General features: G+C 40.8%; 10 protein-coding genes, 2 long non-coding RNA genes and 1 pseudogene across 14 annotated transcripts; 4 read left to right on the top strand and 9 right to left on the bottom strand.

Annotated features, from left to right (window-relative positions):
- The first annotated feature begins 485 nt into the window (after positions 1-485).
- Positions 486-40,409, top strand: nfatc1 (nuclear factor of activated T cells 1). The gene is given in 11 exon segments (XM_018699476.2): positions 486-1,055; positions 2,493-3,540; positions 3,905-4,028; positions 4,030-4,065; positions 9,214-9,416; positions 11,783-11,955; positions 14,415-14,555; positions 22,848-22,903; positions 26,123-26,255; positions 29,089-29,715; positions 38,632-40,409. Coding segments are annotated over 11 exon segments (2,616 nt in total). The 5' UTR covers positions 486-1,036; the 3' UTR covers positions 38,688-40,409.
- Positions 40,410-43,587: 3,178 nt separating this feature from the next.
- Positions 43,588-49,003, bottom strand: si:ch73-196l6.5 (riboflavin transporter 2). 2 transcript variants are annotated; one of them, XM_018699464.2, is made up of 5 exons: positions 48,913-48,993; positions 47,423-47,520; positions 46,004-47,033; positions 44,759-44,882; positions 43,588-44,616 (listed from the first exon to the last, which is right to left on the bottom strand). In XM_018699464.2, exons 3-5 carry the CDS (start codon positions 47,014-47,016, stop codon positions 44,407-44,409), a joined length of 1,347 nt encoding a protein of 448 aa, XP_018554980.1. In that variant the 5' UTR covers positions 47,017-47,033; positions 47,423-47,520; positions 48,913-48,993; the 3' UTR covers positions 43,588-44,406. The 2 variants fall into 2 exon arrangements, with proteins under 2 accessions (XP_018554980.1, XP_018554972.1); XM_018699456.2 differs by lacking the exon at positions 47,423-47,520 and having other exon boundaries at positions 48,913-49,003.
- A 972-nt stretch (positions 49,004-49,975) lies between these two features.
- On the bottom strand, positions 49,976-54,077 carry slc52a2 (solute carrier family 52 member 2). The gene is made up of 4 exons (XM_018699444.2): positions 53,793-54,077; positions 52,001-52,856; positions 51,784-51,907; positions 49,976-51,380 (listed from the first exon to the last, which is right to left on the bottom strand). The coding sequence occupies exons 1-4, from the start codon at positions 53,920-53,922 to the stop codon at positions 51,171-51,173; spliced, it is 1,320 nt and encodes a 439-aa protein (XP_018554960.1). The 5' UTR covers positions 53,923-54,077; the 3' UTR covers positions 49,976-51,170.
- Positions 54,078-54,887: 810 nt separating this feature from the next.
- On the bottom strand, positions 54,888-58,646 carry LOC108899138 (uncharacterized; annotated as a pseudogene).
- Positions 58,647-60,890: 2,244 nt separating this feature from the next.
- On the top strand, positions 60,891-65,913 carry fbxl6 (F-box and leucine-rich repeat protein 6; the record flags this gene model as incomplete). The annotated part of the gene is made up of 9 exons (XM_018698839.2): positions 60,891-61,447; positions 61,908-62,066; positions 62,147-62,210; positions 62,382-62,513; positions 62,791-62,898; positions 62,993-63,106; positions 63,686-63,917; positions 64,251-64,494; positions 64,696-65,913. Coding segments are annotated over 9 exons (1,740 nt in total), but the record flags the coding sequence as incomplete, so codon positions are not given.
- Positions 65,914-66,214: 301 nt separating this feature from the next.
- eppk1 (epiplakin 1) lies at positions 66,215-81,717 on the bottom strand. Its single transcript, XM_051068353.1, is given in 11 exon segments — positions 66,215-66,894; positions 66,991-67,425; positions 67,427-68,043; positions 68,147-69,119; positions 69,122-69,330; positions 72,551-73,022; positions 73,024-73,218; positions 73,220-77,215; positions 77,217-77,893; positions 78,292-78,421; positions 81,569-81,717. Coding segments are annotated over 9 exon segments (8,118 nt in total). The 5' UTR covers positions 77,880-77,893; positions 78,292-78,421; positions 81,569-81,717; the 3' UTR covers positions 66,215-66,336.
- Positions 81,718-89,951: 8,234 nt separating this feature from the next.
- On the top strand, positions 89,952-102,186 carry LOC127140276 (uncharacterized). 2 transcript variants are annotated; one of them, XR_007810762.1, is made up of 6 exons: positions 89,952-90,486; positions 90,678-90,746; positions 97,296-97,369; positions 97,469-97,530; positions 98,345-98,412; positions 101,366-102,186. It is a non-coding gene; the product is annotated as an uncharacterized LOC127140276 (long non-coding RNA). The 2 variants fall into 2 exon arrangements; XR_007810761.1 differs by lacking the exons at positions 89,952-90,486; positions 90,678-90,746 and adding an exon at positions 93,385-93,570.
- On the bottom strand, positions 98,288-106,423 carry LOC108899148 (uncharacterized). The gene is made up of 6 exons (XR_001963521.2): positions 106,220-106,423; positions 105,446-105,505; positions 104,644-104,694; positions 103,069-103,531; positions 101,408-101,872; positions 98,288-98,371 (listed from the first exon to the last, which is right to left on the bottom strand). It is a non-coding gene; the product is annotated as an uncharacterized LOC108899148 (long non-coding RNA).
- A 993-nt stretch (positions 106,424-107,416) lies between these two features.
- On the bottom strand, positions 107,417-109,041 carry LOC108898783 (doublesex- and mab-3-related transcription factor B1). The gene is made up of 3 exons (XM_051069222.1): positions 108,528-109,041; positions 107,508-107,752; positions 107,417-107,428 (listed from the first exon to the last, which is right to left on the bottom strand). Exons 1-3 carry the CDS (start codon positions 109,039-109,041, stop codon positions 107,417-107,419), a joined length of 771 nt encoding a protein of 256 aa, XP_050925179.1.
- Positions 109,042-110,668: 1,627 nt separating this feature from the next.
- On the bottom strand, positions 110,669-206,508 carry pleca (plectin a). The gene is given in 37 exon segments (XM_051068348.1): positions 110,669-111,584; positions 111,720-115,293; positions 115,295-116,493; positions 116,496-118,788; positions 119,465-122,812; positions 125,093-125,191; positions 125,615-125,719; positions 125,807-125,890; positions 126,197-126,553; positions 126,821-126,959; positions 127,047-127,225; positions 127,379-127,536; positions 128,410-128,593; positions 129,160-129,286; positions 129,379-129,533; positions 129,756-129,908; positions 130,089-130,214; positions 130,357-130,452; positions 130,561-130,665; positions 130,762-130,923; positions 131,023-131,100; positions 131,305-131,641; positions 131,854-132,008; positions 132,090-132,183; positions 132,782-132,909; positions 133,482-133,577; positions 133,680-133,799; positions 134,274-134,369; positions 134,371-134,381; positions 134,684-134,799; positions 137,327-137,493; positions 140,255-140,347; positions 140,541-140,618; positions 142,663-142,752; positions 145,999-146,060; positions 202,851-203,064; positions 206,365-206,508. Coding segments are annotated over 35 exon segments (13,710 nt in total). The 5' UTR covers positions 203,062-203,064; positions 206,365-206,508; the 3' UTR covers positions 110,669-111,584; positions 111,720-112,584.
- A 7,198-nt stretch (positions 206,509-213,706) lies between these two features.
- eif3eb (eukaryotic translation initiation factor 3, subunit E, b) lies at positions 213,707-221,760 on the bottom strand. The gene is made up of 13 exons (XM_018699411.2): positions 221,618-221,760; positions 221,026-221,143; positions 220,017-220,134; positions 219,865-219,907; positions 219,166-219,270; positions 218,926-219,051; positions 218,423-218,547; positions 217,897-218,023; positions 217,699-217,800; positions 215,510-215,619; positions 215,094-215,196; positions 214,717-214,851; positions 213,707-214,070 (listed from the first exon to the last, which is right to left on the bottom strand). Exons 1-13 carry the CDS (start codon positions 221,705-221,707, stop codon positions 214,032-214,034), a joined length of 1,341 nt encoding a protein of 446 aa, XP_018554927.1. The 5' UTR covers positions 221,708-221,760; the 3' UTR covers positions 213,707-214,031.
- A 12,998-nt stretch (positions 221,761-234,758) lies between these two features.
- On the bottom strand, positions 234,759-240,878 carry LOC108899103 (transmembrane protein 74). Its single transcript, XM_018699381.2, has 2 exons — positions 239,330-240,878; positions 234,759-238,901 (listed from the first exon to the last, which is right to left on the bottom strand). The coding sequence occupies exon 2, from the start codon at positions 238,851-238,853 to the stop codon at positions 238,059-238,061; it is 795 nt and encodes a 264-aa protein (XP_018554897.1). The 5' UTR covers positions 238,854-238,901; positions 239,330-240,878; the 3' UTR covers positions 234,759-238,058.
- Positions 240,879-250,274: 9,396 nt separating this feature from the next.
- On the top strand, positions 250,275-255,687 carry trhrb (thyrotropin-releasing hormone receptor b). The gene is given in 3 exon segments (XM_018699371.2): positions 250,275-251,362; positions 252,606-252,863; positions 252,865-255,687. Coding segments are annotated over 3 exon segments (1,209 nt in total). The 5' UTR covers positions 250,275-250,579; the 3' UTR covers positions 253,033-255,687.
- The last annotated feature ends 5,634 nt before the right edge of the window (positions 255,688-261,321 follow it).

A 261,321-nucleotide genomic window follows, 5' to 3' on the forward strand; every position in this document is an offset into this window, starting at 1 on the left:
GCACATAAATCTTGATTTAGGAGATTTCATGTGCAGTGTCTTACAGCAGCACGTTGATGACTCCTTTGTAAATGACGCCAAGGGGAGCAGAAACTGTAGATAAAGAAGGTGGAAACTGCTGATTAACGCTGTTCATGCCGGGGCATAGTTTGAGTTACAAGATTTCTCTTTAGCGTCTGTCACCCAACAGATCATAGTGTTTAATGCTGTGCTGTGTCATTCAGACTCCTGTTATTCCACTGTTTATTTCATAAGGATGTTCTCTCTGGCTCAAATTCTGCTGGATTAGCTTTAGCAGGCGCTGTATAGGATGTTTTTTTCCAATCACTGGTGGTTTGTATTTGGCTCTCCCGGTGCGAGGGCTTATTTTACTCATCTCGGAGGCTTCACTGCCAGTTCCACTAATTGGCCTCCTTCGCCTTTGGAAACCCCAGTGAGTGTGTGTGTGTGTGAGAGAGAGAGAGAGAGAGAGAGAAGAGAGAGAGAGAGGGAGAGAGAGGATCTCCATTGGACCCATCTGGTGGTCGGACGTGCAGATGCGTCAGAGTTTGGAGGGGCGGTGCGCCGCCGCCGAGGTGATCCCCGAGTTTAAAAGCGCAGAAGTCCTCTGTGCGCCGGAGCAGTGCGTCACAGCGACCCAGCAGATCCAGGATCCCCCGACAGAGAGTCAGATATCTCAACACAGCGACGAAAATAGCTTTTCTAACAGAACTCATCTGCATCAGTCATGAGCTTATTCCACATGTTTTAATATTTCTGACTCATCTCGTTCAGACGTTTTTCATTTTGGATGCGACTTTTTTTCTCCTCCCAAAGTCGAAACAGCTGTTTTTCAACTAAGTTTTTTTGTTTGTTTGTTTGTTTACTTTATTATTTCTCACTCTGGTTGTTTTGTTTGCGGTGATACAGCGAGAGAGGATCCTGAGCAACAGCTGGGGAATATATAAACTCCGCTATATGGATAAAGAATCGCTCCCATCTGCAACTGCACTCAGAGTTTGATCTCAGACGTTGCTTCTCTGGCCAAAAGACGAAGATGAAATCTGCTGAAGAGGGTGAGTTTGACTTTTATTTACTACAGTAGACTCCCTCTGTCTGTGTCTTTTTAAAACCACAGTGCAGTGAGGCTGTTAACGTGGCATTTATTCAGCTTCTCATCAGTGTCTGACTCTTTCACGCCCGGATGCGATACATTGAAGTGTTGTGTTAAACTGAGCTGGGGTCTTAGTCGCACTTTCCCCCGCCTGTATCCAGCCTCAGTGTGTTGCAGTTGGAGTCAGTGTTAAAGCAGTGGTGTAGATACAGTGTGCGCCCCTCCCTGCTGATCTGGGCAAGGTGGGCGTGGCTCTGCTGCTGTGAGCCTCTCCTGACTAAAAAGTGTTCCCAAAATAGTGAGAATTCAACCTGTGCTAATGACTGACAACGGCATTGTGGGTAACGCTGTGAGTGATTCAGGGGGACCAGTATTGAGCAGAGTCATTTGATGGTGCAGCCCCCCTCAGGCTACCTGTTATGGGGATGTCAGCTAATTCACAGCCGTCTAATAATAGAAAACAAACATTTCATTGTTACTGTGTCACACACCACAAGCAGCATTAAATGTAAGCATAATTTTCTTTTATTGCAAGGAGTCATATGGTGCAGCACTGATGTCATAGTCTTTATAGGCAGGGCCCCTAATTCTCTTTAATTTACAGCAGACAGGAGCTGTGGTGACTGCAGGCTGTCTGACTGCATCTGTCTGTCGTCTCAGAGCGTATCAATGCGCTCCTCTGTGGTCACGTTCACCAAGCCCTCATGCACCATTTAACCACAACTCCCGTTCCCATGTTCCCTCTCCTCTGCCCCTGGTTGTGACCTCAGCGTTCGCCACAGAGGGGCAGAGCTTTAATACGAGCCAGCAGGAGCGCTGGCATGAGACCATGAGCTCCCCACTCCCTCACCCCTGGGCTGAGTACAGCATGCACCTTTGCAGCATGCAAATAAACGAATCACGTCCCTCCTGTGTTTATTTTCGAAGGCTGTTGGAACATGACACTGGCCAACAAAAGCAAAAGTTGGTGTGTGTCATAATGTTACAGTTTATGGGCTGCAGCATGTGCATTAAGTGGCATGAACCTGGCACCGTGAAGTGGAAAAAAACCACCTGGTCTTGCCTTTGGTTATTTTTAGACTGGAGTTATTTTTGGCTCCTTTACTCGTGTCTCCCGCTTAATTTGCTTTGTACAGTTTGAGCCATTCAGAGATGCTTTGTGTCGCTCGCTTCAGTGTGTTTGGGGGAACCCCGTTAGATGAGGCGTTAAGTTTTAACTTGCAGACCTTCTGCACTGGGAAGTAGTTAGGGCCAAATCCAGTAGGCGAGCTGTTCTTTTGCCATTATAGGCAACAGCTCTCATAAGACTCAACTTGGCAACTGCCTCCCTCTCAGTGAAGGAGCCAGTGAATGTGTGTTTGATTATCATGGTAACAAAGTCAATCTGTTTGCCTTCCAGATGCATATGGCTACACGCCAAATGTCAGTCTCTCCCTCCCACTGGGCAACCCTTGTCTTCCCTCCCAGTACCACAGCCTCCAGTCCAGCCCCACCATATCTGTCTCTGTCACCGAGCCCCACAGTTATGACACTCAGGATGACATGAGGGTGGCCGGCTACTATTCATCCTCGAGCATCCGCCCAAACGGGGCCCCGACCCTGGAGAGCCCTCGTATCGAGATCACAGCTTACGGTCAGTTTCCTGAGGATGAGGTGGAGGAGAGCAGCCTTCCTGTTGCCAAGCGAGTCAACTCCATAGTGACGCTGACCCTCCCGAGCGCAGAAGGTTATCGCGACCCGAGCTGCCTGAGCCCGGCCAGCAGCATCTCATCTCGGAGCTGCCACTCTGAGGCTTCCTCCTATGAGTCAGGCTTCTCCTACAACTACGACAACTCTCCCCAGAACTCCCCCTGGCAGTCTCCGTCTGTGTCCCCCAAAGGCTCCACCCTCGCCCTGCCGGGTGATGGCTGCGCCTCTGGTGGCTCCCCTCGCCACTCCCCCTCCACCTCTCCCCGCACAAGTGTGACAGACGACACCTGGATGGGTCAGCGTGGCTCCAGGCCCAACTCCCCCTGTGGTGCAAAGAGGAAGTACAGCTTCAACGGCAGCGGGGCGCCACACAAGCACTACCCCTACTCGCCCAACCACTCCCCCAGACCGTCCCCACAAACCTCCCCTCGCCTCAGTGTCACCGAGGAGACCTGGCTTCCCAACACCAACCAGTACACCAATTCAGCCATCCTGGCAGCCATAAATGCCTTGACCACAGACGGAGTGGCTGACCTCGGGGAGGGAATCCCCATGAAGGCCCGGAAAACCAGCCTGGAGCACAGCCCCACAGTCAGCCTGAAGGTGGAGCCGGGGGGTGAGGAGCTGAGTCCAGGGCAGCTCTGTGAGGACGAGCACCCCTCCAACCGCCTGTCGTTAAAGAAGGAAGGCTACTGTGGTGGGTTTCTGGATGTGCCGCAGCACCCGTATTCCTGGTCCAAGCCAAAGCAATATGTAAGGTGAGCGAGGAGCAACAGTTTGACTTATAGATGAAGATTTTAGTCTCGAATAATATGTTCAAACTGAGGAAAATATCTTAAGATTACTAGAGAATAAAACTAAAAATGAGTCAGTTTGAACTGAGGAATCACATGAGGAGTTCTCCATACATTCATTTAATCTGCATGGACACTCTATATACTATATATTTACTAACAAGAAATAAGTTGAAGCATCTTTGTAATTTCATAACAGCTTTATCTCAAAGTCTGGCATATCACAGTGTTCACATTCTGCACATTCTACTTCGATAAGTGCATCTAAAATAAGTCCTCCTGCCTCCTTGTTAAGTTGACATGTCGGACATGTTTTCACCCCCGACAGCCCGACCCTGCCAGCTCTCGACTGGCAGCTGCCGTCCAGCTCGGGGCCGTACAGCCTGCAGATCGAGGTGCAGCCCAAGTCCCACCACCGAGCCCACTACGAGACAGAGGGCAGCAGGGGAGCAGGTAAAGGCCCTGGCGGGAGGACACCCAGTCATACAGGTAAGAAAAAACAGGCTAGTGATGACTTAAATCTTTTATCGACAACCTTATCACAGGCTGGAGATTTCTACAAACTGTGCACACAAAGAAAGACTGATTTTCCTGTCTTAGATTGTGTCATATGAAGACAGTGTTCATCATTTATCATCTCGTGACTCCTGTCAGGGGCCCAAACCCCATGTTGGGAACCACCAAACTAGACTGCTCAGTTTCCTGTGATGCTTAAACCAACACACGGTGCAGCCATTAGGCCCCTTTCTTCTCCTACTTACCTCATCACTCCTCGCTTCAACACTTTCCCACTCCTGTTTTCTACCTCATGTGTTAAAATAGATTTTGGGCGACATGTGTTTCGTGACCTGGCTGTTATGTTGTTCAAAGATGTCACATTTATGAATGGAATACCATAGGTATGCTATTAGACAGACCAGTCCACTCAGTCACTTCCTGTCCAGACTAGGGTGAGTCAGACTTTTCCATTGCGTTCTCAAGTGCAGCACAGACAGTTACAAAGTGATGTAGCATGGCCAGTAAAAGCTTAGTCATGAGCTTTAACCACAGTAGCTCCGGTGGTCGAGTCTAAAGAAGAAAAAAAAATGTGGACAACTGCAGATATGTTTTGCTTATAAACCCATCTGGTCCCCCAACCATTACTCCTCACCGCTGACCTCAGTCTCTGAATAAATAAAGGGTCTGAAGTAGGGAGTTGGGCAAAATGAGTGGTAAGCAGGGCTGTCAGTTGAATTAATACCTTCTGACATTTTATCAAGACATTACAATAAGTCTACAAGTTAACCAGACATTCGTCACATATGGGTCAGAGTTTTTTGTGTTTTGCCTTTCAGGTGCGATAAAATTTTAGCATGAGTAGTTTGTCTTGTTGCCACAGAGGAGCAGTTAGCTAATATAGCTCCAGGGAATGCTAACAATGCTATGCAGCCATTTTAAAGACAAACAGCTGCCTCCCAAGTCCACGCTACATACTTATTCTGAGCAGGTTTTGAATTAATAGTAAACTGGCAAAACTAAGTTTACCTGCTACTGCCAGACTGATACTGGATTTTAGAGGCCAATATGTAAACAAGAGAATCAGGTAACAACAAATCGAACGATAACATTACTGAGTCGATGATGTATTGTCCAATATTTGTTTTGTATCATAAACACATAAAGTAATATAAAACTTTTAGCGAACTAAAATGTTATAGTTGAAAAGTTAAATTGCTAGTGCCCTCTAGTGGACAAACTACGCAATGGTAATGCTGTTTGTATATTACTGCACATACATAATTAGCATTTCTATATGGCAATTTCTTGTTCCTTATCAGCTGAGGTTCATTGAGATATCTGTGATAAGCTTAAGTCAACTGATAATTTTGGCTCCGTATACAGGCTACAACACATGTTTTTTAATGTGCCATGGATGAAGAAGAGCTGTTTACAGCTGGAAAGAGATCAAATATAACTCATGTTGATGAGTCAGCCTGGGGAACAACAAAAAAGTACTAATTAAATCTACGGATAAACATTTTAATTGGCTGGCTATTTGGCATATTCACCACAAAATAATAAATTGATTTTATGTATTCTAACCACTAAAACAGTATACTATGACATAGCTGTGGTTTCTCTCCCCAGGATGAACCTTGTGTCTCTAACCAGCTATCATTTAAAGTGCTGAAAGGTTTAATTACAATAGTGTTGTGATATATTTGGATGGAAGTCTTTTGTTGATCACAAAGCAGCAGAATAAGGAAACAGAATGCTATATTTGTATGGAGCAGTGGAATAAAAAAAAAGTGGAAACCAAAACATTTTGTACCATCCAGTGTGTCGCAACTGGAACCACACATCTGTGCAAGATGCGTGTATTTGTCCATGAGAAGGTGCTAATGATTTAATGACAGGGGTCTGGGTTCACCCCAGCTGAAATAGAGAGTGTGTGTTCTCTTTAAACCTAAACTCAAACCTCCCCCTACTTTTCCGCCAGCTACCACCCCAACCACACAGACTTCCCTTTGTTTAGGAAAGTTCCCGTGTGCATGGCTGACATCATCGCGCGCTGCGTCCTGCGGAGGCGGCAGCGCCTAAACCACACACGTTTCTGGCAGGCTCTGATGGAGATGTTGGAGGGAGCCTCAGACAAGGCAGCCCCATCTCTTTGACTTCCTGATTACATGGTACACGCAGCGCTGCAGCCTCTGCTGTGGACGCTGGCTGACGAAGCCTCTGCGGCTCGTTCCGTCGCTCCTGTGACTCAAACCCTGCCCAGACTTTACAGAGTTTATTCTGGAAGGTCCTGTTCTGTGTGGTACACTTTTTCTCCACGTCTAGCATCCAGCACAGCTAAGCTGGCTGTTTTCTGTTCTTTTTCAATGCCATCGCTGCTGCCTGCCTCAACCACACCCGCCCTTACGCCAGCAGCAGACTGAAGTATGCCCCTCTGAAGTGCTGTGTGCAGTCCTCACCACAGTTAATGCTCAGGGTTTCATGCTGTACTTTGGTGGAGAGGAAATACCCCTATTCAAGTCTGTGAGGTCTTTTTTCTCTGTTTGAAGTCAGCTTTCATGACCTAGATTTAAACGTTGTTATTTTGGAGTCATGCGCCTTTTCTCGGCCTTGATCCTTATGATCAAATTTAGATTTCTAAACAAAGTCTAATTAACAAATATCATGTGAAACAAAAGGCGTGACAGGATGAACTACCCCCTTTCTCTCGACAAAACTGAAACATAGTCCATATATGTTTGTGTTAGCATGTGTGATCATCCTTTTAGAGCAATGATAGGAATGGAGAGGTAGCCCTGGTCCATTCCTCACCCCTCTCTCCTCCTCTTTGGTGCCTTGAGCAGCCAGGAGTCTCGGCATTCCTCCTGTGGGTGATAATATGAACTAGGGAGGGGTGGCTGCATTGCCAATGTTAAACTGCCAGCGAGGAGGAGCGCAGGGTTTACATGAAGCAGTATCACAGTGATATTTAATTGCAACAACAAATCATAAGTGTTGTCTGCTGCAGCTGCTTTACAAAACATATCATTGAGATCACAGAGCAAAAAAAACGAAAAAGAAAGGTTTCTTGATTGCAAGATTGCCGCTTAGATAATCTTATGTCTTGAAATGATGGATGACGATGTTGACATGAATTGCAAATGTTTCTACAAATGCATTTGTTTTGTCAAATCTTGGAAGCAAAGCAACCAAAAACAGCTGAAAGCAGTCAGATGACATTATTGAACTTGATTATTTCTATTTGTCTAGACTGTGCTGTTGATGAAAATATAAAACAGATAATCAGTAATCTGTTAGTAATTACACTTTGAAAGTAACCACCTAACCTTGCGAGCGGGCTACCTCACTTCATCACACTCCTTTCTGCTGCCTAAATAAACAGCATTGCTAGGCAGCAACCCATTTCCTTACACAAATATACAGGGCTTTTGCAGGCTCTTAACCCTGACAGGGATCCTCCTCCAAATCACATGTTGTGCCTCCTGGGTCTGAGCCTTTCGCTCTCGTTGTGGGCACTCCTCGCCTCGAGCGCTCTTCTTATGTAAGTGAAGACTGTGGTCTTCATTTCAACATTTCAGCTGATCGTTTCAGCCGACACTCTTCTCCAGAGAGACTTAAGATTAGATCAGGTTCAGATTCTGTCTTCACAGCACATTGACGGGATCCGGGGCCAATGATGTGCACATATTGTTCATCTTAAGACATTCTTCTACATATTTTCGAGTTTTCTAAGGTATGCTATAACTCAAACTGAAATACAGCTCCTCATGAATGTAATGCGGTTAAATTATTATCGAATATATTTGAATATTAACTCCCCACTGAGAGAGCAGACATAATACTTGACCCTGACTGGCCAACAATTCTAGTTCCCCTAATTCAGACCTGATAATTGGAGGCATTTCATATGCCGCAAAATTGCTCAATTTTATTGAAAAGGATGGAAAGATTTGAGATTCTTGAGTCAAACAGGACCATTTCCATTTTGTGGTGTATTGACTGATCCAATGGGAAGAATTTGGGGAAAATGCAGTAATTTGAAATTTATAGCTGATATAGCCATTAACATTTTTTCTAAATTGATATATCATTATTGTGTCAGTCTTTATTGGAATGTAGTGCAGATGAAAATGTTGCTTAATCTCTTCAAACCTTTCTGGCTGACAGTGACAGGATCAAATATCATCTGTGATGTAAAAAGGTAGATTTGGGTTCAGGTTACCTGGTCATGTGAGGACATTTTTACTGTAAGAAGAGCAGGAAAAGCTTCACAAGTACAATGCAAGAAAAAATCCATATAATCTTCACATTCAATACATTATATTTTGTAGTATATTCCTATATTACAGCCCCTTTTATCGTTGCCTTACTGTAGTTTTTTTTTCAATTGTTTTGACTTCAAAGTGCTGCGTATTCTGCTCTAATTCCCCCCTCGTCACACTGTATGGATAACATACATAACTCTCAGACAGTGTGTCAGTAGTAGCCGCTGTTCTCATATTTCAGCCTGCGGGTTTGGGCTTCATGCCTGCACTCCGCAGTCTGGGTGGCTGAGGTCATCCTGGCAGGAGGCCTCCTGTCAAGCAACACCTATGGAGGTCTGGGAATACTTTAGAAGCTCTGGGTCGAGCCCGCCAGCTACAGCGAGCAGCACTTCTGTACTGTCTCCAGCTCCGTCGTGCCAGGATCATTTTACTGATAATAATCAGAACGAGGTCACTAGTGAGAGTTTTTCTTGACCCTGATTGGCCCGGGCTTGGTGGGACTGACGTGACCTTGACTTTTCTGAAACACTAGCTTAGTCTTGTCACAAGGCGAGCGTGGGGCTCACAAATCACAAAGCTGCTCGCTGTAGGTGGTTTTACTGCTCTCTGGCTACAGCTGCCCCTGAGATTCAGCTACTGTAGGATCAACATCTTGGCAGGCCTTAGAAGAACTGATGGAGGAAGTGCATACAAGTCATTGGTAGTAAATTAAAGAAGATGGAGAGGGTGATTACAAGATCCTAAATGGGTACTTTGTTTGAAAACCATCACGCTGAGAGCCTGGCCTCTGAAAGACCTACGTTTGTTTTTGACATGGATGCTTTTTGAAGGCTTAATCACAACTGTGTCTTTTCTCTTCTCTCGCCCCTCTCAGCTCCACGGCTACATGGAGAGCGAGCCTCTGACCCTGCAGCTGTTCATTGGCACGGCTGACGACAGGCTGCTGAGGCCCCACGCCTTCTACCAGGTCCACCGCATCACAGGGAAGACGGTGTCCACCCCGAGCCACGAGGCTTTGCACAACAACACCAAGGTGCTGGAGATCCCTCTGCTGCCAGAGAACAACATGCGGGCCATGTGAGTATCAGAGACTGTACCCACTCAGTGAGGTCTGATATGATGATACTCATTGGTTAAAACTGGTCTAAAGTCTTTTGTCTAAGTCGTTAGGTGTGAGTCCAAGTCCAGTTTCAAGAAATTTAAGACTTATCTTGGGCGTCATGTTTTTATTCATTAAAAATTTGATGTGGACTTAGTCTTAAAAAAGCTTAAGACTTGGACTTACTATGAAGACTTGTAGGTCCACATCAAGGTATAAGTCAGTCGAAACTTGAAGACTTGAGACTTGACATTTGAGTACAAGTACAAGTGAAATCAAAAATCTAAAGACAAAAAGTCTTTAGGCCAAGTCTCAAGTCCTTGAAGGCAAGTCTAGAGTCAGGGCTCGAGTCAGTCAAGATTTCTCCAAGTCAAGTAATTTGAGAGAAGCCCATGTCAAGCATCAAGTCATTTGAGTCTAAGTGAAATCTCAGGTTACCTGAGACAAATTCAAGTCATGAGTTAGTCAGGATAAGTTCTCAAAGGCAGATAAAAATCAAGCCACGGCCTAATAAATAAATATGTTTGCTCTTTACCAGGTAAAACCTGAGACTTGAATATTTAAGTCCAAGTCTAGTCTCAAGTCCTCTTTTGTGTTGCTTAGGCCTCAATCAGTCGTGTGAAAAACACCACTAACACAAAATTTATGGCTTGAACTTGGGCTTGTCCTCTGACTTAAGACTTGGCCTGAAAGACTCAAGAAATTGACTTGAAAAGTTTTATAAATAACTGTGGCTCTTGGTATGACAGTGTGAACATCTGACGTGCTATAGTTACAGCCATTAAACACCAGCTGCTCAAAGATACTTATCACGGTTGTTATTTGAAAGGCTCTAAACTCAAATTTAAGAAGTTCAACTTCGACTGAGGCGTCCTCTGGTCGTCTCTGAGGGGAGATTTCACACCCCATGGGCTAATTAAACCCTCTCAAAGCTTGTCACTAAAAAAGCTTCTAATCTGGAGACATGAGGTTTGCTTGTCTGATGTATGTGTGCATGCCTCCTGTAGTGTTTGGGTTTTTGAAAACGTTGCCCTCTGTACACAGACGGGTGGCTTTCCCATTTTACAAGCCTCAGAGATCAGATTACTGGGGAAGCTCAAAGCTGCAAACAGGGACCTGGGGTTTCTGTCTGAGCTGCAGGCAGTAGCAGCCTGCTTGCATCAGCACTTTCTCTGCGTTTTAATGGATGTAACACATAAGCTCCCCTTATACAACTGCTTCACCTCGGGATATGGTTTCTCTTTTCTCACGGAGGACACGCCTCGGAGTGCTTAAAGTTTAGGCGAGGGATTTGTGGGAGATTTATTCGTTTTGACGTGCACTCCAGTGTGACATATAGATGTTTTATTATGTGGAATAGAATACAGGCATTATTATATTTCTAAAATAGTTACTCATAATCATTTAGGGGGACATGTCCTAGATTAAACCATTAATCAACATTCAGAGTCTCCACATTTGACTTGGTATGACTCCAATTAAGTGTTAATAAATTCAATGATAGCAATGGGCCGCCTTTAAAAAAGAAAAAAAAACTACTGCCCCTCTCTCTTGGTATTGTCCTCTCTTTCTAAAACGTTTTCTCAGGCATAGAATGGACGCCTCAGTATGTGGTTTTGCACTCAGCCCGTCTGCGTAGGCGGAGAGCTGAACAGCTGGGGTCCTTAGCATCAACACCTGATTACTTCGCCAGTGAAGCAGACCCTGGTGTCTGGCGGGAAGAATGTTAGGGAGTGTTCAAAAGTGTGTAAAAGTTGACATTAACTAGGCTTTGAGGAATGCGGCATCAAGTAGCACGGCAATGGAAAAGCCAGAAACTGAGGCTCGAGGTATTTAAGTATGAAAAAGTGAGATGAATACAGTGCAGACAGAGAGGGGTGGGGAAGAGGAGGAGGAGGGGGATGGGGCTTTTATTAAGTGTCTGATGAAGACTTTGACGCTGTAAAAAATTATTACCCTGGTTGTAAGATTTGTGGAGGGAGAATAGTATTTTAGGAACCATTTCTTATGGATCATAGCAAAGATATTCATGATGTAATAAACCTTCCCAGCCGTTTATTTCTATAGAGGTTGAATTGTACCCAAGAGTAGATGCACTGAGGTGTAAATGTTCTGTTGGGGGTACTGGTGTTAATCTTCTCTTGACATGACTGCAGCCTCCTTCAGGACTGTGTTGATGGATTCCAGAGTGAAAATCACTTTTGATTTGGCTGCACTCTTGTATAAATCACCATCTGATTAACTGTGAAAGTATATATGTCATAAATGCACATGGTAATTTGCCTTGTGGACAGACAGGCTTTGGCAGACTCCAACTTTTTCGTCTTGTGTCTGCACTTGACAGAATCGACTGCGCTGGGATCTTGAAGCTGCGTAATTCAGACATCGAGCTGAGAAAGGGGGAGACCGACATCGGGCGTAAGAACACACGTGTGCGGATGGTCTTCCGAATTCACATCAACCAGGCCACAGGGAGAACAGTGTCCTTGCAAGTTGCATCCAACCCCATTGAGTGCTGTGAGTACATCTCTGTGTACTGTGTACTATTTATTTTTTCCCTCTCCTTACATCAACCCTAAACTCCTCAGTCCCAGAGTGCCTCCTAAATAGGGCTTAGATTGTTATATTTGTCAACTTGCTGACTCTCAACATGGTGGTGGGGACCTCTTGAAGGGGTCAGAACATTTTGGGGTTGGAAGATGATCACTGAAATACAAAAAAAGAAAGAACATTTTCTGCTACACACAACCAAATTAATTTTCCTCACATCCTGTTTTTTCAGCCATGGCTCTAGGCTTGGCGATGTTTATTTGTCTGTTGGTTGGTCAGTCCACCACTTTAGTCCAGACAGAAATATATCAGCATTTATTTGATGGATCTCCATGAAACTTTCCACAAAGATTCATGTTCCCTTGAGGACGAATCCTAACAACGCTTGTGATCTCCTGGCCTTTCCTATAGCACCATCATTAGTCCAATTCTGTGGTTTATGACCTTCTTAAATAATGAGCCTCAGCTGTAGTTTGGTGCTAATTAGCAAATGTTAGCATGCTAAAACTAAACTCAGATGGCAAACTAGCATGTTAGCATTGTCACTGTGAGTGTCTTAGCACGCTATCGCTAGCATTTAACTCAAAGCACCACTGTGCCTAAATACAGCTTCACAGTAGCTAGCATGGATGTAAACTCTGCTGACAGTCTTTTTTGCTTAGAAAAGTTCCTACCTGAGTGAAATGAATGAGAAGTATCTAAGTGACAGCCATGATAAGAGCTGGCTGAATTTCCCAATTGCTAAGGAAAGGTGCACGACACACTCAATACCATCTACTGTTGGATAATAATTTAGCCTAGTGTAGGCGCAGTTGCACTCCAGTTGTGTTTTCCTACATCATCCTTCACATTTTGTCTTGATCTTGTGACATTTTCCATCGAGATCAAGGAAAAGTGACTGGAAGACATAGTTCTTGTTTTGTTTTGTTTTGTTTGTTTTTTGAATATTCGACAGCAGCCTTAGTCTTGTTCTGGTAAAAAATCATGACAGCTTTACTATTTCAGGCCTCTAATTATCATTTCAAATCAAACAATCTGAGGTTAGAGGGAGAAAAAAATGATGCTTTGCTGAAACCACTCATAACTCAAAGGCATATGACACATGTGACAAGGGGCTGCAGGGAGAAGTTGCTCCAGTTAGAAAGATCACAAGACAAAACTGTTGGGAACCACTGAATTAATCAATTAGACCACTGGAAGAAACTTTGATAATTAATTAATCCTGAAAGTCATTTATCACGCAAACACTGGTTCCAGCTTCTCAAATGTGTGGTTTGTTGCTTTTCTCAGTTTTTATGATTAAAAATTAAATACTGTCTGGTTAAAATATTATATTGGACAGAGGGGAACTGTGATTAATATATTTTTTTCATAAATTTTAGACTCAACATTTTATTAATCACAAAATAAACACTAAATGTATCGATAGCGAAAACAATTATTTGATGCAGCTCTATAACTAGAGCTGGTAGGGAACTGGTGGTTGTGATTGTGAACTACAGTACATTTTAATTTGACTGTATTTGTCTGTGTAAAGGCTATTTAGGCCTCGCTCGATAAACTCCATTGACTCTCTGCACTGCACTGGAGTTGACCTTTCACTGGACCGGGATAAACTCAAGCAGATCAACCACTTTATGTGGTTCTGGCACCGAAAGCTGCCATAGAGATTAAGTCTTATGAGGTAAATGAAAGACAGTAGTTAAACCATGATCTCAGCCCCTTGAAATAGACCATTGTTAGTTTCTGAACGACTGCCACCGAGCAATTGTTTTTGACCAAAATTCACTTTGTGTGTGAGTGTGGCAGAACGACAGACAGAGGCAGAGAAACACGGAGATATGGGAGACATTGATGGTTTCCAAAAGATCGAGAATTAGAGTTTTATCAAAATCAGAGCGCAGCAGCAGTCGAATTACAAAAAGATGATCCTCATGTGAGATAGGTTTTGTTGAAACTCTATTTATGTGTCCCGGGCAATCACGATGAAATTACAGATATCTTTCACAAGGGAGACCAGGCCAAGGCACCAGCGTTACAGTTAGACCGAAAAGGTTTGCAAATATATTACGGAAAGTAATAGGTCTTTTCAGAAAATCTGAAAGCAAGCGAGGAATGAGGAGAGCAGGCCAAGAGGTAAGAGAGACAGGGAGCGGAAAGATACTCTTAAACCAAATATTTGAGACAAAACATTTACCATAATTTGATGAAAACACAAATAAACAGAACTTGAAGCCTCTGCCTACTCACAGGCAAAGAGGGAGTTCAGCTCTGACATGAGGAGGCAGAGGTTTACAGCTGTGCCGACAGTTCTGTGGAAGCTGTATAGGTAGTGAATCAGCCTCGGTCTGGATGCTCAGGTCTGCATGGGGAGTGGGTGTGTATTAGCTGAGCGATGAGTCCGGTTTCTCTCCTCCCTCCCACAGCCCAGAGATCGGCCCAGGAGCTGCCGCTGGTGGATAAGCAGAGCTTGGAGACGTGTCCCGCCCCCGGAGGGGAGAGGATGCTCCTCGACGGACACAACTTCCAGCACGACTCCAAGGTGGTGTTCGTGGAAAAGGCTCAAGGTAAAAGAGGAGGAGATTTGGAGTAGTAGCTGTGGTGTCTCAGTACAGCTGTGTGTGTATATACGTGTGTGTGTGTGTCCCTCTCTCTCCGTTGTTGGAGAAACCCCAAGACTGCTCCCTCCCTCCTCTCCCCCCGCCGTCAAAATATCCTCCATCCTGCCAGAGTGCCACATGTGGTGCACATTAATGTGCTGTATTTTTAACCCAGCAGATTTACATTTGCAGAAGTTTCCATTGCCTGTTCAGCAGAGGAATGGATCACAAATGCAGCATGTGTTGTGTGTGTGTGTGTGTGTGTGTGTGTGTGCGTGCATGCATGTGTGTGGGTGGCTGTGCGTGTGGTGTGGATGCACACTCATTTGTGTGTATGTGTGTGTGTGTCATGCCTCAGTATTTGTTTCTCTTTTTCTTACTTTAAGTCGTTTTGGTTTGGAGGGAGAGGGGACTGCTCCCAGATGTTGATACGAGGAGGTTTACAAACAGCAATTTCCTTGATTAGCTTTAGCAAAGCAACGTGAGGAACAGTTTGGGCCAAGGCTGAGCAATGTAAACACGTGTGATCCTATCAGCCCAGTGACTCATTCAGAAAAGGAGGGAAGCCTTTTCATTGTTCCACCTGTGAAAGGAAGAATTCAAGGCTGCCTGGGCACACAGGCCCTCCAGCACTGAGATTGTTTATCAAAACAAGAAGTGATTGTATGGGCGCAGGGCTTGTTCCCCTCTTCCCGACCTCTTTGATTAATCCTGATCTCTTCCGGACAAAAGGGCAGATCAGAGACGAGTCACATTTCTCAGAGGCAGAAATAATGCCACAGTCTGAATTAAAAATAAACACGTTATGGAATAAAAATCTACCTCTTCTGTTCCCACGTCCTCTGTTCTTTTAATATTGTTCAGTCTTGTAGAGTCAGCAGTCTCACCAGCTTAATTATATAAGTTTGAACTTGCTAAACATGATTATTTAGAATAGTTTCAGTTAAGTAAAAGTGCTATATCTGAATATGATCTGAAGCTGGCTACTTTTTGGTAGTTTTACTGAGCAAATATATATATGTAACATAACTTTAGGTGGTGAGTGATGCAGTGTATTATTAATTAATTAATTTTTTTGTCTGCGTGGGAGTTCACTCAGCTGTACTGAATATCTATATATAGGAATAATTACAAGTTGAATTATTAAAAATATAGAATGAATGTCCTGCCATTAGTAATGCCAGTGGATACTATACTAAAGTGGAAACATATTCATACATTCTTCATTTATCAAAATCCAACCACATCTCATGAAGACCATGAGATGTTGTTGAGAGCTCCAGAAAAAGCTAGTAAGTGTGTCCAAGTTTTTTCCTCTTATACCACTCGTCTTAACCACAGTAGATTTAAGTTCTTATCCCGGCCCCCTGTGCTTTAATCCAACCAATGAGATTATTTCTGCCTCCAAGAAATATTTGATTGACTAAAACTCCAATCTGAACGACGAGGAGTTGTTCCGTTTGTTTTGTGGCAACAAAGGAAAATGGAAAACACACAACTTCGTAAAACCTCTTGGGTCTGCTTCTGTCTGAGCTCTGAATCTGACTGTCTTTAGGGCCACGAGCAGCTCTGGACTGGTGTTGATGGGTGTGCTCCCTTGTTTTTGATGAGGGTTTCCCCGCGTCTGGCACCAGCATCAGATTCCTGGGCAATCCTACCATGGAAACACCCTTAAGCCAGGCTTCCACAACACTGCCCCCCCTCTTTTTGCTTCCCTCCATCCTTCCACCTCTCTATCCAAGCTGCTTCTGTGCCACCAGCTCTCAGTTCATTAACTCTGAGAGCTGTGGGCTCCCTACGGATCTTACTGAGTCTTCTTTACAGCTGCTCTCAGTATAAATAGATAGGTAAATAGATACAGTAGACATCTAGAGACGTCATTAATCTCGGGGGTGAAATGGCGTCATTGATATAATAAGCCACAGTATAATAAACTAACAAGTACACAAGATGCAAAACAACTAATTTGCATTATTTAAAAAAAACATACAACTCATCTTTGCTTCCATATCCTCATATAGAACTGATAGGATTTGGAAATTTAATATGCTTTTATTGTTATTTTACTTGTGCCAAAGCAGAGCTCTGAGAAACAGTTTAACGATCAAACCCATAAATCCACAGTGGTGGATTCTGCTGCCATAAAGAGCTTAAGCATTTAATTTTAGCGATGGACAATTTTCCCGCAAATTTTCCAATTAAGCGCTCTCACAAAATAACGTCCACAAAGCTGCGGTAACAGAACATGTGGGCATTGACAGATGCAAATAGTCCCAAGAGTTTGTGTGTTTGCATGTATCCTGTACTCACAAGCATATCCATGTGTGTGTGTGTGTGTGTCAGAGTTTCCCTTGCAATTATAGACAGGATGGGTCACCCTGCCTTAAGATGCTGCCAACAAACTAAAAGTTTCATTTGTTATGGTTTCTGTTTTAGTGTCCGATGCTCTAAATGATGTTTCCACTCTGCTGACAAATGAGAATCTGGGGGAAACACTGGTGTGAGTGTTTGAGAGAGAAAAAACAGAGGAAGAGGCGGGGCTGCATGGTTTTTGTGTGCCTGTACGATTTCACATTCATGTTTTTGAAAGTGTTGTTGTTGCTACCCGTGACTCATGCTGAAGGAAATCCCTGTTTCCCCCATAGAGACGACACACACACACATACACATACACTGTCACCTGCTTCTCAGTCAGAGCACAACATCTGAAAACAGTAACTGCATGTCAGCGTTGCTTTATCACGCCCCTGCCCGCCCCCCTTTCTTGCCTCAATGCCACCTCGGTAGAAATGCCGAGATAGCATCAGTGCAGTTGTCACTCCTGGTTACAGCCAATCAGTCATAAGAGATTACTGTATGGCCTCGGAGCCGCAGACATCAGCCCGTAATCTAAACCTGACTCAGTCTCACCTCGCTTTCATTTGCCCCTGCCTGCCCAGAAGATGCTGTCTCTGATAAGTCACAATCACTCCATTTGGGAAATTAGGGCCTGCTGTCCTTTACTCACCTCCATTTTTTTGTGGTTTACTGCTCAGGGTTCCTTTGGAAGAGTTCTCAGATAAAATTTATTGCCTATAAGTAGAGGCTTAACTCCTTGAATACAGGGTGGAAAAAAAAGTTTGATCTTTATGACATTTTTAAAACTTAATAGACTTAAAAAAATCACATGCAGTTCATGGAGAGGTCAACAATTTGTAACGTAAAGTTTTAAGACCCTGAGATATACAGTAGCTGAAACTGAAGGCTTGTTATTGAGCTTGGAAACAGTATGATTGTGTAGGGTTCTTATGTTAAGTGTCGTGCATGCTTTCATTTGTTTGGTTTCCTTTCGTGCCCTCTTGTCTGCCTCTGCCTGCTCTCTTGCACTCTTTCATTTAGTTTCTTTTCTACTTTCTTTCCCCTCAGTGTTTTTATTAAAGTGTGGTTTTCCCCACCATGATTGATAATAGCTTAATTTGAGTGAGAGATCCTGAAGGAAATCCATGCAGGGGAGAAACCCCTGAATGAAAAGAGCACTTTCACATCTGGTCTGTTGCACTGGACAGCTGCCTGGTCTGCTGCAGTCTGTATCATTGTCGATAACTCGGTCCTGCTTTTTCCTGATCCATCGAACCCTCTGTCGCTTCAGCCATGGTTATATCTGTATTTTTGTCGACCCGTCTTCTTCACTTGTCCATCTCTCTGTGCCCGGATGAGCTGGAACTCCAAACAGGTAGAGAGACCAAGGTTTTCATGTCTGACTGAAACACCCCGGCAATTCTGTCTAATTGTTCTTGGCCCAGGCAGCTGCACAAGTAAAAGGACCTGAAAATTGAATAGTGAGAGGATTATCATGCTGCGAGGCTGCCAGATGGTGTCTGGAATTACCTGTAGAAAATTACAGATAACCATCCTGCTTTAAGCCAATGAGAGCAAGATGACTGTGAAGTAACAGTGGAGGGAATTAGGTTGTTTTTAACATGTACCCTGTGGTAGCTCGGTTAGCTTTGCTAGCTTGGAGCAGTGGTTTTGTTCAGTGGGAGGGGTGCTTTTCTTTGGTGGTGCACATGGTCAGCGGGCTTCGGTTTCATTGCGTTCATAGAACAATGACTTCCACTTGAAGCCGTTCAGTGGTTTGGCTGCCTCTGACACTTCTGAGAACAATGGCTGTTTTCATAAACAAATCAATTACAGCCACATAAACAGCGGGGATTATGTTTTCATAAATTACAGTGTATGATTCATAAAAATCGCAGGCCTGTTTGAGAGAGTCCAGAGACTGATTTCTTGATGAAAGCGCTGCCCTGCGTCCAGATGACGCTGCGCAGTGACAGGCACCACCGTGGCTGTAAGGTACAGTTAGTGGATGTTGGTATCTGCTGCTCCACTGCTGCCATTTATCAGCTCAGAGTTCCCCCTTCAGCCGCCGCCCCTTCCTCACCACAGCAGCTTGCATGCAACTTCCCAAATCCACGTGTTTTCAGGGGCGGTAGGAAGGAAGAAGTTTCAGTCATCAGTCAGAGGACAAGGGAACTCTTTCAGCAATGCCACATGGGCCTGGGTAGAGCATGTGTTTATATTTACTGTACGTTATGAGGGCTTGGGCACACGCCACCCCGCTGTTTCACTCTGGGCACCAAAGTTTTACTCCACCCAGCCCCAATTAAGGAGCACAAGGAGCTGTTTGATTCCCTTTATAAACCCAACACGACAAATAACTGTATTGTATATTGTTTGATCCCCCTCGGCTGCCATGACTCTGTACAGCACACCACCGGCTGTGTCATTGACTGTTCTGTGTTATGTCTGTTCTGAGAAAGTAATGATTTGTATAGACCATTGCTAACGAAATGTGAATTGTAAGACTTCTGCAGGGCTGGGACGCTGCCAAGGTGAATGGAGCTTGGGCGTTGTAAGAGCTGGAGAGGGGTATTGGGTTTGTATGGTCGGGGTGGGTTTTTTTTTGGGGAGGGTTTTTGAGGCTGGGTTGTTTAACTTAGATAGCACAGTGGACCAGTATATTGTGCTAGCTGAAATTTGGTAGGAGGGGAACTGGAGAGTCACTGCTACTGCAGTTTTTCATTGGGTTGGTGCAGGCGTTGTGCAGATGTTGCCCTATAACTCTGGAACATTCTGTGGTTATCAATTACATTCTGTGGTTATCAATTATCCGGTACACTCTTTTCAAACAAAGGCATCCCACGCATTCAGCTTTTCAAAGCTTTCGAGAAGTTTCCTGGCAATAGGTAACAAATTGGCCTGTTTAATTTCATCTATCTCTGTATTGATGTGAAAAATGATGTGAGTGTGAGACAGAGCGAAAAGCAGACAAGGGGAAACAGAAGGGGGGCTGGGGGGTCTGAAAAACATGTTTACCTCCTGTGGATTGACGTCGAGTGCGAAGGCTTCCCTTCTGGAGAGGTTCCCAAAGTGGAGAGAGGCAGCGAGAGGCGGAGTGGGAGAGGAGGAAAAAAAGACAGAGATATACCAGAAGATTGCATTTTATAGTGTTTTTAAGTGTTTTTAAAGTCTGTGCAGCTCTGGAGGAAGACGTAATCTCATTATTTGAGTTAAAGTTCAGTGAATTAAGTGAAAGCTTTCTTTCTGAGGATGTTTTCTCAGCGTAATTTCGCCCTATAACTGGATGTTTTCGTCTGAATTCGTATAATAAAAAAAAATAAATAAACTGGGATAATCATTTTCTGTTTGACTGGTGTAAACATGTCTCTACAGAACAGAAATAAGAATAACCAGTGGACATGGTGCCCCTTACAAACAGACTTCCTTCCAGCAGAGAGCCTTTCTGCTGAGCATCCTGTACAACTTCCTCTATGACAAGCTGTTTTCCTTTTAATTTCTATTGTTTACATGGGGGTTTCCTCGCAACATGGTTTGCAAATGTTATGTTTGATTCATGGTACCACACACTGGTGTGTGTACATGTATCCCAGATGTCAGCAACTTGCTGTGAACCAGGCTCCATGATTGATCCTGTGGTGCTCACAGAATGCTTTTGTTTCTAGCCGTGCTTTCATGTGTTATTTTTAAGGTTTTCTTTTTTGGGTAAATATTTCTTAATGTCATGGTTAAAGCTGCAGCGTTTTGGTTATGAGATACTCTGTTTGTTGGTTTTAGAACATACCAGCGTCAAGAAATAAGACACAGACTGCGGCAGATGTGACAGCAGTACAACATAACAACAGAGAGATGGGACAAACACTAAATAACTGAATAAGATGAAGGGAAATCATTCACGACACAGACCACAGTTGCTATAGATATCAACAATATTACAGTAGTGATTGTTTCACAGGTAGTGATAAATCATCATTGATGTACCTGAGCATTGACACATTTCATCCTCTTGTCTCTCACCTAAACCTTCGTGTCCTCTTTTAACTGATACATAATTAATGAAGGCATATAAATAGGAAATTATTATCCACCATCCTCCCTTCAAATTACTTAATTAACTGCATACTGTGCAAGCAGTAACATGAGGTTCTGTTTCCACCAGAAACAATCCTTACTTCTCAGTAACCGATGTGTTTGTTTAGATCCTTTCTGCAGCTCTCTGCAGCCATTTCCACCACTTCCATTCATCGTTATATAATGACAGTCATAAAACTATGCATTACCCGGGCACAAGTTGGACACTTTCTGCTTTGAAAAACAGATGCAGCCATACCACAAGTTATTATAAATAACAAGCTGTGTATGAATAATAGTCTGAGGCACAGTCTGAGACCTCAGTCACCAGGTGCTGCTTCAAATGCTCAGTCTAGCATCAGGGCTCATAAACGTCTGGAGAAAACTTTGCCAAGAAATCAGAATATTAAGACCACAGCTATGTCCCAGTTCCATGAATTAATTCTGAGCAGGTGCACTGGAAAAGTGACCAAATAGAGGATAATCATAAAAGTCTGTGTACATATTCAAAAAAATGTCTGAAAACATGTCATGGTCAGCCTCTCCTTCATTACTTGTCTCTTTATTGCATGACAATCCACAGTATCTGCACAACACAGAGACGTGTCTCTCTGTTTGAGGTGATACACATGATTTCACGTCTTCCTGGAGAGCAGCAGCTAAAACTCTAGTCTACAAGTGCCAGACAGGGAGGAGAAGTAGAGGAAAGGGAAAGTGAGATCAGGACAGAGCAGGCAGAGGTAAACAGGTTTCCAGTGTCTCCTCAGACGTAACACAAGCTGTCAGTGCCTATAGCTGCACCTCCTCCATCTCTGCCACCTCACAACTCCTCTCTCTGCACAAACAAGTAGTACCCCATCCATCTGCACGGGACTGTCTGCTCAATTCAAACCCTCCACTTATCAAACTGCAGACAGCCCGTTGAGCAACACAGCACATATCTCAGTTAATCTTCTTCAAGACAATTTGGCCATGGTTGACCTTTCTTCTTCAAACTGCAAGTTTCCTTTCCACGTAAAGTCACTCTCACAGTCATTTAATGTCTTTTTAGGACCTTGTTAATGAGTCAGGGGTCTAAAAGAAATTGCAATGGTTTCCTTCTGTGTCTAATAAATTGGTAAAAATATAGTTTTACTCACACCTCGCTGGGCAGGATGACAAATCAAACTCGCTTTTTTAGCAAGTCTGTGTTTTCCAGCAGCTCATATGATGCCTAGTTTTACTGCCTGATGGGAAAAGCTCTTTATTGTGGCGAGTTTAAGGAGAAAAAAACGCATTACCAGAATAGGAGAAAAATACCAATACCATTTAACAATCATTATATGGGGATAACAGAAAGATTCCTATGAGAACACAAGAAATAAGGGGTTAGAGAGCCGAGGCGAGTTGTCAGTTTCCAGTCGTTGTGTATTAACGAGCCCACCAGCTGCTCGAGCATGTTGGGATTCCACACAGCGATGAAGTCAAGGCTTCTCTCATCCACCAGAGTCGCTCATCTCTCTGGTATGACTCTGGGTTTTTCAGGATTGCATCAGATTCTTCTCTCTCGCTCTTTCTCTGTCTTCGTCTGCGTCTCTCTCTGTGGGTTTGTCGTCTCGTTCCCTCTCTCTCTCTCTCTCTGTCTCAGGTTTGTCAGACTGAGGATATGAGCTCATGAGCTGTGGGTCAGACAGTATGACGTTTGTGATACCCTCAGCTCTCTGTAGCAGTTTTATATATCACTGATGTAACAGATAATAATAACAACACTCATTCCATTTCTTCATTTCTGTTGGGAGCCAAGTAGGTGGATTATTTTCTGATTTGTCATTACAAAACCCCTTTTTCTCTTTCTTTTTTTTTATTCTTTAGATGGTCACCACCTCTGGGAGACTGAGGCCAAGGTTGAGAGAGACGCCTCCAAGGCTGTAAGTGATACATACGACACTATTATCATGACGAATCTGGTCTAATTTCAGGATGAAAGCGAGGGTAGTGCAGCTGTTCTCAATCTTCTAAAGTGAACTAAGTGGCAAAACATTTTCAGTCCTCACATTAAAGCAAACTGATGTTCAAATACAGCGAGAGTAAATGGAGCTGCTTCGCCTCATTGCAGTGCAGAATCATTGGAGTTGTGTCCCGTGGAGGGAACAGTACAGAAACTACCAACAGGGACAGGGATTCTACAAAGAGGTTTCTGTCAATGAATTTTCTAAACTAAACACAAAACAAACCCCATATTCTTTTACTGTAATTAGGTGGTGGGAGATATCTCAGAGATGAATATCTCAAAACATGCACAATATATCCAAAAGGAACCACCTGCATGTCTAGACACCACTGAAAATAAAAGAGAACATATGTTTTGGTGTAATTTGGACAAAGCAGTGCTTTAATAACCTTCTAATTTTTATTTTAATCATCATTCTTCTCTGAATAGCATAAAATATGAAGTTAATCTAAATTCATACTGTGTTTTTAAATCTCTTTTAATGTTTGTTAGTAAGAGGAAGAAAAAAACTGCACCCCAAGCCATTAAAAAAATACTTTAAAGGAGTACTTTTGGGAAATACTCTTATTCTTTTGCTGAGAATTAGATGAAAAGACTGACACCACTCTCATACTGTCCATAAAACATAACTACATGCAGCCTCTGCTTAGCTTAGCTTAGCTTAGCTTAACTTAACATAAAGTCTGGAAACAGTCTGTCCGAACATCATAAAATCCACTTAAAGCTCACTACTCAACATATTATATCCCATTTGTTTAATCTGCATAAAAATCAAACAGTTTTAGAGGAGGTTTGCTGGATGTTGTTACCTCTGGACAGAGCCAGACTAGACGGTTCCAGTCTCTGTGTGAAGCTAAGCTAAGCTAACCGGCTGTTGGCTGTGGCTTCACATTTACAGACATGACAGTGGCTTCTCATCTACCTCTCAGCATGAAAGCGAATAAGCACATTTCCTAAAAAGGTATTCATTTCAACCAAGCATACCTACCACAAAATGAATATGAACATTGGATACGCTCACATTGGTCTACAAAATAAGGAAGACGCTCACAGAAGAGTAACTGGAATATAACTGTTGTTTTTTTTAACTCAGTCTGGGGTGGAAGTCCTCAGGGGGAAAAACAGCAGTGTTGTGTTTGAAACGTGTGGAAAAGGTTTTCAAAAGTTCAACCTTCAACCTGTGGGAGTTTGAGCTTGGCAGCGTGTCCTGTCTTGGCCTCGGACAGCTGAGAGAGAGAGAGAGGGACAGAAAGAGGGAGATGTAGTGGTGGGAGTCTGGGAGATAGACGAGGGGATTATGGGGTGTCTATATGTGAAGCGCTGCACCTGCTCACAGTGTCTTCCCATTGCAAAACACACTTTCTCTCTCTCTCTCCTGCTCACACACTCATACAGTGACTGCTGGGACACATCTGTCTGCTTGAATAGACAATGGGTCCCCCTCCCCCTCCAAGCTCTCTCCCTCCCCACGCAGCCCAGTCTGCTGGATTGGTCCCATTTTAAACACTGACGCTGCCTTGGCCAGCTTTAACCTCTGCTGCTGCACCACGATGCAGACCAAACCACAAACTCGGAATACCTCACCGCCTCCGTCACCTGCACAGACCTGACCCTTCCCCCAAGAGAAAGGTCAATTTGGGACAAGAAGGGATGATTTAGTTTTCATTTTAGGAATTATTTACAATTAGATACATCAGGGTATTCATATAAACTCAGACAAATAGCCTTGAGGCAGTCGCTTGAGGAGTTCAAAAATGCTCCTTCATGCTCAGCTTGTCATGTAAAAACATCTTTGGTGATTTTCATTTTACTCAAGCTGAAGCTCCACTGTGAGCTGAGATGGTTTTACAACACAACACATGTGCACATAAACCTTTCAAATGCAAATGAGTGATTTCACTTGTGCATGATTTTGGATTCAAAATTAAGCTTGTTTTTCATCAATATACATAAATTGACACGTTGGACCGCTGCCACACACGTCAAAATGCTGCAAATATTTCCTGTTCAGCCTGGACACAATTAAAGTTTATACCAGCGCAAATGGTGAACAGTTTCCAGAGTTTTTATCAGCTAATTCTCTGAAGGATAGACAGATCGCGGTGGATGAGAGAAGTCGAAAAGCCTCATCTGGCTTCACTTGACTTTACGACTGTGGTGATTTAATAAAACGTGTGTCAGCTTTCACCTGTACATGTCAGGGCCAGCCGTCCTCCAAAGCGCACTGTTGTAGACAGATGGCTTCCTCCCTGGCTACTGAGCGGCGCCTCCGACACACTCAGACGTATCCACGCGCATGTGCGCAGAAACACACACATGTCGGGCTGATGTGTTCACAAGGCTGAACCCGGGAACGTGGTCGCTCCTGGCCTTCGTTCTCTCCTCAGACAGCAGGAAGCTCTGCTTAGGAAATAAACTATCTGGACACTCATGAGTTCAGTTTATTCACATCAGCTGAGTTATTCACTGTTCAAACAACCGGGCTTCTCTATAAGCTTACTTCATGGTCTCTTTGTGGCTCTCACGTTTGGGATTACAACCAGATTTTCTGATTTTATCCACCGCCTCCTACACACACAACTTCAGGCTTCAAGAAAAGTAGACTAAGTACAATCCAGATCTCAAAACCGCTTTGCTGAGCTGCACTGTCTCTTCCAACCATCCCTGCCAAACAATGACAGAAACAACACAAGATACTCAATAATACTTACTATAGTTCATAGCATGAAGAATTTATGCTTCATGAATTTAAGAATTCGTTGCAACACATTGTCACCTGAAGTGAAACTTAGAAAGAGGAAATGAAAACAGTTACAGCAAAAGAAGTAAAAAATTTAATACTTTTTCCATCTTCCATCAAATCTTAAAGGTTAAAGGTGCCATATGTAACATTAGCATTAGCAGCTGTTTACTTTCTAGCTTAGACGAAACATTGCAAGAACACCAGAGCTGTCTACAGGACTGGAAAGCAACACCAATGTTTTGCTTCTAGTTCTTCTACTGAAGTTAGCATGCTAACCACGTAGCACTAGCTTTATTCACTACAATAACCCAGGCATTGTCTCTTTGTCTGTACGAGCTATAAAAAATTACTTTTGCTCCTTTCAGTCAAGTTGTTAAATTTGTTGCTTTTCAGAATTCGCTCCTCGTTGAAATCCCTCCATATCGGAACCAAAGACTCTCCACTCCTGTCCATGTGAACTTCTACGTCTGCAACGGCAAGAGGAAAAGAAGCCAGTATCAGCGTTTCACCTACGTCCCTGCCAGTGGTAAAGCTCTCCTCCTCATGCTACTGTGTACTTTTCCTGACTAATAATGAGTGAGCAAGTGTCAGAAAAAGGCTCAAAGTGCTTTAAATAAGTAATTAAGACATGATATACAAGAGAGGGCCTGTGAGTGGAAGGAAGCAAGTTTGAGCAACTAGTAGAGAATTTGTTCTTGAGCAAGGCACTTGAAACCCAGCTGCTCCAGTGGAGCTGCTCTGTGTCTCAACAGATCAGACTGAGGTTGCACCACTCTGACTCTCAGAGAAGTCTGTGTAAATAATGATTAATAAAGAAAGTTGGTTTAACACTTGGATGGGAAACAGAGCTGTTGAGGTGGGGACATTTCTCCTTAAGAGTGGATGTTATGAGGATCAGGAACTGTCTTGTCTTTGGGTGGCTTTGGCAGTCGCATGCTTTTGAAGAATGACGCTAACTTTCTCATGAAATATTCTTGCTGTGATTTTACAACAGGAAAAAAATATAAAGAGAGACAGTATCCAACATTATTTATCCAGAATCTGAATAAGATTAGAAATACTCCTTAGATATGATAAATCAAGGGAAGGAATGCTATTTAATGATCAAGAAGCAAGCGTCTTCATGAGAGTTTTATGCAGGGCTGACATTTGGTGAAGCCCTAAAAACTCTGTTTAATAGACATACAGTAGTCAAGCCAATTCGCGGCTCATCCTCGCTTATTCTGCCTTTCTTTGACTTTCCTGTCATCACCACTCTCCGGCTGCTCTTTGCCTTTCATATCCCAGACTAATTAGAAACACTTTAGCCAAGATTTTTACATCTGAAGACGAGAACAAACTGTTTGTATTCCCCCTTGTCTGGTGGTTTTGCTAGGGAGGAACAAAGCAACGCTATTATTCCTCCGTTGTTAAAAAAAAAAAAAATCTATAAAATCTGTTATTTTCCATACCTGAAGCTACATGAACGCTGCAGTGACTGGACACAGAAGGGTGGGGAAAGGGGCATGGGAAAAGCATGTTATTTGAATAGAGAACCTATTGCCAAGCTAAATATAAACACTGACCCACGAACTGAAATGTAAAAACCACTGCTAATTGCGCTCTGGGCTTGGAGCGAAAATCCAGTGGGTGGTTCAAAGCTGTGATTCAAGTGAACTGGCCCAGCCCTGTATGTGGGCGACGGAGTGCCCCACTGTGAAAGTGGAGCATTGTGCCCGGGATGCAGAGAGTGTGAGGGAGGGGACAGATTCAGGAGGACAGCTAGTCTGGTCAGTGTCTCCTAAAGGGTGAGCACCATCAGGGCAACAAGCCAGCTGTGTGAAGAATATGATCTGCCAGTCCAAAGAGAGGAGAAAGTCAAGAAACATTTAACACCAGTGGGCAGATTGAGTGAAAACATAGGTGGAAAAAATGATCAGAAGCTCAATTTTCAATAATAATATGTAAATTAATTTCGCTTTTTTCAAAAATCACATCACATTACCTTTTTTTTTTGCAGCACCAGGTGTGACAGCAGCTCGTACAAAAACAACAGATTTATTTTGGGACATACAGTACACACACACACACACACGGCTGATTTTCACACTCCGGAAACCCAGGGGCAGGCTCTCTTTTGTGGCAAGACAAACATTTGCACTTCTTCTGCTCCTTTCTGTGCCTGTGCATCTGCCTATCCTCTGCAGGCAGACAGACACACTTCCTCCAAACAGGCCAGAAATAGGGGTGCACGTGCTATTTTAGTCCTGCGGTTGGTGTAACCATCTCATCGCAGTTCCTCTTTTACAGTTGTTGACAGTGGAGGCTTCAGTAAGGCATGACGCGCCCTAGTTTCACTCTTTTTTAGTCTAATTAGTCCCTTTTTTAGACTGGTGCACCCTGCAAGATTAAAAATATCTTTCATGAGACATCCCCTAAGCAAGCAGGAAAAACAAACAGATTTACATGAGCAACTAAAAAACTAACAGTCTACATCAGTAAAATATAAGAATAAAAATTGCAGGGGGAATAATAAAATATGAGTAATTTACTACTTCAGCTTTGGTTTCAAACACATGCTCCATATTATGATCTAAAACAGCTTCACCACAGCCATGAAAAGAAGAAATAGATCCAGTTTAGTGATGCAGTGATGAAGCTCGGGGTCAGAGCCGCGCTGTCGTTTGCTTGTAACTGGACTGAAACGCTTGTTATATAAGACTGATGTCGTGTCACGAGCTGCAGCAGACTGACGGCCCACATTTGAAAATTTAGTGTCCAACATGTTTTGTGCTGGAATCTGGACGAGTGGCCAAGATCACAGCGACTGAGAACAAGTCCTGCCTCATTTGAACTCAGCATTGGTCCTCGCCTGTGCAATAACCACAATCCACGAACACCCCGAAGCCACCATTTTGTCTTTTTTCAGCTGGATCTTGGGTTAAAAAGCAGCTTTCATGTCCAGTTCAACTTTTTTCTCTCTCTGTCTCAATGAGCGGGCAGTAATTTATTTTAAATTACTAAGCCCTGCTGAGTATGGAGCTGCTGTTGCAGCGACATATTTCATATCGCACATTTAGTGGATATTAGCACCAGAGCAGGATCCAAGGAAAATAGGCCTTTTATTATAGAAGCTGCTGGATGTTTCTCGTGTTGATGAGTCATCCCTTTTTTCCTTATTTTTTTTCTAGTTTTGTGAATATTTTCAGCAGGGTGGGAGAGCTCAAGCCCAGACACAGAGACTCATTGATGAGAGTGTTTGTTTGGCAGCGGGTATCCTAGCCACAAACCCACTCACTCACTCACACTTGCAGGAAGGTCGGAATATGTGTTTACTCATTTAGCTTTTCCTCCTTCTGTTTTCCCTCCTCCTCTCTCAGTTCCAACAATAAAGACGGAGCCACACGACGACTACGACGCCCCACTGATGTGCACTCAGCATGGTTCCACTCTGGCCTTGCACCCGAAGCCATTCTTCCCCCCACAGGTTATGACCCCAATGATGACCTCTGACCTCAGGCCATGCGTCGTTGGCGGGGCTTACCCCGTCAGCCAGCAGAGACTGGCAGCCAAGCCCTCCTCGCTGCCCTCCTCGTCCTCTCCGAGCACCAGCCCCAAACTGCACGACCTGTCGCCCTCGCCTTTCTCCAAGTGCCTCCCTGCCGGCCCGGCGGTGCCGCACCAGGGCCCCCAGTCCCCGATCCCTCACGTCTCCATCATCCAGGAGACTCCCGGGCGCTACCAGCTGCCCAGCCTCTACCCGCCCAGCAGCTCCTCCTCCTCCCCGACCTCGCAGCCCTCCACCCCGACCGACGCTCCCTTCTCTCCAACCCACTGCATGACACCAGCCCAGCCGGTCAGCGGCAGCACCAGCCCAGTTGCCCAGCAGCACCCCAAAATGCCAGAGAGAGGGCGACCCTCCCTGCAGGAGGACGGCAGCCCCCCGACGCTGGCTGTCAGCATCAAACAAGAGCCACAGGAGCTGGACCAGATGTACCTTGATGATGGTGAGTGAAAAAGATTTTACAAACTTATTCTTATTTTTCTAATCCAGTGCAGTGGAAAAAATTATGTGAGCAACCCCCGTCCAACCCCCTAATTAACTAAACAAAAAGGTTTTTATTGCCCTCCAGCATAAAATGACCATATTATAACTGCAGGTGCTGATAGCATTTTTGATCAATATCGTATGACTCGCCGATCACTTTGCCAGGAGCTGAAACATTTGGCCTTCAAAACTCAGATTGCAGTTTTTGTTCTGGCACAAATCCCCTCACCCATTATCATTTAAAGGAACTGTTCGACATTTTGAGAAAGTTACATGAGAAAATTGATACGACTCCTGTGCCCTTAGTGGTTAATGTGCTTACTTGACTTTGTTATGAAAATGTGACTTTACTGCTTGTGTCAGTTACACAGTTTTAGGCCTTTCTACTTTACTGGAATAGAAGCTGTCAAAAGTCCTGCACTTTTAATATCACTTTACAAATTCTCTAACTTTTGTGGCACTCCTTCCCTTTGCTGTCAACTTTCTTCGTCGTCTAAGCTCTGAGGTAATTAGATCAAAGAATCCCTGTGGTCTACTGTTTGATATATTTGGCTTTAAACCCTGAATGAGACATGGCTGGCCAAAGCTCCCTGATACAATAAATGCAGTGTTTTTTTGTGACGCCCTTTATTTATCTCAGAGAGGGCAGGATTTTAGGAGCACAAACTTTATGATCTCACTGCTCTGGCCCTCTGCGCTCACCACTGAGGTTCGGGGGCCGTGTGCTCTCTCGCTGCGGTGATTTGAAATAAATTGGATAAATGATCTTCCTCTGGGCAAGAAAAAACATCGCCTGGCTGTGTGTAAGTCCCAGGGAGGAAAAGTGAGTGCAGTAGATGAAGAAACACTAACCAGCAGCTATCAGCGCACAGAGCAGCAGGGCTTTGATCCGACACCAGAGCCCCCGCTGAATCGTCTGGCCGAGCTTCCTGACGATGGCGAATGGGCCGCAGACTGCAGGACTCAGACTGTTCCCATGCCACTTCCTCTGAACAGTCTGAGTAAATACATTAACACTTGTTAGCCCTGTCTGTAGGGAAAGCTGGCTAGAGCTAGAGCATGAGATTTGATTTGTAATTATGTTGTAACTAGTGCCACCACTGCTCATGTCTTGATGATTTCTAGGTTCAAATGAGGTGTAGTTCAGTTAAAAAAGGTATTAGAGTACACCACCATAACCATGATGGATATTTCTGAGGTGCTGTGCCACCAATTACACTTGTTTTCATTGGCAAATTGAAGGAAATTTTACTAAACATTCCAAACTTAATGCAGCCTCTCACTTCATTAAAACCTTTGGCAGAGTTTAATAGGACTTCTTCTGCTTTATGGCCTCGCTCAGGTGTGGTGTTACTGTAGTTTCTTGTCAAGAATGCTTGTTAAAACTCAGACAATGACACCTGAGACTTTTAAGGAGCTAAGACACTGTGGAGTGTCACTGAAGAATATTAATTGAAAAAAGGACTGTGTGTGTTATTCAGTATATAATGATCTGTACTTTATTTTCAGAGGCCAAGCATTAATAACAGCCATTTACTTATTTAATGCAGCACAGTTTGATTTAATTTCAGAACATTTAATTTAAACACATGAATGTTTAACCGCTCCTGTCAAGTAACCACAATAAACTTTAAATGAAAGTGACACAGTCAGGTGTTTTTGATCTCCCACCCAAACTTTGTTGTTGCCCAGTTGTCTGTAACCGGAGCTGATATCTTCTCTCTGTTTGTGCAGCCCTCTCATATTCATCAGGATCCCCCTCTGTTAAACATTTTTTTCACACCATCCCCTGAGAGGTTACAAACATGTCTGCTCATGGAAAGTCTGAATCATATTCTCTGGCCTCGAGCCGCAGCTATAGGCTGCAGGGTGCACGGTCTGAACTCCTCCGCCGCCGAGGCCGAGAGAGATGGAGTCCGGCCACGCTGCCATAAAACTTGCTGACTGGAGAGGTTTGCATGCTTCCCCTTTGGCTCACAGAGAGTCTGGGAGAGGTGGCCAAAGCCATACATTATGCTGCACAGTAGTGTGCAGAAGACTTTTGTCAGCGGTGAGGTAACATGAGCGAAACACGTGCATTTTGAAGCCAGATCTGAGCCAAATAGCATTACGACATGCTTTTTTACGGCGTGTTGTGGCCTTGTTAGATGTCAGAGCTTTACAATTGATGACCTGAGACTTTAGACGATCATTGGCAAAGTTTTTGAGAGTAAATTGTGAGTAGGACATGACTGAATCTTCCTGACCTTAAACTATAAAACTCACTCAATTATTCGCAGCTACAGCTTGAAAAAAAGAAGCTATATTCATCATTAGTTTGTATGATCACAATATATTTTCACATTGACTTTACACATGATGTTTCATTTAAGGTTTGGGTGAATTATCAGCTTATTATTAATTTATGCTTAAAGTACCTTTGGAGGAAATTTATCACATATTCATCAATATCCACATCTGTTAGGTATTACAGTTACAGATATTGATTCATTGCTAAATACAGTGAGTGGCCAGAAAAGAAAAGAAAAACACCAACATGATGTAATGCTACAGCCCTGCAATAAAAAGCAACCTTCCTTTAAAAGTTCAGTTTTAGTAGAGACGACTTTACCTTTGTGTTTTCATTCTGTCCTTTGTGTTTTGAGACAACACTCTGTGGTGGTCTTTCAGTTAGATATAAGAGGTGTTTGTAATATTTTGTCCACCTCATTTAAATATAGGGAGGAGCATGAATATTAGGCACATGTTACAGTATATTACAATCCAGTGTAGCACCTACAAAGCTAAGAGTCTACAACAATACTAGCAACTGTAACTTTTACCATTTTCACTGTCGCAGTTTAGCATATTAGCGTAATGTTTACTAATTAGCGCTACACACAAAGTACAGCTGAGGCTGATGGGAAAGTCATTAGTTTTGCAGGTATTTGGTCATAAACCAAAGTATTCATGATGTTGTGAGATGAAAAGTCAGTAAGATTCGTCCTCTGGGGACCATGAAATTTCATAGCAATCCCTCCAGTAGTTGTTGAGATATTTCAGTCTGGACCAAAGTGGTGGACTAACAGCAAAAATGGTCAGTTTTACAAAGGTCATATTTAATATGGGATTGTTGTTTTGGGTTGCATAACAACAGAGGTTTCCATTTTTCTGGTTGCTCAGTGAATGAAAGAACATTGTCATTGTGGTAATATTTTGCTGAAGTCTTCTCCCTTTCTGTTATTCTTTTTTCAAGGTCTACAAAGTTTCATTCTCTCCAAAGCGCCATTGTCCACTCATGTTCTTTATAAATAATACCTGGGTTAAAAAAAAATTGGCAGAGACTGTGGTGAACTACAGAACTGCTCTGTGGGACTGACTTGCAGTAACCCAGTAGGAGCCTCATAAAGTGGGCCAAGAACATCTCGTGGCTTGTGGCCTGGACTTGACGTGGCAGTAAACGGGGAGGGGGGGATTTGTGGTGTTTTCTGCCCCACCACCCCCCCAGCCTTTTTTCTCTTATTGTCTCAGCTCTGGACTCTCAGCTGGTTTATTCACAGCATCAGAGAGGCTGTTGAATATGTCGTCGCCTGATCATTTCCTCTGTAGAATTGTGTTATTACAGGCTGGATTGTGTTGACGCGTTTCAGCCCTTAATGAGGCAAACAGCGCTGTCCTGCTAATTGTTTGGGAGTTCCTCATTCGTTGGGGGTTTCCTGGTTGGAGCGCTGGGCTGTATCAGTCAGCCCCAGCTGCTGTGGACCTCCATGGGACAGGAAACCAGTTCCTGGATTACGTCGTATCAAACAGCACCTTCCTTCTCTTAAATAACTAAAGTTTGACACACAGAAAAACATATTTCCGCTCTAACAGTGCAGCGCCTCATGTTACATTAATAACAAAGCTCTTAGACTCTGCAGGATTTAAGTGTTTAAGATAATACTCTTCCTTTATAAACACACAATATACAGTGCATATTCAGAGAATATTGTCCTCCATTTAGCCTGTATTGTCTCATAAACATGGAGACAGGACTACAAGGTCCATTTAGTAGCTGTTCTGGAGCTTTCAATCATAGCAGATGGTCTTCATCAGCAGATGGAGTTTGTCCAGTTGTCACTGAACAGTAGATGTTCAATCTTCCATTTAGTTTCTAAGCACTAATGGACTCCTCATCTGTGTTGGCTGAAAAGCTGAGGTTCAAAGTTCATTCTTGACTTTGAAAACAGTAATTGAGAAAAAAACTTCAAGGTCCATTTAGTAGCTGCTCTGGAGGTTTTTGATCATACAGAATCACAACCATATCAAGAATGAACTTTGAACCTCAGCTTTGAAGCCAACACAGACGAGAAGTCTTTAAAGAAAACGTAAAAGTAAAAATCTGAATATCTGCAAACTTCATCTGTTGATGAAGACCATCTGATATGACTGAAAGCTCCAGAAAAGCCACTACATGGACCTTGTAGTGAGACTGTTTTCTCAAACATTCCCCCCTTCAAGGCTAAATGTAAAGTAAGAAGATTATAATTTTTGATTATAACTTAAATCAAAAGCACAAGTACATAACATTTTTCTAAATTAAAAAAGAAATCCAGCCCCTCACTGTGTTTGCTGATGTTGACTTTGATGTTCGAACCGTCTCTGTCATTCAAATGTCTCTATTGAGCAAATCAATGTGGCCAAAGAGCCACATGACACAGATGTCACACTGGTGCTGGGTCTATTTTTAGGACTTTGTTGTAAACACACTTAGAGATCAATAGATTGACTTCTGTTTTTCAATTAGATGCTCCACATCAAATGTGACAGCACAGTGAAAAGTGGGCCATGGCAACGGACACATAAACAGTAAATGTTGTGGCCTCAGTGGGATGAAAGATAAAGTTTTACTGCCTGGTTTCCCTTTGTTTTACATCAGAATAGATTTCTGAATCTGACTGAATTCTGTCTTTTACCGTTTCATTATTACATGTAAAGCTGTTCCGACACATATGGCGCACGAAGTGGCGCAAGGAAAAATATCTGAATGCCATAGTTCATCCGTGGTTTTGATAGTTGCCAGACAGGTGATGACATGATGTGGAGGTCTGATGATGTCTTGATGTCCGTAATTTACGGCCGACGTCCTGGCTCGAAGTGCGCGCTGAGAGGTTGGTGTAATAACGTCCCCTTGAGGATTGAACTTAAAAGAATATATCCTTCCACCTCCAGATGTGTAGAAGGTCAAAGCCAGATCAAATAGAGGAGCGGAGGTCAGTCAGTTCAGTCTGGGCCGGGAAGAACACACATGGCAGCAGGACAGCAGACTGTAGGAGGGCGGAGATGAGGTCTGACTGTTTATTTCTTCAGGTTCAACTATGTCCTCTGGTAATATTGGTCATATTCTCACATTCACATGGCTGGGGGCAGCTGTCCTTGATGCAGTGCTGTAGAAAGCATCTTGCCTTATATACACAGAAAAATGGATCATCTAATCAGCTAAGCTACTGATCCTGATTAAACTGAATCTGAAATCTGAGGAGTGTAAGTTTCATTCATGATCTCCAATGCAAGATTGCAGAAAGTCTTGACAAGAGATGGGTTTACCCATTCATCCACTAAAGGTCAAAGCGAGTGGCTCTGGCATTTTTCATCCCATTACTTATAAAACATAAAGCAAGTAGTAGACCACAAGTTTTTAGATTCATTATTCTTCCCTCCAGGCAGCTGCTGTTCCAGTACACAAGCAATAGCAATTTGCTGAAACAAGAAACTTGTTTGAAAATGTTTATTCATCATAATATCATCTTTATTCTTTCACTGAAATCCTATTGTTGTTGTGTGATAAAGACGCTGTGAGCAGAGACCGTTTTGAAAAGGCTCCATGGTGGTGCACTAAAGATCAGTCCCACATCCAAGATATTATTTTGTTTGGCAAATTATTTTTGGATTATTTTCTAGATTACTTTCTCAAGTAATTGTTTTGTCAACTAAATGTCAGAAAATAGGGGAAAATAGCCAATCACAATTTCAATCAGAACCCACAGAGGTGTTTTCAGATGTCTTATTTTGTTCAGCCAACAGTCCAAAACCCAAAGACAGTCACTTTACAATTATATTATAAAGATAAAAGCAGATTTTAATACATAAATGAAGGGACAGGAACAAATGGTTGCTTTAAAGCAAGATAAAAAAGACTCAGAAGTCATTAAAAACCAGCGTTCTGCACATAAAAACCACTTAACTGCTTGGATGCATAGCCTGACAGAATTAATTACTCCTTTGTGGCGTCAGAGGGCGCTGTTGCTCAACAAAAGTTACACTGTGTTGCTTTACATGTATGAAATCAACACATAAATTTATATTATGTAATATGAAGTGTACATAATACTGAGTCAGAGGGTTAAAAGAATGTAAAAACACTGGTATGGTCCTTTAATTTTCAAGTTTTGAATCTTGATCATGAGTCTCAGGCTTATTTTGGCCGTCTGCTAAATTAAACACAAGTGATTTAAAGCACCTGAATACAAACGTCACTGCTGCTTTGACGAGTTTTCTCCACGCTGCCAAGTTCCTCACAAAGACATGTTGCTGTGATTTGCACCCTGTCTTCGTAGTCACATAATAGGTTCAATGTGTCCATGTGTTTCTGTGACACACTGATGTGAGATCGCTGCTGTAATGTAGTTATCAAACCTCTCAAGAGATCCCTCCCTGTTCCTTTATTAAGAGCAGACAATCAACAAGCCAAACACATTAAGGTCATGTCTAGACAGTATGAGAGCTCTGCATCACTGTGTGCTCTGTGCCCGCAAAAAGCTTCAGTCAAATTTGTTGTCCAGAAACCAGCGTTTGCAGACACACTTTTTATTTGTGTTATTTTGGTTTCTTTTGAGTTATTTTTCTGCTATCTCTAGGTGATGATGACACATTTTTATGTTTTTGTTTTTTTGTTTTTTTTTACCATGGTAGCCTCCCACGCGCTCCTAAACAGCTCCACAGAGGCATGTACACCCCCTCATCTTTTTCATGATAGGAAGTAGGTGATATTTCTGTTAGGAAGCAGCTGTGCCAGTGCTGGGTCACTGAGGGAAAGGCTCCTCTGCTGCCTGCGATGAAAATCAATGTTGTTTTTTTTAATCCTTCCATTGTGTGGAGGGGAATCTCAGGTTTCCAGGCTGCTTTTCCAACGTCCAGTCAGTCAAAGGGAATTCCTCCCTCGGCCTGCTGGCTAGGATTCTCGGGGCCGGCTCCAGGGGTGTTCCCCTTCCCTTCTCACATTTCTCATCCTTGTGAGAGCCACGAGAGGGGGCCTGAACCTGAACCCAGACGCTGATTAGAAAAGTGAGAAGCAGATTAAAGAGGGAGGAACCATGGAGACTATCTCGTCAAAGTAATAAATGAGGTCGCAGATAAGAATGGTAAACGCTAATGAAAAATGAACCGTCTCAATCTCCTTTAGTGAGGAAAAAAAATGACTGATTTGTTCTTTCATCTGTTATCAGTTTATAGATGTCTATATGTTTTTCTGGGTTAGCTTGAGTCAGCCTGCGTAGCTGTTCTTGGAACATCCCACCTTTGTCAGCCAAAGCACACAGCTGATTAAAACAGATAAACAAGTGCACCTGGATCCTTTAGAGACAGCAGGAGGTTGCATCATCTCTCCTGATAAAAAAGGTCTGGGGATTTCAGATATAATTTGATTCTATTAGGTCAGCTCAGAGGAAATAACAGGTCCAATATAGCTCAGAGGATTTTATTCACACCAGTGGGAAAAAAGCTGCATTAATAAATGTTTGATTATTAATTAAAAAGTAACAGTGTGTAATGTGGAAGATGTCACTCGTAGCGACAAACCCACATTGAATTATCTCCCAGCTCAGCAGTTTCCCTCAGCTCGGTGATGTGTTTTAGTATCTTCCAGCTCATTGTTTTAGCCTCCAGAGCAGCTTCAGTGTTCTTTTTCATTGACTCTCAAAGTCTCTGGACACTACTGGAGGAATAGAAAACCATTCCTGCGAAAGATATTCCATAATTTGGTGTTTTGCTGATGGTGGTGGCGAGTGCTGTCGACACGTCAGTCAACTGGGTTGAGATCTGGTGACTGCGAAGGCCACAGCATATGATTCACATCAATTTCATACCATTCAGTGACCCCTCCTGCTCTATGGATGGGAACGTCGTCATTCTGTCTCTTCGCTCATTTTTCAGCGAATTTGTCAACCATTTGTATTTCAGACATAAATAAGAGCAAATATTTGTTTAATGACTCCAAATGAATGCTAATGTTGCTCCATGACAGCTGGATGTGTAAATTTACAACTGTTTTTAAGTCATAATATCTCAATGTTGTGTTTTGAGCTTGTTGCACTTGCCAAAAACAAATAGTTTTTGCAGATTTAAGCTGTTCTTAAAGCATCTGAAAACTTCTTTTAGATGTAAACATTAAATAATCCAGACAAAATAAGCAACAATCAAAGTTTAAGTTGAAAAAAAAAAACAAACTTTTTTGGCTTTTATTTGGTAAGAACAGTCGAAAAGTGATGAAAACACTGATGAGCTTCAACTTGACTGTGTGTGTTTGATATGTTTTTATTGACAGTGTCCCGGCAACACAAGTTAACAACTCGATCATCACTATCATCAGATTTTGATTTAAATATTTCCAAATTCTGATTGTTGCATGGAAATATGTGACAATGCCTTTTTCCTGCCCTGCTTCAAACCACAGAGATGAGCAGAGTGGAAAACATAAATACAGAATGCGTTCTAACATCTTTTAAAAATGTGTGTTCATGTCGGATGCTATCAGTTTTGGTAAGGAGCTAATTTTCACGGCCTGTGTTTTACTTTAAATGCCAACACTCAGTGTGTTGACTGATATACTGACCTTCCCTTTCTCTCTTTTCCTTGACAGTCAATGAGATCATCAGGAACGACCTGTCGAGCATCTCCGTCCACAGCCATGCATAGTTTCCCATCACCTGCAAAACTGACAAAGGAAACACAAAAGAAAAGGGAAACACCAAACAAAGCTGACTGTGCTTTGCATGACTTGGACTACAGCGTGCAAGAAGCATGCAAAAGCAAATGCAAGGAGAACAAATGTAAATGTATTGTCCAGATGACCAGGGTCCAATGTGTGCCTTGTTTTTCATATATAATGCCTTTACGCAGAAATTATCCATGGAATAAATCACATGACTGACTTTTTTTCAAGACGTGTAAATTGACTATGTAGCAACTGAACCTGCCCTCCCCAACCCCAACAACCAAGTATGCTTTTAGAGGACCAAGAATTGTTTTTATATGTCTTTTTTTGCTGCAGTTTGTAAATGATTCAGTGCCTATGTGTTATGTAATTTGTATATACAGTTTCTGTACTGCTTCAGTTTGCATATCTGGCTTTACAGAGAGACAATTTAACAGAGAAGTGCCTTTGACTGGAAATGGAAAGATGTGGCTTGAGTTTGTCTTCACAAGTTCAACCTCAAAATTTCAAATTAAAGTTTTTTTTTTTGTTTGTTTTTTAAAGTGAGATAATGTAACTTTTGCTGAGCTGTGGCGACTGTGGCTACAAGTGACAATTATGGGGTAATGGTAAATGCTAAGGGGATACTGTAGCACTAGCACAAATGGAGAATTGTCATACAGTGAGCAAACTGACCGAGCAATGTCCGTTACACAGTAATATCTGTCTAAACATTAGCTAACATTAGCCACCATAAGCTACTGGTCATACCAGACCAGAATCCATTTTGTAACAGGAAGAATGTGTTTTTTTCTTATTTCAAAAGTTGCATGGTCTTGTTTTAAATCATATTTGGTTATATTTTGGTCATTTGATAGATTTGACAGATTAAGTTACAATTAATAAAACTGAATACATTTTCTGTATTCACAGTCAACAACAAGCACTTAACCACTAAACCTGTGGGATTAATTGTTATTATTCTATTAAGGCAACACATTATTGTCACTTGAAGTCAGACAACAATGACAAACCTATTCATTTGATATGTTACCTAAACCTCAAACCAAGTTCTTATGCCTTTATGCACTCTTACAGCACAAACAACTATGTGTAGTCTCATGATATTGAGTCATTTTGTGTCACTTTTTGAGATAAACACAATATGGACTGCATACTGACTTGAACTTTGGAGTAAACTGTTGGTTACAGTAAAACTAGTTGGACTTTTATCAAAGATAAAATCATCTCAGTTTTGACAAAGCTTGACTTTTTATTACTCCCTGGAAGCTATGCAACATGCAGGTAGCTGTCAAAGAATGTAAACAATCAGCGTGAGAAGGTCTCAAATCCAAAGAATACTTAATAATGGTGAACAGCAATACAAATACTATATTAATTCTTTAATGTTTGTTTTTGTATTTTCATATTTATTCTCTTAGCATGTGCTCTGCTTATCCATGTTTATCATACAGCTTCTTTTACATGGTTACCTACATACTGTGGTTTATGTACTAATTTGTTTGCGCTCTTATAAAACTGAAATGGCTGACACACTTGTTCCCAGTTTTATATGTATTTATGAGTCTTAATCCATGTTACTGAAGGGCATGAAAGAAGCCTTACTGAAATGTTTACCAAGGAGGTTATTGTTAGTCTGTAATGCTTAATTCTGCTTTGTGATCTATTTTGTGTATTTGTCAATAAATAAGCCTTCATCTCTTTATGGTGTCTGTCTCACTGTAGACATGACATGCAGATTAGGATTAGATTAATATGGATGACATACTGTCCATATTAATCAAATCTAATCTGAAGCGGCATTTGAAAAAACGCACTATGATATGTTCCTGTTTCCTGCGCCTTCTCCTGAAATATAAAACATCCTGCTTTCACCAGAGCTGTACTGCAAATTTATAGTAAGCAGAGACATAGACATACAGATTTTATGTTAAAGGACCATATCAGCATGGACTATACTGCATGTTACATATTATACACAAAGCAAGGTTCAAGTAAAGTCCAGTCTGGTAAGTGATTTTTCATACATAGATATGAATAGAAAATGTTGTCAGCAACTATGTATGATGATGATGATTTGCAGGGAGCTAAAACTTTCAGAAAACACTGCTATGGTCCTTTAAAATGAATTTATTTTGTATAAGCCTGAGACATTGTACTGTAGGTTTGTGCTTTTGCAGCTTTTCATGTAAGTTACTGAAAATATTCTACTCAAAAAAAGTTCAGTCTTTGTGGTTTTGTGTTTATTTTGTGCAGTTAAAATCATGTAAAATTGGATGAGAAACATGTCTGTAATGTGCAGGAAAAGGCTAAAAACCCAGAGGATTCTAGGCAACAAACCACAAACAAGATCTGAACACAGAAATGAAATAATCAGCATTTTATTTCTGTGGATAGATAGAAATAACTTTTCCAAACACAAACAACCAGAGAAAATAGAAGGAAAAAAAATATCAGACTTGTTAGAGTAGAAGCATCGAGCTTCAGGTTTGATTCTGCTGTAGCAGTAAAACTAAAGCAGAAATCAATCCCACATCCATTAACCCCACAACATTCAGCATCGTTTACATTAACGTACTCTTTCCTGCATCCACAGAGTTCACCCTTTCATTAAGGATCTATATCAGAGTTTGTTTACTGCAAGGAAAAAAACTTTCATACTACAACCTAAGCACTTCATCTGCATGACTGATAATCCCAGAAAGAATCTCAAATCCATAAACTGTTCTTTTACAAACGTTTTCTAAATGTAATGTCACTGTTCAACCCCTTCCAGTGCTGCGGGTGGATGTTAAGATGTTGTGGTGAACACTGACACCCTGTGGTCTGTATAACTCCAGCTGGATTTTAAACACACATCAATCTTCTTCTTCTTCAATCTTAGCACTGACAGATGCTGGTTTCTGTTGTTTTTATACTCGATTGTGTCACAGCCCGCACCGACACCGAAACTCGTCTTTTATGAAAATCAGGACGGGTTGGATTCTCTGTTTTGTTGGTTTTGCTTAGTTGCCTCGCACCTGTTCTACGTCCATTAGGAAAATCAGGTGTCATTTTTTCCTCAGTCTGTGAATTATTTTGCTGACGACTCTGACGTCCAAGCAGCAGCTGCACACACCAGGTAAGCTTCAATTTAAAAGGTTTATTTAATTTTAAAGATTAGATTTATCAGTGAGTATTTTATATGTTGTTGTCTATAAATTTATGTTATCAAATATCTTTGCCTGTAAATTAGCTCTAAAAATCCTACTTTTTCAAAACAAATGAAACTGCTAGTACTGTGTTTTTCCTCATTTTAGTGCAGCAATTTGCTTTATTCTGTCTTGTCTCAACATATGTTAAATATATATCTCTTAAAGAGCTTAAAGAACTAGAAAAAGGTTGAATTGACATTGCCTTGGTATAATTTTTATTACTACAATAGAACAAGTCAGAAGATCAAACCCTGTAGGAATCAGAGAATGTGTTTATTTATAATCTGCAGCTCCCTCCTCATCAGCAGCTTCTCTCTGCTAGTCTGTTTCTGCCAGGATGCAGGATTCATTTAAAAATTCCACCAACTCCAGTAGGAATGTATCCTGTGTGTGTGGACCGAGTGAAAAGGTGCTTCTTACACTGACTGATGTCAGTACTTTTCTCATGGGACAACCAGTGATCGTCAAACTGCTGTGGATCACCTTCACATCCGCCAAGACTCCCGATATCCTGAATGTTAATTCAGCTGTCTTCCACAACTTCCAGTACTTGATATCCGTCGTGCATGTAATTGTCCTCTTTGCTCTGCCACCTGTCCATAAAGATCTGCTCACGTTTATGTTTGTGTACGCACAACTTGGAGGGCCAGCAAATTTAGCTTTCATCTGCATGCAGAGATATGTTGCTGTGGTTCACCCTACACTTTACCCTCTGCTGAACAAATACAGAATCAGGGAGGCTTGTGCTGTGACAGTGTGGCTCCTCTCTCTGCCCCTTGCTTTTGCAAGTGTTTTTGCTGGAGACACCTTCCCCTTTGGTACAGAGGGCATTATAAAGAGTTTCCCATTTTATGTGACGGTGTTTATGGTTGGAATGACGGTGCGGGGCACCATCAGAATCATGAAGACGCTGAAGAAGTCCAGCCCAGGGAATGACAAGCTGCACCCTGCCAAGAAGCGAGCCTTCAAAACCATCCGCGCTACGTCAATCATCACCCTGTGTTTTTACGTCCCAGTGACTGTGTTTGAAAGGTTCCTGTTTCTGGGTGAATGTGTAAATGGCTGTTTAATTACACCTGTGTGTATACTCCTGCTGTCTGCCGCAAGTGTTGTGCATCCACTGTTTTACCTCTCCACCCAAGGCAAGCTTCCCTGTTTAAAGTGAGGAAAGAAAACCACATGATTATCTCAACAAACTCCATTCTGAGCAGATTAACCTGAATGTAGACCTTCAGAATTAGAGAGCACGTCTTCATTTTTCTGTAATTATGAAAATCAGCAACCAGGAGAGAGATTTTAGTAATAATAATAATTATTTAACGAAGAAATAATCTCATTGGCTGTGTAATATATAGAACTATGGCATGTTAATGACTGAATTATTCATTAGTTTTGCAGGTTACTGCTTCAAGGGCAGCTCTGCCTCTAGCATCATATGAAAATATTATGTAAATAAGACAACTTTATTTCTCATATATTTCTTATTTAACAGTAGATTTGTGTTGATGCAGTTGGTCAGTCAACCGTTTGTTCTCTTGGTGTACACACACTTGCCATGTAACCCACTTAAAATATGTTGTAGATCTGCATTTACATATTTATTCATAGACAAAAGTGGCCTGTGTTTTATGTGATTCTCTGACGTCTGAATGTCCAGTTTCTGTCCAGTCTGGTCATCAGTTTACAAAGAGAAGAGACACATTATGTTCCTTTAGTAACACTGTGGTTATATTTTTATGCTTTAATATAACATAATACAATAAACAATATGATTAAAACACATCTTAATAAAAAAATAATAATGCGGTTACAGAATTATTATTTTACAGATCATTCATTTCCACACAACTAATGTAAATATTTTTTTTCTACAGACTGTAGTGGTCAGAGGTGTAACAGATATTGTTACTCTCAGTACACCGAAGACCAATTACATTCAAACAGAGAGTTACATAACACTTAAAGCAACATGAAGAGGTTGAACCAATTGATAAATAAGGAAGGCAAGCACTCACAAAGTCAGAGAGTAAAGTAAAATAAACTTGAAACAGCAACTATGCCTCTATATTTTAGTGTAACTACATTCACAAATGTTCCTCTTTCATTTTACAAAAATTGATCAATAATTTATTTTGTGAGTGCTCACCTGCCTAACCATCAACTCACTGGACTCTTGCTTCTGGCAGAAAGGTTTTCAAGAGATCTAGACCAGAAATCTGATCCTCTTTAGGTCCAAACTACATCTGTCAACACATTTATTACAAAGCATAAATTCGTCAGTCAGGTAGACTACATTATAACTAGCTTGCTCTATTTATATCTTCGTGGTTTTCTTTGTTGTAACAAATGAAAGCTTTTAAATGACACATTCAGATTCAGATGTCGCTGAGTGACTAAATCATGGGACAGAGAAAGCAATAAATAGGCCTCATATTGATTCTCACATTCTTTTCCTGAGAGAAAGAAGCTTTTACTGCTTCCAGTCTCTTCTTAAGGACGTTGTTATTTAAGGACATTTGGTGTTGCATGGGTCCCCTGATGAGAAGAAGCTGTACAGGCTGACCAGTGGGAACATGGTCACGGCTCCCAGCAGAGAGCCTAACTGCACCACAGCTCCACACCACACGAGGGCGCTGTGGCCCTCGTCGCGCAGGATCACACCTATGATCACCTTCACATAGGACAGAGTGAGAACGAAGATGATCCAGGCTAACACCTGTGCAGCAGAGAGAGGTGAGTCTGACACCTGTTTTACATTTTATACAGTGGATACTGTAACATTCAGTAACATTCAATCATTTTTAAACTTGTGAATGAAAAGATAATGTTTGGTGTCTGAGGCCTGATAATGTACTCACAATGATGACACCACCTGAGGTATCATTAACCAGCAGTGGGCATGGACTCAGCACTGCCATGCCCATTATATAAGCTCCAACTCCGCTGCCGATCACTGTGAGAGCTCCCATCAACACCAGGGATCTGAGAAATGACAGAGGAACATTCAGAGTTTGTTGTTGTAGTCAGGATTTGTTTGCATGTAGAGAACAGGCCAAAATTCACCACACATAACCAGAGTTTAACAGTAGGTTGTGGCACGATATTAACAGTACAAACCGGTGTAAATATGGAAGGTTGGAGCTGCAAAATACACTGCAGTGTTAACTGACTGAAAAATCTGATTAGTTACGCGTCCAGTGCACCAGTGCTGAAATAACTTGATTAATTGCTTACTCAGTTGATAGAAAATTAATAAACAACAATTGATGACTGAAAAAAAAAAGCCAAAACAAAACAACAACAAAACCCCAAAACAAATGCTGAGCTTTCACTATATTCAGTCCGTTTGGATGATTTTCTTCTCTTGTCTGTTTTCTATCATAAGATGTTAACTTGAGTTCTGGGAGACTGTGATGGACATTTTCTAACATTTTACAGACTTTAAGTGACAGATTAGTGTCAACTTGTGCCTGAAAATGTTGAAAAGCTCATAGTCTTAAAAAAATTGTCTAGTCTTACCTCCGAAATGAAAAATCAGTTTGTGTGACAATGGCCGACTGAGCTGAGTTCAGACAGCTTGTAAACACAGTCTCCATTGAAGACACTCTGACATTGTCTTATGTAGTCTTATGTAAGAAAAGATTTGTCCTATGTTATTATTTTTAACCAAAGAATTTGACTGAATGAAGTGAAAAAGATCTTGACTTTACCACGTGTCTACAACAATTCACAATATTTCAAAACCTTTGTAGAAATCAAAGGCATTATCTTGACACTAGATACATTTTTAATGTGGCGTCATATTATTTGAAGGGAAAAAAACACTGTATAAAAATAAAAATATTGAAACTGTAACACAGTTTGTTGACATTTTACATGGATTTAAAAGAGAAGTTAATTAATTTTTATCTAAACTTTCTAGCGCTTCCTAAGATTTCCTCCTTTCTTCCTCACTAAATAATGTTTTTGTGACTTTAGGTGAATCAAAGGTCTGGTACTGAGGGTGTTGTAATATAAGTGTGTTCATCCTCTTTAAAAACAAAAATGTATCTGACCATCAACCTTGTATTTGTGTTGAGCAGATTACAACAGCAGACTCTGACCTTATTGGGAGGAACATGGCGATGAAGCAGGCCAGAGGGTTGGACACGGCAGCCATGGTGGCCGATAAGTGGTAGGCGTTGTTCCCGTACGGCAGGCATGAGTAGGACTGCACAGAGGGAAGGACCACGTTGGTCAGAGCGTTCGTCCAGGCCAGAATCACAAAGATGTAAAACACCTGCATCCAGCTGTAAGTCCCGGTGCCAAAACTGCTTCTGCACTTCTGGTTTGCCGGTCTGTACGGATCCATCATGGACTTCTGCTCGGCCCACTTCCTGTTTTTCTGAGATTTCTCCTTCACCCCGTTGGTGTATCGATTGTTGGGGTGCTCCCTGGCCACAGCGGGGTGGTAGTTCAACAGCAGGAACGCCACCAGACACACCAGCATCATGGCGCTCAGGAAAAAGAAAAACACCTCAACGGAGAAGTTTGCCGGCTGATACTGGGCTTGGAGTTCAAAGGTCACAGAGCTGTTGGAGGAGCTCAGGGTGTGGTTCACAGACTGTGTGCTGTTTATGCAGCGGACCACCCCAACACCCTGGATCAAAGCCACTAAAGCGGGCAGCAGGCCACTCACACCCTCCCCAATGTAGTAGGTGGTCAGATACTGAGGCTTGAGGCGCATCATGAAGGGCAGGAAGGTGACGGAGGAAGTGCAGTCAACAGCAGCGAGGAAGAAAGTTAAGACGAGGAGGGCTACGCTGCGAGGAGCGCCTGCCACTACAACCGTCTTCGTCCAGAAGAAACCCAGCAGGAAACTCGCCACAGTCCCCAGGCCGATGATCACGTATATGACAGCCGTCTCATTCAGGGCGCCGGGCCGGAAGCGATGCATCAGGGTGACGAAGAGAGGCCCGACGTTGGCCATCTGGATGAGGACTGAGAGGTACGAGGGCAGGTACCAACCCTCTGGGATCTGGGGGACGATCAGAGGCAGCTCCACCCACAGGCCGTTGATGGACACCCAGGAGCCCATCCCAAAAAGACACGCCAACAGGTGGGTGAGTAGTGACATATTTGAGATGGTTTTCTCTAGAAGTAGACAGAGAGTAGATTTAAGCTGACTTCTGAATTTTTATCCAGCCTCACTCTCTGGAAATCATAGGACTTTTAATTTATTGATTTTGCTATAATACCTTAAAACCTCTGCCTTTGTGCTAGGTGTTAGCAAACATGCTAACATGTCAAATTAGATATAATATGGTAAACAACATTCTTGCCAAACATCAGCATATGAACCTTGTAAATGTGAGGATGTTAGCATGCTAAAGTTAGCATGTAGCTCAAAGCAACCAAAGCAGCGCCTACAGCCTATGGATACATCCATGCTACAGCCTTGCAGCGCTGCTAGCATGGATGTTGACTCTTTCTTGTTGCACATGAAACAGACTTTCTAAACTTTGTTGTTCATCTGTACAAACATGTTGTCTCAGTGAATGCGGTTGAGGTTTGAAGCTGCTGGCTGATGCTGATCCTAACACAATGGAGCTCTGTGTATTTAGTTGGTGGTCCTTAAATGCTAAAAAAAACCAAAAAAAACAATTAGCAATTTGACTTCAAAAATATCTCATTTGGTGAAAAAGACATTTTCTGGAAGGAACAACTCAGACTGACTTGACTCAGTCCATATTACAGGGAAAATGTGGACATACTGAACATGCTGAAATTTGACTACAGATAAGGATACAATTCAACATTTTTACGTGAATCATTTCTTAGAAAATTACAGATCTGTAATGAGTAACCTTACAGTTATATTTAGATTGAGGATCACACATTAAAGGCTCATGAATCCATATCTTAAAACCTCTTTAAAGATTAATTAATCTGGATGAAAAACAACATTCTTGATGAATGCAAAAGTAATTTGTATTAATCATGCTGTGGGGGCAAAAAGCCAGTCCACACAAAGTTAGCCAAGTTTAACAGTTAAGACTTTTTTAGCTTGAGGTTTATGAGGGTTAAGATCGGATAAAAGTTGGAGTGAGGTGTGTCAGGGTTACAGTTAAAGCAATGTAATGTAATATATGTATGTTTGTTTGGCTCTTCCTTTATTTGCTGCGTCATTGCAGCAGTCAAAGCTATTTACGATATTTACAGTCGGTAAAACAATAGTACAATGTCAAAAAACAGGTTTTACTACGCAAAAATGTGAATATTAAACTCAGCAGATTAATGTGTCACCATGAGAAAGCATCCTCAGCCATCATCTGCTAAAGGTATAGTGCGTGACTTCTTCCTGCATTTGGTTAATGTTTATTGTCTTGTGCTAAGACATTGTGTCTTTGTTTGGTAGCTGTGCAATGAACAGTGTTTTATTTTTGCAGATTCAGTCACGTTGAAACATGACATGATGAAAACCTCACATGCAAAGTGCCAGATGTCAGTTATTTAATTTGATCACATGCAGCGTGTGGGTTAAACCTGCTTAAAACATCAAGCATACAGCAAAGGAAACATGACCACCCACTGTACTGGTAACTATTACATAACCTATGAAAACAGTACATTGTTTATTGAAAAGAAACTTGCAGCTTGCAGTGGAGGCTTTGATCATTGACAGAATAAGAGAAATTATTCTCAGAATAATGTGGTAATATGTTAGAAAAGAGATGTTAATAAAGAAATAAGACTTAACTGTTAGATCTGGAAGCATGATCATAATTTTAAAGAATCTTCTTTAAAGAGGTTGCTCTCTGAATGTTGGTATTTAGATCATGAACATCAGAATATTATAGAATAAGTAAATAATCCTATTTAAAACAACATATTTTGAAGAACAGCTCTTTACACAGTAAGTTTAGAAAATAACTTCAGTCAACATTTTTTCTCTTTTTGTACACAAATTTCAAACCATTAAAATATTAAAATCAAAAGGACTGTAGTATGCAGATACCCTGCAGATACTCACATGCTGTTTGGTGAAGAGTTTGGAGTTTTCTGCATAGAGAAAGAAGCCAAAGTCCTGTGCAGTAAACTGTGTGTGCACCAAGGGATTAAACCCTCCTTGGGGCAAGTGGGTGTGAGATCATGTAGCCAACCATGACACGTTTTCTTTAACTGATCATTGTCTTAACCTGAAGTACAGTACTTTCACTGTCAGGACTTCAGTGAGCATCACATGCTGTGATTTTCAGCCCAATTTTGTTTCCCTCCTGAATGAGTGAGATGCATTTAATTATTCAGATTTCATTAATTCTGCTTAGAGGGATCATGGGAACAGAGGTGAACATGAGTCAAGTGTTTACACTGTTCAATTGCATAACTACACAAACAAATGAAAGGGTATTAGAAATCCCCCTGCAATTTTGTAGTAAATAATAGGATTGACATAACCTTAAGTAATCTTTTGAAAAACATCCAAATTACCAAAAGCTAATATATGATTCTTGCAGTAATTAGACAAGGAAACATTTTTCAAATATTTAAAGGGATAGTTTCAATATTTTAGGGAGTATACTTGTTTGCTTTATTATCAAGAGTTGGTGAGAAGAATTACACCACTCTCAAAAGGCTAGCAGGCAGTTAGCTTAGCTTAGCGTAAAAACTGCACCATATCTTTGTTACTTTGGGTTAAACAAAATATAAATTCCAGTATTCCACAGCAGATAACAGTTTTCATCAAAGCTCATTTTAATCTGATGTAATGACTTTGTACTTGTGGTACAAAGTCTTGGTCACTGAATTCCACTTGTATTAACTACATATATGGTAATACTGTGAGTGATGCTAAACCAACAACATTTTTTCCTTATTACAACCTACAGCATCAAAACATGTCAGCAATAGACTCATCATTCATCACAGTATAGTAACATCTAAAGTTAAACTTATAATTACTCCATGTACATTTTTATTTAATGAAGCTATCTGTCTATTAATGTCTGCGTTGAACCTTAAAATGAAATGAAAGTTTATCCCGTATGTTTTATAAATAATGCAAGCCTGTTTGAAGAAAAAAAAAAGCTTCAGGGCATTTTCAACAAATCTTTATTGTTCACCAACATCAGCCATTTCATGTCATGATGTACGCATGACAATCAGTAAAAAAAATCAACAAAAAAGCAAGAGAACCTTATCAATCACTTAACTGTTCAAATGTTAATCAGTCCATATAAAGTCAGCACAAAATTTGGAGTTTATTGAAGTTAAAAAATGCGATGTACTGTAGCAGCATGGTTAATAGAATTAACTTACAAGGTATTAGTGCATGTCAAAGATATAATCATTATTTCAGAGACTGAGATGATAAAATCCCTTGTTTGTGACTCATTACTTTACATCTCATCAAAGCCAGATACTGTTCCCTTAAGATAGCACAACTTTACTTTGAATAAAATTCTTAAAACAACCCAAATTACATAAAATGTTTGAATAAAACATTCTGAGAAACAAAGTTAAATCTAAAGGAAACTGGCTTTTATGAAAACCGTGTTTTGTAAAGTTTAACATTTCTCAGGCACATTTAACTTTGGCGTGAAATCAAAAAACGTCACTCCATCTGTGAACTGTATGTTTAAAGTCACTGCATTACAATTTTCATAATACTGACGACTGCACAACTGAACTGTGTATCTGACTCTGATGAAACAGCTCAGACATGATAACAGACATGGAAACGAAGGAAAGAGGTAGTCAGACATGTGAATATAGTCAGTGAAATAAAAAAAAAAAATAGAAGCACCTGCCTCTCTACAGATGGCGCTATAGTTTGCAACTTACAGTGTGAATCCTTCATTAATTAGCTTCAGGAGCAGCAAACATAGATGAATAAGTTAATGATTATGTCCCTGAGCAAATAACTTTTCACATGATCTGTTGTAGTGGCTGAAGTAAACAACTTCAACTACAGTGATTCATTATAAAATACCACACAAAGCACTTGTGGTATTACTGCATCATACGCATTTTACATCCCCTTGGTGAATGTGCAGAAACACAATGCTCCCATTATAAGGGAATGTTTTTGCTTTCACTGGCTTAAAGGCTTCTGAGTCAGGAGAGGATGCCTCATAGGTAGAATGATCCTCAGGAGAAATGAGGCCAAGAAAGATCTAGTGCTTCACTCAGGAACCCTACAGCAGGGTTAAAACAGTCAGTTCCCATGAGGAATGAATGGGAGCTGTGTTTTTAAAAACAAGACAGAAAACATTACATATCTCACTCCTGCTAACTGCAGTTATCCACACACTCCTGAGCTCTAGCAAACACATGATAGACGTTGACCAGGGGGAACATGGTGAGGGCTCCGATAAGGGAGCCCGCCTGGATAGAGATGCCACACCACAGCAGGGCAGCATGACCCGCTTCATGTAGCAAAGTCCCAATCACCACCTTCAGATATGAGAAGAGACCGGTGAAAATGATCCAGGAGATGACCTGCAGGGGGCACAAACAAGAAGCTGAAGTCAGTGGTAAACAGGGAGAAAAAATAGATGGAACAGAGACTTCACTGTGTTAAAGAGCTGATCTAGTTTATCATCTTTGGCATCATTATTTTTCCTATTGCTATGTAGGTATCAAAAATGTCATGTACCAAATGCTGTCACTGAATGTTTACTCAGACTTGTAACCTTTTTAATTTATTCTTTCAGCACATAATTGATTAAACATTTTGCAATTACTTTCATTTAGACAATATTTCACCTTTGATAAGTCCTTTGGTTGAATAAAAAAAAATAATCAAAAAGGTAATTTGGGTAAAAATCATGGGGCAAAATCTGCACTAGAATCAAATAATTTGAAAAGATACCGAGGCCTAGAAATTAGTATTACCACTCACCACTAAAGCCACACCAGCAGGGTTTCCCAGCAGTGGTGGGCAGGGGCTGAGTGCTGCTAACGCCATGAGATATGCAGCAAACACTCCCCCTGCTAAAGACAAGAACCCGAGACCTGCGGAGGACCTGGAAGGCAAAGTAGAGCTGATCATAAGTACAAAGGGTCACAACTTCCAAAGGTAATGGAAAAACATGTAAATGTTTCTTATATTTTCCCACCTCATAACAACAAACATGGCCAGGAAGCAGGCCAGGGGGTTTGCTATGTTGCCAAGGACCACGGAGAGGTGAAAGGTCATGGTGCCGTAGGGCAGGCAGGAGAAACTCTGCACAGATGGTAGGACCCCGTTGGTGAGGGCATTGGAGACTGCGAGCAGAACCAGCAGGTAGATGTTGTGTGGTGTCCAGAACCTCTGAGCAGGCGGCTGTTCCTCCACCTGCACCTGCTCCTCAGACACCGGCGTCCCTCCGTTCTGTAGCGGGTCTGTCTCCTCTCCGTTCTTTGCCGCCCCTGCATTATCAGCTTCCTGTGGCGGTGTGTCTTGCTGTGACTCTGTCTTTCTTCGAGTCAAAGCCAGAAAGCTTAGAGCTGAGACTGACAGCATGACAAACAGGAACCAGAAGAAGTTCTGGGCAGGAAAACTCTCTTTAAAATACTCTGGCTGCACTGTGCCATTCACCGTTTTACACTCCAGCTTGCCAACACCTTGCCCTAAGGCCACAATACAAGGGAACAAAGCACTAAAGCCCTGACCAATGAAGAAAGTACGAATATACTGAGGGGGGTAGCTAAACATAAAAGGCAGGAAGGTGACATTGGACGTACAGCAAACAAAAGACAACACAAAGGTGAAGAGCAGGAATGGTAACGATCTTTCCTCTCCTGCTATTGTGACAGTGTGCGACCAGAAGACGGCCAGGAAAGCAGACGCCACCACTGCCAGCACCTGGATGCAGTGGATGACCAGGCGTTCGTTTAAACGTCCCGGAGCACAGTGGTGTGTGATGGTCACTGCTATTGGACCCAAGTTCCCAAATGCTATCAGCACAGAGAGGTAAGCAGGCAGGTTCCACCCTGAAACAAGAAAACACAAAGATATTGGAAAACTACCCCACAATACTCACTATATTTTTTTTACATTTTATTATGAAAAATGTTTGTTCTATTTATGTATTCTGTTCTGTTGATCATAAAGTGCATTGTTTTTCTCATTTTATTATGTGCATTTGGCAACATTGACTTCAAAATATTTACAAATGTTGAGACAGAAAACTCATTTTCCCTGAATCTGTAATACTCAGAGGCTTTACTGGTGTAAGCTAGGAAGTGGGGCCACCTAGAGTCATAACCTCTCCAGGTGCATCATTTGCCAATTACTTCTTGTGTGTTATTTATTTACCATTACTGGGACTGTGCGTATTTGTTGATTGCATTTGCAAGTATTTTACAAATCAGTTACACTTTCATACAGACGTTTTTAGGAAGTATTTTTTATTTGAAACTTTATTGAAATTGCCAGTTTTGCACATTAAACTGCCAACAGCTGACAGAATAGTTGCCCCACTTCATCCAATAGTAAAAGTCTACTTACACATCAATACATCAATAATAATAACTCAATATATATACACACACAATTGGCAATTAATTAGGTACACAAGCACATATTTAAGTACACGAGCAGTGTTTCACCACTGGTTTTTATCTGCATATTACTCATTTAAATCACTAATACTATCATAAATGTATTTACAGTGTATTCCACCCATTTAATATTTCGCAACTTTGAATGGAGAAAACAAAACACCACTCCCCCTGTAGTCTTCAGTTAAATGTGTAGCTAGCTAGGTTCAAGCTAACATCGCTAGGTTTGAGTCCAACTGAAGCGATAAAAGTCTTAACCATAATAATAATACAAAAGGAACCAAACTGTTATAATAAAGACCTGAATGTAACTGACAAAAGACCAGACAGCGTAAACATATGTTATCTGGAAGTTGTACCACTGACCTTCGGGCAGCACGCTGACAACCACCGGGAGCTCGACCCACAGGCTGTTGACGGAAATCCAGGAGCCCATGGCAAACAGAGCCATCAGCCCGTGGGTGACCGCGGCGCTGCTCCACCAGCTGCCGGACATGGTACCGCTCGCTCCGGCCAAGATTGAAAAAGTAAATTGCGGACGGACACGTTTGTCTTTGTTTGATCGAGACGCCCACAATGTGTTCCTCCACACGCTGCTGTGTGTTAACCTGGAGAATGCTGGACACTTACGCAAAGTTCCCGCCCCTTCGGTTGCCTTCGCGTACTCCTCGTATCTTAAATTTAAAAATATGATTCGAGCAATAAAAACAGGGCAGTTGTTGTCATGCTGGTTGTACAATAACAAACTCGTTCCTACGTTGAACACTTTCTCTTACCTACCCGGTTCAGTGTGTGACAGTGGCTCTATCACCTGTTACTATGTTAATGCCCGCTCTAGTACAAAAGTCAGTTTTCCGATATACCTGAATGCACCGTCACCACAAAAAATCCACGTAGTGCATCAATAGGTGCGTTTGTTTTCCTGCCGACGACAACTGATGCGGGCGGCATCTTAGAGTTATAACTCATGCAGAAACAAGTTATTTAAAAAGATTAGACCCTGGAATCTTTATTTGATGATTCTTTGCAGGGTATGATTTAAATGATGAGAAGTTGTGTGGAAATACAACTTATTTAATTTCCTGTGACATCAAAGTAAATACTGCAGTGGGCTTTCATGATAAAGCTTGCCCCCCTCATCTCCTCTAAGTCCATTAATGGGTCTAGGGTTTTCTTGAGCCCCTCCTAGTCAATGCTTTTACAAGCTTGAACTCATCGACATTGCTGATGCCTGTGACGCAACAACAAATGCTCTTTAAGTGTAAGAAGCACAAGGTTATTATGTGGCTGACAAAACCAAAGGCAGGGCCAATACAGTTGTGAAATTGAACTTCACAGCCGTGAACTTGAACTAAAGCTGGGTTGATTTTGTAACAGTGACCTTTGGTCTCAATGACTAGACACTAGCTGAACTTTTTTTGCTTTATAGTACAAGGTAAGACAAAGTAAATAAAAACAAAATATGAACAAAGAAAATGTTTATTTTGACAGTGGTTTGTGTAATATCTTTTAAGTCATCAGTAGTTACTGACTGAGCTCTGCATGATCACAATAAGTATGGTCTTGTATAAAAAAGGTTTTCTTTTTGGCAACAAAAAAAGTTATAGAAATAGCTACAATACAGCGCCATGCAAATTAAGAGTATCATATCAAAAATATCAGTTAAAAATCTAACAATCCTCTCCAATCAATGGCATCAAAATTATTGTTCACACAGACAGCTTCATCTGACAAATACAGAGGGATACATTATAATGTATTTGTGATGAAAGATTGAGGTCATTGTGTGTATTTCTGCTTAGTTTGTAAACAGAATCACGAGGAAGTCACATGATAACAAAAGTTCCTTCTAATGGTATAAAGTCATTCGTTACTCTCTGTTTGTCATTATCACTCTGCCTCAGTTGCAGCTGGAACTGGTTCCTGGAGCACAGGCTTTGTTTTTGTCTTTTTAGGTGCCCAAACAAGAGAATACCCAGGTTTAACACGAGGAAGTGCGAGCTTTAGCTTCAACACCATCTGTGTGCTGTTGCGGAACATGCAATCCAAGTGTGGGTCTGTGTTGTTGAGAATCATTTTCTGGTACAGTATCTCACAGCGGATTGCTTCTCGTTTCTCTGCTCTGGGTTTCCCATCAAAACGCAGCAGCATTTTGTCGACGTCCTGCTGTGACTTGCAAGGCCCTCCATTTCTGGTCACTGTAGCTATTATGTAGTCCCTGTCCATGTTCTTCTCGAGCTCTTCTTGATGCACTGTTACTGCCCTTTCTCTTCTCTTTTTCATCTGTGGACTGCAGACATCTTTTTGTGTGTTCTTTTTAGCCTGCCCACTAGAACATTCATCAGAGCTGTCGTCAAATGAACCGTACCGGTCTTCATCTTCCTGAGAGCTATCTGATGAAACGTTCTTGTGTGCGGTTTGTTTAGAGGACTTTTCGGGTCTTTTCCTCTTGTCGGGGTCCGTGTGGCCGGAGGGATATTCTGCCATCAGGACGGAGAACGTGCAGCTTACCAGTTGAGCGCTCAAATCTGGTGAAGGGACTTTAGAAAACATCCCCCCAGGCAGGAAATCCTTCAGGTGTTCCTCTGTGACAGCTGCAATCACTTTTACTGCCCTCTTCAAGCAAGCTCTGATTAGATCCCTGTTCGTGTGCCACTGACCACAGTAATGAAACACTCCATCAAAGGTTTTCTCTTGTAATGGGAACTGCAGAAAAACATTTGTGGCGCCTTCAGGTTCCAGCAGGGTTGCAGGATTTTTGGACCAATCAAGGAACTTTTGGTAGAGACAGAGTGTGTACTGGCCGAAGAGCGAGTACTCCCCTCCACTTTTCAGAAGCTGCCAGTAAGGACCGAGGATTTTGCAGTAAATGAGGGCCAGAACACACACGAGGCTCTGAATCACAGGATCATTAGCATCGGCGGCAACACTCTCAAGAATAATGTTTGGACATTCGTCATTGTTCAGCGACAGCAAATCAGAGAAGAAGAGAGCGATCTCTTTGTGATGGTGAATAAGACCCGCTGCAGCTTCAAAGTAGTTGTTGATTTGGTTTGACTGACTAACTGGAAGTCTGGAGGGATTATTCTTTTCCTCGCAGAAGGCTACCCAGTATTTTCTGTAGTTTTGCTTGCCAGGGGTGTGAGGGCTTAAGACATCACAAGCCATGTGAATGTAGCGTGAAGTGGCACTTTCTGACAGATTCACAAAGTTCTTGAATTTTGCAAGCTTGTCACGGCCCAATTTCTCCCCTGTTGATAACATGATCTCTTTTTCAAAGCTCATAATGTGTTTCTCAACTGCATCATGCAAATCAACAAGGAAATTGGCATTGTGGTTTAAAAACACCACAGGGGAGGCCAGTAAAACGTCTTCACAGAGAGAGTCGAGTTTTTTCTCAAACTCTGCCATGGCTGGATGCTCCTTGCATGTCAGAGTATACTGATTTTTGAGGAGATCCATGGAGACTTGCTTGCACGCTGTGGTTTTCCCACCATACACACTTGACAGCTTTTGGACAGACAGCATTGCAATGTCAAGCAGGGTCAAAGCCTCTTCTTTGTTGTCTGAGGTTTCCTCTTCACTGGAGGATGCATCCAAATCCTCATCACTTTCTTCCCGTAAAGACACGTGTTCTTTCAGTATAATTTTTTTTACAACTCCTCTGTTCTCAGATCCCTCACCTTGCATGATTTCATAACTCTCATATTCCTCCTTGATTGTAACTTTTTCATAATTGAGGTTGTCATCTCTTCTCATTCGTTTCTTCACAGCAAATCTAGGTTTTTTTTTTCCGCACCAGTTCAAATGGACTCTGAAGCAGATTTTCCATCGCTGCATTCCTCCTGTGACTTCTTGTTTCAGAATTACGGCAACACTGTTTTAACTTTTTTATCTTGCTCCTAATGACTTTGTACGCCTTTTGAATATCCCCTTTCTTACAAAACTCAGGGTTGAAGTTTCTAAGCCAAGTAACTATGACAACTGGGGCAATTTTCTCCCTGGCGACAAAGTTGCTCAACTCGAGAATCAATCCATTGGTGACTTCAATTGATTGTGCTCGCTCTGAGAAATCCCTCATTTCCAAAAGATGTTGTCGTTCAACCCCGATGCTGTCACATATCGGACCAACAAAGTTAAAGTTGACATCTGATTCCAGGAAGGTCAGCCTCGCTTCACTTCCCAGACTCAGTGTTGTTGCGACACCTCTCTCAATCAAACGACGAAAATCGGCCGACTGATGTCTGGGGAAAATTCTCTTGAGCCAGTCTACAATGGCAATCCACGGAAAATTATTATCCTCTCTCATGAGTCCTACTTGAATCAAAAGTCTGTTCCTGCATGGTGCCTGTTCAAGCTCTAAGCCTTCCCCTGACTGAGGACCAATGAAATCTGCAACAAGCTTCCAATAGTACTCATCTCCTAAAAAATAGAAAAGACAGTGAATGATTAGAAAAGGAATATATGAGGTAGAGGTATAGAGGTAAGGTTGTAAATTTTGAATGAAGTGGAGTTGCTGAAAAAAATTCTGTAATTGTACTGGATTAAATTTGAAGAATTTTGTTTTTCAGATAAATGACAAGGCAACTGCTAGAAATGCAAAGCAATCTGTAAGTATTAACGTACAATAAAAAACTTAATTAATCGCTATTCAGCTTTATATTATCTATATATAATATAAATAGAGAGAATTAGCTCATACAGTGATCTTATAACAGTTAAAACATGGCCATCTTACTTTAAATGTTTTCAACTTACTCAGATTAGCTTCAGTCACAACTGCTTTTCCACAAAGGGAGAAATCTCGGCCCTCCTCCATTCGTGTTCTGTTTTCAAAGAAGAGACACATTGGAAAACTTTCAGTCCTCATTATCGAGAAGCTCACCTCTTAAAGAGGAAAGAGGATGTGTGCATCTTGATAAAATACTTGCTTGTTATTGCCAGTTGTCAGCCATATGTTATCATACCTATAATCTAGTTGAAACTGAATAATTGTGATGCGTTTTTAAATTCCCACCATCACCTTTTATTGACTGCAAATGTTTAGTATTTCTCAATTATTGTGCCATAAATGTTGTGCGCATTAAACTCTCATTTAATCCTGTAAAAGCAGAAAAATAAATATGGATTTGTCAAATCTGGACTGTGTTCATCACAGTGGGAAAGACAATAATGCTGCTAAGTAAAACTGCATCAAGGCACTAACAACAAGTAAGAAACAGTCAGTGTTCCATGTAGTGTGAGCTCCTGAATGAGCAAGGAGACAGAACAGAAATAAGTGTCATACTTTCAGTGTTGTCCTGGAGAATGCAGCCCTGCAGAAAGATGCCTTCCCTTTGCATTAGCATGCACACAGGCACGATACTGAATCCCTGTGGGAAAAGTAACTCCTTTCCTTCCCTAAAAAAGAAAATAAGTTGCAAACATTTTTCAAAGTTTTTACTGTGAAGTTAGAGGTCATGCAGTTAAGCAACTTCAGTGTTGCTGATCTGTGTCTAACGATCTAGGTGGTGCTATTGAACTGTAATATGTTGTTCTGAGAAGTGTTCTAACATTTAGACCAATAGTTCTAAACTTGTTTTTCTTATATATCCCCGTAGCCATATCAGATGGGCTTGAGTACCACTTGATCATCACCATCATTTTGTTCAAAATGTGTTCATTTTAAATTCAATATTATTTACCACTACTAATTATATACAAGCAGATAGTACTACTGGCACATAATACTGGAAAATGGGCGAACATTTGCGTTATTTTGCACCACCTTGTGGGACTTAGTCGCTCATGCTATGAAGGGAATCACACCCCACCACCCCTGGATATGCTGTAATTGCTGCACATTTCTTTCCCATTAAATTCACATAAATTAAACAAATAAACAATACAAATTCAACAACCCCAGACAGTCTCTGTGGTTTACTGGCTCTGACTATAATAATAATAACTTTACATTTGCAAATGGGTACTAATGCTGCACTACCTAGCTGCATGCTAATGTTAGCCTTGTGAGCAACTTGCTAATGTTAGCACCAACTTTACCTGCAGGAAATTCAGCATAATACACAAAAATAATCCGCGAATAATGGCCAGAGCTGAAAAGCTGTGTAGCACTTGGTAGAGCTACCAAACACTTTCAAGTGTACAATCAGTAAATATAGAGTTTGAAAGCAAAAATTCCTACCCAACACCATGGATGTATTCCCCTGCACAGACTACACCATCTCTACTCCTCTCTACAACAACACACGGTGGAACAGTCGAAACAGTGGGCTGGTCAGTGATTGGGCAGTTTTACGGAAGGCGGGCTGTTGTTGAGGTCTCCACCAATCACAGAGGAGATGTGGAATGCATTGTGTGACCACTGGGGTTGCAGTTAGCTATCAACCGCTAGCAGCAGGTAATGTAAAAACAGCAACTCGGAGCACGAAATGTTCGTTTTTATATCAGACAGCAGTTCTTAATTCGTGTAATAGAACTTTTCGTCAACGTAGTGACCGCTGCTGTGCCGTTTTTCTGTCACGTCATGTTGCATGGCAACTTGTTAAGTAGCTATTTGCAACAACACAGGTTAGCTTGGTTAACGTTTACCGAACAGCCATTGATTCGTTTAGCTAACAACGCTGCCATCGATAAAATAATGAATTAGTTAACATTTAACGTCACTGAAAAAGTTGTGTTATGTATGTATATTATTTGATAGTCGGCGACAAGTCGAATGGATGGATGGATGTGAACGTCTGCCCCTGTCGTTTACAAACAAGGGATGAAGTGCAGGTAGTTCCGAGGTACAAATCACATCTGGAAAACGATAAGATTATTTTCTAAACTTTTAACAACATGCCACACGTTGATAGACAACAAACGGCCATTTCTAGTTAACATAAAACATGGACTTCCGCAGTTTCCTTAGCCAAATTCCAGTCAGATCCTCACTGAAAGTGAAACCATAAAAGGAAAAGTATATTAGTAACTAAGAGCAGAGAAGTATTAACAAACATTTTTCAGTGTTATTAAATGTGCACTTAGCTGCTTAACAGCTCCTCATCACGTAACTGCAGGTACACGACCTGGTGCAGGATTTGGTTGGATTGCAGTTGATTGTACATCTTTGCGTGACATTGTGTGTAACCCCTGTATTCTTGACTTTGCTGAGAGGTCTGTGTTTTTGTCTTTATTATACACAGAGAAAATCTGTATTTGAGAGCATGGTGAAACGCCCTCATGAGCTTTTAAGTTTTAATAAAGATTGCAATATCATGGTTTACTCACCTGTATTTATTTTCTCCACATCCACTCTGTTGCATTCCTCCCCATTCATTATGTACAAGCATGACGTTTTATTTACACTGGAGAGATGAGGTAAGATTACCTACACTGATAAAGCCTGACCTTATCCTGATTCTATTTTCAGATGCTGATATTTGACTGCTCCTCAGATGTTTGTAATGAAGCTCATTGTAAAGACTAGGTAGCAGTGCACGATGGATTCCTCTGAAGCAGGAGCTTCAACCCACAGTGAAAAGAAAAGAAGACGCTGCACCAAGCACTTCAAATACATTAGGGCAAAGAGAAGAGGGACCAAAGCCGAAGAAGGTATCTTTAAAGAGGAACTCTGGTGAGCCAACAAATGCCAAAACAAAGAAGCCAAAAAAAGCCAGAGCCTTCAGGTCTGCCCAGCCTGGCTACACTGTCCATCAAGGGGAGGATATGCTTCTTGTCATATCAAGTACCACTTCTCAGTATGATGGTTCAGCCTGGAAGCCCCCAAAGAAGGGAACCAAGAAAAAAAAGCTTGCAAAAGGAAAGTTAAAAGCCAACCAGGTTAAGAAAAAAAAGGCAGTCCGTGCCAAACCGAAACCAGCAAGTAATCTAGTTACCAAGACAGAGGAGGATGCTGCTCCGTTTGTGCCACAGACGGCAGTGGACCATAGATGGGGTCAGAGTCTTCCTGAGGAGGTGCTAATCAATATTTTTCAGATGGTTGTCGTCCAAGATGGTGCTGTACCTTTTTTATGCAGGTAATAAACACACATTTGATTTGATGTAGTTAAACTTAGGAGATTTATACTATGACCACACATTTGACTGCACTGAATCAATCAGTTTTTTTAATGTAAGATTTTGTGCACATTTTCTGTGTCATGAATACAACTATTTTTCAAACTGATGTAACTGCTGATTATTTTCTTAATAAATCATTTGTCCTGCAAAGTGTCAGAAAATAGAGAAAATGTAAATCATGTTTTACAGACCACAAGGTAACATCTTCATGTTGTTTGTTTTGTCTGCCTAAAACTACCAGTTGACTGATTGTTTGAGCTCTAATTTGTTACATAGAGACACCAGAAACATATATTTTGTTATTAATATAAATGATAATAAGTATCATAATATTAATTTGAACTTTATGATTAGCTTGAGTACAGAGTTATTTGGGAACCAAACTAAATCCCTTTTTCTGCTGTGGTTGTGGTGTAGGGTGGGGAGAGTTTGTCGTCTGTGGAACGCTGCTGCCTCCAGTCCAGTCCTGTGGCGTAAGGTGACCATAGGTTTCTGCTGGATTTCACCAGGAAAAAAACAGCTACCTAAAACTGAGAAGAAGATTAAGGACACTGTTGACTGGCTGGCACAAAACAGGTCTGTATTAGTGGTTTAATTAAAAGGATTTACATATACATTATTTGAACTGTAATAAACGGAATGCCTTTTTCCTTTAGATTTTCTCAGCTACGAGATTTCTCTCTCTGTCACTGGACAAAGAATGTAGACTATGCAGTAGAGGTAAGTCATCAAAACCTAATACTTGTCTTTTTGTAGACAAAACAAATCATTGAGAAAATAATCAGCAGATGGCTGCACTTTTTTCAGATCCTAAGAATGAAACCCATTTTTCAGGTCAACATTTTGTATTTACTGTATGTTTTTTTCTGTTCATGTTGTGGTCAAATTTAGGTGGTTTCGCGGTTCTGCCCTCACCTACGCTCCCTCACACTGTCTTACTGCATAGGCCTGACAGTGAGGGCCTTCCATTGCCTTGGTCTGCACAGCCGGTCTCTGCAGAGCATTAATCTCCAGTATTCTGAGGTATGCCACGATGTAGAAACTTTAAAGCACAGACTACAAATTCATTTCACAATTAGAAACATTATGATCATAACAGAGTGGCATTCTGACATGGCTGCTATCAACTTTTTACTTGACAGTTTCAGGTTTAGTATAAAATATGTCCTCTGAATTATGGCTAGTTATTGTCTGTATTGTTCATAATACACCATCCAAAGCCAGTATTTCTCAGCAGGTGCTCATGCTCAGCACAGACTTGGTTACAAACAGATTTGTAGAAGACTTGTTTTTGCTGTAGTTTCAGGTTGATGGACTCCTGGAGTACCTTGAAAACCACGGGAGCCAGATCAAGCAAATTTGGTTCACTCATGGACTAAAGAATGACAGACTTCTGACTGCCATAACCGTAAGCCCCTTTTTCTCTCCATTTGTTTTTTAATATAAAGCCACAGACCACAAATGAATTTAGTGCACATAACATATTATATTTAATTTTCCAGAGGGGGTACTGTCCTGATTTGGAGTTGCTGGAGGTCAACACCAGGCTTGACAGTAAAGACTGTGAACTATCTGTTTGCATTCAGGCACTGCAGATGGCATGCCCTAAACTCAAGGTAAAGAAAATCGTATTTTTTCAGTTCTCTATGCTAATATGACTATTGTGACTAGTTGATATGTGTCTAAATTGCAGTGGTAATTGTCAATGAATGTTCTATCTGGCACTGTAATTTCTTACTTTGAAGATGCAGCACTGCTAAATGAAGAAATCAATCAATCATCATTATCATTTTACAGCTCCAGTTCACATATGAAATGTAATTCTGTTAGTCAATTGACATAGCATCATCAGCAATTATTTTGGTATTATGTTTCAGTCATTTTTCAAGCATAATGCCCACTAACAAACTTAATCCCATTTTACCATCTTTTCAAATGAGAGGATGTGATGCTTTTCTTAGTCATATATCATTGTAAAGTGAAGAATTTTGGGTTTTGAACTTTTGGTCGGACACGAGACATCTCAAAATGTCATCCTGACATTTTATGGAGAAACTATTAAACAAGGAAATACTTGTTTTTCTCCTAACAAATTATCCAGCATGCAATGAATCCGTGGACTCTACTGTATGTGCACACTGTGTTCACCCATGGAACATGTACATCTATTGTACATGTATTATAATTCTCATCAGACCTTCCGGATGCTGAATGTCCGACCTCTGCATAAGACAATGCGTAATGGTGCTGAGTCAACGTCGGGCTTTCCGTTATTGGAGGAGCTATGTATTGCAACCACATCTTATTCCTACATGACCGATAAAGATTTGTTGGACATTCTCTTCGGCTCCACAAAGCTGCGGGTACTGGACTTGCGAGGCTGTTCACGTATAACACCATCTGGTCTAGCAACATTACCATGTCTTGGTAAGTCTAACTCATGAGATTTATACTTTCAGTAAATTTTGGGTTATAAAGTTACATAAGTATGATTTCAAAATGAGACGTAATTGGAGTCCATACTGAAAAGCTCAGTTTGGTCTTTTCAAATTTAAGACACAATGGTCTTAAAAAATATTTGAGGCATAGAAATATTTACTTTGACTACATTTTCTATTAGTTATAAAAATGTAGAGTAATTATTTTGAATTTTCCAGTAAAATACACAGCTGTATTTATGATGATCAGTGGTCTATATTTGTATTGGAAACCCAGTTACTTATCAATGCTTCCCTCTTTCTTTTCTTTGTGATTTGGCAGAGCTCGAGTGTCTCTTCTGGGGACAGTATTTCAGCAGCCATATCGGGTTGTCATCACCTAAGAAAGGACTTCACATGGTGACCCAAAAGTGGAGTCATACTTTGCAGCAGCTTGACATTGCAAATCAGCTTTTTACTGAGGAGGACTTGGAGATAGCAATGAGTTACCTTGCTCAAGCATCAGAAGCAGACACCCTGCGATCACTCAACCTGAGTGGGACGAGGATCACACCACCTGCCCTCAGGTACTGAATGTATAATTTTCCTTCTCAGCTCTGCCACTCCAGCCTCATTAAATCTTAAAGTCTCAGTCTCAAAACTTTTAAGAGACTGAGACATCTGCAGATGTACAGACATGCATGAATCAAGTGTTCACATTTATTAATCCTGAATGCTGCAGGTTTAACTTTTATCATTAAAAAATACATCTTCACTTTATTTTTCAGGTCAGTCATCGGCCAGATGACTGCTCTTAACTACCTCAACCTTTCCTCTTGCCGTTATCTTCCAAGAGGAGTTAAGAGGATATACCGTGGCCAAGAAGACATTCGCCAGCTGCTCGACAAATTGGAATAATTCTGATATTCCTTTGATTCCAGAAATCAAAAACTGACTTTACAAGGCACAACACTTCAATGTGTTCAGGTGTTTTTGTAAATGTTGCTTTATATGTATATTGTTCACTCAAAACAGATTCAGAATCACTCTGTACTGCTAGACAGGAGAAACCAAGGGTTTGGAATCCAGTGAGAAACTGTGTTGCTGCTGTATTAATGTCAGTAAAGAGTCAGTAAGAACACTGTCTACATGTAGATGAAGGAGTGAAATTGGAATTGAATACATTTACTGTACAGTATCTGAATAACCTCAATTATAAACCTACAGGGACATTCAGTTGTGTATACCAGGATTTCTTGGATTAATTTTTGACTCTTTTTATAGATTTTTTTTTTTTTACACCAAGTTACAATAATTCCAGTCAAACTTTGTCAAGAAATATTTGAAATAAAAAGTTCAACATGTCTCTATATAGTTGCTAATATACTTTCTTTCCACTAGAGAGTGTTGTACTCTCATCTAAATTTATATAAAGACTAAGTGAGGTCTGTCCTGCAGTGTTGTATATTCAAGTGTTTATAAGTGAAAGACACATTTCACACTTTTTTTTATTATCAAAAACTATATGTGTTTATATTTGATTTTCTTTATTGTTGAAATTATTACAAGTGCTTTAGAGGCTCTCTTCAAAACCACAAAATCCTTGTCCTGATGTGTACATCAGAATGCGCATGCTATAACAAGATGTTTTTAGAACAAACAAAAAAGTTGCAAAAGATATAGTAGTCATATCTCATTTATTGGACCACACAATAAAACAGTTTGAGCAAGAAAGGTTTTACAATAATACAAAAAAGCAATAAATGTTTGGCTGTTGGCTTTCAGGTCAAGTCAAAGCAGACCCAGCAAAACTATACTCACTGTATTCATTTAACTGACATAGTAAAAACATTTTCAGTGAGACAAGTTTTTGCCCAAATGCTGTAAAACATAACTGTAAGTTCAGCTTCTGTACGTTAAAGTATCCAAACACTCAAATCCACTGATTGGACAAATAACATGAAACAATATGTCTGTTGTGCTCAAAATTTTTTTTTTTACCAAAACACCTCTTCTAAAATACATGCTGCTGCTGCTGCTCAATTTTTCAACCATACCCTAAGTATTCAGCACAATACAGTATGCATTTACAATGTCTCTCTCCATATTTCTTTTAGGGCAACATAAACTAAACTTAGACAAAAAAAATGTGCAGGTATTATTTTGTGACTGAGAGTGAATAGTGCTATACTGCTATACTGAGTAAAAAAGTCTGATAATACAAAAAACAACAGAAAATGAAAAACCAGTTTTCTATTCTTCACTTCCGCAAGGGGAGTAAGCTGAGACCTGTGATGGGATCTGTGATGCATCTCTCCACCAGCTGGAGATAGGTGAGGTTCTCTTGAGTGTTGGGATCAAAGAAGCCCTTGGTGTCATCATCAGGATCAGACAAAATCTGGTTCATTTCCTCATCAAAGTAACCTCTCTCATATGCCACTTGCACAGGCACTCTGTGACTGTGACACTGGATCAATTATGCCTCCTGTGGCAATTTGTGCTTCAAGGAGACGAATTCCATGATCCTTGACAATGAGATCTTTTTTCAAGGTTTGGAACAAAGATATTGTGTTTCCAGTGTAGGGATCTTTGTATCCTGTAACTGCCCTTTCTGCTGAAAGCAGTTTGTTTTTCCACTCACTGCCAACCACTCCCTGAGCCACAGCTTCCTCTACTGAAAGTTTCTTGTTGTTCACTGGATCAATGACAAAGCCAGTGGCCGCTTGGGCCTCCAGCAGAACCAGAGAAGTACCAGGAGTCAGCAGGCCTTTGCTTTTGGCTTCATAGATACTCAGGGTCTCCTTGGTGGACTGCAGGTACACTCCTGCAATGCTGTTGGTTCCCTCAAGGTATTTACGCACTGAGTCCATTTCACTTACTTCTGTCACTGTGACTTTTCCAGAGCTGAGATTTTTGTAGAGGTCCTCATTGATGATTTTTGATTCAAGCAGCTCAGTAGCAGTGACATCCTTCCTGATTCCATGGAACTTTGGAACCTCACTTGTCTCTGTAATTGTTGTGGTGGTGATGGTGGTTTTTGTTGTGCTGCTGTCCACTCTTGTTTCTGGTGGTTGTGACATGACGATTGATGAGGATGAGGTTGTTTCTGTCTGTTGTTGAATGATTGTCAGGATGATTTCTAAGAAGCGTTCGACACTGATGGATCCAGACTTATACTGTTGCACAAGCTCTCTCCTCTTCTCCTCAGTGATGTATTTGGAATAGAGTAGATCCCACAGAGACACTGTTGTTCCTTGGTATTTCCCACCTGCTCTGGTTGTTGTTGTAGATTTCAGAATGAGCTTTGTAGCCTCATCAACAAAGAAATAAAACTCGCCCTTCTTCACAATGACCAGTAAGCTGAGGCCTGTAATGGGATCAGTGACACATCTCTCCACCAGCTGGAGATAGGTGAGGTTCTCTTGAGTGTTGGGATCAAAGAAGCCCTTGGTGTCATCATCAGGATCAGACAAAATCTGGTTCATTTCCTCATCAAAGTAACCTCTCTGATATGCCACCTTGCACAGGTACTCTGATGGACTGTGACACTGGATCAATTATGCCTCCTGTGGCGATTTGTGCTTCAAGAAGGCGAATTCCATGATCCTTGACAATGAGATCTTTTTTCAAGGTTTGGAACAAAGATATTGTGTTTCCAGTGTAGGGATCTTTGTATCCTGTAACTGCCCTTTCTGCTGAAAGCAGTTTGTTTTTCCACTCACTGCCAACCACTCCCTGAGCCACAGCTTCCTCTACTGAAAGTTTCTTGTTGTTCACTGGATCAATGACAAAGCCAGTGGCCGCTTGGGCCTCCAGCAGAACCAGAGAAGTACCAGGAGTCAGCAGGCCTTTGCTTTTGGCTTCATAGATACTCAGGGTCTCCTTGGTGGACTGCAGGTACACTCCTGCAATGCTGTTGGTTCCCTCAAGATATTTACGCACTGAGTCCATTTCACTTACTTCTGTCACTGTGACTTTTCCAGAGCTGAGATTTTTGTAGAGGTCCTCATTGATGATTTTTGATTCAAGCAGCTCAGTAGCAGTGACATCCTTCCTGATTCCATGGAACTTTGGAACCTCACTTGTCTCTGTAATTGTTGTGGTGGTGATGGTGGTTTTTGTTGTGCTGCTGTCCACTCTTGTTTCTGGTGGTTGTGACATGACGATTGATGAGGATGAGGTTGTTTCTGTCTGCCGCTGAATGATTGTCAGGATGATTTCTAAGAAGCGTTCGATCACTGATGGATCCAGACTTATACTGTTGCACAAGCTCTCTCCTCTTCTCCTCAGTGATGTATTTGGAGTAGAGTAGATCCCACAGAGACACTGTTGTTCCTTGGTATTTCCCACCTGCTCTGGTTGTTGTTGTAGATTTCAGAATGAGCTTTGTAGCCTCATCAACAAAGAAATAAAACTCGCCCTTCTTCACAATGACCAGTAAGCTGAGGCCTGTAATGGGATCAGTGACACATCTCTCCACCAGCTGGAGATAGGTGAGATTCTCTTGAGTGTTGGGATCAAAGAAACCCTTGGTGTCATCATCAGGATCAGACAAAATCTGGTTCATTTCCTCATCAAAGTAACCTCTCTCATATGCCACTTGCACAGGCACTCTGTGACTGTACACTGGGTCAATTATCCCTCCTGTGGCAATTTGTGCTTCAAGAAGGCGAATTCCATGATCCTTGACAATGAGATCTTTTTTCAAGGCTTGGAACAAAGATATTGTGTTTCCAGTGTAGGGATCTTTGTATCCTGTAACTGCCCTTTCTGCTGAAAGCAGTTTGTTTTTCCACTCACTGCCAACCACTCCCTGAGCCACAGCTTCCTCTACTGAAAGTTTCTTGTTGTTCACTGGATCAATGACAAAGCCAGTGGCCGCTTGGGCCTCCAGCAGAACCAGAGAAGTACCAGGAGTCAGCAGGCCTTTGCTTTTGGCTTCATAGATACTCAGGGTCTCCATGGTGGACTGCAGGTACACACCTGCAATGCTGTTGGTTCCCTCAAGGTATTTACGCACTGAGTCCATTTCACTTACTTCTGTCACTGTGACTTTTCCAGAGCTGAGATTTTTGTAGAGGTCCTCATTGATGATTTTTGATTCAAGCAGCTCAGTAGCAGTGACATCCTTCCTGATTCCATGGAACTTTGGAACCTCACTTGTCTCTGTAATTGTTGTGGTGGTGATGGTGGTTTTTGTTGTGCTGCTGTCTGCACTCTTGTTTCTGGTGGTTGTGACATGACGGTTGATGAGGTTGTTTCTGTCTGTTGTTGAATGATTGTCAGGATGATTTCTAAGAAGCGTTCAACACTGATGGATCCAGACTTGTACTGTTGCACAAGCTCTCTCCTCTTCTCCTCAGTGATGTATTTGGAGTAGAGTAGATCCCACAGAGACACTGTTGTTCCTTGGTATTTCCCACCTGCTCTGGTTGTTGTTGTAGATTTCAGGATGAGCTTTGTAGCCTCATCAACAAAGAAATAAAACTCGCCCTTCTTCACAATGACCAGTAAGCTGAGGCCTGTATTGGGATCAGTGACACATCTCTCCACCAGCTGGAGATAGGTGAGGTTCTCTTGAGTGTTGGGATCAAAGAAACCCTTGGTGTCATCATCAGGATCAGACAAAATCTGGTTCATTTCCTCATCAAAGTAACCTCTCTCATATGCCACTTGCACAGGCACTCTGTGACTGTACACTGGGTCAATTATGCCTCCTGTGGCGATTTGTGCTTCAAGAAGGCGAATTCCATGATTCTTGACAATGAGATCTTTTTTCAAGGCTTGGAACAAAGATATTGTGTTTCCAGTGTAGGGATCTTTGTATCCTGTAACTGCCCTTTCTGCTGAAAGCAGTTTGTTTTTCCACTCACTGCCAACCACTCCCTGAGCCACAGCTTCCTCTACTGAAAGTTTCTTGTTGTTCACTGGATCAATGACAAAGCCAGTGGCCGCTTGGGCCTCCAGCAGAACCAGAGAAGTACCAGGAGTCAGCAGGCCTTTGCTTTTGGCTTCATAGATACTCAGGGTCTCCATGGTGGACTGCAGGTACACTCCTGCAATGCTGTTGGTTCCCTCAAGGTATTTACGCACTGAGTCCATTTCACTTACTTCTGTCACTGTGACTTTTCCAGAGCTGAGATTTTTGTAGAGGTCCTCATTGATGATTTTTGATTCAAGCAGCTCAGTAGCAGTGACATCCTTCCTGATTCCATGGAACTTTGGAACCTCACTTGTCTCTGTAATTGTTGTGGTGGTGATGGTGGTTTTTGTTGTGCTGCTGTCCACTCTTGTTTCTGGTGGTTGTGACATGACGATTGATGAGGTTGTTTCTGTCTGTTGTTGAATGATTGTCAGGATGATTTCTAAGAAGCGTTCAACACTGATGGATCCAGACTTGTACTGTTGCACAAGCTCTCTCCTCTTCTCCTCAGTGATGTATTTGGAATAGAGTAGATCCCACAGAGACACTGTTGTTCCTTGGTATTTCCCACCTGCTCTGGTTGTTGTTGTAGATTTCAGAATGAGCTTTGTAGCCTCATCAACAAAGAAATAAAACTCGCCCTTCTTCACAATGACCAGTAAGCTGAGGCCTGTAATGGGATCAGTGACACATCTCTCCACCAGCTGGAGATAGGTGAGGTTCTCTTGAGTGTTGGGATCAAAGAAGCCCTTGGTGTCATCATCAGGATCAGACAAAATCTGGTTCATTTCCTCATCAAAGTAACCTCTCTCATATGCCACTTGCACAGGCACTCTGTGACTGTACACTGGGTCAATTATGCCTCCTGTGGCAATTTGTGCTTCAAGAAGGCGAATTCCATGATCCTTGACAATGAGATCTTTTTTCAAGGCTTGGAACAAAGATATTGTGTTTCCAGTGTAGGGATCTTTGTATCCTGTAACTGCCCTTTCTGCTGAAAGCAGTTTGTTTTTCCACTCACTGCCAACCACTCCCTGAGCCACAGCTTCCTCCTACTGAAAGTTTCTTGTTGTTCACTGGATCAATGACAAAGCCAGTGGCCGCTTGGGCCTCCAGCAGAACCAGAGAAGTACCAGGAGTCAGCAGGCCTTTGCTTTTGGCTTCATAGATACTCAGGGTCTCCATGGTGGACTGCAGGTACACACCTGCAATGCTGTTGGTTCCCTCAAGGTATTTACGCACTGAGTCCATTTCACTTACTTCTGTCACTGTGACTTTTCCAGAGCTGAGATTTTTGTAGAGGTCCTCATTGATGATTTTTGATTCAAGCAGCTCAGTAGCAGTGACATCCTTCCTGATTCCATGGAACTTTGGAACCTCACTTGTCTCTGTAATTGTTGTGGTGGTGATGGTGGTTTTTGTTGTGCTGCTGTCCACTCTTGTTTCTGGTGGTTGTGACATGACGATTGATGAGGTTGTTTCTGTCTGTTGTTGAATGATTGTCAGGATGATTTCTAAGAAGCGTTCGACACTGATGGATCCAGATTTGTACTGTTGCACAAGCTCTCTCCTCTTCTCCTCAGTGATGTATTTGGAATAGAGTAGATCCCACAGAGACACTGTTGTTCCTTGGTATTTCCCACCTGCTCTGGTTGTTGTTGTAGATTTCAGAATGAGCTTTGTAGCCTCATCAACAAAGAAATAAAACTCGCCCTTCTTCACAATGACCAGTAAGCTGAGGCCTGTAATGGGATCAGTGACACATCTCTCCACCAGCTGGAGATAGGTGAGGTTCTCTTGAGTGTTGGGATCAAAGAAGCCCTTGGTGTCATCATCAGGATCAGACAAAATCTGGTTCATTTCCTCATCAAAGTAACCTCTCTCATATGCCACTTGCACAGGCACTCTGTGACTGTACACTGGGTCAATTATCCCTCCTGTGGCAATTTGTGCTTCAAGAAGGCGAATTCCATGATCCTTGACAATGAGATCTTTTTTCAAGGCTTGGAACAAAGATATTGTGTTTCCAGTGTAGGGATCTTTGTATCCTGTAACTGCCCTTTCTGCTGAAAGCAGTTTGTTTTTCCACTCACTGCCAACCACTCCCTGAGCCACAGCTTCCTCTACTGAAAGTTTCTTGTTGTTCACTGGATCAATGACAAAGCCAGTGGCCGCTTGGGCCTCCAGCAGAACCAGAGAAGTACCAGGAGTCAGCAGGCCTTTGCTTTTGGCTTCATAGATACTCAGGGTCTCCATGGTGGACTGCAGGTACACACCTGCAATGCTGTTGGTTCCCTCAAGGTATTTACGCACTGAGTCCATTTCACTTACTTCTGTCACTGTGACTTTTCCAGAACTGAGATTTTTGTAGAGGTCCTCATTGATGATTTTTGATTCAAGCAGCTCAGTAGCAGTGACATCCTTCCTGATTCCATGGAACTTTGGAACCTCACTTGTCTCTGTAATTGTTGTGGTGGTGATGGTGGTTTTTGTTGTGCTGCTGTCTGCTCTTGTTTCTGGTGGTTGTGACATGACTATTGATGAGGATGAAGTTGTTTCTGTCTGTCGTTGAATGATTGTCAGGATGATTTCTAAGAAGCGTTCAACACTGATGGATCCAGACTTATACTGTTGCACAAGCTCTCTCCTCTTCTCCTCAGTGATGTATTTGGAGTAGAGCAGATCCCACAGAGACACTGTTGTTCCTTGGTATTTCCCACCTGCTCTGGTTGTTGTTGTAGATTTCAGAATGAGCTTTGTAGCCTCATCAACAAAGAAATAAAACTCGCCCTTCTTTACAATTGACAGTAAGTTGAGGCCTGTAATGGGATCAGTGACACATCTCTCCACCAGCTGGAGATAGGTGAGATTCTCTTGAGTGTTGGGATCAAAGAAGCCCTTGGTGTCATCATCAGGATCAGACAAAATCTGGTTCATTTCCTCATCAAAGTAACCTCTTTGGTATGCCACCTGTACAGGTACGCGATGGCTGTGAACTGGATCAATTATGCCTCCTGTGGCGATTTGTGCTTCAAGAAGGCGAATTCCATGATCCTTGACAATGAGATCTTTTTTCAAGGCTTGGAACAAAGATATTGTCTCTTCAGTGTAGGGATCTTTGTATCCTGTAACTGCCCTTTCTGCTGAAAGCAGTTTGTTTTTCCACTCACTGCCAACCACTCCCTGAGCCACAGGCTTCCTCCACTGAAAGTTTCTTGTTGTTCACTGGGTCAATAACAAAACCAGTTGCTGCTTGGGCCTCCAGTAGCACAAGAGATGTGCCAGGAGTCAGCAGGCCTTTGGTCTTGGCTTCATAGATGCTCATAACTTTCTTTGTAGATTCAACTCTGACACCTGCTATACAGTTTGTTGCTCCAAGGTACTTTTGGAATCGACTCCATCTTGTTAACATTCTCTTCAGTTACCTCTCCTTGTACAATCTGTGTAAAAAGCTCCTTTGAGATTATCTTTGACTCATACAACTCACTGGCTGAGACCTGCTTCCTTAGTCCTTTGAACCTCTTTTCTTTGGATGTTACCTCTGTAATGATAACTGTGAGTATTTCAATGATCTCCTCTATTTTCATGGCTCCTGTCCTGTATTGTTCTATGAGCTGCTTCCTTTTTTGTTCTGATATGTATTCAGAGAGCAGTACTTCCCACAAGGTTACCTCTTTGTTTTTAAATTTTCCTGCATTTATGGTAATAGTTTTGTTTTTGAATGCAAGCTCTATTTGCTCATCTGTGTGGAATACATAAGATTCCTCTTTATACAGAGGTAAAAGAAGTAGCCCAGTTTCAGGATCTTTCTCACATTGCTTTACCAGCTGAAGATAAGAGAGGTTTTCTTTGGTATTTGGGTCAAAGAATCCCTTTGCATCATCAGTGGGGTTCATCAGAATTTTGCTCATCTCTTCATCGAGATATCCCTTTTTAATAGCAATGTGGACAGGTAGCCTGTGACTTTGATTTGGGTCAATGATTCCTCCAGTTGCTATCTGTGCCTCTAGAAGACGGATGCCATCACTTCTCTGAATCAGCTGTTCATTCACAGCTTCAAACAGTGATATTGTTGCATCTGTATATGGATCTTTATAGCCAGTTACGGCTCGTTCAGCTGAAAGAAGGTGCTCATGTACATCTGGTCCAATTACCTTCTCTCTTGCTGCCTCATCAGCAGAACAGAACTTGTTTTTGAGAGGATCAATCACCCACCCTGTTGCAGCTTGTGCTTCAAGCAGTAGAAGTGCAATGCCAGGTGTCAACAGGTTTTCCTTTTTTGCCTCATATATGCTCATGACTTTCTGGGAGGGATGAACCTTAATGCCAGCAATGCTCCCAGTTCCCTTCAGGTATCTTCTCACTGTTTCACGTTGGGTTACTTCTTCTAAGGTGAGTTTTCCTTCTTTCACCTGTTTGAATGTACCTGCATCAATAATATCAGAGTCCAACAGTTGTTGTGCTGACACAGGCTTTCTCAGGCCCATTATCATTTTGAGAGTTTCACTCTTCTCCAGTTTTTCAATGGTGGAAATCACTAGTGTGATCAAGGTTTGTATGGTAATCTTCTTTGTTCTGTATTTTTCAATGAACTCAAGCTGCTGTTCTTCAGTGAAGTACCTAGAGTGAATGAGGTCCCATAGAGAAACAGATTTTCCTGAGTAGCTTCCTACCGATATGTTCACAGCTGTCTTTTCAAATTCTTTCTTTATTTCTGTGTCAGTGTATATTTTTGTCTTTGTCCCAGTTGCTTTTGGTGTGTCATTCAGTGGCAGGAGACACAATCCTGTTTCCTTATCTTTTACACATCTGCCCAGCATCTCCAAGTATGTCAGATTTTCTTGTGTCTTTGGGTCGAAAAAGCCCTTCGTGTCATCAGTTGGGTCTGTCAGGATTTGATTGAGTTCTTCATCAAAATATCCTTTCCTGTAAGCAACCTCAAGGGGTAGGTGAAGACACTTCAAGGGATCAATGATACCACCTGTTGCAATCTGGGCCTCAAGTAAACGAATCCCATGTTGCTTGACAATGAGATCCTTTTGCAAAGCTTGGAAAAGGGAAATCTTTTGATCAGTGTAAGGATCTTTGTAACCAGTGACAGCCCTCTCTGCAGATAAAAGCTTTTCATACATCTGTGGACCAATTACCTTTTCTCTGAGAGCTTCTTCCACTGTAAGTTTTTTGTTTTTCACTGGATCAACAATAAACCCTGTGGCTGCCTGTGCTTCAAGAAGGCAAAGGGCAGTGCCAGGTGTGAGAATACCAATTCTCTGTGCCTCATAGATGCTTAGCTTCTGATTGGAGGGTTGCAGTATCACCCCGGCTACACAACTTTTTCCTTGTAGGTAGTTTCTCACCCTATCCATTTTCATCACATCAGTGCTTGTCAGCTGTCCCTCAAGCAAACTGTTATATGTTTTTTCATCCACAATTTCAAGTTCCCGAAGATCCATAACAGAGACCTCTCCTCTGAGACTTTCAAAGTTCAATCCTGCTTGTTGTTTTATCTCCTTTTTCTCAATGATCTCTACAATGGTGAAGATGAGTTGCTCAATTGTGATTTTCCTTGACCTGAAGAGCCTGAAAAACTCCTGTCGTTTATCCTCAGACAGATACTCTGAATTGATAAGATCCCACAGTGTTGTGTGTTTTCCCTTGAACCTTCCATACTTAACACAGACTGTTGTTTTGAACGCTTCTCGAAGAGTATCATCAATGTTAATTTTTTTGCTTTTGCTTTTGAGTGGCAAGAGACACAGACCTGTACTGGGATCTTTGACACATCTCTCCATGAGCTGCAAGTACGTCAGGTTCTCTTGGGTGTTGGGGTCAAAAAACCCTTTGGTGTCATCACTTGGATCACTCAGGATCTGATTCATTTCCTCATTGAAGTAACCCCTCTTGTAGGCCACATGGACAGGAATCCGATGGCTGTTCACTGGGTCAATGATCCCACCAGTGGCAATTTGTGCCTCCAGGAGTCGAATACCATGGTCTTTTAGGATGAGATCTTTTTGCATTGCTTGGAACAAAGAGATTATTTTGCCATCATATGGATCTTTGTACCCAGTGACTGCTTTCTCTGCTGAGCGTAGTTTCTGACAGATATCAGCCCCCACAATCTTTGCTTTGACAGCATCATCCACTGAAAATTTTCTGTTTCCAATAGGGTCAATAATGAATCCTGTTGCTGCCTGTGCCTCTAGCAGAATCAGAGCAGTTCCTGGCATCAGCTTTCCTTTCTGTTTGGCCTGGTAGATGGTCATGATTTGAGAATCAGGAAGAAGAATACCTGCAATGCTGTCTTTCCCCTGTAGGAACACATTTACATTTTCATCTTCTATCACATCTTTCACTGACTTTTTTCCTTTTTCAAGATCCTCCAGGACGTCTTTAGTTATGATATCTGCCTCGACAAGCTGTGTGGCTGTGACAGTTTCTCTGATTCCTTCAAAGACAACTTTAGTTGTTTTCACAGATTTTTCTATGATTTCCATAACTGTTGTAATGATCATCTTGATATTGAGCTTCCCCTGTCTATACTTCTGAATGATGTCTTGCCTCTGCTGTTCGTCAAAGTATTCTGACATCAGCAATTCCCACAGAGATACTGTCATTCCCATGTACTTCCCACATGTCACTTTCACCTTCTCTTCTTTGAAGGCCATTTTAGTTTGGTAGTCAATGAAGTTGAAATTAAGCCCATCTGACTTACCAAGGAGTGGGAGAAGGCACAGTCCAGTGACTGGATCAGTGACGCACCTTTCCATCAGCTGAAGATAGGTGAGATTTTCCTCTGTGTTTGGGTCAAAAAACCCCTTTGTGTCATCTCCTGAGTCTTCTAGTATGGCATTCATTTTTTCATCAAAATAACCTCTTTTGAAGGCCACTTCTGTGGGAAGTCTGTGACTGTTGATCGGGTCTATTATTCCACCTGTAGCAATTTGTGCCTCAAGTAGGCGGATCCCATGCTCCTTAACGATGAGTTCTTTTGTCAGTGCTTGAAACAGGGATATAGTTTCTCCTGTGTATGGGTCTTTGTATCCAGTTACTGCTCTCTCAGCAGAACGCAGCTTTGCATGATATTCTGGGCCAACGAGATTGTTTTTGATGGCCTCATCCACAGTGAACTTCTTATTTTCTACAGGATCAATCATAAATCCAGTTGCCGCTTGTGCTTCCAGTAAAACCAGTGCTGTTCCAGGCATCAGTATCCTTTGTTTCATGGCTTGATAAATGCTCATTCTCTCATTGGATGAGAGTACAGCAATGCCTGCTATACTGCCTTTGCCCTCCAAGTATTCTTTCACTGTTTCCATCAACAGCACATCCTGGGTTGTGGTCTTTCCCTGCTGTAGGTCATCAAATATTTCTTTGTCAATAATACTTTGATTCAAAGAGTTCAGTGGAGGAAATCCCTCTTCGCAGACCTTTGAAGGTGATGCATACAGGAAGGAGCAACAGGCCTGTGTCATGCTCCACAGTGCATTTCTCTAGGAGGTTTTGGTAGTTGAGATTTTCTTGGGAACTTGGGTTGTAATACACTTTCAGCTCTGACATCTGGTCATTGAGTAAACCTTTCTCATAGTAGCCCTTTTGAATTGCTGATTCAACCGAAAGGCTTTTCTTTTCAGTGGGATCAAACAGGCCTTGTGTGGCTATCTGTGCTTCCAGGAGCCTCAATCCATAATCTCTTGGGATTACATCTTTTTGCATAGCTTGGAATACAGATATCATTTGGTTGGTGTAGGGGTCTACATAGCCACTGATGGCTTTCTCTGCTGTGAGAAGTTTCTCTCTCATCTCTGGTCCAACTATTCCCTCTTTAACAGCATCCACAACAGGAAATATTTTGTTGTTTATTGGGTCTATGATGCCCACTGTGGCAGCTTGTGCTTCAAGCAGAGCTAATGCTGTTCCTGGCTTAAGCAGACGTTTTTTCATGGCTTGGTATATTGTTATTTTATCTTTTGTCTTTTCCAGAAATATACCAGCCACAGGTCCACGGACCTCTGTATAGCCATTTTGCTTAGTGTCTTGACTGTCCATCTTGGCCTAAAGAACTGTATAACACAGAAACAGTTTGCTTAAGTTGATTTTGATATTGCATTAATTGTCTGTAAATAAAAAATATTAAAATATTTTATGCCCATCTCAAAATTATAGATGTGTAGATTATTATGAAGACATTTTGTACAGTACTGAATGTTATATAATATATGCCATCCAATATATGATAGAATTTCACTTTTTTTTCCTCTCACAAGCTGATGTTGAAATCTAGGTACTGAATCAAAGTCATACAAAATTTGCTCAGTTACCAGTTTATTAAGCCTGTCTGATACAACAGACCTGAAGTAAGTGTTTGATGATGTGCTTTAGAATCAGAGAACTCAACTTGAATGGCACCCATCAGATAAGTTTTACAATACATGGTCTGTCTTCCAACTATGTAACAAACCTTCCAGTTTCCTTATTGTTCTGTGGGCAACCTTGGATGCTTTGAAGCTCAGGCCTGTTCCAGAATCCAGGATGGAGACCAAAGGTACCCAGGCTTTTACAGTCAGTGGAGTGGGCTTCGAAGTGCCGCCCTTGTAGAGATAAGATGAGCAAAATAAGTTTCATCTTTGTTAAATCTCCTCACAAACATGCTTATTATTACTGGCATTGTCATTATTTTATGGTTCCTTTCTTTTTTTTAACATGTACACAGAATATTTACTCCACTTGACCTGTTTGTTCACTTGTTTTGCTGAAGATTAAATTCAGTTGCTACATATACACAGCAAAAATAAGAGTGGTAGACAAAATTAATAAGACTATAACAAGGGTGATATTGACAACAGTACACTCAATCCAGCAATAATGACTTTTAACTTAAATTACCTATGCATATATTATTAACTATAATTACATATCAGTTATGGCCTTTATTCTACATACATTACAGAATGTAACCACCTTAGTGCCAAATTTTTGGAATGTGTAATCCAAGTGATAATAGTCTTTCTTTCTACATAATTCAGGCTTGATTAGTGCTTGATGTACATAGATAAAAAATATTGTAATTAAAGTAAAAGTTTCCTTTCCATTTTATCATGTCCCTGCACAGATAAGAAAAGAAATCGACCTCTGGTAGTTCATAAATAAGTTTCACAAACATCATGTGTTTGCTTTGGCACGACAAGACGTAATGCTTCAAAACTTGTATACCCAGATGATGTTGCAACAGCATTCATGGACATACTTGACACACACACAACCATGATGCTATGTACGATGTTGTCAGACAGTGTGGAGTAAAATGAAAAACCCAAAACTACTAATGGGCAAAAACGCATAATGCGTAAGTATTTAAAAGGTTACTTAGACCCTAACTGTACAGTCATCTACAGTATATACATTTTTTATGCTACTGCTGTTACTCGGCTCTTCATTCAAACTCAAATTCAAAACTCAGTTAAGTTTAATCTAAATATAACTCTAAAGTCCTTATAAAAAAGGTAAGTAAATGGGAAGGTATTTACAGACATGCAAAGCAACCCATAAAATCAAGTCTGAACACTTCTAGTACTTTACCATGATGCTTACAGGGCTGTGATACATGATGTCATTGCCCTCAGGAGTGAATATAATCAGAAAAAGAGGGTGTGGAGGGGAAGTCAACCATGGAGCTCACAAACCTGCTCATTTTTTTCATACTCAACTGAGAGGGTAAATCAGTAGCACAGACAAGGCTCTTTTATGTATATTATTAATTCCACATGTTTCCTTACTGTGGGAACATTGTAAAAAAAATCACCTTAATTAGCTTCACTGCATGAGTTGAAGATCACTAGCTGCCACTGAAGCATTTTTCACATTAGCTTGTGAGTACTATGCAGTTAAAAATAGTGTTGGTCTTTTATAATCCCAGTGGAACTAAAGGTGTGCACTGTTTTTCATTGCGTGCAGTGGACCATCTGCAAGATCACCGTGTTGCAGTTACAACATCATGGCTATGACAGTCTATGCCTGCAACTGCTGAACTCACTGTTTGAGTTTGTCACCCACTTTGTAAATGTTTGACTGTTGAACATTCACTTTACAGATGATGAAAATTGACTTTACATTTATTACACAGGGCGAGGTTTGCTTATCATATCATAAAGGCAAATACATTATCTGCATCAACTTAACAGTTCCCACATGGTGTTAAAATACTGTAGCCTGACTGTTTGCTGTTAACAGTCTGTTTTTACTGCTTGGACAAAGCCCAGAAGAGGATAGTGTCATTCAAGTTCAATAGTAGCTGTATATGTAAACTCTTAATTTTAAATTATTGTTTAAGGTTTGATTTTGGAAGAAAAGGAGCTTTTGTCTTCAGCTGCTGCTCTTCTTTTTGTCTCACTTAAAAGCAGTAATTCTATACAGTGGATCACAAGCTTATCCTGTGTTAACATCTGACTTTACAGAATTTGTGGTTTTTAGTGACATTTTTGATCTTTTCTTCTCTTTAGTCTCTTTATCCGTTTGGTATGTTTTACTACTAAAATTCTAATTAGGGATGCAACAATTAATATGACTATTATTTTTGTGATTAATTATCTGGTCTGTGGCCACGATCTCTTTAAATATCTAATTTTGCCTGATTAACAGTCCGAAACCCAAAGATATTTCATTTACTGTGGTGTTACACAAGGAAAAGCAGCAAATTCTGGAGTTAGCTAGCTTTCATAATTTTTTGCTTGATAAATGACTTTAATAAATATGCTAATTAATTTACGATCACTCAACTAATCACTGCAGCTCCAATCTGTATCATGTCACTGTTGATTTAATGAATCATGAAGGTCAGTATTGGTTAATTCTTTAAGCCTACACAGCAAATCCATAGATGGATGACTAACAACTTTTTAAAATATATTTTACACCACTGGCTCAATAAGAGAATATTTAATATAATAATATTTCTCAAGGAATGCATAATGACTTTGACATGTTTTTAATGATAAGGTGACACCCACTTGTCAAAATGATTCATTGTTTTTCTAACTTTAGCTCCAACGCCAAGAACCTGTCTGAATGACAAGATTGTATAGCTGACAACCCAGTGAATCTGCTGCTTTTGTGCCCGGGAGAAAAAATAAATTATAGAGCAATCTTAAGACTGACGCCACAATTCAGATAACCTGTTTGCTCTTACCTTTAGGTTACATACAATATCACTGATCATAGATAATTCTCTAGTCTTTATCATTCTGGTGCATTCTTGACAGCACCTCAGTAAAACCTGAATGAATGAGGCAATCGTTTTGAGTTACGTAACAGTTTCTGTAGCTGTTATAATGGAAAACGTAGGCTTGTTGCGTGTCTACAGCTCCAAGGCTGATGTAGACACAGTGTTCAGACTTGTAGAACAATGACATAAGTCATATGTTGTGTAAAATATTATTCTAACAGTTGTGGCCAAAGGTAATCAGTGAGGAATGTTTGTTTTCTCTTTTTCTGTAGGGTGTTGGCTGACAGTTCAGGAAACACAGTTATTTCTTCATGTTTGGTTTATGGCCTTACTTTCTCTGTCCAATTTGTCTCACTCAAAAAAAAAGACAGCTGTAGTTTTAATGTGGTCTTAGTTTGGATTAAACTGCACTCTAACAGGAAAAAACAGCCTTTCCATGAAAAGGCTGATCCTTTTTTGTAGAAATTAAAAACAAATAAAATAAAAATTATTAAATCTTAAAAAACACTGCTCTTACCTAAGCGTCCTGGATTGCACCAAGTCCCAATTCTGTGCTGGTTAGCAGTCTGACTCAGCTGCTATGAGAGACACTGGGACTCTGAAGTTGCTCCCAACATCTCAGAGGCAGTCCTCCCTGCTCACTGGTCAGATATAAAGCGAGTCCAGCTGTTAAGTCCCTCCCCTGCTCAGGAACAGCCTCCTCTCCTCACACTGTGACGAAGTAATGGCTGGAGAGCTCTTTGCACTGTGCACAGGATGCCGGGAATTCCTGTGCGCTTCCTGAGAGCGTGCCTATTGTGCTCTTAAACAATGTCAGCCAGCAAATTGATCCTTTGTTACTGCACAAAATGTAAGGAGATTTAATAAACTGACTATCATGTAACCAAAAATCAAACAATGTATTGTAATTTAGGTGAAATATGAGTAAAAGTTTAAAAAAGTTAAGTTAAAGATTACTCTGGTCAAACACAGGCGTCTTAACACCTTTTTGTCTTCTATTAATGTATGGTAGATTATTTCTCTTTTCACAATGCATACCTTTACTGAAAGTGGGCAGCACATACAAATGCTTATCTTCCTTATCTAACCATCTAAGTTATGACAAGCAGAGCCAGATGCTCTGGCATTATAGAGAGTCTATAGTCTTTGTGTAAGAGCTTCCCACAGGTTTGGCAGGTTTTCAACCACACCAATACCGCAGGCTTGAAAAGTCCGGAGGTGCTCTGCATCATGCATATTAACAATAAAAAAATTAGTTGCATCATAAAAGATGACAACTTGTACAGAGACTATCCATTATGAGTTGCACAAACCAGATGCAAGGACATTCATCACGCTATATTGATGACGTTAAAGTCTAACGTTTTTCAGTGACTAATGTGCAGGTAGAAACAGTCCAATTAAAAAAATTACAATAGGTGATGATCAAGTGTCAAAAGACAGAAGTAGTTACTTTTAAAAAACTGATTTTCTACACTTTTGCTTCAAAAGCGATCTTTTAATTTACTCATTACCTGATACGGCAAATATGACTCAAGATTTCTGGCTGTGTGTAATAATAAGTTAAGTGCTGTTGAAAATCTACATCACATCTGCAGGTTGGGATGACATACCTCATCACTGAGGATAAAACTCAGTTGTGCAAAGAGCACAAATGCTGGCCTCAAAATTATTACTACACAGATAATACTGCTTTTCTTCAAAAGTGAGAAAAAAAAACAGATGTATTTTTACATTCACTCTGTCAAAGGTTTCAAATGTGCTGTAAAGTACAGAACGAATAAAAAAGGAATCATGTTATCATTTTGTTTCACTGAATTTAACCCAAATTTTGATTCATTCAGTAGCTGAATGCACTCATGGCACTCCCTCTGTGATGGAGATCAAATATTGTTCAGAAAATTTATCCCAAAACTGTTGCAGAAGTTCCCACAAATGTGTTGCACTTGGAGTTTGCTTTGCTCTCACCCTCTGTCCAGTTCATTCCAAACCAGCTCAATGAGGTCTGGAGACCTCAAGTGTTAAAGCCAAATAAATGCTTCAAAATGTCAAAATGTTAATGTCAAAGTAAGTAATAATTATCATGACCTTTAAGTTAAGAACAACTCAACATGATTAAACAGATTCTTAAAAGTCAAATTCCAGTCAAATTGAATGATTTCTTTTCACAGGCTAAAATCAAATTAAGTCATCATCATTCTGCTATCAAGTGATCTCCTCACCTCTGCCAAATGTAACCTGCTTTGACAACTTGCACCACTATCAACTTCATGATGCACTGATTGAAGCTGGGTGTGGTGGCCATGAGATTCTGGTGAAGGGAGGTTTTGTGGAGATCTCAGAAAGGGGAAAGTTAGGATTACATGTAGAAACACATCTTTGCTTGACTTGGACCAAACTGATGAATTCTTAAAAGGTTGCATTGGCAGTCCCAGAGTTGTTTTGTAGACCGAAAGTGAAAATATTAGATAATCACAGCTTTGCTTTGCCAGCTAATAATTAGAATATGTAATTGCTGATAGGGATGAAAGTAAATATTCCCCTCAAACTAGGCTGTCATATTGACCAATTGATGTTCCAACTGTGGCTTACTTGAAATGTCAACAAGTGAAACCACAGAGCAGACTTAATCTCACCTACCAACCTTGATATCTTAGACTTTATGTGGAATAAAAATAAAAATTTAAAAGAATTAAAATTAAGAATTAAAATGTGTCAAAGCTTGCCCAGTCATACTGAGCAATTTCTATGGAGATTTATACCATGATTGCACATTTTCTTAATATTGCCTAGTCAAGTGTTATGTAGTTTAAATCCCCAAATAAGGTTGCATAATTGCATTCTATGCTTAATGCAGCTGAAGAGACAGATATTTCCCTCAGGAGAAGAGACCAGAACAGCTAAGTAGGACTGAATATTGGACTTTTTTCTTAACGTGTAAGAAAAGAGATGTTGGAAGCTTTCTCGAGAGCTACTCATCCAAAAAGCCAATTGGAAGAGCAATTGTTGAGACAGTTCCTCAATTTGTTGTTAGATATTTTTGTGTTGTTGCCACAGCTTGTTTCCGCTGCCCCCCACAAAATCACAAGTAAACTTATTCCACAGAATGACCCCTTTCAGACAGTCATATTGGTTTATATATTAATTCATTATAATTGATGCAACCTTTGTAAAGTTGTTCACTCGTGAAACTTAAATCTTCAAACTAACTATACCTGTGAGATGAGAGTAAAAAGTACAATATCTCTATAAAGTATAGCAGAAATCTGAAACAGTACCTGAAAACTGTACTTAAATACAGTATTTGATTAAATACACTATTTGAGTTACGTTGCACCCTTTGGCATAACTTACCAAGAACAGGTGCATTTCCTGTGCTTGATACACTGTTGTATTTTGACCCAGTTGTGTAATACAGTATTATGTGCCTTATTTTCACTGGGATTTAATCTTTGGATGGTGCAGTGGACTCATTAATTCATGTTGTGCCTGCAGGACTCCCTCTGACCAAATAAACTCTAGGCCAAGAGCCAGACTGTCATTTCAGTCATTCTGATTATTAATGTGACTGGACATACTTAATCACAGTCCTCTGCTGCTCCTCACCTACTGTTTAAACAAGCACGGGCCAAATACACTGCCTTACAAGTTGTAGTATTTATGTGAATGTTTAATCACAAATGAATGAAACTTGAAAGTGCTGAGCCACAGAAGCTTTGTCCAAATGAGTGTGTTGTAACATGATAAATCTCTGATAGTTTTAGATAACATCATTCCAACTATTTTCAAGAGTCCCTAATGGGTGTGTGCAGTTACAGCTGTATCTTGCCAGTTAACCATTTTCTTGCCTTTCACTTTGACTTGCCAGACATCTGCAGGCTTCCAGTGAACTCTACAAAACAGGTTTTTCAAGTGTTAGATAGCGTTATTTTGGTTTGTTTCTCTGGCACAAGCTCATTATCAGAATGTAAATGCTCCTCTATCTTCAGGCCAAGAAGCACACCCAGACATTGTCCTGGATGGTTCTGTTCAACACTGAGGTCCTATTATGTCCATGTTTCCTGTTAAACACTAACACTATTAGTGGGGAATATCCTGTTTATATATTCAGCAGACATGGAACAACAATAGCAGTGATTGGGCCACCTGATTTAATTTCAGCTGTCTTAGTGTCCACTAACCAGTTTGCCAGTTTGCTTGAGAAGAATTAACATTACACTCATGTCACAGGGGTAAGCCAGTTTCTCTTTAAAAAAAAAACAAAAAAACAAACAGGTGATTTAAAAACACTCTCCTTTAAAACCCTTGTAACTAGAAAAATGTTGATGGGAGCTTTTCGTTTAAGTCCAGGATGCATAAATGCTGTGCTTTTGTTTTGTGGGCTACAGGATTCACTAATGCACAGTGTGCATGATAGATTCGTAGGGAAAACACAACGGCTGTATTGGTGAATTCAGCTTTTATATTTTAATAGCTTTTTCTTAGAGCATTGGTCTGAAACAGAGCCAGGTTCTGTGCTGAAACTAAAAGCTGAGCCAAACTGACTTGAGTTTCCACAGAAAGGTCAGTATACTCCCAAAAGTCTTGTTCAGACAGCTTCAGAGTTATGAAAACGCCTTTTTGTCATTCAGCCAAGAGGGGGTGGTCTGTGTTGGCCCATTCTAGTAACTTTCCAAAACCAACCACACCTGCTTTCTGCATCAGTTGGGCAGGTGTGAAAATGAGCAGAACTCTTGAGACAGCTTTGAGTTTAAATACTCAGAGGAAGATATGAATGCTGGTGCAATGAAGAGGCATTTTATCATTCAGGAAAATTATCTTATCTATAAACTCCAACTTAACACACAGTGTTTGATTGTTATCCATCTTCACCTTCACTATTTATAGAAACAAACACTTCCCACTGTGCAGTCAAGGCACAATTCCAATTTAGGTATTTTAAAAGTTGCTCCTTTCATATCAGTTTACTCTACATAACCTTTGTCATATGTCTTTCATTGCCCACTTATGACCAAAAGATTTCTTTCTTTAGCTCTCCACATTGTGAAAAGTCCTGCAGGATATTGCTCAGGACTTCCCCAGTCTGCCTGCAACAAATCCACCAGGCCAGGAATGTTTTTTAAATAAGGTTTCTATTGTCCGTTCATGTCAACACCGTGCCCAGTTCACTCTGCTCCTACTGCCTCGCACCATCAGTCTCTGTCCACTTTTCTTTAGAGGCATCTAAAAATAAATTGGTGTGATTATGTGTTTTTGTTCTGATTATTCAAAATCAGAAAGACTCTCTCTATTGACAACCCAACCCATTCTTCTTAGTCTTACCTCACCTTAACTCTGCTGCCTATACACAAAGCCTTTCTCTTACAAAATCCTTATCCTATTTGTCATTATAGTCCTAAGGACAATTCCCTAATCTGAAGTTCACTCCTTGAAGAAGTGAGAACCAGTTGAAAAGATTTGGCTGGGCAAAAATGTGACTGTACAACTCTAAAAGATAAATCTGATTCTCAGAAAGATTGCATAACACACACTAAGAATCACGTACAAGAGATTCCTCAGTCAAAGCAAAAAAATAAAAAATAAATTACTGTCGCAATGATTATGTGTTGTGTCAGTACAGCTCAGGAACAAACACATGTATGTGCACATATGTCAGCAATATGGATTAGGAGAAAAAATTCAGTTGAAACCACTATCAGTAGCTTCTGTTCCTGAGCTGTCCTGACACATAATTGTTGCTACAGTAAATTTTTTGCTTTGACTGAGGAATCTCTTGTACGTGATTCTTTGAAACACTCATTAGCTGTTGAGGTAATTGGGTGCTTTAATCGTGACAGCAGGTCTACAAACAACATGTAGTAAGTTCTGCATTCCACGACCACACCAGACAGGTTTTATCTGCCTGTGTTATCTCAGGCACACCCAGTCTTTCTCTTCACATCAATCAATCAACAAAAGTCCTGGCAGTTTCTGTTCTAGTTAAGCTGACAGAGAACTGTGTGCTCAGTGCTTAATTACACATGTCAGAAGTACTCAGCTTTAGAGGAATGAACTTAAAACTTCACCTGTAATGAATCTGTCTTGCCACCACCCCTGATAACATATAGCTAAAAAGGTTAGGAGAGAAAAGCATGGTGTTCTTTTTATGGTTCTGTTACATACTACCTGGGCTTATGCCTATTCCCCAAGTACCCCCCATGAAACAGTGGCTGTGTATATCCCTTCCCGTACTAATGCTAAGGAGGCTCTGAATGAACTGTTTGATGCCATCAGTGAACAGCAGACTTCACACCCTCATGCATTTTGAATGGTACTGGGAGATATCAACTCTTCCAACCTAAATACAGTCCTGCTGAAGTTTACCAACTCATAAACTTTACAACCAGATGCGATAACCCCAGAACAAAGGAGGCATACAAGGCTTCCCCCCTCCCTCACCTTAGTTCCTCAGAACACATCTCCATCAAGCTTACGCTTGCATACATACCTCAGGTGAAACTGTAGAAAGCAATTAGAGACAAATTAGAGTGCCTCACAGGACTGCCTTCAAACTACAGACAAGAACATCTTCAGACAGTCAGTCATAACCACCACTGACCTACAGGAGTACCCAGACACTGTGATGGATTACATGAAAAGGTGCACAGATGATGTAACAGAGACCAGAACAATCACTGTGCCCTCCAACCAAAAACCATGGATGGCTCCCTTCAGAGCAGGTGATGAGGCAGCTCTGAGAACTGCAAGGAACAACCTGACCCAGGGAATTAAGAGAGCGAAACGACAGTACACCCAACAGCTGCTTTAGTGATAGCAGAGTGTGGGACTCTGTGGAGCAGCTAAAACATGTATTTCCAGACAACTTGACCACCTCCTTGCAGCAGGCTATTGTCCCAAAGTGCCTCAAATCTGCCAGCATTATACCTGTGCCAGAGAAGTCCACTGTACCGGGCCTAAATGACCTCACCCTGTAGCACTGACACCCATTGTAATCAAGTGTTTTGAGAGGCTGGTCATGAAGCACATCAGGAATATCCAGCCCCCAACCACAGACCCCCACCAGTATGCATACTGGGCCAACAGGTCCACAGATGATGCTGTATCCTTCGCCCTGCATCTGGCACTTACACACCTGGAAAAAAAAGGAAACATGTCAGAATATGTTCATTGCACAACAGAGAGGAGGTGAAGCAAGTTCAGAAAAGGTCGTAGCAAACACGTCACGCTGACATCGACATGTGTTTTTTTTTTTTCACTTAATGAATTCACAGCAGTTCTACAGTTAACTGTCAGTTAATGTGTCACTGACATGTTTTATGAGCTTGCTGTTGGTTTTGTAGGTAGAATCTTATTCTGCAATTTAACAGCAACCTGTATGAGCATATTAACCTCTGCTTACCATAAAGACATTTTGGCCCAGAAGCTCTAAGACTGGTAAGATCACAGATTTCAAATTCATCATTTCAAAGTATTAGAAAAAGGACAAAATCACAGATGGATGTCTAGTTGCTTGTAAGTGATTAGGGAAGGGCCAGTTATTGCTCTTGACAGGTTCAGTGGAGGAGATACTGTGGCTGCCCCACCTAATCACTAAACACTGTCTATCTCTCTTTTCACAGGCATAAAAAAAAACATTTATTCTTTGATCTCAAAGTGAAGCTGATTGAAGCAATTTTTAAGTCTTGGGCAATTACAGCTTTATCCATAATCATAAAAGCAGCATAAAAGCAGATAATGCCTCTTAGTCCACACTGACCTTATCTTAGTTTATTTTGTACTTCTGGTTCACATTCAGTCTGACAGAAGGTTAAGTGGCTAAAATACTGGTTTACTGTAAGTTGGTGCAACCTGGAATCTCTTTTTTCTTTTTTTAGGCCTGAGCCTCTAAGATTTGCTGATTTCAGAGGAAATGTCACAGCCATTTCACAGTCTCATCTAAAGTGAATTTCAGAAGCAACCAGTAATTGCTAAAGGGTTGTGATGGCTGTGAGACAACAAAACACTAGTTTCTGTTATCTTTGGGTTATATATATTTTTTTCATGTACGGCCTAAAAAATCCTCCCCAGTGGAGGCACCAGGATAGTGAACATGACACGTCTTGTATTTTCAAATCACTGTTATCACCACATCTACTGTCTCTACAGCAGATATGTGTCCTATCATCAGAGTATAACATACTAAGAATAGTAAGAATTACAATGATTTATTCATAAAGCACCTTTCAAAAATTTTTACAGTAAAAACAAGGAATACATTTAATAAAAACATGAATTTAAAACAACTGAGCCATAAACTGTCGCTGAGGGCCGCTAAATAACAGGCTTGAGTGGGGCCAACAGTGGGACCACGAGGGCCCAGGACCTGTATCCACATGGATGAACCACCTCTGGTAAGTTTCAACCACAGATTATATGTTAAAAGGTGATTTTCCCTTGTGGTAACAGAGTCATTGTTGCCCTATGACCTATCAGTAAACTAAATGAATAAATATAATTTTGATACTTGATACTTTGATACTTAATTTTCCTGACAAAACTAAAGGAAAGCAAAGGAGACTCTCTGGGAAAATGAAGACTAAAGCTGTGGCTGGTTCAACGTTTGCAGAAAAAGAGCAGTGGAGATTTTTGCCAACAATTTTTGGAGTATTATAACAGCTTCAGCTACTGGTGAAATGAAAAACAGTTCCTCTAAGCTGCTGATGTGTTCACTGGTACTGATGCCAGCTAACCTCTTTGAAGTTATAAATTTCCCCTGACCTGCTTTCAGGTGCCAGACAAGCATACTGGGTTTCGCTTTAGTAATGTGTTTTCACTGGCACAGGAAACACATGCATCCTGGCCTTGGTTGGCAATTAAATTTACTCAGGAAACATACTGCTCAATTACATCCCTGATTTTTTTTTTTTTTTTTGATAACTGACTGATAACACTGTGCAAAGTCTGTGCATGCTTTGTAAAACAAATAAATGAAAGAAGAGCAGGCCACAATAGACTCTAGACTTCCAGAATATCAGACCCATCTGATCTTTTTATCTCAAACATATTATCTGAGTTTCTCAACAAAAATACTGAAGTACTCCTTATGTTTGAAGTGACTGAGATCTGCCCAAGGCAGTCTGCTGTTAGTTGTGTTGGTATTCCAGTTTGTCAGTAAGAATGTTAAGTCTAATAGTAATCTAGATCCCACCCAGACACTCCTAAAACCCTGCCTTCTTGCTATGGTTTCACTCACGCTATGCATTCACACGACTGACAGTAAAGACACAGATCCTCTAATGGTAATGCTTGAGGGTCGGACTGGGGACAGGTGAGGGTGGGTTTGAAGTTTTCATCACATGCTTCAATAAGAAAGGATCCAGTGTTTGCAGTGTTGAACTTGTTCTGCACACACACATTCATACAAGCATCTGGTGTGTTTCGTCTGTGCTGACTGATGTGAGTTTTTGTCTTTGGCTTTTCTTCAAACAACATCTTGAATCGAGCATCAGCACGCTTAAGATACTGTGTGACCAAATCTGTGGCCCACATGTGAACCCTTTGTTGCCTAATTTTACATTTAATGGTATAAATCTGCATCAGACAACACTGTACTTACCCTGACTCCCTGCTCTGACTATATTTTTCAGAGTGAAGACTTGGCCTGTATTCATCAAACTACAAAAAGGGAAACTATGGACAAAAGTGAAAAATAAAAGGTAAAATTCTACACTTTTACTCCTATACATTAACCTCTGAATGTTATTTATGAAATTTCTTATGTCTTAAAGGTAATCTTAAATTTAATAGCACATCAGTGATTGGTTTAGAATGGATTACAGAGGATTGCAGCACACACCTACTGAGACATGTTTAGGTTGATTATACAAAATATCAGCAGTCATGATATTACTATCATTTAGAATAAAGAATATTTTTCATTTATTTTGTTGGTGATAACTTTCTATAGATCTGGATTGTCTGCACTTGTTTCTGGGGTGCTAAATTGACATATAATATGATTTGTCTTAATAGGCAGAGGAGGTTTTTTCCTGTGTCAGATTGTTTTCCTTTCTGTTTCCATTTCAGTCAATTTTCAGTTATTTCATCCCTGTTTTGGTCATTTTGGGAGCTGCAGTTTTAGCATATTTTGTCCACCCCATTTATATCAATAAAGGCAAGACTGTTGTATTAGTTTTAATTAGGTGTGCTCAATAAACTGGCAACTGGGTGTATATATTTATTAGAGATTTCCCACAAACAAAATAAACTTAATTATGATTTTAAATTATGTATGTTTGTTCAAATATGTTAGGTGTAGATGAATCTCTGTTTCTTATCTGATTGGCTGCTATTGCTCTGAGTGGACATGTGTTCAAGCACTTCAGGTTGTTTTAATCTTAACATTTATCCCTAGCATCGGCTTGTCAGTCAGTCATGTGTAATGTGCTCTGACTTGCCCTAACCTGTAGGAAGGTGCTATACAAATAAAGTTTGATTGAGCGCTCTTAACTGTCACTGATGCAGTTTGCTGTAGTCAGCAGTAAGTTACTTGATAACTGTCTTTCTACACACTGGGTGAAGTTTGCTCTTTAGAGTTCTCTCAAATCAATTCAGTTTTATTTACATAGCGCCGAATCACAACAATCTCAAGGTGTAACTGTAGTTAGAAGTGTGATAAACAGGTCCTGGTGAAGTCAGCCTGTCAGTTGTCCACTTTGGTTCAAATCCTCAAGAACTACTGGATGGATTGCCATTAAATTTTGTACAAATATTCATGATTCCTTGAGGATGCATCCTACTGACTTTGATCCCCTGACTCTCCCTTTAGCGTCACCATGACGTTGACATTTGTGGCTTTATGTGTTATATATTGACATTTATTAGTGGGATTATTCAGACAGTCACGCTGCCCTCAGGATGATTTGTAACCATGTCATGGCCTGTGTGATCCCCTGTTTTTGTTTGCAACCAGAAGGAGAGAGAGACAAAGAGAGGAAGGGAGCTGAGGTGACTCATTACATTACATTGAAGAGTTCTCAGAAATTCAGATGTCCACAGTGCCAGACAGGACACACAATCCTACACTCTTGGCAGCTACACTTAGTGAACTCCTTGAAGTTGCTGATGCCAGTGTGAATCAGCCTAATGAAAATCCCACAGCATGGTGAGGGCAGAGAGGTGTGGTGTCACACTGTACACCTCCTCCTGGAATCCTTCATTAAGCTCCAACACTCTAGTGACAAATATCAGTAACCAGCACAGGGTCAGTGTGATATACTGTATTTACTGCTTAACTTTAGGTTTATAGTGAATACAGGGCCTTATGTTTTATGTATCCCAGCAGGGTTTTGATGCTGGACCACACCAGTAATAATCTAACTTTGTACAGAGTGCCATAGCTATTTTAAGAGAATCCTCCAGTTTAGCACCCTGGAATTATTTTTCCTTTCACTCCCACCAGCACTGCCTTGACCCAGCTCAGTCAACAGGTGCAGTGACTCAGTGGAGAAACTATGCAAACTGCTGATCTGGGGGGCAATCAGCACACTGTGCTGTACTTTTTCTGTTAAATTCTGTATTATAATTAGAATAGTTATGGATGTGTAAAAAAATGAGAAAAGGAACCTTAATAATGGCATTTGTATAATTTTTGTATAATTTTACTTCTAACTTGATGTTTTTGTAAATTCAGACTAGAGACAGACTGACATGTGAAAGTACAGAGATTGCCCCCCCTGGTGGGGGAAAATGAAAATGTACCTACATCTAAGCGCCCACCTCCATGGGTATATTATGGCGACCCGGATCCGGTGTTGATGTTGTGTCTCGGGAACGAGGATGCTTGACAGCTTAGAGCAAACGCTGTGTGGTGTGTACAATTAAAGGTAAAACTGATTAAATGACTCAAAACCGAGCCTTCACTTTCACACATTGATAACTGATAAATGTAGTTGCATTTATCAGTTACTCACCTTTGTTCTCCAACGTATTTTTTAATACATATATATATATGTTACATGTGGTTCATGTCCAGTTTGTCATAAAACAGTCACTAATACAGGAGTTTCACCTTCAAATTTTGTGCACTGATGATTTTTCTGGCGTATGGCTGTCCGCCATATCTTATAGTACATCTATGGCTTCTTTCCGTCTTAATTCATCTTTACGGTGGATGAATTTTAAGACCAATCAGAGGCGGCTGCTAGGCGGGACCAGAATGGCCCGGCCAATCAGAGTTTTTCTGCAAATGTTAGCTGACGTGTGTCGTTATTTGTCACGACGTGGCTTGTCATTGGCTATGGCTTTCTGGGAGGAGCGTAGAGAGGCGGAGTAAGATTTAAACCATGTGTGGAACGTTGCTTCTGTTTGCCAGGGCTGTGAGAAAACGTCGTTACCAGAGAGGTGTGGATGCCAAAGCAAACTATGGAGGTGCTTTTTGTCGTTACCGAAGAGGTCTGGACGCTAAAACAAACTCTGGAGCTGTGTTTTTTTTGTCGAACATGAGTGAAACTGGATGCTGAACACAACTGCGGCGCTAAGGTAAGGTAAACAGTTAGCGGCTAGCGTTAGCATTAACGTTATCGAAGAGCGGTGAACGTGCATAGCCTTATTGCATTAGCCTTATCCTGTAATGATTTTTAAAAATTCCATTTTCAGTCATTTCTATCGCGTGGGTAAGCGTGTGTTTGTGTTTCTGTGACTAAAGGGTCCCTGACATGATTTGTGGAGGGTGATAACTGTTTAGTTGTTTGTTTACACCTCCGTTTGCATCTCTTTACATTTACTTTGCAGACATTTTACTACTTTGTAATTTTGTGCTGCCAGTTTGGTCATTTTAAGCCAATTTATGGCGGATTATCATGTCGGTATGACCATTTTGTGGTGGTATTGCATCGTTTGTGCGTAGCTGGCTGTGTAAATCTATAGCTTCTGTGTGGTTGTTTTGCATCGTATTGTGTCTTTGTAGTTTTGTGCCTATTCCAGCTCATTAAACGTCTTTCCAGTGGTGACAGTTAAGCATCTCATTGGAATCATTTTGCGTTTACCTTGTTTTGTGTGTCTTTGCAGATTTGTGGCAGTAATCTGTCCGTAGCTGTTCCCCTGATGTGTATATTGTATGATTAGAAATTTGTTGGTGGTGACTTGAGCTCAGTTTTGTGTTGAAAACTAGATTTAATGTCCTCCAGTTTCAAGCCTTAAGAGTAGGTCACAATGTAGTATGAGCTGAGATTACTGTTCAGGGCCCCAGACCCACTTTTCTTCTAGTAGCACTGGTGCTCCTGACCAGAGGTTGCGCTACACTTTTTCGTTGTCTGTCATTTTGACTGACAGGGTCATAAAAATCCCGTCATTAATCTATTTTTACCGGTCACTTTAATTTTTTGAATTATAATAATGACATTCAGTTGCATTTAATTTTAATTCATTTTTAATTAATATTCAGTCCAAACAAGTTGAACAAATAATCCACACCGTGGACAAACACATCAAGCAGAGGAATATGTAACTTTTTCTCTGCAGTAACAAAAACAACTGACTGTGTGGCCGCAGTAGTTACACAATGAATAATGAACCTGTGGCCTAAACGCACAGTCTCACACCTTCCTCCTGGTCCGCATGGACTTGAATCGCGTGCCCGCTTGCGCGTAATCAAATGTCTCAAGTGGGACTGCTGCAGAGGATATTGTCATGAGGTTTTGGACTTTTTCCTCGCACAGACGACTTCTCATGGCTGTTTTGATGTTGTTCTGGAGACTGAATCCGCGCTCTGCTGCCACACTGGAAACTGGAATTACAAGCGCCACTTCAGCCAAAGTTTTGAAATCAGGGAACATTTCTCCAAGTGAAGTGATAAGAAGTCCGTAAGACTCTCTGAACGAGGGGTTTCCTGATCCTGCAAGCACCCGCTTCAGCGGTAGGAAATCCCGCAGCATGCGCTCCTTCTGCACCAGTGGATCAGCTGCACCGGTCTGTGACCCGTAGTGGTCACAGACGCGCTCCAAAGCCTCCTGCACCACCCGGATAGCGAGATGCATTGAGTACGGTGTCCAGGTCAGAGATGATGCTCAGATGCTCCGATGGGAATCTTTTTTTGATTGATTTGGTCACCTCCGCAACGTACTCTGTGCGTAAAGATGAACATGTCTGCGCGTCTACATGTGTCAGTGTGACACCACAGAACCTGCCGTCTCGTGAGGCCTCGTTGAATTCATTCTCCGCCTCACCTGGACCATTCATCAAGTCTTCCAGGCTGGCCAGTGTCATGCTCACAACAGGTGAGATGAACGAGATATTGACGTCGTCTTTTTGGAAGATGAGATTCATGCGGTTCACCACGGCCAAAACGTCAGTCAGCAAGTGAGTCAAAGCAGTGAACGTGTATGTTTGAAGCCGCTTTCTGATGCCCTTTGCTACCGGGCAGTTTTTCGCATCTTCCTCCTCCCTCAACTCCGACACCACAGCAGCCCAGTTGGCACGTGTGCCCTTAACTGCCCTTTCCAGCGACAGCCGGCGTGTAGCCGATGGTTGTTTTAGGCTCAGCAGGTCGTGTTCACCCATTTCTTTTTGAAGTTCATTTAGTCTGTAAGTTCGTATGGGGGAATTCTTGTAGTATGTGTATATGTTATTAAGAGTGGTGACATATGCACTGACTTGACGCACAGCCGTGGAGGCATCACGCGCAGCAAGCGCTGTCCTGTGCGCACCACAGTGAATGTTTACGAGGAAGGGACAGTCATTCTGGCGCAACTGCTGTGCTCCTCCGGCCTCTCGACCCACCATCACATTGGCTCCGTCACTTCCAAGTCCAACAACCCGAGCCATAGCGACCCCACGGCCCGACAGCACATCTTTTATTTTTGCTGTGATGCATTCAGCAGTGCCAGAGGGAATTGCGTAATTGCCGATAAACGCAGTTTCAGGCTCCCCTTTCTGTTGAAGTGTCAGGTATGTGATTAGCATTTTCTCCACTGTGATATTAGTGGTTTCATCTACTATTATTCCAACATATCTGCTGTTGGCGATGCGGTCATCAATATTCCGTCACCGTTTTAAAAAAACGGTCAATGACGGAAAATATTCGGTTAACGAGAACCCTGCTCCTGACTGAAAACTTTAGGAGCACCAGCCAAAAAGTTAGGAACGCTGCTTAAATACAACATTCAACGCAACAAATTCTGATATTTTCCATGTTAACTATATTACTAATGCTTTGATAATAAATAGATTATAACAATATATTGTTTAATTTAAAGGGGAAAAATAAATAAAGAAAATAAAGTTATCCTTCACATTTTTAAGCGTGATCCCACTATGCACAATAATAAATAATAATCACAAAATATCACTGGTCAAACCAGACGTATAGTGATTTGAACAGTGATTTGCAGTGTGTATAAAAAAAGATGACAAAAAAAAAACAAAAAACAAAAAAACGCTGATATTTTGATCTGATGTTTTAGCCCTAATGTATTCACTTCAAAACTCAAAGTGTGATTGTCAAGGTTCTAGTGTTTAGTTTTCAGTGTTGTATTGTTCTACACTGTTCATGTTCTGGAAGTGAACTATTCTTTATTAAATCAGGTTATTTGTTTTTTAAGTGGTGTACTTGTGTTTTCCAAGTTTGCTGGTTCAGCCTCCGCAGCCTGGACAAAAACACCAGCTCTCACCTGACAAACAGAAAAGATTTACCCAGCCTGAAAAAATGTGTTGATGAGCTGAATTATTAATGTTAGTAACAGTGTTATTGCTGAAATCCTTGGTATTTAATACATTTAGTATTGAATACGAACTGATTAATCATGTCTGTAAATTGACACAAAATAGTACTAGTTATAATTTTTCAAACTCAAAATAGTTGTGAGTTGATTTTCTTGCTGTGGACTTAAGTATAATTAATATAAATAAAAGTACCACAAGTTAAAACCCTGCTTTGTACTTAGGTGAAAGCTTTTATTATGCAGTTCACAGTAATATACATGATTCCTCCAGTGATTAGTTGACAGTTAATATAGAAATTGAAGATTTAAGATGATCATTCTAGTTAATTTTTTCCCAAATATTTATTGATTCTTAAAGATGTGATGCTTTTCTTGTCATATGTGACAATAAACAGCCCATTTTCTGAGACACTTTCTGTTCGGAAAATGTTCTGGTTCAGCTGTAATGTTGAATATTTGTATTTTCATGGTTAAACTGTTGATGAGGAATAGGTCATAGTGTATTGAACTTTTTCCTTTGTATGTTTCTCTTTTTATTTCCTCCAGATGTCACCACTTCGTCCACAATCACAGAGTCTTCGTACAATAAAGTTCTTTGAAACCAGGGCTGAGGCCTCCAGGTAATTCACAAAAATTCAATACCCAGAAACACTTGCTTTTATTTTGATGTGTTAAAAGTCACATCTTTATATTAATGTTTGTTGTGTTTTTCCCCACAGGATTCAAACTTCAAACATTAAATCATAGAGAGAAGAGACAGATGTGAAGACATTTCCAGAAGGTCAGTGTTTATTCTTTCAGTCTGACTCTGTCATTACCTCTGCTGCAGTTTGACACTTCACAAACCTCATCTGGAACCAATAAAAAATAGAATACAACTTGTTTCGTGAGTCCTTGAAGACAGGCCATTTGATCAACAAAAAGCTCCAGTGGCACAAACATGAGAGAGCAGAGAGAGCATCTTATTTTGTCATGATTTGAAACTGAATTTTATGCATTTGTTGATTTTCTTTTTTAACCATTCAAATTTAGCTGGGTAGTTGATAGCATGTTTTTCTGTAGTGTGACTAACTCAGAACACCATTAGTATAACTGCTTTACACAGACTTTAAAAGTATATATATGTCTAAACAAGTATTAAACCCATAAAAAACATAGAAAAAATACATTTTCAGAATGCTTAAAAATAGGTCTAAAAATTAAAACATGAGACTTGTTACATTTTTTCTTTAAATAAAATGCAATAAAATGATTTGTGTAACAGCTACAAAATAGAGAAATGCAACCCAAAAGTTTAGAAAGACACTTTATTTTATTCCAGACAACATTTGACCACAAGGAAACACTTGTTAGAGTTAGGGTTAATGTAGTTCTGAGCACATTTTCCAAAGAGGAACATGTCTACAAAACACCTTGGTGATCATTTAACTACTTATGATACAATTACTAAATAGTTGTATTATAAGCTGTTGCATGTTCTCAAAGGTGTTTAATAGTCTTTGGAAGATGTGGCCATAACTACATCAAGAGGTAGGCTGTGGTAGGGGTTGTTTATCTAGCTTTGTAACACTTTTGTTTTCTTTCATCCACTTCAGGTCTTCAGCTGCTGTCGTCTTCTCTTCCTGCAGAGACAAGAACATGCGTTGATCACAGAAACTGAGCGGTAAATCTAAAATATTTTAGGACATTTTTTGATGTTTTGATGCCTTGCTATATTATGACATGCTGCTTAAGACGAAGGAACTAGCTTACCTTTGTTTTCCACAGACACGTTTGTGGGTCAGGTTAAATAAGTTAGTCATTTTGGTATTTTCCTAACTCAAACTGCAATGTTGTGTACATATTATCTTGTACATATAATGCCCGTTTCTATTTTTGCTATTGCAACAGTGAAATAAATGCATCTGAACTAATATTTGCTGATCTCTTTATGGATGCATGTATTCTATGAAGAGTTTTAGCCTCGTTAGAAATTTTAATTGAATGCTGCAAGTAGACAATATTTGTCATCTCTACTTTACAAAACAGTTGAATTTTCTACTTTCGAATTCAACTCAAAAGTTATACTATGACATTTTCTGACGATTTCTGAAGCCTTACTATGACCTTTTTTGACGCCTGGTTATCAGTACGTTTTTTGACATTTTTTGATGGTTTCTAAAGCCTTTAAGTCTATACTGATGGCATTTTCTAATTGACTCCCTATATATGACATCTAATGAAATTTTCTGACCGAGTATTTCTTGAAGCCTTGGCATACTATACTATGACATTTTTTGACATATTTTTGACAGACATATTTGACTAATGACTATTTTTTGACGCCATACTATACTATGACATTTTTGACATGACGCCATACTATACTATGACATTTTTTGACTATTTTATGACATGACTTCTTATACTATGACATTTTTTGACATTTTTGACTATTTTTGACGCCATACTATACTATGACATTTTTTGACATTTTTGACTATTATACTATGACATTTTTGACCTATTTTACTATATACTATGACATTTTTTGACCATTTTTGACGCCATACTATACTATGACATTTTTTGACATTTTGTGACTATTTTTGACGCCATACTATACTATGACATTTTTTGACTATTTTACCATGACTTATACTATGACATTTTTGACTATTTTGAGCCATACTTTACTATGACATTTTTGACTATTTTTGACGCCATACTATACTATGACATTTTTGACATTTTTGACCATATTTACTTGACGCCATACTTTATACTATGACATTTTTTGACCATTTTTGACGCCATACTATACTATGACATTTTTTGACCTATTTTACACGACTATATACTATGACATTTTTTGACCATTTTGAGCATACTTATACTATGACATTTTTTGACATTTTTGACGCCATACTATACTATGACATTTTTTGACATTTTGTGACTATTTTTGACGCCATACTATACTATGACATTTTTTGACTATTTTTGACGCCATATACTATATTACTATGACATTTTTTGACATTTTTGTGACTATTTTTGACGCCATACTATACTATGACATTTTTTGACCATTTTTTGATGCCATACTTTACTATGACATTTTTTGACTATTTTACACGACTAATTATACTATGACATTTTTTGACCATTTTTGACGCCATACTATACTATGACATTTTTTGACTATTTTTGACGCCATACTATACTATGACATTTTTTGACCATTTTTTGATGCCATACTTTACTATGACATTTTTTGACTATTTTTGATGCCATACTTTACAATGACATTTTTTTTGACCATTTTTGACGCCATACTATACTATGACATTTTTTGACGCCATACTTTACTATGACATTTTTTGACCATTTTTGATGCCATACTTTACTATGACATTTTTTGACTATTTTTGACGCCATACTATACTATGACATTTTTTGACATTTTGTGACTATTTTTGAAGCCTTATTATACCATGACATTTTTTGATTATTTTTGACGCCTTGGTTATGGATACATTTTTTGATGATTTCTGAAGCCTTACTAGGACATTTTTTGATGGTTTCTAAAGCCTTATTATGACATTTTCTGACGCCATACTATACTACAACATTTTTTGACCGTTTTTGAAGCCATACTATACTATGACATTTTTTGAGAATTTTTGACGCCTGGTTATCGATACATTTTTTGACAATTTCTGAAGCCTTACTATACTATGACATTTTTAGAGAATTTTTGATGGTTTCTAAAGCCTTACTCTACTATGACATTTTTTGAGTAATTTTCATGCCTTACTATACTATGACATTTTCTGACGATTTCTGAAGCCTTACTAGGACATTTTTTGATGGTTTCTAAAGCCTTATTATGACATTTTCTGACGCCATACTATACTACAACATTTTTTTTGACCGTATTTTGAAGCCATACTATACTGTCATTTTTTGAGTTTTTGACGCCTGGTTATCGATACATTTTTTTAACATTTTTTGACACCATACTATACTATGACATTTTTTGATGATTTCTGAAGCCTTACTATGACCTTTTTTTGATGATTTTTGACGCCTGGTTATCAATACGTTTTTTGACATTTTTTGATGGTTTCTAAAGCCTTACTATACTATGATATTTTTTGACCATTTTTGACACCTTACTATACTGTGGCATTTTTTGACCCCTTAATACACTATGAAATTTTCTGACGATTTCTGAAGCCTTGCTATACTATGACATTTTTTGACCGTTTTTGAAGCCTGGTTATCGATACATTTTTTGATGATTTCTGAAGCCTTATTATACTATGACATTTTCTGACAATTTCTGAATCCTTACTATATATACTATGACATTTTCTGACGGCATACTATGACATTTTTAACATTTTTGAAGTCTTACTATAACGAGATATATTTACTTTTTACTTTTACTATTTAAACTGCATTCAGTAACGGGTTACTTTGACTATTATATCTTACTTCTGATATTGCTCACTACTTTTACATTACTTCTATTAATAAGGATTATTTATACATTATTGTTATATTGCAGATTACTTCTGTTTTTACACTTCTGATATACTGAATACTCAACATAAACATTTTAATGTCAGTGCTCTGTTGAGACAGTTGACGTAAAGCTGTTTGTGAATTACCTGGAGGCCTCTGTCCTGGTCTCAGTGAACTACTTCATTGTACGAAGACTCTGTGATCGTGGACTACGTCTCTGTGAACGTGGACAATGTCTCTGAGATTATGGACAAAGTCTCTGCGATCATGGACAACGTCTTTGTGATCATGGACGATGTCTCTGAGATCATAAACGCTGTCTCTGTGATCATCGGCAATGTCTCCATGATCGCGGTCAATGCCGTCAAATCGGTGACCCCCGTCTCCGCCGATTCTATCGCAAGGTCTCTACGAAGCATGGGACAATGTCTCTGATCATGGACAACGTCTCTCTCATCTTTGACAAGGTCTCTGTGATCATGGACAACGTCTCTGATCGTGGACGATGTCTCCCTCATCCTCAACAATGTCTCTCCGATCATGGACCATGTCTCAGCGATCGTGGACGACATCTCTGTGAACGTGGACGGTGGTGGACGAAGTGGTGACACCTGGAAGAAATCAAAGAGAAACATACAAAGGAAAATGATCAATACACTGCTACCTATTCCTCATCAACAGTTTAACCATGAAAACACACAGAAATATTCAACATTACAGCTGAACCACAACATTTAACAAACATTACAGGCTGCTTCAGAAAATCAACAGTTAACTGTCATCACCTCCTGAACAACCAATGACAACAAATATTTGGGAAAAAGTCAAATGATTATTGATTGTGTGTCTATCAACTAACCACTGAAGCAATGTGTGTTACTGTGAACTGCACAACAATAATAAACACTATCAGTTAAATTTTGAATGCAGGATTTTAACTTGTGTTGTTTATTATACTTCAGTAAAAAGTCTGAGTATTTCTTCCACCACAGACATATACAGAATCATTATTTGACATTTCAACCTTTTTCTTATTAATACATATTTAAAATGTCTTTGTTTTGTGTTGTTTTCATTTAACGAATAACAGCCAAATTTATAAAGTTCTTAACAGCAGCTTATGTGAAAACTTTTCATTAAATAAGGTCGTTATAAACTGTGAAGATATTTTTAAAATCACCCCCTGACCAACAGTTAAAATGAACACACTTATGAACAACTCACTCCAATATTTTATTGTAGAATTGATAGTTTTGTATGGTGTCTAGTGTGTCTAGCACACACACACAATTTAGAATTTCTGATCTTGTAGGATCAAACTGAAGTTAAGAGATTTTTCAATCCCATTTTGATTGATCCTTAACAATAACATTTCACATTTTTATGCCTTACTATACTATGACATTTTGGCGTCTTACTATAACGAGACATTTTTACTGCCATTTTGGATTACTATTTTACTTCTGCATTGCTTTGATATTACTGATTACTTTTACTGTTACCTCTAGTATTAGATTACTCTTACCATTACATAATATTTTTCTTATAACATATTACTTCTAAATTTACAGATAACTTTTACTGTTGCAAACTACATCTAGTAAGAGATTACTTTGACTATTACATCTTACTTCTAATATTGCTCACTACTTTTACATTACTTCTATTAATAAGGATTACTTGTACATTATTCTTATATTGCAGATTACTTCTATTTTTACACTTCTGATATACTGAATACTCAACATTAACAGTTTAATGTCAGTGCTCTGTTGAGACAGTTGACATAAAGCGGTTTGTGAATTACCTGGAGGCCTCTGTCCTGGTCTCAGTGAACTACTTCATTGTCCGAAGACTGTGATCGTGGACTACGTCTCTGTGATCGTGGACAATTTCTCTGAGATTATGGACAAAGTCTCTGCGATCATGGACAACGTCTTTGTGATCATGGACGATGTCTCTGAGATCATAAACGCTGTCTCTGTGATCATCGGCAATGTCTCCATGATCGCGGTCAATGCCGTCAAATCGGTGACCCCCGTCTCCGCCGATTCTATCGCAAGGTCTCTACGAAGCATGGGACAATGTCTCTGATCATGGACAACGTCTCTCTCATCTTTGACAAGGTCTCTGTGATCATGGACAACGTCTCTGATCGTGGACGATGTCTCCCTCATCCTCAACAATGTCTCTCCGATCATGGACCATGTCTCAGCGATCATGGACGACAGCTCTGTGAACGTGGACGGTGGTGGACGAAGTGGTGACACCTGGAAGAAATCAAAGAGAAACATACAAAGGAAAATGATCAATACACTGCTACCTATTCCTCATCAACAGTTTAACCATGAAAACACACAGAAATATTCAACATTACAGCTGAACCACAACATTTAACAAACATTACAGGCTGCTTCAGAAAATCAACAGTTAACTGTCATCACCTCCTGAACAACCAATGACAACAAATATTTGGGAAAAAGTCAAATGATTATTGATTGTGTGTCTATCAACTAATCACTGAAGCAATCAGAAATGTTACTGTGAACTGCACAACAATAATAAACACTATCAGTTATCAGATGCAATATAGTACAAAATGATGACAAATGATGAAAATGACATGATAGACCACTATAAACTGAGTTAAAATGACCAGGATGGAAAATAGAATTACAAAGAGATGCAAAATGTTGTCATTGTATCATAGGCAGTAAAATGATGTTAAAAGCAGTTGAATGATCTTAAAGATGATAAATAGAGACATTTATCAAAGACTAACATGATTAAACATCTTTAAGATCATTTAGCTGCTTTATAATACAATTGTTAATGAAGTAACTGTATCATCAGAAAATAAGGAAAATGTGCTCCTAAGTACATTATGGTGCTGGGTGAGAACAAAGCATCTCCCATAGGTCAAACATCTGTCATTATCTTTGCTGTGGTTTGTTTAATTGTTGTCTATAACAAAATCATTAAAGGTTTCTTACTTCAGACTGCATTTTCCTGTTTTCCAATTTATGTCATACACATTATTTTGTTAGGCAAAAATGCCAAATATTCTCTCCTCGCAGCTTCTAAATTAAATATGCACTGTTCATTAAATTTACCAATTGTTTTCCCACATTACATGATTGTTACTGGAGGAATTTTATGGCAAGATTAAAATCCTTCATGTGGCTAGTGAATTTTAAGTTTTTAAGTTATCTTAAAGGTTTACAGATACACACATTTAAAGGTTTTACACATCTTTTGCAGCTACATTGTAGAAAATTTCAAATTTAACTTAGCGATGTTTGTTCCAGACAGGTTTTTAACTGTCAAACTGCAGCTGAGATAATGACAGAGGCAGACTGAAAAGAAATAAACTAACACTGACCTTCTGCAGATGTCTTCATGCCTGTCTCTTCCTCATGAGCTCAAATATTTGCTGTGTTGAAAAATCAGAAACAACAAACATCAGCAACTTTTAAACCATCAAAATAAAACACTGAGGGTTTCTGGGTATTGATGTTCAACTGTCAAAAGATGAAAAGTAAATGTTGGGATCCACAAAGAAACCAGTGTCTTAAGTTTAAAAAAAAAAAGGAATGATATCTTGAGGTAAAAGCTGTGCTCTTCTATCTCTGTGAGGACCAATTTGTTTTGTGTTTAAATAAGATGCCATCTCATTCAGTCACCAGTGAGAGCCAGAGAGAGTTGGAAAGTCCCTTATATCTAAACAAGCCAAGCTAACACAACTAGTTGTGACGTGAGGACAGCTATATTTGCACTGTATCATAAATGCTAAATTTGGGTGAGAGAATAAAACCAACAAAAATACCCTTCCATAATTAACAATCAAATCCTTCTATTTTCACATTAAGTATAGTTTGAAAAACCAATAACTGCAATCTAAATCAATCATATAAATCATCATATTAACCAAAAATACTTGAATCATTGAGAAAAATAGAGAAAATTACATGATTGTTACTGGAAGCATTTGAGATTTTATATTAACCTGTCACAAACAGTGTCAGAAAGGTAGGTTCAATCTTAAGTTGTGTCCTAAATCCTACACAAGACTCTCAGTGTAATAATTATCTTATGCAAACAGAAGAGCCAGATTAAAAAGTTTTATGTGCAGCTACATTACATATAAAATGACAGAGGCAGACCAAAAAGAAATAAACACTGACCTTCTTTAAATCTTCATGTGTGTCTCTTCTCTCTGTGATTTGCTGGTTGAAGTTTGAGTTCTGTGGAGAAAAATCAGTAACAACAAACATTAATATAAAGCTGCATCTATTTAAACCATCAAAATAAAATCACAGTGTTTCTGGGTACTGGGTACAAACTGGCAAAGGCAAAAAAGTATAAAGACAAATTTTGTAATTTTAAAACTATAATTTCCACTTTCAAAGCTCAATCTGAGGAGAACTGTGCTCAATCAAGTCACCGCAAACAAATTACTTATCACTAATATAAAAAACGTAATCACCAGATAGCCATAGACAGATTATTATCAGGTACAAGGGGTCTGCACCTGCATTATATCCCGAAAATAAACCGTAAAGAGGCACAAAACGACCACAAAGAGACAAAGTGCAGACCATACATAGATGTAGAACAGCCAGGGAGGGATTAAAATGGTCCAAAATGACCACAAAGGAACACGAAACGAGAACAAAACGGCAAAGAGAAGCAATATGTCTACAAAACGACTGCAGGCTAGTAAACAGACTACCAAGACATGTCTTTAGTTTTATCATCCGTTCAAGTTACTGGCCCATAACTCATGTTAAGCATGTTTAGTCAAATGAACACACGAACACATTCTTTCCCGGGCAACAAAAACAATTGAAAATGGAAATCAGGCCAAAAGTTATCACTAAAAGAGAGGGCTATGGCCATGGCATAGGCTAAGGCTAATGCTAACGCTCGCCGCTAATGTGTTAGCTCGTTAGCCTTACCTTCCGCCGCAGATGGTGTTCGACAAAACAGCTCCAAAGCATGCTTTAGCATTCACACTTCGTCAGTAATCAAGTTTCTCATGGTGGTAAGAAGACGAAACATCTACTCAAACGTTGCTTTTACTCCATATTTTCAGTCGTTTTTTCCGACTTCGTCTGTCCACCGCATGGATAGCCCACCACTCCGCCATGTTTCCCTCACCCAGCCAGGTCGCGCTCAATGACGACACACATTGCGACCGATGACACACGCCAGCCGATGTCGGCAACAAAACGACGATTGATCGACTGATTCTGCTTCGCCTAGCAACTGCTCCTGAGTGGTGATTGTGTTCGAGAGCGACTTCGACTGAGTTCGCCTCACTTGGTAATCAACGTGACCTGCTGGTGAGTGCTGGGGTGGATTAAAAAAAACGATCATGGTAAAGTCGGACACCCTCTCTGCACTTCCTGTGATGTGAGTGAGCTCAGAACAATGGCTTATCTCGCTGGGTTTAACTTGTATTGTAATATATCGAATTCATTGTGGAATCTACCTGAGTGTTCCCCTCAGTATGCCAGACTGTTTTGTAAACCTATACACAATTTATCCAGACGAAGATATGTTGTTAAACATTTCCTGGCCAAACACAATATAAAACACATATGAAATTAAATCTAAGTCATGTATAAAAGCATGCACGTGCTGTATTTATAACACATTTACCAACATTGAAAAATCTCTCTCCACATTAAAGGAGTTCATTTTGTTTATTACCAACTCTGAAAATGGACATACAAAATCATTTTCAACATTTTTTGTCTTTTTTCAGCTTGCTTCCTCCATCACCAATCCAAGCCTCTAGCCTTCATCAGCACAAATAACAAGAAACAAGTGTGCAGAACTTTCATGGAAACAATCAGCAAAATGTGCAGGTATGCAAACAATTAGCAACCTTTATTGATGGCAGAAATGATTGGAATCCCTTCCACTTGAAACAGGAATATCTGGAGGAAACAGTTTCATCTGTAATCTAGTCCCCCATATTCTCTGGCCCACTGTGTATTAATCCAGCTCCTCCATGACTGGCTCACTAAGTTTGGGCAGAGGAGGTTGTAGGTGCTGCCTCGAGATCAGCTCCTCCTGGAAGGCATCTGGGGGTGGGGGTGGTTGAAGGGTGAAGAAGACTGGTCTGCAGTCCTGACACAGAAATCAGTTTAGAGGAAGACCTGGATATTAACCACATGACATAGCAGCTGTTCATTTTTAATACAGCTGTATACTGTAGAGATATAAACATCCACTTACAGCTGGGGGTCCAGGCTCTGGTGGAGGTGGGTAATGCACTGCACTCTGCTGGAAGTGGGGGAATATCCGGGGTCCATGGAGGCCGTCATTGTAAAACCCAGGAGATACAGGTGGCAGCCATGGCATGTTGAACAAGAAGTTTGGAAATGGAACATAGCTGCTGGGGAAATGATTTGGCATCCTAAATGGAAAGCAAATTGCAGGCGAAGGTGGAGTCTGCCCTATTTCATCTAAGTAAGGGGCACCTGAAAGACAAGTGAAGACATTATTAGAAGCTAAATTTGAACAATACAAAGTTAAGTCAAATTTAATCTAAAATGACGAGGACATATATAATAACATTACTAGGGCTGCAGCTAACCATGGTCAGTTATTGTCTTAATTAATTGTTTTATATATGAAGAAAGCGTTGAATACCATCAAAATTCAGTCAGTGGTGAAAAGAGACTAATTTACTATTACTACTATTTACTCAAGTACTGAACTTAGATTTTCTGCTGCTTAAATTTCTACTCCCCCACACTTCAGAAGTAAATACTGCACCTTTTCCTTAACTGCTGTTATCTACTAAACATTAGTTACTTTGCAGATTCAGATTGGAAATATAAAAATACCATCAACTAATAAATGATGACACATTAATATAGGTTAAGATAAGACTTTTTTTTTATTCTTATGCTCAACTTCCAGGTTTTTGACTGTTGGTCAGAGAGAAAAAAATATTAGAATATGTTCCTTACATTCTTAACACTGAACAATTCTCTCTCGAAAAATAACAAATAAGTCTTTAAGGTGGTTTTTCGTGACATGCTGCACATACAGTAACGTTTTCATGATCTGTCAGCCATTTTCATTTTTTAACGGTTTAACGTTTGGCGCTCTAAGTTAGCCATAACCACTTGTGCTAAATGTAAATGTTTATCTAATAGTAATAACTTTGTCTTTACTTGGGGTTGTTTCAGTTCAGTGAGAGCCACTGCTTAACGTTTTAATCAACTCATTAAAGTGCCATTAACTTACTGAAAGGTGAACACGGTCCTTCTCCACTGGAAGTTAGGGGCAGCGCCTCTTTACTCTCCAAACCGGCCACAGGCTCTCCTCCCGCGGCGGGTCTGCTCCGGGGATTTAGGGGTTTCCAGGCGGTGGTGGTAGTGGCGACACTCCTTGCGGATCGGGAACATATCGGTCCAGATGTGGCTGACGGACAGGCGCCTCCATCCGGTGCCAAGGCGCTAGGTGTCCTCTCAGCCGCTGGTTTCCTCACGCTGACACCGATGGGGCCGCCGGGTCGCTGCTCTTTATCATGCGGTTTGCTCTGGGCTTTCTTCAGGTTTCGCTGGAGGGCCGTGATCCGTGTCCGCTGTGTGATGAGATAGCACTTCCAGCAGTTACATTTGAGAAAAGGGCAGTATTTCACATGTCCCTTCTGTGGGACGATGATCCCATGGTGGCGGCACCGGGTGCACTTTGGCTGCCTTGGCTGCTCCGAGGCCGAAGCTTTCGTCGGTTGTCCTGGACCTTTAGATAAGGACATGACAAAGTACCTAGCAGTTGTTTAAAAACTAAAAATGTTCTTTAAAGCGCCTGATTTTAAGTGTTCGTGTCCGCCTTTAGAGATCCAGAGGCCTCCCTCACACATTTGCAGTCGTGACCCAACCTGAACTTTGCGTAAAATGTATCATTTTCAGGCGTGGGAACATATGACAGACATTATTGGCCCATTACCAGAGACCAATGAGACCAATCAAGAGCTGAATACCCCTTACAGACATTACGTGTTGCATTGTTGCTGTGCAGACCGGTCAGATGCTGTGTGGGAAAGTTTTCTCATGAGCAACGACGTTTGGCAGATGTTAAAGGTCAGTGTGATACAAAGTCATACCTGGCTAGATAGAAAACTGATCATTATGTTTTAGTTATTGTGAAGCACAATGTGTAGTGTTTCTCTGTAGGCCTACAAATGCACCTTCTACTACTTAAGAATTATAACACAGGTCCTTGCAGTACCTGGATGTTATGCTGTTGTTAGTGCCTCAGTCAGCCTGCAGGGGGCAGCTACTGCTTAGTTAAAGGGACACGCGCAGTGGTGGAAGTATTGAGATCCTTAAGTTAAAGTACCAATACAGCAATATTAAAATACTCCATTACAAGTAGAAGGGCCTACTTGAAAAAACCCTCTTAAGTAAAAGTACATAAGTATTAGCAAAGTGTAGTTGAGGTATTAAAGTAAATGTGCTGGTTTGGCCCTTTTGACTGATATATTATTATGTATGGCATCATTACAGTATTATTAGTAAGCTGCTATGTTACCGTTGTAGCTGCTGGAGGTGGAGCCATTTGAACTACTGTATATACAAACTGATTGGGACACCAGATAAATCTGGGGGGTCATTATATGATTAATGGGAGAGGAAAGAGGAAAAAACAAAGTTCTGATAAATAAATCTGTTTTCAGTTTTTAGACTTTTTCTGTAATCTTTGATTTTTGGTGAGATATTGGATCATTTGTTGAAAGGAACATTTATTGAAAGGAAACCACATGAGAAGTTTAGAGGGAAAGATCACAATTTGTTGGAGCTAGTAACTAAAGCGGTCACATAAATGCAGTGGAGTAGAATGTATATGTCCTTTGATATGTAGTGGAGTGGAAATGGGAGTGTGGCATTATTCATTTAAGATCAGAATACTTCTACCGACAGAGCTCATCAGCTATTTAACTGAACCAGTTTCTTACCTGACTACCCCATTTATTCACAGACCATCTGTGGATGGATGCAGCTGAACTACAGAGCCTCTAGATGTCAGTCTTCTACTGCCATTCAAAGCCACTCTGCCCCAGTAACCTGACAGGCGGTAAGTAGCATTTACTGACACTAATATTAACTTTCTATGATAGGCTGTGTAGAAAATACAAATAACATTGGTAGCTACATTGTAAATAAAATCAGCCCACCATTTTCAAAACTGTAAGTTTGGACTGAGTGATTACTGAATGATTTTACTTTTAGCTTTACAAGGTGAATCAACACTCCACGTTTGACTATAGAAACCCATGTTAATTAAAAAAAAGAATCTGATATAATCTCAATGATCAATTTTTATTTGATTTAAAAGCCAAGATGATTGGTTAAAATTAAAATGAATAAACCTCAGAGAAAAAAATCATTTCCATGTTTATTTACATAGCATAAGGTGTTACAATAAAATTCCTTGTCACCATTTTATTATAAATACACCATTTTAAACAAGGCTTGATAACCCTCATTAAAATACATCCTTCAAACCTTTTGAAACGTAATAATAAAACAAATGCTTTAATGGGTACAACTATTTCATTTTTGCACCTTTTTAAATGTTAGTAAATCATGCAAAGCAGAAATATAGAGTACGAAAATAAAATGATATAGATCAAATGTGTTGCTTTACAAAGGAGAATTAAAATCAAAATAAGTATATGTGGTGGAAAATACAAATACTGGGTCTGGTGGCAAAGCTTAAAGATCTTTCTCAAAGAAATGTTAATTAATGGCTTTCAGCAATAGTGCTCTATATAGTCATCAATATACAGTACATACATTACCTGTCTGTGAAGGGAAAAATATTCAAATAATGCAAATCTTAGCTATTAAACATTCAAACCATACATTTTAGCTCTGACTACATACTGAAATGAACTATTATTTTAAAGTTAATATTGTGACAGACTTTAATTGGACTGTAAAAAGGCTTACCTGATAACACAGTAATCATACCATTATGGGTAGCATTGCTCCTTCAGTCATGCATCAGTCAGTTTACAGTGTAACCACTGGACAATCTTATACTACTCAACATCCCCAATAAAGTGTTAAACAGTATTTTGCAGGCACTTACAAAGCATGGTTTAGGCCTTTAAATGAGTTCAAGATTAGATGCAAGTTTCAAAATGGTCCACTGTTAAAGAATCTAATGGTACATGGTATGAGTAAGTGTGTTTCTGTACTGTTGCATAAAATTATTGATTACAGTAAATGTTACGGTCCTCTGGAAGACATTTGAGGGAAGAGCTGGAAATGAGATGAACTGTGAAGACAATACCTACAACAGAAAAGCATTGAACAAAAACATTAGGCTTTAGGACTTCATAGACATAAAAGAGCATCAACATAGAAAAACAAAGAAATTACAGGTGAACGGTGAATTGTTTGAAAAGTAAATGAACTCTTTATGTACCTTTTCTTAAGTGTCCAAAAAGGCAGGGACTGCAGGGGATGTGTTGGTCTTGAGGTTGGATGTGTAAAGTCCAGAATTGTCAGATGGTGTTAATGGTCATAACAGGCTACATATTCCTTCCATTTGTGGGAGCTTGCTCTTTGCAGTTCATTTCACAAGGTTAGCATGTTGCTGTAAGTACAGGTTTTACGACAGACAATTGGGAATGGAGCGGAGTTCAGATATTGGCAGAGTATATGTGGCAGTGTAGCCCAGGAGAGAAAAGATCTTGAAGCTTGGCATTCTTAAAGCAGACACTCTTAGTGTTGTTCATCTTCGGGAGACTCCTTATTCTGCTCTGCAGAGTGGTTTCTAATCTTTCTTTAACCTGTTTTTAATTAATATTCAAACATATACACATGTACAAAAATTTGTTTGTACACCCAATTTTGGTTCTCTTAAACAATTAGGCTAATGGTCTTTAACACTTTAAGTAATAGTGTAACATAATATTGGAAGTAAATAAATTCATGTTTGTGGAACAGTAAATGCTTATGATATCAAACTTTAAAAAATCATGTACACTTGAAATGTTTGTTATAGATACTGGAAATAATAATCAGCTGTTGCGTACTCTAAGTGCTTAAAGTATGGTAATCAGAAAGTCTGATAAGAGAGCATAAACATAACTAAAAGTAAATGTGAAATATACAAAAATCAAAATGATGCAACTTGTATAAAATTAAATATTAAAAGATCTGTAACAACCACATGCAGAGCAGAATAAAAGTAGTCTTTATTCCACTAAGAATTAGGCATCTGGTGAGCACTGTGGTTTTATAGTGTATCCTTCCCTTAGAAAATCATTCCTGAACTTTCAAGCTCATTAGTATCGACGGCCATAGCTTGGTGAACTGTAGGAGGAGGAGGAGGAGAAGGTTGTGGTGAAACTTGATCCTGTGGCATCAAAGCTGCCTCTTCTGGAGCCTGATCTGGATCCAGTTCTTGAGCCAGACCGTGACCCAGTAGCAGAACCTGACCCACTGATGCTATAGGGACTGTAAAGGCCTTTACTAGACTGAGATGATGCTTCAAGTAGTCGTAGACCAGTTCCCTCCTCTACCATGCTTCTTTCCATAGCATCCTTGTAAGAGATCTTAAGCTTGGTTTTAGGGCATGTGAGGTATTTTGAGTATGCACTAACATCTCGTAACTTTTGTGCAGTGCGTGCATCTAAGGTGCCTTTCTTCACAGCCTCATCTATGGACACTCTGCTGGTAGCATCTGGTTCAATTAAACCACCAGTGAGATACTGGACCTCCAGGAACCGCTGGCCAGCCTCATAGTACAGCCAGCCTTTCTTGAGGGCTTGAGCTGCTGACATTTTGGTTTTGGTTCTAGGATCTTCAAATCCATTGTAGGCCTTTTGGGCTAGACTGATGCGGTCCACCATAATCTTATCTACAAGCCCTTTATTCATTGCATCTGCAACAGAGAATTTCTCTCCAGTATTTGGGTCAATAATGCCTCCTGTGCAAGCCTGAGCTTCCAGTAACCTTTGACCTGTTATATTGTCCACAAGGTTTCTGTGAATGGCCTCTGTGACAGACACCTTCTCCAGTGTTTCTGTATCTAAGATCCCAGCTACAGGGCCAGTTTCCTCTGTTGGATCATTCCATGTGGTTGCTGGTGTTTTTATAGAAGGTACTGGGCTCATGGGGTATGAGGAAGAGGAGCCGAAGGAGGATGAACGTGATCTGACACCACTCATGTTTCCAGACAACATGTCTGCAAACTCTGTGATGGACAGAGTTCCTGCTCGGTATTGATCCAGAGCTGACTTGTCAATCAGGCCCCGTGAGATTGCATCATCAATGTCATACTGCCGACCGGACCGTCTGTCAATGATCATGGATTTCACAACTCCATCGGATGAGGTGATGGTGATTTCCTCCCATTCACACTCCTGTTCTGCAAGCTCTAGATATGTCTGGTGGTCAATGAGCCCTTTCTGATATGCCTCATACACAGACATTTCTTTGCCAGTCTCTGGATCCACAATGACGACCCTGCGCTTGCGAACAGAAGACTTTGATGATGTCTTCCTCTCACGCTTCTTTTCTTTCAACATCAGAAGAGCAAGGCCTGTTTCTGGGTCTATCATACATCTCTCCATCAGCTGTAGGTAGGTGAGATTTTCCTCTGTGTTAGGGTCAAAGAAGCCCTTTGTGTCATCAGATGGGTCAGTGAGGATTTCATTCATTTCCTCATCAAAGAGGCCACGTTCATATGCAGCTTCAACTGGCAATCGATGGCTCTCCTGTGGATCAATGATTCCACCAGTAGCAATCTGAGCTTCTAGCAGCCGAATGCCATGGTCTTTCAGAATGAGGCCCTTTTTCATTGCCTGGAAAAGTGAGATGATCTTGCCAGTATAAGGTTCCTTGTAGCCTGTGACAGCTCGTTCAGCTGATATGAGTTTATCTTTAAACTCTGGGCCAACAACACCCATTTTAACAGCCTCTGTGACATTTAGTTTCAGGTTCTTAATAGGATCAATTACATATCCTGTGGCAGCTTGAGCCTCAAGGAGCTCAAAGGCAGTCCCTGGTCTGATCATGTTCTTCTTCATGGCTTGGTAAATAGACAAGCGGTCTTTGCTAGATTCTACATACACACCAGCAATACAACTGGTACCCTCAAGGTATTTCTTCAGGTCTCTGCTGACCTCCTCCACTGTAGTGATGCCCTCAGTGAGTTCATTGTATGTCTTTTGGTCAATAATCTGTGAACGAAGCAGCTCATCCACAGTGATTTGCTTTCTGAGACCCTTGAAAAGAAGCCTTCTGTCTGCAAGTGAAAGCAGTCTCAAACCACTTTCTTTATCAACTCTGCATCTTTTCAGTAGCTGGGTATAGGACTGTTTTTCATCTGTTGTTGGGTCAATGTATCCTCGCACATCCCCAGTAGGTTCAGATATTCTGTCAAGTGTCTCTTTATTGATGTATCCACGCTGCATAGCTACATCTGTGGGGAGGCGGAAGTAGTATTCAGGATCCATTAATCCACCAGTGGCATTCTGGGCCTCCAAAAGCCTCAAGGCATAATCCTCAGGAATCAGGTCTTTCTTCATAGCCTGGAAGAGAGAAATCACTTTTCCACTGTATGGATCCTTGTATCCTGTGACTGCTCTTTCAGCAGAGAGAAGTTTGTCATGAAGTTCAGGGCCAACAAGCCCTTTGCGCACAGCTTCATCAACTGTTAGAAGCTCATCTTTAATTGGATCAATCATGAATCCTGTTGCAGCCTGAGCCTCCAGGAGATTCAAAGCAACTTCAGGCTTTATCTGTCCACTCTTCATAGCCTGGTAAATGCTGATCTTTGGTGGGCTGTCTGACATAATTCCAGCAATACAACCAGTACCAAAGAGGAACTGTTTCACTGATGGCATTTCCATTGCCTCACGAATAGTCATCTTTTCTTGTTTCAGGAGGTTGTATGTGTGCAAGTCAATAATTCGAGCACTGTAAAGCTCCTCAATTGTAACTCTTCTTCTGATGACATCACAGGACATGATCTGCTCTGATTTTAGAAGTCTCTCTTTGTTCAATGATTTCAATGATGATAATTAGCATTCTTTCCTTTGTGATTTGCCCCATGCGATACTGCTCCATGAGGCGGTGCCTCTCTTCTTCTGGAAGCATGTTTGAGTTAATGACTTCCCAAATGGTCATACTCTTTCCTGCAAAACTCTTATGAGGGATCTCAATTTGAGTGTTGGCTAGATCTGTTTGGGCTTGCTCTTCTGTGTACTGATATGATTTCTCAACAGGAGCAGGAGCTTCGACCTTAGACAGAGGCAGGTAGCACAGACCGGAGTTGGGATCTCTTGTACATTTCTCCAGCAACTGCTTGTAAGTAACACTTTCATTGGTGTTGGGATTAGTGAAGCCTTTAACATCACCTGATGGTTCATTGAAGGACTTTGTCATTTGCTTACTGAAATAGCCACGCTGAATGGCCACATCATTGGGAACACGATGGCTGCTGACTGGATCGATGATCCCTCCTGTAGCAAACTGAGCCTCCAGGAGAGGAATAGCATGTTCCCTTAGCACAAGCTCTTTCTTCATGGCTTGGAATAGAGAAATCTTGTTGCCTGTATATGGATCTTTGTATCCCGTCACTGCTTTTTCAGCTGAGAGAAGTTTCTCATGAAGCTCTGGGCCAACAACTCCAACCTTCACAGCATCATCGACAGAGTATTTCAGATTTTTGACTGGATCAGTTATGAAACCAGTTCCAGCTTGGGCCTCTAGTAGTGCAAGCCCAGTGTTTTGTTGTAAGACATTCTTTTTCATTGCTTGATATATGCTTAACTTCTCATTTGAATCTTCCATGGTGATACCATCAATGCGGTCTGTGCCCTGTAAGTACTTCCTGACCTTATCAGTTTCACTGACTTCTTTAGGTGTCTTTTTACCTTGTTGGAGTTGATCGAATGTAGCCTTGTCAATGATGTTGGAATCAAGTAATGAGCTGGCAGTGACTGGTGCCCTAAGGCCTTCAAAACAGGCATCTTCCTTTGTTTTGTCCTCCTTTTCATCAACCATTGTTATTACAATCTTTATCAACTTTTCAATTGTCACCTGCCCTATTCTGTACTGTCGAATCAGCTCTATTCTTTGCTCCTCAGTGATGTATTCAGAGTGTATGATCTCCCAAATTGTGACTTTTCTTCCTTTGAAAGGTCCATACTCCAACTCCATAGTTGTCTGGTTCAGAGCCTCTTTGTCTTAGCCTCTGTAATCTGTTTGTCTTCCTTTGGCTTTGCAGCCTTCTTTGAGAGGGGAAGCAGTGGGAGACCAGTTTCTTTGTCTGTTACACATTTATTCATGAGCTGTGCATAGGTTGTATCCTCTTGTGAGTTAGGATCATAAAAAACCTTTGTTTCATCAGTGTTTTTATTCAGGGTCTTGGCAGTTTCCTCATCAAAATATCCACGCTTGCAGGCAACCTCATGTGGGACGCGATAGCTTTTAATAGGGTCGATAATTCCACCTGTTGAGAGTTGTGCCTCAAGGAGACGAATGCCATGGTCTCTCTGAATAAGGCCTTTGTTCATGGCCTCAAACAGAGACACCTTCTTTCCTGTGTATGGATCTCTGTAGCCGCTGATAGCTCTTTCAGCAGACAGAAGTCGTTCATGCAGCTCTGGGCCTACAAGACCTGATTTAACAGCTTCATCAACAGGGACCCTCTCATTTTTGACAGGGTCGATTACAAACCCAGTCGCTGCTTGAGCTTCAAGAAGGTTCACTGCAGTTTCTGGTGACAGTAGTTCTTTCTTCATAGCTTGATAGAAAGGCATTTTCTCCTTGGTTGGTTCATTCAACAGTCCAGCAATACTAGGTGTTCCTTGCAGTGCTTTCTTGACAGGCTCCATCTCAGAGATCTCTTTAACAGTTATCTTGCCATTACTCAACTTGTTGAACACGTCTTTGTTAATAACCTTAGACTCTAACAATTCATTGGCAGAGACTGGAGCCCTCAAACCATTAAACACATTTTCATTATTTTTCTCCTTGTCTTCCACAACAGTGATGACAATTTTGATAATCTTTTCCACTGTGATCTTGCCTGTCTTATACTGGCGAATCAGCTCACGCCTTTGCTCTTCAGTGAAATATTCTGAATTGATGACTTCCCAAATGGTGACAGTTTTTCCTTTGAATCTTCCAAAAGGCACATCAAGGTTTGATTTACTGAACACTTCTTTAGTCTCCACATCTGTGTATGTTCTTTCACCTTGAGCAGCTTTCTCAGTTACTGGTAATATCAGCAGGCCTGTCTCTGCATCTTTGGTGCATTTCTCCAGTAACTGTTTGTAAGTGAGTTGCTCCTGAGTGCTGGGGTCAATGAATAATTTGCAATCATCACTGGGATCACTGAGTTTCTTATTCATGTCTGCGTCAAACTGACCCTGCTTGTAGGCGGTCTGCAGAGGCACTCTATGACTATTGATAGGGTCAATGATACCACCAGTTGCAAGCTGTACATCTAGGAATTTGGTGGCCTGTTCCTTCTCAATTAATCCCTTCTTCATGGCCTCAAAGAGAGAGATTTTGGCTCCAGTATAGGGATCTCTGAAGCCAGTGGCTGCTCTTTCTGCAGAGAGCATCTTGTTATGGAGCTCAGGGCCAATTAACTCATCCTTGACAGCTTCATCCACAGTGAGAAGTTTGTTTTTCACTGGATCTACAATGTAACCAGAAGCTGCTTGAGCCTCAAGGAGCATTGCAGCAGTGTTAGGAGTAATCTTGTTCTCTGTCATGGCCTGATAGACACTAATTTTCTCTTTGGATGGAGTCAAGACACCGCCGACACAGTTCTGACCCTTAAGACATGTTTTAACTTTATCAGTCTTCCCAAGGTCTTGCACAGAGACTTTTCCCTTTTTCAGTTTGTCAAACTCCTTTTTGGTTAGGATACCAATGTCAAGGAGCCTCTCAGCAGGAACTTTCTCTCTTATTCCCTCAAATGCAAATGGTGATTCTCCATCTTTTTTCACTCCATCCACATCGACCGAGCCATTGAAAACTTTCTTTGTTGTTCCCACCATTGTCATGGCAACTAATTGCTCCTCAGGAACCTTATCAGTCTGGACTTCAATTTCCTTAGTTTTGGATGCACTCTGTTTGGAGGCAACCTCAAGATTCTGAAGTTTCTCTCTGAGCTTTTTGTTTTCCTCTCCCAAGAGTTTCTCTTGTTCAAGCCTTTTCTTTTCAAGCACTTCCATTTCTTTTTGCTTGTTTTTCATCTCTGCTTCAGCCTCTTTTTGCTTCTTTACAGCTTCATCCATTATGGCCTGAAGTTTCTTCTTCTCCTCTTCCATTAGCTTCTGCTGACGTTCTTGTTCATCTTTGAGAGCTTTGGCTTTATTCACTTCATCCCCAAGCTGTTTCTCAAGTTTCTTTTTCTCATCTTCAACATCCTTTTCTCTTTTCAATAACAATTCCTTCTCAGTAAGGAAAGATTGCTGGAGCATGGCTTTCTGTTGCTCAATTTGTTCTTGTTGGGCATTTTCCATCTGTTTGGAAAAAAGAAGAAAAAACTCAGTAAAACCTAAATTAATTCACACAATCATTGTCATCAATGTTATCTTAAATGTTTAAATAGTTCAACAATTTCAGAAAAAGCTTTCTGGCCAGGAGTTAGATGAGAAGGTCGTTATGGCTGTCATGACTGCACAGTAAATATGAAACTGGAATAATGTGCTGGTTAGCTTAGCTTAGCATTAATGGAAAACAGCTAGCCTGGCTCTGTCCAAGGGTAACACCTGACATCTTTTATTTGTTTAGCTCACACAAAAACAAAGTGAACTGGACAGAACTAGGCTAGCTGTGTCCTCCTGTTTCCAGTCTTTATGCTCAGTTAACCTAACCCTCTCCTGGGTCCAGCTTCATATTTTGCATACAGAAAGGTATCAGTCTTTTCATCTCAGCAAAAAAGTAAATACATATATTGACAAATATCAAATCATTCCTATAATATGTTACTGTGACCAACTTAATTCTGTAGTATTGTGTTCTGAATGTCATTCATATAAATTGCTGGATGTTAATTTAAGGCACTGCAATTTACATGAAAGGTTACATGTGTTTACTCAAATACTATTCTGTAGTTAGTGTGTTTAACGGGATCATGTTACCTGCAGGGGTTGTATAAATTGACTGACAATGTTACTTTACTTCATATCACAATACCTCTTTAGATTTTTTCTGTAGGTCCTCTGCCTCTTTTTTCAGTTTCTCTCTCTCTTTTTCAAGGTCAGCAATGGCTTTCTTCAAGTCATCAGCCTCTCTGGTGCTCTGTAGTCTCTGCGTCTCCAACTTTTGAACAACAGTTTTTGCAGTTTGCTGTTCTGTTTCTTGAAGACGAACTTTTGCTTCATCAGCTTGTTTCTTGAATTTCTTAGCCTCCTCTTCAGCTTTTGCCTGAGCATCACTAAGCTCTTTCACCCTCAATTTCAGTTTCTCTGCCTCAGCTGAAACTTCGAGTTGCCTCTTTCGTTCAGCCTCTAATGATTTTTGGAAGCCCTCTGTCTCCTTATCAAGGCGTTGCTGGATCTGTTGTTTGTCCTCAAGTAGTTTTTTTGCCTTTTCTTGTGCCTGGTTCTTTTGTTTCTGAAGCTCCTCTGCCTCAGCTTTCAGTTTGGTAGCCTCTTGGATGGCCTGCATTTTCTCTTTTAGCATTTTCTCTGCAAGTGCCCTCTGTTCAGCTAAGTTAGACTCTGCAATCTGCCTCTGTCTGGCTGTTTCTTCAGCCTCCACACTAAGTCTGGCAGCTTCCTCTGCCAAGCTCTTCATTTTCTCAGCTTCCTCTGCAAGTAACTTCTGTGTATTATCTTTATCTTTCTGCATGAGGCGTCGATTTTCTTCCTCAATTTTGATCTTAAGTTTCAAGAGCTCATCCATCTGGATCTTAACTTTGGACAGTTCATCCTCCACCTGTGCCTTTTGTTTGACAGCATCATTTACTTCACCTTTAACTCGCTGAAGCTCCTCATCCAACAGTGCTTTCTGCTTGTCAGTCTCATCTAGCTGCAGTTTAACCACAGTGAGTTCCTTTTCAACCTGAGTCTTCTGTTTAAGAGCTTGTTCTGCTTCTTTTTTGTGCTTGGCCATATCTGCATCAGCCTGCTCCTTCTGCTTTAGAGCTGCTGCCTCTGTGGCTGCTCGCTTTGAGGCCTCATCTACTGCTTCTTTCCTCAGTCTCTCTGCATCTTTTTGAGCTTTGGCCTGTTTAGCTGCTTCATCTTCTGCCGCTTTTTTCTGTTTCTCAGCCTCCTCAGCTTTTTTACGGAGCAAGGCAGCCTCTTTCTCTGCTTTCTCTTTGGCTTTCTCAGCTGCTTGTGCAAGTTTCTTGGCATTTTCAAACTCATCTTTCAGCTTTTCCTGAGCGAGAATATCTTCTTTATTCTTACTGAGGACATCTTGAGCTTTTTGTTCTGCAGCAGTGCATTTCTGTGCTGCCTCTTTTGCCAGAATGACCTGCTTCTCTGCCTCTTTCTCAGCCGTTTCTTTATGTTTATTTGCTTCGGCAGCTTTCTTTTTGAGCCGTTCAACTTCCTCCTGAGCAGCTTTGCATTGTCTTGCCGCCTCTTCTTCTGCTGCAGTAATTCTCTTCACCTTCTCCTCAGCATCTTTTCTTTTCTTCTCTTCCTCTGCAGCAAGCTTTTTCAGTTTCTCTGCCTCCTCTTCAGCTTTGAGTTTGCTTTTCTGCGTCTCATCTGCAATACCCTTCAACTTCTTTAATTCCAACTCCAGACCTGACTTCTCTTTTGATGCTTTCTCAAAGTTGATCTTAATGATGTGAATTTCTTCTTCAACCACTTTCTTTTGCCTCAGAGTTTCTTCCACAATAGTTTTTTGTCGGTCTAGCTCATTAACAGACGAGCTCTGCAGTTGTGTGATCTTCTCCTCAATGTCTTGTTTATGCTGAGCAGCTTGGTCTTCCAGCAGCTTTCTCTGATAAGCTTCATCCTCAGCTTTTCTTTTTAGTCTTTCATTCTCTGCCTCTTTAGCTTTTAGAGCAATCTCTGCTTCAGTCTTCAGACGAGTTGCCTCATTGATGGCAGCCAGTTTTTCCTTGAGTATTTTTTCGGCCTCTGCTCTTTGCCGTGCTGCCTCTTCCTCTGCAATCTGCCTCTGCTTCTTTGCTTCTTCAGCGACTGATCTCAGTCTAGCTGCCTCCTCAGCAAGTTGTTTCATTTTCAATGCTTCAGACTCAAGAAGCTGCTTGCTCTTTTCAGTGTTAGACAGTGTGTCCTTCTCTGCTTGAATCTTCATTTGCAGGAGAGCATCCATTTCACTTCTGACTTTGGCCAGCTCATCTTCCAGTTGTTTCCTTTGGTTTTCGGCAGCATTCACCTCATTTTTCAGACGCTGGAGCTCATTATCCAACAGGCCCCTCTGTTGTTCAGCATGTTCAAAGTCAGACTTTAAACGAATGCACTCTTGTTCTGCAGACAGCTTTTGCTGTGCTATTTGTTCTGCAAATTTCCTCTGTTTTTCCAGCTCTTTCTCTGCATTCTCCTTCTGTTTAAGTGCAGCTTCTTCAGCTTTAGCCCTTTTCTTGGCATCTCGCTCTGCATCAAGCTTCTGCTTTTCTGCCTCCTCTTGAGCATGGGTCTTCTTTTGGGCTTCTTCCTCAGCTTGTAGCCTCAAGCGGAGGGCCTCATTGGCTTTCTGTCTCCATGTTTCAAGCTCTTTCTCTGCTTGCTCCCTAGCTTTGTTTGCTTCCTCTTGTTGTTTCCTGAGTTTTTCAGCTTCCTCCTGCAACTGAAGGACAGTCCCCTGCTCTTTCTTAAGTGATTCCTCAAGTTCTGTTGCCTTTTCGTTGAATGCCATGGATTTGGTTTGAAACTGTGTGGCAGCAGTCTTCTGTGCCACCTCCTCCACTACTTTAATCTGTCTCAGTTTCTCCTCCTCAGCCTGTTTCATCCGCCGCTCTGCCTCCTCTGCTTGCAGTTTGAATTTCTGTAGGTCATCTAGTGCTTTCTGCTTTTGTTTGGCAGCTTCTTTCTCTGCTTCAGATTTACGCTTCAGCTCATCCTCAGCATTTTTCTTTTTCTGAGTCTCCTCAGTTACCTGCTTGCGAAGCCTTTCTGCCTCGTCCTGAGCAGCTTTCCTGAGCTTCTCAGCGTCAGCAGCCTGGCCTCTGAGGTTCTGCAACTCACTCTCTGCTGTGGTCTTTTGTTTTATTGTTGTCTCCAACTGGAGTCTGATAATGTGGATTTCCTCCTCTATCTTCCTACGACTAAACAGCGCCTCTTCTAACTGCTGATTCTTGGACTTGATCTCCTGCTCTGACAGACTCTTCAGCTGATGCAGCTCTTGCTGTATGTTTTGCTTCTGTTTCTCAGCATCCACTGCAACGTCTTGCCTCTTGCTGGCCTCTTCCTTCATCTTCAGCTTCAGCTCCTGCGCTTCTTGTTCTGCTTTGGCCACAGATTTAGCATGAGCCTCAGCCAACTGTTTCTGTTTATCTAACTCAGCCTGTATCTCTGCCATCCTTCTCCTCTCCTCTTCTTTTAGTTTTTCAGAAGCTTTCTGTATTAGTAGAAGCAAAGAGGGAGTAAAGGGAATTGAGAGAATGTTAGAGGTGTTAGACTATAAAATAAGTCTTCAGAACTAAAGTAGTTATAAAACATGTAGGTACATAAAAATGTAAATACATGAAAATATGTTACAACTACAGCTTATTATCTACAATAAACAGTTCTTTTAACTAGGGTTAAATACAGTATTGGGAAATGCTTGTCATGTTTTTTCAATGTATGGCACACAGAATGACACTTTACTTCACAACACAGCACGGCACTATACTTTGATTTCATGCAGCTGAGGCATTGTTTTGACCAATAATTTGTATAATTGCCCTTCTGAATAAACAGACCATGTCACATTTTACACAATGAGTAATATACAACAGCAAATTGTGCGCATGTAATAACAGCAAACTTTGTAGTAATATTTCAAGGTGTGAAAGTTATGTAGTTGCTGCTGCTATATTTCAACAAAAATATTAATATTTCAGTGTCATATCTGATACTGATATGGTTGATATAGTTCAGTCACAATCGAATATTCACAGGTTTAATTGTTGTTCTCCTCAGTTTTAACTTAAGCAAAATAAAGCAGTGTATGTAATTAAGAAGTAGGCAGTTAAGAAATAATAACCAGCATGCAAAAAGTATTAAGCGCTGTAGGAAATATACCAAAACTGTATGAAGATGCGAGGAAACAGCACAGTAATTAAAAATAACTGAGGTTTTATGGAATTGCATCACAGTGAGTCAGAACTCAAAGTGTAAGAACCAGAATAATCCTCACTGTGAAGATTAGCATAGTGATGCAGCAAACACAGCATGAGTTCATGTAACATACAACACAAAGTTAGCTTGGATTCAGTTTAAGAGACAAGACATAAATCCAAGATCAAGTAGCACTGACTCTGAAAACAGATACAGCAAACATCAAGAGATGAGTTCTACCATTTAATAGAATGGTTAGTGCATAGTGTTGTCTGCAACAGGTGACCGATAACTATAAGGAAGGTTCAACATTTCTGAAACCTATAACACTGATCTCTAATTGAGCTCTGGTTTAGGACACATGATTAGTCAAATCAATTAGTCCATCACCAGAAAAATAATCAGTAATTATTTGGATAAACGTTTAAGTTATGTTTGTGCAAAAATAGTAAAAAATAATTCCAGCTCTTCAGCTGCTGCTTTGTCATATCTTCAAATATCTTTTGGTGTTTCAAACAAAACAAGACATTTGAAGAGTCACCTATGGCTCTGTTAAGTTGCGATGGCAATTTCTGAAGTTTCATAAAGGATTAATTGATAAATCTGAAAAACTATCGACAGATTAATCAATAATAGAATTAATATTTAGTTGTAATCCGAACTGGTAGTGTCAAAAATCTCAACATGCCCCTGAAAAAAATTTAGTGCCGTATTGAGACAACGGAAAAACATAAAATAGCTTGCAAATTTAATTAAAAAACAGCACAATGATGCCAATTGTTCAGAGCTAAAATACATAAGAATTCTTAATAAACCAAAAAGGGCTCAATTATGAAAGGTTTCCAAGAAAATCTTGAACCTTCCCTTCGCTACAGACAAGGGTCTGATGTAGAGAGGAATGATATGAACTGAGGGTCTGTTTTTTTTTTTTTAAATACCTGGTGTTTTGGGGTTAATTCATCTCTTAAGCTCGTGATTAATATTCATCATGACAAAGCACTGGCAGGCAGGGCAAAAGGATCAAACACAATAGAAAGTTAGAAAAGAAGAAAAGGGTAAAAAGCAAAGGTAGAGGTAGATTGAAAAAGAATATATCTGAGAGGGCAGGTAGCCAAACTGAAACCTTCAAATCACAAGTGTAGGTGATTTCAAGAGGAAGTGAAGAAGCAAATACCAAATTAAAATTGTTGGACAAGCAGCTGAGCAGTTAGAAAATGTGACTGAATTTGGTAGTCGATGCCAAATCGGAGTCATGTGCACAGTCTATGTGACATGACTTGACTAAATACACAGTGTACGGGGAATGAGAGACAAATACTGTAGTGGGGATGTGATGTACTACAACACTATGATGAAACAGTTTGCTTCACCACTGTATGCTCTCCTATCACGCTGAACAGATTTGGACTCTAAGAAAGAGAATCATAAATTTTTGCGTGCCAACATTTTGTTAGTATTTAATGACAAATGATTTCCCATACATTGATCAGTAAACAGGCGGGGGTGGCATTGTTTTTGTTAGAGAGGCTTCAGATTTTCGCCTGTTGATGTGCCTCCTCACAGAGTGTGTAAATACCTCATCATCCTCCAGGCGGCGCTGTGCATCCAGGATGAATTTGATGTACTGGTTGGTGAGAGTCATGAGCTCGCTGTAGCGGGTTCTCAGAGTGACATACTGAAAAAGATGCAGTGGCAAGGAGAAGTTAAAAGGATGTTTATTTGACATCTAATTTAAAAACATACCTGTTCTATCAGTTTTTATCATTCTTAAAAATAGATTTAGCTCACAGAATTATGTATATAACTGTTAATGGCATTTTTAGGTGTGTTTTATCACAGTAACAACAAGAACTTTAGTCACTGTACTCAAGCACCTAAACTGAATGTTATTTTTGGACAGAGCCAGGCTGCAGTTTCCTCTTATTTCCAGTCTTTGTGCTAAGCTAAGCTAAGGTATACACCTGCCGAAGATGCAGACATGAGAGTGGTATCAATATTCTCATCTAACTCAGCAAGAGAGCAAATTAGTATTTTAACAAGCCCAGATGTCAATCAGCATCACCACAGACACAGCTTGAGTTCTGTGTGTAAAACCTACCTCTTGGATGATGTTATCAGATGCACACTCCATTTTGGGTTTCTTTAAAGGAGATGCTATTGGATCTTGGAGGGCTCTGTAGGTCAAAATCTGGAACTCATAATCCTAAAGGAAAAGAGGAAAAAACCTATGGTCAAACCAGAAAATAAACTTATTTTTGTTGCAAGGCTGAAAAATGCAGTGAGTACAGACCTTAACTGAATCAATGTAAGCTTTTGCATTATTCTGGCAGTTTTCGATTTTGTCCTTGTTTGTCTCGATCTCTTCCAGGAGTTTCTGTAAATATGAATGGAAACATTAAAACAGACCATTTTAATTTCATTATTCATATCACAGTGTCTTTTTTACATTTTCACAGTGTAATTCAATTATTTTTTTCCTACGAGAAGTAAAAGCCACAGCTGCAAGTCTTGTTTTCATTATTATAAACACATTAACTCAAATTCATAGCGGCCAGTGAGTAATTAAAGTCAGTGAAGAGAGGAGATTCAGTGCATTCTTTGTAAATCTGTGTGACCACCCGAGGGCTTAATGACTTTCTTCCTTTTACCCCACACAGCCTATTCTTTTCTCTCACAATACCTTCTCCTCTGCCAGTTGCTCCTTGAGAGCCTTGCTGTCACCAATGGGCACAGCTTGAATCTTTTCCTGCCTCTGCCTCGCCTCGCCGAGCCAGCGGATGAGCCACTCGTAGTTTTCATGGTAGGATTTCATGTGGCGTCCGAGGAGGTCGAGCTCCCGCAGTCTCAGCTCGATCTGAGCGAACACAGCCTGCCAGCGCTCCAGGAGGCTGCCGACCAGCTGACGGTAATGCTCCAGTTCAGCGTCACGCTCGCTGTGGATCCTCGTCATCTTGTCGTTGATGGCTGTTGCCCTCTTGAGCTCGTCCTGCAGGCGGTCAAACACTGCCTGGTCGGCCTCTGCTTCAGCACGCATCGACTGTCAGACAAAAGCACAAAGTGTCTGTCTTAATATGAAAACAATGCATCCAGTATGGGAGTAAGCATGGCTCAGGTTAAAGGTTCATTCATTGCAAATACAAGATAAATTAAAGCTGTAAGCAGCGTTGACCAGGCCTTTTGCTCCTCAAAAATGTGAATAATAATAATTAAGAGAGCGTTGTCCAGCCAGTGTTCAGGTCTTAAATATGAACAATGATTGTAGATATGAATTAACTGTTTTAGTTTTTCCAAAAAGAGAACCTACCTTCAGCTGACTGCGATGGTCCTCCACCTCCTTCTCCTCAGCTGGCACGTTACTGACGTCACGCAGACGTGTTTCATAATTCTTCAGCGTGTCTTCTGCATCTTTAGTGTTTCTGATCACGACATCGATGGTCTTCAGCCTGAAATCGAGAAGTTCACATTGTGTAAAAAGCACAATCACAGCTGTAAATTCATCAAGAGGCGCTCAGAGAGTCACAGAGTCTCACTTGTCCAGGTAGACGGAGGAGAGGCCGTAGACGTGGTCCATCTTCTTCAGCGTCATGTCCAGTTCGGAGCGCAGCATGGGGGCGGAGCTGGACTGCTGAGGAGAAGCCAGAACCTCCTCCGTCTTCTCTGCGATAGAGTTCAGGTCTTTCTTCAAGCCCTCCAACTCAGACTGGACTTTCTGTCATGAAGAATATGGGAAATTATTTCATGAAAACGGTTTCACGAAAAACATTAGCATTCCAGCCTCAACATTAATTCAGATTTTTCCCTTTCTTTCAGCACCTGATTTTGTATTTATGTCTTTATTTCACAGGTTTAATTTTGATGTTACCATTTGCTCTGCAGTCTTCAGGGCGCAGGCCTTTTGTGGCTCCTTGTCCACAGGCTGGCGAAGACGTGTCACCGTTCGATTCTCACATCCCTCCAGCCTCAGGCGAAGGTCTTTGATCTTTGTCAGGTAAGTCTTACACACTGTCTCATCCTGCTCTCCTGATTAATTCAAAATAACATGTATGTTATTGGTTTGTAAAGACCACAAATTCTGTTTACATAAGCTTATTAGTTTTACTAAGGTTATTAGTTCAAGTCAGGGTTGGCACTGCATGTAAGACGTAGTTTGTAATATCAAATAATCAAACAACTGCATAAAAACATGGAATAATCCTGAAAGATACAGTATTAGCTACAGGATCTTATTTAATAGGGATATTTTGCAGAATCATTTGTATCATTTGTGGAGTGAAGCCCTTAAAATAAAAAAAATATCTTAAGTACTTAAAATAATTTGGAAGAAACTACAGGGGCTTTAGTACAGTAACTACAGTGATCACATTACACAACACATAACATTTACTTCCTCATGCTTGATTGGCCCCATGTTGATTATCTGTTATAGTGGTTAATTTTTAAATGATTCACTGATAGAGACTGGAAATGAGCCTGCCATGAAACCCATGCGCAGAGACAAGAACAACAATGAGTGAAGTTAGGGGGAATATCAAAATGAGTCGGGATGATGAAGCTGATTGAGTTAATGAATGAAATGAAACGTGACAGCACAACAGCCCTGGGTGCACACACAGTCAGCCAATCAAAAGCTCCTGTTACACATCTGCCACTGTAACCGAAGCACCTTACCTGCCCGGGGCGGCACGTAGCCTGTAATGTGAATCCAACAGTCAACTTACACACAAATGACCATGACTGAATGTGTCAACATAAATGTCTGAGAGATGATTCAATGAGAAAATGTTTGGTCTTAAAATAACTGTGTCTTATGATCAGTATTTTATGATCATGTCTAGGTGATAATAAAAGAATGCACAGTGGTGAATGAAGTATAAAAACCAAACAGTAACACACCTTGCTCTGCAGAGCTGACCATTGTGTTGTAGTGTTGGTTGGCTTTGTTGTAGTTGGACTCCACATGCATACGGTCCTCAGCCCCAAACATCTGGGAGTCCTGGCTATCTCTCAGGAAGTCCTGGTAGTGCTGCTCCAGATTCCTCAGAGCCAGCCGGTATTCCTCCACCCTCAGGGTCTTAAACTGCAGATGAAGGGGGACAAGGAGGAGGGATATTAAACGTTATGAAAACACTAGTTCAACAGACAGCTGTGCCTTCATTTGGATAAATGATTTACAGCGTATTAACTAGAGGATAAAGTAAAAGCATTTCTTCCCTCTGTAGCAAAAAAAACCAACCAAAATCATAAATTATTTTGCCTTCTTTTAAAGAAGCCAAGTCATTAGTGGCTGAGGAGAATAAACCAAATAAAATGAACATAATCACTCATCACAACATGAACTTTATCCATTATCACTGCTAATTAAAAGTCTGTTTTCATACTTACAAAGCACATATAAATCTAATTAGATATAACAAATACAGCAGTGACCAAAAGCAGTGAAACAATTAAACTACCCAAATTAACTGATGCAACAGGCTGCTGGATTTCATTTAGTTTTTGAGAAATATTTCATTTGTATTTTAGGGGTTTTATAAAAACTTAAAGGCACTGTTAGAGCCTAGATTTAAATTAATACCCATGTACATGTGGACTAGGCCTTAGTGAATCAGTTTTCCTCTAATACAGTATCTCCTGTGTTGTTACCATGGTGATGTTCCAGGTGTTGATGATGTGGATGTCTCTCATCAGGTACTGCCAGGACAACAGACTCTTCATGTCCACAAACATCGTCTGCCACATCGTCTGCAGCCTCTGGAGGTTTCCATCCAGTCTGAGGAAGAAATAAAGTAGAGATCAGCACTTGTGGTCTGTGTGTGCATGTGAATTTGGTGTCTGACTAATCTGAGATGATTTTTAGCTCACCCGGCAACACTGTTCACAGCGTCCTTATTGGTGGGTGGAACCAGGAAGCAGATAGATGGTACAGACGCCTCGCTGCCTTTATCGTTCAGCACCCTCCACTTGTAAGGCTGCGAGTTGTTCAGCAGAGCACATTCATCTCCTCTGTGGACTGTGATCTGGAGGAAGATATCAAAACATGCTCATGTTCAACATACACTGAGCCTGATACTGCATATTCCTGTAACTCATGTGTTCTTAATAAAATGGTAATTGTGTATGTCATTTCATTATTCAGGCCATTACACAACCAGAACCAAAACAGGAAAAGTGTGTTTAAGAATTTCGTGGTTACGCTGATCTGTATCCATATACTACACACAGACATGTCTCATGCTTACCTCCATTTGTTTGAAGTCACAAACAGCCTGGACGGGTTGTTTGCCCTTTATTGGGCTGGCAGGGTTACGTGGTTTCAGCTGGATGATGGTCTTGGCTCTCCGCTTCAGGCCTTCCAGGTGAGTTTTAAACTCATTCAGTTGCTCTTTCTCATCCTGTGAGAAGAGAACATAATGTGGGATAAATAAGATGTACTATACGAGTCTCATAAAGCTTTAAATCAACAAGTTGTTATGTCATTTGCCAGTGGACAAAAAAGGATGTTCTCCTCAGTGGTACTGTAAACAATATTTAGATGTGTTTAAAGTCAACAAAACAGTGATGAATAAACCCACCGCTGCGTCCTGCAGTAGGTCCTCCAGCCGTGTGACTGTGATGGAGCGGTCGCATGTGTACTTCCTCTTCATTGTGTCTTGCATCTTCTTGATCCTCTCCTCTGCCTCCTTCACGTCAGCGAAAAACTAGCCGTGGAAAAAAGCAGAGAAATTAAGTGAGAGTGATGTTTACGAACCTGCCCTACATATACAGGCAGACCAACCATATTAATTGAGCACAGAGGGTTTTTAAGTAATGAAGTTTTGCAGTGTTAGTCAGTAAACATACCTGGAAGTAGGCAGTATTTTCTTTCAGGTGGGTTTCGATGCAGCAGCACAGCTGGAGGATCCAACTCCACTGAGTCTGCAGAGCTGCAGTAAAGGCCTGAGGGGAAAAGATGTAAAACAAAAACATAGAGTCACATCTCTTTGAATTAAGGTTTCTAAAATGTAATGTATTGTACATAAACTGTGGCAGTGCCATGAGTTCTACCTCTATAGTCTTCTTGGCAGGGTGTCCATCTCTCAGCAGTTTGTCTCCTGTGGTCTGGACACCATTCACCTTCTTCTCCCTGAGCTCCAACTCCCTCATCAAACCCTGCTCACAACAACAACAACAACGGTTGTTAAACCAGAATCACATCATTGTCATCATCACTGGACAGCACTGTGGTTAAAACTTGTTGGAACATACAGAGTAGTTTTCTTTCTTGGCTGCCATGTTGGTGTTTCGTTCACTCCAGTCGTAGTTGACCTCCTCCTCCTCTTTCTCATTCAGCCACATCAGTTCTTTTGTTGCTGCAGTGACGAAGGCGTGAAGTTCGACCAGGTAGCGCAGACGGGCCTTAGAGGCGTTCTGCAGCGACACACATGAGGTTAAGTTATACATTTTGAGTAATTTTATTTTTTTTATGTGTACTTTCTCCTCTCTTTTTAGAAGTCTCTTGTAACTTACCAGGAGCTTGCCATACTGTAGCTCCAGTTTTCCCAGATAGTCACGGTAGGCACCTTTACTGGCAGGTGAGATCTGACTCTGGAGGAGAGGAGAGGCGAGGTTATAGGTCAGTTGAGGTGTGTTACACAAACAAATGCAGACATTTTACACTAAAGGAAGATGGGGAAGGAGATAAGAGCAAAAACTACAGAAAAAGCATCAGAAACAGTGTTGTATGTTTCAAAATGCATGTAAAAACACGTGATTAAATATTTCCTCATGCTTTCTGTGGACCATGTGTACCTCATCAGCCTTCGCCCTCTCGATCTTAGAGCGGAATTCCTCCACAGACTGGTGCAGGCCGCGGTGGCTGCCCAGCTGTGACTCCACGGTGGGCAGGTCGGATCCCCACTCGCCCTCGTCAACACGGCGCTGGTTCTCCTCCACCCAGTCCAGCAGATCTTGGATGTAGCGCATCGTGACTTCATCCAGCTCGGGCCGCACCCTCATGGGGGCCTGCTGCAGGACCTGGACGGTGTGGATCTGAGTCATGGGGATCTGGGCGGCGGTCACGCCTGACTTGAGGCGCAGGTTGTACTCACTGCGGAGGTTCACCAGCCGCTCGTGGAGACGATACACTCTGAGGGCAGAATCAGTTTTTATACTTAATTAATCATTTAAGTCTTAAGAATCTCTGACTTCACTACTTTGACAATTTATTGAATTAATAATCAAATAAATAACAAAATGTATTAGTAGAATAATGAAAATAATCTTCAGCTGCAACCCTAATATATAAAAAGTCAGTTATTTCAAAAGCTGTAGAGTTTGAGTTATTAATTTCTTTTGCACCTGCGATACATCTGTTCAGCTTGAAGGTGGCGTCCATCTTTGAGCAGCTGAACGTCATTGAAGAGGAAGCGAATCATTCCTTCTGCTTTTTCCAGATCTGCCTCCATCTCTGCTGTGTGCTGAGCAGGTTTCCCTGAGCTCAGCATCCTCACATCCTGAAACAGGCGGAGACGTTACAACACAGTAATGGTTTCTGTGATGACTGATGTGGTCTGTCACGTGGGGCTGTGTCTCACCGTTTGCAGCAGAGTTTCCACCTGGTTGAGCTGCTCCTCACACACCCCTGACTCCATCTGGACCTTGCTGACGATCCTCTGAAGTCGCTCCAGCCTGCAGTGGGAGAGGGGGAGTGGAGGGGGCGAGGTCAAAGGTCATGCAGCACTTTAAACAAAGTAAAGTACCTGACAGTCAAATTATCCTCCAGGGGACTTTAACATGATTTACTGAAGTAAAACCCATCTCATTGCAAATAAGAAAAACTAAACCAGTAGATTAGTGAAAAAATGAAAGCACTCACTCCGTCCTCTGGCGGAATACATATCTTAACTCATATCCCTGATGCATGAAAGCCATGATGGAGCTTTGTCTGTCCACCAAACTAGAGATGTTTTTTATAATTCTCTACAACACTTTCTCAAGTGCTGCACCAACCAAAAGCTACGCCCCTCCAACCTTGTGATTGCCATGGCGATGGCACGATTGTCATGTGTTTGCCCTAATATGATTTTTACTTCCCAACCCACAAAGCCAACTCAGTTTCATTTCATTACCAAAGTGGACTTTATCATTAGGAAATGAGTCATCCTCATGGTCACACAGTAATACTTTCTTAATGCTTTGTGGTTTCTTCATCAGTTAAAAAGCAAAATGCAGAATTTGCTTTGGCAACAGAGACCATGTGATGAGGTTGAATTCGTGGCCTGCTTACCTCTCAAATTCAGTCCTGAGGAGACGCTCTCTCTCCAGTATGGCGACGTGCAGACGACCCCATTCCTTCTCCACGTCAAAGGGATGGTAACCTGGCGGCACTTTGACTTGACCTGCCTGGACTGCACCCTGCAAAATAAGAACCACATTCATTTAATTGCAGTTAAACTACTATTTCTGATTGTCAGACTCTTGTGATTAATTGGGACATAAGGTTTTCAAGAATTTATTCCATTTTTTTGGACTGTCAGACAGAGTTGAAGGCAGGTAGATCATATCTTAGAGGTTCCCGTCAGCTTTGAATTGTACCTGGATTATTCTTAATACAAGCCATCCTTTTTGAAAACAATCACAGTGACAGGAAAGACAAGAATCTGATGGATTGATAGATACAGTATACACTGAATGTTCTGGTCCAAATGGGAACTTTTTGCAGTTTTAACAGTCATAAAAGTTACTGTGTCCTGCGGGCAGAAATGTGGGTGTTAAAGGTTAACTACCAAGTGTAAAACTGGAAATCGTCTCAGTTACATTTGTACAAAGACATACCAACGTAATTACTCTAACTTTGAGGATTATTGGCACAAATTGCAAACATGGCTGTAGGGTAGAAAAAACCCTCCAAAACATCTCGTGAGCACCCTGTGACTTCCATGACTGACAGAACACAGATTTATTAGAGCTTTGTTGAGAGATCTCACCTCAAAAGACTTGAAGATGTGTTTGGAGCGGTTCTTGTCGGCCTCCTTCGCAGGAAGTTCTGTTTCTTTGAACTTCAGAAACTGGCGCCAAAGAACCTGCAGAGCAGAAAAGGGCCGAATTAGTTCATCACCAGCCTCATCATCATTGATATTCTACTGTTATGTTAGTCAAAACTCTCAAGGCCAACACCCTCTCACCTCAATCTCCTCATAGCTGGTGGGGAACTTCCTCTCCTCAAAGACGAGGATGTGGTGTCTGATCCACTGCAGCAGCACAGTGACCAGCTCATAATACTCCTGCCAACGCAGCTCCAGCTCCTGAAACACAGATACAGACAAATGTTCATGTTTAATACCTGGAGGAGAAGTTTTACTGTGAACTGAGAGACATGCATGACTTTTTAATTTGCACTGAATTTCCAAAACTGCTGCTGTGCTGGAACTTGGTTAAAAGACTCATCATTGTTACACTACTTGTATGAATACTACAACCTCTATATAAAGAAGGAACATCTCTTAGGACTTCAATCTTGCTCTATGGTTATGGTGATAATGCTGATAGCAGTAAAACTCCTCACTGCGCTGATGAACTCAGAGCTTTGTTTTATAGTGGCAATCACTGTTTACTGTTCTGAATAAGAGCATTACCAAGCTACACTGTAAAATATTAACTTGCTCAATTGCATCGTGTTTAGATGTAGGTTATCATCCCTTCTCTTGTCTCTGCTGCAAAAGATCTTTGTAATGATTTAGGGGAAAGATGATTTGATGCTGTGAAAGAGCAGGACTCACATTGGCTTTAACACCATCCTGAACGTCTGGTACCCTCGGCATGGCGTCATACAGAGAGGAGACGTATGTGATGATGGATTTCTCATCTGGATGGGGCAACATCCACATCTACAGAGAGAGAGAGAAAAAAAAAGCAGTTTTAAAGAATTATCTTCTGGTGTATTGGCTTGTGTTTTGCAACAGATAAATATCAAACTGAAATTAGCTTTGGGAATATTTTGTCATTTGGTTTGCTCATACACACAATTGTGCACTTACTGCAGTTTAAGTAGTGAAACTGAAAAAAAACACACACTTTTCTCCATCTATAACTCCAATAGCACTCATCAGTGGCCAACACTATAAGAAAGCTTTTATTGAATAACTCCTACACATTAAAATATGCAAATTTTCAAAGTGGCTCCTCTCACCTTCGGGGTCCAGCAGTCTGGTGACGCCCAGGTCTCTCTCTGCCACGCTGAAGGCCTGCTCCAGATTCTCCTGGTTGCTCTGTCGGTACACCTGACCCATGTCAATCAGAGTGGGCCTGCGGACAGAAACCAAACAGAGAGAGCAGTGACTGGAAATGGGTCGTTATACAGTTAGGACTGTCAATCACTTACAGATACACGTCAGATTACAGATGGTCTTACATCACATTTGACCTCTGAAAAAATTATCTTTTGACATTAGCCAGATCTCTGTTTTTTTAAAACCTGCAAATCTTAATTCCATATTGACAGCTGGCTGGCAAAAAATGTTAAGTTAGTCAGTAATTTCATATTTTATGTTGCTGGAGGCGGGTTGATCATGAGAACTATGTCTTTCCTGATACTAAAGGAGGCAGGCAAAAACAGGAATCCTTACTCGCAGAGAGGATTAAAATTCCCACATCTTTTTTATACACAAGACAGACACTTTGCCTCTGAGCGCACTTTGCCAGAAAGATAACTGCAGTCTAATAACATGTAGGCACAAGCACAGAGCATCTCACAACTGTCAGGGGATAAAAGTGCATCTCATGCCCAGAAATACCAAAGAGAAAAATCACTCTGAGGACACAGAATGTGTAGTAATTTCTGCACAGTTAAATAAGCTTTTCCAAAACATTAAATTGTAAGTATTCATACACTTGAACCACTCTCTGGACGTAGTACTCTTTGTACACTGGGGTTGGTTCTCTCTCCACATAGCAGGCCTGTCTGTAGGACCGTCTGTCCCTGCTCAGGTGGATGATGTGAGGCTCTGATCCCGATTCGTGCTCCTCGCTGTGGGACCCTCGACTGGAGCGGGCCCCGAGACTGTGGGAGCCCCGGCCTGAGTCGAAGGAGTTTTCGGCAGGGATGTCCTCACAGAGCATGACCACCCTGTCCTCCAGGTCACTGACGGAGCCCACTGTGCTGCTGGAGGCACTGTTCAGACGCCTCTTTGAGTGGAACTTCCTCTTCAGATTCAACATTGTGGTAATGATGAAGTTAAAGGCACAGAAGGTTTGCAAGCTTCTATTTTGCAAAAACAACAAAAAAAGTAAAACTAAACTAAAAAAACTAAAGCATTTTTGAGAACGATTTCATCCTTGCTTGTATCCACCAGTTATTCCTGCTTGTATTAAAGTCCTCTTCTTGTTTCACAGAGTCGTCTCTGCAGCTCTTCACGTCCTGCTCTTCCTCCACCAAGAAAGACTCTATAGCACAGAAGTTAGCGTACCTGTGTTTTGCTGCAACCTGCCGAGCCTCCAGTGCACATACCTCCAGGGCAACCTTTTCTCAAATTAAGGTGATACACCCACACTGTCAAAGAAAACGCTCTCTCTGTTCACACCGAACGATGCCAGCTCCAGTTCTACATGTTGTTTTCGTGTCGTGTTGCGAGCGATCCTGCAGAGCCCGTTTGTCTGTGCCAACACAAAAAGACTGAGAGTGGCACTCCACCCAAAATACATGGTTTGAGTATGGAGCAGTCACCTCCTGTCGGCTAGAGAGGTGGAGTTTCCTTACTGAGGGGAAAAGTGGCTGTGGTCAGCTCGAATTCATGACAGTGCTTACAATCAGGGAAAAAAGTAAAGACGCCTCCACAAAAACTTCACTGCTGCCAGTGTGTTGGTATTAATATGTTCCAGTCATATTTTTATGGCTATAAATATTGTTAAATTAACTGCTACTGGTTTGGTGCAACAGCATTGTTGAACATTTTGAGCAAACAGAGAGACAGTCCAGGAAGCTTCTATAAACACTCTGATGCTATTTTCCTGCAGAAAACCATTATATAAAGCATGCAACCAACATGAATTAAAGCAGGGTTTTTTTGTTTCTTAGCCTGTAAAACTATGCAAAAAGTACTGGACTGATTTCACCAAACTTTGTGGAGGGATGGGACACGGGCCAGTGAAGAAATTTTGGTGTGGCTCCAATTAAATGGGTGGATATGACAAATAAATCATTTATGTTATCAGACTACTTCCTATTTCCTTTTATTTTTGGAGGATTGAATGTGCTCTACTGAGTGCCATTCTAGTTAACTGTTACTTTACTGCATTTAAATTCTTAATAGGGGAGATTCCAAGGGGTGGATCAGAAACCACTCAACTGTTAATGAATGAACTGAGGAATTTAAGCCCGACATTTATCTCAGTGGTTGATTTACAAAAAACGATCCATATGTTGTCCTGACAAGTCAAGTGTGCTCCCGTAAATCTCAAATATGAATTTTTGCATTCCTGCTTCTGAACCAGAAAAGACACAGCAACATGAAATATGCAAGAGGCCACAGAGAAGTCATTTCTAACTGTCTGTAAAAATTCATTTCCTGCGGTGTTACGACGTCCCAGGTCCAGGCAAGCTTTACCTCTGTTTCTGTGTGGTTTGAAAAATGCTTTTGTGCAACAACTCTCCACATCGTCATCTCCTTTTTACAAAATATTTCTTCAGTTTATTTCATTTTAAGATTTATTTTATATAATAGAATTTTTTTTGCCTCGTCATTTTTGTCAGGTTAACAGTTTACCATTTTTATCCAGGACACCTTGGGGCTCAGGCTGTGCTCTCACCTTGATCTACAGATGATCTGTGTCTCACCTGTGTTTGTGTATGATGGCATTGAAGAGCTTTCCATCCCTCCAGCTGGTGGTGAAGTTGTCACAGCGCAGGCCTTGGTATCCCTCCACCATCCTCTGAGACCACAGCAACAGCTTCTCTTTGGCTGTCATGTCGTCCGACTGACCATTCACCTGAATGTCTGAGATCTGAGGGAGAAGATGGCACATAGTCAGAGGTACAGGTTCCAAATTAAGCAAATAAAACAGATTTAAACCAAAGGTGATGTTAGGATTCATGACAATGTTAAATAACAAACAACTGAAGCAGAATTCTTTGTAAGAGTCAAATGTAAAGGCATACACAATGGTATATATATCAAAAGATTATGGAAAAGTTACTTTTTTACACTGGCTTATGGCTTTTTCTTTGATATATTGAATATGATTGAAATGTTGGTTGAAGGGCAGAAAAAAAATCACTTTTTCCACTTTGCCTGCTGATTTCTTCCAGACTTGAAATGAGTCACATTTTAAACCTCAAATAAGCACCACCGCTTTTACTTGAAGGGCATATGAAATCCATTAAACTCACTGTTTTGGAGAGAGAAAACACAAACGCTTTGTGATTATATGTGACCAAAACAGAAATCACAAGAGTGAAAACCTCTGTGAGTCACTGATCTTACAAAGTTATACTGTATCTTCCAAACAAAACAAATCTCAATAAATACTCTGGCTGCTGTAAATGAATGTTGGACTGTGCAGCAAAACCTCCACAGGCAAATTCCTCTTTTTTAAGAGCTGCGAGACTGAGCTGTGAGTCACAAGAACCCAGTGCTAAAAATCCCTCGGCAATATATGTATTTTTTTGGGTTTTTTTGCATGAAAGAAGACAGACTACAAAATAAACCACAGATTTTAATTAGTGCAAATGTCTTTTAAGATAAATGCCAGTACTGTGTTGCCTCTGATAGCCAACGTGAATTTTACTGGTTTGATTTTGCAGTTCATTGACTCGTTGAGTCTCTTGCAGTAATCCACCACCCAGTGGTTGCTGTCTGTGCCATATCTATAATCGGATGTGCAAACGGTATTTATGAGAAGTCTTTGGTGTTTGTTTTGGTCTGCTGGGTGTCCCAGAAGGGCGGGGCTCTCTGCAAAACTAGGCTCACGATGTAAAAGGTTGCAACAATTACAGGAAACCTTTTGAAACTATTTGACTTGTCTTGATGCTGTAAACTCCAACTACTTAAAGCTGCAACCAGTGTCTGCAAACTCTGTCTGGAGTATTTGGCGTCTGTATAATTCTCCTTTGTGATTTTTACCCACAGGAAATCACACAAAAGTAGGTAAATCTACAGTTTATTAGCTGCCAACGATGCATTAAGTGGTTGCACTTCCAGTCCTGATAAATTTCTCTTACTGGAACAAGCGTGGGTTTATTCCAACCATACACTATTTTCAGCGTTTTGGGGTATACTGATGAGTCATAGCAGAACTAATAATTTCACTTGAAGCATTTTTTTTGAAGGAAAGGGTGGAGGAGGGGGAAAAAGAAGGCATTTCTTCCTTCTGCTATTTTCCATGCAGAAGGGAAACCCCGGCGCTATACTGTGGATGTGGGCACTCGTCAAGTGACTCAGACACTGGATGGAAACAGGACCTCCGCCCTCCGCCCTCTTTTTTAAAAAAAAAGGTGCAGAGAGAATCGCAGCTCCAGCTCTGTCACGAAACAGCCCATTATTTAACAAGTCACCTGTGTATTAATAAACTATGAGCTGCACCTGGGGAGCTCAGAGGAAATTTACCATTGTTTGTGATGACTAGCATGTGCTGAAACAAAGAGATTATGGGTTTGTTTTGAGGCATTAATAGCTGCCTGATGACTAAGTGGATCTAGATGGAAGTTTTTAGTTTTATTGCTTGAACAGCAAAGACGAAAAGTCTATGTCAAAAGATATTTACACTCATGCCCACTACAGTTAAGTTTAAAGAAACTGGAGGACACTTTCTACTGAGTTTCTGAGCGCTGAGCTGTCACACCCACGTCTCCTGACAGCTTTCTCATGGGAATCACTGAGTCACACCGAGGATCCCACATCCACATCCCAAGATATCCATCATAGCCATTATAGCATCAAAGTATCCTCATGTACTCCCACTCTTTTTTCCAAAATCTACCAAACCATCTGCTGAACGGATATCCAAACATGTCTCTGCCATCGGGAACTCATCTGCCCTCTGATGAATGTTTGTGGTTTGTGCTGCCATACGTGGAATAAGCAATTTTATATGGTTTATGTTTGAGAAACAGGACTCCGTGTTTGAATGAACCCCCTGCATTTAGATTTAACTCCAACACATAGAGCTTCACAGAACCACAGAAAAGAGTAAAAAAAGATCTGAAATGTACTGATGTGAAAAAAAAAATGAATGAATAGCTTTTTTCAGTATTTAGTCTTTGTGCACTCAAGGACTCCTGAAGAGGTGGTAGTTGTGTATATGAGCCCGAGTGCTGCCAAATGTCCAATAAAGACCATTTGGAAATGATTGGCTGTTGGACTCCACTGTACTGTAACTGCTGTGTCAACATCAGAGCTAAACTGAAGCTGATGATTGAACCCCAAACAGGGAACAGCACTTTGATTCTCCTCCCCATGCTGCGGAAGCAAACTAATCACAATGTAATGAAAGCAAACCATACAAAATGCATGTTAGTCATACAATGGAAGAATTTCATCTTATGCAATTAGGTGCCAATGTGCAGTTTGAAAGATAGACACCACATGTTGCTCAGGAAATGTGATTCAGCTGTTCCCAACAGTGCTCAGTCTGTTCACTTTTAATACGAGCAAAATATAAGTAAATGCAATTTAAACAACGATTTACTGAGTTTATGTGTCTAATTATTTCTTTCAAATCTAAGTATTTTATAACAAAAGTAGCCCTTTAAAGTATCCTGCATTACCTGGAAGTGGAGGATGATGGTCCATATCAGCCCCAGGGTGAGCTTGGGGTTTCCATCTGCAATGTCATCATTCCTGATGTTGACCAGTTTGACCTGAAAATGTGTTGACACCAATAAAATAATTTATGCTTGTTAGTTTATTTGCACTTAAGACATAATTTCTCCTCAAATGTTACAAAGAAAGAACTTTGAAAAAGTGAATACAACAAAACTCAACTGAGAAATTAACATCAAAATCCACCCTTAATATAAATGTGCATTAAAAATCTTGTTTTTCTTTGCCAACCTGTCTGTGTTTGAGAAAGTCCAGAGCGATCTGTACATTCTGTAGCTTGTGGAAGCGCATCCGGCCTTTCTCCCGCGGCTGCAAGGGACGAGATGATACCAAACATCAGGGGGAAAAGAGGCACAAAATGTTCGAAGAAACAGCAAAACCCCATGACTGAGGAACAGGTGTTTCAGTGTCCAACAACACCTCTAGTGTTTAAAACAAAGATCTATTCTACTGTATAATAAAGCTCTACAGTCATGGTCTCTGAAACTGAAATTAAAAGACGGCAAATTTGAAGGGTGATTCAAATTCTGCGTGGTTGTGATCAAAAGCGTTTGGCCAGACCTTCGCCAGATCTGACCCTACATGACCCTGAAATGCATTAGAGATCCAGCCAGGATGTCTGCAGGTGAAAGCATGATGATGGATGATAAACAATCTCAGTGATTCTCCCAATCATCAGTCTCAATCATCTTCCCTGAGACTCACTAACAACTTTCTCCTGCGCCTCATGAAACATCCTGTACATCATATACTGACTTAGATTTTATCTATGACACAGTCCGATCGAGCAGCGTCCAAAGGCATCTACACTTTCTACACCTGTACAGGACAGGAGTGATGGCCATGACATGCACTGGTGCTCCACGTATTAAGCTTTCAGCCAGTCTCAAGCTCTGCTGCAGAATTAGTCGACATATCAGCTTTGCAGTGATGAAACTTTGGCTTTTTGCTTTCAATACAGTGAGGGAACCTGCAACTCTTGTTTGACCCTAGACGACTCCATTTAATAGTTTTAAAGGACCATACCGCTCCTTTTATGTAAACTATAAATAATTTCTCAGTAGTTTCAAAATAAAACATAACTTTAAATATTAGGTAAGACTAGGGAGTGCATGTTTTTTTTAAATGAACTTTATGCATAAACAGCATTTACAAAATTCAAATTCAGTCTCATTTTGTGTTGTATTCTGATTGTTTGGTTTGTAGATGTGGGGCATGGCACCAGCCACACTGTGAGAATTTGGTCCTAAATTTCAAACACTACTGCCCATCCTTCATATCAACCAGTGTACAGCTGCACATAAGGACTATTGTATGAGGTGTATGTGAGAATATTGTAACGTTTGTCGTCCTGCAGACAGTTCTGGAATTTTACGTGGATGTACAGTATGGTCCTTTAACTAAATGGAAATTTATTGAGGACAAATACAATAGGACAGTAAATTTTTGGTTACACAATTTGCTCTTTCCCACTTACACAAATTTCAATCGTAAATTTTTTTCTGGCAAATTTATCAACTACACTTAACATATGAAAAAATACTACCAGAAAATATCTTTACAGTAAACAATAACAGTAGAATCTACATGCATCTGTAAGTAATACCACTAATACCAATACATGACGCCTGAGAAATTTAGCCTTTCTGCTAGCTCGCTGATAAAATGGAAGAGGACGATGTTTGACACAAAAAGGGACAATATACAGGGAGTGTGACTGTCATCATGCACAACCCAGCAGCCACCTGGGGTGGTGACACATGCCACGCCCGAGGAGGCGGCCAGCCACAGTCCAGGCGCCACTCACCAACCGCACGTTCCTCACAACGTCACGTTCCCTCGGCTACCACAGCAAGAGCATCGCAAGAGAGGAAGGCAGAGGCAAAGGGGGAAAGGTCAGGGCAAAGGTCAGCAAACAGGAATTAGATAAAGGAAAAACCAGGGGTCAAACAAGTCAGTGCAGAAAGGTTACGAGATGGAAGCAAAGAATGAAAATTAGTGTTTTAAGGCTACATCACCAGAAGGTGTGTTCCCAAAAGACTAGTGCTAAGGTAAGTAAAGTAAAAGAGTGCGCATAACCTCAGCATGTACTGAAATGTCCACAAATCTCTGGAGAATCAAATTCAGCACATGCAAGAGTGGAGACAGGACGCCCACCAGAATAATATTTGACTCGGATAAACATTTAGGACAGTTCAAGTTACAATGAATAGACAGTACAACAAATATGACAGCAAATAAAAATCAGTAAGACAGGAGAGCAGGGAGAATAAGACAGGACTGGACAGGACAGGGGGGTTATGGCAGAAGCGGAAATCTCGATATCTGAGGGTCAAAGGTCAGTTAAGCTCACCAGTGTCTCTCCAGAGAGCACCTCCAGCAGGGAGATGAGGTTGTGTCCATCTCTGAGGTCCTCGTAAAGGTCGGTGATGTGTCTCTGGGCCTGGACAGAGAAGAGAGGAGATATTTGAGAGAGTGATATTTACTTGATTCACGCAGAGAAATCCTGTTTTGTTTCATTCAGTGTCCCATCGTGTTGAATCCCTGCTTTTGTTTCCACACACAACACAAACAGCTGCTGATCTCCTCAACAACAGCAGCAAGGAATTTCACACTGGACACAATCACGTTTGACTTAATAACTTAGTTTAACATAAAGAAAAGAAAATAAGCCAAAGGGAAGAATGGAAACGCACAGCAGCAAGGGACTCGAGTTACTGTCTAACTTCTTCTTTTAAAACGCTTTTTTCTTTTTTTTTTTAAACAACCTGGCTCTTATTTTCATTGTTTTGACCATCATTCCCAGTGGATATGGTAGCGTTTGACATACCAGGATAACAACAGCAAGAAACACGAGCGGTTAGATGATCACTTGTAATCAAACATCCAAATAAACATCCAAATAAACCGAGATATTTTAAGTCTTTGAAGTGGAAACGAAAGCGAGCGTAATGAAATGTTGGCAGCTTCTTTGTCAAAAATATTTCGGTTTGTTTGCAACCTCTGACAGTTTAATCGCCTTTTTGCCTTGTCCACTAGAATTTGGTGACATTGCCATGTGCCCTAATTGTAGCTATAAAGCTCATAAGTAAAATATTATGTCATAAACAGCAGGAAATAAAAATAAGACCCAGGTTGCAAAAAAACCTGAAACTATACATTTAAAGAAAGATGCTGATCACACTCTTAAAATATCCTGTAGACTTTATATGTGTCGCTTTACACTTATAACTATATTTATTATAGCGTGTTGTATTCAGCTGTTGTAAACGAAACTACAGAACAAGTAAAAGTCAGCAGCACCTCAGACAAAGCTCTGACAGCAGATAGAAAACAGTCCAAGAGTTAAAATGAGGTGAAAAAAAAAGGGTCAGAGGTTAGCAGCAAAGAGCTCAGGTAAAAAAAATGGGGGTGAGAGAGGGTAAAAATGTTAACACAGACATGCAGGCAGAAATGAATGTGTGTCCACTCAGCAGTCTGCTCACAGACAGCACCTACCTCTGCCTTCCAGTGCTGATGGGAAAGGATGGGAGGACAGTATGAAGGATGGAAAGAAGAAACAGTTTGATGTGAGAAGATATAAAACTGCAGGGACGTGTGAGGGGACAGAGGGACAGGAGACAAACACAGAGACGCTGGTTTGATTCGACAGATGTTAGACAAACACGTTTTCTTTCTCTTTTTTTAAGCATTTGATTTTATCATTTCCATCTTTGAAACTAGAGAAAGAAATAAAGAATAAAAGCTGGTTTTCAGTACTCTTCATCTCTTGGTCTGGTTTTGTTTTCGGTGGGAAACATGAAGCTTAAATAAAACAGAATAATGTCTGGTTTTTGTTCTCCGTAATCTAAAGTGAGGTGTAGGACACGGTACAGTAGATGGCACTTTTGAGACGGCTGACCACGAGAATCAAGCATTCTTGGCCTCACACTTTAATCCCATGACTCTGTTGTGACCACAAGTCCAGAACGCCTGAGGGGCAGCCAGATCGCCGACCCCGCTCAGGTCTTTTGGACCAAAATCTGAGGGATTTTTTCCGACAAAGAAACAAGGACTGGTGACAAAGCCTGTGAGTCATCTGGGACAGAGCACCGTGCCACAGGACGCACATGGAGGACGGCGGACATTCCTCACGGTTTAACACACATCAGTTCCCGTGTGAAAACAAGGAATGATCAACCTGAACGTGCCTCTGAGCTGCAGCCAACACACTCCAGGTACATCAGTCTCAAAATTTAGTTTGTTTAACGGCTGCTAAAAACATTCCCTGAAAATATGAGCAGCAACACAAATACAGAATGTAAATGTTGGACAAACACATGACTGCAGTTTTAGTGATTATATCCTATCCTATGACTACCATGGCTGCCATAGTGTGACATTACATGAATGAGCTAATTGCAGGATACTTTCAAGTAAACTGTCCTGCACAAATATTTATTCTGATGAGCTCTACTCCTTGTGTGGCCAAAACGAGATCATTTTAAGTCATCATAAGTCAGCAGAACAATAATGAATTGTTCTTTTTTCGTGAAACTCTGGACTCCTGACATGTAATTGACAAAACAATTCATTATATGACTGAAAAAAAAAACAGATTAATTGAAGAAAACAAACTGTAGAAACAGGTTAAGTGTGTGGCTGTAAATAGTGACTTTTTGTTGTTGATAAATCTCTTTATTGTTTACAATTGTGAACAGTGTAAAACTCATATTATATTCAAGATATAAAAACATAAAAACGGGACCTCCTCATGTTTAAAAAGCTGGAACCAATGAATGTTTTGTTTATTCTTGATAAATTGCTTAATTAATAAATAAACCATCAAAATGGTTGCTTCTAGATTTTATCTCAATTGACTGTTTTTGCACTAATTAACTGTTACTGTAAATAATAGTCTCTGTAGCTGCAGCACTATATTCTGCACCTGAATGCTTAAATCATAGGAAGTGTTTCCTTTTTAAGGGCCATGGGCCAGAACGCTTGACGAGTATTACTTTACAATAACATGGCTGCAAACATATTTAGGACTAGTGGCCCCACACTCAGTGTAGGAGTTGCGACCTGGAGCTTCCTGTTCCCCTGCAGAGCCCTGAGAAGCCGCCCTCATGGTCTGGATCCCAGATGTGAAACCTGACTGAGCCCGGCCTACGGTATCGCTGGTAAAGCAAGGCCAGGTGTTCATGACTCACTCCCTCACACGCATATAGCACAGCTAACACAAATAGCATGTGTGGATTTTATTGTGTGGAGAAGCCATTTGTAGAATGTTTTTCACCTTTAACCAAAACATTTCACTTTTTTAAAGAGAGATCAGTGCAGGGAGTCTAAGTCTGATTTGTTTTCTGTTTCCAGTTTATCTGCTGGTGCTTTCAGGTAACTCTTCCCAGCAGTGAGACCCAGTTAGATCAGACAGTATCTCCTAAAGAGATATTTTTGTGCAATTGAAGTTACTGTAACCAGATGGGATATAAAAGAGAGTGCTGGAATTTGACTTAAACAGAAAAAACCTTTAAGGTTGTTTAAGGACGTCTGGAGCCTTCTGTTTATCACAAACATTTCTCATTTAGAAATATTCCCCAAGTGAACATTTTATAAACTCTTCTGAGTTTTCCAACCTGGATCAAAGTGCATTTGTTGTGAAAATGAGCATTTGTATTAGTGAGTATAGTTTAAGTGAGGCTCTTACCTTCATCAGGTGTTTGTTGACCCATTTTGTGAAAGTCTTTTTCTGAACTCGGTCCCGTTCATCTGTGGAAAGAGATAAAACACAAAACGCTTAGTTCAGTTGATTCAGTAAACGTACTGAAACATTTTACAGATATCTTTACTGTCCAGTCACCCATGGTTTAGTGTGAACCAGTTTACAGAGACTACATTTTATCAGGTTGCATAGTGAACTGTGATCAGGATCTGAGGACTTTTAAAAAACAACACATTCAACAGAGACATTTAATAACTAATCAGTGATGTTGATTACTTTGTAGCAAAAGTTGCTTTTCTGCTGCAACTATTGAAATACCCAATATTGATGCAACAAAAACACAACTTTACGTGTTTGCAGAGACTGATCACCAATCTCAAGCAAGTTCCAAGACTCTGCAAACTGAAGTTGTTGACATAGTGAAATGAATGGAAATCAATGGCTCTCTTGGAGAATTCAAACTACAAAGTTGCTGTACTACAAACTTTTTGGTGTGTGCTTCAGAGGAAGCAGAGTCTACCTGTTCCCCATCGTGACAGACTACACAGTTGTTGTGAACAGTTTGCCACAGGGGAACTTCTTATATTGACTCATGTTAATAATTTTAGAGGCCAGAGTCAGAAAAACTATCTGGTATTCCACAAAAAAAAAAGTAAAAACTGCAGGAAACTCATAAAATTAAATATAATTTTGTGTTTCACAAATAGATTTTCCCTGTTTTTCTCTTGCTATTAATCCCATAACCCCTAAGACTTATGATGTGACCCCTCAAATGGGTCCTGACCTCTAACCGCTGCTTTAGAAGATGGCTGGCAGTGAACAGGATTTGTATTAGTGAGTGTAAACATTTAAAACCACAGTTATGCTCCCACATCTGATGAGACTCTACAGGGAAAAATCACTTAAATTAAAAAAAAGAGAAGATATGTTTTTCCCAGAGTCACAGACAGTCTGATAAATATTTGTACTCCCCAAAAGCCAGAGCCCAGAGTGCTGAGCATGTGATGTCAAGTGGCAAAAGATGCGGCCGATGACTCAGGAGATAACCTGAACTCCCTCTCATGGTGGTTTAAATTATGTCCATCAAAACAGAAAAAGAAAGTTGTTGTGCTTGTCAGGGGAAACAACTAAATTACCTCTGACATCCTCTGGATTAGCACCTCTACAGGAACATGTCCCATCTTGCAAGACTTCTGCTGTTTTGGTTTTGATTTGCAGTCTGATTATTCCAAACATGACTCTCACATACCAGCAGGTACTGTGTTACGTTGTGCAATGTTTTCTCTGAAGTCTGTCGACCATGCAACAACTCTGCAGAGAGCTCACCCTCTCACCTCTTCACCGTAGCGCTTCAACAAGTGATGAGGGCGGGTGTCAAACACTCTGGTTTGATGTAAGCACTGTGTCTTTGAACAAAAGTGATTAGGTTTCGAAACACTGTGACTTAATGCTGCAGATTTTTAAGTCCGACCAAACAATTAAAGCAGTCAAAGAAGCTTGATTTCATTTTCTGGATAAGAAGTGAGATCAAAGCTCATGTGGCAGAAATGATCAGATGAAAAAAGGAACAGAGAAACCAAAGAAGAAGACGACATCCCGTGGTGCCAACGCCCATTTCAGGGTGGCTTTGTGTCAATGACTCACAAACACGTCCATGACTGTTCCCGAGTCAAAACAGAGAAGTGAAATTAAACCTCAAAAGCCAAGAAATTCTACTATTTCATTTCATCATGAGCGCATGACTTTGCATCCAGTTTGAATGAATGTAATTAAATCAGAGAAAAGATTGTCCTGTAGGAAATAAATCCTGCAAAAAAAACAAAAACAAAACAACCTACTGACAAGTCAACTGTTTCACCAGCTGCTCAGGACACAATTTTCTGTTCGTGCCACTGAACACAATGTGAGGAACCTCGGTCAGAGGCCGGCTGAAAGCTGCTCTTAACATTCCAAAACTCAAACCAGTGAAATACATGACACAGAAAAGCAAACTTCACTGATCCCTCTAACAAATAATGTGTTTGCTTGGCTGAGTTTTGTAGCCTGGAGCTACAGACTGAGCTGTGGATGTTTTCTTTCATCCTCTGACTCGAAGAAACCTTTAAGATGAGGTGAGAGATATCAGGTCTCCTGAAAGAGCGTTATTGTGCGTTCACTGCAGTGCAGCTGTATGATGCTGGCAAATCATGCCGTCGCTCTGTTGTTCAAATATGCAGTTGTGATGTTGTGATGATCGCCTCACAGGAGGAAACATTTTTTAAAATAAAATATAGTTTTTAGCACTTGAAGAATGTCTGGTTAATGCAACTGATTTGGCAACTGCATTGTTTGATAAACTGTACTTAAACTACACAGAACAGAAATACAGTGGTTTGTGATTTGGGGAACAGTCTGTCTTTCGTTTGTGCTGCAAAGACTCAGATCAGAATTTAGCATGAGATGAGAAATGGATTTCTTCTCTTTAGTCTGCTCTTCTTCTCAAAATGGGTGTCAGCACAGTTGGCCAATAAAAAGAGAAAAAACCATGACACATGAAGGGGTGTGGCCCATTTGATAAAAGGAGGCAGAAGACCACCACAGGCTAAACTGGATTCTGTGCAAATTCTGACATTTAACTCCCTTTATATACTTTTTTTTTTTTCATAAAACTATACAACAGTCAGAGCAAAATAATACAGACTTCGAAACTAGTGCCATAGATTCAACAGTTTGCTGAGGGGAAAAAAACTACAAACTGAATTTGTAACTGGTCCAAACTTTATTTCCAAACCAAAAAACTCAACAGCAGAATAAAACCCACAGAACTCTAAAGCAGAACCACTGAAACAAAGTGACAAACTCTACCTTTCCTGTGATCCATGGCCTTGAGCATCCCCTGGTAGTAAGAATCCTCTATGAAGACCCCGTCACTACTCACACTGTCAGAGGAGTAGTTTCTGAATCTCTGCCCCATCGCCATGCTGGCGTTATCTCAGTGATCAAAAACAAAAACAAAAGCCTCTGCAGGTTGGGAGGCGATGTTTTCTACTGTATGAGACTTCCACTTCTTCTTATTGCCTGAAACACTGCTTCACAGTGAGGGCTCCTGTTGTGAAGTGGGAGTGTTCAAGCCACTGGTTCAGTTCCTGAACACAACTCTTACTCCTTTTTTTCCTCCCTTTGCTGTCTCTGACACTCTGTGCTCCTATTTTTTTTTTCCAGCTCTTGCAAAATGCTTGCCTGTGGGCTACAATGTCAGAAGCTGTCATTCACCACAGAGCGGTCTGTGGAGAGAGAGGGAGGATTCCCAACCTGGCCCTGCCCTGTTATGTGCACCCCGACCCCACCCACCAAACCACACCTCATCAAAGACCCTCACAGAGCATCCACACAACACAGACCTCTGCACTGATAACATCCACAGGCACAGAATATAAGTAACATTCACATCTCTACGTTTGATTTAGCTGCTAGATAGATTTTAGACTGATTTCCTACATTTCCATTGCACTGGTTTGAGACACATAATCCATCAATTTTAATTACTTTATTGCTGCATGATATTGCAGTTGCAAGCTCGGTACATGGCACATGATACAGGGCTGATACAAACTATTTCAGCTGTCAAGCAACACATTTTTAATGCAACAAAGAACCTATTCAACATCCTCCATTTTCACTACAAACATTCTTCATTATTTCTTAAATTTGTGGATTTTATTTTCTGACAACAGACCTTGTGAAATAACATCTTTTCCAAAACATAAAAAATTAATACAAACCAATGGCTTGTCATTCATTGGCAGCAAAGTAAAATAGAAATAGAACTTGAGGTTAATGAACTGTTCTATATACTGTATTTAAAATCACTGCTATGGTGCTTACAGTCACTTATAATGAGAGCATCTTGTTTAAGTGCCTACTATGAGTTAATGAAGCTCAACTGTTAAATTCTCCTCAGGTCAGAGGTCAAGCTACGGTGCGTCCAACTAACTATCAAATGAAACTTAATTTTGAAAAAGACTGTGCAGATCACTAATCCAGAAAAGGAGGCATTCCTTCCTTTAGACCAAGCTGTACAGCATCAGCTCAGTGGAGCTTGTAGACCCCAACTTAACTCCACGTGCACAAGCAGTCGCAAGAGTGTGGCCGGAGGTCGGCCGGCTGGACCCGCCACACACGAGAGTCAAAGAAAAGCCTGTTCCTGAACACACAGAGTCTGCCAGGAGGCAGCAGAGCAAGGCAGTGGAAACTAAGTCCTCAGCCTTTTCTCGACATGGTACAATCACAAGAAAACCTCGAGCATGAACTCTTCTCCTCCATCAGGACGCAATTACGGGGGAAACTGGCACCAAGGATTTGTTTCCGTACATGAGAGACAGGAGGTGTTTTTCTTGGGGGGGTGGGGTTGTCTACAAGAGAGAATCCAGCTACAGGAAGAATAGAAGCATTTAAAGATTTCTAATGAAAACAACCTGCGAGGCTCAAGTTTTATTTGGAGCATTTGGTTTGTGCTTTTTTTTTTAGATCAATTTCCAATCTTGTATAAAAGCTTCTGTCGGTCCAGTTCAATACCACAAATAAACAGAAAAAAGACAAAAGAGGCAGTATTGGCTTTCAAAAAAACTCTTACTAGAGTAACCACACTGCTGCAGAAAATCATCCCAGACACAAAGCAGCTATTGTGGCTGTGTGGATTGAAGAACAGTGTGTGTCTATGTGCACGAGAGCAACAAGAAAAGTAGAATTGTTACATCTGCACATTTTCCAAAGCAATAAAACTCCTCAAACAGCTTCTGCCAAAGATGTTTTGCAGCAAGGTTTAGATGTCCAGGTGCTCTAAACTAACACCTCCACACTATCACATACACGTCCCATAGCACCTCAGTACCTGCAACACCTTTCACCCTTGGGAGCATCAATTTTCCGTGCAGATACTGACAGATACTTTGGATGCCGACAGAGGGAGGTGGCTTGTCGGGACTTGAGAAATGGAAGCTGCTAATATAACACTTTCACCATATCTCCATCTGACTCTATAGGCTGTGCATGAACTAGAAAATGGAGCTACAGAATTTAAAAACACCTGTGACACAGTGACTAAACCTGATTCATTAGAGTCTCCAGTCTCTTTTCTAGTAAAATCGTAATATACTAGGAATTATAAGGTTGAGAGAATTTGTCCAGATGTTTGTAAACTGTAAAATATTCACTTGCAATTGCCTTTCTTTGCCTATCTGCATTTCTAGCATTGCTGTAGTGTTGTGCAGCCCAAAGTACTGGAGGCCTAAATTTGTTTTCATGATACAATCAGACATAAAACTAGTCTTGATAGACAGATAGGCCTATCAGCCACTATCAACAATATGTAGGTTGGTACAACAGTTGGTACACAGTGCAGTACTGTGTGGATTTTTCTCCTTTCCCTGTTACTGATAACATGCAGTGAGAAGCTGATAGGAGTTTTATGATGACAGCTCTGCCGTGAGAAGCATTCAAGTCTATGCATTCCTGCCGAGGGCGCGCCCACCCTCCTCACAGACAGGGGGAGCCGCCTCTCCGTGCGATAACACCGGCCCAGCCTGAAAAACTCAGTTTTGCCTGTTTGTCTGTGCAAGTGACAGCATGCGGTGTCCGTCCCACCGAGGACAGGAATGTTAACCCACACGGGGGTATCATCTGGTCCTGATGGGGTTTATGATGGAGGGATGATGATATGAATATTGGATGGTTCAGGGAGGAACTACGCCAAGGTGAGGAATGGAGGCCGCAGGGCATTATGGGGCAGATCCAGCTGGCATTGAAGAGGGAATGAAAGCATGCACTCCCATAGAAGAAGACAGAGATCTGTCTATTATTATAACGGTGTGGAATTTATTCCTTCTCAAAACAAAGTGATAGACGGTAGGAAAAAAAAACACAGGAGGTGCAGATGGACAATAAACTCAACCCAAAAGACATCAACACAGAGGCATGTATCCCCAGTTAAAGGAAGTTGCCCACATTGTGTTCTTCCTCTATAATTTGGCAGGACTGATGACTCCATCTCACTTTTGCAATACAAGTATCATTTTCAGGCAGAGTGTGCATATAATCAGCCACACGTGGTGTTTACAATCTTGCGGTTATGAAAATATGAGGACTGGAATAATTGCTGGATTTATCATCTTCACATGCGACAGCCAAGGCCAATTCAAGAGCAGATACACTTATTGCTCAACACGGTTTGTCTCCCTCTACTGTTGGAAAGGCCGCACTACAAAAGAGAGAGGAAAGTCTCAAATCTGCAACGCTCCTCTGTGATCCACTTTAATGTCCAACTGGTAGCTGACAACCCTTCTTTTCTCAGAGTCCATCATCAGAGCTCAGACTACTGTAAGGAGAGTCCAGGGTCACTCGGGGCCCCCGCAGTGTTGACTTGTGTTTATACAGAGTCACTTCTGATTCTGGGAAGAATGATTTGTGAGAGCGGTTGCCATGACAACGAGGCCAAAAACACACAGACGCTGCCAGTCCGACAGCACACAGTTTCCACAAAAGAGAGGTTTTGGCCCCAAACCTCTGGAGGACTCCAGGCCTGGAGGGGGAGGGGGGGTGGATTTCTCACAGCAATTAAAATGTCAAAGTCCAAGGAAATACAGACATTTATAGGATGTGAGAAACTACAGATAATCTGTGTCACACATTCAGGGCGGCGTTGTCAGTGGGTAAACAGACATTAAGTAACGTTTACGTTCGCTTTGTCCAGGTTGAGGCTGTTAGCACACAAACTGTTTACTGAGTCACTGTGTATTCAAACGTCAGCAGTGATCATGTCAAGAGGTGTGGTGAGCAACAGTGAAGAGAGCATCAAACACACATTCTGTAGACTGCAGACCTCAGTTTGAGAAATCTGTAAACACACAGCGGATGAGGCTTTAACTAATGATTCATTTAACTGCTGACTAATCTGCCAGTTATTTTCTTGATTAATCTGTTGATTGTAGAAGTCAGAAAACGTTCCCAGACCCAGTTTATATATTCAAGAAACAGTCTGAAAAGTTTGTTAACATAGAAATAAACAAGGAAATAAGAAAAACCAGCAAATATTGACATGAGAGAAGCTGAAGCAGGAGATTTTGGGGCGTTTTTGCAATTAACTGATGATCAAAACTTCCCTTTTAGTTTTCCAACAATCAGTAAAAGATTCATGTCTCAGCTCAATATTAATATTTGCTCTGTGTTAGGGGAGAGGAGATCACAGTCACTGATTCACGGTCTAATGTTTAATTTTGTGCTGACTTCTACAGAAGCGCCATAAAAGTTAATAAATGAATAATAAAATAATAAAAGTGAACAAAGCTCTGCTCAGACGCCCACTCTTTTGGCCCTAAGGGCTCGCTGTATTGTGGGTGGAGGCATGGAAAAGGTTAACATCACCATCATCAGCCCCTCCCAACCAGAACCTCCTCCTATTACAGCCGCTGAGAGATGGAGACAGCGGCTGAGCGCTCGGACCTACCTGCGCAGCACATTCGGCTGTACAGATGAGACCCCACTTCTCCGCAGCTCATTTCGTGGATGTAATTAGTTCGTCGGTATAAAAACTCCCGCTCAAAGCCGCACCAGGACGGCACAGCAGCCTGCATCGTATCCTCCGCTCCGGCCATCCTGGTGTGTGTGTGTTTTGCCGCCGCGCGTAAACGCACAGCGCGCTGGGCTTTTCTTGAAAACGCCCCCCGACTCGCGTATGTTTCTCGTGTGTGGAACCAGCCCTCAAAACTTTTCCTCTCTCCTCTACTCCAAGCCACATGGAGCAGAAAAAACAGACAGGCTCGTATCAGATTGCACACACTTTGTCACAAGCCCAGCCCCCTGTTGTTTTGTTTAGTGAGATGAAGTGGAGAGGAGCAGTCCGCGGCTCCATCCTCCTCTGCTGTCGCCTTTACGCGTAATAACGAGTTATGCCATTAATACGCGTCTGGGAGGGACATCCCCGAAATACACACATAACACACACCACACACACCGCTGGGTTATACACACTACTTAGGACTACACGCTACGTCCTTATTTTAGCATGTGCGATGTCTGTGCCTCTCCCAGGATTACATAACCCTCCAGGCCCCTTAATGCAAAGCAGAATAAGTTCTGCAGTTTATATGTGCAACCAATCAGAGGCGTCTTTATAGTGACTGTTCTCAGACAGCGCGCGTATGCAACGTTTGCCCGCGGGTGATAAATCATCACTTTCCCTCCACATATCCGCAACAGCTGAAGGTCATAAATAACTCAAACAGAGGAGTCTTGTTTTCTCGCTTTCTTTGCTTAAATACTTCACATTCACAAACACGCACTGGCGCATTTTCAAGTCAAGGCACAACTCGAACCTCAGTGACTGTAAAACACATTTTATGTCATGGCAATAAACGTCTGTTATTGAGGGAGAGTGGTTTCTAAAGTAGAATCGGGCTTTAAGACCAGAATATAAAGAATGAAATAATAACATTAAAACTTCTTAGTAGCTTAACAAAACAATCATCTGTAAATTTCTGGTCAGAACAAGATGAATAATGACTTGAAAAATATTGCAGACGTGATTTTACTCAGTTGTAAATCATAAAAGCACAAATATTCAACTTTTTATTAAGAGAAAACTCCCAAAAGTTATTTAAGGATTATTTCGCAAGAGTGAAGAACTCAGCTGCTGCACAGCGAGGATCTGTGCACACATACAATGTGAACACACGCTTTTCATTAAACGTCTCCATTGTTTTCCTTCACTAAAAGTGTGTTCAAAGGGGATCAGCAAAATACATTAAATTAGTTTAAGCTGAAGTTTGAAACAGCCATATTAAAATTAGGAACGGTATCTAACGTGTCCGTCTGCTTAATTCTCTGAGTCACAGCAGTGCTACTCAACATTCAAATATTAGGGCAAACCCAAGGTCTGTGTTCAGGACAAAGAGAACCAACTTTTTAGCATTTGAAAACGCCAATAAATGAATGAAAGAAGTCAAACAAAGACACCACCTATTGCTAAATGTGTGTCTTCACTTAAACTTGGATTGATACAGGGGCGAGAGTTTAACTTTTTGGAGGAGTTGGTGCCAAATTTCCTCAAAGGAGTGATCCAGATTTTTTCACAGAGCGTGTTGAGGAGATACGGCTGCCGGTTCTTCACCCTCTGAAACATAAACACAGATGAGAGCAGAGCCAGCGACTCAGGCACACAGTGTACTGTGTTGTGTGTATTGTTTGACAAAGGACAAGCCCGACTACGAGCGAGGTTTACCACTGATGTGTTCTACGTTATGTTGGTTATTGTGAAGGGCATGCAGGGACATGGTGGGCGTGCATTGTTTTCTAAACTTGGCGACTCTTCAATTACAGCATGTTTTTTCACTTTTCAGTTAAAGCAGAGAGCGGGCTGCCCTCCCTCCTCCAGGCTGTTATTACCGCCACAGTAAGAGGAGACAGGGAAGTGAGTCACAGCTGCACACCACAAACCAAAAATCTAAAGCCAGTCCTACAGTGTGCTGCATGTGGCATGTGGTTTAAGAGACACAGTCACTCGTCTGCTGGGGCGTCCACGAACACTGGTGCAGATTTGGGTGTGGCTTCCTAAATGGATTAGACATGTTCAGTGTTGATTGTGAACTGAATGGATCTTTCTAATCTTTCTGAGTCTTCACAGAGTCTCATACAAAAATCATTAATGGAAATCTCAAGGCTAAAGAACAGTGAAACACAACGAGGCACAGCTTTACAGGGCGTTAAGAATCAACAGGAGCCTCTAGCAAAACTCAGAACGGTTTATGATTTATAAAGACACATAATCACTCAGTGCAAATGACCCTTTAATTATCTGTGCACCCACACAGAGCTCAGATTGTTTTAAGGTCCCGCGGATCTGCGTGAGGCCTCGTGAAGGAAAAACCACAGACCTCCTCCTCCAGTTTGTTATGAGTGTATCCAGGATACACAGTCCACCGTCCCCAGTGTCGAGTTTACTACCATTAGCCAGCCGACATGTGTGGCACTCCGTGAGCTTTTTTTAAACCTGGCTCTGACTAAGATGCCTTTTACCTACTTTCACCTTCCCACTGTGTCAAAGGCACCTTGGTGCTCCTGCGAGCTGCAGTTTAACATACACAAGTGGACAAGTTGTAATGTAATGTAATGTAAACAGTGACCACGCTTCCAGACAGCCTGAATTCAATCGCGACACCTCCCTCCTCTGTTAAAAATACATTATTAAAAGAACAGACAGATGCTGGGAAGAGGGAATATGACCATTGCTGATGTACAGGGTGTAGACTTGTTGTCTGCACTGCGGCAAGCACAGAGCTGAAAGCAGATCTCCTCAAATGCAAAACGTCTGGGTATCGACAAGGTAGAGATAGCACGCGGCCTACTTCTGCAGTGCAATGTTTACCCTCAATTTACCAGTCAAACGACTCTCCCAGGCAGCCTTTATTTGATCAGTGCTTCAGCTGTGCACAGTGTACAGTACACGCTACACAGGTGGAGCAGAGAGTCAGATAAATCTGTTTTTAATTTGTTGTCAGCTTTTGCTTTTGGTGTGTTATTTGCATGTTAAGCCTCTGCTTGTGCATTTCCTTATAGGAGAAGACTCAAGCAAGTCGTTGTTGTCAACACTGTTCTTATCTACTAAAGGTGTGTCTTCACTGACTTCCTTTGAAAGGGATTATTACACCTTTGGGAGTGATGAGGTAAAAGTTCTGTACCTGGCTTCACTGTAGCAAAACAACCAACTTTTTCAGGATGGCGTGCATTTTATTACAAACACTCTACACTCACTTCCATATCATTATAACTACCAGCTCCACACAGGTTATAACGTGACTCAAGGCTATTTCATTGTTTTTGGCAGCTTGGTCGTCCATAGTGAATTTGCCAAGTTGTTAAGGTGACTGGTGGCCAAACTGGTTTCTCATAATCCTTTCAGACAAAGAAAAACAATTGTTCTTTCTCTACACCTGCAGACTGTCAGTCAGACATCCTTTAATTTGCCTCAGGGTGTGTCACCTGCAGAGGTGCGTTTGACAGCCGCCATTGTGTTAAGCTGTGTCAACAGTAAAATAGGCCTCACTGAGGTGTCTCTGGTGACACTGAGAGTACCAGACGCCTGCAGGTGACCTTCAGGCTCATCAGCGGGTCCAACAGAGCGTAAATCTTTTTCCCCAGGCGGCACATGATTGGTGTGTGAAGATGATGTACTTAACTTCAAAAACTGAAAACATTCCAGGAAGAAACCGGCTGAACAAGTCCATAAACAATACAGCTGTAACCACAGCTGAAGCTAAGATAGTCAGGAGCTTACGCTGACAAGTTTCCTTAAAGAGCAACACAACTCAAGCCAGATCTCTGCACAGACAGAACTTGGATAAAGTGATGGAGCATTTTTTTAAAGGCACTATTCAAGGAAAAAGCCCAGAGGAGGAGCAGAGCTGATGCTGAGGTGTGCACATCAAAGCTCCGACGAAGCCAAAACCCCAGAATCCCTCAGCTCCGACGTCATCACATTACAGCCGGCACTTACAGGGTTAACTGCAACATCTCCGTACCACAGGAAACTGAGACGTGTGAGGGGAAAAAAAGAGGGGGGGAGTGAGGAAGAGAGAGGAGTGTGCGCCACTAAAACACACGGGAGCGAGAAGAGACGACGGATGAGGACAGCCGGCTAGAAACTATTAGCACAGAAAAACCTTTTCATCTACCGCCCGTTTAAAGTCGTACCGTGATCTCGCCTGATGTTCTCCAGCTGTTCTTACCTTGCTTCTTGCGTACTCTCCACTGCCAGACAACGATCAAGGTAACAATGTGTCCCACAACCACCAGGGTTGGGAACACATTTCCAGGGGGGCTTGCCGGCATCGGGCCTGGTACAAAGTGGAGAGTCCCAGGCTCTGAAGACAGGTGGGAGGGCTGGGGAGTGGGGGGGTGGAAGGTGAGGGGGAGTGGAGGTGGGGGGAGCGCCTAGGGGTGTGGTGCCATCCCGGACTTTAAAACAAGCGCTGCAGCCAAGTTGTCCGTGACTTTTACGAGAGAGACAGAGCGAAAGAGCACCCCTCCCTCGCCTCTCTTCCCTGTGACTCAGTCCTCCCTCCCTGCCTCCCTCCCTCCCCCTTTTTCCCTGCACTTCACTAACAATTCCTCTCTTTCTCCCTTATCCACTCTTTTCTGTTCTTTAAAACTGCACTTATTTTTAAATTAAATCTAACTCTCTGAGCACAAGCAACTTTGCAACTCTGACGGAGTTATAAAGAAGTTCTGTCCTCTTCCATGGCTCAAGTGACTCTACTGGTTTTGCCCTCCAGGACTTGGCTCCCTGCTTTCCTCGCTCGCTGCAGCCTATCTGCAGGAGTTAATAATATATGAGGCTGTTTTGTGTAACACACACACACACACAACGCACTCACTCGGGTCAGCCTTGATAAGAAGCAAAACTGAGGGCGAGTGAAATCCACCTTCAGCCAGAGTCAAAGTTTCCAACTCATTCACTCCATAGGATTTTCTTTTACCCACTGAAGCCCCTTGCAGTTATTTTCCATCGTGGTTTTACGAGTCACAGATCATCCAAGGCCAACCCCTTCCTCCTTTTCCAAATGTTTATACTGAAGCCATGCCTCCCCATTTTATTTTCCCACTCGCTATCAATTCATTCTCATTATGTAACTTCACTGTGTTTCCCTAGATGCTAATTGCTTCCTTATGCCTGCACAGCTCTCCCAGTGCCTATAAGTTTCCCAGAAACATATTTAACTAGATTCTGTTTTACCACCAAGTGTTTCAGAATCTCCAAAACAGCAACTGCTTTTATTAACCCCTTAAATCAGAAAGTGCTTCTCATTTTTCCGCTGGACAGTCCCTGTTATTAAAACAGTGAGAAGCCTTGAGGGGAATTTTCTCCTCAATTTAGACTGAGCCCTGTCTGACAGTCCCCTGTTTAAACTCAGTGATTTAGATATTTCAAACCTGTCAATCAGCCAAAATTACAAGTGCTAACTGTCACCGTATGATAATACCTGTCTGCATCTGACCTGGTTCTCACATGTCTTACGTTTTCAGTGTTATGACACGGTATAGAGATGTGGAAGGACCAGAAGCCCTTGACACTCTCTCATAAGACCAACCATAACTGCAAAAATACACACATAACACCGGCTTGCATCACTGTTGAGACATCAAAAGCGCCTCGCTGCGGGCAAAACTGCATCAGTGCAGTGTTTCTGTTGTCAGAACATCACACAGGGAGCAACATTAGTTGGTGTGCAGCACAAACACGCAGAAACTCAACACCAGGACCAGTGACACGGATCACACGCTGACGGCAACGTGATGCCACACGCCAACCGTGCTCCATAAAACAAGCAGAAATAGACATCACCTAGACCTCAAGGCAACTTTGGCGTGAGCACAGTGTCAATTTATATGCAGAGGAGAGTTCAGAACGCCTTTCTTATGCAGAGGCCTCTGACTGACTGAACTACAGTTTAGTTTAATGGAAAAATCTTAAGCTGCCTCCAAAGACCAGTAGTTGAAATCAGAAGCACAAATACAAAGAAGAAAGGGTCATTGTAACTGAGTGATGCTGGTCTAAACTGTTGGCAGTGCGTTCTGGGCGAAGCCTTATATGATCCCAGTTTGAAAATGTCAACCAAATCCCCAGAGTCTTAGAAACTGGCAGCCTGATTTGGCAATTAGTTACAGAGAAGATTGAGCAAAGGGAATAAAACCAGGGGAGAGGTACAGATGTCTGGAATAAATTCATTCCACCACTCCTTCATGGGAGGAGTCAGCCCACTCCCACTCCCTTCACATGGTATGTGTTCACTCAATGATTCCCATATTGTGATACATACTCTGCATACTCACACGTAGGCAATACAGTCACATTTCACATAAATGTTCAGTCTGATAGGTAACAAATCCCTTTGTTTTCAGTTAAATGCCTCAATCATTAATGACAAACATTCCCCTGAGAGAACAGACAGGTTCAAGAGCAATGGAAGGAATGTCAGAAATGTTTTTAATCCACGTTCTTCTAACAGGATACAGATGATGGGAGTGGCACTGTCCTCAGATGGCATGCAAAATGCAAAAATTTAAACTACTTAGTCTGTGATTAGTCCTGTTGCAGCATCACTAAGAGCACTGACAAAAAGTCTAAAATGACTCATTCCTGTAAAAAAAATAAAAAAATCAAACCTACCGTCCGGTGGTGCCGAACAGAAACAACAGCATAAGTCCATCTTCACTAACCGTCTTCACAACTTTTAGAGGAAATACTGAACTGCCAAGGAGTCAAATCTGACCTCACGACATTGTGTTCTGATCAAAACCAGGGGGGCGTGCTGAAAAAGCACGAAAGAAAAAAAAAGAGAGAGAGAGGGGGAACCGGAGGCTCGGCTGGGAAGTAAAAACTAGACAGCGTTGCGAGTTTGATTTAATTTGTGAGGCTTTCCTCAGTGGAAACAGCATCTCATGCGTGGTGGTTTCTGACGAGCGCCACTGGATGGAATCCATGTGCATGGCTACAGAAACTCCCAGGGACACATTTTCTTACAGGATTTAGACAAAGAGCGGAAAACATGATTTTTGCCAGAAAGCTACTACAACAAAGGCTTCTCTGTGAAAGCCATAAAAAAGTTGGAGACAGTGCTATTATGCCCCTATATCCTGTATGACTACTACAACAATGGATTTGATTTAAAGCCATTAAAAACAGTAAGAGAATAGATGAAACAGATGGAACACTTTGCTTTTTCATGATATTTTTCATGTGATATATCAGCCATATTAATACACTTTTATGAAGTAGCAGCTCCGAATAAATCTAATTATTCTTTTTGGCCAATATTCTCCATCTTTTTATGATTTAATTGTGTTGAACTATGACTTAAGAAAATGAATGGAGCACTTAGTATTACCCCACTGCACAAGTTTTATGATACACTTGAGATAAACTGTTGATTAATTGATTAGTTAACTAATAAAACATTGCGAAACTTTCATCAATAAACCATTTAAGTTATTTTGAAAATGGAAAAAAGTTTCTCAAATGGTTTTATTTAAGTTCAGTGTCCTGTGGGTGTTTGCATCAATCAGCCATTATTTCATTAATAAAAAGGTAACAGGTTAATCGATTATGAAATAATCATTACTTGCATCCCTAGAGATAAGTCATCATATATCTAAAATGAAAACATATCTATTCTGTGTATCTTAAAGGCATGTTATCTATGCAGCTGTACATTATTCCTGAGCCCACCCACCCCACCCTACTTCACTGTGAAGCCTAGCATTCATCCATAACTATCCTGTGCAGAGGAGCGACGAGGAGTAGCCACTCAGGGGCCTCTCTGCTGCCCACACCCCCCTGGATTTAACACCAGGGAACATGATCCCAGACACTGCCAGGCAGCGTGGGTGGCGTCTAACTCAAGGTCTTCAGAGTAAAGTTATGAAGTATAATTTACTTGAGTGTTATTCTCTAAATAAACACTTGCTGTACATCTGCGATCAAAATAAACCAGACGTGCAGCGTGCAAGAACACCTAAGATATGTGTTAGCATCCTAATCACAAACACAAAGCCCTGTCCTGGACTGCTATCTGATACACTGGCAGTGAGAGACACACCCATACCTGTCTCATCCTCTTTGGTCCTCTACACCAGCTGAGACTCACCATAAAGTACTTCTGTGCTGACACCTTTTGGTAAGAAGACAGAACTGTTCCAATAAGGAAAACTTCCTACCTTGGCCGTGTTGAATCAAAGCCTCCATGAAGTCTCTAGTATAATTCATTTCCATCGTAGCTCAAGTGGTTTTCTTGTTGATTTCTCTTTGTTACAGTGTCACGTAATAAATGGGAAACATAGTACTGAACTATGAGGCAGCAGGTTAGTAGCTCTGTGTGCTGCTGTGGCTATTCCATTCAAATACAGTAAGGTCTTTTTAAATGTTGGGGTTTATGTTCATTGCAGGCTGGGCTAAAACACTGAAGGGCAGATGAAAGGTGGCAACTGCCACATGTTCTCATCTGGACTGCTCCGCTGCTTCGCCCTTCTTGGGGAGGCACAGGCAGGAAAAGCTGAGTGTGGTTTAATTGGACTCACATTTCCCAGTCTCTGCTTAGTCATATATCAAGCCCTGACAATGGAAAGTTTTCAGGCAGACTGTGTACGAAGGTAAAGTCTGGTAGTTTAATATGCGGTCCATACAGAAGCACTGATCTCCATCAAGCCGACATCTTGTGTAAGTCTACATAAATATTTTTGCGGGAACTCTGGGACATGCTGCACGTTCTGTAACATGAAGAGAAAATAACTTGACTGGGTGTCTGCATCCAAACATGCAGAATGTGCATGATAAAAACGTGCAATACAGTAGAAGCACAGTGTTTAAAGAAAATCACTTTCCCCCAGCAGATGGCAGAATTACCTCCATCAATCATTCATGTGCAAACACAAAATGTATCTACATGTATTTACAGTCTACTGTGTAGAAGTGAAAGCTCAAAATTTCAACAAATTTAAATATCTGCAAGATTGTCCTTTGATTACAGAGAACAATGCACATACAAAAGAGAAAGCACTAAGCATTAGGGAAAACAAGCTCTAAATCCAGGAATGCTACAAATACCACAAAGCCAGTGGTCAATTATTAAAGGGCTCTCTGAGATAAGACTGTTCTTCCACGGCGTACATTGACCGGCCAGTCATCTCAGGAGCCAGACTGCAAGCTGCTGAGATGACTGCTGGTCCTCACATCCTCAAAAACACTACAGCGATGGAATCTCCAAATATATATTATTCTGATGAACTGGCTACATGTTCGAAATATAAATGGTTACTTCCCCCATCTGAAAAATATCTAAACTTTATAATGTTAGGTTAGTTACATAAAGCCTAATGAACAAGCAAACTGTAATGTCACTGCTTACCCAAATCAGGCCCATCAATCCCCCTAGCAACCCAGAGCACTTCTGGTGCAGCAGTTTCTGTTGCATGGTTTCCCTTTTCGTATGTGTTAAGCTATTTGTTGCATTTCTAAATTTAGACCTATTTCCTTGAACTAAACTGTATATATATATAAAATTGTATATTTATTTACATGCTGTCATGAATTAGAATGAATTCACACATATGACAACACCCAAGACACCAGCTGTGTGTGTACATACAGTGAGTGTAGCACAGAATATAAATATCCTAGGATGACTGCCTCTGTATTTGTATGGAGGAAGTCATCAGCATTCAATAAATTAACTCACATGTTTGATGGGCCCTAAACATCTCACAGGAAGTCTTATAAATATTTGCAGTCAGAGTCAAAGGATCACAGGCCGCACCAACTGCTGGGGAATGACGGATGTGTTCCTTATTTGAGCTCAGAAAGAAAAACACCGGCTCAGAGGTCAGTGTTGTAAACAAGTGCTGTGTGATAAGATTCCCATAAAATACCTATCTGTGAAAAAAATCTACAAGATTCAAGCTCAGATGTTAAACTTGGCACGGTTCTTCATGCATCCAGTAAAATGGCACCTAATTGGCAGTCTGGTTGTTATTTAGCTGTATGGAAAATGACAAGGCCATTGCTTGCATCATTAGAAGATTAAATTATCCCTCTCTCACTCTCCCCAACAAAAGCAGCATCCATAGCAACGCCCAGATAGTCCTGTACTGCAGATAAGATGAAAGAGGAGGAAACTGATAGGAAGAAAAAAGAAGAGGAAGAACTAGGATGAGCTCAAACCTTCTTGGAAGTCAGACCACACCCTCTGAACCTCCTGCTCCTCCTCAAGGTCTGGACACTCTGAAGGGTCTACAGGGTCGGGACAGTCCACTTTAAAAGCTGCACTGGATAAGGTCTCTGAGGCAACATGAAACTGAGAGGTAGCTCTCATAGAAATGGTCTCCTCCATGTCTTTTTTGTTATTATCAACATCAGCAAAGCCACACTCTGCCACTTTTTCCTCTGTCAGGTGTCTTAAATCGCCTGTGGCTCTTAATGGAAAGGTGTCACGGTCAGGATCAGACTCAGGGGTCTTAGATTTGGTCACGGGGCTGAAGTCCTCAACATTCAGCTGATTCATCACCTCAGCATCATTTGACAACTTCTCAACTGTAGTTGCCATGTCAACTTCCTCAAGAACACATCGTTGTTCTTCCTTTTCAGTAAGCTCTGCCAACAAGGGGACTGTTTGCTGGTCCATCACCACATGTTCAACAGGTTCAGGTACTACCTCACCAAGTACTTCCAAGGCTGAATTCAAGGTTGCTCCTCTTGACACATTAGGGATGGATTCTTCTGTAGGCTTCTTAATCATGGCCTCCTGCATCTTAACACATTTAGATTCTTCAAAAGCTGCAGATGGTTGAGCGACAGCCGACCTGACTAATTCCTGCTGCAACACCTCCACTGGGGCGCTAGGAGCCATCTGAACATCTGACATGTCTTTGGGTATCTTTGAGGAAACAGGGCCTGAACGAGGAGATACCTTAACCTCTTTGACTGACACAAGACTTCTACTGGCTCTGTCTTCACCGGAGAAACAAGAAGCTCTGAACCTTGGCCTGTAATCTTCTTTGACCCAACGTTCTTCTCCTGTGCAGAAATCTTTGCCTCTCTTGAAAAAGGTCAAGTTTTGAACCCCAGTTTGACCAACTGCTGCTTTACGCTGATAGGAGCCTCTGAAGTTTTTTTGAGGCTTCTCAGGTTCTTCTCTTTCTTCTCCAACTCTCTTGTGGTGGCAAATATGCCTGTCCATGATGGCTTCCTGGATTTCTTCTCCAGGCCCGGGTTTAGGGATGTACGTCATGGGGCCTTTCACTGTCTGGATTCGGGCAGGAGATGATGCAGGACGACGAACGCGTTGAAGAGGTGCAGGCATTATCTCTGGTGGCAGGTGCAGGTAGTCACGCAGGTATGCAGTTCCCTCATTGGTAAGATAATAATATGCATGTTTCCAAGCAAAAGTCTCCCGGATATAACCTTTAGATTTGAGGGAACCCATGGCGCGAATCACTTGTAGGTTGCTTACAGTCTTGATGTCAGGGTGCATGGACTGTGGATGCTTGTCCTTCTTGGCCACAATGACACCATCCTTGAAGAGTAGCTCATAGATTGCCTTCAGATCAGCTAAAGGCATCACCATTCCAGCCACCATTTTGGCTCCTTTAATATTCTTTCAGGCCTTCCAGGAATTTCTTCTTGAGATATCTCTGATGACTACAACCACTTAAGTATAAAGTCTTTGCATGCAAATACATCACACAAGCAAGACCTGCTGAAAATCTTTCCTTCTGCATAAGTTTTGCTTCACTGTGATAAAGGATTCATCCACCCAACCGTCATCATGAGTCAGCACGTAGAAACAGCGATGCTCACAACCCCTCCTACCGTACTCAGTCCTCAGTCGAAAGAGAATCAGTGTGGACGAGAGACGAGAGGGAGGAAAGGAGGAGAGTCCAAGAGGGTGTGTGCACACGGGATGCAAAGAGAAACTAAAAGGATCAGAGGGAGCTGTGGAGAAGAGGTTTGTAGCCTGTGTAGCTGGAAACCCACCACCACCTCATTAGCCAGCTCTTAACTAAATGTGGACCAACCCAGAAACAAACAATACGAGTGCATCCTTAAATAAGCTCGCATATAGCCTAGATTGCTCTTTAACAAATATAAGTTCCCTTTATGTAATCAGTAAGGATTATGGAAACTATTTAGTTCTTGTTCTCATTTTTTAACATTCACATAGTTTGTTGGTGTGCAGATGAGACAGTGATAACAGATCACCTAACTAATGATTAGATAATGATTATTTAACCATAATATTGATCAAATGTGTGAAATGTGTTTCTACTATTTAGAATGCCTCTGTAACTGTAGCGCTCTAAATATACCCCATGTTTGCAGTACAGATATTCTCAGCCACTCTTGACATGGACACCCAGACCTGATGTCTTGCCCCAGTGACCTGTTGGTTGGAGTTACTATATGGGGCACAGTTGAAGTTGACCTTGACTTTTCTTAGGGCCTGGCAGATTGCCATTGGGTGACTATCTTGTGTAAGGAACAGAAGGTCAACCATGTGTTTTTGCAGGAGTATAATAAATACTGAAATGTGTTATCTGTAGTCTGCACATCCTGTTCTGAGTATTTTACAGGCAATATTCACCACAGTATCCTGGGTCGAGCAGGGGACTTCCAATATGGTGACATAAACTTAAATTCCTCTAGCTGCACTACAACCATGAATAAACCTGTACACAGAAAATGTACATTTTCTATCTGTTACGCAGTGAGACAACCGGGTTGGAAACACAGAGCAGTGATACAAAAAATGCAAATCACTACAACTTCCTGGCCCACACCAGGATTATCATAAAACACCTGCTGTAAGTAAGAAAACCTTCCAGGTCACTGGAGAGAGGCTTCTGTTGCTGTTGGACCCATGAAAAATAACTCCTGTCTGTTTTAGGATGGACCCATGTTGAGACATGGAAAAAGATGATTTTGTGGGACAAATTAAAATTTCCATTTTAAAGCATGAACTGCCAAAAGTACTTTTACAAAGTAAGCACAGTGCTGAGCTAGCGGTGAGCGGTCTTTAATCCAAACAGAGTCTAACAATAACCGACAGAATACAGTAACAAAAGGACTGAAATAATCCAGACATTACACTTTGCCTCTTGGTACCACCGCAGAGGAAGTAAGTTACACAAATCCTGTTCAATGATGAATAAATAGTAAAATAAAAATCATAGATTAAGAAACTGCTGTGCCCCACGTGGCAGCTGCACCTGTCAACATCCAGAACTGTAACACACATCCGCTCCAAAAACATTTAAATAATGTGTATAATGTGACCCTCACTGTGACCCTCGGCAGTGGGCCTGAAGTCAGACTCCTACTGGGAGACAAGTAGGTAGTGACCCAATCATCTGGAAGACATATAGGACAAGATTTCATAACAACCTCCTGGAAGCTTATTAAATATCCCATCTCTCATGTGCATATATAAAATGATATTTCAGTTTGATAAAAGTGGCACATCAACAGCAAAAGATTTCTATACTGACCACTTATTAATACAAGTCAACAATCTCGATAGCATTTGAGAACTAAGATGTTATTAGTATCCCAATCTCCTGTATCTTGTTTTGAGATATTGAGACAAATGAGAGAAATTGTGATTTCGTGAAAGAAAAAATGGCTATACATTGCACTCAAAGTGAATAATTTCTCTCTCTATGGTAGAAATTTGTCTGTTTTCTATAAAACATTTAGTTTAATGCTGTTTATTACTTGCAGTTGATTGAAGTAGAATTGAATAATGTTTTCCTTAATGTATACAAGTTTTAGAAATAAATTATACAATATAGAGGTCTCTAAATCAGGCCTGAAATAGAAATTAGTAGTAGTGATTATACCACGCTCAAAATGCATGTTACTGTTTTTAAATGTAAACTGAAGGCTTTGCTCCTGTGCTGACTGCTATCTTTGTACTTAGACATGTTGGAGAGCCGTCAGTAAAAGCATGAAGATTTCTAACAGATAACTTTAAATCACAGTATCTACTGAGAAACTTGTACAACTGATGCTCTGTTTGACAAACCAGGTTGCGTGTATCTAGAGGAGGAAGAGCTGACAGATAAAAAGGAACTCCATCTGATAGGCGGCAGAGATGACACACAAGCCACTATCAACAGGCCTGAGGGGGAAACCACCAACCACACAAAACACCACACACATCAGGAGCAGCTGTAGAAAGTATTTAATATTTAGAGTTTAAAAGCAGGCGTTTGATGGTGATTAACATGTGACTGACGAAGGGCAAGGGCACAAAATGAACAGCACTCTTTGTATATTTAACTGCTAAAGGCGCCTAACATAATAAACTGTCAAAGTCACTATTCCTTTCTAAAGGTTGGGAGGTGTGTCAGAGAGTTCTTATATTTCTTTTGGAAAGAGCAAACCTAAAGGTCAGGCACTGAGAGCGTACTGACAGAGTCCATAATCTCTGGTCTCCCTGCTTTTCCCTTCATAGCCCACAGCCCCAACCAGCCAACACTGCAAACCTAAATGGAAAAGCCATCAAGTCATTTCTTTTCCTTAAGAGAAGACAATTGTGCCTGTGTTTAAGTCTCTGTTACTCAACCTCCTCAGAGAATGATCGACACTGGAAAGCAACATGGAGTCCAGGATAACCACGGCTGCCAGTAGGGCTAAAAATACAAACAGGAGGTCTGGAAAATGTTTGCTGGGGATGGTGATTTTTCTCCATTTGCCTCTGCATGAGGTGGTAGAGCCACACTGTTTCATTGTCATCCTCGTAGCTTTACTATCAGGATAAGGCACACCCTACAGTGCCCTCTGCAGATCGCATTAACAGCCTCTGACTCTGCACTGTACAGGGAAAAGTGATGAGATAACAGAGAAGCTTTGCAAATATGAAGGAACATCTGGCGCCACTGTTCAGTTTCCAGCAGTCACTGTTCTAATAATTCATCTCCGGCAACTATTTATAATCCCTTAATGAAAACAACTTTGGCCTGTTTATTTCTCACCCTTTGTCAACAAAATTAATGTGAAACAGACTGATTCTCTACTGGGAGTAATGTTTCATAACAAACTGCTGGGAGCAGCGGCATGCAGAGGAGGCGATAAGGACTGCAGCAGGTCTGGGTTAAACAGTATTAGCAAATAATTCTTACAGTTTAATGAGGCCTTTCTGCAGTATCGTGTAACTTTGCACAAATACGAGGATGAAAAATAAGAGGATGTAATTGAAAGTCCTTTTAATGTCCTTTTCTTGACACTGTGAGCTCTGGGTGGAGATAACCTCACCCTTCTGGGGCACAGCAACATCTGAACAATCACTGCAAATAATTTTTGAAAACTGACAAACTGGCAGGATGAGGTGAGCACAGTCTGGTTTTGACATAATTTTGGAGAGAGTTCTTTTTCATATCACTACGCACACACTTCATCGCTGTCTATAAACTAAACCAAATACAAACTGACACAGAACATTAATTGCATGATAAGAAATCTAACTCCTGAGTATCTCTGCTGTTGATCTGTGTGTGAATACTTGTGATTCATGAATTTTTCGTGATTTATTGTCAAAGCGAGGTTTGTTGACAACACACTGAACATAACAGTCAACTGCAGAGAAGTAAAATATGCTGCAGGAGTGGTGCGAGATCTTTAACTTGTTTTTTTGTTGTGACTTAAATCTACTGTAACTGCAGTGAATCCAAGGTGATATAGAGACAGGTGATTAATAGCTGACACTCCTGAAAGTCCTTCTAGTGTCCCTTTTCTGTGACAGACAACTTGACACTGTGAACTTTGCAGGTGGACATGACCCCACCCTTCTGGGGTATGGCAGTGTTTGAACAACCACAGCAAATAATTTTTGCTCCAGACAAGGCTCCACTGCAGATCATACCAAGCATATAATGTGCTGCCAGATCCCTGGTATTTTCATAGCCTGTCACGATAATATTAGAGATGATAGACTGATGCGGTAAGTGAAGATATCTGGAAGAATCACAAATCAGGAACATGGCTTAACTGCTGCCTTTCTAGCATTGGGAAAAGTCTTGATATATGGCACAGCAGATAAAAACCTCTTACGGCAGAAGAAACAGATCTCTGACAGCGCAAGAATTCAGTGGTATTTTCATCTAAAACCTTCAGGCCTGTGTTGAGTTGGATCATTGGATGCAGAGGCTTTATCTCCATGTGCTCTCCATTACCTGTGCTGTGGCACTAAATCAAACAAAAACATTTGTTTGGTTACTACCACCAAAACACAGATGGAGAGAAATGAAACAATCTGTACCTGTAATAAACCTCTGGGAAAATCTTTCCCCCTGTGGTGGATGTGCCCTTGATCATGGCACTGTAATATCACCCATCTGAGCGGCTGCTCCATGTGAATGTGAGTAACCATGAAACACAGGCCGCATCCTCAACCTTGGCGTGGGTATAAATAAAAAAGGTTTGCTTATTGTGGCCCTGTTTAAGCCATGATGAAAGCTCATTGCCATGGTGGAGGTGGCGGAGGACGAGAGAATGTAGACAACTCAAGGTGATGGTGGCTGCTTTAACACAAACCCATTCAACTCTGCTGGCAGATGAAGTGCTCTCTGCATTCCAGTACTTACTTTATAGAGAGTAATTTAAGCTATATGGTTGTCTTCCAAGTCGTTAAATGCAACTCTGCATTTTGACATTTGGAAACAGAGCACTGGGAAAAATCCTGGAAGGAGTGTTGCTTAAACAATACACACACACACACACACACACACACACACACATCTGGTGATAAATTCTCTAACTATTCTGCAACTCTCGCACTTTAACATCCATCCAGTATGAGGCTAAATAAGGCCATTCTGCTTTAGTAACTGCAGTGAAATAAAAGCCAATTCCTGTAGATGTGTAAGTATCAAAGGGTGTCACTTCATCTGCCTCCTTGTGTTTCATCTGTTCTCTCTGCTCTGGAGTTGGTGCTTACATCTGTCCACCTCATGTTCACTGATTTTTAAAAGCTTTTATTGATTCAAAGTGGATATATTTCTCAAGACAGGCTGATTATCTGATGATGTGCCTTCTTAAAATTGTCCTCGGGTTTAATCTGAACATTGTTTGGAGATAAAACAGTAATACTCAAGCAGTGCTCACACAGATTTCAGATACTGTTGAATACTGAAAAACCATCGTACCCCATCACAGGACCCATGATGCATTGCAAATACAGTAAGCGTGACAGAAATAAGGCCATGCCAGATGTGTATGTTGACTATTTAGCCCACCTGAGACAGACACAAACCAGCCGTGTCTGTACATGAGGAGGCTGCTGAGGGGAGGCAGACCAGTGAGGCCACCCAGGCTTTCCCTGGGTTCACAGCTTCATCACTGTCCACATTTAGCAAGATGCTACATGTGAACTACCTGTAGAATCTGGAGAAATCAACACACTTTTTGACTTTGGGTGGGTGGGGGGCGTGTCATAAACTCACTGTTTGGTAGGATGTTGGACATGACAAAGCAAAGCAGCACAAACCAGTTGGGACAAAAGTTTCAGCTGGTATTGCACAAACCACTCAGGCTATAAATGTTCAGTATAAAAGCTTTAGAACATGAGCTGTCCAGAGGGCAAGTGAGCTAAAATGGCTGACACTGTGAGCAGCTAATGGACGCTTCCAGGACTATGCACCACGATTTGGCAAAACCTACTGAGTCTTTATACGAGAAAACCGTGGCACAGCTGCAGTGTCGACAGAATGATGTGGAGCATTTGAAGCTTGAAATGCTGCTCAGTGCAGAGGTAACAGAGCAGAGTTTCTCTAAAAGATCACAGATATAAAATGGCCGACTTGGAAAATGGCTAATGGATGACTGCACTTTGCCAGAGTTTGCCAAATCAGATCATAAGAGCATCGTGTGATTAAGAGGAACCACAATGCAGCAACGGAAGAAGAGGAAATATGAGAGTTTGTGTGTGTGTGACTGGACGCTGCAATGACTCATCAAAAACCCCATGGTAGGGCGCGGCTGGCCAGGAATGTCTGTAACTATAGTAACATGACACACCATAGAAATATGAGTAAATACACTACAAGGCCAGAACAGTGGTCAGAGGCGATAGCATCGCCACTGGCAACACACAAAACAGACTCACTCTTCCTGGAAGTGAGAGTCGTTCAGTGGTTCATCACCACGCAACCCCAACCTGACCATCACAACCTCTCAGATGATAAAACCATAAAAAAACTGGCAAACTGGCAGGATGAAGTGAGCACAGTCTGGTTTTGACATTATTTTGGAAAGAGTGATTTTCACATTACCACGCACACACACTTTCATCGCCTGTCTATAAAACTTAAACCTGAAATACAAATCTGACCACAGGAACATCAATTTGCATGATTAAAGTTATGCTCCACTGAAAATCTGACTTTCTGTGTGTGAATACATGACTCGTGCATCATGATATTACCTGCTCTTAACTCAGAAGCTTCACTGGAGGCAGCATTTTTCGTGATTTATTGGCAAAACAAGGTTTGTTTACAACATACTGAACATAGCAGTCAACAACAGAGAGGAAAAATATGCTGCAGGAGTGGTGCAAGAAATTTCTATGAATATTTTGATGCTCTTTAACAGTTTTTTCTATGCTGTGACTCACAGTTGCCATTTGAATCCATTGTGACTGCTGTGAATCCAAGCTGAGTAATAGTTGCTGGAGAAGCTTAGACACAGAAGGTAAATATTTGATACTCAAAATATTTTCAGTGACATCTTCCTTTCAGTTCACTTCCTGGTTTCGGAGGGTATTTTGGTATTTTGCAGCTGCTTTTATTTGACAACAGAAGTCCCCTAAACATAAATTAGATGTAGCAGGTTGCCACTGGAGATGAGCTCTATGGCTTGAGAAGCGAGTGTTGAAACTGAAGTTTGGATTCACTGACCAGTCAGCATCAAGATAAGAAATATTTTATAAAAAGGACTAATCAATGATGCATATTAGCACTTTTTTTTTTTTTTTTTTGCTTTAACTTTTTTCTTTCGTTATCTACCGAGGCAGCTGGGAGAGTAGATAAACATCTACACCACAGCCAGAATTGTGTTTGACAGCAACACACACACACGTAATTACACTTTTTCTCCATGGAGGCTGCAGGGCCTCGATCAGGAAGCTCCAGTTCCAGCTCCATTTTTGTCAGGAATTCAGTCATGGCTCATTAAAACACTCTAATTCTCAGACTTTCTAACAGTGTCTTCACAGCAGCTAACTAACTACCAGCTGAAGAGGGAACTTTGTCTACAGTTGCAGTCTGTGTGAGGATGTCACCCGGGGGGGATTTAAGGTAATGGGTAATAAATCCACCATGGTGCAACAATGGTGTCTTTGACTGCAAGATAAGCAAGAACAAAACTTAAAGGCACTTTGGCAAAGTCCTGGATGACAGTGCCGTAGTTACAACCCTCTCTGGTTCAGGAAAGACTCTGAGGCCACTTTGTCAACATGATATATGTGGGGTGCCATTAGTGGAGTCCTATATATCAGCTTGCCCTCCTCATAAACCTAACCCTGACAGTGTGAAAGGGTCTACTTTAAAATAAACCCTTTGACTGAGGACCCCAGCTCCTCTCTGCCCAGCTCCACCTCTCCTCAGTCTTCTTTCAGATCACTACCAGACTTTGCACCACCATGAGAAAAATGCAAGATAGTAGCAACAAACTGCCTGGAGTAGACTGGCAAAGAAGAAGCCTCATGAGGAAAAAGCAGATTTTTTCATACGGCGGGGCGCCTCGCTGGCTGTTGCTGGCTGTTGCTGGCTGTTTTGCCTGCGGTAAGGGTTGGCGAACAAACAGCCCCTGCAGCTTTTATAACTTCGTCTCATGCCATGAAAGTTCTGGAAATGGCACAAGGATGAGGGCTTTATAACTTACAATTACTGACAGACTTAAATATCAGTGGGAGGGAGAAGTATGAGTTTGTCCTGATGTTTGAATATAATCACTAGTTGCATAAGCAAAACATAGTGTATATATTATATGTGGGAAACCTGAGGTACGCTGAGCTTCATGGAGGCTTCGTAACATACAAACATGTCTCATAACATCTCAATCAAGAAGTCAATAAGTATAAATTAATGCTTAAATAATCAGCCGACTGACTGATTAGTAAACTGATGGAAAATTAATTATTATTCATTTTTATTGGGTCAGTTCTTCATGTAATTTATCAGTAAAACCTCATATGAGGATTTACTGATGAGAATTGCTAATTTCATATCATTGTGAATTAAATATCTTTTAATTGTGCACTATTAGACAAAACAAGTGATTTGAATATGTCGCTTCAGGCTCTGGGATGTTTTGATGATCATTCGTGACCGTTTTTTGCATTGAGTTAGTGACCCATTGCCTCAAATGAAAATAATAAGCAGTTTCAGCCTAATAACACTCAGAAAGTCGACGCTCAGACTCTTATAACTCACCTGGGGCTTCAAGATTTCAATAGAGATACAGAGGAACAGGGTCAGAGACGTAGCCTCGAGCTGCAGATCAGACCCAGTTGATTCACTTGGCTCAGTATCAGAGCAATGAATATGTCAGACATGACGACAAACATCCTGCAGCCTCTCATGCCACGAACAACAACAACAACAACAGCTCAGTCTCCCCAGCCACTATCATTAATAAAAAGCTGCATTCATTTAAAAGTCAGGTCATACACAAAGCTGGTGCGCAACAAGTAGTGTGTGTAACAAACTGAATTAAAATGAAACAGAGACACAGGCTCAAATATCATCAAACTCCCTCTGTCTGAGACGACCACTGGATTAACTGAAACCAGACGACGCAATGGTGAAAAAAATAAAAAGGACCTGAAGACCTGAGAGCTTACAGTGTGATGTGCAGCACGTTCAGGAGGAGCTCATCCTTTCTGTGCCACCTGACAGTGTCATCTGGGAGCCACAACTCAAACCCACAAACAGTTTTAAAAACAGGAACAGCCACTTACCTAGAAGAAAAAAAAAACACAAGGGAAAGGAGAAAACACTGTTAGAGACAATGCAGTTTGTTCCACAGTGAAATTTCAGAAACATACTCTTTAAATTTAACTGCCAGTAAAAGTGGAGAGAGAGCATTTTAAAAGCTGGAGTGGTGTTGACACACAAATAAGTATAATTGCAGCTGTTAATGGATTCAACGGTGCCAGGGCTATTTGAGAGAATGCTTCTAATGGTATCAGATACAGATGAATGTGTAGACCACAGGACCACTTCAGGCAGCATTTAAACGAACAAAAATAAAGCCAGATATCATGGGAATGGCTGTGGAAATAGCTGCTTTCTTGAAAGCACTTAACTCCATACAGACGATCTCATTAAGGCCTCTGCCAAATTCTGGTAATTTGTGTCAGGCTGCAGTAGCTTCATTAACAGTGCCACCTGCTGGCCACTTCACGGAACGCTCAGAAACTCAGATGCTGCAGTGTTTTAAAAACTCATCTTACAAGTGGTTTAAGTGTCACCTGGTTTCAATCCCCCACCTGATCCCCCTTTCCCTGACAAAACAAAGCACAGAGAGTGTAATTAAGTCCCACCGAGGAGAGGGTTAGGAAAGGCGGTGGATGATTAGAGAGGATGTGTCAAATTACAGAGGCAGTTGCCCTTCTGAATTACAGGAAACCTGAGGTTAATGAGATTATATAATCACATCAGCTAAGTTAGGAGGCCACTCATTGAGGGTCGTGGTCAGACTTATCAACCAGTGTGACTGACAGACTCACTGACAGCTCTAACACGATTACACTGTTGACGGTTACTGAGAAGTAAAGACCCAGAGCCAACTAGAAATTCAGTACTCACAGACTGAATTATATCAGTTCATTACACTATCGATTTATCGTTGAAGTCATTTTTCAAGCAAAAATGCCCAAAATGTGATTCTCAAATGTGAGAATTTACACCTTATCTTGCTCCTGCATTACAGTAAACTGAATATATTTGGGCTTGGGGCTGTTGGTTGGACAGAACACTGTGAAGAGCATTTTTTGAGGTTTTCAGATGTTTTATATACTAAATGATTATTCAGTTGATTTAGAAAATAACTGGATAATGAAAATAATGCAGACCTAAACCAACCACTGCACCAGGGTTGCTATTACTCAACAGGATTAACACAAAAACTCTTTTAGTTACCGGAGGGCAGCAGAAACAAGCCACAAACACAACATTGTTACGGTATCACCTTATCAATCCCTTACACAGAAGGAGCCATGTGATCCACTGTAAATGTAAAAAATATGGATTAAAACCTTTTATCAGGGTGGTGCCAACCAGTTAATTTAATTTTATGTCTCTGTGGGCAGTTGGGAGGTTTACACTTTTCACAACATCTGGAGTGAATCATGACCCTGGCTGGACAGAAACAGGTGAGGAATCTGAAGCACAGCCGTCCACCAATTCCTGCAGCTCAAATAGCAGCTGAAGCATCTGAGAGCTGCTGCAGAGACGAGGAAAGTGACATATGAGCCCTGCATCTCTGAGCATGAAATACAGACAGGATGTATGCATCAGCAACATCACACACAACGAATGAATGAAGCCACTTGATATAAGAATTACAATTGTGGCCATAAACATAGATTTTACAAACAGAGTACATTTGGGAGAGTCAAATATTTTAAACTACGACCCCCCGTCTGCTCTGTCCCAGCAGCAGCAGCCGATCAGTTATCCCCTGCATTGTCCTCCTGGATCATTTTATGCTGTGAATTCTTGGCAAGCTGATAATACAGCAGTGGAGGAAAAAGAAAACGCTGATCCGATGCTGCACTGGGCTGTTATCTGCAGATATCAAACAGAGCGTTACCGCAGATAGACATGCACAGGAAATCTTAGTGGGATTCTTGTTCATCCCCAGATTGCAGATTCCTATCTGAGGCATGTAGTTATAGGTCACCAGGGAACCACAAAACAACCCTGTTATGATGTTAACCATGTTGTTGTTTTACTTTACTAACCGGGCCCACAAACTGTTTATCTGTCCAACTGGATGCTGCAATCAGGCCTGTGAATCATGGCATCATGGGCCGAGGGAGTTTCACCACACGATAATCCAGGGATTCATAAAACTCAGAAGCAAATAACATCACAAATAAATTAAGTGAGGAAAAACATCATCACAAAAAGTGTGCGGTGTACATGTGTCCCGCTGATACTGCTATCGCTTCCAATGTCAAAACAATGTCATCATGTGCATCACTGGCATTGCAGAGCACTTCCTGTCTGTCTCCTGCTCTTGTTAGACACAGTGGTCTGCCCTCAGGGCTGCAAGCGTGGAGAAGACAGCTGATGACCCCTGATCAGCTGCAGGGCTTATCAGCAAACAGGCTGTCAGCTGCTGCCTGTTCAGCTCTCTGTATGTACAGTAAATTACTCTTTATACAGCAAAAACAATGGCTAGGACCTGTTACTGCGAAAAGAGGAATGAAGTGAAAGGATCCAACAAAGACAGGAGCCATCATCACAGATCAAACGCACACGACACCTGCAGATGACTGAAGAATGAACTGTATATTGTATTTTACAGCATCATTATGTCCACACATAACAACAGCAACAAGATAAAACTGAGATGCTCTCCATGACATGTTGCCTATTCAAAATGTATTCTTGTTAACTCGTCAGTCAGCTTATCTTAGATTCACCATTATTGTAGGGTTTTTTTTCTTATCTGTGTCACATTAATAGATTATAAATTGTGTAGAGAAGTTTTCATCAAGCTCCAATCTGATGGACTCACTGTAACTTTATTGTATCCGTCTTGGAAGATGACACGACCTTCATGGAAAAGAGTTTCACTGCAGAGAAACCCCTGTGGCTTTGCTTGGCGAATGGCTGCAAATGTGAATCCATACAAGACATAGTTCTACTGGAATTGCTGATATTCAGAGTTGGTCTGTTTTTTCTTTTTATCAGGTCTGGTTATGTTAAGGTTCATGCTACTATCTCTCTGGCAGAAGCTGGACGTTTCATTACTTTTAGCTTTCTGTTTAGAATTTTCTGCTTGCTTGTTCAACAGTTTTGCTGTTAATTAACTTGGTGGGAAAGGGAGATGTCTCCTGGCCCATTAGAAAATATATTACAGATCAGCAGCTAATATTTTTACATCAAAAACATCATAGTGCTACAATTATTTTTGTTCTATCTAAATCTGTGGTCAACACTGAAGTAGGTCTCAGAATTGTGTGTCCACAGATTTCAAGTGGTGAACCTGCCAAATGTCAGGAAGCTACTTAGCCGCCTACTCCTGTGACACTAAAACGCACAGAGATCAAGTGCACTGACCCCTGACATGAACTCCTTTTTAACTGGATATCCCTGGTTTGGACCTGCTCTGCTTTAAAGTTCAGCCATATTTCTTTCAACAGCACATAACCTTCAGAAAGCATCACTCACAACAGTGCAGTGTGAGTGAAAACACTCTGATAAGGGCTAAACAGAAACCCTGGAGTAGAGGGAGTGTTGAAACACACAAAGCTACAGACACAATTAATAGTAGAGCTCCACAAAGGCCAAAGATTAAAACATGTTAACAGTGCCAACAGGCTGGTAGATTGTTGTTTTTGTGTTTATTTAACTACAGACTTAAACGCCAGCATGAAAAAGCTGCAGATTAAACAATACAATCCTTGGATATTCTTCAAAAGTCTTCCTAAGAGCTTGTTCAAAGATCTGCACAAGAGCTCAACATATCTGGGTCAAGACCCAGAACTGGCTGAGGAATATCAGACTGTTTCACTGGTGAATACTCGTGTCAGCAACAGGCCACTGAGGCCACCTATCAATAGGGGCCTTGCATGTCTGAACACATACAGGAGATCATCAACAGGCTCCTGTGTTAAAGAGCTGATTCTGTACCAAGTGCCTGATAATAGCTCACAAGAATGGATAATGGAGCAATGGTGTCGAGGTGACGACATGCTTACAAATGAACTGAGTCTGACTGAGTAAGCAGCAGTGTCCAACATATTAAGTAACTCCATTGGGAGTGCTCAGTGAAGCGAGGGAGCTTTTGTCTCCGCAGCCGTGGGGAAAGCATTCTCCGCCGATCTGAGTGGGCAGGACTCCTTCAGATCCCTCTCCAGGATCATTTAAATGCCTCTGCTGACTGGATAACTCTTCCAAAGTGTTACCACATTTTGCCAGGCCAGAAAACTCCAGACAAACCTCAGCTCCACACCACAGAGGAGCTTTTAAAAAGAGGCCTCTCCTTTTAGACTGAGCCAGTTTTCACCAGCCTGGTTGGGTCCTGTCACCTCAACTGGAGGCTTTCTGTCCTTATAAATGTCAGTCAGTCAGTCTGCTCTAATCCTTTTCTTTGTGAGATTTAGATGGAGAGCACTGATTAAAAGATCGATACAAAAGTAACACACTCTCCCTAGTCTGAATACCTGGTAAACTAAATCTGGAGATACCAACCATGCAGACTGTAATACCTGCAGGGTGGCAGAGATGAATGGAAAGTAGCATTTGAATAAATGAAGATGCATTTGAGATGCAGACTTATTGGGTGAATGCCAATTAAAAACTGCACTTTACTCAGAGTTTGTCTTACTAATTAAGCACTAATGAAATGCATAAGGGATGCTTGACTTTGCAAGTTGAGCAATTAACAAAAGTGATAATGTAACACTGAGTAACTGATGTGCTGTTACAGCAACAACACAGACAAACTTTTACAATAGCTAGTTTGCTTTAAACTCAGTGGAGAACATGATTCATATCATTCAGATTTCTGGGTTAATTTTAACAAATACCAAAACAATATCTTTTTAAAACCTCATTATGAGAAATATTAACTTTTTTCCCCACACACCCACTTTCATTTGACAAAATGTTGACAAAATTTAATGAAGGGCTTTATAACATTAGACATTCATAGTATTTGTACAACACATTTACAAAATATCATTGTCTAAAATACTAAACAAAGTGAGCTAAATCATGAGCAACTGATCAAAAAATTAAACAGGATTATGATTATGACAGTTCTTGATACTCAGTGCTATAAAACCATTTCGGTCAGTATGAAAAGAGTACTGAGGCTTCATGAAGAACTACAGCATTTGAAGCTGCACCTTGCATTACTGCATTTTTGTGACACTGACATAAAGTAGTGAAGCAAACTTTACTGATGTAAACAGTAATGGTAAGCAAACATGAAACCATGCTGCAGCCATACACGCAGCACCAGCAGAGAAAAACAACACAGAGATTAGTTTCTTTTCTGCACCGACGGTCCCATCCCTGACTGAGGGGCAGGGCAACACTTGGCCATATCACCGTTACCGCGGTGATGCAGCAGCAGCAGCAGCTCTGCAGCAGCCGCTCTGCTCTGCATCTCCCGGCGCAGACGCATTTAACGTGCCGCATGCAGCACCGACAGCCTCCCACTGCATCTCTCATACACTGGCTCATAAAACGCACCATCTCAGCACAATCATTCCCCGTGACCCCTGGTCCCAGCCCCTGTAGTCACCCCTCAACACAAAGGGGAACAAAAGCTTTTCATTCCTTTTATCCACAAAAACATGCAGGGAGCGAGGGAGAACAGAGGATTATAATTCCTCCCTTTAACTCAACAGCCCTGAAAGCTACAAAACTGAACTTTTTCCTCAGCCTGCATCTATATGATGAGGAAGTCCTCGTCAGGGAGGCATTGTGGGAAAACAAGGCGGTCCTGAAAGCATACGATGGTGATGACAAGACTGTGAGGAAGCAAAATCTGGAAGAAGCAGAGAGGAGTACCTTTGAGAGAGCTGATCTCATGCTGGATGGACCTTCCAGGATCCATGCTCCCAGTCTCCCCTCTGGCGACTGCCTGAGGCTCCAAACAGTCGAGTCTGAGCTCTGCAAGGTCAGCTCAGCACCGAAACACCACGCTGGAGGATGGAAATGTTTCTGCTAACAGCACGCTGTTTCTATTCCTCACTCTCTCTCCACCTCTCTCTCTCTCTGCTCTGCTGCTGCCACAGGAGTTGGCAGCTCAGTGTTTTTGTTCACTCCCTTCCTCTCTCTCTCTCTCCCTCCCGCCTGCTCGTGCACACAATCCCTGTCAGCAGAGAAATTGTGAAAGAAAGAAGCACAAATCCCTCCTTTCCACCTCCTACCCCTCCCTGATGTCGTCCTGTCTCATCCTCGTGGTGTTTCACAGGGAGGTGCCTCAGCCAATAACAGTCACGCTTCACCGTCACATCACAGCAGTGCATATAGCTGGATTCATGCAGTCAACACGGAGAGCGTGAGGTCATGAGTGTCTGCACTGAGAGGTGGTGCCTAAAGACTCACGCTTGTTTTATATGAGTATAATTTTAAATTCTCCTGATGCAGCATTGCTCTAGCAGAGGTCGAGGAGATAAAATAATCCATCTACTTTGAAATGTGATGTTATAAAACTATAGCGTCTCTTGAAAATTCAAATAGAAAAACTAAGGTGAGGGTGGATTATTTCTCCTCCATCAGGACAACAGTGACTCAGCATTTTGTCCCCCTAAACTACTCCATTACTACCACTGCACAAGAGGAGCCTGTATTTTTCATGAAAAAGCACTGCAGAGCCAACCCTGCCGCTTGGAAACTACAATCATTCACCACTAATCTGCAACAGTAAGTATGTTTTTGTAAAACATGTAATTGTGACCAATCACATTTTCAATTAACATAATGAAGATATGTTGTTAATTTAGGTATTTGCCAGGTTGCATATGTTGATAATGAATTTATCAGTAAAATGTTCTCAGACAACACTTTCCTGTGATCATGTTTAGACTCTCACAGCAGGTGCTGAGGTTAGAGAAAGATTGTTTTCAGGTTTAATACAGTTTAACCTAAAGTGCTTTTGTTGCTTAAACCACAGACAGGACTGTGGATGTGACCTCCAGTCACTGGTGAGATAGTCATGAACTCTGTACGTCCTCCATCCTTTCTGAACAATTAATAAACACAGCACCTCATTCATTCATTCATCCCTCTGAAGATATTTACTGTTGCAGTTTAACTGAAATGTAATTTTTAGGAGGCAGGTTGGACAGAGGGGACGGAGAGGTTTGGATGACGGAGCACTTTTTTAGAAAACTACTTTGCGATCTGAACAAATAAAATTATTAAATCAAAATAAGTAAAAGTGCATTAAAGATATTACATCAATAAAACTGCACTTCATACATAAACACCCTGAAACCAATAATTAGAGCTGCAAAACAAATTGACCCAAATTAAATTCAGACGTCAGGACTGTGAGTTATGAGTTCTCAGATTTGTTTGTATTGCAATCCAATCCTATACTCATTACATAAGAGTCCAATATATTTATATGTATTATTGTCAATAAACAAAAAGTCATGAAGGTTTACACTGTTAGAGCCTTGGCAGTATTATTTTAGAAGATGACAGTCCAGGTTATGCTGACTTTGACTCAGCAGTTTCGTCAAGTCTCCAATGACTGGCTGACACTTCTCTGCTGTGTCGTGCCTGAAGTCAGCAACACTGAAAAATGCTATTTTGCCTAAGTATAAGCAGAGTGACAGAGAACATATGCATCTATATATAAGAAGTGTCAGACACATGCTTGTGTATGTAGAATTTTTTGAGCTGAATGGGAAAGCTCTCCCTTCTGTCTGCTCCTAATTCAAGTGGATTTAGACGCAGAACAGACAATACAGAACAATAATGCTGGAAGATTTCTACATCAATACAAAGTAGATGTTATTGTAAAATGATGTTTTATTTATTATGGTTTTTTTTTTTTTAAGGTTTTCCAAGGATTGGAAAACAGCATGTCTGGGGATTCTGGGTGAGCACTAAAAAAGTTCTGATCTATGTCAGCCATGTCTGGCACCAACAGAGCTGATAAAACAGAGATTAGGAAAAAAGAAGATCCAGATTTTTTTTTGCCCTACATTTTCAAAATAATTTTCTGCATCAAATACCAGCAGCCTGAGAGTGGTAGTTCTTCTTTTCTGCACTACTTTGAATTTGATGTCTAAAAACAAGGTGACAGCAGATTATGAGGAAAGCCGGCTCAGCTACAGGTGAAATCCATGACTCACTGAAACACACAATACACAAACCCCTGTCTAAATCTCAGAGCATCCTGGAAAGCACAGATCATCCGCTTCACAATGAACTGAGTCAGATGTTGTTGTGTGAACAGGCTTATAGTTTATAAAATGCAGTGAGATGTTAAATCAGTGCTTTGTTCCCAGACTGATGAGGCTGTGATTACTCAGACGGATGTGAGGGTGACCTGTCTGCTCAGAGTGGACGTGGATTTTCTACAGATGTTTCCTGTATTGCTTCTGTTGAGTCCCCAACTGTTAGTAACACACTTCTATCAATATCACGTGATCTGACTAATCACACAGCTCTACAGGACAGATGGCCACGTGGTTCCTTGCATCAAGGCCACAGGTCTACACTGGTTCCAGTTTCAGAGTCGATGCCATTTCCTGTAGACGATTTGTCTTCCTCCTAATTAAGTGTTTAGTGGTGAGACTACTTAAAAGAAAAGCTTTTAAAAAGCACCTACTACAGTTCAGAGGACGTGGTTATAATGTTGTCAGTGCTGCATGTCTGAAATCTTCTACTGATCCACAGCATAGTTTTGACAGCTGCTTTTTATTACAAGATAAATCGCTGAAATATTTCACATTGCCTGCAAACCCACCACAGACTGTAAATCATGGTAACATATTTAGAAATGTCCTGAAACAAAACAAGCTCCCTTTGTGAGATAAATAAAAAAAACATGAAGAATGCAACACATAAATAAGATCAGCGATGGAATCATTTATTCCCACGTGAAAACAGGATTGGGGAAATACTGTAAATATACAGAATATTCAAAAGGAAAAAATTAGTTATTGTTTTTCAACTTTACAAAAGCCACCTGGTTAAAAAAAGAAGTACTTTCTCTTTTAACAGAGAGCTGCTGAATTCAACAGCTTGCCTCTGACCTTGCACTCTCTCACACACTGATCCTTCATCTTGTACTTGTGCCCAACTGAGCTGCCAAATAATAAGGTCAAGTGTGAGAAAGCAGAAGCTGGAGACTCACACCAATGTAGAACACCTGTATAACAAATAGCATCTTATTGTCGGCACATTTTTAGCCGTGGGTGTGCTACAACTCTGTGCTGTAGTCAAGAAGAAATTATTCAGGAGGGCTGTAATGACCCCTCATCCAATCAATATAAAATCAATGGATGCTTGACAGACTGAAGGTGGATCACAGATCTAGTTTCGGCCGGCTACAGCAGCAGTGAGGAGATAAACATAGAGGTACAGTATGTGGGGGTGGGAGGTGAGGTCTGAGTGAGATGCTGACTGGGGAGATAAACCCTCTGAGTGACGATAACAGACCCAAAGATGTTCATATCAAAGTCTATTCAATTATTCAAATACTCGGAAAGCTTCCTCGTGTAGTGTTCCCTCTAAAGGACGAGAGCAAATCATCTCCCAAATCACAGACTTCCTTTTTGTCTTAATCAAATATTTCACTTTGTTTTACTCACAGAGGACTATTATTCCCCAAAATGAGTCTCTCAGGAAGAGCTTTCTCTCAGACAGTGTACAAATCCTCTCTCCTGAGACTGGTAGTTCCTTAATCCAATAATGGCCCAAACACCAAACTCAGCCATTTGGAGCTCAAAGTACGTTATTGGTAGACTTCATTTCGGGGTAGTAAACAGGCTAGCAACACAACTCAGTGAAGTCCTTGAACTTTTTTTGACTTGTGAATGTGTCATCGCCTTCAAGCTAAAATGTGTAATTCTGAAATAGCTGCTTGCACAGCAGCAGTTTCTCACAGCAGACATTTTGACTTGTCATTACAGGGAAAACACCAGTGTAGCTAATGACAGTGCCGACGGCTCCGCTCCATTTAAGCGTGCCAGTGAGCACAACACCAGAGCCCTGGAAGTAGCGTAACTAAACAGAATGCAGCCATCATTAATGATAATAATTACAACTGTGTTCGACATGTCAGTGTGGGTGCAGTAGGAAAAGTCTATTTCCCCAAATTTTACTAAAGACTGATCATGTTCCTGGGATATTAAACATAATCCGTACTAAGAAACTCTGATTGGGTTGATAAGTAACCTTAACATGTTAGAGTTAAAGTCGTGAGATGCATCTTGAGTTTCAGAATCAATTTTGGCGGACAGATGAATGAACAAGCAAATAAATAATTTAACAGACACTGATCAATAGAAAGTCTAACCAACACACTCTCCTATCACTACACACCAATCTGGTTTTCAGCCTCTTAAATAGACATTTAGAAACCTACAACGACTGCAGCGTCAGATCAGGCAAATTATGCACCACGTGACTGTTGAACAAGAAAAATTAGTCAGAATCTACTGACTCCAGTCTTAAAACTTGGGCACTCCTGCTCTTAGATTAGAGCTTTATGGAGCTAGAGAGTTGTGCAGTAGAGGAGAGTTGTGCGACGGGCTTTACGCCAAAGAAATGAAACCTCTGGTGATGACAGGAGATAAACATTACACACCAGCTGGCAGGCCACACCTGAAACACCACCTTCATAAATATATCATGCTCTATAATAAGAAATAACACAACAGCATATGTCTAATTCTGTACCTAAACATCTACCTTTTACAAACAAATCCTAAATTAAGTTGATATAAAATGTACATTCATGAAGCACAAACTGGGATTTCATTGGGATGTCACGCCTAAATAGACACATGTATACCTCAGTGTGATATTTACATCCTGATAGCTACGGCAGGAGCAACAAGAATCTGTACCTATTGTAAACACATTCACAGACTTCATGTTCTGAGAAAGTGTGGAAATAGGTCACTGAGCAAAACCAAGACTTACGTAACACTTTAAGATTTCACAGCTTGTCCAGAGTACAGATATTGGTGCCAATGCAGAGATAAGTGAGAAATATAATGATTTATGTTTTTTTGGATCACTGTTACGTAACACATCTTTATCAGGCAGAGTTAAATTAAATTTACGTGCAGATTTGTTTTTCCTGGAACTGATTCTTGATTCTTCTTGTTCTTCCCCCAAAAACAATTAATGCAACTGAAGGATTTGAGACGATGGAGAAAATTGAGTTTCCTCGCTAAATGTCATTGTGTGGTATAGTAAAGCCACCTGACTCTGCACCGGCTGAGTTGATGTTTCTGTTTCCAGGCAGCTGTTCAGTACTACAGTGTCAAAACTTGGTCTGAAACGCAGCCAAAGTCTCATGTCCCTCTTAAACGGAGGTGGAGGGCCTGATACACCCCCTCCACCCCTCCCTGGGATGTGGTTCTTCCCACCGTGGAGCTCAGCCATTGAGAAGTTGGAGCAGGACCAGCAGGCTACTCTGTTGTGAGGCGTGAGGGTGGGGGGTTGTACTGGGTCAGCTCTAGAGCCAAACCAATCTCAGGCATGACATACACCATCAGAGAGGCCCGGGGGTAGGGGGTGCCTGTGGGTACCATCCTTGCTATCTATGTTCATTAAAAGTGATATCAAACTCCATGTGCAGTTGTTGCAGCTCATCTGCACACACATAGACAAACAGACAACAGAGCAGTCAGGTCAGCAGCTAAAAATAATCTGTTTACTGTTGCACCCTGATATAAAACTCCAGAAAACTGTTCATCACAAAATCATACAGCTCGATGTGACGGCGTGAAATGTCTGGTTGTGTGCGACCAACTGTCTAAAACCCAAAAACACAACAATCGACTATCAGAGCAGCTGCCAATTAATTTTCTTTCTATCGTGTAATTGATTAATTGAATAAACGTTGCAGCTCTAGCTGTTATGGATACTGGCAGTTTAATGTAACTTCCCCAGTAAATGAAAATGTACAAGTCTACCGGCACACAGCTGATGCATGACATTATACATGCACATGTATGCAAACATAGAACTGAACAGAATAGATCAGCCCAATCATTGGCCTTACAGTCACAGATTCCCAATACTGATAACTGAGTCAGTATGGAACTGATATCTGATATCAGTCCTTAAGCCCACCATGGTTAGACATCAGCTATTCTTGCAATATGATCATTTAAATATATCCTTAATTAGCTACTTTTGTTGTGCAATACATTTGGTGTAGTGTATTCACAACTGGAACCAGATACAAACACTTTAACCGTCTAAACTAGGTGAATTTTATTCTAGTAGTCATTTTCTTTAGTGCAATAAAAAAGAGCAGCTACAGACTAACGTGGTTTGAGTGTGTGTGTCTTCTCTGAGTCACTTTCACACAGGAGAGAGGAAGCACTTAAGAGGAGGACACCAACATCGAAGGAATTCTCAGAATGTGTCACGATGAAAAATGTTTTCTGAGGCCCGCTATCCTTCAGATGTACGACTGTGAAAGAGACACATTCCTCTTTGCCTTTTGTGTAGCACTGACAGTGATCCACGAGAGGCTGTTCTGAGGCCACCCGGAAGAACGTTTATTAACAAAGAACAACAAATCCATTGTGTGAGGATGGAGTTAGTGATAACTGACCTTTAAGATAAGTGAATGAAGATGACGACAGTCGAGCTGAGCTGCTCTGGCAAAAACCGGCACCATGAAAACACTGAAGTCTATCATAATTTTTAACACTTGAGATGCAAAAACTTGAGATGCAATGTTTGTAGGTGAGAAGAGAACATTCTGAATAACTCAGAATAAAGAGAATAAAGATTGTGATTATATCTTTTTTCCATGAGTAAGTGACTTTTGTTTCATTCTCCTCCGACTCTCATTTCTAACACCTATGAGCTCATTGTTTCTTGGCTCAAACATTAGATCAAAATGTGAGACAAAATCAATGTAAACGTTGTAATTGTTGAATCGCTGCTGCAGATCCACCGCTCACAGCTCTGTGAGTGTTACTGAAAAGTGAGAGGGGTTAGCAGAGTTGGGCGTGGATACGTCGAAAATGCCTCTCAAACCCAGGGACCCCACTGAAAAATAGAGTACATGCCAGCCAGCTCACTACTGACATTCCTGGCATTAGCCTGGCTTACCATAGCATGCCAGAAACCAGGGTGTTAGCACCATTGTTCCACACCCCAGGACCAACAGAGAGGCCGGGATCTCTCTGCATCCTGATAAACAGGTCAGACTGAGGGATGGGCAGTCCAAAAAAAAGGGATGTGTATTCTTGTAAGGCTGAAGGTGGCACTTTGGAGAAGGCTGATGATGTTTGGCAGTGACCAGTTGTATTCAGGTAATTAATCAACACCTAATCCCTCAATAAATGGACATATGTGGACATTCAGAACACATAAACTCAATGCTCCAGTGTGCTATTCTAGTATCCACTCACAATCTTTTATAGCTCGACTGTGCAGAGCACTCAGACGGGATAAAATGACAGTTTGTATCTGACTGTATCCTGGAGACTGAACTCTCTCCCCGCAACCAGACAGATCTCTCTGCCGCTGACATCATCCTCACAGGAAGATTAGAAAGACATCCTTCACGGCGTCACTGCTATTGGTCAATAACCCACTGAGCAACCCGTGGACGCCATATGACACCTGTATCTCTGAGCACTGTGGGAAAGTAAACACTGACATCACACTGTTAAATCACCTGAAGTTAATTGTTAAAATTCAGTCATTCATTGATTCTTTTTCACTTTCTGAAGTGAGAGTGACCGTAAACTAGGTGGAGCAACAATTACAGTGAAGCAGATCTGCAGTAAGAACAGGAGGAGCAGAGAATAATATCCATGATTATTAGGTTTATGTTATAAATTCATCAAATTATTTGACGTCTAAAATGAGTGCAATTACAAATGATCAGGTTCAAACATGTCTTAAAAGTTTTGTTTTTGCTTTGTTAAAAAATGTTAAATATTTAGAAAGATATGAGACTGAGTGTAAGAGTTCACTTCTGACTGGGTTTCTGTGGAGATTTCAGCCACATCTCAGCGGATGAGGAAGACCATAATTTGTGGTTGAAAGCTCAAGAGATGATTTGTTTTGTGTCTGGTGTAATTTTACTTGATGCACAGTATTATTTAACTTTTAAACAGCCTGTATTGAAAACAAGAAGATGTATTCATGATTTTGGGGAACTTTTAAATAAAAAACAAACCTTTTATTTTCAGTTTTAGATTAAAATCACTTGGTAGAGTGGATATTTTTCAGTGTGGTTACATAATTAATGTCAGCTGTTACTGACTCTCCGGGTTTGGGAGGACACTAATCCTCTGCTCAAACACAAATCCCATCTCAATTACAGCATTTCCACTCCGTCCTCTCCTGTCCCACTGGCAGCCTTTGCCAGGCTGAGTTCACTTTACAGTGGTTCATGGTCAGGATCTTCAGTTCTCTGCAGACTTGAAACCATTTCACAGAAGAAACCAGAGACACGGTGAAGACACCAGCTACATCTTGATGTCATTTATCATCAAAGGGGATTCTGACTCAGTGAAAGAATGTGAACTCATCTATTACCACCAGATAAAGTGGCATGACCAATGGAGACTGTGCTGTCGCTGCAGTGAGACCAGTTTGCCAGTAAAGTCTGAGCTGCAGTGGCATCAATAATCACTGCAGACATTATATCCTCTCAGAGTTCAAAGCTTTGTACCTTCATTGGGAATAACAGCTTTTTAAAAGGTTTTTGGTGGCTTTAATATGATGTTTAATATGTTTAATGGACCTCGTGTCAATCAGATTCAGCTATTCTCTGTGACTTCAGATTATTTCCTGGGACATTAGCTTCTATTTCTGTGTAATTGCACAGTTCTTCCCTTGCTCATTGCTTCAAATAATCACATGCTAAGTAACCATGTGAGACAGCTCTAGACAAAAGTGTTCTTCCGCTCTTTTGTGGAGTTCTTTGTGTCTTTTTAGGACGCAGACACAAAATAATTAAATGTTTTATCAGAGGACAGTATCAGGAGGAAAGCGATCATGTGAGATTCATTTCTGAACTGATGAGTTAATAACTCTACTAGTCTGACAAAATAGCAATTTCTTGATAGTATATTCATTGTTTGAGTAATTTCTCCTACATTCCCATGATACTTTGCAGACATTCATCAAAACAAAAAAGAAAAAAGAAAACAAGACAAAAACTGTGGGATACACTTGACAATGCCGATAAGTCGTATCCAACACACACCATGTTCTCAGCACACAGTATGTTTCAGCTGCACATGTGAACAAACAGAGACCAAACAGGTCATCTAACAAACTCATGTGAAGTAGCAGACAGGTGAGAGGATTCTGCTGCAGCCTCAGAGTCCTGGGTAATCTACAGTACGCTGAGCCGTCCTGCTGGCGCAGCTCTGTGGGGATGGAGCGTAGGTGTGAACATATGTGGAGATAATATATGAGTATGTACTCTGTCAGTAGGAGGTCATCACACTGTGAGCCTTAAAATGAAACACAGGTGACCTACACTGCAGTCATTTGTCTCTTGTCCACTGTCCAACTGCCTGAATAAAGTTAATTCATTTCCATTTTTTAAGATCATTCAAGGAAAACCTGTTTATCTGTAGACTGTGTGTAGATCAAATCATATTCCACGTCTGAAACTTTCCTCTGGAACCACCGTGCACACAGCTTCTCACCTAACTGCAGGGCAGAGAGACTAATCAAGCGATGGATGAAAGAAAAACTGCTACGTAAAAAGCACAATTCCTTTCTTTCCACATCTTCGTCCAACGGCCTGACGATTGTCTAATTAGTTTTAAACTGACATTAACTGTGGATTATCTGTCAGAAAATTGCTGTTTCTTTTTCTGCAGGTTGATACTAATCAGATTATGTCAGCAGATGACTGACAGCTCACAGCGAGCCAGCAGCAGACTCAGGAGGCCTTTTAATTAAAATTACTGCTCATTTTACACAGTCCAGGGAAACAGGAGTTCACACACTGAACCAGATTCAAATTTTACACAGTGACAACAAACTAATGATGAATGATTGTCCTGATCTTGTGGAGTTCATACCCCCACTATTCTGAAAAATGTTTTCTTGGCAATAAAACAGCAGGTGTACTGGATGTTAGTGCTGGCTCCTCCATGATACGATAAACCTGTTCTTCTCATTTCACAACCAGCAGGCTCGAACTAATTAGAGTAATCAGTCTCATCTCTGTGTTTGTGTGATGTTCTGTGCACATAAGGTGCATGCATAACTTAAGGACTGTTGCTATTTTTGAGTTTGAGGTCAAGTTGCACGAAACTGATCTGAGGCAAGTACTGGAAGTGATGTGCGGAGGGGGTTTCTCTGGCTCAACAGTGATTCACATGACAAACTTATCACAGCCCTTTTGGAATGAACCCTGTTGGTATTTACACACACACACACACACACACACACACACTGCAGAGGTCAAGTGCATACTGTAGCTGCTGGTTTACCAGTGTGTTGGCTTATTTAAGGGGGAGAAGGACACTGAATACAGTCTGAATACACCTATAGGAGGGGTTTAATCACAGACTTCCACTTTACAGAGCAAACACAAAGATGAGATCAGCACAAAGACTACTGTCTTTGTCTTGTGAAACCTGACAAAGTTTCATCTGAGACCTGAGTTGGATAAAATCTTAAGATTGTTCTTTACTATTTTATTTTTTTACTTCTTAGTTTACTTCTTGTTTCTTTAGGTCTTCAGGATAACCATGGCAATGCAGGGAATTTCCCTGCCAGTCTTGTTTTTCAGATGCTTTTTTGATCACTTATTTCTTATCTCACTCTATGTAAAAGTGTTTTAGATAGCCAGTTTCATCTCAGACTTAGTTCATAATGGTGATCTGCTTAGAACATTAATCTTAAGGCAAAAACTTTGAGGAAAACATCCCAACTCTTGGATATTTGACAGAGAAAACACTGACTAACCTGAAAAGAATGCACCCTTGAAGCTAAGATCACCTGACAAGACCTGAGTAAACTCCACTCAGGGTCACCTGAGCCTGAGGCGAGGTCACTGGAGTTATTAGGTAGTTGTACTGTATTTGTGGGAGTCATTATTACTGAAGTCTCCCCACCCTGCAATGTTCCTGCCTCAGTATTTTCCAAGCATTTCCACAGGGAGGACAAATGCTGCAGCCAAACATTATAACCTCAGGAGCTTTTTCCATAAAGAGACACCCAACACTGGTAAAAATGTGACTTGTACCTAAAAGTAATTGATTGCAGAAAAGCATACAATCAATATGATATGAAAAATGATTTGATGCTGCAACACATTTTTTTATTAAATGGCCTTGTTGCAACCTTTCTAAGCAGCAAGCTAAATGTCAGAGTCTTTCAACCAGAATAACTTGAAGACTGACAGAGTAAACTCCAGGGATATATTTACAGTGAGTATTTAAAGCAGAGCTGCATGTTTTACACTAATAGATCTGTTCAGTTACTATACTAACACAGAGCTCCACGCAACCACACTTCATCCTTCCCACAGGAAACTGAATTTCACCTGCTGCAATAACTTATACAAATGGTCCTTACAAGACAGCTGGGACAGACATATTCATGTGACATGGGATACAGTGTGAAGAGAAGCTGCCAATTAATAAACAGTTTAAATTCATCCTCCGAGTGGAAACGTTGTACATGAGGGGTTCATTTCATATGTTACATTATCATATTATCTTACTTTATGTCTCTCAACAGTCTCATGAATTTTGAACCAGTGTCAACTATTGGGGTAAAAATAGAAAAGAATCCATCACTGTCAGCAAAGCAGAGCAATAAGAATTGTAATTATCCGGTATATTCACACAATTAGCTGCAGGTTATTAATGGCTGATTTTAAATTCATTAATTAAACTAATTAAACTAAGTGTGTTTCCCATCAGATAAAAGTTGTAGCAACAAAAAGTCAACCTGTTGTTCTGCTTCCAGCGACATGAACACTGCATAACATGGGCTGTATTTGACTTATTCAGTTCATCTCCACACATACATCATTTGAAGCAATGGCTTTGCAGACAGCACCGACATCTCGTGACAAACCCCAAAACAGTAAACCCACTTTTAGCTCAAAACCCAGATCAGCTTAACACTACAAGAAACAGTTGATCAGAAACAAAAAGTGCTTTCACCCTCACTCCACTTCCTTTATTCACAGAATATGTATCCAGACTTTCCATTTAGCCTGGAGGTAAAATTATCTAAAGCAAATAGCTTCAAGTCAGAACCCAACAATAAGAAAGAGTAACAGGAAGTGAGATCTTGGCAGAGAGATTGGAGGTTATGACAGGGGCGTGGAGCACCAGACTGGTGCCAGAGCGACACAGCGGGGAACGCTGCCCATGGTGACATGCACAGTAGGCAACCGCATGGGAAGAAAATTACTAGACTGGTGTGATTGGATGGAACGATACTGTTCCCAACGTACCGAGACCCAGACCAGGCCCATTTGCCCTTTCTGATAGTCTGCTGGAAATTATGCCCACAGTTATGAGTTCTGTTTTTATTTCTATTTTTATCCAGAGACTTTGCTGAACATCCATGCTGCTTCTCAGAAACAATGTCCTGCTTTATACTGATACAGTGACACAGACAGTATAGGGCCGACGCATGTCTGAGGGTATATGAATGAAAAATAGAATAAAAGAGCTCAGCTGTTCCTGTCAGCTCGTATCCTAGTAACACCTCCAGATGTTGCTGTAATTTACCTGCCTTTACTTGCAAATTTAATCAGAGAGTGCAGACAAGAGTCCGAGTCAAACCTAATATGGTGGGCAGCCTGATCATTTTCTCCAACCCAGACTTGATTCAAAATTAGATACTACATCTGGATTTTTATCTTAAAAGCAACGTAGTCTGTATTAGACAGTGATAATGTCACAGCACGGTTTTGCATGCACATTAAATTTTAAAGTCAAACAAATCCACATTAAACATTTAAACATCATAATGGTGCATAATATAACGCTGTTATTTTTAAGTTTGATCTTTAAGCAGTGCAAAGTAAGTGGATGTTGATGCTTGTGCATTGGTTAAGCTGTAGACTTGGACATTGAATGATGAACTTTTGAACATGGCTCCAAAAAACAGTTCTCTTCATTATCAATATTGTGATTAATTAAAATTTCATAATGAATCATTTGGTCTAAAATGTCAGAAAACAGTGAAAATGGTCATTATAATATCCTGAAGCCTAAAGTGACATCAAACATTCAAGTTATCAGGATATAAAACAGAGAAAATAAGCAAAGCCTCACATTTGAGAAGGTGGAAAAGCAATTATTTGGTTTATTACTGTGATAAATAATTTAAAATTGTGATTAAAGCTCAAAAGTTACATTTAAATTCAGAGCCCTCACTAAAATTCATCATGAGGCCTAACAAACATCACAGACTTTGCATCTAAAATCCCATCTCTCTACTGTTAAGTATCAATAAAGACATAAAAAAAAACATTTCTATGTTTCTTTGCATGTTACCGCCAACAACTGTCAGTCAGTGGAACAGTGTGAGACCAACAGCAGGAATGTGTATTACTATAAAACTAGAACCTGCTCATAAAAACACAGCTCCATAGTGCTACTAGTGGTTCAAGTCCTCCACAGAGAACCTTTAATTTCCTGCTGATCAACAACTCAGTTAATCAACTGATCATTTTAGCTCTACTTCTGGTACAAACTAAGTTGATTAATAGTTAAACTGACCAGTTTAATATGAACCAGGTTGTGCATATCTCAGGATCAGGGCAGTGTATAAGAAGTTTCAACCTGCTGCACAGAGGTCACGGTTTTCTCCCAGGTTTTGCATTGGTCAAATTCAACCTCGTAAATAAAGTAAGCAAATGAGCTTGAGGTTGTGCAGCTTCCTGTGTCTGAATGTCAACTCCTGAGTCCTTTTTGAAATGGAAATAAACACTATCAAGTGATGCTGGTGTTACCCAGACATAGTCAGGTGAATGTCCTTGTGATGTGCCACTGATGTTGGCTGGCAGCTCCTCTCACTCATGCTATACTGTTGGACCTGTGCCATTCAACCAAGGGCCAATGTCTCACCTCTCTGTGCCCACAGTGCCCAGCAATTCCCCTGTATGCAAAGTCAGTCAGGTCAAAACTGGAGAGGGAACAAACCAGAAGAGTACTCCTCTTTGTTTTATTGATACAAAGCTCTTCAATCACTCAGCCTGTATAACGGCCATATTTAAAGGTCTCCTGCACCACACAGACCTCCTTCCTGTGACACCACCAAGCATCTTTCAACATCTCTAACTATAAAAATAACAAAAAACCTCAGGCTGAATTCTATGATGTCTCCATCATGCCTGTGTGAAGGTGTCAGACCACATATCCCTGTCATTTCTACAGTAGAAATACTATACTTCCTGTTTCTACATCCCACAAGGAGCCTCCTCCTCGAACCAAAACACATCTGTGCAAATCAATATGGAACCAATTAATGCTGCTAAGTCAGCCAGGTTTACAACACACTATATACACTCACTGAACCACGCACTCACTCACACACCCACCTCCCATTCAAACATGCCCTCACCATGGTTATCACTTGAGTATGCACAGTAAAAGCTGCTAAATACGAGAAGAGCAGCGGTGTTGTTACCTTTATACTTCTCTCTGACGTTCTCATAGGCTTGCACATAGTCCTGCTCCTCTGGCAGACGCTGACCTGGGTCAAACATGGGCATGGACATGGCCTGGCTGATACTGAGTCAGGGTTAGGGCACCTTCCTCTCTCTTCAAACTTTTCCTTTTTAACTTTCCACTGGCACTGTGCTCCCCCTTTTTGACTCTCTTGTCCCCTCAGTGCTGATAAAAACCTTCCTGGCTGTCTGTCCACCTATCTGTCTGTCCCCACCTTCTTCCTCACCCACACTCAGTCACAGTATTCCCTCTAAAGCTGTAGATTTCATTCCAGACCACCACCACTCCCCTCCTCAGCTTGAGAAATACCCACACACACACACACATATCAGACCCTCCTCTTAAAGGCACAGAGGCGAACACACACCACACAGATAGATACCAGTTGAGGCAGAGCAGCAGATCCCATAAACACACACACACCGCTCAGGCCAACTCCACCCCTGATAGAGACACACACATGGCTACCTCGATGAAAAAACAAATGACGGAGCTGCGTGGGGTTATTTGAGTTCCTGCTGCTGGAGAAACTGGGGCAAGGCACACCAACTCCACTTAACATGGTTCTCCTCACAGTCACGTCATATTCCCAAAACTGAATGACGGCACATTGTTAAGTTTTAATGCCAGAGAACCACACCTCCTCAGCACATGACACAACTCTGGATGAGTGCTGGAACACACAGATCAAAGCAAAAAGAGAGTACAGACTTCAAAACAAACCCCCCTAAATCCTGCAGGTTAATTATCATTATGACCTTTTCCAAAAATCAAAAACCTCTGACAGTGCAAAACTGAAATAGCCTCTGATCTCTGAGAAAGCAGAGCGCTTGACCTGACCTCAAACCTGCTGTATATTATATTTCATAAATACTGATAAAGCACAGTTAAATTATCCCAACAGTATCCATCAACTTTCACTATCTGCTCTAATTTAGCTGTGGGAAACTCAAAATGAATCTGATTTCAGTCACTTACATTCACATCTACATGAACATTCAGCTCATGCTCTCATCGTAGGATGACTGTTAGGTCCACACTGCCAAACCCTGCAGTAAACACACCTACTATTACATTCAAACTCATCACAGACCCTCACAAATGAAGCGGTGACAATAGTGAGTCAGGGTGCCAAGAAAAACTGCGGCTACCCTTGGATCCTCCTATGAGGAAGTGGTGCTTGGAAGAAGCACTGAGAGTTCATCTCTAGGAAGCAAATTAGAAAAGTTCAGAGGAAATTTAATGTGAATCACTGAAAGAATGTTTCTATCCACTTTAGAAAACTTTCCAGTGCTGTAAGAGCAGATTCTTTTGATTCTCTGGAGGATTATCAATGGTAACTTATTGTTATTATGGATGGTAGAGTATCTTAGTTCTTATATTCCCTGTCCTAATTCTAAATGTGACTTTATGCATAATACAGTATAATGTCATCAGAAATGTCATCTGTGGCATGAACACTGAAACACCACACAGTGAAATGTTTACTGTTTTCATAGATGTAAAGACTAAAATTACAGTTATCTAACACTAAACCTTCAGTGCAAAGTGAATGAGTGAACAGTGACTTTGCAGGAGAATCACGGGTCAAACTAATAACAGCGGCTTCATTCCATTAAGGTGTCCCAGTACGCCATGAATGTGAAGCAGCAAACTGTCACATGTTAATGGATTGTACAATCCAAAAATGAGCAAACACCAACAGACACCACCTGGCTTATTTCTGGGTGATAAGTTCAACATGTTACTGCATCTCATGCCAGTGTTGCCACATCAGCTGTGTTTGTGAGTGTGTAATTGTGTGTGTATGCAGACCTGTTCAAGCTACACAGCTGGAAAAACATCTGAAAATTTGACTCTGCTCAGCCAAATCATATTAACAATGTTTGACTAAAACAATTATGTTGATAACACATCAACACATCAAACATATGTTCACTATAATACAAAAACAGACATTGAGATTTTAATACCGTTAATAGTTCTGATGAAAAATCATTTTGCATGTACAACATAAGTTAAAAATACACTCTCACTGCTTGATGCAACACAACATGTCAGATACTGTATGCTCTTAATCTGAGCACACTTGTGTGTGTTATCATTTTCTCATGCAGCAGGGAGTTTGTGTTTACTCAGCTATCAGGAGAATATTCACTATAATGAAAGTGCAACTTGCAAAATCTACACTAATAAATCCTTCACATCAGGAATGTTAAAAATATGTCAGCTCTCTAAATCACTTGCATAATTCAGCACAGCGTTGTAACTTTGAGCCACCCAGCAAAAATCTGCATTTCTCAACCAGTGAGTTATAATCTCAAAGTGAGTTCTGACAAGGACGAAGTTGGGTTCTGTATTCATCATTGGTTCCAGCATCGCACAGCATTTTCAAAACACTAACCCTCAACACCATAATATGTTTTCATATGAAGAACTCTTTATGAGTGTTAGATGTATAAACAATCACCTGTGACTGATCGGACAATCAACCTGTGAACAGGTAGCACTTAATTTGGTTGAACTGAAGAGGAGGTCTGACAATGAAAGCATCATTATCTTAAATATTACTTTAAATGCTGACCTGACATCATCATTAATCAAAACAATCACTGTCAGGCTCTGGAAGAAGTAACAGTGGTGGTTTGTTTGGAGTGAATGGAGACAATAACATACAGTGACAGACACAATGGAAAACAGAGGAAAGAGAGCCACCTACAGAAGAAATGCAGACATCTAAAGATGAAACTGAAGAAATAAAACTACCAGTATCTTACAGTTTGATTTCTCCCAATATGTTTTCTTCTCACCATGCAGAACAGTGTGGCTCCTTAATATTGATATTTTATGGGCAAGATTTCTGAACCTCTCTCTCTCTGCTCTCTGTTCTATGCACTGTTCTGGATGTAAAAAATAAACATCCCACTGTTCTCTCATGGCTGCTCCCCATGGTTGCTGTCTCTCAGAGACAAAGTCTCACTTTTGTCTCTCTGTTTGCTTGTCTGGCTTTGGCCTGAGTAACCGACTGCAGTGCCAACCAGCCCTCCCACACATCACCAAACTAAAAGACTATGTGCCACTAATTTATGTTCTCTGCTAAAATAAAGGGAAACAACAACACACCTAAGGAAGGATACGACCTCCCCCTCACTATTCATTGACTGTTTTTTTTGTGTTTGTAAGACCTTGCCTGGTAACTTGTTTACTTGATGCTTATTCAGGTTGGCAGTCTGAATACTAACTAGAGGCTGAAATAAAGTCAGTGCAGGGACAATGTGTTTATATATATATATATATATATATATACACATATATCACTGTAATCACATTACTACTGTTCGAACAGCAGTAATCACTGTTACTGTGGTGAGTGACAGACAGTAAAACATTAGTGACATTACAGTCTTTAGTCTCTTTAACCTCTACTTTGATTTAATCCATGAAAAGATTAATTTTGGTTTGTGTTGCCTTCATGACGAAGCAGATTGTTTTTATAGCTCCATCTTAAAACTATAAACTGTCATTTAAAGTAACATAAAAGTAAAATAAGGAGAAGAAAGGATTAATGGCCAAAGAAGTAAAACTTACAGTGCAGTTACAGTGTGGTAATAAACAGCCCCAAATGGAATAAAGGGAATAAAACAAATGAATGGTGAATTAAATCCACCAGAAAACAATTTAAATTCAAATTAAGTTAAATAGTGTAAAGAAATTCTGTCATGTAACTAATTATGTCTTATAACTAAAGTAGTAATAAATATCAGAAAGTCAAAATAGCCTTGTAAAATTGTTTCAGATTACAGGCAGTAATGTAACAGATTATGTTTTGTTCTCCTTGTGTAGTATTAATTCAGTAAGGGACATTTCCAACCTTGTTTGGTTAATGACCCAGATGACTCATAAGGTTCTGTTTTGCTTTTTTCCTCAGGGTTCTTATTGCTCTTCAGGACTCTGCATATGGAAAAGTTTAGAAAATCCTCGATATGGAGTCAAATGAATGGTTTGTGAATGAAAATACACTGAATAGCAGAAACACTGTAAAAGTCAGTGATGGATCAGTGACACAGAGATGCAGATACGCTCCACTGCACTTCATCTTTAGATACTGTCCTCTAGTGTCCAGCAGGTATACTGCATTATGAGCATGAGTCTGATCTCTCACATTAACTGTGTACGCCTGCAGCTGGAAACCTCTTATCTGTTAAAAGTGAAAACACTCCAGCCTCAGGGAAGAAAACTGTCAGGACAAAGTTGTATGACAGAAAAAAAAAATGCTCTGGTGGCAGCTCAGGGTCCCAGAGATATCTATAACAGTAATAACACTGCTGACGCAAGCAGCCACAGTGAAGACTGTAAAATGTAAAATCAATAATGGATCCACGATTCAATATTCTGACAAAAACTGCACACAGTGGATGCAGCTGTTGAATAATTTATTTGCATCTGTTGGAGCAGATCCTGTGATATTCTTCACTTTAAATGTTCCCTGAAAGCAACACAAAGTGAACAACTACACCCTGCGCTGTAAACCTTTATGTCTGACACCTCCCTGTACGATTTGAATTAAAATTCAAAGACTGTTTCTCTCTCTCTCCTGAACAGGGAAGTGTGTACAAGTGTAAAATAAAATATGGAGACAGAGAAATAAAAGAGTAGGAACCTGATTCTGGAGAAAGACGAAGATCAAGCTAACAGTTACAACAATGACAGGAAAGAACCTTCTCAGCAAACAAAGAGAGAGAGAAGCTCAGTTTCTGTTTCTTCATCATCCTGTCACAAAAATTCATCTCTGTCAGTGAAGTTTACACCCTGCAGTGATGTTCCTGGATGAGATGTGGAAAGACTCCCTGGTTCTGCAGTAACACTGTGCTCCCTGTCACACACTGTGAAGCATGAAACAGCAGGAGTCATGTTATCATGTTATCAGATCACAACTTAAAAATTAATTATTAACAAAACCAGATTTTGTTTTGTGTATTCAGAAACCAACCCATCAATCATCAAACTATTACTACACCAGGACTCAGCCAGTAAACACCCACTGATGCCTCTAACACTGTAGGACAGATGGTGACCTGCACAGTTACCTGTAAAGTTATCATCTCATTAATACCTTAACATAAAACGGCCTGTTGGAAAGCTGTCTATTTCTGTTAGTGCCTGTGTTTCAGATGTCGGGCATAACACATGAAGGACATGACACACCACAGACCTGAAGGGTTACATAACAAGACTGAGTGCAGCCCTTCAAGCACCTTTCACCATCTCGTCCAGACCCAAACCAGGAAAAGACAAGGCCCAAAAATAGATGAGGGTTTGTGAGATTTTATAATAAGGCTCAGTGTTCTAATCGTGTTTTTATTGGTTTGTCTGGATAGTTACAATGCACCACTGATGGGTCCACTCTTACACCAGTCCGACTGGTCATCCAGTCCCTGACTGGCCCGGGTATGAGCCATATGATAACATGTGACCCTGGCTCAGGTCCTTTCATCGTATCTACCCTATCACTCCTCTGCAGTTCTGCTTGACCTGTGTACTGTCTTCATTCTGCTGACTGTATGTCTCAATCTGTGACAGTGTCTTTATTTCCACCAGCTCTTTATTGTGTTGTGTTATCACCATCACTCGGTCCTGGCGTCAACAGAGCGACAGTCAAGACTCAGTTATCTGACTGATAAACTTGCATGTTAGTAAGCTACAAAAACCTTGAAACAATCTTAGTGACATCTTATTTAGCGTCAGTCGACACCGCCTGCTTCTCAAACGGTCTGCAGCTTGATAACAAACGGCCCTGTCTCCATTTGGTGTGAGATAAAGCTGCAGCTCAAGTCTTGTATGCGCCTCACAAGGTTAATAAATTGAGCCGGGGCCATTATGGCAGCAATCCAGCGAGAAAACACTGATACAGTCGCCTTTATCTAATATATTTGATCAGACTCTGGCGCTCTGCTCATGTCTAGAAGCGCCACAGTAAAACAGAGCGAGTCATTAGAAGGACATTTGATACTGTATCAGACCATCGCCCAAATTTTAGCTCAGGAGTCGTACAGTCCTGCTGCTGTATGCAGAGACAATAGCACCCAGTCACACAACACTGCTGCAGTACCCCACCCCATCAAATCAATATGAGAGACAACCAGCAAGGGGGTGGGGGGGTGGATGAGGTTGCCGTTACTGCTTGTGGTCCAAGGAGACAATCTGAACTCGACACCACAGGAAGTGCTGAGGCAGCGGGTCACATCATGTCAGCCCTGCCTCCACGTTCAGAGAGCAAACAGAGGTGGAGGAGCTGTGGGACCTGGAGAAGCTCTCCGGTGGATAAACAGACACTCCTCTCAGTTTGAATCCCCCCCGGAGAAATGAATCAGTATAATGAGAGAATGGTAATAATATTATTGCTCAATGTATCTTTTTCAACTGCCTAGAAGAGTCTCAGGAGTAGCATCAGCATGTATCCAAATCTGAAACAGCAGATCTTGTCATTTCTTCTTTGCTTTTTGAGCACCTCAAATTATTGACGAGAATATAGTGTCTCGTGAAGATCTGAATCCACCTAATGCACATCTGAAGAGTAAAACACATAAAATACAAGATAGCATACAAAAACTACAAGTATATTATTATTTTTTAATACTTCAACTATCATGTTGCATCTATATAACATGTTTAAGTGCATTCTCAGAGTTATTTATGGTGGGTGAGATACTTCAATCTTTGTTATCTGAGCTTAAAGATGAATGTTTATATATTTGTCTGGATGAAAAGCACCTCATGGGTCCCTGATGGCCTGTTAAGCATGTTCTTATCAAATGTTGCTGTGCTATTAATAAGTAGCAGTTGATCATCAGTAAATCAGTTATTTTTGAGGTTAGTAGTTAGAGTGGCTGAGTGTTGCAGCAGTGTGACCACAGAACAGGACCTCAATTGTTACGGATGTAATTATGATATGAAGAGAAGTAAACAAGCTGCCACATAAATCCATTACTTTTCAGTAAATATTTCACAATGCTTATCGTGTGACAAAAGCAAGAAGCCAAGATTACAGGGAGATACTTATATAAACAATCGTGTTTACATCAAGAAACCAAATGAGCCCATCAATGTGCTCATAACCAAAACCACAAAACAACAGCGACAACCAGCTCAGCCCATAATAAACCGAATATTAACCATTACCAAGTCAACAGCAGTAAGGCATCAATACACATGCCAAAACAACAACCACAGAAATGATAGGTCAGTCACCACAAGTAATTATCCTCAGAAATGCTGATGCAAAACCGCACATAAGTAAATAAACAGTATAAAAGCATAAGGCCAGGAAACACCAAGATATCACCTGCTCACAGGTCTGTGGGATGGTGCGAAAACAACCAGCAGCTTATTCACTTATTGATTTTGCCAAGAACATAAACACAGAACGGAGCCAAGACATCGACTCATGATTCATGTTAGCATATGTAACAAATCCTCAGCTCAATAAGTGGATCACAAATAGAGTTTAGAAAATGCCAGCAGCTGCAGCGGGGACCACAGATCTAACACAGGTTTCACACAGCAATCCCAAAATGATATGATTCACTGCAGGAGAGCTTCTTTATAAAAGGAGCAGAGAGAACCTGTAAAGACATCTCCTTCACTTCTACCTCTGTTTTCTTTTCTGTGTGAACATGGTACCTGCGATGCGGATGACGGCCCTCTCTGCTGGGTCCAGCACGTCTCCAGAGGCCGACTTGGATCTCTTGATGCGATGGTGTTTGGGCAGGTTCCAGGGCAGCGTGTCTCCAGGGGACGGAGTGCAGCTAACTGAACTCAGATCGCTGGAGCTCTCCTCCGATGCCGCCCTGACCAGAGGCCTCCGCTTGGGCTTCTCCTTCACCTCCTCCATTGTCTGGACGACATAATGAACAGAAAAGGAGGCACATGAAGTTACAAAACCTCTCAAACCAAAAACAAAGAACAGAAGGAAGAACAAAGAAGCTGTGGTGAATATATTTTTATCAGCAATCATTTTCTTGATTGACTGAGTGATTGTTTAGTCAATAAAATCCATCCATCCCAGTTTCTCAGAGTCTAAGTTAAGATCTTCTAATATTTTGTTTTGTCTAACCAACAGTCCAAAACCCAGAGATTCAGTTTACAATGATACAAAACAAAAAAGAAGGCAGATCTGACGATTAATTTTCAGATTGTTATCAGTTGCCAAATATTTTTCTAATTAATCAATAATTGTGCCACTTTGTTTTTCTCATGTTGCTCAGACACTTGCTAATTGACTTTGGCACTGACACTCTGTAGACTTACCTATTTTCTTTGTCACCTTATTTCCTGACCGCCTTACAGACATCTCTGTAAAGTCCATTTTGCGCTTAAAACTGGACGCCGTTAGTAATTAATCTCCTCTGTGGCAGCAAAAATAACTAACGTTAACTTTTGTCAGCCGAGAGCTCCTTAAACTGATCCACCTGTACAACAACAACAAACGACCTGTGATGCATCGCTCTCTTAAAGCGACAGGTTCACCTGAGGTGAGTACCGCTGTCCTCATCGTCCATTAAAACACATGGAAGTAAAGCGATGACAAAGGATGTGAGAGACCACAGAACAAATTCGACTGATTTCAAAATAAAAGCCGGAGCATTATTTAAAAAAAAATATAAACTAATTCGTAATCAGTTAGTAATCAATTACTCATTCCTCATTGAAAAAGGTAATTACTTTACTAATTACTTTTCTAATTACTCAGCAGAAAAAGTAATGCATTACATTGCTTGTTACTTTACTTTGGTTACTCAGCTGTTCGTCCAGTCAAACCATATCCCAGACCAGTCTGCTCACTGAGCACAAACTGATACCAGTCCTCCATCAAACTCCCAGTTAGACAGCAAACACACTGACACCAACATGTTAAAGTAACAGAGAGTTACTTGGATTAATAACTAATGCAATCAGTGAAATTTAAAAGAAGAATTTGAGAAGTTTAGAGGGTAAATGCTAACTGTTAACACCACAACACTGCTTTTTTGTAAGGGGTCACAAGCCAAAAAGGTCGTGAACCACTCATATAATCTAAGCAGTGTAATTTCTAAGCTTATCATTATGTGTTTTCATGTTATATTTTAATTTTTTAAAAAAGTAAATCCAGCTCTTGAAGGCATTTGGAGGAGTAAAAAGTACATTATTTTCCACTGAAAGGTTGTTGAAGAGAAGAATAAAGTAGCATAAAATGAAAATACAAACTGTACTTACGCACGGCACAGTGAGTAAATGTACTTAGTTACCTTCCACCTCTAAATGATAACACTGAATCATTTCCCTGTCATATTTTGGGGCATCTATATTTAGACCTAATGTGCAGTAATTAGGACAAAAGCTCGGTGCTACAGCTCAGTGCTCTGTCTGCCGTCTGAAGAAAAATGTGTGTGTTTTTACCAAAAACCAGGAGAGGCCTGACTCATTCAGAGCTGCTGGGAGGAGCAGGGCAGGTGCTGCTGATGCGCTGTGCAACGTCACCACACTCCCAGCTCCCTTTTCTGCTGTGTCACCATCCAGCTCACAGGATGCTCTCCACAGGGGCGCTGCCTGCACCGCCACAGCCGCTCTCTGATTGGACAGAAGCCGACAGGACCAAAGTCCCGAGAGCAATGTCTAGAGTGCATCTGCTACAGTTCATATTCAGGTTATGAGTTAGCTGAATGCTATTTCCAGGCATTACTGTTTGTTGTTATGGCTGCAGTGCTGCAACACTGTGGACCATTTTATCTCTGAAATAATTATTTTTTTATCCAGTTCTCAGAGCTCATTTACTGCATGATTTCAGTCTGGCATCAGGCTTCATCAGGATTAAAGGAAGTGTGAAACTCAACATCTGCACATGACAGTTGTTACACATAGTGACACATTATTACTCAACCACTGTGGAAATTTTCCTTTCAGGAAAACTTGTGTTTTGCCAGTTTGAGATCAGCTTATCATGCCATACCCCAATATGTCACTGACAAACTAACAACAGTGTTTACCTCTGAAAGTGGAGCACTAACTGTGGCTGTTCATTGACTGATCTAAATGGAACCACGGGCATTTGGCCACAGTTTGACCAGTGAGCTGATACTGGTGTTTGGATACAGCTCAGCCTCTAAGATTCAGACAGAGAAGATGCAGTGTAAATACTGCAGGGAAATGCAGGCTGGGCTGTTTGAAAGGTTAGAGCTACATACTGTACAATAGGGGAGACATGTTAATAATTCACAGCTTCTAAAATAGCCCCCCACACACACACAGCACAGAGGAGGACACCTAAACATTGCCTAGCAGCACCTCTGAGAGCAATATGCAGATGAATATTCAATGCACAGAATCTCTCAGTCAGTCAGGCGGCAAAGTTGGAGCCTTTTTGATCTCTCAGCCTCATCATCAACCCTCTGAATTAATCATTACTGTGCTGCAGAGCACTGATCTATTCAGTAATCCCCACAGTAAGGTGGAGAAAGTATCTGCTGCTTTCACTTTGACACAGTTAATACACTAATAATAAACTTCTATACTAACATCATCACTTCTGTACTCCTGCCTCTAACCTATTACTATTCAGAGGGGCATTGCTTTCTTGTATGGCCTTCATCCAAGCAGGCCGAAAGCATCAGGGCGATCTGTAGTTACCAGGCAACCCTGAAGAGCATTAGAGAGCATGCTCCTGAAACTCTCCGACTTGGAAATGGAAGAAAGTTAAGTGGTGTGTGCTGGTATGAACAGACTCTGTCAGTGTCTGAATCACTCTGACAGCTGACAGAGACTCTCCTCTCTGTCTTCACCCCTTCTTTCAAACTGTGAGCAGCTGATGGACTTCATTAGGACCGGATCTGTTGATCATCAGTTGACAGAGAAAGCTGTCAAGTCTGGATCCCTCCCAGAAAACTCAAAATCACACACCCATTCAGACTCTGAGCTGCACCGCATCGCCACACCTGAATCAGTGTTTGACCAGAGCCGCAGTGAGGAGAGACCTGATAGGTGCACCTGCTGTTCGACAGGTTAGGATCATGCAGACTGCTTCATATTATTCTCACAGGGTTGGTGGGTCGGATTATTTCTAATCTGCAGGTTTTAAACTGACACTAAATCATGTGATTAACGGCGTCAGCGATGCGGCAAAACGTGAATTATAAATAATGTGTATTCTTGGTTTACTCACGCCAACAATATCCAGGATTACTGTTGTTTTGGTTCCAGGTAAACAATCGCAAAATTCCGTTTGTTGCAGCGGCAGCGTCGGCGGATTCTTCCCATTTAGAGCCGCTCAAACTTAAAAAGCCACCATCCTCATCCGCAGCGGGAGTCGCGCCTGCGTCCTGCAGTATGCTGGCTATGGGATGTTGATCCAGTCAGACCTGAACTGATCCGGGGCTGCGGAGCGAGTGGAGAGGAGGAATCTGTTCCCTCAGCCTGCAGCCTGCACGCCTCCCCTGCTGGTAAGAACGGCGCGCGGGTGAAGTTGTCGCTTAACGGCAGGCACGGATCAGGATGGAGATGAGAGGAGAGATCTGATTGCATGCTCGGTGCGCATGTGAAAACTGATCTCAGGTCAGGTTGATTTTTAGCATGCGGAGGCAGGGGCTTCTTCACACGTCAGGCTACACCCTGCAGACTGAGTTTTGGGATGTAATGCAGAGGCTCTGAGGGGAATATAAAGTCTATAATGTCTGTGTACAGCCTGTAAGATATCTAAGTGAGTTCATGTTGGGTGAAGGAAGTGTTTGTCAAATTATATGTTTCATATTTTTGTGGACACAGTGTCTCACACCCCGTCAGATGGGAATTCTACCCTCCCCTTGATCTTTAAGATGCTGTTACAAGAGACGACACTTCTGCTGAGCTCAGCATCTGTCTGGCATGTGAAAATAAATGGGCTGCAAGTGTGATTATAAACCTTAAAAGGCATCTGACATTGTGAACACCCTATGAGTCTGTCAAGCTTGAAGTCAACCACATATCATACTGTTTCAAAAGGATTTGTGGAGATTAAATGGAACAAAATCAACAATCATTTCATCAGCTGGTTAGGACAAATGAACTTGTGATTCCAAGTTCACATAGGTTGATTTAAAATGCAATAAATGTGATGGCAATTCAAGGGTCTCCATGACAACTGAGCACCTCCACATAATGGAAAAGCACCATAGTGAAGTGAGAGGGCCTGAGGGCTGAAACATCATCTGTCTCAATAAAAGACAAATTCATATGGAGCCAGAGTGCGCCACACTTTGTTCCTGCTCTCAACTGAGAAACTCCAGCTCCTTAAAAAGACCAAGACATGTTTTTGAAAGCTTTGGAAACATAATGTAACAGGACCTAGTATTTTTCAGTAAGTTAGACTATACTGTCGTTAAGATGTCTAAAAACCAAAAAATAAACTAAATCTTCTCCCACACTGACTTGGCCAACCACGTTTTTCCTAAATGATTCCTGTATATGTTGGCAATTCAACTGATTAATGTAGCTATAAACGTTCAATCATTCCTGTGACCCTTAAATGTAAAACCGATAGGATGAGACGTGGCAGTCCAATGTTTCTGCTACTCAGTACTGTGTACATATCCCTGTTCTCTGCCTGCACTTTGCACTTTAATGTCATATAAAAACGTAAATGAAACAGTTATTAATCAGGAAATCTGTTCCATTTAGTCTCCATTCACTTTTCAACTTATTTAGTCTGTTTCATGTTTTGTCTTTACTCCAAATGGGGCCAAGTTGTATTGAATCAAATTAAAAACTGTCGTGCTGAGCCATTACATAATCAAAACACCATGAATGAATGATAGATTGCTTGTTTATGTGGCCCTACTACATTATTAGTCTCCCACTTGGAGAATGAATCAATGGGCACGGAGGAGTCGGGGGGTGGGGGGTGTAGTACTGGCTCAGCCCAACACTGAGCCCACTCTTGTGTTCATAAACAATTCGTGCCATCAGTCCTGAATGCCAGTGTCTGTGCCAGCTTTGTACCCATTGTGCTGAAGGTTTAATCTGATCAACCAAGTGCTTCAGGAAAACCAGGAGAGAAGTGAAGCGATGAGGAAGGTGAAGGTCGCTCCAGGTCAGTTTAGACTGTGGTAACAAATGTAAATCATCTTTGTATGTACTGTTTATCAGCCCAATCAGTGGGTAAACAACACACAACTCAATCAAAACGTCAAGTCACTGTTGCTAAATAAGTATCTTTCCTGTCCCCTGGGTAAAAGTCAACATTTCGAGTCCACCGCCATCATAGCCACAGTAAATAAACAAAATACAACATTCTGCAAAGTCCTTTGTGTTTCTTTAGGCATCCACTCATTCCCCTTTGACAACCAGTGCAAAGTGAAAATCAGAATGAATTGATCCCCACTGAATGAGCAGCTCAGATCCAAATAATTGTCGTAGGTAAAATCAGCAGTAACACTAGGAAATTTGCAGTTTGTGTTGATTTTCAGTGACACTAAAGAGCATTACTGTGGTGTTTTGTTTAGAAATTGTTCTTGAAATCTTTAAAAGATCCTTAAAATGACCAACTGAACCAAAAATCCTGGAGGAAAAACGTCAGGAAAACAAGGTCTTTGATGACACTCAGTGGAGAAACATTCCTCACCTTCTGTGTTTTCACCACAGTCACAGTTTCCACGCCGGCTTTGAGAGGTCGTCTCCTCCTTTTCCTCACCTGCTGGACACGGTGGCTCCTCCTGCACGAGGGCCACAGACTCCTTCACCACCACTTCGTCTGGCTGGACAGAAGCAACCGGCTTCTCCTTGGGCTTTTTCTTCCTCTGAAATGAAAATTATTTATTTAATTAACTTTTAATTTTTGTTTACTTGATGTAATCAGGGCAAACCTGTCCCAAACTTTTGATGAATAACTTAAAGTCTAAGTGGGTACTGTAAGATAACATACTTTTCCAGTTTCCAAGTTAAGGTCCATTTTTTAAAAGTTTGCTTTGAGGAAAGTTCACTCTCCAACTCACAATTAGAAAAGAGCAGGTCTTGATATCTGGCACACACTGACTGGGCCAGACAAAGGCTTCCTTATTCAGAGGCCATTGATTATGATTAGTGGTGTCAGGTAAACAAATAGGGGTTTGTTTTTCCTGCTGCTGAAATTCCCTAAAGAGAAATGTGGCAGTAAGATCATTATTTTTCTAATCCAAGTGACAAAGCATCCATCTGAAAACTGAATAAATAACCAGAAAATACCAAAAGCCTTTATATGCTGTACACATATATACAGTGCCAGTGTTTTTGTGAGTCGTCTGTCAGAAGGTGGTAGGAGGAGTCATGAGCTGTCAGTCTTTTCCTTTGGGATGAATAAAGTCCCATCATATCTTATCGGCAGATAAGAAGTTTAAGACATTTACTGGTTGCTGTCACATCCATCCCATCCTCTGAATTAAAACTGACAGACTGCGTGAGTGCCATTTTCATTGTCAAACAAATGCACAAGCTTCTCTTTCATTCAGCTGAAAATCACATGCAACCATAATGAAATCATTCACATTTTGCACGAACAGTGAAATGTAGAGGTCGCTCAGCTCTGCTGTAACCTCTGAACCACCAGCCAACGCAGATCATGATGGGAATTTTCACGGATCCCTTCTCACAGCCTCTTATTGTCTTTTGAATGTGTTATTGCATTACCTTTCACTACCATTCACTAAGAAGATCATACTTATAGTTACTATACTTTTCTATACTTTTATCACTAGTAGATTTACTGTACAATTCTCCACTTTTGTGTTTGGTTATTATAATGAGACTGACAGTCTGATAACTTCTGTTCTTCAGACAGAGACCTCACATGTCTCTTTGTTCATCCACTGGCTGCTACAGGAGGAAATAGACCCTCTGTTGGCATGTTAGTGCCAACCAGACAAAGGGCTTCACTCATGGAGCCATTTCAGAGAGCCTCTCCAACTTATCTCTGACAATGGCTGCACAGTGCTTCTCCACTGTGTAACAACACTCATACTGACCGTGCCAAAACACACAGAGTGAGGCCAGTGCAGTTTCAGATCTCTCAGGAAAACACAAACCCACTTGCAGTATACGTAGTAATGGAATTGCTGGGTGATAAAGCTGCAGCTGCTGAGTGGTTATATTACAAAGCTCATATAGGAATGATATAAACAACATCCTCTACAGGGACACTAGGTGGGACAAGCGGGGGCTAAAGATGCTACGCAAACTGTAGATGCGGCTTCACAGTTCAGTTATGAAAGAACAATATTTGTAAAGTTTTCAAATGACTGGATCTTAAAGTAAGGACAATGCACTGTGTATTTTGTGCTTTAGCAAATGTCACTGCCTCCTATTTATAAAGAGATACTGTTACTCATGCTGGAAACATTAAATGCATCACTTCCCCTTATTACTCAGACACTAAAAACAGGACATACTGCAGGATGAATCATTACTCTACTACACAAATAAGTTCCAAAATGTTTTAGTCTGAAATTTTGTACCGACCATCACAGCTCTTGATGATCTCCTGACTTAACCACTGGTGCCACCATGAGGTTGAGATGTGTGGTTTTGTCTCAACAACCATTCGATGAAGTGCCATGAAATTTGGTTGTGTTTGACCATGATTTACAAGAGTAGTTTACGTATTTTAAATGCTGCTAGCCTGCTTTTAAAACTGATTCCAGGCAGCAGCGTGTTCATTTTAAAGCAACAAACCTAGTTCATAAAGACCTTCCTGATAAGATATTCAAATGCTGTGAGGCAGGCGACAGTCAAATAAATCACAGTCAAATCCACTAGAGCTTTGTCGATCTAATCTCAATCTTCCTTTAAATCCTAAAGGAGCTCTGAAAGGACGGTAAGGTGATGTCAAAATATTATGAGCTTTGGAGAAACGGTGATAGATTCCTACAATAGGCCTTTTAAGGTATAATGAGTATGTGAAAGGTCTAACTCTATATCATCCTAATGATAATCAGTCTGACAAATAATCATGGTTCAGTAGTTTGAATAGGTGATAACAGATTTGTTAAACTGGCTGGATGTGTATGTTGTTAACTCTGCCAGGAAACTTGCTGCTTCAGGCAAGTGCAAGTGAAGGAGGACATCTGAAGACTGGAGAAGGCATTACAAGCTGATATGAAAGTCCTGATAGTGTGATAAAGAGAGTAAACTGGACTTTCAGGGTTTCAGTATGATTATACAGGAATTTAAGGCATGAGGTATTCACATTTTTTCTTGCACTTGAGGAAGAAGCAAAGTTGTTTTTATGAGATGAATTTTCTCACCTGAGTTGGAGCTTTAGATTTGGAGGGCTTTGCCATCACTGTGTGGAAACAAACACATTTTATTTATTTGACATGGGACAATATAGTTTGACAACATAATTAATTCCAAAGATCAGAAGAAAATGTGAGTCAGCCATAGTCATTTCAACTGTTGCCATAAAGAGAGTAAAAGTGACACTGTGTTGAAAATGTGCAGAGTGCAGCAGAGATGACCAAGAAGTCCGAACTCATTGTTCACTGCAGGTATCCACATGTTGCTCACAGTGACATGAATGTTACCATGACGCTGCAAATCAGTGTGGTCAGTGTGTGGTGCAGCATGAAAGTGAGGTTTCACATTCTTAGTCAGATGGAAAAAGCAGGCCCGTGATGGCTTACAGCAGCGTCCTAAAAATAAAAATGTTTTATTGTACTTATGAGTATGAAAGACCCATTGTATCCTCTCACATGGGTAACAGCACATTTTAACAGTCACTGCTCCAACCACAAAGCAGAGCCAGAGCCAATACGAGCTGGCAGTTTCTGGAAAATGTGGATCCTGCAGGTTTGGAAAGGAAACACTAACAATTTACAATTACCGGACTTGGAAAAAAAACATGCATTTCCACTGAGTATTCCTCCTAGTAAAACCGAGCCTGACTTGAAGTTAAAGCTACAGAGTAAGAAGCATGAGTCTTGTTGTGAGCATATCAGAGGCCTCACAAGAGTTGGAGGGAGGAGGAAGGGTTGAGGGCCCACCTACCTGTCAGGTATCTCTCCAGGGAGGATGAGGAGTTCTGGTTCCAACTGTAGCAGCAGAAGAAGAAGAGCCAGACCAGGAGCGTAGCCAGGACCAGAACTAGGACCCAGAGGAGCCGGGCCACAGCCGGGTTGGTGACAGCCCAGGCTGTCAGGATATCCATGCTGAAGGGCCGGTCAGTACGCTGCTTGTTACCAGCAGAACCTCACTTATCTAGTCAGTCTGATTCCCAGGGTGTGACTGCAGCAGAGCGCATGAATGGGTTGCAGCGGGCCGGTTTGTGTCCTCTCGGGGGAAGCCACGGTGCCTACAGCAGCAGGAAGAAGCAAGCAAGCCAGAGCAACGGCAACCACAGATGGATACCAGCTGTTCCAGAAGGAGCCCGGCTCAGACCTCAGCCCACGTCAGCTCTCAGCGTGCGTAAGCATATGTGTGTGTTAGTTTGTGTCAGTGTGTGTGTCTGTTGTACTTTAATGTGTCCTGGAAAACTGTGAGTGTATGTGTGTGTGTGTGCATAAGGAAAAGAGTTTGGAGGAGTGGCTAGGAGTTTGAGAGCGGCTGGCATAACTGTCAGCCACTCCCCGGCTGAACATCAGAAGGAATCCTCACTTGGACAAAGAGGCTGTAAGGTGAAGGGCAAGTCAGGCAAAAATGCACCTGGGGCACTTTCCCCCACTTCACTTGAACACCTGTCAGCTGTTATTTGTGTAATGACAGTTCCAGAGGTATGATTATCTCCAGACACACAACTGCATTTCGAAGGTGTTCCTGTGCTCGAGCTGCCTGTCGTTCCTTTACAGTCATTATTTCTGTGACTTCAGATTAAACAGTCTGGTCCATTAACACGACAAAAACACCACCTGCACTTTGAGGTCAAGATTAAGTTTCATTGTCAGAATAACAAAGGTTACACACTTTCACTGACTAAAGCTATTTACCCAACTGGTTTTGAATAAACCCTTGTTACTATAACAATGTATGTACTGACGACTGGTTTCATGGCACATTTACACAAGTCAAATATTTGCTGAGTATATGCTGACATGGAGTAGTCTTTGCAGCGTCATTCAATATTCACTAATGAGGTGTGGTTAAACATTAGCTATAGAAGCAGACAAAAGTAAGTCTAACTGACAGGGTTACAATAAAAACAGGAGACTTGAAGATGATCCAAGAGTGTGACTGATGTATAATATGTGTCTTGTGAATACATTTCAGCCAATTTCATCTCCATACCAACAGAACTTCCCAAGAATTTCCTTTCAATTACCAAGTCAGGGCTGGTTGTGGGAACTTCAGCGTCCATTTCATGTTCAAGTCAGTTTTGCATCTGTCCAGTCTTAGTTTTATGATAAATAATAGTAAATAAATAATATATTAAATTCAGACATTGGAATAGAGCGACAGTCCGACAGAGACTGTGAAATGCTTCAACTTTCTGCAGGCAGCTGAAAACAAAAATAAACCAACTGCACCATCTAGTGGTCAAATATTAATGGAGGACGAAGAAACTAATGTTAAGAGGTAAAAATGTTTAATGTCAACTCATGACTTTTTGTTAGATCACTGTTTCCAAAGTACCTCAAAATCAAACCAATTCAAGATTCTCAATGGATTCTGATGAGGAAAATAATGTCCAATAATGTATTTAAATATCTCCAAATGTGGAGTGAAGTATCACAAGTAACAATAACTTAATCAAGCCTAGCAACCTCCCCTTGGATGTGTTTCTTATTGCAGAAGTTAAACCAGCAGTTATATTATAATAGTAAATAAAGTGATAAAAAAAGCTCCAATAATATCCAAAGAGCCATCTGCATCCTCTTGACGCTGATTTCCATTTTAGTAGAAGCCGGTGTCTTGAGCAGCCCAGTTTGGAGTCTGAGGAAACAGCAAAAAACACAAACATTAGAAGAGGTGTTAGAAGAAACGACTTTATAAAGGCAACAAGAGATGTGTTGCATAATTACACATCCTCCAGCTGAAAACAGCTGCCAGCCTCTGTCTCAGAATGAGTCCTGACTGCCTCCATATTTTTTGGCATGGGAAACAACTGAAATTAAAATAATATTTTTTAAAATCCAATATGAACTACAGGCATACAGCTTATTAAAAGTCTGTGAGTTAAAATTCATTGTCAAATTGACAATTGTTATCAGCTAAGAGGGAAAATGAACAATGTAGTGTTTTCACATAGATCCATCAGAGGGCAGTAGGTGATCTGAACTCAGACATGACACATGGGCATAAAGAACGCAAATAATGAAGCACACCATGGTTAACATGGAAAATGACACCTGCAGATTATGTGATTAGGTGGTTATGACAGCCAGCATGTGGATGTTGTAAGCTGACTACATGCTTGTATTGAAACCTCACTCTTTCTCAACTCAGTTGGTTTTATGACAAAAAATGAAAAAACAAACCAACATGATATATGGTATTAATATCCTCTTTCCCTCAAGAGTAAATACTACTGAAGGGTGAAAAGTTCACATCCATGTGCAGTGTTCAGTGCACAGTGTACCTCGTTCCTGTTGCTGTGGGCCAGCCTCTTCTCAATGTTCATTGCCAACATCTGGCTACGGAAGGAGAGACTCTTGGTCTTCTCGATCACCTGCTGGTACGGCGACACTGCGTTGTTGCCCATCACCACATGACCCTGAGGAACAAATTACTTTAAAATTATTTTTCTCAAAGAATGGCTGTAAAGTACCACACTGCACCACCTGATTAATCCTGACAGGTTTCACATGCTGTTTTCAGTCTGACCAGACTGAAATAAATACATTTACACAGCTGCATTATTGCATAAATTAGTAGTCTAGTCAGGGCAGTTTATGTTACGATCAGTGAGCTGTAGCTCATCTGACTGAAGGTGGATCAGTGAACACAGAGCCTCACCAGTTTGGAGTCGATTTTGGCATCGAGTCTGGCGTTACGGATGAGGTTGACGATCCACCTCTCCGCCTCCTCAGGCGTCATGTTGAGCTTGTCTGCCAGCATGCTGAGAGGAGAGAGAGGAGGAGGAGGAGGAGGGGGCATTTCAGTTAAAGTAAATATCCTTTGGTGGAGTCTAGTCTTCTTTTTACAGTTTACTGTTGACTACACTTGAAATAACTAGGAGGACATGAATAAAATCAAAAACGGGGAGAACTGAGAAGAATTAAAAATTATTGCACAAATTTGATCATCTGGATACAGAGATTGAAAAATCTTTTCATTTCTTTTTCTCGTCTTCTAAGGCGACTATCCTTTCACAAATACAGGCGCTGCATACACAACTTCTGACAGTTAAGTCTTTTTTAAAGATGGTGCACCTGATGCTGATACACTGGTGAATCCGACAGAAGGTCTCAAAGATGAAGAGACGTGCATTCTCAATGAAGTCCTCAAGGCAAGCGACCAGGAAGAAGTCATTCACAAGAACCTGAAGGAAAAAGAGACCACATTTCTGTTAGCACTGGTCCATTTATACACACCAAGCATTCACATATAGAAAGTGCAGAAAGAGCCAAATGTTCCCACAGTAAATCGTTCTCACTTCTCTGCCAGTATGAGACACATTTTCCAGTAAACACTTCCAAACATATGTGATGAAATAAGAGTCTACATTTGTGCCGTCAGACGGATGAGACTGCAACTATAATTTGCAACCATAACCATGTTTTACTGGGATGATAAGCCTACTATAAGTATACTTGAGTACATAATAGTACCATACGACAACCGCGTATGATGTGCAGGAAACTATTTCCTGTGGTTTGGTTGTTTTTACTTTACCATTCTGTCAGAATTTTCAACTCCTGGTTATTCCACCCCTACATTAAAATGTCCTGGTCAAAGTGACACAGCCTCACAGTGTAGTGTATTTAGCTTCAGACTGTTTTTTATTTGGTTCCTCGTTTGGATTTTTTTTTTCTTTTTGTTCAAGCTGCCAATCCCCAAAAACACAAGATGTAGTCTTACAAGCTGCATGATATCACACCACGGAAAAGGAAAATCAAATTTTCCTCATTAAAATGCATATTTATGCATCAATGTCCTCCCAAATCTATTCAGGTTATCTGCTGTATATGCAGCTCCTGTGGTGTGAAGGTTGTCATCACGTTCTGCCGTTGATTTATGCTGTTCTAAAGAATGTCTTTACACAAAACAACAAGACAATATTTTGCCCTTGTGAAAAAAAGCCAAGTTGCTATTAAATGTATACCACTATACTGAAGTAATGTGTGTTAATATGTACTGTCACACATTTTTCCATCATCACCAAGCTCCTGCTAAAGAAAATATGGAGCCAGACAGTCACACAACATGAAGCATGAAGCCATTTCAGGAGATTATCTTGTGACATCTCCATCTGTGCTTTTACACCAGCTTCCACTGAAACATCAAGTAGGATGTTTGGCCACCTAAAATCTCCAGGGAAGCTTAAATTTATGAATACATTAGTGTCATGGAATTTGAAAGGAAATGTAGCACCATTATTTCATAAAGGAGCTCTTATTGTGTAAGAAGTCCAATTATTCAATGCTGGAGGGATGAGCAATTAACCAAAAAATTACTGAAATGGCAATATGGGCGAGTGCGATAACCAAATTGTAAGAGGTGCAATTTTTTGAAAAGGGTAAAATGAAAAATGAAAAGAAGCACTGTGGTGTTAGAGAGGTGTCCCAGCCTACAAATCATATTCTCCAGATGAAAGCGAACTGGTTTGTTTGGTGCAGACCTCAGCAAAAATCACATCAGTGTTATCTCACTTAATTTCTTTCTACTCTGCTGTGGTGACCACATGCTAAGGTGCCACAATAACCCAGAAATACTCCCATTCTAGTTAATTATTTTCTTAATCTTGTCATTGAAACAATATAACTAATATTATAATTTACTTGAAAAAGTTCTCTTTTACAAAAACTTTGACTGATGTTTATACAGTAATTAAGACAAGTTGTTGATCTCTAGAGGAAAAATGAACAACAAATGTGAATTTTAATTCCCCTCACTATTAAACAGCAGCAGAATCCATGGCAACTGAATGACTTAATGAACTATTTTCATTCTTCCATCATTATGCTCACACTCTGTATCTGACAGGTTAGCTGAGGCCTTCGCAAGCGCTGCACAATTTATACAGGAGGAGTAAAAGCCAACTGATGAGAAGTGCTTAGAGAATGCACAAAGTGGTCCCAAAGCACAACTACAAAACTGCAGTCAAGGGTTTCTAAAGAGAAGGCAACCGAGCCCCAAATCTGACAGCTGTTCCGCTTTGAAAATCAGACTGAATAAAAGTAAGAGCCAGCAAATCAGGCCAGACATGGATTTACTGAGGCTGAATAGCTGCAAAGTTAAATGCCTGGGACTCAGGAGATCAGAGCACCATGGCTAAGGGAAGTTTCATATTACCCCTCAGTCCCAGGAGACTGCTAACTTCTATGGGGCGATTTAGGCCCCTGCACCATGACAAACACACACTGTCAAGCAGAAAAGCTGAGGGGGAAGCTGTCCTTACCGACTCACACTCCCTGAGCTTCTTCTGGGCGCTGTCAAAGTCAAAGTTCACATAGAGACACTCCACAAATTCTGTGATTGGATCCTTGTACGTGTAGGACTCCTGCAGGAGTTAGAGAGAAACCATTATTCAAGGGTTGACTAAATCCCTGAGGCACATCAGATGAGAATTATTCTTCTGAACATTTATTGACCTTACCTGTTGAATGACTTTCACCAAGTCCTTGAGCACTTGCCTGCGCTTTCGTACATCTTTGTTGGTGATGACTGCAGTTGTGAGGTATCGTAGGATGTGTGGGCACATTGTCTGGATGGCATTCAGGTACCTGAAAAATACAAAGGAGGCAAACAGCAGCACCGTCATTAGTTGCCATCACAACGGATTCAGGAACCATCAGTCATTTTACTCCAAAAGAGAAAAGAAAAATTTTTTTTAACACACACAGGAGCTGTTAAATACCTTAGAGGGTATAATTTTAACAAAAACTGTGCAATAAATTGGGACTCACACTTCGAAATACATTTATGTAAAGATAATAAAGTCACTATTATTGAAAAGGCCTTTTTTAGTTGGAAAGCCACTGTAAACAAGCCACTGTGCCCCTGAGCCATACGTCCTTCAGCAACATAAAGAATTCTCTAGACAGCTCTAGACGACAGCACCAGAAAGCCTGTGTATTGACCTTGTTTCGTATTGCACTGTATTATATTGAAAACACACTCACTGAGGCTGGTAGAGGAAGAGCTCAATGATGTTGTCCCTGCCTTTGGGATGGTTGAAGAAGACAAAGAGGGACCAGTGGATGAGCCAGGTCCTCTGTTGGAGTGACTGAAGTGGAGAGCTCACAGACTGAAAGAAGAGAGGACACAAACAGTAGATGTTAGAAAGCAGTGCATCAGTCTTTCTTTGCTTTGTCTTTACTACAGACAAATGAAGAAATGGGCTCACAGTGTGACTATTGAGACAAATGACCAACGAATAGCAGCTCATTCCTTAAACTTTCTTCTGGGTACATTCTCATTTGATTTCAGTCACCGTGCCTTGGGTCTTAAATTAAATCCACTTTACTTTTTATGTTATTTCCTACTGTGAACACTAAATTATGTAGCTATGTATGCTTACATCCCTACTCTGCTCACTAATAAACCTGGCAAAGATTTTACCACATTGGTAAGAAAAGCTAACATGCAACATACAGACATGGTTTCCTGTTAATTACTCTCTTACATTGTTATCAATTGTTTCCCTCAGTCGGGTGAGATCCTCCATGGCGGCTTCCCAGTTCTGCATCAGGATCTCAGAAGCCAGCTTCCCCCACAGAGAGCTCAAAGCATTCCTGTCTGTTGAGGGAACCTGAGCAGACAGCGACAAATACAATATATCGTTAACAATACAGACAGAGCAGTATTTTGAAAAAAGAAAATCACTGCTCACTCTTTTTTTCTACTTATATGTGGTAATTCTTACCAAGACACGGAAGAAGTAGAGGTACTCAGCAGCCCCAGAGTAGTTACCACACTCATACTGGAACTTGGCGTACCTGTAGAGTGTGTCCAGGTATTCTTGACGAAACTAATAATAAAAAAAACATGGCAAGATATTAACATCATAATGAATGTGACTTTAGGTAGTCTACAGCCCTGGAGTGCAGTCACACTAATCCACTGGTAGCATCCTTGCTTTTTTTTTTTTCCTTTAAAGAAAGCTAATTGGGAGAGTCTGCTAGGATGACAGACAGACTGCAGCTGATTAGTGAATGTTCTGGCGTCTTTCATCTTTTTAGGCAAAACAAAGCCTGTTCTTCTTTTCACGCTGACAACAAATCCTCTCCTCTCTCAGCACACATGATGTGGATAACGTTTTTATGTACCAACTAATCACGACGTGTCATTTCTGGGCAGATTATATAAAAAAGGTAAAATAAAGAAACCACTGGCAGGAAAACAACTAGTTACTTTAATCACAAAGTGAGTAATGAGCACATTGGTGGGTGTTGTTGGATGTTTGAGGATTCTGAGATTTTGGATAACAGTCCTGCTGTCTCACAGTGGCAGCTGGTTGTTATGGAAACAAAAACACACATTGTGCTACCCACCTTACAAGATTAAAATGCAGTGCACTTATTATACAACAGTGTGAACACACTCTTAACATTTCAGAACTTACATTGTGTTTCTCTGACAGATAGTCAAACAGCATCCTCCCATCTCTGAAAGAAAAGAAATAATAAACAGATGTCAGATGATACTGCTAGCAATATAATACAAAGTGAGCACAGTATTTAATAGAAATACATTTCTTTGACAAGTTGATCTGACCTTGTGGACTGCATCTGTCGAGTAGTCTCTGGGTCTTCAAACATCTTGACAATTGGCTCGGTCTCTGACTGCAGCTGCTTCAGTTGGGCCACCACAGTACTCCTCTTCTCCCTCAAGGCTAAAACATGACATTATCCATCATACAATATCCATTTCCATAATACACTGCTGAAAAGAAAGTATTTCATAAAGCAAACTTAAAAATCTACACAAGGCCATTCTTCCATTTATTCCGCTCTGCAACTGGTCTGTAAAATGTCAGAAAATAGCGAGAAATGCCTGCCACAGCTTTGTATAAGCTGTAGTCTTCAAACTGAATGTTTCATCTGACCAACAGTCCAAAATCCAAAGATATTCAGTTTGTCATCAAAGAAGCCAAAGAAAACCTGAACATATTTACATTTGAGAAGCTGAAATCTGCAAATGTTTGGCATTTTCAGCTCACAAAACCACATAAATGATTGACTAAACAATAATAAGATAAGATAAGATAATAAATGAATCAATTAAGTCCAGGATTCAACCCCATGACTGCGTGGTAGAGTACATTACTTGTAATACTGTGCAAAAGTTTTAGGCACTTTAGATGTTTACATTCTTCATCACACACTTATCCATCTGGTATTGTGGAGTATGACACGGACCCCAAACATACAGTCAGAGTCATGAAAAACTATCATTGGAGACATGGAGATCACATAAAGAGACAGAGGACACGGAGACAGCCGAAATACAAAGAACTGTGGCAAGTTCTTCAAGATGCTGGAAACAACATATCTGCTAGGTGTACTTTAAAAAATGCACACAGTGTACAGAGGAGAACTGGTGCCGTTTTCAGCGCAGAGCACGGTACTGATGTAATTTAGGTTTCTTTAAATTTACGGCACTTATAATAACTGATAAATAAATAATGCATAGCATTATTTTTGAACGCATCCTCACTTTACCTTTAGTGACTACAACTTTTGTACAGTAGTATGTAATATACTGTTTAGAACAAGATGCTCACAGTGTGGGATTTCCTTGTCCGGGTACAGGTTTTTATACACATCCATGGCGAAATCCACCATGTTTGTGTCGCTGAGGAGGTCCAGCTTTCCTTGAAGAAGCTCCTTTTCATTGTAGATCTGTTACAATCAAAAACACATATTTATAGCATTATCCATTTTTAAACATGCACCTGAAAAACAAAACAGCTGTACAGAAACTAGAAAGTAGCTATGTGACGTTAGGATGAGCACAACACAGAGATTAATGCCTCTCATCCTCTTAACGCTCCTGTGCTCTGTGTAACAGCGAGGCTAAAGGCTAACACTCACAGTAGCGAGAATAAGAAGCTAGTTAGTCAAGCCCTGAAAATACAAAAACGTCAGTTTTCCGTTTTCGCAATAATATAGTAATACAACGATTAACGTTACAGCGACTCTACAGTAATAAAATACTAAATTACTAAGTAGTTTAGCTGCTAAGTGACAGGCTATCTGATGTGACTGCAAGCCGGCTAACCGGCTGGAGCGAATCATCGTATTTTCAGGTATAAATACCCGCTAATAAACAGCTACATTATATTTAGGCCTTATATGATGCGAATGGTGTTGTACCTCTTTCACGGACAAGAACTCCAAGAGAGGAAAAACCAAATGCCGGTCCAGAAAATGTGCTATCTTGGTTGTCAAATCGTACTCCGCCATCTTTGCTGGCTTCAAAAAACCTTTATTGACAAAGACGTCAGCTGGTACAGATACGTCACCTTTTTTTTTCACTCCCGCTTTTTCTTTTTGCATGGGAAGTTTCATACAAAGACATTAACAGATTTAACTGCACTGGAAATAAAATGAAATAAAATGTGTTGAGTGGCAAGGGCTGAAATAAAAATGAAAAGAAAATAAAAATAATCACAAAAGTGCAAATGTGAATGTTATATTTCCCTAAAAGATAGATAGATAGATAGATAGATAGATAGATAGATAGATAGATAGATACTAACCCTGTCTAGTCAGTTGAGTTTTTTTTTTTTTTTTTTTTTTTTAACTAGGCTGGATAACATTTTCAGGAACCAGTAGCATCAAAGAATGAAACCCAAATCGCTCTGAAAATGTCACTGCGTGTCTCTGTAAGTGCTTTAGCCCCATGAATGTACAATTGGTTTTAGAGCTCAAGCTGTGGATTGGTCCACATTAGTAGCCTGCAGATTCAGATTATTATCCCCTGCAGCTATAACAAGAGCTCCAGACAGCCAGGAAAGTAGTGCACAGAGTATTTCTGTGGACTGAGGCAGACTAATGTACCTTAGGAAACAAGATTTATTAATCACTGAATTGCTGTTATCTTTGTTATGCAAGAAAGGCAGCTAACATCCAAAAAGTGTCTGTTGTTGCCACAGGAACACATTAATGTCTCAAAAATATTTTAGGTAGAACATATGAACACAAGCCCCCCTTGGACTCATTGGACATGTGGCCAACCTGAACGAGTCTCTGCTGTTTTACTGACCTCCCTGAGGTCAGAGGAGGGATTGGTCAGACAGTTAGCAGCTGTCACCACAGCAGGGACTGTGAGCTTTATCAGCATCAGTCAATGAGCAGGAAAAAGCACTCCTCAGCCTGCCGGGGATGTTACCAGCTCAAACCAGCTCTGATCAGGGACAGTCAATAGTCATGGAGGAAGAGCCTTTCTGTTTAGGGTCTATCCTGAGTCAAATTATCAGTAGACAACTCAAACTTAACACTGTGGCCACCAGAAAGCTGATGACAAAAGAAAAATACAAAACCAGCTGTTCACTATGAAGTTAAAGGGTTTAACAAACCTTAACGGCAAGTCTACTAAAGGTGTCTAAAGATGACTGACTCTGATTGATTAAAATAAAAAAGTATGCACTACTGCATGCTACAAAATAAAGTTAAGGTAAACACACAAGAAATAAAAGCATTTCAAAAAGACATAACAGGCTACTGTGCTAGATGAAAAGTTATTATTAATTATTAAAAATTATTCAAATTCATCCTGAACAGGCTTGAATGTCTGTGTCAAATTTCATGCAATCTATCCACACCCAAAGTGGTGGACTGACACGCTGCCAGCATGGCTAAAAACACTGAAACTGTGTGGGTACATCATAAACCTGAGTGCCAGATGTAAAAGCCCCAGTGCCTCGTCCCATGGGTCCCAGTGGGCTAAAAGAGAGCAAAGCAAGTTTTATATGCACAGAGAAACGTTTCTGAACCTCAGACTCAGAAGCATCATCAAGGTGCTGCTCATTAGCCAGCAGTACAAGACTGTCGTTGAGCCACATAGTTTCTTGGTGTGTCTGTACAGATGCATGAGAGTTAAACAGAGGTAGTAGCTGCCCAGTGTAACTTTCAAAAAACTGCTCTCTCATCACTTTCTGTTTCTCAAAGGCTGCAGTAGAGTGTAGACATTTTCATCAGTTTTTGAATAGCTAAGCAATGAATTCCCACATGAAATCTCCATAGAAGAGCTTACTCATGCCTTAAAATCACAGTAAAAAAAAAATAAAAAAATCCTAGACTGGAGTGAATGTCGTTTTTCGCTGGCACACATCCCCGTTCCCTCTCTCCCTCTCTCTGTCCATCCTTGAGGCCAGGACATATCCTCTACTCAATCTCAGCGGCTGGCTGCCTTCCACTTCCACTTCTTTTTATGAGAACAAGAGCCAGTTGGATGTGAAGCACTTTAGGGAAGAAGCCAAGGATTTAATAAAGACATTAGAGCAGGAGACGAATGAAACTGATTAATTACAGACAAAGAGTAACATGCTATAAAAAATGTAATACTGCGTCTCACATCCTCCCTCGGATATAATTCAAATTCAGTGTCTTCTTGTGAGATTTCTGTGCTCTCTAGCAGGTGATGTACTGTACCACCACTCTCTGGAACCACTGAAGTTGCAAGTGTCAAAGCGAATGAATTTCCATGCTCTGACAGTCAAGCAGTGGAAATAAAACAGCAGGAACAGCAGTCTGTCCTGGGGACTCCTACCCCTCCCTGAACATCAACTTCCAATTCAGTTTCTACACAGTTTCCTTGCTACCACAGTCTGCCGGGTGATGTTGTGCAATGGTAAAAAAGGAGATCAGTGATGGCTCGTGGCTTGTTAGGCGTGCTGGCAGTGCTGCAGTCACCAGGCAACAGTGGTGAGACACTTTTTATAACGCCGCACAGCCCGGTAAATACAAGCCTTAAGTGACACTAAAGATAAAATGGCAAGTGTTGTTTCATCACTATCACTGAAAATGGTGCTAGTGCCTAATTGTAAGCAATTTAATCCAGGACAAACGAGGTAATATACCACTATTGTCCTTCCTGTTCTTTTTCTGCCCTTGATATTGACTGAGAATCCACCTAGACGTAATAAAATGAGCAGTTACAGCTCACCTTTGACAACTAACCTGAAATCTGAGGTATCCTGATCTGTGAATCACACATGATTTCAGTCCAATAAATGAGCACTTAAACAAGCAGTTCTTAACACTACCAGCTGAGCTCACTTCTCTAGGTGAGATGCTGTCTGTCATCGAATATTAAAGTGTGTTTACGACCGAGCTTTTAACCTTAGAGCATCAGTCTGCTGTGCTGCCACGCACAGTACTTGTAGATTTGAGCCTGAGGGAAGACTGACTAACAGATGGCCGAATCATTTTGTAAACATGAATAAAAATTATATATCTGGAGTGTCACTGTGTCTCAGTTTTGATTACAATATGCAAGATTCACAGGGCTCTGAGACGCTCCGAGGAACTCATTATCCCTTTAGGCCTGCCAGTCTTTTCCCTCTAAATCAAGACTGGGAGCTGAACAAAGAGACAGCTTTCCACTCCTCTAATCCTTTTCATTTGGTACATACTTAATAGATTTGTTTGAGTGTTAGGGTGTTTGAGTGTTTAATGGATTCTGTTGTTTTTATATTAAATCCCTATGTTCATTAAGGCCTGAAGATGTATTGAAATAAAAGACTATGAATATCAGATAGATGTAAATCAGACTAAGAATGGTCTGATTAACTTTAAATCTTTTGTTAAATGTTGGTGTTTATATCTGTTTGTGTTTGTGCTACCACCATCATTTGTAGTTTTCTCATTCACATTGATTAAAACTGAGAATCTTATACGATGAGCAGGATCACCAGGACTGGACATTAGACAATTTCCCTGCCATGCATCTACACACAAAAGGATAACTTTGTGAAGTGCAAAGTTGTTTGATAAAAAAAAAATACAGGTCTGTATAGGTATGCATTATCAAGAGATCATGACTGAGAGAGCTGGCAGCAGGCCCCAGCCCCACAGTGCATGCATTTCACAAAATTAAGTCGCATTTCCTGTAAACCCTATTTTCTCCTGACTCAAAGACTATGTTGTTGGTTGTTGTCGCTACTTGTCAGCCCCATTCAGAGAGCTCCGCCTTTTGTTGCGTTCTCTTTTTCTTCATTTCTTTACTGAAGAAGAAAAACACGTTGGAAGTGAATCTTCCTCTGAGAACCCCATAAACTCTGAAAGCTTTGGATCCATTTGTGTTGGAAGAATATGTCATCTCACAGATTTCCTGTAAAGTCTGACCCAGATGCAGACAAAGTAGACTGCAGTGCAGAGGCCATAAAAGGCTGCCAATATTCTCAATAATGGACTGCTTGTTAATTACACAGATAAGTAAAATCAATACTGCGATGCTAATGTACTGCATGTAGACATTTACTGTAGGTCCTCATGTTCATACAATACATATGAATATTGTATGTATATATTCCTGGGATGAAGGATATTAAAACTTAGGTGGGTGGTGCATTCAGCCACAGTTGTAAGTTATCACCCGCAGAGCAGAGGAGACAGAAAGAGCATGAGAGGGATAGTCTGTGGTGTGAAAAAATGTGCAAAAGGAAGAGGAATGAAAGAGAAAACATAAATAAAAAAAGACAGGAAGCCATAAAAAAGTCCCGCTATGACTCTGTCTTTGTCTGTGTGTCCTAGTTAAGAGATTTAGTACATTTAAATTAATATGCAAGTTCATTTGTACGAACAGACTCAACCAAAATACATAATAATTCTAAAAAATATTTGTGCATGAACATGTCAGCAGGTAGGAATGAGTGTGTGAAACTGCTAATTGCTAATGCTGACTGAATGATGGTGTCAGGTGAGTAACAACAGAGTCAGTGGGTTTCATCCTGTGAACACCATGAATGTCTTTACAAGAATCCATGACAATTCATCTGCTGTTTGTTAAGATAGTCTGAACCAAAGTGGTGGACGAAGTGCGTCTGAGACACTAGTGGCTGAAAACAGATACAGCAAAACAAGTTATTCAACTTTTAAATTATTCCCCAAGTTCTTCATTTGTATGGCTAAAACTCAACAGAAATACACAACAATTCACCACAAGTGTGTGTTTGTACACATCTGAGTGAGCATATATGGAGTGTGTGTAACTGATTGTGTTTACATATGAAGGTGGAGAGACAAAAAGCTGAAATCCTTTGAGTGGACTTCAAAGGAATGGACTGCATCACTAGTTATATCTGAATTACAGTCTCAATAACAGTATAGACTTCAAACTGACAAAAATGTCTCAAGTTGCTTGTAATGATTTTTAGCTTTTGTAAGGAAAGCTGAGTGGCTGTGGCAGCACACAGAAAAGACACAGCTGACATGTTTTTATTTGCCCTCGGCCAAGACATTTTGCCCTCATATACTCCAAAGCTGAATAAAATGAACTGAGCTCCCTGAGTTGCCCACACACACACACACACACACACACACACACATTGTGAAGTGGGACTGGAGTTCGGGCACTTTGTCATCTTCTTAGTAATTTATCTGTAAAGTTGAGTGTTTCTTGAGTGGGAAAACAAGTGCTCAGTGCTTTGATGCCAAACACTCCACCAGCCTGATGACTTAGCCTGTCACCATCACCATGAAACACACTCACACACTAACACACACACAAACTCCGGACTCAATAAAATATGACCTGATGATAGATGGCAAGGTTGTTCCTCTACTGCATTCATATTTATTGGCAAAAAAAGGTTATTCAGTGTAAACCTGAATGAGAAAAAATGCATATCGATTTGTATCCTTGACTGTGAATGAGCCACAGTGGCAGCTTTACAGTATACTATATTACCTGGGAGCGAAGTCTATAGAGAAGATTTGTTTGATAGTTGCTACATTCCTGCAAATACAGATGAGAAAAACATTGCTCGTGTTTATTCCTCTCACTATTGTGCTGTCAATGCCACCATAATTCTCTGCAAAACATAGTAGATATAGCCTGAGGGGAATAGCTTTTTCTACAGAATATGACGATGGAAATTGTCCCTACATTATCTCTTGGTTTTCATACAGAAACCTCTGTTTAGTGTGGAATAATTGATACAGTTTGACTTAATAACTTTAAAGCAGTATAAACTGATGTTTTTGGCCACCTGGGGCTGAAGAACAAGCTGCAATCACAACACTGACATATGATTTATGACCTTATAGTTAATATCATGCTAGCAAACAGTCTACACACTCAGCAGACACAGAGCAACATTAGCATTCATTTGGAGTCCTGTGCTGGCTGCTGAATGAAAGTCTAATGCTTAGTCACTTTTAGCTGTTTTTGTCTCCACTACTGAGATAATTATCTGGTTGTTCAGCCACCAAGTGTTTCACTTTGTTCACCAGATAGCTGCTAACTCCGTCTGTCTTCTGTTTGGAGCCGAACAGGTAACATACACAGGGCTTTTCAGCAGTTGCCCCCTGTGGCTGAAAACAGCACAATGAGAGCAGTGAGAGTGAACCTGAACATTAAAGCTGCAGAATGTGAACCAAAACAATGTGCTGAAAGACACTAAAAAGCCTCATAAAGACCTGCAGGTTTGAAGGACAGCTCTCTGTAGGTTTGTTAATGAGTGATCCCTTTCACATCACACATATTCATGTAATTTATCTTCAACATAAAAATACTGATTATTGCAGTTTTAAAATAATACAGTTTCTGGTCATTTCTGCTTTATACAAAGCAGTTTACAGAGATCTCGTAGTGGTTGCATCAAGGTTGCAATGATTTAGTGCATTCCTGTAAAAAGTAATGACTTACTGATCACATTTCAAGCTGTCATTTTCTCTGTGTGATACAAGCCATTTGCTCCGATGTTCTGAAGTCTCAGACACCCTTAAAATGTACAATATTTAACCGGTCTAAACCACACAAACAGTTCTGGATGAGTTATTAATGGTTTGATGGCTTTATAAAAATATCAAGTGCACCCCCTGTGTTTCTTCTCCCAAATATAGAAAACAGTTTTACAGAAGCAGGAGAACGCTTCTCTACATGCGGTGAAATGTGTCACCATTTACAGGGCGAGGCGACCGTGTCAAAAAAAATCAATGGCTGGGACAAAATAACAACCTAAAATTAATTCCCCAATAAGAGTTTTTATTTCTCAGTCAGAATATGACCGGAGGGAGGCTGTAAAAATCAAAATACTTGTTGACATCTCTGAAATAAAAATACATCTCTAATTAGCTAATAGCTAATTATACCAATATACTTGACAGAAATCAACATGGAGAATATTTAATATATGCAGGAGAGAAAGTCATCTTGACTGAGCTGAAATAGAAATAAATATATTTGTGCAATTATCCTGCTGGAGTATGCACATCAGAGCGAAGAAGAGCGCAGTGCTGTCATCTGCATTACAAGGGGGTTAAAGAAAGGAACCTGGGACCAAATGAGGTCTGTGAAGCTTCCTGCTCAGCATGCAGACTTGTTATTTCTCAGCGTAAAGGAAAAGAAACAAAGTGTAGTGTTTGTAAGCATGTGTATTTTTGCATCACTCGCCTTGTGTTTGTTCATGATGCAGATGTGAATCACCTCAGTTTGATCTGATCTGAATGACAGGCGGCATAATTCACCCCGAAGAACAGATGGGGTCGTGTGTACAAGCTGAACAAGAACAAAGACTCCTTTCTTTGTTTGTTTGTTCCTGGATTTGTGACCTGAAACATTTCATCAGGACTTCCACTCTAAAGCACATATTCATTAACAGAGACTCTGCCTGTATGCAACCACAGCAAAGCATTTAAAGGAATAAAGCATTAATATACAGAAAGATGAGCAGTATTTTAAATGTGCACTTAGTCAATTCTATTTCCTTAAAGCTAAAAACCAAGCAAAATACTATCAAAGAGATTTCTATCAAATAAAACCAATCACGTTGTGTGCATTATTTTGGCTCTAACACAGTGATGGATGTGTTGTCACGACGAGTCACTGACAAGCTTGTGAGTCAGTTGACACATCCTGAACTCCACAGAACATCTGCCAGCCTGTGAAGAAGTATCATGCATACATTAAGTAGTATTTTGAGTACTGCTTGTTAAAGATTGGTTCACCTGAATAACAACAACAACCTCACCTTAAATGATATCTTGCAGCATCATTTTGCGTGTTAACTATTCAAGTTTTGAGATATCTGCCTCCACCCCAGAACAGTGGAGGTGGGAGGAATTTCATTTGTGTTGTTCCCTGCTCTGAAAAAAATCCCATTTAAAAAACAGCAACAGTTTTCACAGGGACTATTTCTTAAGTAGAAAGCGATTCCTATGAAAACTCTTCACAGTGATGCCTGTGGATAACCCAGGGTAACATAAAAGCAACACGTGTAACTTCTGCTTAACAGCAGCCTCTGCAGCCACACAAGGTTATCAATTCTATTGGGCTCTGAGTCCAAGCAATAAAGCAGTTTTTATGTACAGAAAACAAAGCCTATCAGTTACTTGACCAGAGCTCAGACTGTGTAGTCCTGTGATCCCCGGCTTCTGGAGCAGGAAGTGCTGTTACTGTAACAAACGCACCAAACTCTGTTTATAATTCTTGATCATTTCAAAATGTCCTGCCTGGATATCAGAGCTGGTTTTTAATGACCTCTAAGTCTTTTTAACTGATCTACAGTTCAGCGTTACTCTTGCTGGGCCTGATTCCAGCTGTTTAAGTCACTGACTATCACTCAGTTAGAGGGAGATCGTACCTGCTCACCAAAGTTACACAGAGCAGGAATAAGTGTTCAAGGAGCAGAGTGGGAATGAAAGAGGCACTGTCTCCGTCAGTGTACCATCAAAATGATTTTGAAGTTGTTATTTTAAGGTAAAATAGTTACATAATGTTGATTTAACACTGATTCCAGAAAGAGAGGAGGATAGAAGATTAATTTTACACACTTCTGTAAAAAGTGACTTCTTACAAGTGCTGAACTAAGCCAGCTATTATAAATTCCTTTCAACACTTTCTTTACTTTAGTTGGAGACATTAATGCATGTAACGTCTAAATGCACTTGAATGCAATGCAGACACTAAAGCACTAAAGTACCCTTCAGACTTTCTGGTAATTGTACAATGGTGTAGCAGAAGACAAGAAAAGCCACCACTCAGTTCGTGCATTCCTCTGTTAGAAATATAAAAATATTGATTCTGATAAAGCAGCACAAAGAGAAAAGACACGATCAATGTTACAAAAAAAAACCCACCCTTGCAGTGATTGCTATTGAAAGATTGCACTCAATTGATTCACTCCAAATAAAGCCCTCCAAGGCTTTTGTCCATGCCTGTTTCTGAGAAAACCTCCACTGAGTCAGTCAACATCCAGCAGTGACGTCAAACCCTCCTGAAGATTTTTGCTCCAATCTTAAAGAACAACTTAAATGGAATTAGTATTCTGTGAAAACCTTTTTATGTTCCTGCTCAGGTACTATCTGTTCAGATATGAAAACTTGGCACGCAGGACAAATTGCAGCATAAATCAGAGACAAGGTAAGCAAAACTGTCCTGCTGCAAGATTAATTTCCACCTCCCTTCACTTCACCCCCCACCCCCCACCCCCCAAAGAGCTGAAATATCTATTCAGTAGAATTACAGACAGAGAGCCTGTATCATTTTTTTGAGAGACAGTTGCAAATGCTCATCTTGATTCATCTCTTTTTGATGTATCTGTGTTTTTCTAAGACCAAATAGTACAGTATTAACTCTCTCTGGAGAATTTTAAAACTAGTGAATAATATCGGCCCTGGTACAAACATTAACATACCATTCATTCTATCATTTTGATCATTATTTTAGCTCAGTGATTAAATATTTTATACTTTTTATTACACATTCATCCACATTCATGAGCAGTCGATGTCAGCAGCCCCTGAGGATCTGTGGACATTTTATGCTTCTGAGCTTCTTTTTTTTATAACCCTCCTATATATTCAAGCTCAACATGAGCATCAAACATCACCAGGAAAATAAATCACAGTTTACATTTGTGCATATATACTGAATATTGCAAGAATCCTTGTCACTTCAAATCAATCCTATTATCTTTGAGTGTGAAAGTTCATTCTAAACCTCTCAATTCAAGGTCCTCTTACTTGTTTTTTCTCCCGACGCTTTCAGCCACATCTGATGATCTACCTCAGCAGACAGAGTTTGCTCAGTTGTCATGGTGACAGCTCAGTGTCACGTAAGCCTAACACTAATCATGACAAGTGGTTGAAAGCTGCAGTAAAAGCTACTAAATGGACCCCAAGATAAGATTTTTTGTCAGAATCCTATTTCCTGTTTTTCCCACCTGATTTGACTGTTATCAGGCTGTCGAATATGTCCTAAATATATGAGCTACCAGGGGCCCACTGGCTCAGCTCATATATTTGGGACAGATGTGCAGTCAATCCAGTTGATTCTGATAGGTATTCGGATAAAAATTGTGTTTCACATTATCTGAAAACAACACAACTGCAGATTTTTATCTAAATAAATAAATGAATTTTGCTCTGGTTTTGGCTTAATTCTGCCTTAATTAACACTTTATTATCTGAGAAGATTTTAGATGATCATTGCAAATGGAAATAATAAAATGGTAGAGGAATTTCCATGCTGCCACAAGTGCTATTACAAAATAATAGCACCAGTTTGGTACTATGACTATCACAAATGACTATTGCAGATGTGATTAGCCGGCCTCAGGACAACTACAAATGACATCATCCTATGGGAACTGCTGCTTTCATTTTAGAAGGCTCTGCAGCAGAAATTCATGGTGCTAAAATCTACCACAAAGAGTTCTGACAGGGTGTGTTGATGAAGATGAGGTCATGTGTGGCTGTTTGTTGTCCCACTGGGATGTGGGTACAGGGAGAAGAATGGGGTGGGTGGCACATGGTTGGTGGTGAGGGGGGTAATGTCGATTAGAAGTATTTTGTAGTTTTGTTAAATATCTGCTCTGTTGAACACTTAAAGGAATTTTGCATTATTCTTGTTTTGTATTTTTTTGCTACCAGCACGTGCTGTCATCACACCATGTGTCTGCATGTATTGATTTGTATTCTTGCTACTCCCCTGCACACATTTTGAACAAACACTGGAGGTGGACACAGCAGTATGTCCTGGGGAGGATGCATCATAGGTGTGACTGTGTACTGCTGCGAACCAAAACGAGATGTTCCACTTTAAGCTTTATTTTATTAACTGCAGAAAACCCTGCCGTACACCCATGCTGTTGATGGCTCCATATCCTTTGTAGGCTTCATGATGGTCAGAGAGTTTTTTCAATTAGTCTTTTTTATTGTTTACTGATTTGTTGTCAGTGCAAACAACAGAAAAACTATATTTATGCAAAAACAGGCTCTAATTCTTCCCTACACTGCAATAATTCCTCACTTAATCTGAGAGAGGGGACTGACGCACAACCAAGCAAATAAAACACAAAAAGTGCATCAGGGTACAGTAAAAACGAAGGGGAAGAAGGCGAATGACCCAGTGCATTTTTTCCTTCTCAAGGGTCTATGTCAGTATGCATAAAAAAATCTATAGATGGAAATGCTGTGCTATGGTAAAAACCAGTGTAAGTAGTCTATTCAGCACTCCAGACTGCAGCTTTATGTTTGATCTGAGCAGAGTGCAGGTTTGCAGAGAAAGTGTTTTCTGCCTTTTCTTAGATTTCTGAAGAGGAGAATGTTTGACAGGAGACATAAGGACACGTCAACTCAAATGAGGCATGTAGTTCAAAAAGCCTCTTTACACCAGGTAGAACAGAGGGAATATGTCAGTTTCCACACACACAAACACATACACACATGTACCACGCCTGCCATTAGAGTGGTAAATCAAAAGAATCATCTTTAACTCCCATATACTGAGCCACTGTGGCACACACAGGCATTTCTCCGTAGCAACAGGCTGACCCCGTTTCTATGGTTATGGTGTCCCTTCTGCTTTTCTTCCAGGACAACGATGGCAAAAAGGGAAAAAAAAAAAAAAAGGACAAGAGTATGTGGGTGCTGCTCAACCTACAGCAGGTGGTTCACTTAGTCACCACAAAGAAAGAAAGGCAGTTAATAAACGTGAGTAGGATCAGTGAATTACTACACCTACAGTACAGTTACACAAGTTGCAAGTTCAACTGAGATAATTCAGCCTTTAAACTGAAACTGATCAGGCAAATACCTCCAGATAGTGGACTCCTCTCTCCACCCAGACTGCCAAGTTAAGATGTAGCCTACAGGTATATGTAACCTCCTGAAAGACAGCCTGAAAGAGGGGGATATCAGTTAGCGGAGGATTTGGGTTTTAAAACCTCTGAGCTGAATGAATAAAGCTGATAAATGATGTGGATGGTGATTTCATTTCCAACTTGTTCCTCTACTCCTCCTTAAAAAAAAAATTCTTCTTAGCCGCAGCTCTGCTCAGTCCCTTCTTTCCCCGAGCTGCGACTGAGTCTGCCCACCGTTGCTATGCAACAATCGGAGTAACGAGAGTCATTATTGAATAAGTCATTAACTTAAGGCAATAGTTCAAAAGAGGCATTTCAGACCTGGAGACATGATCTTATTCCTAATTTATTAAGCCAACAGACCAATGTATGTATAACTGTGTGATACCCAGAGAGATGTTGTGTGCAGAGCAGCTGGTGCTCTGTCACTCAGTGTGATGAGTGGTTATGACAGCTGATGATAAGTGGCTGCCAGACGCTGATGTAAAGCACCGCCGCAAAGGCTTTTCTTCTTCCTGCTCCCCAGTGTCCACAACCACACCCCAGCTCTTGACCCCGAGTGACCCCTACAGCAATCCAATTCCATTTCCTGCTGCCAGCTGCCCTGAATGATTACTCTGACTAACTCCATTCATGGAAGAGGGTTTAAGAGGTGGGGGTGGGGGGGTGGGGGTTATGAGTGTGTGTATGCCAACTGAGAGAGTGTTTGAGTGTGTGTCCGTCCGTCTGTCAGCGTGTGTTTTTTGCAAGAGAAGCACATTTTCTGCACAAGCCCGAGCAATTCACAGTGTGTTTGTGGTATTTTGGTAATTTGCGTGGAAGTATGACTGTTTGTGTGTGTGTGTGTGTGTGTGTGTGTGTGTCTCATTTTTTATTACAGGTTTGATTATGTGTCTAGCAGAGTCCCCTGGCAAAACAAACACAGACACCAATTAAAGCTGCTGCAGTGTCCCAGCCCCTTTACATCACTAATGATGTGCCTGTATCAGAAACAAGCCACTTTAACCCTTCTCATCCACAACTCAGTTTCCTCAATCAGATACAATGGAGTCCTACATGAACACACTCTCATTACACTAATAGCCAAAGATAAACCCACACTGGTTATTTCCCAGGAGAGATGTCTGTATTTGTGTTTTGTCTGTCTGTGCTTTTCAGGCTGGTCTGAAGCAGGCAGGGCTGCTGGGAAAAAAGGTTATGTCAGATTTTACCACAAACCAATCAGAATTTAATAACAGAACAAATAGAGACAGAATATGATGACAGTTGTTGGCTGTTTTGCTTATGTTACCAGGGAGATGCCACTGTCAATAAAACCTGATCAAACCCACACAGTGCTACTGGCTGCCAAAGCTGATCTTAAGTTTAAACTTAAGTGCTTGGTAAATGGAGATTTACACACAGTAACCATGTCCAGATAAACCTCCTATGGGGCCCCTGTTGGACCCCATCCATACATACTGGCTTGATTATGGCCCTCAGCATCCAGAAACCAACAATACTTTCTTAGTTTTCTATGACAGTCAACTCAATCGATTACTGTGTTAACTGGAGCTAACTGGCAAATGGAAAAAAATAAAACAAATAAGGATTAAAGAAACAGTAGTTGACATAAACCATCCCAGCACAATCAGGTCAGGACTACTACCACCACTGCATGGACCTTGTGGTGAGATTGTTATGTCCAATAATCGGGGTGTTTTAAAGGAGAAAATTTACCTTATAGCTGTTAAAAAGTCATGATTTTATTTCCAGGGCCATAATTACCATACACATAGATGATGTGATGTCAGAGTTAGACATTTCCAGCATAGTTACATACAAATCTACAAGTATCTACCACTTCAGCAGTTAATGTCAAGTACTGGCGTCAAATCCCTCCAAAGTGAAGAGTAACATTTTCTCTCTAGACTGTTGAATTATCGTCAGTAGGGAGAAATCTATTTTACTGAACAAGCCCTGGAAAGGCTAATATCCGCACAGACAGTAGGGTCAATAGTCCAGAATGCATTGCAGGTTGTGTTTTGATTTAGAGGGCTGACTCTCATGTTTTCGCAAACTGTGAAAACTCCCTCGCTAGCTTTTACTATGCCATATCACTCTCTCCAACCCCACGTACTAAATTCAGCTGTTCTCCGATGGCTGTTGAAAAAAAGTCAATCTGGGGAAATGTAAGAAATCACCAGCTGAAACGGATGAGTCACGCTGAAGAGAGGTGGTGGTGGGGGGATCCTCGAACACTTCATCACAAAACACCTCATCTGAGACGGGAGTTTTCCTTTCATACAAGCAAAGACAAACAGACACCTGTGAGCAACCCCCACCCCACCCCCAGGATGTAAACTGTTATTCCTTAACATTAAATGAGTGCAGATTAACATAAGAAATCAACTTAATATTTTATTAAAAGGTCAGCTTATTCCACCTATTCAATTACATTAACGAGTTGAGAATGAGTGAAGGTCGTGTGGAGGATAATGTGATCCCACTGGCCGTAAGCACTCCCAATTACAGAGGCTGCACAGCACAGCTTTCTGCACACTGAGAGCAGGGGATGCAATTGTTCATTCACAGCATCTTCTGTCAGAGCAGGCAATCCATTACTTCCTTTCCTTTGAATGTAATGTAACATTTCACTCCAGCGTTGCAGCTGGAATGGTTCAGTTTTTGATAAGGGTGAAGCAGGCTTGATTGAGGCAGTTGTTAAATTGTACTGAGCTTCTTTTTTTTTTTTTGTCACTGATTCACAGGCCTCCCACGAGCAATTAAGTAACACCAATTACCAGGAGAGCTTTCCCCCAGGGGTTTGTTGATTCTCTCCCTCTCTCTCTCTGTTCTGTGTGCTTTTGAACATCTGCAGTCAAAACCCCCGAGTGTATTTGGTGTAAACTGAGCTTCCCCAACGTCAGTGCTCAACCACAAAATCTAATTACACCTCCTGTGGTATTACTATTTGCATTCAAACAAACCCCAAGCAAATACAAGCATCACTTCAGCATGTCACAATTATATTAAACAGAATTTCTTTGGAGTTCAACACAAATTCATGCAGTTGTCGTCTTTTGTAAACCAGATCTGCACAGCTTCGTTAGCCGCAATTCAGTTCAAGTGCCGTTTCTGACAAGGTGGAAAATGAAGGCCGGAACAGTGACACCGCTCCTGTTTCAGGTTTGATTTCCCTGGCGGCCAGCAGTACACAGGCCTTCAGCGCGCTAGTCTGCGCTGGCATGTAAACATGAATTCACTGATAGCAGCATCATTAGAAGCAGTGATACAGTGGTAAACAAAACGGTGGGTCAAAGATCATCATAAGACAAACCACCAACCACCAATGTAAACAAAATATATATTTCAGAAAAGAATATTTCAGGTTTTATCTTGACTATGAAGCCCAGAAGTTTTCCAATAATTCTGTACAGCTCCTCATCACATCTGACCTGCTGTGAACTTCAAAGATCAATTCACACTTTTTCAGTTCTTACTTTACAGTATACTAACACACACATATGTACACTGAAAATGTTCCTTTTGCCCAAACTGGCCCTGAAGAGATCCACTACTGATCTAACAGCATTTTAGCAGAAGTTAATATGAGGCCTCAGCAGTCTGATGTAAGTGGCTGTCTCCCAGAGTTATAGGTCTTTTTAGTATGCTGAGCTGTGGTGGAGGGATAGCAACATAAAGTTTGTACTAAAAAGACTGTAACTTTGGAGGATTTCAGACTGATTTGACTTGAGGCCTCATTCAGACCAGTTGCAGCACTTTGTGAAAGAACACAGTCTCCTCGGGTTCATTTGAATGTGATGATGCAAAGATGCCAATGCCACAGGATCTGGCAAAAAAAGGCACTGACAAGATGCTGTGTTGGCCAATCAAACACACATCCCTGGTCAATTACTTTTCAATGTGAAGGCTGTGTTTCTACCTGGTAATCAACATGACAAAAGGTAAAATAATCACCACCATGACAACCAGGGCTGTGAAATCCTCTCTCTTATAAACCTTTATGCAGTGTTAGGTCATCTGATTCTTAAAATTAAATTACCTGTTACTCAAATTGGACTTCCTGGATTGTATTTAATGTCTCAGGGGTAAAAGTAACACACCTCCTCCAGTGCAGGTGTTTTAACACAGGTCTGTTTTTGGTCTGAGCTCCTGCAAATCCAGCTGTCTGATGTTAGCTTGAGCTTAACTTAGATTTTACATAAGAAGAAAACTGGATTTTCTCCCCAATCATTTACATTCAAATGGGTCTCTTCACAGCCACATAGAGCAACCAAGAACTCTGTCAGTGTACATATGAGGATGTGAGTACTCTATTAAGACAGACTTGAAAAATGTGAACCTAGCTCTTAAATAAAGGTCTGCGTCAACCAAAAAAGTTGCCTCAGTTGTTAGAAATAAAAAAGGCATTAAACCCCCTCTACATCCCCGATTATAGGACAGCACTGGTAGGATTTTCTAAGCACTTTTCAGAGTCTTTTCCGCTTGTCGTGTCCATAAATTCAGCTGAGCACTTCTAAATCCTCATCAGCCACTGACAAATGTGAGCAGGATTCCCGAGTCGGGCTGGAGCCTGCTCTCAAATTGATCGAGCCGTACAACTTCGCCGCGTGTTTGGAATAGGCAAACGCTTTCCTCCTCATCATCTCCCCTTTCCACATGGAGATCATGAGCAGGGTGGAGAGCAGCACGCCCCCGAGGGTGAGCAGGCACAGTCCCGCTATGACACACCGGTCCAGATGGGCCCCCACTCTGGCTTTCTCCCTCTCCAGACGCTCCATCTCCCGGGCGGACACGCTGTCCGGGTCCACTCGGACGTCCCTGGGGATCGTGTAGGATATGGCGACCAGAGAGATGCCGGTCACCAGGCAGGTCACGGCGATGATGAAGCCGTAATCCACCGACTTGCCCGAGCCGTCAGAGGAGAGGTCGTCGTCGGACAGCAAGTAAAGTTCCGGGATGTCCTCCTCCTCTTCCTCCATCACCTCCTCCTCCTCCTCTTCGTACAGTTCACTTGAGGAGCTCGGACTCAGTCTGCAGGTTTGTGGACTTGTCCCTATCAGCCGGACATCATCATCACCATCTTCACCCTCTTGGTGTTTGCAGGTGAAAGACGTTTCTGTTTCCTCCTCCGGCCGCGCAGCTCTCCGGCTCTCTGTCCATGGTGCTGAACCCTCTCCTCCGCCGGGATGAAGTGACTTTCCGCCGCAGATCTCCGTGATACTTTGCTTATTTGAAACCAGGGAGGTGTCCCTCTGATCGGGTTGATCAAAGTACAACAGTTCGACATCAGCCATTTGAACATGGGCTTGGTTTTCCGATTTGTCAAGCCCATGCGTCCGCCTCTGCCAGTAAAACACGCAGAATAGGAACCAATAAGACATTTAAACTCACTGAAACGACTGCATATGAGAAAGCAACTTTAATTCTTTGCATTCTCTGTCTCTGAAAGCCACTTTACATCTGTACCTAAAGTATTTGCACAAGCACAAATCTATTCGCATCTGTCTCCTGGGTGCACTGCAAGCATTTTAAAGTACCACTAAGCAAGTATTAAATGAATTCCCCTGGCGACATAAAATGCCACAATGCAAACAAAATGAAATATTGCCACTCATTAACACTTTATCTTTTGCCCTTTCTGAATTCTGCAAGCTCTCAAATAGCTTTTCCACAGCACTTAGTAACCATGCGACACGCTAATGAATCTAATTCCACCCTGATGTGTTTCAATTGTCGGATATTAAGCAACAAAATGCGGTTTGCTGAGTACCTCTCTCCCCGTCTGTGGCTGCTCGCATCCCCGGCTGCTTCTGCTCCCTGGTCAATTAGAGGGAAAGGTTCGGCAGACCCCTCCCACGGACTGAGCTCCGGCAGACCGCCCTATAATGCTTATTACCGAGCCAGCTTCAGTGTTCCCAGGCACATGCACGCTAATCAGATGAGAGGCAGGAGGCGGCAAGTGAGTAGAGACATTTCAAATTACAGTGCTACTGTCTCATTAGACACTCTTTATAAAGGGGTTATGAGCAGTAACTAATGCCTTAATTAACTGCTGATGAAGACTTAATAGATCAGCTATAAGCCATTAATAAGAACAACTTTTTAGTGACCAGGTTGTGAGAATCTTTTAATTAGTTTTTCAGTATTAGTCAAATTAGTCAAAGATGATTGTGCTCAGTAAAAAGTTTATAACAATAACTGTTGAGAGATTTCACTCAGAACCACAAATGTCAACTTCACTGTGGTGCTAGAAATCCATTATGATTCATCCTCTGGGAAGCACGAACGTCTGTACAGGAAGATGATGAGATATTTATCCAGGTAAGTAAAAACTTTGACCTGCTGGTTGCACTAGAGGAAAATCAGAGGATCAATAAAGTCATTAGGATTCATCCTCTGGGTGCTATGAATGTCTGTAACAACTTGTCATTGTAATCCATCCAAAAGCTATTGAGACATTTCACTCAGAAATCACACATTCATTATGATTCATCCTCTAGGAAGCATGAATATCTGTCACAAGATTATTTATTCTTATTTTCTTTTCTTTCTGACAGCACTGCCATCCACGGTGCCACACTGCTAACAGGGCTACTGAGCCTAACAAGAGCGTTTACAGTAGCACTTTTCTAGAAGGTCAGAGGTGAATGGTTCATCAACGAAGTCTGCTTGATGTGAACTAAAACAATAAAAAGGCAAAGCAAGTGTTTTTCTGCAGGAATATAAACACGAGTCAGAGAGATTTTCCACAACCTGGCAAACAATGGTTCTCAGTAATGAACTTGTCAGTGGTTTTAAAGCATCGGAAAATGATTTTTAACCACGAATAAAACCATTAGTGAGCCCATTTTAAAAAGTGACTTATTATTAGGTGGTATCTAAATGACTGTATGTGTAGCAGGAAATTAGCTCATTTTTGTGAGATAGCTCAAGGGGACACAATAATAATGTGATTTATGCTTTATTGATTACTGAAGTGAAGGTGTAAGGTCAGAGGTCAGCTGGACAGCAGGAGCCCTGCAGCTATGGCAACAAGTCCTCCAAACAAAATCAGCTCCAGCTTAAAGACAGGAGAGTCGCATTGATATTCTCATCTAACTCTTGGAAATACAGTGTATATGTGTATTTTGTGTTGAACTATTTCTTTAAATATAGTTGGTTAAAAACACAGGAATCACTCCACCCCAGTTTACAAACCACATGTCTTCAACAACACTTCAGCAGGACAGGAAACCGTCATCCTCTAGCTGAAAAACAGCCTCATTAATCACCGGCGCATCCTTCCTTCTGGGAACATATTTAACATCGTTATCATTATAATATGCATTCAAACAATATTACTGTGACAAAGAGATGCATATAAGAAGGAGGAGATTCTCCTCCTTTGAATTGAGCACTCTGCAAATCATTTTCCTGACTGGCCCATTTTCAGAGTAGCACCATGCAGCCAGAAGAAAAGTCTGCTTTGCTATTTGATCAAAACCATGTCAAATCCCATACAGTCAATTCTGTGTGAAGAGCTCATATCTCCAAACTGGCAGCTTTTCAGGAACTAACAAAAGCATCATCTTCAGCATGCATGTATTCAAGAATTTATCTAATTTACGGGGTAACATATGCTCTGATAACTATCGATCTTCTTCATCATTTTATCAGTTTTTATACCGAAACTGAAGTCAAAAGGTGAAAATGATACATTAAAAAATGTTTTTATATGACAGCCACACTATGCAGAAAACAGGATATTCCACTTGCTGAGCCCCTTATAGAAATCCTCCTGGTCACACTGAGATGTCTTCTCTGTCTCTGCCGAGCACTGGAGCATATGTAGGCTATAGGTAGCCATGGGACATGATTACAAAATGCTTCAGTGCTCCACCATTCAAGTTCATTTCTACTGTTTACTGAGATCAACCACCCTAATGCTTGTGGGTCGTCAATACGTACGCTCTGTTCGCTGTACATTTAGTGGTCAGGACCTTTTCAGAGGGAGGAGACAGAAAAGGCGACACGCTTCAGGCTGGTTTTAACATTTCTGACAGACGGTGTGGAAGAGAAACATGTTCAAAGCAACAGATCTCACAGCTGTTAAATTCATCATATAGATAAATATAGTCTGCAGATGGTCCAACAGCAAAGATTTGTATTTTTCACACTTTAAAACTTGAAAATAAAAGTCACTGAAATCAGAAACTCATGTACTGAATCCCTTAAAGGGGCTATTTGTAAGTTTCCTCTGCCAATGAACATGGTTTCTTGATGTGGTGATGGTAGCTTGTCAAGAGCTACAGTCATCGCTATGTTTACAGTACAAGAGTTTGGAATAAGCCCTCTGAGCAGTGCTACTTTTTCAGTGCAGTCTGGATGCTATCGGAAAGTAATGAGACAGGTCTGCTGGCCCCAGGGCTAGCTGGTTAGCATGCTAACAGCAATAGCAGAAAAGTCATAGAACTAGAAGCAAAACATTGCTAATACTTTCCATCACTGGAGACAGTTCTTGATTAGTAAAGGAATGAAGTTTGATGCTGAATTTGCAATGTTTCTTTGATAGCAAAAACTTACAAATACCTCCTTTAATATTCATTTACAAATCAGAGCTTGGGCACCATGAATTGTCCACAGATAAGCAAAGCAAAAACTAAAAGTGATCCAACACAACAATTGCTTTTAGGCTTCTGGGTATCTTGGTACACATCACATTTCTAGACACGCTGCACAACATCACTGTGAGCAGAGACATTACACAGACTAGTTGGGTTGTCATTATCTGTAACAATATGAGTTTTTCACTCCTGAATCGCATATAACAGTTTCAGTCTGGTGATGGCGAGCGTGTGACCACCAGCTCTTAATGCACTGCTCTCCAGGCCATTAAATAGACATGGTCATAGTGATGTGGGCGATAACCAAGGTTGGATACACCACTCCAGGCAACACTTGGCTGATGCAATCAAAGTTCTCTGTCTGTCTTTGCTGTAGGCTACTGTACACGCAGCCCACAGCCTATTCATTGTTTACTGTACATCTGTCTTACAGCAGTTTTGTATTTGTGTGTTTACTGCAAACTTTCAGCACTATTCCACTCACAGAATAGTGTGATGCAACACTGGAAGTAAACCCACTGAAAACAAATCTTACAGTAAGTGTTAATAAATATAATCACCTGGCTTATGTCTGTATATTTCAGTGGCAAAAATTAAATGTTGAGATGTCAAAATATAGTTTCTAATATTTAATTTTCCATTTTTATGTTCAGGGGTTTGAGAAGATATGAGTAAACACATATTAAAAATATAATCAAGTAATATATTGATCAAGTAAGTGATGCATCAAAAACTATGTATCAGGATGTGTATGTCAGATGATATTAGTGAGCTTCAGTGTCATATTTGTTGAGCATAATGCAGAAAAGATTGCAGCACCCAATAAGTAAGAATGTAACATTATCCTAGGGGATACAGTAATTATTACAACCTGCAAATCATAATCTATTGTAATATTCTGCGTCACTTTACTTTTAGTTGCCCCATTTATTATTTACAAGCACTGTATAAAGATTTCATACGTGGTTTATACCTCACTATAATGTTGTAAGCAGATACAAGTACACACTATGATCACAGTGCTGCATTAACACCACCACAGCTTCTGCTGGTCTGCCCTTAACAACCTGTTATACATGACCATGACTGTGTAGCGTCAGAGAGAGTCGTGCATTCATAATCTACACACACACAGAGGCCTGAGGGAACCACTGGCATCAGTCCAGTGTTAAACATGGCACACAACATTCATTATTCTAATGTGTTTATTAAACGTAATGCTTAAAATACTGTAATTATGCCTGGAAACGTCATATAAACGTTGCTGTGCTTAAGAGAAAATGAACATATTTATATTCTCCACTTATCAAATTAAAAAGGAAATGAAGATGTCGCGGTCTCTGCAGAACCTGCCACCAGTGCCCTTGAGCAAAGCACCAAACAGCTGGAGCCTCTCAGTGGCTGACAGCTCAACGTTGCAGTAGTGATGTGTTCTCTTGCATGTAACCTAATCTCCCCCTGCAACGACCATGCCCCAGGCAGTAAATAACAGAAGAGAGGATTCATCTGTCTAGATATGAATTAAAGTGCGCCACTGCAGTGAAATTAAAACTAACCACAGAGAGATGTATTGAGATGAGGGCCTGCAAATATTCTGTTCCCATCACAGTCCGAGAGAAAACCACCAGACTATTCCCATGAGATATTTTTCTAGTAACACCACTGCTCTGTTGTTTATGATCTGAAGTGATTTGTCATTTCCTCCAGAGATGCTCCCAACCAGCAGGCCCATTTTATTTACGCCATGCGGCGAAGTGTGGCATTTTACGCTGACGGATCTGCTGTGAAGCCAGAGTACAAGTAAAGCTAAGAATAGCTGATGGGAAGCCAGAAGCAGCAGCAGAGGCAAAGACGCTGGTCCAAGGTTAGACTAGGACACAGGAAGACAGGCGTACAGGAAGACTCGACTGAGTCAGACGGCCTTGCAGCGCGGCAGGGAGGACGTCTTTGACTGGACCAAGCAGTGACGGTGGATACACACAAGCAGACACACACACCACACACATATGTCTGCTGGATGGCTCGTATCCTGTGGTCACTAACCAGAGGCAAGGTGCATAAGAGCTGAGTCAAGCTGCGATTTAAAACTGAGCTGAGTCGTCTGATTTCTCTCGCTGCTCTCACTCGGCTCAATTTAAAGGATGTTTTGGATGAAGTTCAAACAGATAAATCATTTTAAAAAAAGATATTAAAAAACAAAAAAACACATTTGTCCTGACAGCAGGAGTGCAGCTAAACTAGAAGCAACAGTGCTCAAGAGGAACTCGAGGGCCTTCTTCTTCTCCTCACATCCCCACTTCACTGATAATCCATCTAGGACAAACATCCCTGTCTACACATACAAGTTTATCTATCAATTGGACACATTCCTGAATCTCTGGGTTTTGGGACTGAACATTCATCTGCCTTTTCTTGTTCAAAATCTGCCTGTGGACGACACTTTTGTTTCAGTTTGCACAAGAGAAACCAGGCCAAACTGTGTGTGTGTGTTTGTTGTTTTGTTTTTTCTTTTCTCATGCCAGATTGTCTGAACAGTTGCTGCATCATATTTCTGAGAAGTTTTTATTTGCTTGCGGTCTTGGAGAATTCAGACAGTTTTGTAGGATTCAAAACCAGGACAGTGTGAAAGTAAAGTTTGTAGTGAGTTATAATAAGTGTAGAATGTAAAAGAATGAAAATTGTTCAAACTACACTAATGAAGGAAGAGTATCTATAGCAGAATACCACGTCATCAACCAGACCAGTTAACTTGAATGTAACTTCTGTATATCAGAGGTCTGCACTTTTTTTTCTCAGCATTTTTTTGTGTAGGGCCAATTCTGTATGTCTTCAATATGTTTTAGTGATTAATTTATTTCAAATCATTTTAGAATAAAACAATTTATCAAACCATGTAAGGATCATATGTGAAGGCAGGTGTCATTCTCCCCATTAGAAAGTGAGGGCTGTATTCATGCTGTATTTATTGAGATATCAGCTGTATCTACATTGTTATCTGCAGTATTTTTATGAAAATGAATGTAAAAGATTAAATGTAAAATAAAAAAGGAAAAAACTTCAGCTTTTGTCAGGGGCAAAATATTTTTGTTGAAGGTCCAGAGTTGGCTCATGAGCTGCTGTTTGCCCATCACTGTCTGTCAGTCATGTTTTTGGTTTTGTCAAACAGAACAACACCATCAATATTTCTCTTTAGTGAGGAGTGTGTCTAAAACAACGACCCAAAAGTACGCAAGAACTGTAGCAGCTAATTCGACTTTTTAACAGATCTTTGGACTCTTCAGGACAAAAGCTAGTGTACACCCAGGTAAAAATTAAATTATTAGTGACTTACTGACATTTAGCTGTAGGCTTGAGGACTTATTGTAAAGTGGAAAACCCATTAAGCTTGTGCAGTAATTACTATTGGATTGTGTTTTTTTCCACTCAGCAATGAGCCATCAATACTGCAATAAACTCATCACAAAAAAAATCTCACCACAAGGTCCATTTAGTAGCTGATCTGGAGCTTTCGATCACGTCACATGATGCTTATCAGCAGTTAATTGTTTAAAATCTTTTTCTGGGCACTTTTAATGGATTATCTGTGATGGCTTTAAAGTCTCACCATCAGTAACCTCTAAACATCAACATTGATAAACTTGTAATTTACAACTTTATGAGTAGATACGCCTTAAAAGTATAAAATATTTGCAGTCTTGCAGACACCTGCGGTCCATAGATATTTTAATCCAGTCACAACAGCAGCAATGTTCCATCCCTCACACAGGTCAGGGCCTCACATGTCTGCACTGTGGCTCCTCAGCCTGGCTGATGGCTGAAGGATACACTTTGAACACCTTGAGAAAGCCTCTTCATTTTCAAAGTGGAAAATGAATTCCACTCTTTGAAATATTGAATCTGGTTTACCAGGGCTGCACCTTCTCCTTCAGCCTCAGTCTTGAAGGTGAACTTCTGTCTGACTGACATACGTTTAGTTAGAAATCTGTTGGTTAATGGTTGCATTTTTCCTTTAAATCTATATTATTGTGTTGTGTTTGTTTTGCTTTTCAGATTTTTTCCTCTCGTGATCACAGTGTCAAAAATGCAAAGCTGAATCAACCAATTAGAATCTACAGATGTACAGAAACCTGATATTTTAATGTTATGTAACACAGCAAACAACAGAGGAATATAAAGGAATGGCAACCTTAGTTTGAAATTTTCTCTTTTGGAATTATTTTTGAAAACATTTCAATGAATACCTCACCTTTCAAATCTCAGTTTGAATTTTAGGAATAATGAATGTGACTCTGACTCAAACATGCACCTTCACACCCACATACCTCCACACAGTTACACCTGGAGGCTGCCCTGAAAACACTCAGCCTTCTGCTGTTGTCATGAGCACAGTCAGGCTTCCTGTTACGTTAACCTGCAGCCGCTTCAGTGTGTGTGTGTGTGTGTGTGTGTGTGTGTGTGTGTGTGTGATTTGGGTGATGGGAGGTGAAGAAGACAGAGAGCTGTCTTACAAGCAGGAGTGATGCTTTTTGTCAGTGGAGGTTATAGACCGGACTCCATCGTGTACTTACTATTAACTGAGGGAGGTCAGTGGGAAGCGTGTTTGTGACCGACCTTGAGTTATGGGCCTGAAGAGTGTGTGTGTGTGTGTGTGTGTGTGTGTGTCTGTGTGTCTGTGTGTGTGTGATTGACAGCCATATGGGTCTCAGACTGATTTCCTTTAAAATGACCTGCCAGTGTCTCAGTAAATCAAAGCGGTCAAAGGTCATTTTACATCCTAAGGGAGTGTTAAGCCTTTGGTGAGTTATTATACACACAGTACAGTGTGAGGGGAAATGCGACTACAATCTTTTTTGCTAACAAATACATATTTTTTTGATTTACTCTACAATATAGGTCTGAGTTTACGCGTCCAATTGCTGTGCACATTGTGTAACAGCAGTATAACTCAAAGGAATGGCCACATTTTATGGTTTATAGCTCTTTGGGAACAGATACAGACACGATGATATAGATGTTATAGACACACATGCTGCAAAATATCATCCGGCTCAGTCTATCCATATTCATGATTCACCTACAGATGATATCATAAAACTTTCCTCCGCTGCCATCTTTTATTTTGTCAGACCTAAGTATTACTCGTGTTGATGTTAGTGAACTGCGGCAGAAACACGCCACTGACTGTTTTTGTTATTGTCAAAGGTAATAGTCTGTGGACCCAGAGACCATCAAGTCCTCCAGCTCTGAAGTCACACATGTTCCCCCTGCTGGCTTCAGGTTGAAACCAGGCAGAGCTTAATCTGTTGAATTTGTGCAGATTTGTCTCCTTTGGTTTTTCCCCCTCTCTCTCTTTCTAAATATAAAACTGACAGTAACAATATTATGCACCATCGGTTCCTCTGTGCTCCTGCACTTTCATGCTCTAACTATTTCTAATACACCAACTGATGATGATTATTCTTAACTTTATTATTTCTCTAAAGGGGCACTCTGTCAGTTTTAAATATAAAATGAGTTTACGTCATGAGGAAAACAGCTGCATGTCCTCTGAGATTGTGGAGGAGCTTGGTCAACTCTGAGAACACACATACAGACACAGTGAAGGAAAAACCAACATAAAGTGTCTTGGTCACATCATGGGACCCACATGCTGCCAGAGCAGCTTCACTGGAACTGATTCAACAAGTCTCTGATTTGAATCAGACATTATATACTAGCTATCAGCGGTGTTAAAGGGAGAATATCTGGTGTAAAATCATTAAAACACCAATGTAAACACCATTATTCACACAGTCAGTTGTCACGTATTGTCAGTAGAGCAGCTTAATAATGCAACAGACTAGTAGAGAAAACGGTTCTTTGAATTTAAGTTTGTGGAATGAGAAATTTAGATTTATCTGACAACAGAAATATCTTCTATAAATTCTGATGAGCTGTTTCCTCTTGTCTCAGTTTTGGTGCTGGTCAGGTTTGTCCTTTGGGTGGCAGTAAAACTCTTTCACTCATTTTCTACATGTGATTCTACGTTTTCCTTTCTGCCACAGCTGCTGTGATGTGATGAATCAAGCAGCAGGAACTGGATACAGAATAAAACTGAATCTCTGATAACTGCCATTGATATAAACTAATTGTGTGCATGGTATTTGCAGAGAAAATGATTTGATTGGTTTTGAGAATGTAGTAACTGAATGGTACAGAGGCTGAAAAATGATGAAAGTCTCAAAAAGAACAATTTCTTAATCCACAATGTTCACCTTTAAAACCAGAGTTAGCTTCCACTCTAAACTAAGGACAGTAAACACTTTATTAGAATCACTTCAAGTTGAAAGAAAACTCATTAAAAAATTTTAATTAAGCTGCTACAGTAAATAAATCAGCTCAATAATTGTGGCAGATTTCTATCTACTAATTTCACCCCAGACTGAAAAAGTAGATGAACAAAACAGGATTCAAGCAACTGAGCTAAAACTGACTCTTCCCTTCATGGCTGGGAGATGGTGGGAATCATGGAAGGGAGGGGGGCGTCATTATTATGTAATTCCCCGTTGTCCCCGTCCACCTGTTGCTCAGGATGAACGGCTGGCAACTTCAGAGCTCGCAGCACAATAATCGCATGATTAGAAGTGAAGTGTTGGCGTGATAGTCACTGTTCCTGGAGAACGAGCACAGTTGGTGTGGAGGAGAGTTTCCCACCTCCACAGTGTTGTGCTGAGAACAGGCAAATGCAGATTCCCATGTTGTTGGACAGCCTGGCAGCTGATACAGGTCACTGCAGATCTGTCTTTTTGTTCTTTTCATGTTGGCGTTACAATAGAGACCTAGTCTTTTTTTTTCACCTTCAATACCTCAGATGATAAAATTGACTGCATCATCTTCTCTTTCAGAGAAACACAACATGAAATAAGTTGATTAAATGTGCAGTGCATGCAGCACTGACACACCACTGAAGTACCAAGGTGCTGACACTAATCAATACTTTAATTTACTTTAAAGGTCAGTACAGTGTCTTGAATTGGGGATATAGGTTAACATTTTAGCAGCAGCTGCTGCTCCCGCTGTGCTGCTTTATGTGTATTTTATGTCAGTGAGATTTTTTTTGTGGGTATAAACAAAAATGCTTGAGAAAGAGTTTTTTTTTTTGGGAAATACATTCACTCTTATGTTTATGCAGTGACATAAAGCTGCTGCTGTGTAAGATATTATAAAGACGTGTGAGATCTGACAGTGAAAAATGGACAGAAGGTGTTAAAGTATTTAAAAGTGAAAATGTGAAACAATGAAATGGAAAACAAATGATCATTTCACATAAATCTGCACTGTTTTTCAATCTTTCTCCCTTCAATTCTGTATTTTTATCAACTAAATCAGGTCAGACCTCAGTAATTCTACAGTGTGGGCTCTGGTCTTAACTGGAGATGGAAAGTGATTAGAAAGTGACTTTTTGCTCAAAAACTAATCAGCACTTCACTGACCTAAAACTGATGAGAAAATGTCATCTATCAGGAGGCATAAGAAATATGTGAAAGACGAATTCAAATGTCATTTATAATCAAGTAATGACACCTCAACACCTGCCTCTTCCAAAAAGCATCCAATTTTAAGTTACTTTCCAAATGAGAGACTGTGCTTCACCTAAAAGCATGCAGATATTGATCAGCTCCATCCAACAGAGACAGCAGTTCATTCTGTTATGAAGCCTACTTAACTTAAGTGGCAGCCTGTTGAGCTGAGCTGAGGCTTCCTGTCCTCTACATCACACATCTCACAAACTCAATTCTGATTTTAAAAGGCTGAGGTGGTTTTTAAGATGCAGATAAACAGTCCAAAGACTCGATGCATGGACAGTGATTGAGTAAGAAGCACCTGCAAACACACCTGCGTGTTCAAGTCTTTAAAAGCAGCACTAAAACTGATCTGTGCAGCCCCTGGTGTACGTAATTAAAATAATCAAAGAAGAGTAACACAAAAATATGTCGTCAGATGTTGGTGTTGGACCAGCTGGTTTCGTTGACGGGGGGAGGTCTGCTTTCGAAAATGTAATAATGGGCTAATCCCCTCTCGCATGCGTAAAGCGACTCTGTGCCAAAAGCAGAGCTCAAAACCAAACCGCCATCTGCTCCACCGACACACTTTGCTCTGAGGAGAACACGGCTACGGGTCGCTCTTTACGCACAGCACGACCGCGAAATTACGCCAGAGTCCGAACCGTTCTTTGTCAGTTTAATGGTGGTTTAATGTGCGACACGCGTCTGCGTTCAATCTCCTGCAATTTGAAGTCGATGTACACTTTTCCAGACACCCAGAGCGGGTAGATCTCTCGCCTCTGTCGCGCGTAAAACCAGTCTCGCGCGCCGGGAAGCAAGAAACGCGCTGCGAAGTGTTGGTTTTCTCTCGGATATTTGAGTTGATAAAACAAGATGGAAAACTTTACAACATCTCCAGAGATGAACCGCACGTTAGGAATCTGGACGGACTACAGCATCCAGTACAAAGTGATAAGCAGTTTATTGCTTTTGGTCATTTGTGTTCTAGGAATCGTTGGTAACGTGATGGTCATCCTGGTGGTGCTCACCACCAAACACATGAGGACTCCCACTAACTGCTACCTGGTGAGCCTGGCTGTGGCGGATCTGATGGTGCTGACAGCGGCCGGTCTGCCGACTATCACAGACAGTATCTTTGGATCTTGGGTGTTCGGACACTATGGTTGCCTCTGCATAACATACTTCCAATACCTCGGGATCAACGCCTCCTCCTGCTCCATAACAGCGTTCACTATAGAGAGATACATCGCCATCTGTCATCCCATTAAAGCCCAGTTCCTGTGCACTCTGTCCAGAGCGAAAAAGATCATTTTGTTCGTTTGGGCTTTTACTTCTCTGTACTGTGTGATGTGGTTCTACCTGTCTGACATCCAGGAGCTGGTGTACGACAACATCACCATCATCACCTGCGGCTACAGAGTCCCCAGGAAGTTTTATCTACCCATTTACTTTTTCGATTTCGGCGTCTTTTTCGTGCTGCCGCTGCTGCTTTCCGCGGTTCTCTACGGACTCATCGCCCGGATCCTCTTCCTCAACCCGCTGCCCTCCGACCCCAAAGACAAGAAGAAGAACGGACACAACAACCACACCATCAATAAGAGCACCAGCTGCAAAAACTCCCGTCACTCCAGCTCCACCGCGACCTCCCGCAGACAGGTGGGTGGTGAGAGTCTGAGCCTGTTGCCATTCACTCTAAGAAATGAGACCTTAAATTCATAAAACAAGTTAGATTGTGTCACTTATTTCGATCTAAGGGAATACAAACTGCTGATGATGCGAGCTAATACTTCACTCCACTACATTTCGAGGGGAATATACGTTTTTCCCACCACATCTCAGCCTACTAGTCACTTTACACATTATGATTTATATAAAATATATGATAAGATTATAAAATATGAGGAATTATTCTTGAATATCATCCTGCAGTATGTTAATATTTCAAATTAGCTCCACTTCCACCAACTACAATATAATATATAAAAGTATAACACCCAGAAGGCACAGTACAGTTTCACCAAAAATACTTAAATACTACTAAAGTAACCTTTTCAATGTAATGTAATGTTAAGTATTTGAATGCTTTTCAATCAATAAAGATGAAGTAATTAACTTACAAATCAACTGTAAAGTATAAATCAACAAAACTGCCACTAACATGAGGAAAATAATTGAACATTTTATAAATATAAACCTGTTATATCATCATCATATTCGTTGTGTTGCAGTTCATTGCAATCTGATCGTATTTTCATCTTTCAGGGAAAAACTAATTCTGGCTTTAACTTCTAAGAGAACACATGGTAAACATCAATCAATGATTATTTTCATTTACTGATCAATTCATCTGGAGATTATTTCCTCAATCAATCATTTGTCATAGAACGTGCCAAAAACACATGCAGGTTTAGATATTCAAATGTCTTGTGTTGTTCAACCAACAGTTAAAAAATTCAAAGATATTCAGTTTACTATCATTGAATACTTAAAAAAGATATTCACAGTTAAGAAGCTGCAACCAGCAAATTGTTGAATATAAATGACATAGATGATTAATCAATTATCAAAACAGCTGCCAATTAATTTTCTATCAGTTGATCAACTGGTTTCAGCTCTAAAATAAATAAATAAAAGTCGATCTCTGGTGATTTCCAGTTTCCAGCAAAGTAAAACTATCTTGATGTCGGTACCAGGCATCAGCGATGAAGCGAGAAGATGTTGTTTTTTTCTGTAACTTGGGTGAACTGACCCTTTTGCAATTAGGATTACAAAGAGCCAGGACTCCATCTTCCCATTTATTTCTCCATAGCTCAGCAGTATTGATTTGGCCCCTAGAGGTTACTCTGAGAGCTTTGTTTGCAGTGGCAGGTCCCACATGTCTCCTTGTTGCCCATTACAGGTGACCAAGATGCTGGCCGTGGTGGTGATACTGTTTGCCACACTCTGGATGCCGTACCGCACTCTGGTGGTGGTCAACTCCTTCCTGGACCGGGCCTTCCTGGACAACTGGTTCCTGCTTTTCTGCCGGATTTGTATCTACCTCAACAGTGCCATCAACCCGGTCATCTACAACGCCATGTCTCAGAAGTTTCGCGCAGCTTTCCGCAAGATCTGCCGCTGCAGGAGGAAGGGCTCCGATAAACCTGCCACCTACAGCTGTGGCCCTCACCTACAGCGCCGTCAAGGAGACATCGATGGTGGAGAGCACTGATCACTTCACGACGGAGCTGGAGGAGCTCACTGTCACAGACGAACTGCTGTCTGAGCAGAAGATGATGTTCCCAGACTCCTGTGTTTATGGGAAGGTGAATTTCAGCGACGCCTGAGGTTCGTTTGAGGCCAGAGAGACGATTCTGAGGATGAACTGAGGATTAAAGACTTGCTGAGAAAATGTTGCTTAATGGAATCTGCTATGAGGGAATATTGTTTCCTGAGTGCCTGCTGACCTTTTCAAAGGCAGGTGCTGTAGCTAGAGATGTAAACACAGATTACAGCCACTTTGAATCACAAAGGCAGGCGTGCTCTTCATCGAGAATGATCATTGTAAAGCCACAAACATCGACAGATAAGTGCTCTCCTATCTCACAGCTGTCATCTTTTCTTGGACCTGCCCTTATAATATACTGAGCATGAGCCAACAAAACATGAATGTGAAGAAAAGCACCATTCTTACTTCAAGTATATGGTGTTATGTCTCAATGGAGAGCCAGGACACTAATTTCTGATTGTTAAAGCTGCACAAGGCAGCGTCACATGGCAGCATGGCAGCATGGCATGTGGGCGGCTCCAAGTAGCGGCAAAGGGTAACTGTCTGACATAATGTGAACTTCAACACCAAGAAATCTTGTGATGTGACGTCAGTAAACTGTCCTCACAAGATTCATGTGGACTACACAGCCAGTCAGAGACGCTTTAATACAGACGGTAATACCAAAGACATGACAGATCCCATACATCTGGCTTGGAAGTATAGAATTCTGTCTTTCTGTTTTAATTCGCCATTTTCCACGAGTGAATTGATCACACTGTACATGCTCTCAGTTTCAAGCAAGTCTGCCTGATTTAAGCTGAGAGAAAAAGGTGTATTTTCACACCAAAGTAAACCCTCACTCACCCTGTACAGCTTTAATAACTGTGCACCATCCTGGCCCCCTTAATGTTTTCAGGGCAGGTGGTCCATTAAGGGGTGAGTCACACCTGAACCTTCACTGACAAAACAGGCCCTATTTTTATTGTGGAGGACATGTATACAGCCTTGAGCACTTTGTGAAAACCAAGACAGAGTGTGCTGAGAGTGCTCTGGAGGCTGGGGTTGTGTTAGTATACAGTCTCTTAGTGGCAAGTGTTCACTAACAGACACAGAGTGAAAGTATATAAAGCACTTTGTTGGTTAACTGAAAAAGTGCCATAAAGTTTATGGTTTAATATCTGCTGCTATGGCTGCCACAGTCTCATCAAAGGTGAGACTGAGAATGAGGAAGACATTTTCCTGCAGGTGTGCATGAGTCTGCCAAAGCTAGGTTCTTGTGAGTCACGTTACAAAATGAAAAACCTTTAAATTAACAACTAGTTTTCAACGGAAAAAAAAAAATGTAACTGTTCCTAGCAAATGCAAGGGGTCGATCAGAAGATAAAATAGGCAAAATATCCCCCACTACAAAACAGAAATGACATGAGCAGTAGAAGTGGTAGTCAGTTGCTGAAAGGAATCTGGACTAAAGTTTATTCTTGAATAACTAATTAACATCTACTACTTAAATCCTGATGGTTTATTGTAGTGAAACAAACCTAACCGTATACCTGCCCTTTGTTGCACCTGTGACCACACCCACTGGTGATGTCACCATGTACTGACACACCTATGAGTACACTTCTACATCACTGCACCAAGGTGAGAAGTTAAACAACAAACAAGATTATCATTTGCTCAATTTCTCGCTCAACCTTTACAGATGTATGAATGAAAGAATTACTACATAAATTAAAAAACTTATTTACATTTTTAAATGCAGAACTAATGGCTTAAACCTAAAATTAACTGTTAATGTAATATACAGCACTGGTTAAACTCTTTTGAAATATGCCTTATTAGACAGTGATATTTCCTAATATTTCAAGATGTTATTCTACAATTCTCTCTCAGTTTCTCATTTTTGTTTGAACAGCAGCAGTTGTTGTAAACCACATTGTTTTACAGTGTGAAAGACTATGTATAGTGTTACAGAGATATAGTGTTACATACAGAATATGTTCGTATATTTTAACTGCAGCACTATAGGTTCCACCAGTATTTGTGATTTCAAGCTGAGGCAAAGTGAATTTAGTGTCTGTGTTTTGTATCATGTGAACTGTGGATTTGACAAACCATCGCTTTGCTCGTCTTGCTTCTTAGTTGTGAAAGCCATCAGTGAGCCGGTGAACGTGGCTGGATGGACGTGTGATGTTTAGATATGCTGATGTTGTGTGGCGTTTTCTGCCATATCAGTGACTGTTTATGAATTTCTGAGCACAATCTACCAAACAGGGAAATATAATTGGGCAGCAACAGCAGCAGCAGCAGCAGCAGACACAGCGGAGGAAGATGAAGCTCTCGTCCTGACACTCGGTTTGTATGTGGAAAATATCAAATAACAGATGTAGTTTTTGTTCAATGATTGTATCAATACTGTACATGCCTTGAGTATCAGTATATCCATGCACTTGTGTATGTTCATTGTGTATTTAAAGTGATTGTTATTTATGTTAACTCTTCTGTTTGTCAATCAGAAAAGAGAAGTTATCTGTATATTTTTATCTCTTACTTTAATTATTAGCCATTTAAACATTAGAATTATTATTTAGTGATGTACTGTTTGGAAGCTGCTGCTTTAGTCCTGCTTTTTAGATTAATGTGATCCTGTGAGTATGTTGATGGTTATCTACAAAATGTTCATTTGTACATTTATCTTTATGTTCCAAATAAAGTTGTTTCTGGAATTAGATTATTTCTCTTTTTATTTTTATTTTATTGACTTTTTACCCCCGGAGAAAAGCACATATTTCTAAAAAAAAAAAAAAAAATCTTGGATGCTCATGTTATCGGTTTCATTTCTATTTCTGCTGATCTTGACACCCCCACACTGACCACCCACACTGAGTACGACTGGGCTTTAAAAATTCAAAGTTAGTGAAATCAAATTTCAAGGTCTTTTATCTCTAAGGATAAAGAGAGGAGAGAAAAGCAAGAGGAAAAGCCTCATCTAGACTCGTACACAGCAAGGTGTCAGCTCCCACAATTCTTAATACACATATTAAAGCTGCACTAATCAATATTTTAATATCAAAAACAGGTTAAATGACTATGTGTAATGTGAAGTTATAGCTCATACTCATGAACCTACAGAAAATGATCACCAGACTCTGCAGCTCCCTTTAGCTTTACAAAGCCTTTTAGCAACTTTGAGCTAATTGTTTTGATTTGCCTGCCCAACTTTTTTGCTGCACTCTAACAAGAGTTGTTTCAAGCTCAAAAAGTTCTGATAAAAGCATCAAGCATTACCTGCACAGCACCAGTTGGCAACTAGCTGGTAAACATAGTGGTGCCTCCGCTCCTTAAACTAAGAGTGAATTAAATTTGCCAGGTGTCAAGAAATATGACTCCAAATAAATGATTATGCTGTTCCATATCTGATGGGTGAGTAAATAGACTACTGTTTGCTAACACATTAGCAACTTATTAAAATGATTATATGACAGTGTTGTGCTGACAAATTGTTGCGATCTGTCAAATTACTGCTTTAAAGAAAAATACATTTCATGGTTATTCTATTCGCTATCTTCATCCCTACTGTAAAACTAGTGATTGTGAATGCAGAGATTTATTCTTTATCCATAAATAATATTCCTGTAGTGTTCTATTGACACTGACAGCTGCTTTGACAGCTGACTTTGATGATTAGCATGTAAACGTGTCAACCTACAGCTCCCAACCCATCCATCACTCTAATTTACACGTAACAATAACACTCATTTGCATTCAAACAGACTCCATGGGATTTACCTCAAGAGCATACAGTATATGAGAACATAAATACTGCATCTCTTACCAATAAATGTAAATTCTGTCATCATATCTCTCGAGAACAACCTAATATAAATTGCCTGAGAGCGTTTTCAGGTAACTGCCAATTTACAGCCATCAACAGGACTCAAACTGTGTGACTGGAATTTCAAAAGGCCCCATACAATTTCTCTGAAGTGTAAGTAATGTTTCGCCATGAGCCCAGCCCCCCCACCCACTCTTATGCAGACGTTGGTCTGCTGTCGGCTCCAGACTCAGAGGTGAGGATAGCTATAAAACACCTCAGAAAGAAGACAGGCAGTCCACAGAGAGACATTAACCTTTAGCCAGCTCCCTGACGTAGACCTGTCTTACAACCATGAAGGTGCAATGGAGGCTTCTGTTAGCTTGCCCTTTCTGTGTGTCTCCATTCACTTACACTATCTGCTAGGAACAACTACTTTCAGTCCTGTTGACTCATTTAGAGGATCGGTTCACCAAAACAAAACAAAAAGATAATACATTTTATTAAATTACCTTTAGTGGTATCTAGCCATAAAGATAGTTTCAGGTTTAGTTACAGAGATATGCTGCTAGTGTGGAAAAGATTTAACAGCAGTGTTTTTCCAGGAAAAAAATGCCATTACTGTGGTTACAAGTAATGCTGGCTACAAAGACTGTTCTCAACAAGTTTCATATGAACTATTCCACTGGTAGAGAGCAGTTCAAGGCTGCTGTGTAGATGACGGAGGCAGTAGGTGGAAAATATCTTGTAATTTGGGGGAAATGACAGGAAGGAGATAATACAACAAGGCACAAATAAGCTCTTGTGTCTGTAAGCATCAGCTGCACTTTGAAAACTTCAGCTGAGATCAAGTAAGATGGGTGTTTGGACTGACCCGCAGGAAAAATGTTTTCTGTTTTTTCCTGTGACTCGACTCTAACTAAAAGCCCTCACAGCTCGGCTTTTGTATGTCTGCAACATCTATCAATGCCTGTGTGTTTCCGTGCACTTGTAAAGCCACATGTAATGACCTGACATGTTTTATGGCACTGTGGCATTGACCTGGACCCTGTGTGACGCACCAATTAATCGATTAATCACCATTCACCAGAACAGCTAAGCCATTACTTGGGACACTTGTATTTGTCTTATAATTTAGTCATGAAAACCTTTACATTTATTCTTCTAAACAACACACGGATGTCACTGTTTCCTCCAACTCTGCCTCTTCCCACTACAGCTCCTCTCCAAAGAAAATGATTGGATTAACTAAACCCAGGTAAACATAACCTTTATAACCCCAACATGTGGTACTCAAACTATTTTAAAGAAGAGCACTAATGACACAAACATTATCAACACAAAAATCCAGTAAAAAAAAAAAAAAAAACATTACTCTGCTGCAGCGAAGCAACACCACAGCAATTATCCATTAGCAACAAGTAACAAAATCAAAAAACCTGTAGATTACCACTTCAAATTTTGTTCTGTATGACAGGATATAATTAGGAGAATGTCTGCAGGGATGCAGGCCTTGAATTAGATGAATCACATTAGTGCCCCTCTGGAGGTTAAATAACAGTGCATTCGTGCTATAATATTAACTAGTCTGAATTTAGCTTAATCAAGTGTCAAAACAGACAAGGTGCAAACAGGGAACTGATGAAGGGAGAGTAAAGTAGAGAGAAAGTGAAATACAGTACGAGAGGGCGTGGTACAGTCAAAAAAAAAAAAGAAAATGAGGGAGGATGAGCAGAGAGAGGAACATTATTCAGATAGATGAAGAGGTCTGAAATAAATGTATTTCAGCACAATAAAAAGAGGCTGTTCTGTGATAATGGGACTGTAATGTTCGTTATGACACCCCGGATAGAGACAGCAACAAAGACAAGGGGTGGTGTAATTACAGCTCTCCTGCAACAAGGGATAAGCCTCAGCTTTTATGAATAATTACACGTGGAAGAAAACGCACAGTGTCGAGTGGCTGTTCAAAGAGAAGTCACTTTTTGTCCAAAGACTGTGATGGAAAACTACAGTTTTCATATCATACAGCTTAAGTAGTTCATGTGGCCATATACTTCAAGGACAAGCCTGGCTATACGTTTCTTATCGTCAATAAATCCCATGAAAAGTCCAAAGCCAACAATAAACTGATCTGTGTGTCCAAAGCCTGATATTCCATGTTACTCAGGAGTTTGTGGAGACTAAAACTAGACCTGAAAATGGTTAACAGAGCTGAGCATAAAGACTGGAAAACAAAGGGAATCACTAAAGCTCACTAATCAACACTTTATATCTGGTTTGCTTAGTCAGAACAAAAAACAAAGCGTATAAATGACACATTAGGATTTTTATTGGGGTTTATGTGCCCAACTACCTCTTGATGAAGCACTGTGCTAAGCTAAGTTAATCATCTCCTGGTAGTTGCTTCAAAATTACTGTACATGACGTGACAATGGTATCAATCGTCTCACACACAACTCTCCACAAGAAAGTGATTAAGTGTATTTCTCAAAACATAGAACTATTCCCTTAATGAGAGTTGAAAAAACTTTACAGTGCCCTGCTACACACCATACGTTGAAAGAAGACGACATTTTCTGTAAGGAGTAATCTGCCTTGTTTCAAGATGTTGCCACTTCCTACGATGTTGTAACATTTGCTGCCTGTGGAGAGACGACTGTGCAGGTATGACATCCATAACATTTAATTACTTTCCCTCTATCTACTGATCCCATCGGGGAGGAGCTCTATTCATTACTGAAGAATGTGTAATCAACTCAACAGCGATCCACCTGTGCGATTCTCCTACTGGAGAAATACGTGGGCTTGTTTACTTTAATCATTTAATCATTTAAAAGGTGCCAATTACACCTGGAGAGAGGAGCCGTCTCAATCACAAAGAGCTGAGCTTTAATCACAAACCAATTGTTTTTTCAAGGCCACTCAGTTCTTCTCATTGGTAAGATGACACAGTAACAATCTGATATAGTGGTACTGCACTAATTCATAAACTTAAGTACAAATCATGTTGAATTAATGCAAAGAGCAGTGCTTATTGTAACAAGAATAATTATATATTATATATAATATATATAATATTATATATATAATATAATAAAATTATATTTAAATGGAATGCAGAGAAACCTGGTTATTAAGCCGTCTGTACACATGATTTATCCAGGTTTCTCCTCTACATCCAGCATCTCTGCAGTGACTGAGTTACACAGGCCAAACATGAACCCTGCCTGGACTCCAGTAATGGAAGATGAGAGCGATAATGCAGTTTTAGTTAGCACTGCTATTACTGCTGTCAGGCTTTCATGTCAGCAGGTAGCTCATTAGCACATTGTTTATTATCATATTTATTGTTTTTACAGACAAAACTACCACATAACATAAAACACACTTGCACACAGTGACAGAGACACGATTCAAACGTAAATGTTTACATGCCACAATAGTCAATATCCTGGTTTCTATTGGGGATAAACCGAGCCACCTACTGATCTGATACCATCTTTCTTTTTTCTTTTTTACCAAATTTACCTTCTGTTTGTGTGTATGATAACATGAGGCCAGGGACTGCTGTCAAACTGCAAATAAACACTAGACTAATGTATTTTAATTTCAGTTGGATCAAAACAGGACAGAGGAACTGAAGCTGATAAAGATATTTGCAGTTTCATGACACTGAGAGAGTAACAGATATCACAGTGTGCCGGTGCTTTAATACTGTTTGAACTGTAGTGTTTGTCTTGGTATGCTGTAATTATGTTGATTTTAAAGTACAACTACTGGTTAATAAAGCACTGCATGGTTCAGAGTCCAAATACATGTCTGATCTGCTGCTGCGATATGATCTGTCAGAGCTCCAGGATCTCACCTTTAATGGGTCAATACTCAGCATAGAGCAGCATTCAGTGTTCAGTACATACTAGTATACCTACTTTCTGGTACAAACTCATTCAACTTGCAGTTTTAAGAAAAATATCAGGCCTGTTTATTCACATCTCTCACTGCACTACAGTTTGCTTTCTCTTTATTTAGTCATATTCTGTTTTATTTCACTTTCTCTTCTATTTTTTTGATCTAAAATATTTATGTGCCTTTTGTATTATATCTTGTCTTAAAGCCTTTTTATTTATATAAAGCAGTTTGAATTGTGTTGCAGGTGAAAGGTGCAATACAAATGGACTTATCTTGCCTTGTGATGCAGTGTTGTGTTCTGTTTTTGTGCTGTACACTACAGTACTGTTAAACTGTAATGTATGTCTTGGTCATGTACTTTACCTTGACTGTTTTCTCCTGCACTATGCAATGTAAAAACAGTAAATTGATTTCATTTTATTAACGTCATCAAAGCTGCCTGTTTAATGTCATATAACTCTGTTGTTGATTTGATTATGATTCATGCTTTAGTAAAAGTACCTCTATATCTTGTGCTGAAGTGTATTTGAAAATATAAGCGCTGATGGTGATATATGAGCTGGCTGTATGTTGTTGTCGTCTCAGGAAACTTGATTTTAATTTCGTGCCAGATCAAGTTTCCCGACCCTGTGGCCAACG

This window comes from Lates calcarifer, linkage group LG3 (assembly GCF_001640805.2).
Source record: "Lates calcarifer isolate ASB-BC8 linkage group LG3, TLL_Latcal_v3, whole genome shotgun sequence".
NCBI classification, from domain to species: domain Eukaryota; kingdom Metazoa; phylum Chordata; class Actinopteri; family Centropomidae; genus Lates; species Lates calcarifer.

Coding starts and splice junctions, on each gene's coding strand:
- si:ch73-196l6.5 (XM_018699456.2), bottom strand. CDS start 47,016: ATGTCACTACTCACCCACCTGTTGGCGTGTCTTTTTGGGATGGGCTCC. Junction 44,883..46,003: donor GCCATGTTCCTCCCAATAAG/GTCAGAGTCTGC, acceptor GTCATTTCTCAG/ATCCCTGGTGTTGATGGGAG. Junction 44,617..44,758: donor CCTCAGGTGGTGTCATCATT/GTGAGTACATTA, acceptor TCTGCTGCACAG/GTGTTAGCCTGGATCATCTT.
- slc52a2 (XM_018699444.2), bottom strand. CDS start 53,922: ATGTCCGGCAGCTGGTGGAGCAGCGCCGCGGTCACCCACGGGCTGATG. Junction 52,857..53,792: donor TGTCAGCGTGCTGCCCGAAG/GTCAGTGGTACA, acceptor TTCTTGTTTCAG/GGTGGAACCTGCCTGCTTAC. Junction 51,908..52,000: donor GCCATGTTTGTTGTTATGAG/GTGGGAAAATAT, acceptor TTTGCCTTCCAG/GTCCTCCGCAGGTCTCGGGT.
- LOC108898783 (XM_051069222.1), bottom strand. CDS start 109,041: ATGTCCTTATCTAAAGGTCCAGGACAACCGACGAAAGCTTCGGCCTCG. Junction 107,753..108,527: donor AGGACCGTGTTCACCTTTCA/GTAAGTTAATGG, acceptor CTTGTCTTTCAG/GTGCCCCTTACTTAGATGAA.
- eif3eb (XM_018699411.2), bottom strand. CDS start 221,707: ATGGCGGAGTACGATTTGACAACCAAGATAGCACATTTTCTGGACCGG. Junction 219,271..219,864: donor ATCTGTCAGAGAAACACAAT/GTAAGTTCTGAA, acceptor TTTTATTATTAG/TTTCGTCAAGAATACCTGGA. Junction 214,071..214,716: donor CCCACAGCAACAGGAACGAG/GTACACTGTGCA, acceptor CTGTTTCCTCAG/ACTCCAAACTGGGCTGCTCA.
- LOC108899103 (XM_018699381.2), bottom strand. CDS start 238,853: ATGGCTGATGTCGAACTGTTGTACTTTGATCAACCCGATCAGAGGGAC.